The sequence below is a fragment of the Heliconius melpomene genome, chromosome 10 (genome assembly GCF_056956725.1).
Source record: "Heliconius melpomene rosina isolate 202511_hmr_F chromosome 10, ASM5695672v1, whole genome shotgun sequence".
Taxonomy (NCBI): Eukaryota; Metazoa; Arthropoda; class Insecta; order Lepidoptera; family Nymphalidae; genus Heliconius; species Heliconius melpomene.
Genome location: NC_140398.1, coordinates 5,929,292 through 6,217,649, shown reverse-complemented (window position 1 = coordinate 6,217,649; position 288,358 = coordinate 5,929,292). Strand labels below are relative to the sequence as shown.

Below are 288,358 nucleotides of genomic sequence, written 5' to 3'. Positions count from 1 at the left end.
GCCCCTCGCACCGCCCAATTTGAGAGATATTGCATATTGAGTGGCGAAACTCGATGTTATACTTAGCACTTTTTTACTAGAGCGAGGAAAATCAAACTCTGCGATTGGTAATCGAACCCACAACCGTCGAGCTTCCTTGTTGGAAGGCCGTCCGTCCGGCCTTGTTTCCATGTGTTTATAAGCTTCTATTATAAGCTTCTGGTATCTCACTAAACTCGCAATTAAATTCTATTATATTTGTTTTAATTTGACTTCAAATGGATTAAAATAAGTAATATCTATTGGATTGTTAGCTCTGTGAAGTATTAAATAACACGGTACGGGCGTATCCGGCGCAAAGGAACGTTAATTCAGCGTCCAACTTATCAGTATCATTACATAATGCTCTAGGCCGTTTCTATTATAAATGAATACAAATTTAAGGGATGGAGAGTTGGAAAGAGACAGATATAGAGTTTTTTTGACTCCATTAGGAATCAAACTTATAGCCATTGCGTCTACAGTGACGCTGTGCTTAAGTAAAAGCTTATATTAAAAAAAAATTGAGGTAGAGTCAGGCCATAACACTAGTTCTACTATAAGTAATGAGAAATCTGAAGAGGTATATTACCAAGTTTCATTCGTTAAGCCCCCCCACAATGTATCGTATGCTAATGATATTCTTGGCTGAACTCGCTATTTAGTTAAAACGGTGTTTAGCGCAAAATTTTGACTTTAATTACACCGATACAAAATTTAAGGCATAAATTTGGTAATTATAAGTTATAATTGCTTTAACAAGCTATTGCAAGATTCTATGAGTGTAAACACGATGATTGTAGGTTCGTTCTGTGGATCAGGGCAATGATTATGTTAAAATTATTTTCACTTTTCTCTGATAGACAAAGCGTGGCGTTAAGTTCCGCTAATTAACATTTGAAAGCTGAGAACATAGCTTATTAACACAAAGTCTTATTAATATTATAATTGTGCGATTATGTGAGGATGGTTAGATGTTTGTTCCAGTTTTGTGTAAAAACTACGGAACAGATTTAAATAAAACTTTACTGCAGCTATAGCTTATATATCAGAAAAGCACAGGCTAGAATTTGCATAGTTTTTTTTTATTATTTGGCTGTAAGTTTAAGCGAGCGAAGCCACAGGCTGGACGCTAGTTGTATATATTTAGGCAACGGTGTAACAGGAGGTAGACTAATCCTTGTCGCACTTTAATCCTCACCCCGGTATTCCAATGCGGATTTACTGCGGATTTAGCGGGCGAAGGGCTTATTCAATTAGGCTTCATCTCATCATCGGTATATTATACTTTTGTTTAAGTTGTCAGTATTTTTTTTCTTATAGTCATATAAATATTCTAGTATATAAAGGGAAAAAAAATATATAAGAAAATGTTTAATTTTAACTTAAATTTTAACGTGGTGGGACTCGAACTCGCGCGTTTTGGAAATCGTCCGTGTGTTCTCACTAAGTCCTACGTTGTTATCAAGTTGCGTCGAAATCCTTAATTACGCTTGTTTTTTACAAATTTTTCAAACGGTATCAAACAGTTGTGAGTTCGATTCTCACTCAGGAGAATGAAAACTAGATAGGAGAGAAATATGTAAATATGAAGACGAGACTTTTTGCCTAAATTATGCGTATTTGTGAGAATCGAACACACGACCGTTCCGTTTACAGCCGCATGCTTGGGCCCCTGTGCCAGGACATTTAATTATATTATAGAAAATTATTATTCGTACAGAATTGAATATATGACCACTTAATTATACATAAGATCGTTTGACTTAATTTGCAATATTTTCTAACATAATTTTCCAAATAAATTGCTTTATAAATCCAAACGCCCCGTCGTGATATTGGTTTCAAACACCGTTATAGGTTATAACAGCTTTATATTGGTTGATAATATTAGAAAATTTTTTGGATGGTTATTATTAAATAATGTTGGAAAAAGAAGAGACTAAACGTGTTGGTAGTGAATTCGAGTCCCAATTAAGGTACGAGTAAAAACACTTGATATACTTAATAACTTTACTATACATTGCCCTAGCTTCAAATAGTGGTTTCAAATAAATGTAAATACTTTTCCAAATTTAGAAGTGACTTTTTATTGTAACAATATTAAATTAAAAATAGCAATAAGACTTGTGTCGCATTGGGTGACATCGTCTTACTGTAAACGTGACGGTTGAGGGCGGTGTTGAGCTCCGTCATTTAACACGCTATCTCGAGAATTAGTCGGCAACTTTTCTTTACCGTCTTAGCAGAGTAGCAGAGTAAGTATAGCAGAGTGGATTTTCTGCTATGAGGGATACACGACGAAGCAAAAAAAAATACTTTTTAAGGACATTGTAGGCAGAGGGAACCTAGTGTTAAAACACCCTGTTTCTGCGACTGGCCTCTTGTAATAATGTAGAAACAATTTTATTTCTAAGAATATACTTATATCTATATTTCTAACACTAACAACTTTATTTCTAAGAATATACTTATATCTATAATATAATTTCAAACGAATTGGAAGATATTGTCTGTGACAGAGAACCAGACGAACAAATAATATTATCCATTCAATTACGGTTTCTTGGTATCGAATTGAATTAACTAGAAATAATTATATTGATACCATCGTGGCGTAGCGTCACAGAGTCGCACTAGTAAGGCTAGGGTTTTAGGTTTGATTCCCACTCAGAGAAATGGATTTTCCCGTTCAGGTGAGTCGTTCTCCGCGGCGTTGAGTTCCGTCACTCAATACGCAATGGCTCGAAAAATTGGTGGAAAGTGGAGAACGTAGTGTCTTACAACAAAGTTCCCTCTGCCTACTTTGCTATCCTGCGATATAATGTGAAAAAAATAATAATAGTACTCAAAGCTCAAAAACTACACTTATTTCTGAAAAAACCCATTGAATGTGAAGACATTATGGGATTCCCGAAAAATCGATGAACCGTTGAAAAGTGATGAAGTAATTTATGAATTTACTCCATCCCCCGGTTGCCATGGCAACGACCCGGCACTGATTCAGCAAAATACTGAACAAAATATGTGGATGATACGGATATGGTATAAATTGTAGTTATATAATCGGACTAGCTTTTCCCAGCTGCTTTGTCTACGTGGTTAAATTGAAATAACTGGGAGTTGTGTATGGCTTATTATATATTCTAGGAATTTAAAGTAACCCTCTGACCGCCGCTACAATGAGTTACATAGGAACTTATAGTTCGTGAGATTAACGGATTCAAGCAAACACTCTTCAGCTTTATCATAATAGTACAGATTGGCTCCATTGTGGAATAGCGGGACAGGGTGTGTTGGGTTGTAAGTTCGTTTCCCACTGGTACGAATGATTTTATATATTGTAATTGAATTTAATTTCTTCTTTTCTTTAAATGGGTGGGACGTGGAGAATATATTGTCTTAACACGATCAGTATCTTTGTGTATCCTGCTACATGCATACGTACATTAAACTAGATAAATTTCTTCTTCATATTCCCTCGAGTGGGAATCGACCCCACAACCATCGAATTTACAGTGAGAAGCTGGCCCAATACCTAACGACGGCATAATAAAACAAAACATAACATATTAAAATATTAATACAAAGTTTTAAAATTTAAGTAAATACCCGGTTTAATTGCTAAACGAATCTAAGCTTGAACTAATAAAATAAACTTTCCTCTCAAAGAGATTGATGTTTTCGAGGGTTATGAATATTTGATTAGCTTTCTGGTAATATAAAATAAATATGATTAAAAGTTTAAAAAATTGTTGTGTAAATATAAAAGTTTGATTCAACGCAATAGTTGCATCTAATGCGTTGAATTAGACAAATTTATTAGGATTCTAATACAGGGATTGTTTTAGTTTCACGCTTTATCCCCACTTTCCATTTGATTTCTTGCGTGTTGAGTGGCGAAACTCAGCTTCGCGCTCTGTCTTGTTACCTAAGCGAGGAAATAAAAATAATTCATCCCCATGAATGGGGAATGGGGAACCCCCAATCGTCAAGTTCCCATAAAGGGTTATTTATGTTTATGAATACAGCATCCACCAATAGTGGTCAGCGTCTGGACGACACAACGGTAGTGGGTTCGATAACCACTCGGAGCAATCAATTTTAAATATATATTTTTCATTTTCCCGCCCTATTACCTATTACACAGCACGGTGTTAAGTTCCGCCATTGAATTTGCAATTTCATCAAAGGAAAATAGTAAACGTAGTAGTTTTATGTTAATAACATAAATTTCCCTCTGGTTTCCTTGCTGTGATAAAACGTAAAATTAAAAAATACAAATACAAAAGATTGTTCATATATTTTTCTTCATAGGATCAAACCAACAAGCAACATACGAATATAGAAAGTCCTACAAAAGTGATTAAAACTTTCAACACACAATCTCTTCGGAACGTCCAAAGTTTTGGCAAATTGCTGGCTTTGTGAGCTTTTTACAAGTTTTCAATACGTATTTATTTCTATTGAAGTTTAATATCATAACTGGTTGAAGTTGAAGTTAGGACTTAGGACTTGTCGGCTAAAATATTTTAAATTACTAATGGCATAATTTTGTCCATGTTTATCTCAAGACCAACAAACAAATGATTCCACATGGTTTCCAGAAGCTTTAAAATATTTTTAAGCACCTCATTGATCTGTTTCGCTGAAATAACTTCTCCCTATCTTACACCTCGTTGCAGTGTCTTAATGGGAACGGAGTTTTCATACTACCGAACTGAACACTATGTTCCCAGGTTCCCTCTGCTCACCCTGCTATGTGCAGTAAACAAAGTAGAAATATAAAAAAAAAGAAAAATCTAATGTATAAATATACATATTATGTAATGAGAAATATTATGTAATGAGAAATGTAACAATGTATAAATATACATATTATGTATATTTATACATTGTTACATTTCTCCCATCCAATAGTACCGCGGTTCGAATACTGTAAAGGATTCGGGTGTTCGTTATTCAGGCGGGCGGCAGTCACCTGATTATTCGCTTCGTTGATTTTTAGTGAAGTGCTTCTCTTATATATCGATATTGTATTTTCGTAATTTAGCATGTAGAGAAGTCTTTTTAATATTATTCTTGATATTTTATTACATGGAGAAAATTCGAAATCCGGTATTTTTAGTTAAATATATGAATTATTTGTGTTCGATAAATATAGTAGCCGGTTAAGTTAAAGGGTAGTTGGTTGAATATAGAGATAAGTAAATAAAATCCAATTGTATACATAGCTTTTCGATGCACAAAAAATTGGGAACATAAATTCAAATTCAAAAATTCAAAATATTCTTTATTTAAATAGGCAATTATTATAAGCACTTTTGAATCGTCGAATGAACATATGAACAAAAAACTACCACCGGTTCGGAAGGCAGTTCTGCTGAGAAGAGCCGGCAAGAAACTTAGAAAGTATACGAGTATCGGTGAAAGAAAGAAGAGTAAAAATAATAATATCTACATAGCAGTGTAAAGGCACCTTCAATCATTTACCTATCAAAATTTACTATACGATAGATAGTGATGATGATTGTTAATAGTGACTGCAAAAAATATAAAAGAATATAGTGCTCGGGCATTCCGTCTTTTACCGACTATTAATTTGAGTGATATTTAGTGCTGGGCAGCAAACCTTTAGGAACTCGTTTTCTGAACTATCTTTGGTTTCATCAAAGCTATTTTTATACAAATATTCTTTTGAGTGCAAAACGAGTTATTTTTAATTTAAAATTTATAAACAGCTCACATTATTAATAGTCGGTAATCATCACATCACTATATAAATTTAGTTCTAAGGTCCCTGGTCAGGCGTCTACACATTTTATTCATGTCTTCAATAAGTGTACTAAAAGCCTCTTTAAAAGGGTAAATGCTTTTAAAGGACTTTTTTTACATAAATATTTATCAATCTGCACTCGCTACTTCAAGAAAGTGATATTTGGTTGAATGAACACATATGTGCAAGAGAGTGCAAGAGAAAATAGAAATATTATTAATATTTATCAAAAGAAATATTATGAAGCGAAAAACCCACGCGCTGCCCAATTTTCGAGACATTGCGTAATAAGTAGCGATAACGCCGCGCGTTGTCTATCAGAACAGGCATATAAAAATAATTTAAATATAATCATTTCCCCGAGTAAAGATCGAACCCACAATCGTTGCGTTTACAGTAACTACTGTACTGTGACAGCCTCGATAACCAAAAAAAAAATTTTATTCTTCTCTTTCCCCTAGAGAGATGTTCGAGATATATTGCATGTTGAGTGATGGAAGTCAGGTCTTTGCTTTTTCTTAATAGAGCAGAGAGATATATTAATTATATTTTGGAACCCTGGAACCTACAATCATCGTGTTTACAGTCAAACGTTGTCCCATTGAGCCATTATGGCCTATAGGTATATTGGCCATATAGGATATGGCTGGCTATATAATATTTCTATTTCCGCCGTCTCTTATATCCGTTTCCGTAAGAAACATCGTTGCTTCTACGAAATAATGTTTCATGTATTCCATTTAAAATACCTACTACAGTATTTTTTATTTAACTATATTAAATTACATGCCTAGTCGCGCGTAGGCAGAGAACCTGGTTTTCAGGTACTCCGTCCCCCACTTTCCACTCAATTTGGGAAAATGAAAACAAATTGGACATAAACATCTCACAGAATGAGAATCGAACCTATCACCGTCTCATTTCCAGTATAACACAATGCTACTGCGCTATGACGTTATCATATGAAAAAAAAAATCTATGTAAAAATCAGTTCCACGCCTCATCCCACGGTGCAGAGATACCTAATGTATGAACAGTTAACTGGCATTTTACACTCCAAATTCGAGATGACATTCAAGAATGCCAGAGTGGGAAACTAAAAAAAATATTCCTCCAAATAATAATCGAATCTAAAACTTATAGTCAGGCACTCTACCACTGAACCACAATATACATAAAAATATGCCATAGTATAATTATGAAGTGTGGTCCCCTATAAACAGAGGCATATTTTATAAATAAGGTTTTAATTGCATTTGCCTACAAACAGCCCTTAAAGCTAGCACTCAAAATTAAATAAAATATTTCATAAAACTCTGATTATTGTACAAATTGGCATTTTTTTTTCACCGCATTATAAGTACCCTTCAAATGTAAATTGCTACGAATGTTGATTTAAATTGGTAATTATGTTTTTTGTATGAAAATAGACATTTTTAACTCTAAACTAAAATAACATCTTGTTTATACCAGAGAAGTGACGAAAGAATGGTAAAAAAAAAATGAAGCAATAGTAAGTGGTAAGAGAGGCAGAGGGAGAGTCTCTCCTCTGTAGAACTTCAAGCACACAGTATCGATGATACTGGACGAAGGTTACGTAAAAATCACGAGGACTCCCGCGAGGTATGTAGAGGTATGAAGAGGCTGGTGACTTCTTTGGCTACTCTAATAGGGATCTCGTAACAAAAAGAACCAATAAACTCGATCGGCGTTGAAGTCCGTCACTCAACACGCAATGCCTGAAGAATTCGACGAAAAGTGGGAATTAGTTAATAGACAATGGAGGTTTCCAAGTTCTCTCTATCTACCTTACTACGTGCAGTATACAGTGTTAAGCTAAAAAACTCGATGGTAAACATAAAGACATTTATGTGACATCACATACGCTTTGCCAAAGACAATCTCCATTTTTACCGCAAACGACAAAACAAAAGACAATTCATTTTTTTTTATTTTTCCGCCATTTCAAATGCAGCGGAAAAAGGTTTTAAATCACGCGGCGGAAACGGAAGTGGCTAATAAATATCGTACTAGCTATAGTCCACTTTATACACGTAGTGTGGTACGTAATCGTTATTTACTGAGAAACAACTTCCGGTATGATGGCAGGGTATGTTCATTTGAGAGTTTGTGTTCAAATCTAAGCGCGGTGTTAAGTTTCGCCATATAACATTCAATATTCTGATTTCGAAAGCAAAGCGGACTATCTTAAAGTAGATTTTTTTTCAGTTAAAGCTTTTACAATGAGTTTTATTCAGCTATCATGCAACGGAGCTATTTTTTACGGAAAAAATTAGGTTATACAAGAGGTAATAATTAATAATATTCATCATTTTATTTAATTATTTAATTTGTTTAGATATAATACATATGGATAGGAGGCAAAGAGCGGCGTTGAGTTCCACAACTCAACACGTAATGCTTAGAGAAAATAGGAGAACGGAGTGTCTTAAAACTGGGTCCCCTCTGCCTACTCTGCTGTGTGCGTGTAAAGCGTGAAGCTGATAAAAAACAAAAATTATATGTTTCATTACCCGAAATCACACGAACAAATCAACAACATTACACATGAAGTTGTATCCGAACTTTCACTCTGAGCAACTTGTTATCATAATTAACTTCCTAATGTTAAGAGCTTTGCTAACTTACTGAAATTATTATTATTTATTTATTCGCAAATCTTGTAAGTATCTTTGTGGTAAAATGGAATAATAACAATGATTCTTAAACGTTGTGGCTTCAAATCCTGTCTGAAAAAATCTATATTTTTTACTAATGATATAAGATTAAACGCGCAAACCTTAGAAAGTACTGGTTCGAAGAATACTTATAATTTGGTTTAGTCCCTTTTTATGGTAGGCTATATAATATATGACGTCACGTTATATACGAGTATATAGGAGGGCATGCATGAAGAGGTTGATGATAGCGGACGAGGCTAAAGAGGTATGTAGTGACCGTAGCGTTCGGGGCTCCCTTCTCTCTAACTACCCAGCTATTTTTGAGTCCATGAGTGCCTCAAAAATACATATGTATATACGAACAATATATAAAAGCTGCATTTGAAAATGTACAAACAGAACATTTCTAGTTCTCAGTTGATTTATAAAAGCTATTCGTACACGTTTGTTGTGAAACGTTCCTATCCTCTACTCGTGCCTTTGAAATTTTATTACGGTATTCTATTTATGTGACAGGTTTAAGGATTTTATTTTATAATAACAAGAAACAGTTTTAACTGAGGCCAGTCTAACAGGAACGAGTCTTCCAGAACGCGACAGGTTGTGGGGTCGTTTCCCAATGGAGGAAATAAAATATTTAATATTTTCATTTTCTCACTCTGGCAACGAAACAAAGCACAGCGTTAAGCTCCAACATTCGGCGGAAAGTGGAAAACGGAAATCTTAATCAGAACGGAGTGTTTTAACACGTACCCTGTGTGCGGGACACAGCGTGAAGCTGTTTTGATTTTTTTAAAATAATTTGACTCTCTCTCTTCTCTTCTTTTCTCTCGAAATAGGTTTATACCTACAGTATACATTATATTTTTCAATAGATATAGTTAATTTATTTTAACTTGTACCATGTAGAGCAGAGTGGCGCAGTGGAAGCGTGCTGGGCCCATAACCCAGAGGTTCGTGGATCGAAACCACGCTCTGCTATCGGTAAACTATGACTTCTGCCAATTTAATTTTATTTTTATACATAGTAAGATAAAACTGGCTGAGAATCTTTGTATTATTTAAGTTTTGTTAGGTAATTTTTATATAAAAAATCTAATTTTGAATATAGAAAGAATAGTTTACTAGGGTATAAGAAATAAAAAATATGCAATTAGTAACTCTCATTTATATTATATTTATTTATTTTTATGACAAAGCATTCGCCCTGCAGTCTTAGATTAACCCTACAAGGCCCTTATTGCCACATGTGAAGCAATCAATTGCATCCCTCCTATGGCTTTTGCAATATTAGCTACGAAACCTCTAGACATCTCGACAGAAGGGTGGGATAATTAGCAACTGTATAGAACAAAGCATTGCGTATACAAGCCGTTGCTATTTTTTTATCTTAGGACTAGCGGACGCGCGCTGCTTCGCTTGCTTATTTAGGGATGAATTCTAGAAAACCATGAAACACATTTTCAATTAAATATTTTTAAGAGTCTAAATTTCAATTTTTATAAAAATTGGTGGCGATTTAAAGATTTTTCTTACAAACTTTCAACCTTAGGGGGTAAGTTCTTAATAACCCTGAAACACGTGTTCAATTAAATATTTTTAAGAGTCTGAATTTTATAAAAATCGGTACAGATTTAAATTTTTTTCCATACAAACTTTCAACCCTTATTTCACCCCTTTAGGGTTAAATTTTTTCAAAATCCCTTAGTGGATGCCCAGATTACGAAAGTAAACATTTAACCCAATTTTACGTTTCTACGCACAGCGGTTACGGCTGTGCCTACGTCTTACCTCAGTCAGTGAGGACAAGTCCTTTTATATATATAGATAAGCGTAAAATTAGAAAGAACATGTAAGTTTTCATTTGTGTGTTACTTCAAAAATCTAAAAAAAAACATAATTGTATAGTGATATAATCGTGAATAAGTTTTTTTTAAGTAAGTATGTTTAATCTTCTTTGAATATTCCTTTTGCTAGAGAAGATGCAAACGTTTTCTCTGATGCTGACAGTAATGAAGATATAGAAAGAAAAACCAGTCATTTAGCAATATGGAAACTACAGTGTTGCTACAAAAACATCAATATTTGTCTCCCGTTAACGAGAATGTACAAGTTATATATATACCGAAAATTTCAGACGAAACTCATTTAAACTCAGCCTAGTACCAGCAGGTGTTTTGAACAAACTTCAGGCATCAATAGACACCCACATGTACCTAGCTGATTGTCAAAACCTTCACTAAAGAAATTTTACAATGTTTGACTCCAAGTCAAAAAACAGTAAGAATAAAATATATATTTTTATGATTTTCTTTATGTTACTTTTGTCAATAGCTAGTTACTGTACAAAAGAGTTGAGAAACAGAAGCAAACCCATTAAAAATTAAAGATTTTAAATTTGAAGTAAGGAAAAGTTTTGGGCCTTCCATCTACGAGTAGAGAGATATAGATTACCAAATTTTTCTGATGAAATTAAATTAAAATTTATTATTAAAATTAAGTCTAATACCGCAATATTACATCCTCGTGATGTTAGACGAGATTTAAATCCACTTTTTCCCTTCTAAAGTGAATAAAGGCAGAAAAGTAAATATCCTGTAGGTATACAAAGGATATGAAAGATCGAAAGTAATCTGATATTCATATAGATTTTAAAATTTTGTTATAACAGTATTTTTTTTAGCTTGTATATATTCCGCATATAGCACTGTATGCAGTAAGTCCTAGTATTTTTTTTTCATTATTATTAGTTTTCTACCACTACATACCCTACTGGGTATTTATCCCCTTTATTTTATCTTATTATTATTATATTTAATTTCCTTATTAGTCCAGAGGTTTAGAGGGCAGTTGTAGCGCAGGCGCACAAAGTGGGTCTGTAAACGTGACAGTTGCGGGTTCGATTCACACTCGGGGAATGAAATATTAAATATTTTTTTACGTAGCTTTCGTAATAAGACATTGCGGCTTTGAGTTGTGCCACTCGTCAACACGCCTGGAGAAAATTACCAGTAAATGGTGTATTAACGCTAGGTTCCCTACCCTGCTATATATGGCATACAGCATGAAGTTAAAAAAATATTACTTACGTTCATAGCAGAATACATATAAATAAGGTGGAATTTTTATTAATATTTTATTTTTTTCTAACAATTTAAAAAATGTATTTCCGCTAAAACAACATAAAGGTTGATGTAACAGCATTTTGATAATTTTCTTTGTGACACATTTGATAAAGGCAATGATCGATGATGGTTGTCGTTTGTTCCCTTTTAACTTATACGAGTATAAGTAGTTATATGTAGCCAGGTTTTTATTAATACGTATTAAATGCATTTATATTTTATTATACTAGTGCCCCCGCGCGAGTTCGCCTATTTGAACAATGCGAATATTTATTTAATATTATTTTAGTGTATTTAGAGAAAATTCGTTCATTATTTTAGTATGGTTATCGACTTAACAGAAGTGTAAGTCGGACTCACTCACCTAGGATTCAATTTTATAATTGCTAGTGTTAAGACACTCTGTTGCCATTAAGATGTCCTCAGTGTCCGTCGAAATCTAGCGAAACTTTTCATACAATATGCAACAAAATCGATATAAGATGCATATTTTGATTGCGTTGACTCAGAAGCATAATTTTTTCAGTGCTTAAAAGGAATTATAGACCTGGATATTTTTATTGATGAAATTCTACGAAATCTTAAGAAAAATCGTCTTCACAAAGGAATTGATACGGATAACAAAGTGATCCATTTACCAATTCTTCCTTTCCTTTTCCTTCCTGGGGTTCCTTTTTTTCTATTTTCTTTTTTTTTCTGTTGCAGTACGGAGCCCTAAAAAGATAGAAAACTTATGTCAACCAAAATATTGTATACCATGAAACTAAATCGAGCCACCACGTATTGGCAGCAGACATATCAACCAGTATCATAATAAATTTATCAATGGCTAAACATATTTAAAGATACAATATCATCGACCCGCTCATCTGGTCTGGACTTCCTGAATAATTCATTTGCATTTGGCTGAAATTCTGAACTTCATTCACTCTCCAATTATAAATATACACAGACTGAGAGAAAAGTTTTCGGTTCGTCTATTTACATTTCAATTAATTATAAAGTAAAATAACCTAACTCCGTCTGTTTTACACGTGCTGTTCACGGTGCCTACAGGATTAACCTGTGTGTTTCATGTACTATTTATCTTTATCTTTTTCTCGTATAAGAGGGTAGATAGAAGGGAATCTAGTGTTAGAACACGCATCCCCCATTTTCCACACAATTTTCGAGATATTGCGTGTTAAGTGACGTGAAGTTTTATCTAGAAGTGTAGGAATAATTAAATATAAACATTTCTTCGAGTGAGAAGCGCATCCACAACATTCGTATTTACAATAAAAAGCAATCTTGAAGCTTTTATTTTTAGTTTACAGTGAATTTACAACCCAAATGTTTAGCCCATTAAGACACTTCCGTTTACCTAGTTTCCGCCGAATTCTAAAGACATTGTGTAAGTGAGTGAGTGACGTAACTCAACACCGCGCATTGCCTCGTTACTAGAAAATATTCTTTTCCGCGAGTGTGAATACAACCCACACCTCTCCCACTTACAGTCGCCAGCTTGTGCTCCTGCACCATGACTAGAAAATCGCTCTCAACGAAATAAATTCATTAGCTAGGTATATAATTTTAGTATAAATTTAAAATGTAAACCTTTTTCATGTAACTCAAATAAAATACACTTTTAGTTTATTTTAAATGTAAAACAAAAAATTGAAACGTGTTCAAAAGTTTGCGTTGAAATTAGTAAAAATTTTAAATTACACATAAGTTAGTTGAGAGCTTAATTAAGCTTTAAAAGTTAAAAATTTTCCAAATAATTTAATGAACTACTGTAATATTGAAAAGGTCAACGACGATTTCATAAGTAATCATTAAATATTAAAACGAAGTTTCTATATAAAATATTCAACGGATTGGAATTTGAATCTGTTTAAATTTTAAAGTTCAAATCATCTATGGTACTACAATGAAATAGAAAAAAAGTAAATATATTAACAGTTTGTTTATATCCATAGATTGTTTTTATTTTTTTATAACATATCAAAAGACATAAGATTAAATGGTACAAGAATATGCCACGAATAAATATACGATCCCGGTCAAAAAATACAATCGAATAATCCATCCCCTCGAGTAGGCATCGAACCTATTACTAGACCTTATCATAACAACTCTTCCAAAGTTCTTTCACAGATATTGTAATGCCATTTAAATTTATGTATCACAAGTCGAATGTGATATCGAAAGTGGAACGGCATCTTATCTACATGTATGTATGTACGTTTGGCTAACAAATGAGATGTGGATGCTGCGATATTAGTGTTGTAACAGTATGTATCGATGTCTAAAAAGAATAAAGGAAAAAGAATAGTCGTAGTAGTGGGTTCGATCCCCACGTGAGGAAATGAACACATGGCGTTGAATTTCGTCATTCAATAATTAAGTCAAAAGTGGGGCACGTAAGTGTTTTAATGGGGAACCAACTGACTTAACACTAGGTTTCTGTTATGTGTCGACATTAAATAGCAGGGTAGACAGAGGAATCTACAGCTAGAACCTAAAAATAAAAAGAATATATTCATAATAAGCGAAATTATCTTTCCCAATTTTTCAAGAAACTATTACGTGTAAATTAATTCTAATCCTAATCAGTACTTTGATAAATTAATTTTAAATGTAAGTACAAAAAAAAATCAAATTCTGCATAAGTAAATATTCATAAAAAACACATAAAATTAAAGAATAGAAATATTATGTACGTTAAATAGCGCAAAATTGAATATAAGCAGATATGCCTATTGTTGTTCGATCTTGACCTTCTTCTAGGTTCACCAAATTTTCACTCTGGCATAGCTCCAACAAAGTAACAAAGGAAAGAAGTGTAAATCAATGATATATAATACATGTTCCGTATGCTATGATTTGAAATTAAATTACTTTTGTAATTAATGGATGAATAATAATTTTTTAGTAATTTTTTTGTTACAGTTTAAAGTTCAAAAGAAAGCCATGTAGTATACCTCTGCCTATCCTGCTATATGCGGGAAACAGCAGAAAGGTTTTAATGAAAAGGGTTTTATAAAAGTTTATTATATTTCAGCTTCACGCTGTATCCCGCACACAGCAAGGTAGTCAGAGGGAATTATTCTACATTATAGAAGGATCTACATCTGATACAATTCTTCTTCATTTCTTCGCTATGGTGTCGAGGCAAAGCGCGGCGTTGAGTTCTGCCACTCAACCCGCAATGCCTCCAGAATTCGGCAGGAAGTGGGGAACGGGGTGTCCTAATATTAAATGCCCTCTGCCGACCCTCCTATGCAAAGAAAAGCGTGAAGCTGCCTTTTTATTTTACAAAAGAGAATTGCGATAAAGGAACTCCAAAAATGTATAAATTTCCATAAGTAATACTCTTTAGCCTTGAAACTCGCAATCTGCCCGCTTTATTTAGTGTAATTTATTTTTCTACGTTGTCATCAACATTTTTTGCGATCCTTTTATAGTGATTCTTCATTTTATTACAATGGAGTTATTACTTTGCTATAATGTAACTAGTGGTTGTCAGTTCGAATCGCTCAGGTTATTTGCATTTACAATTGCGGGTTAGCCAGTACTAAAACCTATATAATAAGAATTATAATAGCCTTGGATATTCCAATTATAAAAATACTGAACATCAATAAATGGACTATACAATACATTTTATTCAGACTATCCATTTCTTTTTAATTTGTACAAGACATTAGCGTTCCCGAGATTAGAGCATACAACCAAAAAAACTGAGCTTTCTAATAAATGTATGCTATATTACGAAAAATCCATATATATCGACGTAACCACATCACTACAAACTTCTCAAACTCACCTGTCACATATTCCTTCCTCTAACAGCTTCTTTGTTTCACCGCAAAAAGAATTAACGCACTCGTAGTACGCACCGATACCAACCCCCCCACCCCCTCCCTCCCCCTCCTCCGCACGTCACGATTGTGTAAAACAAAAATAAGATGGAACTGTTAGAGTGAGATTTATCTGTTACATTTTCTTTTAGGACTTCTTTTTCAGGGACGGTAAGCTGAATAATGCTGAATATTTTATCTATTTAGGTGGTTATTCGATGTGTGGGCTTCATGTATCTTTTGAGGTTATTTTTAGTTTCGTGTAAGAACTTTAGTGTTCGGACACTAAGTTCTCTACTTTCAGTGCGATTTTAAGACGCTACGTCAAATGATGATTATAATGTTTATTTTTTTTTGTTATTTTGTTCATTTTTATTTGGATTCGTTTTACAAATATTGCTTAAGAAAAAAATATATAAAAAAAAAACAATAAATTATTATTTTTTTATTTAATTTTAATGGAATGTAAATAATGAAACACGCAAGAAATAAAACGTATTTTTTTTATTTCTTTGTTTTTATTTAATAACTACTTTTGAGACCGTTGTGGCGCAGCGCCGCAAATGTGTGACTGTAACGTGACGGTTGTGAGTTTGATTCCCACGCGGGGTAATAAATTATTATTTTTGATATAATGATATTTCGGAAAATAGGAAATGGTATGTCTCAACATTAGTCTTGTGCCCCTTTCATAGGCATCGAACCCACATCCTATTGCATTAATAGTCACAAATTTGTACCACTGTATGACGACTGTCCTCAGTGGAATAACTAATATTGCATATAATTGTATTTGGAATTTGTGAAAACATTAAATACAATACTCGTATAGTATTACGTTCATTTGGTCATTTGGCAAGCGTTGTATAGAAAACTGTATACATAAAGTTAAATAATATTTCATATATAAAATCTCTTGTTATTTGTTTTCATGTTCACAGTTTCCTATTTAATTGTAACTTTGTTTGTGAGGCCGTTATGGCGTAGCGGCACTGCGTCCGACTGTAAACAGAACTGTAGTAGGTTTGTTGACCATTGTCGGGAATGTAATATTTTAATTTCCTTAGCGTGATAATAAGTTGCTTGAATTAAAAAAATATTTCAATGTTAGCGTTTTTATTGTAGGACGAGAGATTGCTCTGACAGAAGATCATCGCTGATAGCAACAGGCACTACAATAATTCCTAAAAATAGAAAGACGGAGACTTATTCCATTTTAAGATTTTATGTTATTAATAGTGAAAAAGAATCCACTACATAAAACTATTGAATGTAAATGAACCCACATCCCTCGCGTTTGTAATCAGGCTTCAATATAAATTAATTAAGATTGAAAACTACAATTAAGATAAATAATTTAATACTGCAGATGATCAATGGATGATTAATTACCAAGCAAATGGTATTATATAGGGCAAGGGGTAGAAAAGAACTCTCGATGAGATGGTTCTTGACGTATATTGTTCTATAACACTTAAAGCATTTTCATACAAATACTGCAGTTGTACGTTTATTTAATACTGGGTTTTGTATGACTCAAGTGGACTTGTTTTTAGTTTAAAATTTCATAATTATTAAATTAGCGGTAGATTATTAAGTGAGACTTATTTTTAGCTATTTAGTTGAAGAGTGAAGAAACCTTTAAAGAGAAACACTGAGTGATTATTGTATTTGTTTTGCTATTAAAAATAAACAAATAAAAGTAACATGAATTATTGTTTAATTAGACACGAGAACAAATACAAATGTAAGAAAAAATATAAGATAAAGCTAAAACAAATCTATCTCGACTCGACAAAATTCGCCATTGTTTACGTGTTGAGTGGTAGAACTCAACGACGCGCTTTGCCTCGACAGAAGAGCAAAGAAAATGAAATATAAACATAAATAAATATTTCACTTCCTCGAGTGGGGATCGAACCCAGAACTGTCGCGATACAGTCACACCCTTGGGCCGCTCCGACACGACTGCCTCAATTTATTTGATAGTATATTAAAATAAATATGTCTAAAACATGTCTGACAATATACACTATTGTTTCAAGTGACGTACACGTTGCCATGGCAATGCGTATTGTACCCTTCTTTTGGCTCTCTACCTTACTCAAATTGAGCAATCACTCTATCAGTTTGACTCTATATTTAAAAAAAACTAAAGAGTCAAAAAGTCGGTGTCATAGTATACCGATAGCAGAGCGTGGTTTCGATCCACGGACCTCTGGGTTATGGGCCCAGCACGCTTCCACTGCGCCACTCTGCTCTATATGTTGGTTCTCTAAATAAAAGATCCTATGATAGTTGTTATAGAGAGATTATTAGACATCCATACAAATAAGAAAGTAATAAGATATACAAGATAGGAACCTAATATAAATACAAGGTTCCCACCTACCTTCCACGCAACAAAAAGCGTGAAGCTGTAATAACTTCAAGGGTAAAATGGACGTCTTGACAATAGCTTGTCTCTGTCTACCCCGCTATGAGGGAAAAAATTTAATAAATTAAAGTACAATGCGATATTCGAGTATATAAATCAGAAACGATGGTTGACAAGAATTCAGCATTTGTGTTTTTCATTCGATAGATTGTGGCGTTTTTATTGAGGAAACCGAAAATTGTGTAACGATACTATAGCAAATGATTGATTTTGACGATCTTCGAAAAGAGTTTTTTGTAAAGAAAAAGGCACATAAGACATAAGATACTCCGTACTCATTAAGACATTACCGATCTACAGTGTCCGCCGAATTCTGGAAGCCTTGTGTGTTAAGTGACGGAGATTAACACTGCGCTTTGGCTAGGCTATGTTACATCACGTTAAAAGTTTCGATGAAACCCACAAGTACCAATCTCTTTCCATATGTCACACAACCACACAGGCGAAGACGTAGGTAAAAGTTAGTTAATTATAAAAGAATTTCCACAAAACGTTTTCATATAATAGAAAGATAATAATCATCGTAATTTAATTTATATATTTGACAATTGAAAGGCTCCTTTTACAGAAATTTTAAGGTCAAACATTTTTATATTGGAAACAACAAAGAAATATTTTTTTTCTATTCACCTTATTGTGTATCGATACTGTTGTAATATTTTTATAAAAGGATCATTATTTTCGTCGTCGCTATTATATTTATATAGATTACTAGTGGACCCGTACGCGGCTACGCCCGCTTGAACTATCCGAATATTTATTAAATATATTTGTGAAATGCGTTAACTGACTTTTGAACTTTTTGTGACGTTTTCTAACAACAAATTTTGCAAATCGTTGCCTAGCAACGACAGTTGTTATTAACATGGCGGAATAAATTGCATCTCAAATTAATAAGTATTTTAATATATTGTTTTATATATCGAAAAAATTACAAATATGAGAAAAAAAAGTATCCTATGTTCATCCCGAGACCCTCAAGTATCTCTATATGAGTATTTTATCACAATTAAATTAGCAGTTTGGCCCTGATTGCGTAAAAGACAGACAGACAGAGTTACTTTCGAATTTATAATATAGGTATGGATTTCGCTGTCGCTATAATTGTAATATTAATTGAAAAATAACAGATTCGATAGAGTAATTGTTTATTCAACTCCTAGTTATAAAGGTAGTTAAGTTTATGAGTGTGATTCGATCTGATGGGGCAAGGCGCGGCGTTGGGTTCCGCCTATTCATAAAATTGATGTACAACGAACTTTTTTTAAGTGCTTTAATTGATAGCTTACATTTAACTTACAAGAGTAGTGCTTATAAGTGTCACTCGATGTGTTAATGTTAATTTAAGACGTAGCGTTAGGATCCGCCAATTCCTAAAATAGACGAAAATTATTTTCTTTGGATGCGTTAATTGTTTGCTCAAATCCTGTTTACAGAAGTGTTTATAAGAGAGAGAGAGAGTGAGAGAGAGTTCTCGATTAGAGACATTTTTAGCATCTACCTCAAGAATGACGGATAAAATATAAGCCATCAGCTCTAATTACTCTTATACAAAGATGTCACCAACCTTATATTTAGTTCACTTTATAAGAACTATTCGCTTGCAAAATACAAACTTTCTTATTGTAAGAGTAAACTTTAGAATATCACACAAAAACGACCTGACGAGGTTTTGTGTAAGTTTTCTTTAACAAACTTTGTACTTATCTTAATGCCGGAATACTTTAAGAGGTGTTTTTATATACCATTTTTATATTATACATGCAGGGGCACCTGCATGGGCAGGGGCCCTGTCGTGCAGGAGCACAAATGTTCGACTTTAAACGTGATGGTTGTCAGTCCGATTCTTTATAGGGGGAGCAAAATTTTTTAATTTTCAAATTTAATTTCCTAGCTCTGGTATTTTGGTTCCTTGGGGCATTGAGTCCCGCCATTCAACACGCAATGAATCAAAAATTTTGTGCAAAGAGGGGATCGGAGTATCATAAAACTAGGTTCCCTCTGCCTATCCTTTTATATGCGGGATATAGCACGAGAATATTAAAAAACATGAGATTTAAGTATAAATATTGGCTAACACCGATTCAATTAAACAAACCATTACAAAATTAAATTACTAATTACAAACCCCAGCTTGGCTAAGAATCTATTTAATTTAATTTCCCTGCAATTACCGCTGCGAAAGCAAAACATATTTTGATATAAATCTTATTGCGGACCGTCAGTTGTTAATCAATGGTGCCCGATGAAATTAATGAGGCACTATTGTCGTTGCATAGATGGGTAAGATAGAAGTGCCAGATATATGGGTGTTTATAAAATTGTATGACGGGCGTTTAAATTCGCCATTTAGTGTAGTGTCTCGAAAATAGGGAGAAAAGTTAGGAATCGAGTGTCTTAACACTAATTTATCTCTGCTTATCTTTATTTGGGAATAAGTGTGGAGGCAAAAGATATCGCTTGTTGAGTGGCGAAATTAAAAATTAGAGCTTTGTCTTGTTACCAGAACGGGAAAATAGAAACACATTTAAATCGAACCCACAAACATCGCCTTTACACGCTGCGACGTCACGACGGCCTCGTGTGCACAAAATAATATTTGCTATAAGTACATTATTTTTAAATTTAAATGTCAATAACGAGTTTATTTGGTTGACCAAACTAACCTTAGGAACTGGCTCGAATTAAGAAATTGTTATTGCGTTGGTTAGATCCTTATGTCCTGGAAGGCTATATTAGGTTAACCAGGTCATCGTTTCGAAGTTTGAAATTTATTATTTTTCCTAAACATGAATGCGAAGGCGCAAGTAAAAGCTAGTCTATATATATAAAAGGACTTGTCCTCACTGACTGAGGTAAGACGCACGCACAGCCGTAACCGCTGTGCGTAGAAACGTGAAATTTGGACAGATCTTTACTTTCGTAATCTGGACATCCACTAAGAAGGGATTTTGAAAATTTTTTACCCTGAAGGGGTGAAATAGGGGTTCAAAGTTTGTATGGAAAAAAAATTAAATCGACACCGATTTTTATAAAATTTGAAATTTAGATTTTTAAAAGTATTTAATTGAACACGTGTTTCATCGTTTTCTAGAATTCTCCCCCTAAGGGTGCAAATAAGGGGTTGAAAGTTTGTGTAGATTTTTTTTTAAATCACCACCGATTTTTATAAAATTTTAAATTTAGACTCTTAAAAATATTTAAGTGAACATGTGTTTCATGGTTTTCCAGAATTCACCCCCTAAGGGTGCAAATAAGGGGTTGAAAGTTTGTATGGAAAAATTCTTAAATCACCACTGATTTTTATATTTTTTTTTATTTAGACTCTTAAAAATATTTAATTGAACATGTGTTTCATGGTTTTCCCAAATTCACCCCCTAAGGGTGCAAATAAGGGATTGAAAGTTTGTATGGAAAAATCTTTAAATCGTCACCGACTCTTTTAGACTCTTAAAAATATTTCGTTGAACACATGTTTCGTGGTTTATTAGAATTCACCCCTAAATAAGTAAGCGAAGCTGCGCGCGTCCGCTAGTTTCAATATATTTTGAAATGAACCTATACAGAGGTGTCCACTAGAAATTGGATTTATTGTACTGCTCGTTTTTGAGAGACTGTGCTAATTTTCTGGATCCAACATTATGATTTTTAAAAAAGTAAAGACATTCTTCTGAGTAGAATTCGAATCCATGCGATTATTTTAGATTTAACAAGAGAATCGTAACCATATTTATTACCATATGTCTCTCAGAGAGCGTACCAGAACACCACATCTGCATCTCAAACTACTCCGTAACCACAACCCCTTGGGACGTACTATGAAATGTTTTGGTGGAAAGTTTGATTCAACTGAGTTAATAAAGCAGAATTCGCCTTCACCGTCTTCGAGCCTATTGTTTGAAGTAAGGAGATAAATTCATATAATTACGACTGGCTTACGTATTACTTTTGGCCATTGATAAATTGAGTTCAATTTGTTTTTGACGTTATTTGAAATGGTTTATTGCGATGTCACTTGATAGTGAAAAGGCAGTTTCCTAATTTTGGTTATATAAAATGTCTAAATGTGAGAAAGTGAAGAATCTCCTAGCTTTATTGAGGATTCGCAGATCACGCGCCACTCTACCACGTGGGCCTCATTCTTCATTTTCATGTATCTATAATTAAATGAACTAACAATATTGATTCTCGAATTTTTCTATAAAATATCATTGTATAGAGACCCAGCTGCGTTGTGTATGCTGATAAACGTGACGATTGTAGGTTCGATTCCCATTCGGGGGTATAAGTTATTTTGATTTTCTCGCTCTGGGAGCGATAATAAATATGTCAAAATAAGGCCGTGGGTGGAGAACATTAAATAAAAATAAAATAAATTAAACATTACAAGTTTATAAAAGAAAACACTATTTTCTCCCTCTTTCTCCATGAAATGTAAAAAAATCATAATATCCATGTAAATAATACCGATTCAGCCACTTCTCATGGCTTAGTGATTGTAATTAAATCCTGAATCCAAAGTTCTAGGTCGCTCCCTTAATACCTAACTTAACAGTTTAATCTTTTGAAATATCTCCATTTTAGGTTAAAATGGTTGCGTTCAACAATTTATTTATATAATTTTTAAAAGTTTGTTAACCATTTTTTACCGTTCAATATTATAAATAATTTTAATTTAACTTAATTTTTTCAATAGATTAGTGTTAGGACACTCCGTTTGTATTAAGACAGTTCGGTTCCATAATTTCCGCGAAATTCTTGAGGAATCGTCGAGTGTCACAATACTAGATTCTGGGTAGACAGAGGGAACCTAGTGTTAAAACACTGCGTTTTCGCGAGTGGCGGGACCCAAGAAATGAAAATATACAATTAAATAAATATTTCACATCCTCGAGTGGGGATCGAATCCATAACACTCACTGCGCCACGAATGACCTTGCACTCCACTAGATCCTGCTATATGCGGGATACAGCGTGGAAATGTTTTAAAATTACTATTCATCACAGAAATCCTATTTTACACCTTTTTATTTAAAAACTTTTTATAAATAGTAAATTTGACTTAATTAAGTGCTCAAAGGAGACGGCAGGATGAATCCTAACAAAGTTATTTAGTTACAAAAACTACAAAGACAAATGCTTCTTAATCTTGCAGTTTAAAGTCGAGCTTTTGTTCGACGTTGTTTAAGAATTCACTTAACTCGAGGTTAACTATATTTTTGTTTTACTTAGAGTTATAAAAAAATTACAGATTTTTTTTAGCTTCAACATACATCCGGTTCGGCAGAAGGAACTTGATGCCAAGACACTCCATTCCCAATTTTCCACCAAATTTTTCGAGACATTGCAGTACATAGAGTAGCGGTAGTCAACGCCGCGCTTTGTCTTGATACCTGAGCGAAAATTGGTTCCCCCAGTGGGAATCGAACTCGCAACCGTTACGTTTACAAGCAGGCGCTGCGCCCTGACGTCCTCTGTAACATTTTTTTAGCATCACGCGGTATTTCACACATGACAGGATGGGTCGAGCGAACGTATCGTTCTTGTTTTCTTCTTCTTTCTTTCTTCTTACTTTATTTCTTGCCAAATATCATAAATGTAGATCCACCTGACCCAGGAGTATGGAGTAAGTATTTTATACCATATACAGTAAAAAAAATATACAATTAAAAAATAATAAAAAATATTTACATCAAGCAATAATCGAATCCCCTAGCTATCCGTATATAAATAATATTTACGAAAATCGCCTTTAATCAAGAAAACAATTATAATCTGACAATTCAATAGAACAAAAAGCCAAGATGTCGTACGCACATGCACAAGATAAATTATACTTAAGTAATAAATTACAACATTCACAGTCGAGTTATGAACTTAAGATCAGATTTATAGATCCTTTTTTAATCCTATCCTGATATTGATAGGTCTTGGAACTTTCTTTATATATTAAACTTGAGATAAAATGGTAAAGGAATGTTTTTTTTCTTTTTTATAAATAAATCAGCTTCACGCTGTATCCCGCACATAGTAGGGCAGGCACAGAGAACCTAATGTTTAGACACTCCGTTCCCCATTTTCCGCCGAATTTTGGAGATTTCGATTTCATTTTCTCGAGCTGAGTGGGGATCAAGCCCACAACCAGTCGCCTTTAGCAAAGACCTATCTTTATTTTATGAGAATCCCGATAATAGCATCGTCATTTCTAATTAAGTTGAATTCCAAAATACGATTAAAGGGCGGTATTTTGGTGTTTCAAATACTTAGGAGACGCTTAAGATGTCAGCGAATAACCTATAATAGCTTAATGGCACGTGTTTGTACGTTAATAGGTTCATTTACCTTAGTATTACTTAATTTATTAGAGGCCAGACTGAGTGACTGTTAACTTTTTATGGAATTCTGGAGGCATTTCAGTTTGAGTGTCTGAACTTAACACCGCGCTCTGCCTCGTCCAGACTTCATGTCCAGAGAGAGATTTCATGTCCTGCAGTGGGAATCGAACTCAAACCTCTCCCGTTTACAGCTATTGCTACTCTTTAGGCTTTACCTATTAATGATATAAGGTAATAACCTTGTTAAATAATTTAAAAAAACCCCTTACATTACACAAAACAAGGCAACATTATTACTAATAAATCCTGAAAACTAAGAGATTTGTCTCCCACTGTTTGTGATGCTGTACCCGTATACCGGCCTAAATGTCTTCAAAGGACATCTACGTACGTGATCGGAATGAACTAACCACCTCACATTTATCGTCGACTATCATTTGACAAGTAAAATTATGGTATACCTACTTACCGTTCATTTAGAATGGCTAGCGGAGCCAAAAACGAGGTCGCAGACGGACAAATTATATTAAATTAGGTATATAATAAATTAGTGGAATTACATTAGTATTAGGTAAGTAAGGAATTTTGTAAATGAAATTACTAAATTAAGAATTTAGTATTTTTTTTCTATTTATCAACATAAATAATTGCAATTATAATAAAAAAAAATAAAAGCTTTCTCAGCCCCAGCATAGCAAGGTAAGCAGTTGGAACTTGGAACTTATTGTCAAGACACTCCGTTCTCCAATTTCCATCATCATCAATTTTCGAGACATTGTGTGTTTAGTAGTGGAATTTAACGTAACGCAACAAGTCAATTCTTGTCATCAGACCAAAGAATTGAAAAAATAAATATTTTTCCGAGGATGAATCGAATCCACAATAACCCTGGACCGCAATGTCTGCCTCAATTTTTTTAGCTTTACGCTGAATTCCGCACAAAGAAGCTTAGGTAGAGGAAACCTGGGAATTTAGTGTGAAGACACTCCATTCTCCATTCAGACAATTCCGTTCCAAAATTTCCGACGAATTTTTGAGTCATTGCATGATGAGTAGCAGAACTCAACACCGCGTTTTGCCTGGTTACCAGAGCGAAGAAATAAAAATATTAAATATTTCATTCCCCCGAGTGGAAATCGAACCCACACTTCGATTTCACAATCAGACACTGTACCACTACAACATGACGGCCTCAAAAATGTTTTTTTTATTATATTTTCATAAGAACCTTTGTTACAATCAAATGATTACAAGCATTTTAATGAACCATCCGCCTATATTTACTCAAATGTATCGGAGTCATCGCTAACAATGCTACTTCTGAAAGAAAGCCTTTATTATTCCGCGCTGACACCTTTTCACAAATTGATTACTTTCTAGCACAATGAAGCGATAGAGTGATTGTTAGAACAGTTTTAAATTATCTAAATATAATTTGAAATCATAAGGTTTGCTGCCTTTTTTATTTAAATTGGGAGTATATAGTCGTACAAAATAAAACCTTTTAAATTAAAAATAAAATATAAAATATGTAGTCGTCAGGAATTTGTGATTATTTATAGGTTTTTTTACTGTTTATTTCTATGGCTGTTTAACTTATTGTTGTAAAAAAATCACAAAAGTGTTTGTATAATACAGCTAGATTTCTGAATTCTTTTTTTTTTGCTCTCCTTCGCATGGTAGCTAGAGAGAACGGAGTGCTAAACACTATGGTCTGTGCCTGGTCCGAGGGATCCTCATGCTTTTTACTTGACAATGCTCTAGTGGGTACAATCGACGAGGTGCTATACGATAAGAAACACATATTCTGGGATGAAATTACATTTTTGATTTTCTTTTTTGTTGACGAATCGAATTCATTCTTTCTCTTAAACCCACCTCTATTTTTAGATAGTGTAGAATAGAGTGTGAAGTTCGAAGTTCTTTCTGCCTATCCTGTTATATCACTTAAATAACTAAAATCTCAATCTCACAGCCGATTTGGTTTTTAATATATAATATGTTCTTTGGAATTCTAATATATATCTTATGAAACAATAAATATTAAGTTATATAACTATCAACATATTATAAACCTAACATTACCAATACAAACTTATCTCATACAAAATCTATACACAAAGTTGTTTATTCAAAGTTAAATGAATCGTTGTGTTTTGTAAGGAAAACTAATTTGGTTTTAAACTACATTATAAACAAACTTATACCCATTTGACTATTTAGTTCATTTAGATCACACGTACCTATGAACGTTATCTATAATGATGTCTGAATTTTGTATTAACTTTGGCATACTGGTTTATTAACTTTGGCATACTGGTTTATGTGTACTATAAGTGAATTATCTATTTTTATTAGCTTTTCGCCGATTTCTGGAGACATTGCGTGTTGAGTGGTGAAACTTAACCCCGCGCTCTATTTTGTTACCACAGAAATAAAATAATGAAATTCAAATTAAAAATTCCTCGAATGAGAATTGGACCCACACACAAAAAAATCTATTAAAACCTATAGGCGAAAATAAAGAAAATATACGTTTTTTCAATAAAAAGACTGTTTAAACCTGTATTTCTATTTGAAACACCTCCAAAAAAATGTAAGAAATTACTCAAAATTCAAATATTTATAAAATGGTATAATCCTAAGAGTGAGTTATGTTTGCAAAACTTTTTAGCTTCCCTATTTATCTCATATAAGTAACCTAGTAAGTAGACAGGGGAAAGCTACACTCCGTTCCCCCTAATTTCCACAACATTCCGTGCCACTTTGTCCAAGAACTTCATAAAAGTTGAAAACCAATCAAATCAACCGTAAAACAAAATATAATCTTGAGCTTTTTCCAAACTTTCCCATTTACATAGCTATCGGTTCTTCCAAAACAATAACCATTGAAGCATGATAATGACATTTAAAATGACTTACCGCGCACCCGGGCCCGGGGTGCAAAAGTTTATTCGAGGATTTTTAATGAAATACTTTAATTATTATTTGCCTCTCAATTTTCAAATAATTTCATACAAATCGGTTTTAGTAAAGTTTTGGGAAGCTTTTAAGGATTTCTTTAATGAAATTTAATATTATAAACTGTATATCAAGTCAGTGAACATTGAAAGCTTATTTAAATAAAGCTTTACTTTGTATTTTGCTGCCTGTTTCTTTTTCTCTTAGCTTTAACTTTACGCTTTATCCTGCATTTAGAAGGGTAAGAGTGAACCTAGTGTCGAGACACTTCGTTCCCCATATACTAACTGCCAATTTTTAGAAACAATGCTATGTTGAGTGCAGGATTCAAATCCACACTTTGTGAAGGAAATGGAAATATTCCATATCCTTAAAACCCACAACCATCAGGTTTGCAGTTAGGTGCTGTGTTGCTGCGCCATCACGGCCTCATATTTCTTCATAAATCACATATAATATGAACAATTGGACATATTTGGTGAAATTCCCTAAAAAAGCTATTTGTAATATAGCATCAAGCGCAATATTTTGGCCAGAAATCTGTGGGTGTAAGAATTTTTATATTATGCCGAGGGCCCATGACTTCTATAAACGAGGATCACAAGCTGAGTTATGAGAGCTTATACGTAACTGTTCAGGTCGAACCGAGCAATTTTGGGGGCGTTTGTGAGTAGGTACACGGGACTGGTTTAGTGAGGCTACAACGTATTTTTGTTAAATCTTTTTTCCTTTTGAGAATTAGGTATTTCCAAATGATTGCCATATTAATTTGTAAATTGGATGAATGCAAATTTGCTGTCCAAAAGTAACTTTAAATTTCACATAATATAAGGGCAGACAAACAGACTATATATTTTTTTTTAGCTTCACACTTCATCCCGAGCGGTATAGCCAGAGAGAAGAAAGCGCCAAATGGTCTCTTTTGCGTCGTCCACTCTCATCAACGTTTTCAAACACGCCCTGGAGGGTGTCCTCATGGTTTTTACGTGGTATTCCTCGAACTATTCCTTTGACTCTCTTACCTAACTATACAAATATTTTATTTTAATAATACCTTCGATAATATTACCAACTTTTATTATAATAACAAAACAAATATCAATTCTATTACAAATATACGAATATATTCTATTTTTCATACTATAATACAAGATTATTGCATACATTACAGTAATAGCCACTCTATAGAGGTCCCGGGGGTGGCGCGTAGTCGTTGTCACTTGAAATAGCGCCCGCGGTCGCTATCAAGCTCACGTTTTATTGGCTTATGTTGCTGTTACCACCGAATGTGTTTAAAGATATTGTGTGGAACTGAGGTGTGTTATTTTTTGATAGTGGGTATATTTTTGATGCTAGTTAACTCTGGACTAGTTGAAAGAGGGTGTTGAAGGGTGAGTCCATCGTGGTGTAGTGTGACGCTATGGTAGATTAAGTACGGCGTTAAGTTCCGCCGCTCGGTACAGAAGATGTCTTAATATTAAGTTTCCTTTGCCTATCCCGTTATAATACAACGTGAAGTTAAATAAATATTTAAAGTCTTGATGACAATATAATTTTTTTTCATATAAATGTTTTGTCTTCTTGTCATTTCGATTTTTAAGAAAGCAACTTTCAATAAACTTGTTATGTACTAGCGGCTCGCTCGTGGCTTCTCACGCTTGAACTACACGATTATTTATTTATTATTAAGTGTATTTGGGAAACACTGTTGTACGCTAAATAAATAGCAATTTGAACCTTTTTTTATTTGTTATTGCCCGTAAAAAGTTTAATTTGATAAAAAAACATGTTTAGCTTTTTCTAATCCATGCTGTGGGCGATAGGTACGAGTAGATAGATACTCGTGTACGGAAAAAGTGATTTTTTCCGCGTAAATCCCGCTCTGCCCAAATTCCGAGACAAAAAGTATAATGAAAGCCTATATATTACTCCACAATCTCTTGTATCTTCCAGACTTGGGACTTGGGACTTACCCATAAAAATTGATTCAGCTATTCCAGATAAACAGAAAACAGACAGACAGACAAAAAATTTAATAATGTTTGTTTTCGTTTTAGTTTCGTGTAATTATATGCACCTTAAAAGAACATTTATTTCAAATCACACATAAACAATTAAATTTAATTTATGTTTTATCATTATCACTTTCTCAGATTTCATTAATTTTAGTTAAATCTTATGTAAAGCAAGGACAACTAAAACGAAGCTAGTCTCATTAATTAGCTTGTTTCACGCTGATCGAGTCATTAGGCAGCCAATGGATCCTGTACCTATACTCCTATACCTATAAGATAGTATGTAAAAGCCTAGCGCTTGCGAATTATTATAGTACCTTCTTAGTAGGGTCGAGATTAATATAGGTTTTCAAAGTTATTTTTAGATATATGTATGTATGATGATAGAGAACATTTTGTAGTGACTCATTTCTTTCTCCACATTATTTTCATTTAGTTATATTGCATATTGAATAAGCTCATAATATTACTAACTTTTCTTTACGATTTAGCACGCCTAGCAAAATAGAAATAAGTAAAAGTAATGTGTCAACATGAAACACGAAGTAAGCATTATAATAAGTGTTAGGATATTCCGTTCCCATTGCGTATAGAGTAATAGAACTCAACGCCGCGCCTAGGCTCCAAAGCAAGAAAATGAAACATAATTACTCCTTTGATTGGAAATCGAACCCACGTCGTGTACGGTCCATATATCTTATTTTATATTATAGCTCAAGCCTAAGAGAGCTTTTGCCTCAAAATACTTACCTATTAAGGTAGTAGATAAATTCTATTAATGTTTTTTGCGCAACATGTACTTAATTACAATTCCGCTGAGTCGAGTTTTATCTAAGAAATATTGTTACAAACGCCAAAGTAAACTTTCTTTTTGGACAGCGTTCATACAATTTTTGTATGAGCAATGTCGGCAGAATTTTTACTAGGATATTTTTTATTGAAATTTGTTGACTATAATAAAATACGGCGATATTGGCAGTTGTGTGTGTTCGTGTTGAGTGGTGGACACGAAAATTCACGAGATCTCGAAACAAATTGGAGAACAAACTGTCATAAAGTCCACTCTGCCTATTCTGCGATGCAGGAAAAAACATGAAGCTGCTTTTTTATACGTTACCCCGAGTGGAAATAAAACACGCAACCATCTTAGGTAGAGGCCAGTTGTGGGGCTGGGCCATAACCGTGCAACTATAAATTCGAAAAATTGAGAGTTCGATTCCCACTTGAAGAAGTTAAAATATAACATTAAGTTCCCGGGATAAAACGTAAAGCTGAGAAAAATCTTATGTAGAGTAAGACATGAACCTTGAATACGCCACAGTTGCGTCAAATATATGAGTTATAAAAGAGCAGCTCTCGCACACATTTAGGTTAAGTAATTGAGATCCGTAGATAAACAGTCTTATATGTACTTTTATTCATATTACGTACGAAAAATATTCTTATCATTTGTATAATGGTAAGTAGTTTTATGATAATTATATAATATGTACATTTATTACGTCCTAGTTTTGATTGACTGATTTAATTAATGCTTAATATATGTATCTATATCTATATTATAAGATTAATCCATTGTAATTAAAAAAAACGCGGCTCATGATTGATGAGTATTTGTCGTTAGCGCCTTGGACATGCATGTACACCTGTACAACTATGGATGATGTCAGGGTCAGGGACCACTCACAGTGTGAATGTGGCCTGGACGACGGTTCCCCTCCTCACCTTTCTTTTCTCCTGTCAATATATGGATATGTGAAAAATCATATACGAAGTCATATAATATGATTTATATTTAATGATATTATATTTTGTAGTGAATAAATTAAAGATATTATGTTTACGTTTGAGATAATAATAATAATAATTTATTTAGTTATAATTACACTTAATGTCCAACGTTATAATAACTAATACACTTTGAATGAAATAACAAAACGCAACTGTCAAATCAAATGTCAAATGTCAAATCGAAAGTGACATTTAACTTAACTGCGGCTTGGAGTTTGTTTTCACTTATTTTTTTTCAAACAAAAATGGATTGTTATGAAGAAATATATAAATCTATTTGCAGAATATGCTTAAAGTATGATAATAACAAAAATATGGTGTCATTAATTGATGAAAATAGTGAAGAGATTGTAAATGAATACGGGAAATCAGTGTTAACTTTTACTAATATAACAATACGAAAACAAGACTATTTACCTTCATTTATGTGTGCTAAGTGCTTATATTTGTTAAAACAAGCGATCTATTTTAAATTATTATGTGAATCCAGTGAAAAACGTCTTAAAAAAATAGCTGAGAGTGTTGAAAAAGAAAAATTGAAGGAACACATAGTGGAATATACAATGTTTAGGTATTACTTTCCTAATGAATGCTTTAAAGAAAATAAGAAAGGAGGATTTAAAAAGAGAAGTCAATCCAAAAAATTGGATATAAATAATAAAAGTGATGAAAATATTGATAATACAAACATAACCAACGAAAAAGATTATCATGAAACTGAATCCCTTAATGATGATTTAACGGAAGATTATAAAATATTAGATAAAATGGAGAGTTTAATCGACACAAGTGCCTATAAATCATTAGAAAGTGAAAATCTTATAAAAGTTAAAATTAAATCAAAACATAAAACTAGAAATCATTTAATAATAAACAACCGATTAGATTTTAAGAAAGAGGTTGAAAACACTTCGTTAGTATGCAATATATGTAAAAAAGTATTGAGAAACCAACTCACATATAAACATCATATGCAAAGGCACAATGGATGCAGGTATTGTATAAATTGTATTTATAAAATTGACAAGATACAGGAGAGTCCTTGGCTGATCTTCAAAAAGTATCAATGATACTCGAGGAATGTTGCATGCAAAGCGTGAGGACCTCTATGAGGACACTATTTTTTTATTTTAAAGGCTGCATTTATAAAACAAAAAAATTGCCTAAGATAACAATTTAAATATAATGTTTTATCAAACTACTGTCTTATATAGTCATTTTCAACAATTATAATATAAATCATATAATTCATAAAGGTTTTCACTTTATTCTTACATATTAGCAGAGTAAGTAGAAATAACTTAATGTCATATCACTCCAATCTCTGCTTCAAACTCAAATTAGATATGTAATTGCTGCAGAACTCAGAAGTGGTGTGAATGGAACCCACAACCAAACCTACATTTACAGTCAGATGCTGTCTTAGCCTTTATACAGTTTTAACTATGTATGTGCAATAAAGAATATGTATCGAACTATTATTTATATTATCTAATCTGATAAGTATCCCTAGCGGGGATGTTCAAAGAACGGAGTGACAAACACTTTTATAATTATAATTTATTTAATATGTGTCATTTATATATTTCAATATTGTAAGTTATTTATTTATCATTTATATACCTACACTTTCACGTATTACTTATAAAATTTTATATTTTATTATAAGTATGCATATTTCAAAAAAATAAATTAAATTAAATCAGCCTCACGCTGTATCCCGCACACAGCAGGGTAGGCAGAGCGGGAACCTGGTGTTAAGACCTTCTTTCCCGCATATAAACTTAACACGCTGTTCCCTGCACAAGTAAAAAAATGAAATGGGACTTATGACTGGATTATATGACTTAAACTGAATAAGGGAATAACTTAAGAATTGTTTTTTTAGCATAGGTACACTGTGAATTATGAAAGTTACGAGAAATACAAATACTATAATAAATGATTATTTCAGGTACATTTGCGAGCATTGCGGCAAAGGGTTTCCAGTTTTCACAGAGCTCCAAATCCACCAAGTGTCCCGACACGGTACGGGACCCTACCTACAATGTTCCACTTGCTCTTTCAAAGCGCCTAGAAAATTCGATCTAATAGAACACGAAAGACTACATTCCGGCGAAAGACCGTACGCTTGCGAAAAATGCGGCCTGACCTTCCGCAGACGAGGAATTTGGAAGAAACACTTAATTTATCATACTGAAAAGAAAATACATTGTCCACAATGTCCCAAAAAGTTTTTCCAAAGAAGTGCTATGTTGGCCCACGCTAATAGTATCCACGATAGGCTATATGTCTATTTGTGTAATAAATGTGGTGCGACATACGCTAAAACGGCAACTGTGAGACGGCATATGACAGAAAGACATGGAATACCAAGGGAGATGCAAGGAAAAATTGTTAGGGTCAATAAAAGTGTTAGTTATCAAGAACAGTGAAGTGTTTTTTCAAATAAAGGGCTATTTTTATGTAATATCTTTTTGTTATAAATTTATTACAAACGTAATGGCTAGAGGTTCGTTTCACACTCAAGGGAATTATTATTTTCATTTTTTCGCCCTTTTTTTAGCGTCACGATGTATCCAGCACACAGCAGATCGAACGAAGCACAACGGACCTAGTGTTAAGACACTCCGTTCCCAATTTTCCGCCAAATTCTGAGTGGCGGAATTCAAACATAAAATGACGCAACAATTATATAGAATAGAATGAACTCACAGTACCGACGAAAACTACCTTCCCAAACGATAATCGTTCGGGAAGGTGGTTGCGGAATGTGCACTTATTTTATATGAGTGGGAATTATAGCGATGGGTACCGCTCGTACATCGAAATATTGCTAACAACATTATGTTTGTGTTGTGTTGTTGTTTGTTCATAATGCTATTTCATTTTTGTGAATTTAAAACTAATAAAGGTTGTCGTGAGAATAACTCCTGTACTCGCCTCGACCAAATTTACAACTTATATTATTATTATTTAAATTTACTTACTATGCCGCGTAGTTCCGGCCGTCCGTTGTCTGTCCTTCAGTAAAGGAAGAACTTTATATAAGTATTTATTTAAATTTAAATTATTACCTATAAATAAACTAAATCAATAATCAATTTAAGCTTTCCAAGAAATATACGTTAGTACTTATGAGTAATAGCCACTTAGGAACTAGCTTCAAACACACGCTGTTACCGCAACTTCGACGATTAAATATTAAAACGTATAAAACTTGATATTTCAATAATAACCCTCTTGTAATAAGAAAGTGCATGATCATGAAACTTGGAACTTATACATATGTAGCTTAGGTGACATTGCAATACTATGGTACCATCAAGCTGATCTGATGATGAAGCTAGTACTTGGTATAGAAAAATGTGTTTTTTAGTCTCGTAAATGAAAAAAAAAAAGATATTTATAGTTCATTTCAGACGTGGTTATGCAGGGCATCCTACATTCCTAGCTCTGTAATGCTAATCACTGCCTTGGTCATTCATGATAGGTCTTGCAAAATTGCTGCCTTCAGCAAGCGTGAGGCATATCAAACCTGGGTCGAGGCACTGGACATTAAGGATCCGAAGGTGGAAGCCTCAAAAAAGAAGTAACGAGCCTCTAGATACTTAAAGTGGCTAGAGCAAGGTCCGGGCATATCGCTAAAATTGTTGAGAAGCTTGAGAGCTACCCACCCGGAACGAACTACCGCGTTCCCTTAGTTGTTATAACAGTCCCATAATATAAGTGTTTATTAAATTATAATAATAACAATATGGATGCTATCTGTAACTTATAATAATTAATATATATAATTGCATTAAAATTATTTAATGGCGACAATTTATGTGACAACTAGTATAGTTAATTATAATAATTAGTTTAATGATGACCTCATTGAGTAAGTACTGTGGTATAATTCCGTTCTATCTGACGAAACACGATAATTGTAGTTAGCTTCACGCCGTATCGCCCAATGTTCGAGACATTGCGTGTCGAGTGGCGGAAGTAAACGCCGCGTTTTGTCTTACACTGCATTGCACTTACCTGCACACAGCAGGGTAGGCAGAACCTAGTGTTAAGACCGTTCCGCACATTTCGTTGAATGTTTCGAGGTATTGCCTGTTGAATCAATAATTCAATTCCTCGAGTGGACCTGACCCCACAACCATCGCGTTGGTCGGTCGGTCACACCCTTGTGCCCTTGCGCCAAGATGGCCTCGTATACGACATAAAATATTGCAACTATATTAACGTTATAATATGTAGGTTAATGCAATTACCTAACCATTTTAAATGTAATTAATAAAGCTGTATATTGCAGCTTATTACCATATGCAAAAATGTTATAATTAACCAAATATTATAAGTGGTTTATTCTTCGCTATTTTAAAATAGAGAGAACGCGGTGGTCAACTCTGCCATCCATACTAGAGACGTGCGTATTCAAAAACGGAATATCTTAGATGTATAAAACTTCAATTGCTGAGAAACTTCACTAAGAAAATCTGTAACTAGATATACATATATAGAACTAAATAAAAATATATAAAACTTGGTAATTTGGCATATATGTACGTAGATAGGTTAGAGAGTGTAAGCAAGCACACAGAGAATTTCCCTAAATTTTTACGGAAAGAATTGCAAGTATTTAAGTCTTGGCCTACAAAATTCTATACAGATTTAAACAGCCTTATTTGGACAGTACCAGGAAATGACAGCCGTACGATCCATTGCTCGTACCTAAATATATTCTCTTTCATTTAAACTTGAATTTCTATTGAATTTGAACCTTGTCCTATTACAATAAGGGCTTCGATTGTAAATTTGAGTTAAACGTAACTGAGAATTGACCATTGCTCTAGTGAATTGTGCTAGTGATTCGGTTTCTCGATTGCGGTGAAGGATTGTATTTTGTTTTGTTTATTTTGATTTAGAATTTATAGTTTATATTTTTAAGGTTCTCCAAATTAATATATATTTACATAGAAGGAACATGGCTTCTCTACGATGTATCTATGCATAGATTTTATAAAATACGCAACGAATTTTATTGCGGTTTTCTCTGATAGATAGAGTTAAGATATTGATTATTTATGGACATACACTTACATACATTATATTAATGTAGCCCATGCTGGCAGAGCCGCGAGCGGAACACTAAAGAAAAAAGCTCACGCTCTTTTCCGTTGGTAGGGTAGGCAGAAGGAATTTACTGTTGAGACTCTTCATTCTCTACTTTTTGCCAAATTTTCGAGACATTGCATATCGCCGGTGAAACATTATAATTTACTGAATGGACAAGGCAGAAAACTATCATTACATAAAGCCCACAACCATCTTGTCTTTAGATAGATGCTGGGACTTCTCCACTTCTCCATGACAGTATCTAATAACGGCCAATAATACAATGTAATTTAATATTACGTTAAAGTAAAGTTTACTCAACCGCAACACTGTCTCTGTAATTATTTGAGCGTTGTAATTTTGTAGCATCCGATGCCTATAATTAAAGTATTGTTTCGGACCAATTGCTCGAGACTATTAATTTAATAATATAATTACTATGAAATAAATATATTTTTATTGAGTTTATCTTTGTAGTCTATCTGATTGTCAATATAACGTGACGGTTGTGGGTTTGATTCCCACTCCAGATAATAAAATATTTTCATTTCATCGATGTTAGTGGAAAGTAGGAAATGGATTGTCTTAACACTATATGCGAGAAGTAAAGAAAGCAAGCAAGAAAATAGTATGTGACCACAGGGTGCAAAGAAGTGCCATGTGTGAATGTGTGTGAATGTGTTTGTAAAAACATGTAAGTAAATTGTAAATGTGTGAATATGTATTTTGTTAAGCGATTAAAAGCTTGAAGCTGTTTATTATCGTAAGTTAATAACATTTTGAAATATAATAAAAACAGCAGAGCTTTTTCAAAGTTTTCATTAATATGATTTATTATATAAGAGGTAATTTCGATCTGTCATTTGAATAGTCCCGCCGGATAAATCCAATTTCAATCATTCAATACCATTAACAAAACCAGGTAAAAGTATTTTCTTATTTTATTACAATTTTTAAGAGAAATATGTTTATATAACATTTACAGGAAATGTGTAAAAAAAGGAAAATTTTCCCGTAGGCAGAGACAAAATATTCAATTTTAGGCAAAAAGTAAGAAACGGAGGGCCTTAACACTATGCTTCCTCTGCCTATTTTACTATTAGGTAAAGAGAGTAAAGCAGTTTTTTTTATTTCTATTACTTGTCAACGTTGGGTACACACCAAAAAATATATTACAGAAAATCTAGACCACATTTTGGAATGTATTTAAAACGTGCCAGAACTGAATCCATTTTCTGGCACCGTCTGAAGTAGGACTATTAACTTGATAAATTCTCCTAAGAATTTTAGATCGTGTGAAAGTTTTTGCAAATGGCAATTTAGCGGAATGGCACTCGTACCTATGAGAAGAAGTAAAATGGCTAGTTCTTTTGAAGGTCCGTTTTGAATACATACTTATAATGATGCTTTTAGTGCGATTTTGCCTTATTACTCACAGCCCTGTGATAATAATTTTGCATATGATATATTGTTTGCTATGAGACCGTAGTGGCACAGGGGCAGCCCCATGTAACTAGAAAGGCGACGGTTGTGAATACGATTCTTGAGGGAAAGAATTATTCAGATTTCCTCTGGTATCAAGACAGCGTGGAATTGAGTCCGCTTGAGAAAAAAGTAAAAATTAAGTGAACCAATTTTTTCTCAAGCGAATTCAACTCCAGGCAGAGGGAACGTAATAGGGACTAAAACACTTCACTTCTCAACTTTCCGGCAATTTTTTCCCATACTTATAAAAAAATATATTTTTTGAATATTCATTGAATATTTATTATTAATTGAATTTTTTGGAATGTTCTGAAACTGTTATGTTGTAGTTCAATTATAAACAATCTCGAATTGAACCCATAACACATGTAGTTTACAGTCAGTCGCTGTTCCATTGCGGTAGGACTATTTATCATAACGTCCCATAAAATTCAATTAAAACGTAATTTAATAAATTCATTTTCATACCTTACAACGGAATCATTAAGTATTCTCCACAATAAGGAAGCCACAACCCTCATAACGCCGCGTCCGCAAACGACCAAATGAAATAATATTTTTAATCGTCATTTTAATAACTTTAATTTTGGTTAAAACTTTGTCATATTTACGAGTTCGCATGAAGCTTTTAAAGCTGTTTTCCATTAGAATTTTAATAATGTTTATTATACTATTTTTTCTTATTGGCTCTATCCTGTATCAGAATAGGAGCCTGAAATGAAGGGTGAGCTTTGACGCGTCATCAGAGCAAGAACATAAAAATATTAATTATTTCATTTCCAATGAGTGGGAACCGAGCCTACACCCGTAGCGCTTACAGTTGTACGTTTGTGCCTCTGCGCCATGACGGGAGGCCTCAATGTATTAAATAAAATATGTATTTTATTTCTGTCACTTATTTAATATGTTAATGTCTGTACACGTTTATAGCAATAATAACGCTACAGTTTCAGTTTACAGTTTTTAGCTTCGGCAGTTATCAACATATTTAATTTAATTTTCAAATTGAGCTGAAAACTTTAAAATTGACCTGAAAACTTTAAAATTATATTAGTAGATAGTAGCAAGAGCAAGACAGAACGACACGTCACTAAGTGTTCAGTTGAAGATTTATTTCAGACACTTTAAAACAATTCTACGACAAACCATATTATTTAAATTTATTTTTGTTGAAATCTGTTACATTTCGCAATGGGATGGGAAAAGAGAGATTATGTTAAAATAAGTTAAATTTTCAAGTGCACCGTAGCGCTGTGTTTGGCTGTAAAAGCGATGGTCGTGGATTCTATACTCACTTGGGAATATAATTATCTTCACTTTCCCTTTCTAGTAAGACGGGAGAGAGGTTCAGTTCTGTTTTTCAATACACAACCTCTTGTTCACGCGTCGTCTCGTCAATTTATACATATGATCGTACTTTTTCAAATGTATAACTTATAACTTGGTATCCACTGGACATTTCACTGGACATTTCACTGATAAGATATGATAAGTAAAACTTTCTACAGATAATCAAAACAAATAAACTTCTCATAAGTTTTTCATCCACAGTCATCATTTATAATAAGGCCCGCGTCAAATAGGTCACGAAGATTAACTTTAACTTGGAGTTGAACATCATATTGGTAGACTTACAGTATTTTTTCTTATTTTCTAGTATAATTCAGATAATAATCATTTACTAGTAAATCATTCAGTTTTCCCTCTCCATTTACTAATATAGGATTTTTAAATAAGTTAATAATAATTTGTACAACAACTAATTAATATTCATACGTTTTTGGTTCTTTTATTGCAAGGGTTGCCTGGAGTGTTAAATATAAAATATTTCATATATTTCATGTTCGAAACTACCAAAATAAAAAATGTCATCGTCATCCAGTGTCATCAAGCACTTTACATATTTACATACAATTAAATTATACAGATCATGGAAAATCTTACTTTGAAGGTGGTAAAACCGTTAGACATTGTAAAGGACACTGTATAATCCTATTTGGCAGCAAACATTACAAGGCGGGTCGAGGGCAGGTAAGCGTGCCTCTTGGGGACGTCATTATCATTCTATCTTTGTAGCGTAAGTCAAAAGAAATTAGCGTGTTTAAAATGTTGGGGCCGTTGGGGCAGAGGCACAAGAGTGTGACTGTAACGCAAGGTTTGTGTGTTCGATCCCCACTCGAGATAATGAATTATTATTTATTGATATATTCATTTCTTCGTTTTCATTTCTTTCATTCTGGCACCAAAGCAAAAATCACGTTGTTGAGTTCCGCTACTCAACACCCAATATGCGGTCATGTGGAAGTAATTAACATGATGTAATACGATCTATCCTTCCTCAATAAATGGACTATCCAACATAAAAAAATCTATTCAAAGCAGTAATTCCTAAGATTAGAGCGTTCCACCAATAAATATCATCAGCTTTCTACCATAAGTATAAAAGTATAGCAGTACAGAAGAGAAGAAGATAATATATATAGGTTATACTTACATGTTAATAAGAAATAATTTTATTACGTGAGGAGACCTCACATCAAATTTGAATTCCCAATACGTGGCACTGTTTGCATTCGTCTAACGCCGAGTAGTTTGCATTGCCGTCGATTCCATATTCACTCGATTAAGATCGTTCAAGGCGGTGAGATGTTGACTCTGAACTATCAATTAATCATTTTCGTAATGGAATTGGAATTTTGTATAGAAAATAAAAAAATGTTAATTTTTATGTGCTGTTTAACACGCAAAATACAGTACAGACAGTAACGGACCGACAGACAAGTATGACAAAATTAAAAGAATTCCGTTTCTTGCCATTTGGCTGTGCCTATACTAACCCTAATAATCGTTATTCTATACAGTAAAATATAGTCCAAGGTAGATCCCCTCATGGTCCAATTTTGTTAATTACAAGCGATGACTATCATATACTCGTACATATTTGACATGTTATCGATTTCGTGAAGGCGCTGCACAAACGAATTATAAACGAATTAGAGTTCAGTCAAACGTTCATTAAAACATTTCATATTTTCTTAATCTCATAAACCTTTCATAGTAAACGCGATGATTTTAAGTTCGATCCCCATTTGTAGGAACGATTTTAGACAACTCGCGGCGTTAAATTCGGCCACTCAACTCGCAATATATCTAAAGTTGACGGAAACTTCCGCGGAAGGAAGTGGAAGGTTCTCTCTGCCTACCCTGCTATCTGAGAGAATGCATGAAGCTGAAAAAGCCTCTACGCAGATTGGGCTAATTTCAAATTCACTGGTAGCATGTATCCCATATAAAACTCAAAACTAGTTACGTTTCCACTGCGCCAAATGTGTAATTGTAACTAGATCCTGTTATTATACGCTAGAAATTGGAAACTTGATCTTATACGAGGAATGACTGTAAATATTTGGTCCAAAAAGCTCAATAAGGTCAATATTTTGGTAATTTAATAACGTTATGGCTAGTAATAAGTTTTGTTCAAGAAGTAAATAAAGTAATATAATTCGCTATAGCAAAAATCGACTAGATTTTATCAAACGAGTACTTGGCATTATTAGATATTTACAAAATTGATTAAATTTGATCAAATGTTTTCAATTTTTTTAGCATATTACAGGGTAAACAGAGGGAACCTTGCGCTAGACACTCCGTTCCCCAAGCACCGCTTAATTTGAGACATTGTGGGTTGAGTGCCGGAACTTATCGGTGCGCTCAACCCGCGTCTTGTTACCAAAGCGAAGAAATTCCCCGAGTGAGAATAGAACTCACAACTGCCCCGTTTATAGTTAGCATGCTCGACTTCTATCTGGAAACATGACGGTTCCTCCACGCAACATATCACTTGAACGGAGAACAATATACCTTCACGCTAGGTGCTCTCTCTCTTCTATGCGAGTCAAAACCTGCTGAAGCTGAAAATATATGGAAATATACGTTCTACGATATATAAATTTATCTACGATATAAAAATCTGGCATTCTACCCGCTCAAGCTTTTGACTTGTACACTTATAAAAAGATTCATTCCGGGGGAAATCATTTAAAGTCCTCAGACATTTTTTCGGCGGCGTTTGTACCTTTTGAGTTTAGGGTTTTGACTATGAAATAAACGTCCGGGCCGAGGGTTAATGATTGTCCTTGTTTAGAATTGAATTCGACTTTTTATTTTACAATTTAATCAACTTTGCATATTTCTTAACACTTTCATTTGAAATTGTATTTAAAAGAAATTCATTACATTCGTGATACAGTAGGTACATTTGAATGTATGTGCGATTGTTTTGGGTTCGATCTATGAGATAAGTTGCTTTGTTCTTACTTTTTCATCTACAAGGAATAGAAATAGCTGTCTGTGTAAATAGATAAAGAAAGCGAACTACTAATATAATTTGTATTACAGCAAGCAATGCCTCAAGGTTTTGTTGGAAAGTGGGGGATGGAAGTTTATTAGTAGTGAATGAAGTGCCACAAGGTTCCTCTGCATCCCCGGATAAAAAATAACATAACCCATTTGGTGAAAAATACAAATAAACCGTATTCTGACGGAGTTGACTGTCGTCTGACTATAAATACGGTTGTAGGTTGTATCTCTGTTTGGGGGAATTAATTATATTAATTTCCATGCTCCAGCAATCCAAAAAACCCAAAAGACGTTGAGTAAATCCCCTTAACAGGTTATGTCTGAAATTTGGGCGGAAACTGGAGAGTCTTGACATTAGATTCTACGTGCCTATCCTGCTATGCGTGAAAAAGCGTGAAACCGTTTTTTTTATCTACAAACAAACACGCATAATATACCATTTCGGCAGCAATAATTCCTCGTTACTCACCATCAATGTCTCTATGGACGTTGATACACTGTTTACGATCGGGATAAGTACACTCATCAGAGCGTATAATGTACGCTATTGTTGGTATCTAACCTATAGTAAGCTGGCTTTTCGTTTTTTAACCAACTTCAAAGATAATTTAAAAAGAGTATTCTATTTGAATTCACAAGTAAAACCAAGTGCTTGGTTAAAAAAAGGTTCCAATGAAGCCTATTTGACTATAATTTATAAAATATTGCTGGAATTGTAATTTAATTGTAAATTCCGTTAAAGTATGTTTGTATGTTTGTCTATGTATTTTATTAGTTTTATTATTTTTTGGAAACTAGAAGTCGTATCGAGATGACCTTTGTTGATTTAAGTGAAATGTATTCCAACTTAAAGAATAGTCTAAGTTTCATCAAAATCGGTTTAGTAGAATTTGCTATATGGGTATTTATGCATTTCTGCAAGTTATATGTTTATTAATAATAGGTTAAACTGAAACAATTTTTTATTAAAATTTTCTTACCTAAAAAAGATTTAAATCTACAGCCATTGAAATCACTTTGATATACTTGCAATGAGCTACACCGGTACTACATAAATATATATAAGCAAAATTACTCACCCACTCTAAACTGGACCAAGTATTTTAATATTATGCCCAACGTTTTAATTTTGCGTTTGTAATTAAAACCTCAACGTCTACATTTTTCGACGTAATATTCGGAGTTTAGACTATATTTTTACGTTCTGATAATTTTACTGGGATACAAAACGAAATGAAAAACAACTTCACGCTTTTTCCGAGAAACGGACAAAGGAAACCTAGTGTAAACCTAAGTTTTCGCCCAATTTTCAAGGTATTCGCCCTATTTATAAGGCATTCCATATTAAGAGGCACAACTCAAACTAGACGGAGAGCGGCGTTGAGTTCCACCACTCAACAAGCAATATCTAGAAACTTGTCGAACAGATATTTTTAAAACTAGGTTCCCATCCCCATGATTCTCTCTGCCTACCCTGCTATGTGCGAGATACAACGTGAAGTTAAAAAAAAGTCTCTCCATAAAATTGTTTGTAGATTTTCAAAGATATTTTTGTATACGCGTTCTTAATGAGACCACATATAAAATATTTCTAGAAATAAAATCTTAATGAATACATATATTCATAATTAGCTTTACTTTCATTAAAAATTAAACTAATAAGCTCGAGTTCTTCACTCTAAGCCCCTATGGAGTATACGTATGTTGGTATTTTTTTGAAATCAACGAAAAATTTTTCGGAAAGTTTTACTGAATTTGATGGTAGCGGATTCAAGTCTCATTTTAGAAACTATTCAATATTTATGTGTTCACCTGGTCAAATATAAGTAACAAAGGCCTCCCACGATAAAAAAAAAACAAAATACACCCATTATTATTATTATTATTATATAAATATATAATTAAAACAAATATATATGACGATATATAGTTAAGCAGCCTTCTCTTTATACCAGTAAATTGGCAGGTAGGTAGGTTACAAATAACGTATAAATTTAACTAGTCTCTAATATTGTTTTCAATTCTGACATGAATGTAAATAGTAACTAATAATTATTGCAATATATTTGAGGCCATCATGCCAAAATGGGATCGACTGTAAGCTCGTTCGCTGTTTCGATTTTCATTCGAGGAAATAATTATATGTATTTGAATTATTTCATTTTGTAGCTGTTCTGAGACAATGCACAGCGAAAGCGTAGAAGAGAGAGTTTTAATCGTCTGTCTACCACTTGCCAAAACCTGTGAAGCTGAAAAAATATATTCCCAATTTCACCGATAGTGTCGATTGTTTTTTATTTTCATTTGAAAATACAGCAAAAATTTACAGAATCTTTATAATTATTTTCTAAATATAAATACTGAGGGAAGTGGAATAAAGCCACCACACACTATTCAAAACGCTTTTTCAGGCTTAGTACGATTGAAACAAAATTTTGTATGCTAAATGTCCGTGCAAAAAATATATATTTTCTATTCTATTCTATGGAATTGTGATATTTCAAATATTAAAAGTTGCAAAAGTAAAATAAAATATAGCTGTTATATGTTTTTAACATTTTTGTGGGTAGACAGTAAAAATGTAAAATTAATACAAAACATTCCGTGTTGAAAAGGAATATGGGAACCTAGTGTTAGGGCAATCCGTTTCCCACTCTCCGCGCAATTCTGGAGGCACTGCGTATTGATTGGCGGAAGTTAACGCCGCGGTTAGTCTTATCACTGCGGGAAAACAAAAAGAAATTAAACACAATGTAGGTAATCATTTTTCTTATAGGAATTAAAGCGATAACATAATGCTTAGAGACAAACGCGGTCGTACGGCGCTCTGATAGCTTTAATAAATATCTACTTGCATAATATGTTCAGTCTATTTATTGAATTTTCCAGGTAAACAGGGTATCTATTTAGACATGTTTTAAGTTTTTTTAGCTTAATTAGCTTATTTTTCCCAATAATAATTCATACTTTTAAATACAACAGCGTGTAAAACAACAAAATTATACAAAATTTCATTTAATTAACTCTCATTTTAGTTATGAGGTCACATTTCCTGTAAATTACAGCAATTTTTCCGGTCAGATATTTTTACGGAATGAGGAAAAGATTCACCGTTGTAATATATTTTTCTTTTCAAAGAGACGTAACTTTTTCCTGAAGGTACTAGAGACCGCTAAAGAAAAGTTTATTAGTTAAGGGATGTTTTATTTAATTTTTAAATGTTTATAAAGAAACTGTATTATATTTTTACTGACATGTTTTAGGGTTCCGTAGCCGAATGGTGAAAAACGGAACACTTATAAATTAGTCATGTCGGTATATCAGTAATACGTCTTAAATATAATTGTAAATATTCATGGGTGAGAACCATTAAGTGTTAAGTGCATATTCAAATATTCCTCTTATGTCATTTTTTTGTCTAAATAACATTATTGTCTAAAAAATGTATTTCTAGATTTTGCTTATCTACCCCACATTCATAGATCTTAAGATTAAATTTAAAAAAAAAGGGTTGATGTGCATATTTTATTCCAAGCAAGCAGATAAGGGTTGAATTACATGACATCGTATTATATTTTCATCTTATTTCGTGTTACCGTACAATCTATCACGCGGACCTGTTGTTTATCATTTTCAGTATATTCTTCTTTTTGTTTGGGCATTCTTTATCATGTAATATTAAATCATGATTATTGCACTAATATTAATGCTATTTTTTTTTGTCAGCTTCACGCTGTATCCCGCACACAGCAGGGTAGGCAGAGGGAACCTAGTGTTTAGACACCCCGTTCCCCACTTTCTGCCGAATTTTGGAGGCATTACGTGTTGAGTGGCAGAACGCCGCGCTTTGCCTTGACATCAGAGTCAGAGAATATTTCACTTCCTCTGGAGTGGGTCTTTAGTCCTTATTTGAAGGTCACCTTGACAACAGTTAGGAGATAATTAAATACCTAGTAAGTATTAATTTAGAAGGTTGATTGCCGTTAGCCAACCAACGGCCTTGGACTTAATAATTATTAGTGAAAGGGACGCTCTAAGGCACATTCTCACTGTAGGATTTCATATATTGCTATTCAGATTTCTTATCCTTACTATAAGAGGGATAGGATTATGAGTGGGAGGTCCCTTGATTTTCAAATGTTTGCCCCTTTGAATATATATATAAGATTAAACTAGTCCAGAGGCCAGTTATGGCGTAGTGGCACAAGCATGCGGTAAACGTGAGAGGTTGTGGATTATATTCACAGTCGAGAATGAAATATTTATTTAAATTTAATTCATATTTCCATTTCGTCGCTCTGATGTCGAGGCAAAGCGCTGTGTGCGTAACACGTAAAGCCTCCAGAATTCGGCGGAACCTGGAAAACGGACTCTCCTACCCTGCTGTGTGCGTGAAGCTGAAATTGGAGCATTAACACATAATAATTCATAGAACATAACAATTCATTCCCTCGAGTAGGGATCGAACCCGCAACCGTCGCGTCACAAACAAACCCCCGTGCACCCCAAAAAACTCATAACCACCCAACATCAAACCAAATCAAATCCAAGCACAAAATACAAAAACAACCATTACCCCCACTAACTTCTCACTTAACTTCTTATTCCTCCACTGCAGTGCGTTAAAATGAATTTTAGTACTATCAGTATAACCATTAAATATAATGTTGTCTAACCCTTGAGCCTTTTCTTGTGAATTCTGAGCTTTGCCCTAACACCCCTAAGGGCATAATATAAGGTACGTTTATTACAGGGTTATATAAAATCGTTAGCAATACGATGAAATTTTCAAAGGAACTTTCTAAGTGGGTTAGAAAAATATTTTTTTATGTAATAAAGACACCGTCGTTTGGTGTAGGTTTGGTGGACTGGTTCGATTTCCATTTGGGGGAATGATATAATAATATTTTTTTATTTTTTCGTTCTTCTAAGGAGATAGAGCACGGCGTTCAGTTCCGCCACTCAACACGCAATGTCTCGAGAATTCAACAGAAAGTGGGGAATGGAAGTGTCTTACAAAGACTTTCCGCAGAATTATAAATACTTATTAGATATATTAAAAATTTATGAGATGAACGAAAATATACTCCTATTGCAATGTCTTAACATTTCTTCATTTCATTCCTACATTCCTTCTACATACCTTCCTATGTGCGGGATACAGAGTGAATGGGATTTTTTATATTAGAAAAGAATTAAGCGATATTCTTAAGGTAACTTAACTTTAATGGTCTCAAATAAAAACCACGCTTAGAAAAGGAAGATCCAATAAAACACCCTTTTTTTAAAATGAACAATAATTTAATATCCTTATATTCTACAATATTTACAGTATATCAACAACTTCATGAGATTTGTATCACAATTAAATATACATTATGTATGTTTATTTACAATGCTTGGTTTTATAGTAGAAAAGTTAAATACACTAAGATTTTTATACTACTAGCGACCCACACGCGGCTTCGCCCGTTTAAACTTATTGTTATATTAGAGCCAAATTATACACAATCTTTATTAAAATTGTAGCCTATGTGTGATTCTGATGTATCAGCTGCCTTCTTGTAAAGTTTCATCTAAAACTGTTCAGTAGTTTTTCCATGAAAGAGATACAAACATCCATATTTATAGACGTTCACATTTATACTACTAGTAGGATCTATTTTAGGCTATATGGCGATTGCTGTGGATTCGTATCCCAATGACAGACATTTTGTCAAATGACACATTTCCGTAATAAAAATTTATTACGGAAATGATAAACTCAAAAGTATGAAACTTGTGAATGGTATTTACTTATGAATACAAATTTTATTTAACTTTTACCTTAAGGTAGCATTAAAAATGTCTTTTATATCGTTAAACAAACGTTTTAATTAAAATATAAATAGTTATAGAGTTCAATTAAATAAACGCGGCCTATAAAATATTATCTAAGTTTAAGGTGCTTACTACTTACTATCTATAGATATTCACATTCAAATACTAAATTATAATTACATTTATAACAGTATATTATTCTGATAGTCGATTAAAAAAAACAATTAGTTACCAATTTTTATTTTAGATATGCGTTTTAAAGCTTAAAGTAGAAATGGAAAAAAATATATAAGTGATCAATCAATTAATAGACGGACTCAGAGTCTTTGATTAACATTTAACTGACATTAATACGATTAAGAGTGTGTGAAAAAATATAAAATGTGTATAATGTATTAGTTACCTTATATACATACCTACTTATGTAAGAAAAACGTTAATAATGACTTGTAAATAAAAATCACTGCTTTTAAAAGTCTTAATGATGATTGATGATGATTTTCATTAAAATTCCGTTACAAACATTATTGATATTCCGTACAAAATTAAACATGGCATAAACGGGACTTTTTTATCAAAACACAACTCAACTGAGCTATTCGTTATAGTGCTTCCAACCAAACAAACCCTTTAGCTTTGTAATATTAAGTTTAGCTTTCTATTTCAATGAAAAATATATTAAATTTACAAAGTAATTTCACAGTAAATCTCAAATTTCCTCACCCTTTAAACCCTCTAGGCATATAGCGTTGAAATGACAAGTCACGTCAGTGACTCAACAGAACGGCTTACCCTTACGTTACGTAGACGTCACTAAGTGAAGTACGTACGTGACTAGCAATTTGTGCTGTGGGAAATCTTCGTAAAACCCCCATTTTGTATGGGAAAGTAATTAGATATTGTCTACCCAATATTTTTATGTATGCAAACGTGATGGTCGTAGGTTCGATTTGTACCTAGGGATATGATTATGTAATATATAATTTCATTTTTCGTCTCTGATAGACAAATTGCGGCTCTCAGTCCCACCACTCCACTCAACTCGCAATGTCTCACAAAATAGGAATCAGGGTGATTAATTTCTCTATGCTTAAGCTGCTATATACGGGAAAAACGTGAATCTGCCTAAGAAAAATTAATGTATGACAATAAAATTACTATACTTTTCAAGTTTTGGTACTTAATTCTTAGGTGTATTTTTTCTCATTTTGCATTAGTAACTAATGTTAAAACAAGAATATTTTCATCTATATATATAAAATCGAAAGGTCACTCACTCATCACGAAATCTCAGAAACTACATGTACTAGGAATCTGAAATTTTGCATAGGAGTTACTTATAGGACGTAGGTGCTCGCTAAGACGGGAATTTGCAATATTCGACTTCTAAGGGGTTGTTTATGGGGTTGAAAGTTTGTATGAAACTTCGTTTCGACGAACGAATGACAAAGACAAATGTCATTAACATTTGTCTTTGTCATTCGTTACTAAATGCTAGGAGTCTCAAATTTTGCACAGACGTCACTAGGACGTAGCCATGGAGACAGAAATTAATAATAACGTAGTTTACGCGGGCGAAGCTGCAGGCGGGCCGCTAGTTATATATATACGTATAGCTTAGTTGACTATAATAATATTCCACATAAAATAAGATTACGGAAGTTCTGTTTAAACATAAATTGAACTTGTTTATTACAACAGATATCTTATTTAAATAATTTTAAGCTTTAACACGCATATCTATTATAATTACATGTAAATTTATCTAATATATATGTCACCGTAATATGTAAAAAGGCAACATGTAGAGACTCAAGTGCAGTTTGTAGGTCGTCGACGAAGATTGCATGGCTGCTGGGTTTTCACCTGGAACAAAATGCTTGAATTAGATTTTTTTTTCAAATTTAAACAGGTCGGTGAACGGTGGTGACTATTAACACGACAGTTGCGGGTTCGGTTCCTGATCAGGGGACTGAATTACTTTAATTTCTTCCTTCTGATAATAAGACGAAAGGCGGTGTTGAATTCGGTCACTCAACACTCAAAGTTTTAAGACTTGTGCGAGGAACGAAGTGTTTTAACACTGATCCAAATCTACCCTTCATTATGCGGATACACACAGGAACTGGAAAATTACGTATAATATATGAATTTATCTAAACACATACAAAGTTCCGTGCTACCATTGTATAATAATAATAATAATTTCTATAAAAAATAATATAAAAAGCACGAACTAAATTACTTAACTAATAAAACTGTAGTGTTTTTAGAAAATTACCATTTACGCTGAGAGCCTGAATGAAACTATGCGTCAGGTAACATGTATGACATTTTATATTTCACATGTGTAATTAAAAATAGAGGTTATTTTAAATTATACACGAGGCCGTCCTATCGCTGCAGCATAAGATCCGACGGTAAACATGATGGTTGTGGTTTCGATTCCCACTCAAAACTGGGGAGATTTCCATTCAGCTCTGTGGACTTCACAAAGTACGGCGTCGAGTTTCGCATCTAAAAAATTAATCGGAAAGTGGGGAACGGAGGTTTACCCTTATCTTTTATTTTAAGGTGCCGCCCAATTATAATGATAAATAATCGTACCTTCTGTACCATATTATAATCCACAGTTACATATTTTTAAGGTTCCTTACATAAAAAGGAAAAAGGGGGACCCTTATAAGTTCGTAGTCCGCCTGTCAAGACCATTTGTCACGAGATTGCATGGAGGTATCGAATGGAAATTAATATCAAATATTCAGGTTTACGGTCAAAGAAAGAATTTATGAATTTATGAATGAAATTCATCGCGTAATCAAAACCTATGGAGTACTTCCCAGGGACCTACAGTTATGAAATATGTGATATACAAACTTATATTTCTAGTTCACTTACATACAAAATACCTGAAAAAATACCGTTTCTCACTTAAGTTTCTCATTTATAAGGCTATTCTCGTTTACCGACAATCCTGAAATTCGTACCTACCCTCGGTGGGCGAGTACGACTGTCGCACTCCCCTATTTTTTTTAGCTTCACACTGTATCTCGCGTATAGCAGGGTAGGTAGAGGGGACCTAGTGCTAACACACTCTGTTCCCCACGCACCGCCCAACTCTAACTAACTCAAGGCCGCACTTTCTCTTGTTACCAGAGTGAGAAAAGTGTCGAAAAGAGTCATTTCTCCAAGCGGAAATCCCCTCTTAGTAAGTGTCTAAGTGGCTTATTATTATATTTTTTACGATCTACTATTCGGGCTTGACCAATTCCTTTATTTGTATGACATGTTATGTCATCGTGTAACATAGTTGTAGCTTATGTTACTAACTAAAATTAATCCATACATATATTGTGATAATCCTGAGCTCTAATAATAGTCGAACGCTACTGTGACGTAATTTGGATATTTGGCTATAATAGGTAATGGTTGTTGTTTTAATTGATAAAATTTACTTTTTTCATGAGTATTTTTTTCGGTTTTAGAATAGAATAAAAAAACTTAAAATATATTGCATACAAAACCAATATAATAAAATGGAGAAAATTATGAACATAAATACAGAGCATGAAAAGGCGGTCTTAAATTATTAAACAAAATACGAAAAACTTAACTTTTAAATCAACACAATCAAAAGGTAGGGTATTATTTAGGCTTCGTTTTAGTCGTATGTTCTATAAAATTTGCCATATAATCAAAACCAGTTATAGGCTATTAAGAAGAACTTGCAGTACAAATATAGAAAAAAAATACAAAAAAAAAAATTATAAGCAGAACCCACAAAAAATATTATTACGAATTTATATTGGTAGTTCATGTAGGCACTTAACTCACGAAATCACCATGAAATTAATACGGGACCCTCAATTACCAATTTTTTTATATTAAAACATAAATATTAATAATTTGTCTATAACTAATTCAAGCGTCTTCTATTACATTATACCGTCTAAACTACACTAACATTTACCGCTGTAACGGCGTGAACCACTCAGGTTTATTAAATTGACTCACGTTGTTTTTTTTTCATACAACTAGTTATTTTACAAGTATTTTATGAATATTATTTTATAGAGGCCAATTGTGGCGTAGGGGCATAAGCCTGTATAATACTATAAACGCCAAAAGTTGTGGATTCGATTCCTACTCGAGGGAACGACATATTTAATATTTTTAATTCATTGCATTGGTAACGAGGCAAAGCGCGGCGTTGAGTTCCTCTACCTAAGACGTAATGCATCTAGAATTTGGCAAAAGAACCGTGTTATCTTGTTACCACAGGGAGGAAAATTAAAATTATACATTCCCCCGAGTGGGAATCAAACTCACAACCGTCGTATTACAGTTACACGATATGTCACTGAGCCGCAACTACTTCTAATAGAAATAACATGTGCGTGACACACACTGAAGCTATTCTTCACTGTGTGTCACGCACATGGCAGGGTAGGCAGAGGGATCCTGGAAATCTAGTATTAAGACACTTCGTTCCCCTCTTCCCACCATATTGCCGAGATACTGCGTGTTGAATTGTGCAACTCAACGCCGCACTTTGCCTCGTTACCAAAGCAAGGGAATTAAAATATTAAATATTTCATTTCCCAAAGTGGGAATCAAATTCACAACCATCGCGTTTACAGTTTGTAGAATTTAAGATTTTAACTGCTTTCTGTGTATTATTTCTGTATCTTATAGAATGAAATGCGAAGCAAAAAAATTGTTAGCTTTTTTCAAATAAAACCCCTTTGGCGACCTTTTGCTGGGTATATAAAATATATGCCAGTCTCAGTATCAATAAAGTCAATAAAACTAATTCTTACTTATATTTGAACATAAGTAGAATATAATCTAAGGATCTCTTAATTAACGTAATTTTGTAATACACGAACGTTTACATTGTGTTCATCTTTTAGACAGTTCTAAATAATGAGAGGATTTTCTCGCAATAATATAATTCATTATTATCTGTTATTGAAGAAGACGAAGAGTGTGAAAGAAATTGTTAATGCCATGATATAAATGATATTGAAGTTGGATAGTTCCTGGTGATGGTCACAACCACCATCGTATTCGTCGGTTCTTTTCTTCTCGGGGAATGAATTATTTTTATTTCTCTCTAAGATACGTCTATATCTTCGAGGTCAATACGGAGATTTGTCGTACGTGAGGATTATTCCTATTAATGCTGAAGTAACCCAATTTCGATCTGGTATGAAAAATAAAAGGTCTTGATCTTACTTAGGTAGTAGATAATTTAGACAATTTAATTAATAGAGTTTTAAGATTCCAATGTATGGTTATTATCTTTAAAATAATAATGTTATTGGAATACGAAAATAATTCAGATTTGAGACTAGTAAATAATATGTAATTTAAGCGGGCAACACAAGTAATCATTTCTGAATGAGGTCCATAAGTCGATATATCTGTAGTGCATTATTTTGTAAAACTTATTTATTCCGTAATGACATATGGAAAGCTATGATTTGATTTAATATATAGCACTGACTTAGTGTATAGTCATTCGAATATCTTGGGTAGACAGAAAACCTAGTGTTAAGAATCTCCGTCCTCGCTCTCTGCCTAAGAGAATCATTGCATGTTATCACAAGGGTAAGTAAGAATAAACGAAAATAATCCATTTCCCTAAGTGAGAGTCGAACCTACAATAGTCGCGTTTATAGTACGACGCTATCACATGACTCCACAATTTATGCAAATTAGAGAAAAAAATTAAATAAAGTCACGCAATTTTCTCCGTTTATTCTGCCAATACTTTTTGCCGAATATTTTTCTCTTTACCATGTAATTTGATTAAAAGGCTGCCCCTACACGTTTCGTTCAATTTAGGTGTACAAGTGTAGGTCTGTAAAAGGGTTTGACCAATACAATTTCCCGCCCTAATACAACCTATTTATAACGACGACTGGGTTTTGGGTAAATAAATTATTTAGTATTATAGATTTTTTTTCTTTTAGCTTCACTCTGTATCTTACATATGGCAGCGTAGACAGAAAGACTACGACGAGCGTAATAAAATAAAATAATAATAATAATAATATATTAAATATATTAAATGCAAAAACATAACTTGATTGTTATGCTTTAACGAATTTAAGATTCATTATTTTCATTCTCGCCGCGCGGGCGAAGCCGTAGGTAAAAAATAGTAACAATGTACAATAATAAAAGAGGAAAATATTGTCCTTTTAATAGAAGATAAAAAAAACCTAGATTTCAAACGACGCAATGCCCCTGTATAATTTAGTACGGATGCATAGTTACGTAGAAGCACGTAACGTTTGTTAGAGTTGGACTCGATCCAGAACATTAGCTTTGGACCCCTATCTTGCTCAATAATTGTGTATGGATCAAATACTGTAGTCATAAATAAATTGGAATATAAGCATTTGAGTACAATATATCTATTGCAGTCGAAGATTTTGGGTTCTAATTCCATGATAATTTCATTTCATTCAGTTCCGAAAATCTCGAAAGTGGGGCCGCCGAGATTTTCGAGATATTGAGAATTAAACCCACAACCCTCATATTTACAGTCAAACAGTCCGCCACCACCGCCTCTAAGTACTTTCTTTGTGGCGTTAAATTTTGAAAAGCATTACGTGTTTTAGCACTAGTTTCTCTTTAATTACCTAACTTGCCCTGATAAATAATGTCTGAAGCTGAGAAAAGAAAACTGCAGTACTCATTTTACTGATAAACGTAAAGTAAGTGACTCAACACTTCACCTTTCAAGATTTATCAGACCATTAAATTCTGAAAATCAAAGTCATATTTCGACTATCCAAACAGAAGACTTCTATATTACTAATATTCCCTCGACTGTTCAATCGGCCATGTCCCAACTGCGCTACAAACCATGCAATGCCTTTAAATAGATCGACGTTGGAAAATGAAGATATATGTATGCCAAAACACTGACACGATTTACCAAAATTGGGAATATATAAAATTAAAAATACATTTCTTGATAATAGATAAAAATAAAGGATAAAGATATTTAGGCATTTAATAAATATGAGGCCCTCGTTGAGTAGCGACACTTACAGACTACAAATCTCAGGTTAATTTAAAACTACTTCATCATCATACAATAGGGTTTTTATAAGGTAAGTTTGACTTATTTTTTTTATGTAATTCGTTGTCCTAAGGGTATAATCATCATTAAAATTTTAAAAAATCTATTTTAGGATTCTGTACCCAAAAAACAAAAACTGAACACTTTGTTGTTCCTCTGTAAAGAGCGTTGTCTCGAGTGGGGGTATCAAGCTGACATAAATATTAAACATTCAGATCAACTTTCTCTATAAAATAATAAAATCTGTAAGTCAACGCAATCAAAACAGACGACCATTTATGGTTTGCTTTTGCTGAATTTTGTATGATATTCACCGCGTAACAGTTATAAAATTTGGCACGAGTGAGAACTTGTTATACTCGTACAAATAAAGGAAAATCCGAAAAGAAAAAAATTACAAGCATTTCGTAGAAACAAACATTGCAAACTTATATTTGTAGTTCATTTCATAATTAGTGCATACGCCCGCAATCTCATGTCTGTACAAAGTAGAAAGTTGTCCATTCCATTGGCCTACAATCTTGGAATTGGTACGGAACCCTCGGTGGCCGTGTCCAACTCGCACTTGACCGATTTTTAAACGGTTTTATTTAGCTCACCCCGTTTGTTTGTTTGGGTCAAATTTAGTAATTGAAATTTAACCCTCTTCTCGTTAACCGATTGATCTGAAATTTGGTATACGCCTTTGATTCTGGTGACAATACAATTATCCATATTCAATATTATTGTGAATCCAAGATGGCCGCCGCTACAAGATGGCGGACAACTTAGTTTTTTTCAATCCCATCAATATGGATATCAAATGAAAGGGCTTGTCAAGTAGAATTCAGTGGACTATACAAAATCAAAATCCAAGATGGCCGCCACTATAAGCTGGCGGACAAGTTAGTTTTTTTAATTCCTATCACTACGGGTATCAAATGAAAGGGCTTGTCAAGCAGAATTCAGTGGACTATACAAAATCAAAATCCAAGATGGCCGCCGCTACAAGATGGCGGACAAGTTAGTTTTTTCGATCCCATCAATATGGGTATCAAATGAAAGGGCTTGTCAAGTAGAATTCAGTGGACTATACAAAATCAAAATCCAAGATGGCCGCCACTATAAGATGGCGGACAAGTTAGTTTTTTTCAATCCTATCAATACGGGTATCAAATGAAAGGGCTTGTCAAGCAGAATTCAGTGGACTATACAAAATCAAAATCCAAGATGGCCGCCGCTACAAGATGGCGGACAAGTTAGTTTTTTCGATCCCATCAATATGGGTATCAAATGAAAGGGCTTGTCAAGTAGAATTCAGTGCACTATACAAAATCAAAATCAAAGATGGCCACTGCTACAAAATGGCGGATAATGTAGTTTTCAATCCCATCAATATGGGTATCAAAATAAAGGGCTTGGTAAGTATAATACAGTATACTATACACAATTACAATATGAATCTCCCACCTAAGTCAAGATCTGGTATCCTGTCGAGGACTGTGTGGCTATAGGGTGGCTAAAAATGAGACGTTGCTAGGGGTACCACCCAAGATAAAAGGTAAAAGCGCGCCGAGAACTGTATGGCACTAGGTGGATAAAAATGATATGTCGTTAGCGTTTTCCCCTCAAGATTCAGGCACATCTTGTTGTACATAGCCTTGTCCCTCTATTGGACCTCTGGGGGGGTCGTTCGTAACATTCTCCATTAACCTTGCAATAATGAGACATCGAGCCTCATTTCAACGAATTGAATAGCATGAGAAATAAAAACTAAAAACTTAAAAATAAAAAAGTATAAAAAAAAATTTAAGTTAAACGGTTTTATATTGCAGATAAATGTACTAAAAGCTAAAAAATAATTTCATAGAAATTATGATTACTAAAATAAAATCGTGGGGACACTTGCTACTTACCACTAGGTGGGTGAAGTCTCACGCTATGTCTTTCAATTGTAGATATTGGACGTGCCCCACGATTTTATTTTAGTAATCATAATTTCTATGAAATTATTTTTTAGCTTTTAGTACATTTATCTGCAATATAAAACCGTTTAACTTAAAATTTTTTTTATACTTTTTTATTATTTTATAAAACCGTGATCACTTTGCATAAATGATATACCAAGGTGTCGTTCTCCAAATTATCGAACGTTGAGCGTTGAACGTTATGGTTGGTGTAAGATGACTGGATCTAGATGTGCCCGGGTGCCTATGGTAATTTCACCATCAATCGACGATATACGTAATATATAATATGTAAATTACGCAAAACAGATTCGATTTAAACTATCTACATCTTCCCATCCTCATTAGACACAGCGCGGCGTTAAGTTCCGGCACGCAACACGCGATATCCCAAAAATTAGGCAGTGCGTGGGAAAAGGAGAGCCTTAACATTAGGTTTACTTTGGCTACCCTGGTCTATGCGGGATATAACGTGCAGCTAAAAAAATAAGAGGAGACAACTATGAATATATTTAAAATAATTACCATCTCTATAATTATCAATCTGCCTAATCTAAATGGGTAAAAAAGAGCAAGAATAAAAAAAAATACTTACCATTAAATATATGAACGAATATACTAGCTGGCACCGCATTGTTAGGTACACAAGTGTAATTCCCCGCGTGAGAAACACTTGCTGCTGGTATCAGGAGATCAGACAGCCTCTGCTCCGGATCCGTTGTCACGTTTATACCCCTTTCCAGGTCGTAGTTTATCATTCTACTGTTGTGGTACCTGGAAAGGAAGATAGAATTAATATTTATTTATATTATTTTCTTTTTTTTAGCTTACATATATGTGTGGGGTAGGCAGAGAATATGGGGGGACTTAGTGTTAAAACACTTTCGTCCCCCACGTGTTGATTGGCGGAACTTAACGCCGCAGTTTGCCTTGTTATTTGAAAATTAAAACATAAAATATTTCATTCTCTTGAATGGGAATCGAATCTACAAGTTGTCGCGTTCACAGTCATATGCTTCTGCCCCTGGACAACGACTAGCCTCAATTTTATTTTCAAAGGAAACAAATACTGAATTAAATTAGCAGGTAATAGAACGTTGAAAACTGATACAAGGTATACAAGTAACTGGTAGTGTTAAATAACATTGACTTACCAATTATTTAGTTTAGTTTAATTTATTTACTTAATTTTTTCCCAGTCAACTAATAATAATAAACAACAGTGCTTACACTTATACCTACTTATTTCAATTTCGTTACCACTTTTTTTACATCATTAAAAAAAAAAAAACAAAAATTACAAACTACACTTTACATCGTCATATTTTTGTTTTACGTTATTAACTCGAAACACTTATGTTTCTCATTAAGCACAAGTGCTTGTAGTTCAGTGGAATGATATCGACCTATCGACCTATCAACTCGGTAACTTCAAAATCTTACCAAAACTGGGTCGTCTCTACATCATCATTATAATTAATAAATATACTTTTTTATAGGTCAAATTTTATAGTAGCACACTTATTATTTTTATTTTATATCATAAGTTATAGTTACCTGAAACATCCAATGATATTTGAGTTAATTTTAGTTAAAATTAAATTAAAATTTTAATTTATCTCATATGCAGAGGGAACCTAGTGTGAAAACACTCCGTTCTCCACTATCCACTTAATTTTCGAGACCGAAAATAATGTGAAGACGATGGAAAACTATAGTGCTCTATTAGGTATACCTGACAATGTATTATGTTCAATTGTTGTTCTATAATTATAATCATTTTAGTATAATCGACAATTATTGCAAGTAATCGTCACGTCCTGGGGAGGATTCCCACTCCAATTGATTCAAGGATGGTGTATGTAAAAGAAATATATTTTTGAACCTAGTCTAAAGTAAAAAGTTTTAGTAAGAAACCAAAGAAACAAAATAATTTTACTTTAAAATTTAAAATTAGGTCTTCACAAGCACTTGATCACTAATTAACATATTAAGGTTAATATGCAACTTAAAAATTCTAGAAGTGAAACCGTAGCTATTACATTTGGTGCGAGTTTAGAAAACGGCTCTACGTTTTTTTTATACACTTATAGAAAGGTAAACAGAACTTAACGCTGCGTTAAGTTCTGCCACACATTACATAATATTTCGAAAATTGGCCAGAAAGAGGGAAACGGGGTGTCTTAACTAGGTTCCCTCTGCCCACCTGCAAAGGTATGTGGTACACAGCGTAAGGCCGAAAATCAAATTAAAAAGATATCTATAAAGAGAAGCTAAACACATTTCTACGAAATTATAACGTCAATACTCACTTTACAGTGAAAAATATAAACGAAAAACTGAAGTGTATTTGAGCACGTAGTTGGAGTGCTATTACGGAATGTCAGTCGATATGTTCTTTTTACAGGTACATTATGTTACAGCTATATTAGAAGCTATCATGGCACGATGAGAACTTTTAACTTTTACCCAATTTATAAAAACGGATGTAAGGCCAGCTTCAGTAACTACAGACCCATATCTGTTCTAAGTGCCCTATCTAAGATCTTGGAAAAGCTTATTAATAATAGACTTGTCTCCTACTTAGGTAGATACAACTTGCTTTCTCCTAACCAATATGGTTTTAGAAGTGGTAGCTCAACCGAGGATGCGCTCTCGAATTTAGTTGATGAGGTTGCCCAAAATATCAATAATAGAAAAAAGACTCTTGCCATATTTCTGGACATTTCTAAGGCCTTTGACACGGTCTCACTACCGATCCTTTACAGCAAATTGGAAAATATTGGTATTAGGGGAATTGTCTTGGATCTCTTTAAAAGTTATTTATCTGACAGAACACAAGCAGTAAACATTAATAATAATATTAGCAATGAAGCAAACGTCTCTTTTGGAGTACCTCAGGGTAGCGTATTGGGACCAACTCTATTTTTAATCTACGCTAATCAACTTTGCAACCTTTCTGTTCCAAATACCAAAATTATTTCTTATGCAGATGATACCGCTTTGCTTGTGTACGGTAACAGTTGGGCCGAGACACGCGAGCATGGTGAGAAAGCTTTAGCCATCGTAATAAGCTGGTTGTCCTGTCACAGGCTAACATTAAATGTGGATAAAACCCAATTTATAACTCTAGGCCCGAAACGCTCGTTGCCACCCATTTCTTTTTCTATAATTGCTCATAAATGCCACCCCGAATTAAGTCCAATTTGCCATTGTAGTAATATTAATAGATCTTCCACTATAAAATACCTTGGTGTTATTATAGATGAGAATCTCACCTGGAGGAATCATATACTAGCTTTAAGTGCCCGTATACGAAAAATAATATACATTTTCAAACAATTAAGATCTGGAGCTAGTATAGAAATTGCTAAGATGGTTTATTTCGCACTTGTCCAATCGATTCTTACTTACTGCATATCGGCATGGGGTGGTGCTCCTAAATCAATCTTACTCCCACTAGAAAAAGCACAGAGATGTATACTTAAGGTTATGACATCTAAACCTACCCGTTTTCCAACTGCCGAACTATATGACATTTGTAAAGTTTTAAGTGTCCGTCAATTATTCGTTCTGCGCTCTATTTTACGGAAGCATAGGCTCACCCCTTTCGAACCGCAGAACAATTGCGGGAAACGAAGAGTTGATAAGGTTTGCTCAATAGAGTCACGACGCACTGTCTCGGCAAATCGCCTATTTTATTACTTAAGCCCCATACTATATAATAAAATAAATAAAGAATTAAAAATATATCCCCTAACGTTGTATCAATGTAAAACTAAATTGACTGACTGGCTATTAAACTTAGATTATGATCAGACAGAGAACCTATTGATCGTATAGCTTGATACCGATGAAGCCATCATACGTACGCACACACACATCCACACACGCACACACGTCCACACACACATACACACATCCACACACGCAAACTCACACACCACATATAAACATCATGCACATGCACTCTAATAATGTTTTGTTTATTGTATACCTTTTTATTTTATTTTTTCTTTTAATTAATTAATTTTTAATACTATTATTGCATGCTTTTTTAATTATTAGTTTTTATCATTTGTTATATTTTAAAGTTTTTTCTTTTTTTTTTTTTTGTAATTGATCATACTAATTTATGAATGGATGCTTGTGAGGCGGGCGTTAATAACTGCCACACAGTTTACAACTAATGCGGTTATTATCGTTATAAATTGTTTTTTTTTGTAATTTTGTTTATGAATAAATTATATATTATATTATAACTGAATTCATGATGGTTGTGGGTTCGAGCATCACTTCATATTCAGTTTCATGCTCTATTAAGATTGAGGTCCTGTGGTGGCAGGGTACAAGCATGCGACTGTAAACCCGACAGGTTATGAGTTCGATTCCAATTCTTGGGAGTAAAGTATTTAATATTTTGAGCAGAGTAGGCAGAGGGAACCTAATGTTAAAACACTTCGTTCCCAAAAAAACCCAAAATAATTATTTTATATATTTTTTTGTCTGTTTAACAGTTTTAATACTTTAGAACACCAAAAGTAATTCAGATTAATAAATAAAGAATTGTATAGTCCAAGCGGGTAAAGCCACGAACGGAACGCTAGTGATATAATAGAAAATGAAAACAAGAATTATTGGTAACAATAGTCGAAGTTGAATAAGCTCCATTCATTTCTTGTTCTTTCCAATATTGAACTCAATAGTTCTTATCGATTAACCATCAGATCTTAAATTGAGATCTACTTTAGATCAGATAAAGTATATAAGTTAATATATCTTTTGTTCTTTCTTTTCATTTCAAGACATTTTATATAACTGGGACTGTTCCCTTCACTACTTCAACAGTGAACGGAACATTTCTTCTGATGAAGAAATGATTCTTATTTATTTAATGTTCCCAAATAATTATCTGTTTATTATATTTTTTTAATAATGTCATTATTTATTTTCATTTTTATTTCCGCCTCTCCACACGCAATGTCTCGAAAATCGGCGAAAAGTAGAGAACGGTGTATCTTAACACTAGGTCCCGTCTGCCTACCCTGCTAGGCGTGCTTATTGTTAAAACCTTATAGATTAAAAAAAACTATAAACGTGTATAAACTTTTAAACAAATTGGTTCGCAGAAAATGAGCTGAAGCTGAATGAAAACGTTGAAGAAAATCGCGGCGTTCAACTCCGCCACTCAACAGTGCAGGATTCGGCGGAAAGTGGAGAAAGGAAGTATTTTATTGGGAATGGCCTTAACATTAGGTTTCCCTCTGGAAGCCTGAAGCTAAACAAAAAGTATCGTTAACATAAGATATATTTAAATAAACAATGAAAAAGTTCTATATCGAAATCACAGACGGTCTTTAATTTTTATTATATGGTCTACGTCTACATTTCGTCTAGTTCATTATAACGGAGTTGGACGTTATACACCAAGCCAGGACTTTGGCACGCGTTAGCGCTGACTTGGCAATATCCCCATGTCGGGATAAATCGGAACTTCTAAGGTTTAAATGAGGCGTAAATTGGTTGGACTTTTGTGAATTTTGCAATAATACTGCTTTTTATGATGCTTAGCTACAAAATAAATATTTTGCTAGAAGGCATTTAGCTTGAAAAATGCAGAAAAATAGATTATAACTTAAAAAACACAATAAAGTAGGAGAAAAAATTATGGCAATTATTTTTTTTTTTTTCAATAACTATTTCTTTTCTCAATTAAATTATATAAATTATAATAAGTTCATAAAATCTGCAACGTTTACACTCGTACGTATGGATTAACCAGAAAATCTACACTCTAGTTGAATTGAGTAAATGAAACGAGTATTTAACATGGCTCCTCTTGATATAAAGTTAGTCTGGACAGATGTAACATTATTAAAATGAAACTTTAAACCAACTTATGTGGAATAAAAGTATAATTTTATTAATGGTAAGATTATTAAATAATTAAATAATAAGAATAAGGACATCGTGCCACAGTGGTACAAGCGTGTGATTAACGACGGCGGTAGGTTCGATTCTCATTAGGGGAACGATTATTCATTACTAAAAGTAACTAAAGCGTTAAGTTCTGCTACTCAATATACAATGTTTCAAAAAATCGGCGGAAAGTGAGGATTGGCGGAAAGGGATTATGTGTATATTAGGTTAAACTAAAGGTTATATGCGGGATACAACGAGAAGTAAAAAAAAGACAATAAGAAGGATAACATCTTCAATTATTCCACGTTTTAATACTATATTTAATTCAGTTAACTAAATAGAGAGGCTTGGATAATCAAACATATCAAAGAGGCGTTAGTGCGAGTTACACTTGTGTCCCAGGCACTGTCTTGAGCTCCTCCTGTATAAAGTATTTTTAAACCAATAGTAATTTAATGTAAATTAATTGTTTAAACAATTTATTTACGCTTTGTTTATTTAACTATCACTCCACCCATGGACCCAAATTCATCTTGTGGGACCGCAACCTTGACCTTGTGGTCAAAATGGTTGTCAGAATTATATAGGCTCCCCATTTAATTATACCAAATGCTAGTAACGGTTGCCGTTGATGTGATATCGACTAAGAGTTAATGCTTACTGTTAACCCAGTTTCTAACTATGGTGAAACTTTATCTAAATTATCTAAAATCGTATTTTCTAGTAAATAATTAGTTTTAAAATGTTTTATGAATAATTCTTTTTCTTCATGAAGCCTTTCCTTAACAATTTTAATTAAAAAAACAAACAAAACACACTTGGTCGTACGCAAACACACATACACAAAAACACAGTGACGATAATTTTGTTCACGCTGTATCCCGCACGTAGCAGGATAGACAGAGGGAACTTGAGAACGTAATTTTAAGACACTCGGTTCCCTATTAAGACACTTCTGTTCCGTCGAATTCTTGAGGCATTACGTGTCGGATGGACAATATTATATATTTCATACCCCAAGTGGGAATTGAACCTAGAATCATCATATTTACAGTTAGACGCAGTGCCGCTGCACCACGATGGCCTATTATTTCGATAACTATTTATTATTACAATTGCAAATTACTAATGTTTTGTATACAAAAGCTACAAATTAACAAGTTGGTCGTGTTGTTTTAGAGTACGATGATAGTTCTATGCTTTGTCCAATAAATTATTTCGAAAAGTTCTTACATATATTACGGCTATTGCAAATATTGATTCCAGGGTTTGGTTTTGTTTGGATATTGTTAGTCGGTGGTGGATAACAAGTCTAAGGAATGAATTATTGATATATATTATTCTCCAGACCAGACTTTATCTGCAGCTTTACCCTCGTAATCAAATGGAATTATTTCAACAATTCTTAGAATTTCCAAATTCAATATCCACTTATCAGAAATTAAAAATAAAATAGAAATTATATTTACTCTAGCTTCTTGCTTTCCACATCTGTCTCGCAATTGTCATTACACTGTGTGTTAAGTGGTGGAACTTAACGCCGCGATTTGTCTTGTTACAACGTAGGAAATGAAAACAAAATTGCTCAGGTGGGAATTGAATCCGCAACCGTCGCGTTCTAGACATTTAAACATCATATCACTGCGCCTCAATTGCTTAATATAATATGAAAACTTACCAAAATACAAAAGCTGGGGCTTCCGTGGTTTGCACTACGGAACACTGTAGGCGGAGGGTCGAGCCTGGTTTCAGATATTTCTCCGTTGGCCCCGATATTTGAGCTCGGGCTTCTGTAACAAGGAAAATTACACTATTAACATCGAAATCTTCATATATAAATAAAAATTTAGTGTCTGTCTGTGATCAGTCAAAATAACCGTATTTTTTCAAGTGCATACTACGTATAGTACATGATACCAAAACACAAATAAACAATTTTAAAATTCTAGTCTGTCTGTCTATTTTTTTGTTTATTCAGACTAATCTCCGAACCAGTTGAACCGCTTTTAACAGGGCTAATATTGTTATATAATTAAAATGTAAAAAAATCCTGAAAGAACGGAACGGCCATTTTACCTTTTAGAAACGCAATGGCTGTCTCTGTGTCGCACAATTAGCATTGAATTGTGCGTGTAACGCACATGCGTTTAAATAGAAAATACTAAGAATTGTGTCTGCCAGCCAAACGCGATGTTTAGAAATAATTACTATAAATATTTCGACGGATGGTTAAGAGAAAAAAAATGCTTTAAATGATAAAGAAATACCGATTATTATTATTATATACAAAAAGAATCTTCACCCTCACACAAGCTTTTGTCTAGAACTGGTGCAAGTTTGTAATCTATCTACATTCTATAGTTTTTCTTTGTTTCAAATAACAATTGAATAAATTTTCACGTAAAAAGGAATGCAAAAATAATAAATTTAAGGTTTCAGGACATAGCTTTTGCTTCGTAAACGTTTTATATGTATTTCAAATGTATTTTTATACGTTTTTTATATACAATATTCTGTTATACGATATTTTATTAGAAAATGTTTTTCTAATAATATGTTGTTTTACAGAATGTAAAGTTGTTATAAATGTATTATTTGAGTTATAGTTTTTATTCATATACACACATAAACTCTTCTGTTATGTAGATTCTGGCAGATAGCGCTAAGTCCAACCTACGCAGCATAGAAGACTAAAATTTGGTAAGCTTATTTATTTAGAGAGGGTAAGGAAGCATGTAAAAGAGGATTCTTGGTCGACGAAGACCACATCTCAAAATTAAAAGGAACAGAAAATACGAGAGAGAAAGGTGCGTTAAGCTATGGGATATAAACTTACAACTTTGTCGCCAATACGTTCCAAGTGTACTGTAACTACTCTTTAAAATTATAATAATATCATATTTATTGCAACAATGTAATATTTTATACTCTCTTCCCATAAATATATCACTGCTTTGGAGCCGATGTTTTGGACACATTTTACTTGTCTGCGGTCACTTTCGTTTATAATTTATAGTTTTATATAGTCTATAATATTTATGAATAGTATGTAGTTTGTATGAGGCCAGTCGTGGTGCGTGCGAATGTAAACGCGACAGGTTTTGGGTTTGATTCCCATTCGAGGAAATTACATACTTATTAATATCTTACTTCTCGCTCTGGTAACAAGCCAAAACGCACTCGACAAGCAATGCTTTCCGAAGGAAAGTGGGTTACGGAAGAATCTTAATGGGAACGGAGTGTTATAACACCAGGTTACCTGCTATATGCGGGACCCAAGGTGAAGCTGAATAAAAAAGAAACTTACCAACAACGTCGAGTCGTAAGAATATGCTCGAGGGTGGATGCGATGACACCTGACATTCGTAAATACCGGCGTCCCGTTTCTGCACAAAACGTACTTTGAGCGTCCAATCCTGGAGGAAAAAGAATAAAAAATTATTTAAAATATTTAATACAAGGCCATCATAGTGCAGCGGCACAGTGTTTGACTGTAAATGCGATGGATGTGGGTTCGATTCCTATTCGGAGCAATTAATTATTTAATATATTAATTTCGTCGCCCGTGTAACAAGAACCCAGCGTTAAGTTTCGCTACTCAACACGCAATGTCGGGGAAATTCAGCAATAAATTCTCTGCCTATCGTGTCATATACTAGTAGGAAAATAGAATAACAAGATATTAGAGCATTGCTAGCTTTGTTCATTCGAGGATCTGAAAGTGCTTGTAAAAGTCTATTTGAATTTGAGAAGAATATTTTGAATTTGACTTTGAGTGGGAATGGTCGCATCTTGAGATACTTTTTAAGGGGCGACTGCTTTGCAAGTCTAATGACAATATGGCACCAAATATGATATGTTTAGCAAGTTTACAACTTTAGAATTCTTAATACCAGCCTCTGCTTAGCTCATCTCATTCTTACACCAAAAGGAAAGAATAGAGTGAACTTCTTATTTCAGGTATTAGTATTATAAATGCGATACGTAAATAAAACATCACTTACTTCTGAATGTTGAAGATGTATAGCCTGAAACCTCTGGTCAGAACTGTACGTGGTCAGTCCAACTGTTAACAGATGATAATCTTTTCTTCTTATCCATGATACCTGGGAATAAAATAATAATTATAAAAAAATATATATTATATTTGTTGGGCAATTGCCATTTATTCAGTATTGGTCGTTGCCCGATTTTTAAGACGTAAAGTCGAAAATCTCATGTTGTCCCGTTCCCTTAGGAATTTCAAGAAATCCTCTTTTACCTACGTAAATGTCAAATGTCAATTGTCTTAGTAAAATAGCTTCGTCTGTGCTTTGGCCTGTCATTTAGCATGTAGGTACACGAAGGGGGGAAGGAAGAACCGGCGGCCTCAATAAAAAAATATATTTGATAATAAACGTTCAACACTGGTATACATTTCAATTATGCCATGAAATTTTAACACGAAACGAACTCTTACTAGAAATAATCATTTCCTGTAATCCATTCAAACCCTTGGTTTCGCATATAAGCGTAATTTAATTTATCATTAATTATAATAATGAGCTGTGATTGCGGAACGTTTAAGCTAAAATGAGGCCCAAAAATAACAGATGCTGATAAAATTTAACATCCCGAATAAGTCTTTTCGGGGCAATTATGTAGAAAATTAGAAACGTAGCGCTTGTACCGCTTAAGGGGCGACCTTTTAAGAATATGAATGTGTTTAGCTTTAAAATTGGATATAATTTTCTTATCTGATCTTGGCATGGCATGTATACGGAGAACGGAGTGTCTTTCCTTAGACTCAATGTCTTATTGCACGCTGCTATTAAAATTAAAACAACGTTTATCATTTAAGTACATTTAATTCCAATAATACACTAATTCCTAAAGGTAACACTATAAAGATAGATTAGTAGGAAAAGCAGTGTTTTAGCACCAGTAAAGTAAAAAAATCGAGGCCATAGTGCCACAGCATCTGATTGTAAACGACTGTTTGGGCGCCACCCCTACTCGAGAGAATGTTTATATTTCATTCGTTAGCAAGTTCCATTTCTCCGCTCTGGTAAGCAAAGCGCGGAGTTAAGTTCCTCCACTCATCAAACAATTTCTTGAAAATTGTGCAGAAATTAAGAAACGGAGTGTCTTAACACAAGTTTTCCTCTGTAAATTTGAGACTATTTATATTACTTTAGTAGCTAAAGTCTTTAATAAAAAGCACGTGGAGATCGAGTATTAATATAAATTTCTTTTATAGTAACGATACAATCAAGCTTTAAAGAAGTAATTTCGTTCCTTTTCCCCCTAGAAGCACCACTATAATAAAAGTCCATATAAAACCGAAGCATCTCACAATTACACGGTAGACGCAGTTACAATCTAATTTCGAGTGCGTACACGTACAAAATTTCCTCTTCATTCCTACCTCGATACAATTTTGGCTACAAAGAAAATTCTCCGAAATACCAAACAGGAAATCCCTTACGTTTTCCATTCGAACTCTGCTTTTATGAGTTTTGCAATATATTTTGACTTTTATAATACAACCTGTATGAGTATATACTTTTCTAAATAAGAAGAAAATATTCCTTATACTATGTGGTCGATCAGAAAGCAGAGAAATGTACTTCCAACAAAATTTTAGACTTACATTAGTTCTTAACAGTAACAAGAGTTGTTACAGTACTACGAACTGCTTAATCTGACCTCAGAAATGTTAAATATACAGATATGCCACAAACTTGTCGTCTCCTGTTCTTATTTAAAATCTAACCATTTCTTATTACAAATACTTAAGTTAGTTTGCGATTTTCTCTTTTAAGCTGTACATTGTAGCCCTCAAGGCAGATGGGTAGAAGGTATGTGGTGTTGAGAAATTCCGATCTCCACTCACCGCCTAAACTTCGAGACATTACATGCTGTGTAGAGGAACTCAATGTCATTGCCCCAAATGGGGAACCGAACCTACAATCGTTTATAGTCAAGGGCTGTGCCGCTGCGCCCCAACGACCTCTTGAGATTTCCGAACATGAAACTAAATATATATATATATATAACAATACAACAGTAAAACAATCATAATAAGCATTTTGCCCATCAAATTAATCTAATCAAACAAAGTTAAGTACTTAACACCTTCCCACTAAACTTACATCACCTTTGTAATGAGTAAAAATATCCCGCATAATATGAGAAAGGGATGGTATCCGCGAGGTGTGAAATGAGAGAATTCATTATCTTTGACATGTTATGTGCAAACGAAATTCATTCTTATTTTTAAAGCACTAAGATTCAAAATGAAAATGGAGTGACGAAGATAATTTGCGGTTTGTTTTTCATAAACATGCCTTTGAAGGAAATGATGAGCCATTTGGAGGGCAAAGGTGATAATTTGTACAATTGAGAATAATTATCATAATAAGCAACTAGCTACAGACAGTCCCAAAGGAAAAAAATGTTTGAATCTATTTGGGTATTTGGAGAGAAAAGGTATAAATATTATCTACTAGTGAACGCGCGCGGCTTCGCCCGCTTGTATAATATTTATTAGGATTAAGAAGAAAATATATGTCTAAATAATCAAAATAAGCCGAAAAAAATAATCAAAATAAGCCGATAAAAAATATCAGCTTTACGTTGTATCCCGCACACAGCAGGGTAGGCAGAGGGACCCTAGTGTTAAGACACTCCGTTCCCCGCATTCTGCCGAATTCTGAGGGCATTGCGTGTTGAGTGGCAGAACACAACGCCGCCCTTTGCCTCGACTCCAGAGCGAAGAAATGGAAATATAAATTTAAATCAATATTTCATCTTCTCGAGTGGGGATCGAACCACAACCAGTCGGTTTTACAGTCACACTTTGTGTGTCTGCGCCACGACTTGCCTCAGAAAAATATCAGAGTAATAAAATGAACAAACAAAATAAGTAAAACTAATTAAAGGAAAAAATAGGAAAAAAAATGAGCTGGATATATCATTTATTGAAGGATGCAATCAGCTATTTTACATCACATTAATAATTTCCATTTAACCTGTACTTGCGGTCAGAGCTTACTCGGGCACTTATAATGTATGTATGTGAGTGTGTGTCATACACGGCTGAAGTCATAATTAAAAACTAGTACTACAAAGAGCTTAACTGAAGGTATCATTTTTTTAGGTTCACGCTATATCCCGCTGTTTCCCTGTTTCCTCTGAATTCTTGAGGGCAAGTGTTCAGTGGCGGAACTTAACGCCGCGCCCCGTCACTAAAGCGAGGAAATGAAAATATTAAATAGTTAATTTATAAATAAAACAATCTGCATAATATTTAAGATCCTGAAATACGATAACGATTATGGAACACAATACACCAAATCCGTTTACCTTTTTATCATATTTTATTTTGTTTGTAAAGTTCAGCAAAAATTGGGGCTTATTTCACAGATTTCAGATATTTAGCCCCAAAAGTTTTTGTTTTTGTTCTACCTAACATTTATATTTTAGTAAATGGGTTTTATAGGATTATCATTATGAGGCACATTCGACCGTGGGATACGATTAAATTCTACAGAACGCTAACGTCCCGGAATAAAAGGGTATATATTTAGAATTTGATCCGACGTTTGTTATGTTATGTTAATATGTTTTGTATATTTGTTTATCATATAAATAAATATGTAAAACTTAATTGAGGCCGGCGTGGCACGTCTGGACAAACCTACGACTGTAAGGGCGTTGGGTTCAGCATCTCAACATGAAATGCCTCTAGAAATCGGAGGAAAGTGGGGAACGAAAGTGCCTTAATGGGAACAGCGTATCATTGACACTATGTTCCCAGGTTCCCGTCGATTAGGGTATTATGTGTATATTATGGGAATAGGTTATTATGTGTATATTATGAGAATAGAGTATTATGTGTACGCCACACATCGTGAAGGAAAAAAAAATGTCAATTTTCTATACATACTGTAATTAAAACCCTTTTGTTACTGTGTGTGGCAGATAGCACACGCAGACGTTACTACTGGATTTAGAAATTTGGCTCAGTGGGCTAAGGAGTGTAGGGAAGCACGAAAAGAAGATCTATTCGAAATTCTATTTGGTTTTTCGTTTTAAGTCTTAAAGTCCACGAAAAAAGTAGACGACTACGGCTAGTTGATATCTTAAATTTATATACATTTTTGGGAAATTTAAAGTTGTTTTTCACCTGAATACGTAAGATCTAGGGAAATGTATTTATTCCAGCGTCATGTTATAACCCGCACACAATGTAGGCCATTCGCCATTTCTACCGGATTCCGGAGGAACTTAACGCCGCGCTTTGTTTGTCTCGATTCCAGAACAAAGAAATGAAAATATTAAATATTTAATTTCCTCGAGTGGGCATCGAACTCACAATCCGTCGCATTTATAGTCAGAATTTTTATATTTTCATATGTAGTTTTGCTATCAATTTTCTCACAAAAAATATTTTTAAACAAACTCTTATATAGAAAGTTTAGCAAAAAGTCTTAGGAGAGCACAGCAGTAACATGAAACGTTATTTTTAACGTAACTTACGATTTATATCAACAAAATTCGCCACAACTCAAATGTTACATATAGCTCAGCAGGAGAGCCCTTGAATGTGCACTTGTGCGTATACTACTTCGTGCAGAACTTTTTGAACGGATTTTAAACGCTTTTTGATTTTTATTAATTTTATTACATTTTTTCTTTTAAAATATTTTTTTTTTCGAAGCCTCGTGGAATAGGGGGATATATTTTGTGTTCCCATTGATAATTGTAGGTTTGATTCCTACTCGAGAAAATTAATTTTCTCGCTCTGATAACAAGCAAAAGTAAATCTCTGCATCCACCCCTCAACAAGTAATGTTTCCAATATTGTTGGAAAAGTGGGGAACGGAGTACCTTCACATTCCCCTCTGAGGATACAGTAAAATCAAAGATATCATCATACAAAAACAAATACAAAACTAAATGACTTACTATCCCATCACCGATATTCCTTATGACACACGGCAGCAAGGCAGTAGATCCTGTTTGTGAAGTAACTAAGGTATTGTTTTCAGTTGCAAACTGCTTCTCTTGTGTACCGTACACGAGGTCGTCCAGAGGCGGGAAGGTGACAGTGAGTTCATTCTCCTCTGGCCGTATAGTTGATGATTGTGATGAGGGTGGCGGAGATGGACCTGAAAAGAAAAGAATTTAGATAAGATGGGGCATATTCTCTAAAACAAAATTGGGGGGGAAGTGGGGTACAGAGTACTTGAGAATAAATGGCGTCGCTTCCTCATCCACTGCACGCGATGCGTCACTGTTCTCGTTTATTATAATTCCTTTAGTGGTTCTTCCTTCCTCTTTTGGATTGTTAAAAGCGTCTAGAAATATCGCTACTTTAATAATATTGTCTAGAAAATTTTAGTGCGCTTTCGATACAGCCCTCTTAAAACGCTAGTAAAGTAAACCACATCAAGTCAACATCGTATCTGATTGAAAGAGAAAAGCTTGCAAATATTTGCGATGCCATTTTTTATGGGCGAAAAAAATAAATAAAAAGGCACCAACAAAAAAGAAAGTGTGTATTGAATAACAATGTAAGGAGTTTAGTCTCTAGACAGTGATATGTTAAATGTGCCTAGTGGCATAGTTAGAAGGGTTATGACAAAAATCAATGGTTATAGATTTAACTATAACCATTAATCTAAAAATAACTTTTTTTGGACTCGTGTGCCACGAGTGCGATAGAGTTTGACTGTAAACGCGAGCATTTTAGGTTCAATTACCATTTTTCTTTTCTCTGCTCTGTTACTTTCTCTGCTCTGTTCTTTCTTCCGACCCTGCTATACATCAGAAGTCTTTAAAATGGGAGAAGACAAAAAAAACAGCGCGAATATATTTCTCCCTACTCGAAGTGTTGCGAAACATGCTATCCATACCTATATTATAAATTCGAAAGTAACTCTGTCTGTCTCTCTGTCTGTCTGTCTGTCTTTTACGCAATCAGGGCCAAACCGCTAATTTAATTGTGATAAAATACTCATATAGAGGATACTTGAGGGTCTCGGGATGAATATAGGATACTTTTTTTCTCATATTTGTAATATTTTCGATTTGTATCAGTATATTAAAATACTTATTAATTTGACATGCAATTTATTCAGCCATGTTTATAACAACCGCCGGTGCTAAGCAACGATTTGCAAAGTTTGTTGTTAGAAAACGTCACCCAAAAAATATAGATTTGTATACATTAACAAAAATTAGATGATTTCTATAATTTGATATTCATTCTTATGAAAATAAATATAAGAGTCACTTTTAGCATTTCATCTAGATGGAAATTATAGTTTACTGTATAACATTGTAATAAATAATTAAGGAGATGTCACTGATTCCAAATGATAGAATGATGATTCCAAGCCTATGAGTGGTATAGTATGACCGACGCGAACGGGCAGATGACTTTGATGATTTTTTTGTGAATTTTTATGTAATTATTTGCTGCTTATAATTAATTTATCTCAGTTCGGTTATCTATACCGATGTTACATACTTAAAATATCGTAATTTTAATCATTTGAGATTTTATTTAATGTTGTCCGCAAAAGTTAATAATTATTTAATATAGAAAAATGTTTAGTACGCGCGCACGGCAAACTTTAGGTACTTTTTCTAATATTAAGAATTTCCTTTAGTTACTTTTACTTCTTTTGTTTGTTGATTTCGGTTACTCAGATATTTTTTCTAATAATAAATCTCCACTTATTATTATTATTTAACTTATTTTAATTATTTAGGCTTATATTTTCGCGGGCGTAGCCGCGTCCGGGCCCACTAGTTAATAATAAAAAAACATTATATAATTTAAATCAGTGTAATAATAAACACATTCAATCAATTATAATAATAATCATAAGTAAATAGTTTCAGTTACAAGCAAAAGTGTTAAAAGAAGAAAATACAAAAAAATAAAAGGTATACTTTCTAAACGACTCAGTTCTTAAACAAATAGAATGGCTCCCTGAGCGTAATATCTTTCAGCACTCAAAAGAAAAAGAAAGTGTTCTAACAATACAATCTTTTACTGTGATCTAAATAGTTCTGCGAGACGTTGTAGGATGCTCTTACTGAGCATTTAGTCTTATGCAAAAAGATACGTTTAAAGTCTATGAAGAAATTTTAATGTTTTTTTTATAATTGATTTCCTATTTAGGAATGAAGAAAAATGTATAAATTACAATAAAATAAGTTCCAACAGTCGACATTGGTGGAAAGCTAAAAAAGTTACAATTCTAGACTAAATAATTCCTCAATATAGAATCGAACCTGCTTACCCCATGTGAACAGTAAAACAAATTCTAGCTATGCTACGGTAAAATTGTAAAGCACTGAACGAACTAATTTATAATTTATATCTTGCCTGAGATAGCTGCAGCTGTTCAGGTGGATATCTCTAGGGTCTTTCTTAGCTCTAAGAGAATAAAATTAGATACTATTTCAGTGCTAGAGTTACATTTTCAATCACTATAATCAGTGAGAAGTTTGTTTATTTCTCTCATTTCTGAATTCTATTTGTAATTTTATTTATATCTCTTTTTAGCTGACAAATTGCTGCGTTGAGTTTCGCCACTTAATACTAAGGTTCTCGTATTTAGGCGGAAAAGGCTGCTTTGCTAATTAAGATACTACTTAATTTTGAAGGATCCTATAATGATCGTAACATTAATTCTAAAGTGAAGAATATTTAGGAAGTGTAAAAGAGCACTAAGAAAACGTTACTCGAAACTTCTATAAAAATAGATAAAACAAAGTTGACGACGACGACTCCTTTTAATTTCAAATAAAAATAAATCCATACAAATCGAACCCAAAACTACCATTCGAAATCAAATACACAACAATCCATACATGACAACTTTATCTTTTATATTCTTTTTCCAACGGTTGTCTTACTTTAAGAGAATTAAGTAAAAATTGCAGCATCTTCACTAATGCTACCTGGCCGGCGTCCAGGAGATAATTTAATGTGAATTAACCTAATAATGCTATCTTGAATTTTTGTTCCACTTTTATGTCCAATAAATTTTATTAATTGTTATCTTATAAAGTAATTGGGTTAGTTTTATTATGACTTATTTAATATCAATGTTTTTAGTTTATCTGTTATAAGAATAATGATATATCGAAATAATTAAAATAAATGGGCTATAGCTATCGTGGCACAGCATCTGTCTGTAAACCGTACCGAACCGACGGTTGTGGATTCGATTCCAGTCAGAGAATGAATGATTTTTATTTTTCAACTCTAGTTACATTTAACGAGGCATGGAGTTTCGCCACTCAACACACAATGCCCCCAGAATTCGACGCAAAGTTGGGAACGGAAAGTGTTTTAATGGGAACGAAGTGCCTTTACACTATGTCTTTACGCTACTTATACAATACTCGCATGTACGTGTATATGATATCACATATATTACATATTTTTTTAGAGAATCGACATAAGCATCAAATAAAAAAAAAATCCATATAAATTCCATTGAAAAATAACATAAAAATGGAAAAAAAAAGCTAATTGTACCCTGCTACAAACAACGCCACTTCCAAAGTATAAATCCGCGATGTTTATTTGCCCGTCGCGTCGCCCGTTCGTTAGCGTTTCGCCCGCGGTGACACAAATACTGTATATTTTCATATTATTCAACCGGCTTCTTGCTTCTGAGGCTTTAATATGACGCTGGAATGACCTCGGCAAGTAGCTATTATGAAAAATATTTAATATAATATTATAAAAGTAATAGATATTTTCTTGTATTTTCATGATTTTTCCTTTAGAATTTAAAATTGTATTATAGAGGTGGAGAGTTTATTGGTTTAATCTCAGAACTACTAATAAAAAAACATTTCTACTCCAAGTGTAAATTTCCCGGGTTTCGTTTCTACATAAGATTTATTTTTTACAAATAATTAAACTCAAGTTTTAGCTTCGGTTCCCACTCGGAGGAATTAATTGTTTAATATTTTCATTTCCTCGCTCTGGTATCGGTAAAGTACGGTGTTGAGTTGCGCCAGTCAACATGCAATGTCTCAAGTATTCGGCAGAACGGAAGCCCTCCGTCAACATAAAATTTAACGTAAGTTATTTATAGCTATTTTGTCTGACTGACTGAACTGACTGAAAATAATATATAAATATATATACAATCACTGCTCTTATAGCAGTGGGAATCAAACAAACGACCATCTCGTTTACAATCAGAGAGTGATCCATTGAACCACGACATTCTAAAAACATAAAATGCATATATTTTAAAATGAAATCAACTTTACGTAAAACAATAAGAAAAATAAGCTTGTAATATAAAATTTCCAGAAACAAATGAAACATTTATGAAGCAAAGTATAAATATATTGTCGTAAAATGTAAAATTTCGTTATTCCCAAGTTAACGCAATAAATGTATTCTTTTCGTGTTCGAGAACAATTTTCGTTTCCTCTTTATGAATTAAATGCTTGGGTTTGTGAGAATTATCTTGAAGAATATCTAGATTTTTGTAGCTCAACGCTCGTTTTAAACGTAGCATAGATGAATAGAGATCTTAGGTTTAAAATTCAAGTAAAGTAAAATTCAAAGAGAAAACAGTGAAGAATTCTATAATTGTATAAATTATAATTTTCGTTATTAAATTAAAAAGATTTATACATCTATATTTATAAAATTTAAAATATTTCAATTACCATCCCATGAAAACGTTGATGAAATTATAAAAATAGTAAAAGACATATTATTACAGCAGTTTTAATTCACGGCAATATGTTAAAACTGTCATTATTTCTAAGAAATAATCAAAGAGAATGTTTCAAGTCGCAAAGCCTATTATTATTTATGTGAAGTTGAAATTGATTCAAAAGACACGGCTTATTATTTTAATGAAGAGCATAGCGTACTAAGCGACTAAATATAATATGTAAGGAAGAGGATAAATGTGTCAACGTAAACGTATAATACTAAAAGTTATGTTTTAAAAATTCATTAAAAAAAAATGAGTATGTTAAAATCGCCTAGATGACTTTTTAATAAAGTATGCTGATTTCTATGTCAGTTGATACAACGGACTTAAAAATGAAGGTAAACGCCAAAAAAGTGCTCAGAAAATTATGAAACCGAGTTCAAAAGACGCAGAAAAAAATTCTGATTAACCAAATATAGTATATATTAGTTAGAAATAATGACCATAGAGGATATATAAAGACGACTCAAATTACTGGCTGGCACTTTTTAAGGCTGTCAACGGCGACCGAAAGAGGAAGATCGCTAACGTCACTCTGCCCGATGAATTCTTTAGAACCGGATATTGTTATTAGACTGCTAGATAATTCCCTTGAGTTGTTTAATAATTATTTGAAGCCTTGTTTAATTCATTACCTTTTCCTCTTTTTTAAATATTTCCAATAGTTTCTTACAGTACATATTTAACTCAATATCGTAAAAAATGGCGATTGAATCAATTATTCTTTCAATTTCAATAAGGTAACTTAGCTGGAAGGTATATAAGAGTATAGTGACTTTATATTTCTCCTTCATTTTCTATTTTCTATTTATTTTATTCACAGAAACCATTTCGTACATTTTTCTTTTCACAAAAAACCGCTCTGTTTGCAAAGTATTCTACTTAAAAAGCTCACTGTAAATTGTTTGAATTAAACAAACGACGCTTATTTAATACAAATGAGTGCTTACGGTTTTGTAGCTTTGCTTTAGTTACGTTTAAGTTCGTGAATTAAAATTTGTTCTACTATGATAGTGTGGAATGTAATGGAGCAGATAGCGGATTCAAAATGGCATTCCGGTAAGGTTTATTTCTTAAATACTAGCGGCCCGCCCGCGGCTTCGCCTGCGTGAACTACGTCATTATTAATTTCTGTCTCCATGGGTACCTACGTCCTATAAGTGAGGTCCATGCAAAATTTGAGACTCCTAGCATTTGTAGTAACGAAGTTTCATACAAACTTTCAACCCCAAAAACAACCCCTTAAAAGTCGAATATTGCAAATTCCCGTCTTAGCGAGCACCTACGTCCTATAAGTAACTCTTATGCAAAATTTGAGATTCCTAGCACTTGTAGTTTCTGAGATTTCGTGATGAGTGAGTAACCTTTCGATTTTATATATATAGATTGAATTTTATTATAATTTTATTATATAGATTGTAGTGGCGCAACAGCAGGTCGCGTGACAGTAAGCGTGACAGTTGTTGATTAGATACTCAAAGGAATGAGATGTTATTATTTCTTCACTCTTGTAAAAAGACAAAGCGCGATGTTGAATCCCACCACTCAACACATAATGTCTCAAAAATGGGCGGAAACGGGAAGCGGGATGTCTTATCACTGGTTTCCCTACCCTCTTATATGCGGGATACAACGAGAAACTAAAATAAAAAAAAACATAATCTAAATGTCCATTCAACCACTGAACCTATACGAGTTAATAATTGTCGTAGCGAAACATTAATCACTCGGCTATCATGACAACGGCTGTCGTGTTGCATGGGAACGTAAGTGGACCGCAAAAATGAAACTACGTGATTTATTAATAATCTTGCCAAGTAAATTGTATTTCTGTGTAGAACTTAGCTGTTTGTATAGCGTAAGGTGGTTTTGGGTTCAATTTTTGTTAAACATTGGTATTGTTAGTTTTTCTATTATTTTTGTGAACTCACACGGTGCTGAGTTCCGCCATTCAACTTTAATATTTTTTTAATTAGTGCAGAAAATGGAGGATCGAGTGTTTTTGCACCGTGTTTTTACCTTTTCCAACACGCTTTTGGAACTATTATATAATTACGAGTATGTAATAAAATCTAAATCTTTGCAGCCAGGATCTGATAAGAACTCTTCAGAGGTTTCACTAGTAAAGTCATCTTTGACTTTATTATCTTGGAAAAGAAATTCTACCATCACATAAAACTGCCGATTCATAAGTTTCATTCTTCAATCTTGTATCAAATCTTCCTTGTGGATGTATCTCAGCAATATCATTCCATATAGACGTTTCCTCTAAGCTATCAGCAACTTAAGGCTGATAATCCAAACTTTTGTGACGAAACTTCCGGTGTACTTCCGTAAACTATCTGGAAAGCTTGATAGGACCAATAGAAGAAAGCTTTATTAGTTACTGGTTTACTTGTTAGAATTATGTTTATATAATTGTTTTATATATTTTAATTTTCTTATAGGTTTCTTTTTGTTAGCCATCGTGACTTACAGCAAACGATATACGGGGTCGTTGAGGTGCAGTGATCCAGCGTCTGTGATTCCCACTCGAGTAAATAAACTATTCATTTTTTTCGCCCTGATTACAAGACAAAGTACGGTGTTGAATTCCGTCATTAACACGCAGACGGAGGACGATGGACGAAAGGCGGAGGGCGGAGGGTGGAGTATGGAGAATGGAGGGCGAATCGAGAAAGGCGATGGGTGAATTGCAAGGGGCGAAGGGTAAAGAACGAAGGACGAAGGTCTAAGGATGCAGTGTGGAACGGAGTGTTTTAGCACTAAGTTTCTTTGCCAGGGTAGGCATTGCAGGAAAAATCGACGAAGCTGTTTGAATGAAACTCGAGGATTCCACAAACCATGTGTATAATCAGACACTTCCAAGCTACTTCAGTTAATTAACAGATAGCGCTAATTTGTATTCACATTGAAGTCAGTATTAACGAGAGTAGGTAATTGGTGTCTACGGTGTTTGATGGGATAATTACAATATCACGTAATACAGTAAAGTTAGTTAATAAGCTGTAATATAAGTGTTTTTTATCAAAAACTATTAAGCTTACGAAAGAAAATCTAGTACATTCCGTTTTCTAGTCTTTATATGAAAAGAAAATGTAAAATTTTGCACCAAATTATACTCATATAATAATAATAATGCTTTTTTTTACGGGTTCACGCTTTTCCTCCTAAAACATGGTAGCTATTGATAGGACATTTCATTCATCATGTGCGTGCGTGTTGAGTGGCGGAATTCAACATAATTTTTAAACACATAGGTAGGTATACTTAAAAATTTATAGTGCAGTTGCAAATATATATCACCGCGTTGCTCTCTTCTTTCTAAACAGAAAAATAAAATAAGCTTATTCTTAGGAGAAATATTGTAATATTTATCTTTACAAACAATAAAAATGATATAATAGTTGGCTTTAAGTAAACTGGATCATATTTTAAAATGTATTTATTAGCAAGATTAAGTTGAAAGAAATTTCAATACTATTATAATATTATTACAAAATATGTATTTCTATAGAAAAATGCTTTATTATTTCAGTCTTTATGTTTCTTTTATACGACCCGACGACGGGCAGGAAAAAATTGTAAATTATTTTAGTAATTAGTTACTTTGATAAATTTTATTGATAACTACTATCCTGTAACTGTTGTGTAAATATATGGGTGATATTGTTTATGCCCAATAATATTATAATGCAATACAAAAATATTTTTTGAATTCGAACCAGTAGTTCTTAAGATAATCGCGATTATAATTTCAACCCTTCATTTTAATTGCTTCACGCTCCAGAAAACCGACAATTCCTCATATATTTTGTCAAATAAAGCTGCATTTTCACAGGTTTTCGTCGACGAGACGGTAGACACTGAAATGGTCTAAAATTAAAACGTTTCTTAACGAGCTGGCATATTGCCTTGAAGGCATCCGGGAATACTTACAATAGAATTGCACGTGCGGTTTTGTAACGAAGAAAAGTACTTTGAATAATAAAGTAGTTAAAAATAATTTGAGATGTGAATTTAATACACACATTACTTGTATCAGGCATACTTTTTCTATTGTGTAATCATAGCAAAGATATATACTTTAATATATATGTATTTTTAATATATTATTATTATATTTTTTTTAACTTTTCCTACCTATAACAAAAAAAAATACCACAAAAAGAGCTTATTTATGGTTTGAGTAAAAAACATGTTAAATTCCATTGTAAGTCAAAAATAACTTCTGCCAAAAAATATAAAACAAGATAAGACGATAAGAAAATTATAACCCCCAAAACACAATTATGTTAGAAAAAACCGGGAAGGCCGAGGGTTTTGCGTTTCCCTAATTCCATTCTTTTTGGTACTCGACAATGAATAACCGCAACAATAACGACCATCAAAATGTAAGTTCACAAAGAGACACGTTGAATTCTTGCAAGGAAAAGAACTTGTACGGTTAAATAAAATACCCGAGGGGTTACAAGCGGTACTTAAATAATTCTACTTGTAACGTCTCCTTTATTAAGAATATAAAACTTTTGTCTGATTTTTTTTATCTCTTTTTATATCCTTAGCCAGGGAATATAGTAATTTCTTTTTTTAGCTTCCCGTAGTATCTCGTAGGTAGGTAGAGGGGAACCTGGGAACCTAGTGCTAAGAGACTGTTCTTATTAATACGCTTTCATTCCCTACTCTCCCTCCATCTCAAATCCAAGAGCCATTGTGTAATGGGCAAAAGTGGGGAACGGAAGTGTCTTAATAGGAACGGATTGTCTTAATATTAGGTTCCTAAATTCCCACTGTTTATCCTGCTAAGTACGAGATAAAAAAACAATTCTTCAATAACTGACTGGCTAACTAGGTGATGTTTATTAGGGTAAAAACGCATTTTTTTTTAATTTGGACAAGCGAAGTTACAGGCTAAAACGAATATTATATATTATTATTATATCAAAACTTCTTCTATGTAACATTTTTGGTTGACCCCCATATTGGTACATCAAAGTGATTGGATTACAAGCATTCTATATAGGCCCTGGCAGGTTGCCTTTGCAAACAAGTTTTATTAATACCACACTTTGTTTTGGCTTGCTTCTCTATATGTTACATGGAATATTGCACTATTTACTATTATTACTTTAGTTTTTAGTATGAAACTTGACCCGCTAACGTAAGAAATGGATAGGTGGGTCATTTTGTGGATTCCGTTTCGGCTTTGCTAAATTACATAGGTGTGGCAGCTTTGGGATCTTGGCCTAAAACATTTGTGATGAAAATAATTCTAAAAAACTAAAATAAATTTCTTATTTATTTTTAAATTAAATACACATTGAATTTAAAGAAGCATAAACTAAAGATACGCCGCACTACAGCATTTAATGCTTGAGATTCACTTGTTAACAACTTCAAGTGCACGGCAATAGGCTTTTTCTTACATAATGTAATTATTATATGATTTATAATTTGTACTGGAAAATACTTTTATTATAAACATATTTAGAGGCCCCTCGTGACCCACGGATACAAGCGTGCGACTGTAAACTCGACAGGTTGTAGGTTCGATTGCCACTCGAGAAAATGAAATAATTCACACTTTTAGGCAGAATTCAGCCGCAAATGGCGAACAGAAGTGATTCAATAGGAACGGAAATTGAAAATATTTTTACCTATCTCTTAAAATAACAAGTAACTTATAAAGGAAAAAATATATTTCAGTCAATTTCCATAAATAATTTATTTCTTTACTTTTCTAATGTATTCTCAATAAAAGTTGAATTAAAATGTATAAATAAGATTTTTATTTGGCGTGAATTCTTTATATATATGTATCTTTATATTGAAATAAAGCGCGTAATAAGATTCCATTCGCCAGAAGCCTTGGCTTGACTCACAGAATGCAATAACTAAACCAATAAATTCGTTCTTAGAGTAACTTCCACAAATATCTGTTCTGTTTTCTTTTTGTCTTTTAAAAATAACGTGTGATACATTTTTATTTTATTCTATTGTATTGTATTGTATTTTATTGTATACAAGTTTGTAGAAACTCTATTCGTTCCACCTCTCAATATACATTGTCCCGAAATTTAGGTAAAGCTAAAAAAAGAAAAAAATATAGAAAACTCTTCGAAACAGAATATTTTCTAAATGCAAACCGTTTGAAGTCATTAAGCCTATTACCGACCGGCTAATGAGAGCATCTAGGGTAGAAACTGTATTTATGCCACGTAACGTTCTCCCCCCACTTCTTTAGAATTTACTAGTTAGTTAGTTAGTTAGTTACGATGCATCTCTTTATGTGGCTTAATTATACTATTTATTAGCTTTTGCTAGAGACGTAAAGGCAAATGGAAGTAATTAAAAGTTGTGTATGCATATGACACATTCTAAGTGCCTGAGGTAAGACCAGACCACCTGCGTGTTAAGTAGCAGAACTCAACACAACGTTTTGCCTCTTGCCTCAGCGTGAAAATGAAATGATAAATGTTTCATTTCTTCGAGTGGAAATCGAACCTACAACCTGTCGCGTTTATAATCGCATGCTTGTACCCTTGCGCCATGACTGGCCTCATATATATCTTCATAATCACCTAAATATTCAATTACTCGCAATTAATTTTGAAAGCAAAAAACTTAAATTAGGCTTCAACCACAGAAACTGACCTACATGTCAGTAGGTCAGGTGAGATGGCCGTTGCTCTCAGATAGGTGTTATGTTATTAGCATTAAAAAAACCAACTGATTTTATCTTTTTACTGATATTTTATTTTTTATTTTACCGTTTACTCGAGGCTTCACCCGCTGTCCCTGAGGTTTACCAGTGGTAAAACGGAAATTACTAAGGATTATGTATGATATATTTACAACGAATGAAACTATTCAGCTTAATAATATTAGTATAGAAGTATAGATGAATAATAGAATGATGGACTCGATTTTAGAAGAGAAATTCGCATCACAATCGGTTTATTCGTTTAGGAGCTAAGATGTTACGGACAAACACATCAAAATTAAAGTTATATAACACTACTCATTTTGCATCGGGGGTTAATAATATTATAGTATTTCTTAATTGTATATAAATAATTTACCAAGTGTACTTGCCAACTATAATTTTACCAACATAATATGCTTATGGAACATGTTTATTTAAATCTGTATTAATTGAAATAGTTCTTATAATAATTTAAATTAGTACGCATTTACCTGTTTAAGCTGTAATCTTTCAAGTATATTTCAGCAGAGGAACTAAACGCCGCGCGATGTCTTATTACTAGAGCAAGGAAATGAAATCAAACCCACAAGTCTCATAAATAAAATTAGAATTTTCTTATGCAATATAAATATAAAATTAATAAAAACACTAAAAGTAAACAAAATCTAAACACTACATACATACCTTCCCCACTTCCAATGACTGTGTGAATAAGGAGCACGACAATACCCAGGCACCTCTGCCCCTCCGACATCGCTGTCCTGGGTTTAGTACCTGAAATAAAAAATTTTGAACTATTATTAAAAAAAAATAATAACAAAAAAAAAATTCAGTATTGTGGGCCAAAGGGAAGCACAATTATAAAAGTTGACAAACTTAAGTTTGCGGCCGTATGCACTCATTTTGTGTGAAATAAACAACAAATATAAGTTTGCAATGGTTTTGTTCTTTGAAATACAAATAAATTATCATTATTCGGATTTTTCCTTTTATTTCTAATGTTAGTTCTCATATCTTGCCAAATTTCATAAATATGAGTTCATGGGCAGTACTCTATAGGCTTTCGTTACACGCTCAAGTCAACGATCTTAACATAATGCACATTATAACATAAATTTTGATATAATGATATTTTGATGTAAAACATAGATATTATCATAATATTTCAAAGATAATATTTATAATAATGGCTTAATTTCGCAGTCTATTACACGTTTAGCTTTAGAACCTGTATTTATATATTTTTATAATAGAATCTCACAATATTTATATAAAAAAATACCATAATCTAATTTATAAAATTAGTAGGGATCTTTATTTTTTTTTAGGCTTTACGCCATATCCCGCATATAGCAGGGTACGCAGAGTGACACCAGTGCTAAGATCCTCCGTTTGCCACGCATTGTCCAATTTTTTTAAACATTGAATGTATATGCCACCATATACACTGGGCTGCTGTGTCACGACGGCCACATTTTAATTTTTTTTGTTAATTATTTTTGTCGAAGTACTCCCCAAATTAAATGATTCAAGTAGAAATAATGCAGTGCGCAGCGTTTAGTTACGTGATCCATTATTGATGTTAGGTCCATTTTAGAAACTTTACGTGCTAAAACCAATGCCGCATTATACAGAAAGTGGAGAAATGTAATCATGCCCCTTAGGAAATATTGAATCTAGCACCATCGCTAACAGGATAATTCTTGCCGACTCCGATACAAAAGCGTCTTTTTTCTACATTATTTCTAGATAATATATTTAAAATAGATTATAAGTTACAAAGTTAAACTTTACAAACAATGATCGAACGATGGTTAAGGAATTTTGCTATGCTAAGTATTCTAACATGCTTGAAAGTTTCTTAGAAAATTGTTGGTACTAAGTTATGTCATAAAAAACATTATTCAATAAACCGCTGAAAACTATTGAAAAGAAGTAGAAAAGAATCACTACTCTTTTCGATATACGTTCATCGAAAGTATGCTTTATAGGAGAATGAGAATAGATGAGTTTCAGCTTTACGCTTTTTCCCGAATTTAGCGGGATAGAGAGAAGAAATGCTTAGACACTCATTTCCCTACTTACAAACGTTACTTATTAATAATGCGGAAGATGACTCTGAGGTAAGTGCAATTCAATAATAAAATCAATTCCTATCAGTAGTTCCTGGGATTAGTGCGTTCAACCAAACCTACTCTTCAGCCTAGTAATATTAGGTAAAGATAAAGACAAGATAAGATGTGAATTCAATATGATTGAAATCAATTACAAGATCTTACAAGGTCGTATAGAACAAATCTATTTATATATAACTAAAGATCTGATCTAATTCGAACCGACGAGCTATTTTCCACCGTTTTTGGAGACGTCGTTATTAAATTTTTCCATTTATAATCTTCAATATGGAATTCTGGAAGATTTCCGTTTTGTAAGATTTATTTTTTATTATACAAAGAACTGTTTATTAAAACATCTTAAATTAAGTGAGAAATTAATAGAAATATAGAGACCATAGTGACGCAGTGCACCCACGTTTGACATATTTTACACTTTCCTCACTTACTTTCAAATTATTTAATCTAAATAAATAAAAATTGTTACTATATAAAAACAAAAATCATATCGAAATTTAACTTAAAATAAATCCATGTATGAAAACTCAGTCATCACATTAAATGGGCTTAAAAGCTTAAAATTAATATGAGTATCCAGAATTAAGGCTAACATAAAATATTACTGCTATAATTTCCTCGTGACGTTTTTAAATATATATTTTATAGTATAGGCACTTATGCTCTGCTTGCGGCTTCGCCCGCTGGGTATATATTAACATAGCACGCATGTATTAGGTACGTTTACCTCACTTTTGAATGTTTGGTTTGTAAGTTTTCATTGTCCGCAATTTTTTCGAAACATCGATATTTGAGTTACGGTACCTGAGTACCGTAACGAAAGTAATATATTTGATATTTTCATTTCCTCGCTCTGGTAATGAACCAAAGCGCGGCGTTGAGCTCCACCCACGGAATGTGAGGAACGGAAGTGTCTTAATGGGAACGGAATCTCTTAACACCAGATTCTTATTTTCCCTATGACTAATCTGATAAGTTTGGTATACAGTTGAAGCTAAAAAGAAATAAAAATAATCATTACACCCCACGGAGATCGAACCCACAATAAAACCAAAGACATTTAAATAAAATCATTCACGATCATAAGATTTACTTTATTACGTATCTACTATATAATAATCGCTAAACCCAAAGTGTTTTAAGCTACTCGTATTTCAAAAACATTTTCACTTTGCAACAGCTGTTGACTATTTCAGTGACTTTTAGTGGGAAAAAACAATATGGTATTTTAACCGACAATTTAAACCGCGAAGTTATTTTTAACAGAAAGTTATTTTTAACTGGTTTTATTTCATGGTCTATGCCACTATTGTTCTAGAGTTTCGCGTTTTAAAACACAAAAGGTTTCAAATCAAAAAATATTCTACGTATTTTACGCTTGGTGTTCCTTTATTTTTTTAATTTTATTCTTTATTGTTTGTAAGTGATATAACACTGTATTATTTCAGTATGTTTTTTACTAGCGACTAGCATTCGCCCTGACTTTGTATGAGTAGCAATATCGTTTTTCTTGCTTTTTTAAATTTCAGTGTGGATTTTTTTAAGCCTAAATATAATAACCTTGTAGAGATGACATGGAATTTCGAATGGAATTTGTAAAAATGTAAAAGAGAATTTTCAATTCCTTTTTTCTTGTTTAATAATAAAAAAGCAATATTCATTCAGTACTATTTGCCTTTACATTTTAAAAGTGGGCGTAGAATTAATTATATTACTGTTTTCCGCTTACGGTAAAATGAGCCGAATTTTTTATTCAACGTTTATAATTAGACAAGAGTAACAAGACAGCGCCTTAGACGTAGCTGTCCCACAGTGACACGCTCCAAAGTATTTTACTAAATAAAATGTATTATTTAAATATTTACTTCGCTGTGAGTGGAGAACGGAGTGTTTTAACACTGTGTTCCCTGAGCCTACCTTGTTTTGCAGGTTACAGCACAACGCTAAAAGAACAGGTCAAATGCGAGTCGGATTCGAGCCTGAACGGATCAGTCCCTATTTAAAAGTTTATTGATTTTAATTTATTATTTACTATTATAGAGAACATATAACTAAATATTATGTGAAAATTTCAAGCATCTACCTGATATCGTTATGAATATCCATCCAGTGAAAACAAGCAAAAATATTACGTTTGCTGTATGAGGACTCTTTAAATATTTATTTTATATTATTTTGTTTTTTAGTATGTGTTGTTATAGCGGCAACAGGAATACATCATTTATGCAAATTTGTACAGTCTAACTGTCACGGTTCCTGAGATATGGACAGACAGATGGACGGACAGTGTAATCTTAGTAGTGGGTTCCATTTTTCTTACGTCATTTTTTTTAGTAATAGCGTACGGAACCCTAAAAAAATATATTCATAAATAGAAAGTTAAGTGTTCTCAATTTCAGCGTATAATCTATAAGCCACTGGTCGCAGTGGGATGACAAAATTTATAGTACGATATGACACGATTCACCCCTAGGGAGGGCTTGCGACTATCTACCACCTATTATCCTGTATTTCAGAATATTTCCCTGTATTTCCTTCGCTTTTTGTTTACATGCAGGTCATTTTAGTTAGTTGAAATTTTGTATTACGATTTATTTTAAACACCTTCATTATGAAAAATATATTAAATTTAATAAATAGCTACCTGAGGTGGCGTTAGTACATACAGTAAATACTAAAAGTCACAGGGTTTAATCTGGATTCTTAATTGTTTATATTTAAATTCTTGAATACCTAAAAAGAATTCTCAATACAACAAACATACTTTATATCACATAATAAATAAAGTTTCATTTTATTGACACCTTTTTATTTTCTTAGCTCTGTGGTCACACCTACAAAGCTTACAATGTTTCGATAGATTACAATATCGCTAAAAAAAATATTTTAACGGTGTTTGACATACTCATATATATGTATAAAAGTTGAAAATAAAAGGAAAAGAAAATTAAATAAATTCTGATTTCTTCACACATGCCCTTCATACGTAACCTTATTATCGCTACTGTGTTCTCGAAGGTCAACCGAGGTCCTCACCCTGCCTCTGTTGCTATTCGTGCTTCACATTTTTTTTATTTCTTCCATCACTTATTCTCTCGACCATCCCAAACCTGTCATCATTACTGAGTAATATTAGCAAGCATATTATAAATTTTCTTTATTTTATATGTAAAATTCCCTAAAAAGTCCAATTCACTTGACAAATTGACAGTTCAATTTAATTTGTTAACTAACTTCTATATATAGAAAGAAAGCAGGAAAACTAGAGTAAATCTGTTCGGTATAAAAAATAAAAACACTAACATATTGGTTTTCATTTGGCTCTAAGCCCAAGTTAGGTCCGCATAGTTATGTACTGCGTAGGTTTAGAATGACGTACTATCTATAAAGCTTAAAAGTTAAAAGTAAAAAAAATATTATTTTATTATTTTATTTGCGGCGTTAACTTCCGCCAGTCAAAATATGTTGTTTTATTCAGTGGGTACGTGGAGTGTCTTCACACTAGATGCTTTGTGCCGGATACTTCGCTGTGTTCGTAATATAGCGTGAAGCTGAAAAAAAAACGTGGTGATCCTTCTCCTCCTATCCTATTCAAGTATGTTTATTGAAATATATAAATTATTATTCAATAACATGCAAATGAGCTAAGCTTGTAGCTTGTATGTAGTTTGTTGTGAAACTTTATATGATTTGAACTTGTTATTCTAAATAAAGTAATATTTTATATTGTATTTATATCAAGAAGGTTGAAGTTGATAGTTATATAAAACATGCTATTTTCATTTATACAGTATATAAATAAAATTGCAAAGTCTGCCTGTAATTTAAAAATAACCTTGTCTTGTGTGCATATATTTATTTACACGATACCAAAACTCAAAAAAAGTATTTTAAAATTTCTGTCTGTCTTTCCGTTAGTCCGAGATGATGTCCAGAACAGCTTAACTGACTTTAATGGGTCTAACAAGCTTATAACTTCTCATCAAGCCACGTCGAAATTCTTATACCTTTGTTACAACTTATTTATATTGTTAACATCTCAGAGAACTTAGTATTTAGACTCTTATAGTCCACTTTTCTTTTGAATTCAAGACAGTATGTGAAGTTAAGGTAAGGTATTATCGGTAATATATCGGATTTGGGATTTGGGATCGGTCCCAACGCCACACGTCCCATTGCACGACAATGGTTTTTTTCATAAAAAACAAGATTAAAAAGAAAACAAATAATAATAATAAAACTTACCTCAAATAAATATGAACCTATAATCATCATATACTATCTAACACACCAACAATTCTACTACCAGTAGTTAAGCAAAATCATCATTATCTTCAAAGCTATCTAAATTGCATACTTAGTGCATATAGAGTATGCAATTAAAAACTAATTTTGGCTAGAACGATATGACGAAATGAACTCTCTTTACCCTCATATGACATAGCGTCTTATGAACCTATTTAGCCTCATATTAAATTCCACAACTTAAGCTCTGTGTCTCGAAGAGTGTCGTAAAGCTTAATTAATGTCATTAAGATTTATTGAGATTTTTTTTTCTTCTTTTTGGGTTTCTAGTTTCATGTTCTATCCCTAATATAGCAGAATAAGCAGAAATAACTTTAAGGGGCTCAGTTCTCCATTTTCCCCTTTTCCCAATTTTCGAGATATTGCGCGTTGAGTGACGCAACTCAACACCGCATTTTATCCATCTGAGCCGAGAGATGAAGATTTAAATAAAATAATCTTACCCAAATAACTGTTACAATTTTCATAAGAATTTTGGCATTTCACATTTCTTACTTAAGCGTATTTCTTTAACCAACATCGAAAAAACGAGGTTATCAGTTTAACTTAGTTTTGTGTGAGTATAATGATCTATTAGGGTTTAAAGAATGTGTGCTAATTTTCGTAAGTGTATGTTTGTCCTGTTATTTTAGTTTTACGCTGTATTCCGCACGTACTGAAGTAAGCATAGTTATAATATACTAGTGGAACCGGACGCGGCTACGCCTGCTTAACACTAGAAGCGCCGCCGTCCCATTTTTGTCCCAAACGCAAGGTTGATTGTTTATAACTTTTTTGTTTGTTAATGTATGTAGATGAAAGTTTTTGACTATTACCAATTTTACACCTTTATTTAATTAAAAATATAAATAATTTTATAGCAGTCATACTTTTTGAAAAAAAATTAGATTTGCCTAGAGCTGCCGCTGGGTCATTTTTGTCCCGCCATTATTATTTTATTATTTGAGGGTATAATTTGACATATTTTCATGCCTCGGGGACGAGGTAGAGGTGAAAGGACGATGCGGGGGCGGAAAAAAAATTGAATAGTAGGTTTAGCAGTCAATACTTAAGTTTTTAAGGTTCTGTAGCTTTTAAGGGAAAAAAAACCCTTATAAGATCATTTTTTGTCCATCCGGCTGTCTTTGCCTTTATCTCAGGAACGCTTAGAGAAATCGAGTTGATATTCATATTAGTATATGAATATCAACTATATGACGATCTACAGTCCCTTGATTTCCTGAAAAAGCACGCTTAAAAAAAGATATGACCATTTATATAGTAAAAAACGTGTATTTCGACACTATAAAGGGAATCAAATTAATAAGGTACTTTCAGTTAACTTAGAATTATGAAATTTGGCAGTTAGCATCTACATGTAGTACCAGTACAGGAAAAAATCTGAAAACTATGCATTTATGCATAATCTTAAAAAATAATAGCCTGAAAAGTGGTGTAAAATTGGTGTCAATACTAAATGTAGCCGCTAGTTCAAGTGAGGTATCAGATGAAAGGATGACTAAGCTAGGCTTGAATTTTAGAAAAACACTCGGTACCAAATGTGGGCAATTGTAGGGTAGGTGGAGGGAACCTGGGAACCTAGTGCTATGCACCCCGCTGGCATTTTCCACCGAATTCTGGAGCCATTACTATGCAATGTTATAAATCATCTGTGATGTATCACTGATGAAGAATATATTAATGCATTACTTGGCCTAATAATAATATTAACTAATTTCAATAACTTATAATTTTGTAAGAGTTATTCAGTTAGTTGTCACGACCTTAGAACGTATTTGAAATATTTGATTATTTCTTTGTGTTTAGTTTTTTGGTACTTTTATGTGTGTTAAAGAACAAAAATTGATCATTAAAGATGATCTACATATTTTTTTTAATTATTTTAATAATATTTTTTTGGATTATACCAACAATCAACATAATAAGTAGAATGGGACAAATTTATCACGACGGCGGTTCAAGGGGGGTCTCAATCTTCGGCACTTCTAGTGTTAAACTATAAGAATATTTATTAAATATATTATTTTCAGTTTTCAATAGCATTAGTAAGAAAATATAAGCTTAATTAATCAAAAATAATAATAAGTAAAGGCATATTATTAGAAAAAAATATTTGAGAAATTGGAATAGACCAACATAAGAAGTAAAAGTAACTAAACGATATTGTTAATATTAGAAAAATTACCTAAAAATCGTACCTAAAAACTACCTAAAAGGATATTTTTTGCCAACAATATGAAATAAAATGAGAAGAGAACCAAAGTGTATTTTAAATTAATTATAAATAGCAAATAAAGTTCGAAAATTTATAAAACCGTCAACGTCATCTGCCCGTTCGCGTCGGTCATACTGTGCCGCCCGTAGGCTAGGTCATTTGGAATCAGTGACATCTCCTTCATTATTTATTAGAATGTTATACAGTAAACTATAATTTCAATCTAGATAAAATGTTAATAGTGACTATTATATTTATTTTCATAAGGATGAATATTACAATGCCGCGGTAACGGTTGCGTAGCGACGCGACGGTTGTTATTAACGTGGCAGATTAAACAGCATGTCAAATTAGAGAGTACTTTAAAATATATTAGTATATATGTGTAATGTAATGTTATATAGCCTATAGCACTTCTGAAGAATGCAGCTCTCATACGAAACAAAAACAATGAAAATCGGACCAGTAGATCCAGAGATCTTAGCGTTCAAACAAACAAACAAACAAACAAACTCTTCCGCTTTATTATATTAGTATAGAGTATAGATAGATGATTTAAAAAAATATTTATATTTTGTTAATCTAGACAAAGAAAGTAAATTAATTAAAAAAAATATTTTCTAATAAAATTGATACTTTTACTAAAAATGGTAAATGATAATTTTTTTTGGTATTTTACTAAAGAAAATTGTATTTTATTAAAAAATCTTACACAAACATAAAGATAAAATACAATTAAGTGCGCTTCATAAATAATAAAAGTTCAAGCATTGTACTTTCTAAGACTTTATTGTTTAATGTACAACCCGCCTTGTTAAGTTTTGCGAAATTAACATTGTTTTCAATTAATTTCTTAATTTTAAATGATATTGATTTAAATTTTAATTTTGAGGTTAATTTTTAAAATAGTTTTACATTTTTCCCGCATCAGCTATATGGAGTTCTGAAACTCTATACTCACTGGTCACGCTATATCTATATCTATACTAATATAATAAAGCGGAAGAGTTTGTTTGTTTGTTTGTTTGAACGCTAAGATCTCTGGATCTACTGGTCCGATTTACTATGTTTTTGTTTTGTATGAAAGCTGCATTCTTCAGAAGTGCTATAGGCTATATAACATTACATTACACATATATACTAATAAATTAAAATACTTTCTAATTTGACATGCAATTTATTCTGCCATGTTAATAACAACCGTCGTCGCTACGCGACCGCGTTCGTTACCGCGTCATTTGATTTGATTTTGATTGATATTCATCCTTATGAAAATAAATATAATAGTCACTTTTAGCATTTCATCTAGATTGAAATTATATTTCTATAGAAATTATATTCTTATATTTCAAGCAGGCGTAGCCGCGTCCGGGTCCGCTAGTTTTATATATAGCAGGGGAGGCAGAGAATAAGTTTATTCGTTTGAAGGACTAATATGTTTAAAGAGCATATTCATCTATTCATTATTAATAACAAATAAGCATTCTTTCGCTCACGCACTGAACAACGAAACCAATTTTTATAGGACTTTCACTAGAAGGATGTAATGGAACAACTTATAGGCTACTTTAAATAATGGAATCAGATCGGGATTAATTCTATGGTTTAAGCGAGTAAAGCCACGTAGTGGCCACTAGTCGTTAACAAACCACGTCCCAGTTGGCCTACAAAAACGTATTTGAATATCTATTCCTTTGATCCCTTTACAATTTTATTAGCAAAGATTTAATTTCGTACATTAATCTAATTTACAGTTGGAATAATACCTTAATTTACTCTGTTTTCGCTTCAGTATTTATTTTTGACTAATTCAATTACGCAGGTTAAACTAATTATTTTTTTCTTAGAATTTTCGCTTAAACTTTATGTATTATGGACATAAGTATGTTGAAAAGCCAGGAGGTGAGTTTTGCCTAAGTGGCAAAACACACAGAACTTAACACAACGAACACAGACTTTTTCGAATTCGAAGAACCATTTCTTCGGAAAATTATCGTTTTTTTTTTAAAAGACGTCTTTCTAGATGAAAATATATATAAAATATGGGAAGAACTATCTAGTTCTTCCCATATTTTATATATATTTAGCGCTATTATGAATCTTCATAATAGTGCTAAATGTACTTATTGATTTTTCAGGTTAAATATAGAAAGCTTTTGCCTAGTAGGCACTACTACAGGATTTTTTAATACAAAGCTTGGCTCTCAATTCCGCTTATTTTAAAGGTAACGTGGAACTAAACGCTGTATTTTGTTTAACTGTATAAAAAATAAATTATGTAACTAAATTTAATGTTTTAACAATTCTGCATTAAAATCTAAAATAATTAAATCATATACAAGTAGACTACTAATTTATAGGTACCAAAAATATTAGATGCTAAAAAAATGTATGAGTAATTTAAAATCTACTTTTCACCTCAATTTTAGACATTGCGCCAAGGGTGGAACTTACCCTCACTCCTTATCTTACAAGATCAAACCATTCTCTAAGTGCGAGAGTAATCGAACCAATTACCATCGCGTTTATAACAAACACAGAGTAAACTCTATAACATAAATCAAAAAGTTAATCGTATGATTTTTAAAACATTTCTTCATAAAATGTCACTGTCCCTATTAAATTGACTTCTGCTAGCGCCCGTCAATATACGAGTACAATTTGCATAATGTCTTCGTCGGTCCTTCGGGAACTGAGACAGAACCTGCTTGGAATAATTTCTATTTCTTTTAACCCTTAAATGTGCCTTTTTAATACAAATTGCTTAATTTTTAGGGTTCAGAATATAAAAGGAAATATGGAACCTTTATAGGATCACTTTGTTGTCCGAAAAAAGGAACCTTTTTAGGATCATATTGTCAAGCTGAAATTAATGTCAAATATTTAAGTTCTATTGTAGACTTGCAGCATAGAAAAAAACATGCACCTATCAAGGCAATCAAAAGATACAAATATTATGCATCTTTCTGCTGCATTTTATATGAAATTCGCGTAATGAAAATTCTTATAGGATTCATTCCGTGCAACTACAGTTACGAAATTTGTCCGAAAAGTAAAAATTTATAGATGTTTCAGAGAAAAAAATATTACGAATTTATATTTGTATTTTATTTCACACAACACGAGTGTTTATATTAACATTTTTAACTATATTTGCCACGTAATCAAAACCTATAGGGTATCTTCCGTAAATCTATATGAAATTCGGCAAAAAGTTAGGAACTTGCAGTACAAATAAAGGAAAAATATGATTTTCTCTAAAACTTTCCTCTACAAGTTTTGAACCAATAACCTTCACAGAGTCAGCTTAGTCATAATTGCGTTACAATGAAATTTATTTTCCAATAAAACCTTAATATATACGCGAAATTAATTTAAAAGGTCATAATAATTTTATTACACCAACCCACTGTACTGAGAGCTCGTGAAAGAGCTGTTAAAATTTTGTAAGCCGTTTTTGTGAATGCATAATATTTTACAACGAAAGAACTCAGTTACAATGTTTACAGCGGTAAGCTTTGCCAAAATATTTTTGTTGTTTCTGACTTTATCTTTGTAAGAATTTATCTCTATTGTAATTTATTTGGGTGCGTTACGTTCTACGTGTGAACTATGTAAGAATGTAGAAAAATTAAAAGTTCTATAGTGGCAGCGTTAAGTTTCGCCACTCAACTCGTGATGTTTCGAAAATTCTGCGGTCCGATGGTATATTACCTAGCAGGGTAAGCAGGGCAACCTAATATTAAATAACTCTGTTCCCTACGGGTCGCTCAATTTCGAGATATTATTACATGGTGAGTGGCGAAACTCAACGCTACAATTCGTTTTGTTACCCGAGCAAGGTAATGTAAATAATTTGATTCCTGAGTGTAAGTCGAATTCATAGCCGTCACGCTCTCAGTAACACGTGGCGACGGCCTCAATGAAAAGTAATTTATATACAAACTAGTGGACCCGAACGCGGCTACGCCCGCAGAAACTATACGATTATTTATTAAATATATTTATGAAATTATTTTCAGTTTTCAATAGAGAGATGCGTTAAGCAAGCTCATTTTGGGTGACGTTTGTAACAAACTTTGCAAATCGTTGCTTAGCAACGCGACGGTTGTTGATAACATGGCGGAATAAATTGCATGTCAAATTAATAAATATTTTAATATATTGGTATATATCGAAAATATTACAAATATGAGCAAAAAAAGTATCCTATGTTCATCCCGAGACGCTCAAGTATCTCTATATGAGTATTTTATCACAATAAAATTAGCGGTTTGGCCCTGATTGCGTAAAAGACAGACAGAGTTACTTTCAAATTTATAATATAGGTATGGAAGGTATTGATAAATGAATGTGAATTTTGAAATAATATGAAAACATTATCTCGTTGTATAAACACAAGGAGCTTTTGAAAGTGTACAGTGAGCTACAGCTTTCTAGTCTTTGTCATATATGAGCTTAACATAATATTATGTTTCAACATTGTTTAAAATTTATAATAGTGATAGTGACATTTTTCATTTTAGATAAGTTTTGAAGATTGTTTTACATTATCTATCTATACTAATATAATAAAGCGGAAGAGTTTGTTTGTTTGTTTGTTTGTTTGTTTGTTTGAACGCTAAGATCTCTGGATCTACTGGTCCGATTTTCATTGTTTTTGTTTTGTATGAAAGCTGCATTCTTCAGAAGTGCTATAGGCTATATAACATTACATTAAACATATGAACTAATAAATTAAAATACTTTCTAATTTGACATGCAATTTATTCTGCCATGTTAATAACAACCGTCGTCGCTACGCGACCGCGTTCGTTACCGCGTCATTCTGATATTCATCCTTATGAAAATAAATATAATAGTCACTTTTAGCATTTCATCTAGATTGAAATTATATTTCTATACAAATTATATTCTTATATTTCAAGCAGGCGTAGCCGCGTCCGGGTCCGCTAGTAGTTTATAAAATGTGTCACTTTTTTTAGAGGTTTATAAAAAAAGTTCTATGTAAGCCACCGTGGCTCAGTGGGATAGAGTCTGTTCGATCCCTACTCGAAGTAATTAAAATATATTTGTTTCTTTGCTCTGGCAATATAAAAACGTACTTAACACACAATGCCCAAAGTTTAGAAGGAAAGTTAATAAGAGTGTCTTAACCTAAAGTTTTCTCTGCCTACTTTGTTTCACACAGGATATAGTGGGAGAATGAAAGAAAAATGGTACGCAGAGAAAACATGGGAACCTAGTGCCTTGTGCTCCTGGGCCTCGACAGCGGCCTCAATTTTGCCTTAAATGAATTACTAAATTGTTTTTGTATCTTTATTTCACCTTGCCTATTGTGAAGAAGGTCGGGGATTCGTTATATGAGTAAGGTTAATGTGAAAGACCTGCCGAGAAACTTTTTATGACAACAAAAATGGAAACTTTTATGAGGAGCTTTAGTACACTGCTATATTTACTTTTCTTTTATTGATAATTTCAAATATATGTTTGGGAGGATAGTGGAGAATGTAGTATTTCGATACCTTTTTCATTCTATTCCACTATGCGTGATAAGGCGTGAAGTTGAACTCAAGCGTGACTCAACACCGCTTTTGCGTCGTTAGTTGAGCGAAGAAATGAAAATATTAGATATTTCATCCCCCCAAATTGGAATCGAACCCACAACCACTTTATAATCGTACGCTTGTGCCCCAGCGCCACGATGGTCTCAATTATATATTTTTATATAATAATTCAGTGCATTGCAAATTGACTATGAAAATTTTAATGTTAGAAATTTGTGAACGCATCAATATTTATGACTGTAAACGTCACGTTATGGCAATTTAGATAAGTGGTTATCTATCGACATTTTGTATCAAAAGCACATATATACATTAGTCTATATTTTTCATGAGATAATAGTTTTAATGTACCACTTTTAATTTATTTAAATACATTTTTCAGGGCATTGCATGTTGAGGGCGAAACTCAAACCCGGCAAAAAGCCTTATTGGTAAAGCAAAGAAATGATAATATTAAGAAATAATAATTCATTCCCTCGAGTGGGGATCGTACCCACAACCGTCAAGTCGGGCAAGGACACAAATGTCTGTAGAGTGTAGTCACACTTTAAAAATATTTAGAGAGTGGTGATTTCCGTAACTCAACTTCGTATTATACATATTTGGTTAGAGCGGCGGACATCTATATTTTGAAATAAAATATTTAAATATATTATAACTTAAGTGGTTAAATTGTACATATATGATGCAAGAGAGAACAGGTAGGAAAGAGAGGAACTTCAAGTTAATATTGAAAATAATGTCCACGATATTGGAAGAAGGTCAACTGAAGAGCTATACTCGTACAAAGAATTTAATTATAGTACAGGAAGCCAAGAGGTATGCCATGATCGTAGACGCTCCATTATAATAATTATGTGTTTACTTTTTTTTTTGTTTTTTTTTATAACTCGCACATAACTGGGTAAGGAAGAGGAACTCTGGGTACCTAGTGTTAAGTCACTCCGTCCCTGCTAACACGCTTCCGTTACCCATTTTTCACCGAATTCTGGAGGCATTGCGTTGAGTAACGGAACTCAACGCCGCACTTTGCCTGATATATTTGCCTGATGATATTCTCATTACCCCGCTTTGGTAACGAGGCAAAGTGCGTTCATTTCCTCGAGAGGGAATTGAACCTACAACCTGTTGTGCTTATAGTCGCACGTTTGTGGCCTCATTATGTTTTGACTGAGGTATATTTTACAAAATATCATTCTACATGGAAAAAAAAACATTATTATTTTCGTATATTTCGTAATAATAATTTTTCTATACATCTTATTTTAAGTTTAATTAAACGATGGGAGTGTTGATCAGCAATGAAAATTAAACACTGAAACTCTTACTTTCTTTAAGAGTACCTAGTTATAGTCTACTCTTAATTCATATTATATAATTTTATAATATTCAAAGTATTTTAAACATTAAATTGCTAAAATTAATTTCAGTACCATATTTGTGACTTAAATATTGTTAAAGAAACCTATTAACGTTAGCCTTATAATTCTTATGGTAGTTTCACATGATGTTGTGTACGACGCACACTCTGACGACAAGGATGACGCATTCTTATTTTTTATTTTAAAAATAAATAAGAGACCTTCTTGGCAAAGCGGCACACCATGATATAAGAATATTTTCTGATCTTCTTACTCTGCACTGGTAACAAGATAATGCGTAGCGTTGAGTTTTGCTGCTACTTCTCGGAAAACGCTAAGGTATTCTGTGAATAATAAGCTAAAATACTATAAACAATAACTATCTTTTTTAGAAAAGTTATTAAAATATTTAAAAAATATATAATAACTATAATTAACTTACTTTCCTGCCTAATCTAAAAAAGTAAAAATAAAAAAAAAAAACGCGTCGACATACATACTGAACTCTAATCCTGTAATTTCACTGTAGAGCTCCACGTCCACACAGTGTTTATATTTTCATTTTTGTTTCTGTCATTATTACGTTTACAAAAGGCGAGGGCGGTCTAAAGGCTCTACAGTTAGCAAGTGCCCACAAACCTTTTATGTTCACCTTTTCACTGAATTGTGAAGAAAAATTCATACATTTCTTACTATTTTTCGTTATTAAGTTTCTTTTTTTTTTGAGAAAACGTCGACATGTGGCTTAGTTACGTTAAAAGAACGCTTTAGATATGTATGTAAGGTTGTATGTACTCAGGAAAATGGTTACGATATGTCATTGAATTATAAAAAAAATATTGAAAAATAGAGTGGGTTGTGGGGCAACATATAGTCTTATTTTTATGCCGGATTCCCCTTGGGATCGAGATCTATGCAGAAAAAACTGCGTTTTTCATACGCTTTCCTACTGCCTAGATAGATATGAAATAAGTAAACATGAAATATTTAATGTTTTAATTTTCTCGTTCCAACATTCTACGTTCCATACCTCAAGAATTCAGCGAACAGTAGAGAAAAGAAATGTCCTTATGGGAATGGAGTGTTTTAACACTACATTTCCAGTTCCTTCTGTCTACCCTCCCTTCCCTCGCGCTCGTTCAGAGCAAATCTCTACCATCTATCTATTAGATAAAGCCATTCCCTGGGAAAAAGAGGTCAAATATCTAGGTGTCACATTAGACTCTAAACTCTCCTTCAAACACGTCACGAAAGCTTGCAACAAAGCTAAATTCATTCTTAATAGATTATACTATCTCATAAACAAGCGTAGTAAAATGTCACTTAGAAATAAGCTGACACTATACAAAACTTGTATAAGACCCGTCCTCTCTTATGCTTGTGTAGCGTTCGCGCACACTAAGCTAGATCCCATGCAAAAGGTACAAAATAAATTCTTACGTATCGCATCAGGTTGTCCCTGGTTCGTGCGTAACGTCGACCTACATAGAGACTTTGAACTGGAATCGATTCACGAGCATTGCAAACGTTTAGCGAAGCGCTACTTTGAGCGCGCAGGCTCGCACGCGAATCCCCGCATCGTTAATGCGTGTGATTACATCCCTAACGCACTCCCTAGACGTAGACGCCCGCGCAGCGTCCTTTTAGACTCCGATGACGCCATTACCATAGCGAATGCCCCGTATGTAGGTAGGAAACAAACTACTCACACACGACACAAACACCGTCGTCGTAGTAGTAGTCTAATTTGTCCCCAGTCGCGACTTCATGTCGCGGCTGGTTTGCTTAGCATAGGTGAAATCCCAGTCCGCTCGACGGCCGCAAGCCGAGGTTCGAGTCCCGCAGGGGGCGCCCTTACAGTCGTCGACTTCCTCACAGGCAGCCACTTAGTGCTTGCATTTCTTCAGGGACAGAGTACCCTCTTCCCTACCCAACCGGTGTCGTTGTAAAAGCCAATAGGGCTAACAGCATTATCCACATGTTCGAAAAAAAAAAAAAAAAAAAATCTGTCTACCCTGCTATGCGCGGTATACAGCATGAAGTGCGATAAGGACGTATGGCTAAGTGGTCGGAGCTCCAGGATGGTTTCCAAGAGACGCAGGCACGAATCCACTTCCATTTCGTTGAAATGTTTTTCTATCTTTAGTATGAGATAGCACATGGAAAATGTTAAAGTTAAAAAAATAATAACACTGAAATAAAATGTTGTACTAAACGTCTATTTAAAATGATTGCTCTGTTAATTAGAGTTTTTGTAAGCTTTAATAAAACTTCTTTAAGATATTAAATAGGCTTTTCCTCAATTAATTATTATTGAGAGTGAATTGTTTTAGCTTTATTAATTAGATGAAGTTTATGATAAATTTATGTTTTATTTTTTTTATTTTGATGATGTTTCTTTTATCTTTTTAGCTTCACGCTGCAGGTACCCCGCACATAGAAGGGTATGCAAAGGGAACCTGGAAACCTAGTGTTAAAATACTCCGTTCCGTTTAAGACACTTCCTTTCTTTATTATTATTGTTGATATTTATATTAGACTAGTTATATCATGCAACTCTGTTTGCGTGTACAAAGCGTAAAACTTGTTAGTGATTTCTCAGTAGAAATTGAAAAATCTCCGCAACTTGTAAAATCTCTTAATACATCCCCCCATACACCCCATGAGACTAACATGCCACATTTCATCGTTCTACGCATCACTCAGTTGTTGAAGAGTTTATATATTTTTAATATTAATTTTCTAAACAGGTGAACTATCGCACGGCTTTCAATACCTACATTAATAAATAATATATTAAGCTGAAAAAAAATCAGGTCACGCAAAGCGTCGCTATGTCTATATGTTCTATTCACAATTTCATTGTTCACTATTTAATTACTATACACTACAGCTGGAGCGAACCAATATATAGTCAATTTGAATTTACAATTTTCTACGTTGGGTGAATTTTTCATTCGGCTTTGACACTTCTAGTGGCGGTTGCTTGTTTTGAAATGTAGGCTATACCATACATTCTATATAAATGGAGAAATATTCATATAAATATTAGATATTTCGTGTTTTACATCAAAATAGTGAGATTATTGCGGCGCAGTAGTTTCGCGTCTGTTTGTAGGTTCAACTTCCTCTCGGGGGTATGAACTATTTTTATTTGGCTAGCTCTTGTAACAAAACAAAGTTAAGTTTAGCCACTCAACACACAATATCCTGAAAATTAGGTGGAAATTGGAGAACAGAGTGTCTTGATTCTTGAGACTTGGCTTCCTTAGCCTTAAAAAAAATAAAATTATATTTACATTTTGCTCAGTTTTCTTAGTGAAAATATATTATTTAAATAAAAGTACTCGTATCTACAAAATATCTATTACATTGTACACATCTACTGATAACAGAAAACATAAACAATTACACCCAAGCATTACTCACCGGCTATTTAGTAGAAGCTATAAATTCCAGTTTGGTTAGTAAAAGGCAGTCTAATAAAGAACGAATCGGGTTTCACCATACATTATTAAGACGTGGACCGCTCGAGATCGTAACGTTAGAAGGGTTTTTGTAAACTATACGGTTTTCGTAAGATTAACGCGGAAAGCTGAAATTTTCGAGAAAAGTAAGATTGATTTATAGTCTTATTATAAAATAATGTTTATACAGTTTTTTTTATAACGTCGTTACTGTAGACGTACGCTAAACTCTTGCAGCAGGATAGGCAGAGGGAATTTAACATTAAGACACCCCGTTTCCCATTTGTTGAGTGGTGGGAATCAACGCCGCCCTTTGCCTCGATACCAGAGCGAAAAAATGAAAATATTAAATATTCAATTTCCTCGAGTGGGAATCGAATCCACAACCTGTCGCGTTTATCGTCACATTTTCTGATCCTGCGCAACGATGGGCCTCGTTACGCTGATACTCATATATAATTTCACATAATATAAATACATATATATTTTCTTCATTTCCACAATAATGAATACACATAAACGAAACTGTAAATATTCAACATATTAATATCAGATTTAAAATATACAGAGTCAATGTTTACTTTATATAAGTCATATAAATGTTCATACAATATTCTGATATTGTATTCATAATTTAGCTTCATCATATTAGTTTGTGTATTGACAGTATTATTTATGCGAAATTATATATTAATGTAATTTAGATTATAATAGAGCACGTAGATAGGCAAAAAAAATACTCTTTTATCGTTTTCTTTTATATAAAATGTGCTCGGAGCTATATCTGAGCCCAAACTCGAGTGCTGTGGTGGTTACCAATAATGTCTGAAGTGTTCCACTTTTAAGGTCCCGGCTTCATCATCAGACTAGATCGATGGTGCCAAATTATTGTATTGACACATAAGCTATGTATAACTGCCAGGTTTCATGATATATTTTCAATTAAAGTCTTTAATCGGATTAATCCCGTATGTTAATTATACATTTTTGTAAACCCAAAGCAGTTTTGGAAACCATTTTTGGAAATCCAAATCAATTTTAAGCACTTTGCAGCAGTTGGTGGTCACGAGTAGACAGTAGACAACAGTCCACCTAAGACCACGGACTACTACCACAGTTACCAAACATATATAATATTTAATCCACACATAATTAGTTCAAAATATTAATATAATTCTCCATCGCATTAAAGCGTATTATAAATAAAGTGACGGTTTATAGTAGGTACTCAATACGGGATGTCTGAAATTTGTCCAAGAAAATTGACAACAAATACGTTAACACTAGGTTCCCTTTGTTTACCTTACAAAAAATTTTACTTTTCGACAAATGCTTCCAATCTATTAATTATTTTTGTAGGATATGAACTGAGTCCGTTGTGGTGCAGCAGTACAGCATCAGACTGTAGACATTACGATTATAAGTTCAATATAAGCCACGGATAATGTGTATTTTCACTTCGCTCGCTTTGCACAAAACACAGCGCGGTGTTGAATTCCTCATTGCATGGAGAAGGGAGTGTCTTGACACTATGTACCCTGTGAGGAACTAAAAACAAAGTTGATCTTATTTTTGTGCATATATATTTTTTTAATTGTGTACAATAAAGAAATAATAAATAAAATGAAATGAAACTAAAGACTTATTAGTTGGACTGTATAAGTAATTAAAGTAAGCAATATAAACATTTGTATAGCCACCCATTAGTTAAGCAAATAGCTAAGTGGTTAACAGATAGAATTCATCTCATTTGTAGTCCCCTAACGTTCAACGTATTTAGCGTGTTCTTCTTAATAGTCTTTTATATATTTTTTCAAGGAAGTTTCTGAGGATTTCATTGTGCAGAACACAAAGGTGTGAAGTAACACGATGGGTGTGAGTTCGATCCCAACTCGAGGGAATGAATTATTATTTATTAATATTTTCATATTTTCACCCTGGAACCAAGGTCAAGGCCACACTTTCCGTCAAATTCTGGAACCGCGCTTTGCCTCGACACCAGAGAGAAGAAATGAAAATATAAATTTAAATAAATATTTCATTTTCTGGAGTGGGGATCGTGCCCATAACCAGTCGCGTTTACAGTACAGTTCAGTTTCACACATTTGTAAAACTGAACTGAACTGTAAACCCCTGCGTCACGACTGACCTCACCGTTCTCGACTTAAATATAACCATTCCCCCGATTGAAAATTGAACCCCTAACCATTACATTTACAATCAAACAGTATCTGCCTATCTCTTATATTATTTAACATGTCATCAAACAACGGTAAATTAAAGCCTAAAATTCACACGGCGAAATATTTTCACCGCATAACATTTAAACGTACATACACACATTCATTCTTCATGAGCCTTTCAAAGGTCCCTTGTAATTAGGAGGTGTAATTTCGGTGTTTTATATTTATTTAACAAAATGGATAAAATTAAATATTTCTTTAGCTTCACTCTTTATCCCGGTTTTATCAAGGTAGGCAGAGGGATATAGTGTTAAGACACTCCTAGAATCGTGGCATGAAATTTCCTATATTTTATGATAAAAAATAAATTCAATATACGAGTGTTTTGCAAAACAGTTTCATCAATATAGACAATATCCATCTGTCAGTATTGTCAGTCCCTAGAGAGGCTTACGGTAATAAAAATTCTACTAAGAAGATAATACTTTTGTTAACCTTTGACTTACTAAGATATTCTATTTATAAAATGATTTGGTGGAAAGAATATCAAACTCAAAAAGGTTTTAGCTGGTGTTTCTTAGAATTTTTATAAAATATCTAGGCTTTATGAAGTAAAAAAAATCGTGAAACATTTAATAATGAGGAGGCATAGCGCTTGACTCGAAAGCTGTGGGTTTGATGCCATCTCGGGGAAATGAATTATTTTTATTTTCTTGTTCTAGAAACAAGATAAAGGACGGCGTTGAGTTCTGCCACTCAAAAAGCAATGTCTCTTGTGTGTGTAATGTTTTAATTAGACTTTTAAAGAGTACTTAAAACTATACTTTCATTTAAAATGGTGAAGATAAAAACACTAAAGATACTCTATTATGATTATTTTTCAATATTTATATAGAACTAGCGGCCCGCCCGCGGCTTCGCCTGCGTGAACTGCGTTTATTAATTTCTGTCTCCATGAGTACCTACGTCCTATAAGTGACGTCCATGCAAAATTTGAGACTCCTAGCATTTGTAGTAACGAAGTTTCATACAAACTTTCAACTCCAAAAACAACCCCCCAGGAGTCGAATGTTACAAATTCCCGTCTTAGCGAGCACCTACGTCCTGTAAGTAACTCCTATGCAACATTTCAGATTCCTAGCACATGTAGTTTCTGCGATTTCGTGATAAGTGAGTGACCTTTCGATTTTATATATATAGATGTAAATTTAACTAATATAACAGCTTATTTAATTTTCAATACATTTAACTTTCACTTACAGAGTAAATGGAAGGTAAAGGTAGCTTAGTAAGTAGTTGTTACCGCAAAACGAAACTATTACAGTTAAGTCATTATTTATTCATTCGTTATAAATGTCACTTGTGTATTTAGCCTTTAATTAGGACTGTTAATGATAGTTAAACATGTATAATGTTAGTATAATATTTAATCGAGAGACCGGTGTAGCACCGTGCACGACAGTTAAGGGTTCGATTCTTTTTCAATATATTTTCATTTTCCCGCTTTGGTTGAAGCGCGGCGTTATGTTCCAACACGCAATACCTCGAAACTTGGGACGAGTGTCTTCAAAATTAAGTCGCGTTGTGCGGGAAAAAGCGTGAAGATTTACATTAAACAAGAAAATAATACAGACCATTTAAAAATTCAATAAAGTGAAAAGAGGTTAGGTCACCATTCAACTGTGCTAGTTTCAGAATTCAGGAATTAATGATCTCTCTCTATTATGAAGGCAACAACCTAGATTCTGTATACCAGAATTATATTAGTGGACTCTCTGTTGTACTCTATTCTTTTTTTTTGTAGCTTCACGCTGTATCCCGCATAAGGCAGGATTAACAGGTAAAACTTAGTCTTATTCTTTCTTATGAAACTAGGACCTTAAAAGAAACTCACTGACTGAAAATGTCTAATGGGATGTTTTAACACTAGGTTCCCAGGTTCCTTCTACATACCCTATTATGTGCGGGTGTATCCCCCGTTATGCTATACAAAAAGTATTAACCATATTAAGTTTTAAAAGATTACGTGTGTTGTTTTCGCATCATTGTTTTTGAGGTCGTCGTAGCGCAGCGGCACAGCTTCTAGCTGTTTGGGATCGATTGCCAGTCGGGGAACTAAATTAGTTTTACTTCCTGTTCCTCGTGATTGTGGCAAGATATAGCGCAGCGTTGAGTTCCGCCAATATATGTACAATCTTGAATTTTTGGACGGTGCATGGAAAACGACGTCCCACATATAATAGAGTCTATCTAGTTACCAGTGTGAGAAAATGAGAACATTTCATTCCCCTGAATAGGAATTGAATCCACTTCGGTGCATTTACTGTCGAATTCTTTTCTATTGTACCACTACGTCCTCACACACACATATTTGTCACTTGTAAAACTTTATAACCGTAGGCCATAACCAATTTGCTCGTCTCACGCCTTTTGTTACCGAAAAGTTAGATGGTGTTTTGCCAAGATTTATTCTCTTTACAGCTTTGATTAAAATACGGCTTTCTAGTATTGTACTCCAGGGAGGAATAGTACAATTAATTTTGTACTTACATTGTATATCTATGATAAAATATTTTTTTCATATGTGTGAAGTCAGTTTAACTGGAATAGAAAAAAAGATTTAATGAGAGATGCACGGTACCTAGTGGAGAAGATAAAGATAAAGGTAAAGAAAGATAAAGATCGTGCAAAGTGGAGTAGGTTGAGTAGGAAGGCAGACCCTGGCAATAGCCGGGATTAATGCCAGGAGGAAGAAGAAGAAGAAGGCAGGTAGTTGCACCTAGAAGGCACCTAGTTTGACCTTTGAAAGCACGCACAAGTGTGAGAAGTGTCGATGATAGATAGCATGAGGAGGAGAGCATGTATGAAAAGGTTGATGGTAGTGGACGATATGAAAGAGATATGCAGAGCGTTTGGCGTACCATTACATTACACTACAAGCATTGTAAATGAATGACTCATGAATATATTATGATATCCGAGTGATTTATTATGGCAGAAAAAAAACAATGAATGTTAATGAAGACTTTGATTGTCCCCATTTACCGTTAATCACTAGTAACGAATGTCGGATGACTTGCCATAGTAAGAGCGGAAACGACAATGCTGTTTTAAATGACTTAATTCTGTAGTAAAATAGATTTCTACTGTATAAATAAAAATAACCATTTTTAGAGTTCCGTATTCCGTAGATACGGAACTCTTATAGGATCATTTTATTATTAAAATAATTGAACTTACGCACAGCTGATAATTGACAAGAACACAAAGTGTAACAGAACAAAAACCTATGAATTGGAAGGAACACATTACTCATATATAAAACATTTAAAATCAATTCTTTTTAAGGGAAGGTATGGAGGGTGTGTAATGGACTAGAAAATGACGCATAACTTTAATACTTTGACTTCTTTATTTTCTTTCACTGTATAGCAAGGGTAGGTAGACAGAAGAGGCTTCATTTTTTTTAAAAACATTGTATGTTGAGTGGCAGAGCTTAACGCCGCTTTTTATCTTGCAAGGCAAGTACATCAATATAATTCATTCCTCATAAGATCCCACCAATTACCTTTGTAATTTCAATCAGATGCTTTTACAAAACCAAGCCAATTTAGATGTTCACAATGACCGACTTCTGTAAGAAAAGGAGGTTATCAATTTGACTGTATTTTTTTTTTATTTTTAAAAAAGTATTATAATTATATAGCATTTTTCTCATTATAAAAATGATATCTCTTGCTATTAACAGATTTTAAAGTATAAGTCTGTAAATCTTTCTGTCTTTCTGTCTATCTTTGTATATTTAGCAAAATATATTCTAACTATATATACACATATATAGGGAACTTCATATAATGCTCTTACGTATTATCGCAGCGTTTCAACAGAAAATGGGTCACAATTTGCTCGAAAAGCACATTTTTATAGAAAAGTTAAACCCATAGACATAGTTTTTCTACGCGAATATGAAAACCGGAAGCCTGGGTGTTTTAAAAACGAAAAAAGCTTGAATGTTTTTTTTTTTACGATTTTTAAATGTTAACGTATTTTTAAATAAGTGAAAGTTTTTCATAGAAAGTGAAGATTGTTGATGCGAAATATTTGAAAAATATGATATTTATATCTATAAAAAGTCTAAATATATTTTTTTATTTTTTTTGGTAGTGCAGAAATCGATTTCTACGACACATTCGGAAAGAGTGGAGAATGGTTTTTTTATCATATTTTTTTTTAATTTGACTATATGTTTTTTGTATGTATATTTACTGCTTTCTCAGCCAATTGTTCTGAAAAAAAATCGACACACCGAAATTATCTATAAAAAAAATCTTTCCGCTTTCTCCTTATTATTTCGAAATTATTTATTTAAACTTTAATATAAGCTTTAATAACCCTCTCAACATAGCAGGCATCTCGTTATAATGCGTCATAAAATTTATAGGCGAAATTCGCAATAAAACCCATATATTCTGAATAATTTATATAATTTAATGCGAGTTCGTGAGAAAATTCTCATATACTGAAACTCATGGCGTATATAAATTCATTATGTTAAAGTCAACCAATATAAGGATAGCGACGGCGACGGTGTCATGAAATGTTATTGACGTAATAATAGGTTAGCTAACGCTATCAGCGTAGAACAATGTCTGATTGTATAATGTACACGGTTGTATCCAGGACATAGCATAATGAACAGAGGGAACCTAGGAACCTGGTGTTAAGATACTCCGTTCCCATTAAGAAACTTCCGTCCCTTAATAGAGGACAATCGTAACGCAGGGGCACAAACGTGACAGGTTGTGGTTTCGATTTTTACTCGAGGAAAATTAAATATTTTCAATTTCTCCCTCTGGTGAGATTCATATCTAGGTGGTTGATAATATTTTATTTTTCTCCTGCTCTATTTAGAAAATATGTAGCGTTGAATTCCGCCATACAATCTTTTTAATCAGTGGAACGATATATGGAACGATACCTTCGTACCGTATGTTTTAAACTAAAACAACTCTTATAGCACGAATTCTAACTCAAATAGCTAAGGGTTGTGTGTGACCTGGGATATAAGCTGCTTGCTGGAGACAACTCTGCCCCCAGGCCACTGTATGCCTTATACAATTATGGACTATTCAAAACTTTTTTTTTTTTCAATTTAAATTTAAATTTAGTTTCTGAGATTAATGCATTCAACCTAACAAATTCTTCAGCTTTATAATATTAGTCTAGATATTATCTAACATGTCGACGTTAAACGTTTAATGTCTCGTATAAATCTATTTCAGCGTGGAGTTATAACATCGAACGAATCCGCTTTGCATAAACATGTTACCTAAACGCAAGTTTTCATACAGAATTTTGAAATTTAAATAGATTTAGAATTTTGATGTTAAAATAGACTTATATCTAAATACGTATATTTATATAGGCCAGTTGTAGCGTCCCTCTGCCTACTATGATGTGTGCGGGATACATCGTGGAACTGTATATTTAAATAGTATTAGAATTTTATTCTTTCTGCCTGCATCAAGACTGCTTGTTGAGTAAAACTTAACACCACGCCTTGTTAAGACAAGTGGCAGAGTAGGCAGAGGGAACCTGGGCACCTATTCTTAATACATTCCATTCTCATTAAGACACTTTCGTTCCCCACTTCTCACCGAATTCTCTCTCTAATCTCTTACAATTTAATCACATTAGAGTCAAGACAGAGAAAAGACAAGAAATAACAAAAAAGACATACGTTTCACAGATAACTTGAATTACCCAATCTATTACTTTAAAACTGTGGCAATTTAGAGCAAACTTAAACTTAGCACCTGTTACGTACCCGTAATGTCTAACTTGAGACGCGGAGAGTAATGATATAAGAAATTCTTAGAGACGTCGATAGTTAAAAGTTTTTGTGTTATTTCTTTAAAGTTACTATTGTAGTATTCTTCAGCTCTATGAAAGTTTCGAAAGTATGCTTATTTTTAATTTATTTCAATAACCTATATATTTATAGATACTTGGTTCATAATTTTTGATTTTTTAATAATAATATAGCTTTTATCTATCAGAATTATTTATTTTTATTTACCAGAGCGGTAAACGAAAACAATTTAAATAGAATCAATTACCTCAAGTGGGAATTGAACCGACAACCATCACGTTTATAGTTAAATGCTGTCCCAATTCGCCACGATGAGCTCTAAAATCCATTTTCTTTCTAAAAACAGAAGTAACTCACTCTATATCTAAACTAATTTCGTATTCCGTACGACTTTATATATTTAAGATGGCCAAATATTCAGTCATTTATCAAGTGTTAAACTGCAAAGAAAAATATCTTGAGGAAAATAAATGTTTTAGCCGAGCTCCTTTTCAACAAAGTGGGACTTATAGGATTTAATATAAGGTGAACATTATATAATATATATTTTTATTACGAAAATAGAACTAAAATTCTTGTTTTGAAGAATTGGCTTCATAATTGCACTTTTAGGACTGTAAGCTTAACGATTGTAGGTTCGATTCCCAGTCGGGGATTAATTATTTTCATTTCGTCAATTTAGTAACAAGAAAGGAGCAGTATTGAATCCCTTCATTCAACTCTCAGTGTTTCGAAAGGCGAATGTTTTAACACTCGGTTTCCTCTGCGAAGTCTGCGGGAAACAGCTTCCGCCTAAATAAAACCACTTTCATATTAAAGAAAATTTAGTGATATCCTTTTTTTTTTCATTACGTCAATTTATTTTTTCCGTCATAGATGAGGCAAAGCCGAAAGAACCGTATGCATAGATTTATTGACGAGTCGAGAGTAGCGCCAAAAGTGATATTCCAAAATTCCTAATGGAAACAGAAAGTTACCGGATTTTATGGAGACATAATATTTTTTGTTGTTGTTGTTTAAATCGAGAGAAAGTGAGGAACGGAGTGTCTCAACACTAAGTTCCATCTGCCTACCCTGCTCTGTCTGTACAGCGTGAAGCTGTTTATCTTAAAAAAAAAATATCTAAAAATATATTTCTGAAAAAACAAAAACAAAAAAATTCTATCACACCAAGTTATTTTAGACATATTCATCTAAATAGGTATACTATTATCATTTTTCAAGTAAGACCCCGAAAAGGTTTCGTCCGAGCGTCGCGTGATGTTTCATTTTTCAACTGGATCCATTAGAGCTGGACAAGATGAAGTATTCAACTATCATATAGAGATATTGGATATAACATAATATTAGTGTATTGATTGTGGCTGTGTAGAAATGTCTACTTGAAGGGCGGGCAATGGGTGTGGATTTGACTTTTACTCAGAAAAAACTTAAATTGATATATTTATGAAAATTACATAATTTCTATGTAAATTGGCTATGTAAGTTACTGATGAAAAAGTGGAAAACGGAATAAACTAACACTAGCTTCTCTCTATCTACCCTGCTATATGAAGGAAACAGCGTCAAGCTAAGAATATGTATATATCTTAATAGAATTGGTTCATCAAATAAAAGCTTATAAAAACATCTCATTCCCCAGTTATACATTTATTTCTTCATTCTAATAGTATTTTCTTTGCTTTGTACGTAGCCATTGTCCGCAATAAAAACCCATTAACTTACTCTCTGCTTATTTACTACGGTTGTAAATAAAACAAACTGTCCCCTACAATTGTGTCTGTAAAAAATGTGTTATTGCAAGACTTGCTACTTTCACCCTTTCATAGAGTGACTAATTATTCTGTTTTTTAGATTCTGTTTTCTCTTTTAATTCACTTTAATAAACTAGTCTAAGGTAATTTATTTTATTGTATTTTATTGGAGCCTTCACTTTTATTGTCGAATGTAAATAACTAAGAGTATGTATAATACATGACACATTCTAAGTGTCCGAGGTATCGAAACAATTAACGCGATATAATATAGCCTTCCTTGATAAAGGTCTTGATAAACCTAGTGTCAAAACACTCCGTTCCTCACGCACAGTCAAATTTTCGATAAATTGCGTGTAAAGTGGTGGAATTCAATACGCTTTGTCTTGTTACGGGAGCAGGGAAATAAAAAAAAAATATTCCTCCGAGTGGGAATCGAACCCAAAACAGTCACGTTTGTAAGACTCTGGCCTCTGTAACTAACAGTCATTCCAAGTTTTATACAGTAACCTTATAACGACAAGCCTTTGTACATCCAAGCTATTTGATGGGCGTCCTGTCCACCGGCCGTTACTGTTGATCAAAGGGAATACACTAACTTGTATTGTCAAGGGACTAGACTGCGTTACATGGAAATGGTTTAAATCTTACGAAACGAACTATGAGGAGGTATAAATATATTTGTATTATAGTCCATGAATTTCTCAAAAACTTAAGAGCATTTCGAGACGATCCATTTTAATTTAAGTGGCTTACATATTATTAAGGATTTATTAAGGAATAACCCTTTTTTTCTCCACAATTTAAAAAATATATTACTCGTATATTTTTTTTTATCACTTTTATTTGTCTAATTTTATGGAAATGACCATAAGTTATGTAAAGGCTAATATAAGAGCAGGGTAGGAAAGAGTTAGTTTTTCAGCGTTTGGTATAAATCCGATGGTTGGGGGTTTAAACCCCATCTGGGGAAATCATTATGTACAAATTCTATTTTACTACTCTGGTAGACGATGCACGACGAGTTCCGCTACTCTACAAACAATTTTTCGAATTCAGGCTGATTCTTAAAACCTATATATGTTTTAACACCATTTTCTTTCTCTGTACGCTGGTAAACAAGATAAAGAATATGAGTTTTTTTAATAAATCAGGAAGATACGACTTTTTTTTATCAAAAACGTATATTTATAGTGCGGCATGGAGTTTTACCATTTGAAAAAAAAAAACGAAAGGTAAACAGTATTTTTTATTTTCTGTATGACTTATTAATAATATTTATTTATTTCTGGATATTTCTATAACCAAATTTATTTTTATGCTCAATAGACCGTGTTTTATCTGATACAAAGTCTATTGAAGCTCAAATAGTTATAAAACGAGTATATCATAGAATAACGTACTCTGATGAGGCCAGTCGTGGCGAGAAAATAAAATATTTATTTCAGTTTATATTTACATTTCTTCGCTCTGGAATTAAGGCAAAAAGCGGCGGTGAGTTCCGTCACTCAACACTCAATGCCTCCAAAATTCGGTGAAAAATGGGGAACGGAGTGCCTTAACACAGGAGAACCTAGGTTCTCTCTGCCTACCCAGCTGTGTGCAGGATATTCATAATATGTATATAAGGTAGACAACCCTTATATTGAAACCGATGAAAGCCAACTCGTAAATTGTTCTATAATATAATAGTAAGCTGAAGACGACAGAGATTAATATATCCAAGTCACCTTCTTTATAACGACGCTGACGAAGCACTCCCACAAAAGTTTATGATAGCAAAGGAATTCCAGTTCGTAGCCTGGTTCAAAAGGGTTTCTTGCTTATTTCGTATTTTGTGAAAGGTTCCAGGTTCAAAGTTTATTTTCAAAGTATAGTCATTTAATTAAAGGTCGGGATGGTTTCACGCTTTGTCCTGCATTTTAAGGCAGACAGAGAGAACATAGTGTCAAAACACTCCATTCCCTTCCACGCTTAATTGTTTACGTGTTGATTGATCTATCGTAAAATAAAGAAAAACTTATTGTTATTTAAATTATATAAATATTTCCGTATCCGTACAGTGTATTTCCATATAATAATCGTGTATTATATATGTACATATATATGCAATAAAGACTTAGAAGCTTTAGAAATACAGATCGTATGTTAATAGGTTATTTATTATAATGTGTGACTCTTAAGTATGTAGGTCAGTGCGTGTTAATAATACGCTTAGAAGTTAGAATTAATTATGTGGGGCTTATTTTTAAAACCTATTTAGCTAACGTAGAATAGTGGGATGAATACTGGCTGTATATGCAATAAAGGGCTTCGATGTCCAATTGGGGCAATAAATTGTTTTTATTTCTCCGCTTTAAAACTAAACGCGGCGTTAAGTTCCGCCACTCAAAACAACTCATAAAAAGAGGGTCTGGGTACCGAAAGTTCTGTCTACTGAGCAAGCATGCAAATACATTGCAAGAAATCACATACAATATTCAAAACTTAAACGTTTTTTCCCAATCTTGTGGGAATTTTAAGAAATACTCCACTCGTACCTGACAGTCATGGGTCTTCCACATTCCTCTGAGGAGAATGAATTATTTAATATCTCCAGAGTATGGGAGTATCTTAAAATTGACTCATCTTTATCTATGCTGCTATAATATGCGGAATAACAACAGCGTAAAGCTAAAAAAAATATCTAAAGAAAAATAATAATATCATAAAATCTATTCAAAACCCGTCCATCAACCTAGTTTCAACCTCATTTCTTCCCATTGTTTACGAATTATCACTCAAATGCATGTATGTATGTATGAAATGAAGTTAGAAGCATTACGCTTGGGCTGGAACAGATAAACATGTAAATGCGCTATTAAATTCTATACAGCTGTAATAAACTTTGCTTTTATGTACAATAATCTTTACATAGCCTTTATCTCAAGGCAATAGGTTCGATTTTCTTGGACTGTTACTTTAGTTTATAATATTTAATTCTCAGAGAGGTTTTTATTTTTGATAAATTCTCTACAGTACATAGGCCCATCTCCAGGTCAAATCAAAATATTTTTTTCTACTAAATTACAATTCATAATACACGCATTAAAAACAAAAAAAAATTACCTTCTCCAGACATCCATTACAGAGTTTGGCAGACGAACATATTCTTTAGAATCCATCAAAGAATAATTTAAAATGCATCACCGTTTCGTTTCTGCGTACAATGCTCTGGTACGAGATTCCTAGAACCTTTTACGTCTAATATGAAATGTAAGAGCAGAGGATACTTTTATTATATTTATATTTATTTCATTTTGAAAATAAAATTTTTTTTTGTCACTTTTATTGATATTTATATTTGTTATTTTAAAATGAATTTTCTTTTTCGTTCTCATCGTCAAATGGAATTAGATTTGGATTGATTTGATACCCAAGTTTCTTGTAAATCTTCCCAGTAGGTACATATTTTTGTTAGGAAAAAATAACGGAAGTGTCTTACTGGGAACAGGGTGTTGTAACACGAGATTCTCAGGTTCAAAAGTACTGAAAGAATTGCCATAAAATTTAAATTTTATGGCAATTTGAATTTGAATTGCCATAATTTCACCTCTTAGCTCTGGGCTCTCTTTATGCAATGAAAAAAGAATAATTCAAATCGATTTAGATACATGTCTACGCGACGCAAAGATCGAGTGGATACATAAAATAAAGAGAGAAAAAAGAATCCATAATCATTCTTACATAATATATGTAAGAATAATTATTTTTTCTCGTTTAATAATGACGATTTAAGAAACATTGTAAATGACATGAATACTTAAATAATACTTTAGATTCAAAACCTATCTCGAGAGTGGTCTATCAGAAAACACTTTGGAACACATTACGCGTCTTTTATTCAATCTTTAAAATAAAATATCGATATCATTTGTAGTTTACACGTAGAGTGCTGTAGTAAAAAAATGGACGACGTAGTAGAGTGGATATTTTACATGAAGTTAGTACGATCGATTCTTATTTAGATAAATAATTGATTTAAAATAGGCTAAAATTAGAATATCATTCTGAGATTACCTTAAGCAAATCTTTTGTCTGCCTTAGACAAAAAACTTATTTTATTCTATAATAATCCACCCGAGTGGGCACTGAATCCACAACTATCGACCAATCAAACTTCCCTATACAAGACATTAATCTATCGATTTTAAATATCCTTCGTACCGTCTAGACATAGGCAATAGGCATGGTGTTCAATACTTTTTCCAATTTTGCTAATAAACGGATGGCATCGAGTATTTCTTGTTCCGTTTCACCTCGAAGTCGTTTAAAAAGAATTTAATTATAGCTGTATTTCGTCTCATAATGACAAGAAACCCATCGGGGGATTCAATTCCTACTCGGGGAATTAAAAGTTGGAGTGGAAAGTGGGGAACCAAAGGGTCCATACACTCCATACCCATCAGGTATGGAGTGTCTTCACATTAGGTTCCCAGATTCCCTCTGCCTTCGCTGATATGCATGGGATATAGCAAGAAGCTTTAAAAAAATATGCTGTCCCACTGCACCACAGCGTGTTTAATTTTAATATTTTAAAATTTAAAACAAAAAGATATTTACAAAATTCGATATATTTACGGTGGATACTGGGCATCGTAAATGAGCTGAAAAAGCGTTAATAACGAAGTGCTTTTATATTTTAATCCGCATACAACTTTCATAATATAATAATATTTTTATTATATTCAAAATTACGTTTTTTAGCTTCACGCTGTATCCCGCATAATCGGATAGGAAACGGAAATTTACTAAAAACTGTAAACACTTCATCCTCCATGCTTCGCCCACTTTTCAAGACATTACGTGTTGAGTGGCGGAATTTTTTTATGGAAAAAGGACAAGGCAAAAAAGCGAACAATTTTTTTTATATTACCACGTATATTTGCTGTATTGTACGATGCTGATATTATAAAATTATAATAATAGTGATGTAAAATATATGGTTGGTTACATTAACTTTAATTATGTGATCTTGCTAGTATTGTCAGCTATTTGTTTCAAACTTTTAAAATGCCTTATTTAATTACATAAAAATAATAAACATAAATAACATGTCATTTGTCTATATTTAAAAAAAAATAATTATCCGAATTTAATAAAACTTAGACAGTTTCTTAACCCAATCTAAATCAAAAAGAATAACTTCAATACAACTTTTAGTTTCTCTCAAATTTGAGGACAAGCATACAAACATTCATGAAACTACGCATACAAAATCGAAAAAAAAAACTCGAAATGTTTCATAGTTCACTTCTCCGTTGTAAAAGATAAAATCCGGCGTTTAATTCCGTAACTCAATACGCAATATTTCAAACATAGAGACCAATGTAAACTTTTAACTATAATACATCTTAATTTATTTTACCCCAACTGTGCTACAATAGTGTCAGAGCTATAGACGTTATTGAAAATCCCTTGAGACAATTTTGATCAATGCCAGCCTCGTTAAGACTGGCCGATTCAGAACAAAATATGCCTTTGTCTGCAAAAACTAATATGAACTTTATAAATATAACCACTTACTTAGCTGTAGTGTTAAATTTCAGTATATTTTTATTATATTTTACCTATTAAGGCATGTCGTGGTGCAGGTGGACTGGTTGTGAGTTCGATCCCAGCTCGAGGAAACGAAATATTTATATAAATTTACATTTTCATTTCTTCGCTCTGGTATTAAGGCGAAGCGCGGCGTTGAGTCCCGCTACTCAACCTCCCCGCTGTGTGCAGGATACAGCGTGAATTTGATTTATTTAGCTTTTATCTAAGGCTTTGTTTTCATGATTAAATGGAATATGTCATATATAATACCTAAGACGTATATGACACATGACACATTCGAAGTGCCCGCGGAAGCTCTGACCAGATAATGAACCTGTACGGATATAAGAAAGAAAATAATCACCACAAAACAACTGCTTCCAATAACCTGCCTATAAAAGTAAAATAAAAATTCAAATCTTAGAAAGTCGACGGACGAGGTATTATTATAGAAAATGCCTTTTATTGTTCCTTTGATCTCAGTATTACGCCGAGACGACGAATGCTTATTTAAAATTTAATAACAGAAAATACTGCTTTTTGATTGATTCCTGATGTTTCATTACTTATTGATTGTGGGGATTTAGATATCTTTTATGGTTTGATGTTTTTGTTTATCTTTTCCACTTTACACGCTGATAGGCAGAGGGAACCTAATTTAAGTCACTCGGTATTTATATAACTTACAAGGCATTTCCTGTTGGGTGGTGGAATGCAGTGCTTTATCTTCTTACCAGAGCGAGAATATGAAATTAATTCATTTCCTCGAGTGGGAATCGAACTTGCTACGTGCTACATCCATGTAAATTTATGATTTAGTTTCATTTAGGTTGTCTATCACTGTTAATAATGGTTGTGGAAATGTACATTGCAAGATTTGTTTAATTTGTTAGATATTCTCATTTTCCGCCAATTGCAGTAAATGCGGCGAAAAATCGAAAGAAAAATTAGTTACATCCCACTTTATTAATTATTAACACATTATTAATTGCTCCACGATATGTCGCGAATTAACTCGATTAATTAAACATAATAATCCGCGTCAAGTGAATTATAACGGATTATATATTGTGTCGTGTTAACTTGATATTGGGATTTTAGGGTTCCGTACCCCAAAAGGGGGAAAATGGAACCTTTATAGGATCACTTTGTTGTCCGTCTGCACATCTATAAAGACCATTTATCTCAAGATCCCGTAAAGGTGTCAAGCAGTAAATAATATCTTATATTCAGGTCTACTCAGGCACAGGAAAAACCAAAACCCCTAAATAAACTCAATCAAATTTAAGCATCGTTTTTGATATATTTTTTTATGTAAATTGCCTTATAATTAAAACCTATAGGGTACTTCCCGTGGACCGTATGAAATGTAGCACAAAGTAGGAACTTACAAAACAAATAGTGGAAAATATTCAAAAAGTGAAAGTAAATGAGTGCATACACCTGAAAACTTATATTTGTTACCCCGTCCCAGTTGGTACGGAACCTTAGGCGGGTGAGTCCGACTCGCGCTGATTTGTTTTATTATGAAAATGAAGATATTTTTGTACATTTCGATTTATTTTACACAAACCGCCGCGTTGAGTTCCGCCATTCAACTGCAATGAATCGGAAACGGAGTGTCTTAACACTAGCTTCCCTCTCTCTACCTTATCATATGCGGAATACAGCGTGAAAAAAAGAAAAAAACAAAATTAACATATCAAATAAACTTTTATCGATTCTAAAATAAACATTAATAATTCATTGTACATTTCAGAAGCAATTAGCAAATCACTTGAAGAAGGAAGTGAGAAAGAAAAAAAAATTAAGTGAGCGTCGTTAAAGCGTAATAAAACACTTTCTATTAATTGAACTAAGATACTGTGAATTGAATATTAAGATAATTGGTATATTATTTTTGTATACACGAAAATTAAGAATTTCCTTTAACAAAAATAAAAACTTTTAAGAAGTAACCTTTTTTCCAGTGAAATTATTTTTTGCGTAGGTTTAAAACGTTTGATGTTAAATTTTTTATTTGATTGGTTATAAAAATAAACGATTAAAATTCTCTTTTAAATTTAACTCAGCGTAAATTATAAAAACTGTTTATATAAATATTATTACTAGCCGTTGTTAATTTTGTTTTTTTTTTTGTTTCACGCTGTATCCCGCACATATCAGGGTAAGTAGAGGGAACATAGAAACTTATATGTATGTAAAATACTCCGTTCGATGGCTTCGATTGATTCTCGATCGTTATGTTTAATCAGGTTGAGGCCAGTCGTGGCGCAGGGGCACAGGATTGCGTCACAACACGCAATGCCTCGGAAAGTGGGGAACAGAAGTGTCCTAATGGGAACAAAGTGTCTTAGCACTAGGTTCCCATGTTTCCCGCCTACCCCGCTATGTGCAGGATACAGTGTAAAACTAAAAATATATTTCCTTACTTCATTGATAATTCTGTTCAGTTATAACAACTTACATTATACCTGTATATTACATATGTATATTGTGCATATATGTTTATGTAAATATTTAATTATTTCTATGTCAATCAAGAACATATGAAGATTGTTTACAATATTAACTATGGTTATTCAAATAATGGAACACGTGTTGAGTAGTTTACTTGATTATCCTTTAATTGATAGTGATAGATATGTTTCGAATAATCTACTTTGTTTATTTACTATGTCTGTTAACTTAAGTGTGTTATAGATGTGTACGTTGGTATAGTGGTAGCTGGTTCAAATTTATTGAGGGGATGTTTAAACTACACATACATAAATGTAGATCATTAGTGTAAATACTAAGTAACATTAGTAAATAAATAAAAAATAGCTTTGCCAAAGGCAGATAGATAGAGTCAGGCAGACGGAACATGAGTATAGCTTTATGCTCTATCCCGCATGTAGTAGGGTAGACAGAGAGAGCCTAGTGTTTAATCTCTGCGTTTCTAACGTTCTCCGAGTAAGAATTGAACCTACAACGGTCATGTTCACAGTTACTTGCTCTGCCACTGCCACGACGCCAACACCTTAATTTTTTTAGCCAGCTAAAACGGAGCACTAAACTTTGAATCTCTTTTGCCTCGTTCATTGTTGACGTCCTTCTCATACATCCTCTTGGAGATCCTCATGCTTTTTACGTGGTCTTCTTCCAGTATCGATGATACATCGATACTGTGCTATCGGAGGTCAACCGAGGTCTTCTCTTCTATTAATTTTAAGGGATAGAAAATATTTCATTGAGATGAATATTTGAGTGTATACTTTATAATTACCTCCATATTTTTATATTTAAAAAATGTTTTAAATATATTATTATTAATTTTAGCAATTTATTCTGTTCCAGGTAAAATGTAGTAGTAGTAGTAGCGAAAGCTGTAGATTTTACCTGGAATAGAATAATAGTGAAAATTCTTCGTATAATATATTAACAATAAAGAATGTTCAGTAAAGGAATGCTTTCGGAAGCTACAATTTACGTACTAAAGAGATTAATTATTGATAAACACGATCCAAAACTACAATAAACCTTAAAGTATGTTGCCCTCGTGGCCCAGCGGCGCAGCTGCTAACTGCAAATGCGAAAGTTGGGTTCAGTTCCCACTTGGGGGAAATAATTAAAGCGCTAAATAAAAAGGATATGAAAAATAATTACTCTTTTCGACGTGTTTTTTTTATCACATCGAATACACATAACAATAATCAATAATTTTGATAAAACTTGGATTAAAAAAAAAAAAGTTTTGATTCCGATTTGAAGAAATGAAATATATATTTTTTTAACTTCTCTGGTGTTGAGGTAAAAAGTGCTGCGTTAAGTTCCGCCACTCAACACACAATGCATCCAGAATTCCGTTAAAAGTTGGGAACGAAGTTTTTTCATACCAGTCCTTCTCTACCTACTCTGCTCTGCTGCATGTGGGATACAGCGTGAAGCTGAAATTAAAAAAATCTTAATTCATTGCTTCGAGTGGAAATCGAACTCACAACTGTTACGTTTACAGTCGAACGCTTGTGCCATTGCGCCACGGCGCGGCGGCGTCAATAACTTAATAGAGAATATTACGTAAAAGCTTACACAATTCATTCCACATTCCCTCTTCCACAAATTCAGCAAATCCCTTCTAGTTTGACATTTATAAAGGGAGATGCCTTCGCTGGAGACATGTTGATACATTCTTCTTACCCATATCAAATAAGGAAAGAATTTAGAACAGTTTACTTATAAAGTATACTATTTACTATGATATGTTGGCTGGACTTATAAATAACTAGCATTTACCTGCGGGTTTGCCTTTATGGTCAAATGAAAATAAATAAGTTGAGTCGAAATTGGCAATGTGATGCCATAATATGTCTTATAGCCTATATCGATAAATTCGAGATTAGCGCTTTCAATCAAATTCATATTTCAATCATATTCATACTAGAATTCATCCCTTAGGGATGAATTCTAGTAAACCATGAAATATGTATTCAATTAAATACTTTTAAGAGTGTAAGTTTCAAATTTTATAAAATTCGGTGGCCATTTAAAGATTTTTCCATACAAACTTTCAACACCTTATTTGCACCCTTAGGAGGAGAATTCTAGAAAACGATGAAACACGTATTCAATTAAATACTATTAAAAATCTAAATTTCAAATTTTATAAGAATCGGTGCCGATTTAAATTTATTTCCATACAAACTTTCAACCCCTATTTCGCCCCTTTAGGGTTGAAATTTTTCAAAATCCCTTCTTAGTGGATGTCCAGATTACAAAAGTAAACATCTGTTCAAATTTCAAGTTACTACCATCAGCGGTTACGGCTGTGCGTGCGTCTTACCTCAGTCAGTGAGGACAAGTCAAGAGATATATATATATAGATATAGATATAGATTATAAATATAGATAGGTGTAGGTTTATGAGAAAAAAATATTTGTACTTTTTAAAATTTTGCTTTCCAGGTTTTCAACGATGGTTATACCTAAATGGAGGGTTGTAAGTTTTATTTTCTCTCGGGGTAATGAATTTTTTTTTTTGTCCATTTCGGGTAACGCGCACGGTAGACTGGCAGACCAAGGATTCTGTCAGTTGACGTGACGCGCTCGTGTTCAAAGACAAACATCCAACTGAAATACATTTTAAGTACACAAACGAAACGTTAAACGAAGTAACTTTTTGCTAGCTATTTTTTAGCTTTTTAAAACTATGGAGCATGTTTTTGCTAACAGTTCTTTAATAATATATCATACGTCGTTACGAAAAAGTCACTATTTGAAATCCCATACAGTAGTAAACGTGTTGTTTGTTCCACCTTTACGATCAACTATTTATTTTATCCCCGCGCTCTTTCATTGTTTATCGTAAAAACATTTACAAAGCTCCAACTTAATTGAATAGAAAATTCTATACTAGAAAATACTCGGAAATTTAGTTGTTTTCATTTTTAAAATTCCAGAAATACCTTTTTGTTTTACCATTACTTGTATAAATTGTTTTATAAAGTAAAGAGCTTAACGCAATTGAACCAACTCTCTATAGCTTAGTAATAAGTTTTTTGTTTAGCGGATCCAAGGAATCTATATATTAATAAATGAAGCAAAAAATTTTACAATTTTTTAGAAAAATAATACGGACGGAGTGTAAAATGCGGAGAAATTCAACACACAATGTCTCTTAATAGGAGAGATTGCAGTGTCTAGACAAAAGGTTATCTCTGTTTACTCTGATATATGCAGTTGACGCTGAAAAGAACAGATTATGATTGGGAACCTGGGAACCTGGTGGATTTAATCATCTTTTAATTCATCCATAATATAAAGTATAGATCATTCTAGAGTTACAGTATTAGTTGAAACTCTGTAACCATTCACAATAAACGTGGAATCACTAAATTGCACTACAATTGTTAAAAGCGTGAATCGATGCGGTTAGACGAGTTCAATCCGTTGGTAATTTAATAGTGCTGGTAATGAATTCATTTTGATTGTAGCGGTCATTATTATTTGTAAATATTATTATTATCATCAGATTACTAAATAAATTTTCATTTTTTAACCAAAGCCACTTAAATACTAAGAGAGAGCAGAGAGTTTTACCACTAGTTTCTACATTTTTACATACGGAAGACGCGCAAACCGCATTGGAAAAAAACTTATAAAGAACAAAACTAATAACATTTTCAATACATATAAAAAACTCAAAACAAAAACATTACAGCACGCCCAGTTTCAATACAAATATTAATATTTCATACGAGAATCAGAATAAATTAAAGCGTAAAACACCTCTTTATTCGCAGTCACGTAATCGTAAAAAGCGGTGCGACACATTAAACGTTGAAATGGGGACAAAAAAATATATTAAAGCGCGTATACTGCATTTAGTTGCATTTGAGTCGTTATTTTATACCTTCACGTTTTATCTCGCATGGTAGAGTAGGTAGAGGGAGATGTTCTCTGCTTTGGTGAAGCCTAACATCGATTTTTTCCGCTAGATAAAGCAGGAAAAATATTTTTTTAACCTCCCGCTGTATTCCGCACATAGCATGATAGGCGGAGGGAACCTGGAAACCTATTTTGAGATAGTCCGTTCCTATTCAGACACTTCCGTTCTCCACTTTCCGTTGAATACCTCCAGTATTGCGTGAATTCAACACGCGCTTTTCTTCGTCACCAGAGCGAGGAAATGAACATGTTAAATATTAAGGGAAATTAAATGATAATGGAGGTATTTCAGGGAAACGAAATTGTTTAAATTTATACATTTCTCTGAGCGGGCATCGACTCCACAACTCTTTAGTTTATACTAACCAGCTACATAACTGTAAAGTTTTATCCAAATCCGTTCAGTAGTTTTTATATGAAAGTGGAACAAATATCCTTCCTCACAAATCTTCAAATTTATAATATTAGTAGGATATATTTATAATTCTTACGTACTCGTAGATGTTCAAGTTTAAGGCCACAAGGCCTACTAATTACTAGTATAGTATATATTTTTATTTATTTTAAAATCTACACTTATTTACAAGTGATTGATCCACAAGTGTAATATCTCACAGAAACTTTTATATGTAAAGTCCTCACTCAGACAATGTCTTCACGTTGAGAGAGTGAATAACAAAATTTATTCTTCCATCGCTCGAATGATTTAAGTGCCGTTTTCAACAGTTTATTCGCTTTAAAACTAAGTAAATATTCCATTTTTTTCCCTTGAAAATTCTGAGATCAAATACCTTCATGGTGCCCTTGTAAAATTTCTGCTTCTAAATATAAAATAAAGAAAGATAGAAAATATATTAAAAGTTGTAGGTTTATTCATGAAATTGTAAAATTTAATACTCTTAACAACTTAAAACATTAACTCGATTAATGTGTGAAAATAGCAAGAAATACCAATTAAATCAGGCACAGTATCTGACAGCCAACGTAGCAGTTATAGGCTAAATTCCCCCTTGACGCTATTAATCGTTTTCGTTTTCTCTACCACCCAAAACGTGATATCCCAAAAATGTATAATTCATTCCCCAAAGTGAGAATCGAACTCACAAACGTCCAGTGCACAGTCCTACGGCCTTGTACCTCTATATAGAACTACAAAATCAATAACACAGAACAGATCCTCTGCATCTGTCTCTTGAGGAAATAATGTAATAAATTACATCACGTTATGTTAAACTCAATCTCTCCTTATTTATATCTTATATACAGAAGTAGGTAATGACCAAACATTTTATTATCCTTTTTCCTTTTATATTTTTACAGAGTCACGTATGGGAGTCAGGGAGGTCGTTTACCATAATAATTTTTACTATCCCGTGACAGCTGTTGTTTGTTGTTATTTTTCTGGTTTTTGAATTAAATTCTCATTTGAACCAATTTGAAATTGTTGAATCAATTTAATCAATCGCTCGAATAAGACAAAAAATGGCGTCAAGTTCCGCCAATCAACACGCATTGTCTTGAATTCAGGCGGAAATATTCAGTTTTCTTTAAAAAATATTTATTGAAATTTATATTTTAATTTCTTCTTCACTCAACATGCAATGCCTCTGGAATTCGATGGAAAGTGGGGAACGTAGTGTCCTAACACTATGCTCCCTCTGCCTACCTTGATGTGTGCGGGATACAGCGTTAAGCTGATTAGATTTTTTTATTATATTATAATTATGCACAAATATTTGTACATACATGTTCTAACGTTAATTACTATTATCGGATTATGTTTTAGTTATCTATACATTTTGTTTGTTAATTACAGGCAGTATTAACTAATTTTAAGGATCGATTGAATAATGAATCGTTATTGAATTCATTGTAACAACAATTATTACAATTAGACATTACATTGCAGTCATACAAAACAGTATAAAGTATAAAAAAAAATATTTACTTGTATAGATTATTGATTTTATGTAAAGAAGCTGTATAATGAAAGTATGTTAAAGATTTTTATTTATATTGTAAATGATTTTTTTTATTTGTTTTATATTAATTTTTAATTTATTTATATTAATTCCAGTTGTAGAGAGTGGGACTAATCAAGTTTTTCTATGTATAGGTTCTTTAATTTTTTTCAGCTTCACGCTTTAAGACATCTATCAGGATATGCAAAGGAAACCTAGTGCTTAGGAGTGCCGTTACCCTGGTTTGCGTGCTGAATGGCTGAAATCAACGCCAAAAAAATGTAAATATTTAATTAACCGATTGAAAATCGAACCCACAAACGTCCCACTTACAGTTACAGGTCTGCGCTGCTATGCCACTACAGCATAACTTTATTCTTCAAATGGGATCAAACCTAAAACAATCAGGTTCAACTTGAATATTTCCTATTCTGCCACTATGTAGAGAAGCACATGAACCGTACAATTTTCACCGTGCCTTCTCCTATTTATGTGACAATGGTCTAGTTAAGTCTGCTCGGTTGGCACGCTTAGATGTAATAAACTATAAAGTTATTTGAACTGAATGTGAAACAATGTGCCTGGCTTTATACGGTGGTTATGAATTCAAATTATAATTGCCCCCCACATATAGGAGGGTTGATAAGGAGAATGATGCCTCTAGAATTCGGCGGAAAGTGGAGAACGGAGTGTCTTAACGCTAGGTTCGCTCTATCTACCCTGCTGTGTGCGGGATACAGCGTAAAGCTAATTCATTTTCATTTTTCATAGGTTCCCTACCTAGTATTTTTTATTTAATTACGAAATATTTATACTTACAAGTATATAATTATTTTTTTTGAGCTTTACTAACCAGAATACCGTTCTCAGGTATAAATTATTAGGTAAATACAAATTAAATCCTCACAAAACAAAGGAACCTCAAGAGCTCCTGGAAAAATCATGAGCTTGCTATAAATAGAACGAAAAAATAAAATAAAAAAATCCATTAGAGGCACACACGGAAAGTTCCTGAAAAGTTTCTCTTTGCCAATGAATATATGAACATGTATGGTATAACATATTTTATATGGGAGGTAATAATCTGAGACCATTGTGGCGCAGTGGGTCTGTTAACGCGATGGTTATGAATACGAGCCCCATTAAGAACAATTATTATATTTAAAGTAGTTTAAATAGAGTATATGTAATTTTCTCACTAGGGTAGACAAATCGTGGCATTGTGTTAAAATTGGGGGGATTGATTGATTGGGGGAGGTTACAGAGTGTTAAGAGTAGATTCAATCTGAATAAATTGCCACGGGAAAGAACGTGAAGTGTTTTTTTTCTTGCAGTTATTTTCCGAAGTTGAAAGTTAAATAAATATACATTTATATACAATATATATTTAATTGAACACATTAAAAAAAGGGATATAAAAGGAACTTTTCAACGTATTAAATAAAATGTTTAAATTTAGTGTCATATAATTAATGATTACTTATACATCGTTCATGTGGCCAAAAGGAAATAACTAAGTTGTGATGACACATGACACATTCAAAGTCCCCGAGGTAACTTCAACCGCAGGACGGTCGGTCAATGTATGAAACAATTAACAGCTTCCCCGGTGAATGGACTATCCCAAACAAAACGAATCAAGCAGTATAAAATTTATAAAAAATAAATTGTAATAAAATATTTTTATGTTATAGTTGTATATGTAAAAGATATCTATAATATTTTAAGTTTATCAAAAAGAACATAACGTTTTATGTACTTGATTAAAACGTCAAATTATGTAGGAATTTACCAAAAAAAGAAAGAAACATTCCCCGAAGCGGTTTTTACGTATTTTTTATAAGATAATAAAGTAGAAATAGGCTTAAAGAAATTGTTGGGAAATTTTCACGTTGATCTTACTTGGATTTAGAAAAAATCTGAAAGATTTAGGTGCAGACGATGTATTTTAACTAAAAAAATATTGATACTAGTCGTCCGTTGTCGAAATTTTGTTTGCGTGGGCTTTAAAATATTAAGACTACTTTCGTTGCCTACTTTTTACCGAATTTTGGAGGCAATCCGTGTTTATTGACGGAACTCAACGCCGCACTTTACTTGGTAAGCAAGGGTGCACGATAGGAGCCTCCACGTGGCGCACCCTGGAAGCAGCTAGGTCCGGTAACGCAGGGCCTAGGCTGACTGATCCTGTCCCCACAATGAATTGGAATGTTCCAAAAGCCAGTAACTGCCCTTCTCAGGGCCAAACAAGTGACCACGCCGATTGTGACGAATCTAACCTTAACCCTTACCGAGCAGCTCTCACGGTAATATCTATTAACATCGAAGGTTTTTCTTCCCTAAAATCCGAATTACTCGCGAATCTCTGTAAAAATACCGCTTGCGACATTTTGTGCGTCCAGGAGACACATAGAGATGCAAACCAATCAAGACCCTATATCTCAGGCATGACACTTATAGCCGAGATCCCACATGAAAAATATGGAAGCGCAATGTTTGCTAACCCAGCTGCGATTGTCGATGCTATATCCGTAGCCACCCAAAATGATATAGAAATTATCACCGCTGATTTCCGAAACTGTAGTGTCACATCAATCTATAAACCCCCAAACATTCCCTTTGGCCCAATCGACATAAAAATTACTGATCACCCAGCTCACATTATTATTGGAGATTTTAATAGCCATAGCTCGTCCTGGGGCTATTCCTCTACTAACAAAGATGGTGAGGCGGTTGAGGCCTGGGCTGAAGCTAAAAACTTCACCCTACTACATGACTCTAAACTTCCAGCATCATTTAATAGTCGAATTTGGCATCGGGGATATAATCCAGATCTTATATTTACAAGTCAAAACATCAGTTCCTTATGTAAAAAGAGAGTTCATGAGCCCATCCCACACACGCAACACAGACCTATTTCCTGCCAAATTCAAGCAGCGATAACTCCTGTTGTGGTTCCCTTTAGAAGACGGTTTAATTTCAGGAAAGCCAAGTGGCGGGCCTTTTCTGAGTACGTGGAGTCTAAGCTGATAGATGTAGAACCAACCCCGCAGAACTACGATTTATTTGTGGATATCATCTGGGAATCAGCTCGTAAGCACATACCCCGCGGCTGTCGGTGCTTGTACATCCCAGGCCTTGAGGATCAGTCTGCTAAGCTGCTTTCTACCTATGAATCGCTCTACTCCAAAGACCCTTTTTCTGAGGACACCATTCTGGCTGGAGAGGAACTTATGCGGACACTTGTTGAAAGCCGAAAAAACAGCTGGATTCAGCTTATATCTTCCGTTGACATGACCCATAACAGCAAGAAGGCATGGAACACCATTAAAAAGCTAACTGGCGACCCCCCAAATGCTACAAACTCTGGTCAAGTAACTGCCAATCAAGTTGCCCATCAGCTTCTTTTAAATGGAAAGCCACCCCACCGCCTGCCCAGGGAACTAAAGCCACTTATCTCACCGACTGACAATACCGATGCCATCAGCAAACCCTTTGTACTAGCCGAAATAGTAGCAAGCATTAAATCTTTAAAAAATGGAAAAGCGGCTGGCTTGGACGACCTTACTACGGAACAAATTAAACACTTGGGTCCCGTAGCTATCTCATGGCTATTAGCAATGTTTAACTCATGCCTGAATCTCTGCACAATCCCAAAGGTCTGGAGGCGGGCCAAAATCATAGCTCTGTTAAAACCAGGTAAAAGCCCAGATGATCCGAAAAGTTTCCGCCCCATATCGCTATTAAGCCATACATTCAAACTTTTTGAGAGGATGCTTTTAAACCGCCTGACGCCTTTACTTGAGGAACACCTAATCCCAGAGCAAGCTGGTTTTCGTCCTGGCAAGTCCTGCACTAGGCAAACTTTGAATCTTGTACAGGCTATTGAGGACGGATTTGAAAACAGGAGAATAACTGGCGTTGTCTTTGTTGATTTAACAGCTGCATACGATACCGTCAACATTCGCAGACTCCTAGTTAAAGTTCACAACATAACTAACGATCAAGGCTTCGTCCGCATACTAAGAGATATCTTAAACAACAGAAGATTTCAGGTTCACCTTAATCGTAACAAAAGTAGGTGGCGCAGTCAGAAAAACGGCCTCCCACAGGGGAGTGTCTTAGCCCCGGCCTTATTTTCCATTTATACCAACGATCAACCAAAAACTCCAAACACCCATCAATTCCTCTATGCCGATGACCTTGCTTTGGCTGCTCAGGCGCCATGTTTTGAGGAGGTGGAAAGTTTGCTGAAGACAGCCCTAAGCGCACTCGACTCTTACTATGACGATAACGCCCTTAAACCCAACCCGTCTAAAACTCAGTCGTGTGCGTTCCACCTGAGGAATCGTGAAGCAAACAGGCCTCTTCAAATATCTTGGCGAGGTGCTCAAATTCAACACTGTCCACAACCACGATACCTGGGAGTTATACTGGACAGGTCTTTAACATTTAAAGCTCACTGCCTGTATACCAAACAAAAAGTATGTGCAAGAAATAATCTGCTCCGTCGGCTAACGAGAACACATTGGGGGGCATCTCCGCACGTACTTCGTACAACAGGCCTCGCTCTATCTTTCTCTGCGGGTGAATATGCGTGTCCAGTTTGGCACCGTTCCGCTCATGCAAAGGAGGTGGACATAGCATTAAATGAGACTTGTCGAATAATTACTGGTTGCCTTAAGCCCACACCATTAAACAAGGTCTACCCTCTGGCCGGAATAGCGCCTCCTAAGGTTCGACGTGAGGTGGCATGTTCTGTCGAAAAAATGCGTCAGGAAAAAGACCCTCGGCACCCACTCTTTGGCTACACCGCACCTCGTGCCCGCTTGAAAAGTCGCCACAGTTTTATTCAAGCTACCAAAGCTCTAGATTGCATTCCGAGTCGCGCTAGGATACGGTTATGGCAGACAATCTACTCGCCACCTTCAGGCTTTGTTCCCCCTAAAGAGTGCCTACCCGCAGGTTACAACTTGCAGTGGCCAACATGGAAGTCACTTAATCGTTTACGGAGCCAGGTTGGCCGATGCAAAGAGCTTCTCGTGAGATGGGGGTACGAACTGAGGGATGGGTCACCCTGTGACTGTGGCGCCGATCCACAAACGATGGCACACTTACTCTCCTGCCCGAAATGTCCATTCACCTGCTCACATGACGATCTGATGGAAGCAACAGATGCCGCAGTCGACGTGGCTAAATACTGGCAAAATGTGATATGAATTCTCCATTCATTGACACGAAGAAGAAGAAGACTTGGTAAGCAGAGCAAAGAAATAAAAATATTAAATATTTCTTTACCTCGAGTGGGAATCGAACTCAAAACCGTTTGCGTTTAGAGCACGCTTGTGCCTGTTGTATTTCTTGATATTTCATACAATTATTTTTATTTTGCTTCACACTTTTATCTCATATATATCAGAGGGAATATAGTCTTAAGATACGTCGTTCCTCACACACCGCCCAATTTTCGAGATATTGCATTTTAAGTGGCCCAATACAATACCGCGCTTTGTCTTTTTTTACTAGAGCGAGGAATGAAAATAATTAATTTCCCCGCCTGGGAATTGAACTGAAAAACAAAGAATAAAAAGATATTTTGATGAATATCTACATTCCCATATGCGGAGGTTTCTATTAAAATCGTCCCAAAAAATGTCTATATATTGTACATATATGTATATAAAAATACAATATCACAAATACCAAAGCTATAAATCATGGCAATTGTTACCGAGCGCCACTTGATTGATGATTTTCTACAACCTTGATTTTGAACGAATATTCGTTTTTAGCTTGAAAAAGACTATTAATTTCACACACACTGTACTTAAGCCAACATTGAATTGTGGAATATTTATTTATTTTTTATAATTTTTTCATTTTATTTTTGTTTTGGAATAATCTAGTTTGCGTTACACTAAGCTTTTTTTTGTGTTGACGAGTATAATTTTTAGATTTTGTTTCAATATATCTCTACATTTCACTATGTCACTGTTGGCGAAGGTTTCCTCTAACATTTTCCATTTTGCGGAAAGCGTTTTCCATTCTGCGTAAAGAATTCTGCGAAAAGTGGGGAGCAGAGTGTCTCAACACTAACAGTCTACCCTGCTATGTGCGTGATACAGCGTGAAGCTAGAAAAAAAGCAACGACCAAATCCACAATCATCATTTACAGTCAGGCACTGTTATTTGCACCATTTGTTATTTATGTAAAGTAAATTCATCTACTAATTAACCGAACTTTATATTGAAGTAATTTATAATTTATCAAAGGACTTTATTAGTTCTGTTTTGTTATATATTTATATTTAAACTATATTTCGCTATAATTTTCAAAATATACATCATCGTTTACATTTCCACCTCCAGTTTTTTAGCTTGACGCTGTGTCCTTGCACTAGCAGGATAAGCAGACAGGTCTGGGAACCTATTGTAAAGACACTACGATCTTATTGAAACCCTGTCGTTTTCCATTTTCCATGGAATTCTCGAGGCATTGTATGTTGTGTGGCGAAACTCAATGCCGCTCTTTACCGCGTTACCAGATCGAGGAAATTATCATATTAAATATTTCATTCCCTCAGGTACCGATTAGATACCGATTAGGTAGGTACCGATTAGAATAGATACCCGTTGTGGATTTGGGCTTTTTACTTTATATGTTTAGTGGGGACTAAGTAAGTTAGTGACAAAACATTCCATTCTCCACTTTCTCCTAGTTCTTTACACATTTTTTATATTATAATTTATTACTACGCGCGGCATTAAGTTACGATACTCAACACACAATGTCTCGAAAATTGGACGATACATAAGGAACAGAGTGTCTTCACACCAGGTTCTCTCTGCCTACCCTGCTATATGCAGGATACAGCGTAAAGCAATAACAATGTAATACTATCATCAAGCCTTAATTCGTCTGACCGCAATGCTTCACGTTTCACAATTATCGCGTATTTAATACGTTCACGTTTTCGATGAAACGTAAATTCTAAATTGTAACTATATGTATAATTTACTTTTTTGTAGCAAAAATTGTAAGTTTAAGTAAAATAATAAATAGTTTAAAAAAAACTAAACCGCGGTTTTGGGTTCCCCCACCCAACACCAATATTTCAAATAATGGAGTATTTTAGCACAAGTTTTCTTTTGTCTGCTCTCCTATATAAAAACGTTGAATTGTAACATAACGATTGGTAACTGCAGAATGGAGTTAGATTTAGAATTGCAGAATGGAGCTACCTGCCACCTAAAACGCGGAAGATGTGTAAAGATAAATAATATATCTTTTTTTAAAAAGAAAAAGCTAATATAGAATAAGATAATATATCTTTTTTAAAAAAGAAAAAGCTTTTCGTACGTTTCCCTTTGAACCTTGATATACATATAACTTGCCTTTTATTTTAACTATATGCGGTCGTATTATATAAAACAAAGTCATATCCCAGCGAAGTCATATTGAATCTTTTAAACAACGCAACGAATTTTAACTCGGATTTTACTAATAGACAGAGTGATTTATTTATTCATTTATTTAGCTTCACGCCTTATCCCGCATATTTAGCAGGTTAATTGGAGATATAGTGTTGAAACTGTCTGATCTCCACTTACTATGATCACCATCGAGCTTACAGTCACATGCTTGTGTTACTGCGCTAGGATGATCTCGAAATTGTTATTCAAAATCTGAACTCACTTTTAACCAACTTTAAGTCTCTTTTATGCCATAACCCAAGAGTCGCAAGCCATATATGTAATATGGCAGATGAAAAGAAATGTGAAGCTATTATCTAAATTCACTATTATTACAAAATTTTCTTTTCCTCTTCCCTATAATATTTTCTTTTTAGGGCGTTTTAGGGTATCGATATTTATAAGATATTTAGTTTAGTTTTTTTTAAGGAGAATGGCAAGGCAAACGAGCGTACGGGTCACCTGATGGTAAGTGATCACCACCGCCCACGACCCCATATTATTCCTTACTCACATATTTCAGGGCAGCCGCAGGGATTCTAGTATGTATATTCCGTTACCCGTGTTTAGTGGCGAGAAGCAACACCGCGCATTGTCTTGTTACCGGAGAGAAAAGAATGAAATAATTCATTCCCCCAAGTAAGAATTGAACCCACAACCGCCGTAGAGAGTCAAATGCTGTACCACTGCGGAACATCAGCGACAATATTAAGGATAATAAAAAAAATATTGTTTTTTCTATATTTTATGCTGCTATAGAAATAATAAAATAATTTAAAATTAAAAGTAACTCTATAGTATAGCAGTTGTGCGAATAAAGTGAGGGAAACTACCTTCACGATATTGCTTATATAACATTTACCCGTGTAAAAGTTTTTAACTGAAATTTTGAATTTTATCGAACTTTCAACTTTCGAACTGTAAGATGTCGGTAACAATTCTGCATTGCGCGTACAAAATATTTGTTATTCTTGTAACTAATGTTAGTTATAGTTTTGTATTGTGTTCAATATATTTTATTTTAATTTAAATATATAAATATTTTAATTTCTTAGGGTTCAGTAATACAAAAGGAAAAACTTGAGCCCTTAGAGGATCACTTATGGTCCGTCAGTCAAAAGAGTTTATCTCAAGATCACGTGGATTACTTACTTCATCACCAAGCTTCTTTCATATATTTCTCGTTGACCTACAATCCTGATATTGGTACGGAACTCTCGGCTTGTCCGACTCGCTCTTGACCGTCTTTTTTATCGTTGCGCAGCGACGCAGCGTCAGACTGTAAGCGTGGCGGTGTTGGATTCTAATCTCATGCCTATCCTGCTATATACGAGATACAAAATCCACTTTTTTATCTAAATACAAATATTTAATTATTAAACTCTTCTGTACTACTGAGTGGTTAACAGAAAAAGAGTAGCCGAACCTTCACAGAGGCTATCCCAGTACGAGAGGTTATCCTAAAATTCCTACTGGAAAAAAAAATTGCAAATGTATTTTACTTCATATAGTCGACACAAAGGAAGTTGCTAGCTACAATCAATAAATTCTATAAAGAATATAAGTTATAAGAAAATTTTCTACAATATTTTACTTTCATTTCTTTATAGCGCATTAACAAAACGTTAAAGAACTTGACCTCGACCGTCCATTATTAAGATTAACCTTACAAAATTTTGCTATCTTTATGAAAAATCAATTTCTGTTATAACTTGCTTTTAGTATCTGATAGAAAGAAATATATAATATTATCTAAATGTATATTAAAACATTAAATATTTATTGTTTTAATATACTAAAGGAGTGAATTAAAGTGATATAAGAGCGATAGTAGGTTACTTGAAGGTGAATTGACTTTTGTACACAGACCATGTAATCATTATATCATCAGAACACTCGCTGTGGGCATTGGTCATACTTTTGAAAGAAGGGTATTTTGCTTTTCCGGAATGGATATTAGAAAAAATATCAGCAAAGACGAAATGCAAGACATGGTAAAACAAATGATTGAATTGGTATATTTGGGAAGTATGTTTAGTAAAGACGGAAAACACGAACTGGATGTGGAAAGAAGTATTGCAGCCAGTAAGGGAGTTAACGGTTCATAGTTTGGAGTTCAGTTATTATTTGGACAGTTGACTCTTAAATATTACACGGGAACTTGAAATGTTTTTGTCATAGATCAATGTTTTTTTTTTTGTTTCCATAATACTTTATTTTAGCTTCACGCTATATCCCGCATATAGCAGGATAGTCAGAAAAATCGGTCATCGTTCTATATTACTAAACCGAGGAAATAAAATAATATATTATCCTTAGTGGGGATCAAACCAACAACCATAGTGCTTACAGCCGTTAACTACACCACGATGGTTTCAATAAATTAACGCTAGTTTCGCTCTTTCTTTATGTAACCTTATATCTTAAGCTAGCGACCTAGTCTAAAAACATTCTCATCCAGAAAACTAAAAGAAAAAGAACTCTCAAAGTATTTTTTAAAACCAACTCCAGTAATTAAGAAGTCTATAATAAAAGTCTAAGTTTTCGTTTTAAACGTGCTCCTTGTTCAGTGTTCATAGTTTGAAATAAAGGGGTATTAGCATAATTATTTTACAGGTAAGAAAGTTTCCGTCTGTTCCGCAAAGACGTTAGGTTAGCCCGAGTGCCCAACGGCTTGCTGAACTAATATTTTCACTCAATTATAACAAAACTACCCTCTTTGTTAGTTATTTTGTAATGAAATTGTGTTTCAGTCGACTTTTTTGTTTAATTAATTTGATTTCGTATTGATAAAATGTTATTATAATTGTTTTTAAATTGTATTTATATTTTGGAATTTTACAAGTTATTGGTGATTTTATTCGCCTTTACATATTATATACAAAAATACAAAGTAGTGTCTCAAAATTATTATTTCTGTTCCCCATTTTCCGCCTAATTCTAGAGGCATAGCGTAGTGAGTGGCGGAACTCAACGCCTCGCTTAGTCTCGTGCAGGATAAGGAATCAATCCTCACAATCATCTTCCGTTTGTACCCGTTTGTCAAGACAGCCCTTACTTGTGAGACTTAATCAAACTAACATTATTACTTTAGTAATAAACGTCTCTTTTCACGTAAAATCTTGGCTCCATAGTGAATAGTCTAAGTAGTTTTGGGTTTACGCTTTACTGGAAATTCCTTAACTATTCCACTTAACCCTTTACATAGTTTCTGTATATATCTGTATTATGGTGGCACGGTTTGTATATGTTGGAGTAAACAAAATTTTCTTTGCCTCGTGTCAATGATTGATGTTTAGATTGAATTTTGCCAGTATTTCCATCCATCCATCAGCCTTTTAAAGTCCACTGGACAATGCTCGCCACTCCGTCCGGTCCTGCGCCCTTTGAATCCAGCGGGTTCCCGCTGTCTTCTTGAGTTCGTCTCAACCAGGTAGGTACTCATTTTTGCCGAGACGTGGTCACCATTCGAGGACCTTTCCAATGCCAGTATTTAGCCATGCATTATTAGGCGCCTTAGACAAATCATTATATGAGCAGGTAAATGGATATTTACTTGGCAGAGGCAGGTGACCAATGTGCAAGGGTCTGTGTGATGGCGCCACAGTCACAGATTGTTTAAACCTTCCGAGTATATCCCCATTTTACAAAGTGTCCCCTCGAATAGTTGTTAGTTTAAATTTACAAAATAAAATAATAATTATCTTTGTTGCATAGTATAAAAAGTTGTAATTTTAATGTATAATTTAATATGTCAAAGTACGCAAGGGGTTTTAATGCAATTTTCACTAATAGACATAATATAAGTAACTATTTTTCCTAACCTACTATATGTCAGAAGAATTTATATTTATTGGCGCCGTCGTATCAAAGTTGGGAAGCGTCCAACTTGCATTTATAAAATCATGAGTGGGTTCAAATCTCAAACAAAGAAAACATATTCAATTATGTACATGTTTCTTTTTATCTGATTAGGCAAATGAGTTTTGTGGGTTGTCTCCCGTTGTAATATATTTATTTGAGAAAAGTGGAGAATATTTTTGATATTCTCTGCTTATGTACTGTATTATGTCATCTTCACCAACTTTCCGCCGAAATCCCGAGGCATTGCGTGTTGTGTGGCGAATCTCAACGTCGCGCTTTTTTGTTTTGTTACTGGAGCGATGATGAAATAACAAATGTCAAATACACTTTCCCGGGTGGGAATTGAACCTACAACCTTCGTGTTTACAGTCGCTTGTGCCCATGCTCCATGACGACCTCACTATATTATTATGTAAGTTATTTATTTAAAAAGAACACTACGTTCTTTAAACCATTTATCATTCAGTCCAAACTTACTTAAGTTTCTTCAAAACAGAATGCTTACTTGAAATATTGTTGTGAATACTAAAACTATTTCAAATGTGAAAAACTTCTAGAAAAACACCATAAATACCATGGTAGCTTATGTGTGACTATACGCAATAATAGGTAATAATAGATTCAAAGTTTATTCATGGGAATTTTGATAAATTCCCATGTCATCTAGCGGCTTCGCCCGCTTGAACTATATGAATTTTATTTATATGAAAGTGAATTTACGGAAAAACATTAGATAATTATTTTAGTATAGTTATCTATACTGTTATGCACTTAAGAAATTAAATTGTAGTTTAATTCTTTTGGGAAATAATCTGATTTTATTCTCAAAAATTATCGTTTTCATGGATAAATGCTTAGTTACTTCACATTAATCGAGGCAGGCGGTGGCACACTTCAAAGGTTTTTTCTGCGTAAACTCCATCCTGCGAGAATTTTGTCATAAAAAAATATGTTGCTCCAGAACAGAGGGGGTTCCTTTCAGTGTTAGTTCAATAAAAGCGGTTCAGCTGTTTCGACAATTGGCCCGGGCAAATAGAAAGATAAACACTTAAAAAATATATTTGTCTTTGGTATCGTGTAAATAACTATGTGCACCTGAAAAAACAAAGTGTTTTTGAAAAATCACCTGGAATGAAACATTAAAAGAATGGAACCTTAAGAGAGAATTCCATTCCATTTTACATCTTTAACTATTACTTTTACTTTTTTAGTTATCATCCATGTCTAGTTAAACACGGTAAATCCTTAGTTTCGAAATTCAATAACATTTCCAGTTTACAAATTGCAAAACAGACAAAAATATAAATAGGAATATACCTACTACGTACTTATTATAAATACATTTATTAGACAAAATTGTATTTTAATTAAGACAATGAGATTTTGTTATTTAAATAAGGCAATCAAGTGGCTTACCCAAAACGTGTGGTTTCCTTATCCTTATTTATTATTGTGTTATAGACAGAGTGAATGTAATTATAAAATGCATTTTCAGGCTTTTTCCCCCATAGCGGGGTAGGCAGAGGGAACCTAGTGTTAAGACACTCCGCTCCCCAATTTTCGAGACAATGCTTGTTGAGTTGAGGGGGGTTCGCCCGACTGGGAAACGAACCCACAACCGTCACGTTCATTGTCAGACGCGCGCCATGCCACTTTCAATTTTACATTTTCAATGAGAATTTTAACAGACAAATATACCATATTTTTCCATTGAAATGACAATCAAAAACTACTTGTACAAGTTTCTTTTTGAAATAACATAGTATGAAAAAGCCTCTCGACATTTTGATACTATACTTGAGGTTTGTTGTTTTAATTAATACAATATTTTATAATTAGAAAATAATATTAATTATAATAAAGTGTAGACTACCAGGTTAGTGTCTGTTGGTATAATTTTGGTTATGGATTCGATGCCCGGTAACAAAACAAAGTATACCCTTTTTATTTCGGTGCTCAACACATAATGTGTAATAATAAACCCCTAAAAGAGTAAAAGTTCCTCTCACTTATCCCCCTAATTTAAGGGGATACTTAAAGAAAACTATACTCCTTGAACATGCAATGTCTTGAAAATTGGACAAAAATAAGGAGCACAGTGTTTTGACACCAGGTTTCCTCTGTTTAACATGTTAAGTCAAGCTTGAAAAAATGTATAATTAAGATATTTCATTCTTCATTTTCCGTGCATTATAAAACTTGTATATCGATTTGCGAAACAAAATGAAAGTAATCGATAATTTTGCGGTATCAAAAGTCAAGTTTTCGAGCATATCTCCTACCAATAACGGAACGCCAAATTTCATTCCTATAATAAAAATTCACCCCCAAGCTCTACTCGCTAACGAAATTATTTTAGGGTGAGTGTACGTAATACGTATACCCATACTTTATCATATCTGAATATTTTATCGAGAACTGACAACGTGACAGGTTTCGGTGTTATAACATTTTTGTCATTTTCCAAACGATTTCACGTTAAATTTGTTATATTTTGATACTACAGTGTTAAATATATTTATTTTCATATACTCTAAAGCTAAAAAGTTTATTTGGTTGGGGGCACTAATCTCAGGAACTTCTAGTTCTAATTGAAAAAATCTCTTTGAGAAGGATATTCCATTTTTATATAACCCATTCTATCAGCGGTCAGAAGGCCTCGCGTTCTAAAAAAGTGTCGTACGCTATTATTCGCTGTATTCCGCACACATCAAGGTACGCAGAAGGAACCTAGGAACCATATAGCGTAAAACTAAAAATAAATAAACAAATATCATCTTCGTTTACACCACATAGCGTAGATAAAAGGTAAAAGGTAAATACAATAATTAAAAAAAAATAAAAAAAAAGCCCGCATTTTTTAAATGAAATAATTGAAGTAGCCATTCAACATTTTGAAGTTTGAAATACACCGTGAGAATTTTACGCTAAAAGTGTTATTAAGCTTCATAGAAAGTTTTAAACGAATATTTTTTTTAATTTAAAATTTCATACGTATAACGTATTTTTATACGTATATTTATAACCACTCCTTTCTTTGTTTTTGTTAATATAGTTGGACCTAATAGTTGGACTACGAGTTTTATTGATATAAATTTCATTTAACATTAGTTTTGGGGTCGTCGTGGCCCAGTGACACAGGGGTGTGACTGTAGGCGCGACAATTGTGGGTTCGTTTCCCACTCGGAAAAATGAAATATTTATTGTGTAATTTCTCCGGGCTATTACCTCGCTTGGTCACGAGGCAAAGCGCGGCGTTGAGTTCTGCCGCTCCAGAATCCAGAATTCGGCGGAAAGTGGGGAACAAAGTATCTTAACGCTAGATTCCCATGTTACCTCTGCCTTCTTACACTTAGGTAAAAATAGATATTCACGATACTGTTTCTGTTACTCAGGCCCATATTTATAAGCCTCTGATTTGTTTGTCAGTCATTCAGTAACGTAAGATTTTTATATATTAAATATGTAAAGGTAATTCGTACATTTTCATAATTCTATTTATTATACTAAAATTATGAATAATTCTTACTAAACAAAAATGTAAATATTACAAACATTTTAAACAAAAAAATAAAAGTAATTGTTACTTTCACAAAGTGAATTATAATTGTTGATAAATTCGTGACAGAAATAATGCTCGGACAGCGGCGCGACGGTGATCCCGCGGGAGTAGGGTTGCCAATTTATAAACTCTAAACACAGCTTTTGAGCTTTTCTAAAATTTGGAAAAATATATTTTGCACAGCCCTTGGGAACGTAAAGTTGTATAATTAATTGTAATAATTATGGGTTCAAATTTTACTTGGAGATATTATTATTTAATTGTGCAATAATATGAAAATAACGTAACGAATTGTGTAACGGATATTTAATATTTTAAATTCCTCGCTGGTAATGACCAAACGCGCAGCGTTGGGTTCCGCTACTCAATGCATAATGCTTTCGGAGTTCAGCGGAAGTTGCGAATAGGACTGTCTTATGACTAGGTTCCATCTGTCAGGTGCAGGATACAGCGTGAAATTAAAATTAAACTGAACCTGTATCTATACAGTCGATTACTTACTGTGGCACGAGCACCTCAAAAAAAACATTTAACGTTAAAAATTTAAATATATAAGTGTCATGAAAAAGGTAAATTACTATTTTAGAGATAAACGCGTGACAGTTTTACAAATGAAGGACAGCAGTATTCCCGAGCGGAGTGAGATTGTCAAATTATTGTAATCGCTGTACGTGATGTTGAAACTTTGAATTATTTTATACAAAGTTGATTTTGGAAAATGATATATTATATACTTTAAACAATATTCATTGGTTTAAATAATTAGATAAGAATTTATTTATTGGATAAGGGATATATACGACGGCATAATGGGAATTGATAAATGTTTGAACTATATAGTGGGTCCAATTTTTATTTACAATTATATTTTTATTTGCGTTTAATAACGTGGTTAAATAAAAGTAATTGATAGTTGTGGTGATTGTAATTGTGGACCATAAAACACAATGATTGTTTCAATTGGTATCAATAATATCAGAAATTAACGCGTTCTACCAAATACATTATTTGACTCTATTATCAGTTTGATTCCATTACGAGAAGTGTTGGTAATATCTAAAATGTTTTCAACTTGGCAAGACAAATAGCTGCGCCACCATATATTTATTACTATAAAATTAGTGACAGTGATACATTACATATATGGTCTCCATTAATATGTGGATCTTCATATCTCAAAAACTACTAAATTAATTTTGATGAAATTTAGACTGTTCTCTAAGCCGAAATACATCTTATTTAAATCAAAATGGGTGACTTCAATATGAATTTTATTTTCCGAGAAATCTGTGGACAACATACCAACATACATACACTTGCGCAATTTAACACACCTGTGTGAGATGCCTCAAATATATCATCATACTCAAATATTATTCAATTCCAACAACATCACATAATCACAGACAAAATCATAAACAAAAAATAAACAATTATATTATTCTAAAGAGCATATGTCAACCCTATCATATCTGTTTGCTTTGTCAACTCCGGTACACTCGTCAACAATATAATAAGTCCGTTTTGTATGGAGACAGTAAATTAAAAGCTGACCTCCCCTTTTGATCTAAGTACGTCCTAATTATGATTTATTTTCAGTGTTTTAATGAAAAAAGAGTTTTGTATACAACGTGAGATGTACAAAATATGATTCTAATGAAAGGAAAGTCGCCTAATTAAGTATATTGTGAAGAAGAGGTTTTCATTGCTAATATTTTTTAGCTATACTAAGTATTCGTATACAGCAGAGTAAGCGGAAAGAACCTAGTGTTAAGACACTCCGTTCCTCTTTTTGCTTAATTTTGGAGACAAGGCGTGTTTAGTGGGGGAATTGAATTCATTCGTTCCCCAAGTGAGAACCGAACTCATAGTTGTCACGTTTACAGTCAGGCACTGGGCTGCTGTACCACGACAGATTAGTTTTATTTACATTATTAAAAATATATATGTGACTATTAGTAGCTTCTTTATTAAAATACTTAATATAATATATGTTTTTATAGTGATGTTTATTATTTTTCAACAAGAGATACAATACAATGTGGGGGTCATCAAAGATAGAGTGAATAGGTATCTTCTATGCAAGCGTGCACCACCGTAGATCGCATCAACACTCGCCAGACTTGATGCGGTTGACCGCATTGCATTTGAATGCAAGCCTTATAAAAAAAAACTTTTAATTTGAGGCTATAGTGGCGCAGTGGGCCAGAGTTTAACTGCAATCGGTGGCTCTCATAGACAAGGTCTGGCGTTGAGTTCCACCACTCAACAAGTAATGAATCTCAAAAATTCAGCGGAAAGTTCCAAACTTTAGGTTCCCTCTGCCTACTACTACTTAATATATAAACTAAAGTAAACGACAAATGTGATTCGTTCAGTAATAAAATATATCATTTGGATAAATACATAATTTAGCAAATTTCACCTTATTACAAAGAATAAGTTACAATCCACAACTAACGGCCATAAAAATGTGAAACGAAATCGCTTCTGTGAAAAAAGTCCAAAGGTTCCCTTAGGCATTGAAAATTTTCTATAGTCGAGGTAGCCTTCTGGCGAGTGATAGCCTTTTCACAAACATACGAGTATAATAGACTATTAAATATAACGTTTTTAGGTACCGCCTCAGGTTTTATATTCTAATTTTCGTTAGAAAATAAGTTGTAGATGATTCCGTGAATAAATAACGAGTGGGTAGTTGATAAAAGTATCCTGTATCAAAAACGTTTGGTAAATATTTTGTTTAAATAACAGCTATTTAGATAAATTATACGAGCGAATGAAAATAACGGAGAAAAAAAAATTGTGTTAGAGTAAGCAACTTGCTAACTTTAGTAATAAAATTTTTTCGTTGTCGTTGTCGTCGTCGTCGATATATCCTGCCTATAGAAGGTAGGCATAGGGAACCTAATTTTAAGACACTCCGTTTTTCAGGGATCGTCCAATTTTTAGAGCTCAACGCCTTGTTTTGTAGTGTTACTAGAACGAAGAAATAAAACTAAAATTCATTCCACCTACTGGAAAACGAACTCACAACCGTCACGTTTACTGCCAAGACCGTTACCGTTACCGTTGCGCCACAAAGACCTCCAAGATTCGATTAAATATATTTTTTAAGTACTACAAATCTTTACAATACACAAGACTAATACCTACATAAGTATCATAAAGTCGTTCCTTCCATTTAATTTACCGTGAAACCGCTTCAACCATGATTTCGAACTTGATATTTCAATAGAATGCGAGTTGCATTCATCCTCTGAATCGCAACGTCGATTCTTTCTGCGAGCCCTTTTGTGACCAAAGAGCATTAAACGTTGTAAGTCGAAGAAATTTCTGGTATAAATTTTATTCTGTGAATAAGTATTAATATTTTTAGGTGATTTTGAGCCCAGTCGTGGTGGAGGAGCACAGAGTGTGATTGTCAACTCGACAGGTTATGGGTTCGATTCTCACTCGTGGAAATGAAACGTTTAATATTGTCTACTTCGCTATGGTGTTGAAGCAAAGCACGGCGTTGGGTTCCGCCAATCAACACCCAATGGCAGAATTAGGCGGAAAATGGGTAACGGAGTATCTTGACACTAAGTTCTGGAATCTGATAAAAACAACAATAATATTTTTATAATAGAAAAAATATTGGATGCTCACATGACATTTAAAGTTTATTTATTGGATTAAATTCTATATTTACTCGTAATATCATAAAGCTGAGGAGTTTGTTTCTTTGATAGCGCTAATCTCATGAACTATTGGTTCGAATCGAATATATGAATGTGTCTCGTACAGTCAATTTATCTATGAAAGCTATATCAAAGTTATAGCTAATAATAAGGTATTTAAGTTATCTTCAAATACCTATAACATAAAAGTGAAAAACGTCAAACAAAATTTATCATTTGACTGTTTTACTAATTCTATTTTACACAGCTCTGCCCTAAAAATAAAATAGAAATGTTGTAAAATTCCAAATGTTCATACATGTATTCAACTTTACTAATTACTAGTAACACGCTCACGTTTGCGTTAGCGCTGTGGAAAAGGAAATCATTTTTAAAATTTAGGAACTTTTCAATTCACTCAACAAAAAAGTCTCTCAATGCTTCGCCTATGCCGACTAATTAAGCAAGTTTTAAAAAGTTTATGAATAGTACCTATGATTTTTTTAAATTTCTAGTATTAAAGTTTGGTACAAAAAAGATGATTTGAATTGTGACTTACATAAAGGTCGCAGGTTCGAAACTATATATACAAGAAACAAATAATATAAAAAATCATATATTTATAAAATCAAATTAATTTCTAAGATGACAATATGACGTATGTACGAGTATAAGTCCTATATGAAAAAACTGGTATTGCACACCAATATATGAAATATCTAAAAGAGAACAAGTGCAGAACTGAGTGACTAATCTCTACGTGTGTGCTGATCTATTCCCTCATATGCAAGTTTCGACATTTATTGGAACGAAGTTTTGGAACGAAGTTCCTTACGGCAGGCTTGGAAGGGATAGGGATTTCGCTGCGTGACCGAACTGAAAAAAATGTGATAGTAAAACCGTAAGAAAAATGCGTGGAATAAAACCGTTAAATGAGACGTGCGCAGGCGCGACAGTCGCATACACAGACGAGTAGTGTATAATACCTTTCTCTTTCTCCCTCTTTCTTTTTTTAGTTGATAATTTGAATTATGATGTTTTTTTATTTTAATTAATTTATTATTTCCTAAAATACTGAATTTCCTAAATACTTTCTTGTACTTAAATAAAAACTAATCAGCAAAATTTAAGAGAAAAATCAAGAAAACCTACATAAAATTGAGCACGACTTTTTTTGCAATTTGTGTCGATTCTACATTAGCCGAAAGAACTTCGTTCCTACCTGGTGTCCCACGACACCACATTATATATTACGATAGTTATTACGATAGTTATTAACAGAATCTCTTTGCATTAGGTTCCATTTGCCTTCTGTGGAGCTAATAACATATATATGACATAAAAATAAAAATCCAATTATTGAAGCAATATTTCGAACACCGGAAATCAAACAGTTCCATGAAATAAAAAGGATGAAAGCCAGATTAAAATTTCCTAATAAATAAAAGAAAATCTTAATAAAAAAATGGATATACATATTTGATGTGACATGGTTAAAGCTAAAATATTTTTTTTACTTTGAAGAGAGTTAGTGATAAGTTATGTTTACTCTCCGCGCAACTTTCTAGATACTGTGTGACGAGTGTCTGAATTTAATGGCTTAAGAATATTTTTTCTTGTAAGTAGAGCCAAAATATTCATTACTTCAAATGGGAATCGATCCCACAACATACCACAAACGTTTATACGTTTTCTAAAATATTATTTTGCTAGGTTTTTCTGAACTAAAGAAGAAAATAATATTATATAAACAATGCGAAAAACGGAACAAGCTCACCTAATAGCAAGTGTCACGTCGATAACAAATTGAATGCCATTCACAGTTTTGCATAGCTTCATCATTTATAACGCAACACTAATTAAATTGTATTTGAAACGGAATCGTAAGTAAAAATGTCATAGTTACAGGTTCAAATCTGGCAGGATATTTTTTTATTTGATCACACAAGAGTACGTACATAGTACATCATGACCATATTCTTGATTTCACACTGCTATAATAAAGTACATTTTTGCAGGTTCCTTTTAGAGTGTAAAGGAACCTTTGTGGTTTCGGCTACGCTGACTCACACACAGTGGTTTGAGCACATTGAGAATGGTGAAAGAATAACAAAAAGAAAGAGTGATTGGTAAGAGATTCAAGGGGAGTTCTCGGTTTACCTTCGAAATCACAGTATCGATGATGCTTAAGAAAAGTCAATCTTTTGACGAAGACTCCATGGAGGGCATATATGAAGAGTGACAGTGGACGAGGTGAAAGGAATGCAGTGATCGTTCGTCGTTGGGCGCTCCATTCTCTCTGGCTACCCAGTAAGGGATAAAGCGTGAAACTACAACAAAGTAATTCAACTCAATAGCTATCTTAAAGCTTCTCTCTATTGAAAACTGAAAATAATTTCATAAATATATTTAATAAATATTCGTATAGTTCAAGCGGGCGTAGCCGCGTTCGGGTCCACTAGTATAATATAAATTGAATTCTATATAGTCATAGATCTATGAATCAAATATTATAGAAACAATAGCAATGTGCTTTAATTGAATCATCGTACATGTGGTTTATATATCTATTTACGTATTGTATATGAGATTACGTTACTATTATGTTGATAACTCATGTATATTGCCAATTATTTTGTTAATCTTATTGTTCTATAGTTCATACAGTTATTAGCATTTAATAGATATTGATTTAATAGTCTTAATAGTAGGATAGTCAGTGGGAACTTAACAGCGGAGCTTGACACCGCGCTTTGTCTTGCAAAAGAAGACAAATGAAAATTTTTTATTCTCTCGAGTGGAGTTAGAGTTGTTCATTTTGGCGTTAAAACTTGTTATGTATGTTACTTGGAGAGTGTAAAAGAGATCATTTGTCGAAATTTCTTACGAAAATGAATAAAAAACACTGAATTATTTTTGTTTTGTAGTGAGATATACATAGTGGGGAACGAAGTGTCCTAACACTAACTTCTTTTTACCCAATCTACTATATGAGGTATACAAAGTGCAGCTACAAAAATTATCAAGCTAAAGGAGCCTTTGTAGACATAGTTCTAATAGTTCTTACTGTTTGTATATAATAGAACAATTCTGTGGTTAAACGGCTAATGCCACGAGAGCTTCGATAAATGGAAAGCTGCTAAATGTTACATCCTAGCTTTACTGCATTAAAAGATTTGAGAAAATAGGATTTTTTATTAAACTTATAGATTTTTTTAATTTAATCGTCTTAACGCAATGCCTACAGAATTCGGCGGAAAATGGGGGACGGTAGTGTCTTAATGGGAACGGAATATCTTATCATTAGGTTGCCACTTTCCCTCTGCCTACGATGCTTTAACATAAAGATATTGTCTTTCTAATGTTATTAGAATACAAAAATAAATAAAATAATAAATAAATAAATTCGTATTTGAAGCGGGCGAAGCCACAAACGGTTCGCTACTATATTATAAAAATAAACATACGTTTATTTAACTATAACCAGCATTTAGTCTTTAATATTCTATTCCACTTGTTAGAGAGTATACCATTAATGTTCTTTTAAGTTTCCATCGAATAATAAATAAGGTACTGTGGCAGGTTGACAAAGGGCTGATTAAGGTTTAGAGACATTAAATTGTAGAGAACCAGTAGGGTATGTATGTAATTGACGTATTTATTAAGTCCAGAGATCATTGGTTCAAATTCAGTAAATAAAATGAAATCTATACATATAATAAAAAAGTAAAAATGGCGCGTCTGTGCATTGAATATATTTACAAAATAATAATTGAGGGGGATTTAGGAACAGTAATAGAGCCCAAATCCACAAAAAAAATTGTCTGTCTGTCTGTTTATTTGTCTGTTTGTACACGCTAATCTCCGGAACTACTGGACCGATTTGATTGAAACTTTTTTATTGTATAGCTATTAAGTCGAGGCAACATCTAGGCTATAGTTTATTTTGTATATACAATCAGACATTGTTATTCAACAGTTTCAATTGATATCTCCTAATCTTTATGCTAAGCTTCAAATGGTGAATGAATGAAATGAAAAAATAAAGTACGTACTGTGGACCGTAGTGGGACTCCAACCCGCGCCTCTTGGAATCCTTCCAAGTCCAACCCTGGATGGTTTCAAGAGGCACGGATTCCAGTCAAACTAAATTAACATTTCCATATATTTTTTAATCTAAATATACTTAAAATAACCCTTGATAAATAATTTTAAACAGGAGACTATGATAATTATTTACTAAATTACCTTTACGCGTGCGATACACGTTGTCAGCGTAAATTACATTTCGTTAAGTGTAGTTAAAATTATACGTCCAATTTACGAAAACCAGTTTGTGTTAATGAAGCTTTAATATAGAAAGCCTTTTTAATATATTATCCTCATAATGTTTAGAAGTTATATAATTCTTCTCTTTACATTAAGATTGTTTATCGAAAATATTGCTTTTATTAAGGCAAATACGCTTATGGTGCTTAAAAATTATAATAAAAATTAACTTAACCTCAATAAAAATGAAGATGCCTACATTTTTTTATATACAGATTGTACGATAGTTAAATTAAAATAATATGGAAGATTAATTATTCATTATTAAGATAATGTATATTAAATATATTTAAATTCTAAACACAACAATAAAACATTTAAAATTTAAAAAACATAATTTTGATTAGTTATTATAGTATTAGTGAGAACTAATGTTTTCCACATTTATTATGCTTTCCAAATTTGTACTCCTACAGATTTTGCAAATATTATTTAAAGCTCCTTGAAAGAAAGAATTTAAATTATTAACAATTCCTAATTAATTATTCATATAAACATTGATATTTCAAAACTTTTACAAAACTTTGGTACAACCTAACCAAACACCACTACAAAATTGATAGAAAAAATTAAATTATATAGGATGGACTCATAACAAAGGCACTTACCCCGTATTAATTCCGAAACACGCACATTACACTTTAAACACTTCACTTAAACACGTCATATCACACTTGTACGAGTATACGTCCAACGACATCCACCATCTATACAGTTCTAACCCCTCCAAGCGACCGCACGCATGCGTGATACCGTGAATATAAATCTGGAGTTAGTAGGACACGGTTTTATGTCAGTGTGTCTTCTTAGATTTCTTCTTCTAAACTGTTTTAAAAAAAAACAAAAATCTAAATCAGCTTCAAGCTTTATCCCGCACACAGCGGGGAAGGCAGAGGGAATTTCGTGTTGAGACATTCCGTTCCCCACTTTCTACCAAATTAAGGAAGTTTTCCGTGTTGAGTGGCGGAACTCAACGCCGTGCTTTGCCTTTTTGATCAGAGCGAGGAAATAAAAATACTAAATATTTCATTTCCTCGAGTGGGAATCGAATCCACAACCTGTCGCGTTGACGGCTGTATACTTGTGCCCCTGTACCACGACTGGCCTCTATATGCGGAAAAACGGGTGTAACTACTCTTTTTATGTAATAGTGTATGTATTTTATCAGATTCATGTAATTTCTTTTTGTTTAACCATTCTTCCTTGTTAGAACACTGATTAATTCTACTGGAGTGTTGACTTGCCAAACGTAATAGAATATTCAAGAAGAATATTTCGATCCTAATACACTCAATAAATCAAATTTTATTACCGAAACCTTTGTGGATAAGCCAAGACTTTGTGAAGGGATTGTAATTCTCCATGACAATTAATAATAACTTATTCTGTGTGACGTGACGTTTCAACGTGACGACGGTGGTGGGTTCAATTATAACTTGGGATAATTAATTATTTTCATTTTCTCTCTCTATTAACAAGATAAAGCGCTTGTCTCAAGAATCGGTCGGAAAACCAAGGGAGTGTTTTAACACTTACTTGGTTGGCTTACTGTTTAAACTGGCTGGCTGGCTTTTTATGTCCAATTATTTAAAAATACTTACAAAAATCTATTTAAATAAATTATAATTTGAAATTTCTTGTAAATAATAATTGTAAATGTTTACATCATCATTATACAATATAAAATATTGTATTGTGTGATAATAAAATCAATCACGTATATAAATAAGACCACTTGAGGTGTGGATACGGGAACAGATAGCAAATAAAATTTCGTCATGTTTTTTATTCGATTTACCTTAACGATGTCAAAATCATTCAGCTTCACGCTGTATTCCATACACGGAGAGAGAGAGAGAGATGACGGAGAGAACGGAGTGTCTTAATATTTAATTTTTTCTGCTTTCCTAGCTTTGAATCTTATCCTGTATATATTATATTAAAAATATTATATAACTCAAATACTACTACAAACATATACTAGGTAAATACACATACGGGTACATACAAACATATTATTAAAATGGATATTTTTACCATTATTTTCGTTATAAAATATATAAAAAATCTAATAAAAAAACTCCCATTTGGGATAAGAGCCGTAGAAATTACGACTTTGTTTTGTATCTGTGGTCCCTCCCTTGTAAAGGTTCCCGCCGTTATTCGTATGTAAATTAGGAGTTTCACTTAATACAGCACTTTTATGTAGCGGTCTTAGAGATAATTAAAACAGTACACTTTGGACGCCATTATGGCTTTATTGAGAAATATTTGGCAACGCGGAATGGTTGCAGGTTCAATTCCTTTGAAGAATCGCTTGTATGTCATGAATCAAATTATATCCGCTTCACGCTTTCACGCATTCCCACATGGAAGTTTAGGCAGAAGTTATGTAGTGTTAAATCACTATATACTCCACGTTCTATCCCATTTTTATCTCTATTTTTTTAGCATGAACGAAGAGTTTGTTTGGTTGAACAAAATCTCAGGAACTACTGGTTCAAATTAAAAAAAAATAAAAGTTTCCATTTACAGGCTAAAGTCTATGATGTATAGCCTATGCCTGTAATTCCTGAGATTTAATATATATCTGCATTTGCACTTGGAATATACGTTTCAAGTGCCATAAACAACTCTTCAATTTTCCACGCGGGTGAAGTCGCAGTCAACTTTAGTAGAGCGTAAATATATACATACGAGTATATACTCGTATATACTATGTAGCTTCGTAGCGATGTATCAAATAAAGAATATACGAAGGCAGAATGTTCAAAGACAACAATAATCAACGTGGAGACCCTCGGCTTATTTAATTACAGAAATTCTATTTGTTTCAAACAGAATTGATTATAATTGTATCAAAAAAAAAGAATTTTCATGAGACATTCTTCTTCAGATCATTTATAGCATGATATTTAAATATTTTGATGTTTTGGATGTATCACGACTGTTCTAAAGTAAGTGTAGTTTTTGGCAATTGAATAGATAGAAAGTGTAAAGGAACCTTAAGAGGTAGACAGAGGATTTCTCAAAAATTCAAATTTCTACGGCAACGGTAAAAACGAGATTTTCATTTGTACGTCTTAAAGTCCACGCAAAACAAAGTTGTTGACGTCTACTACTTTTATATAAAGTGTACCGGACGGGCGGAACTCAAGTGAATGAGCCGCTGACGCCCTGCACACTATAGGTTCCAGATCATGGGAACACGGAGTATGCTGAGACCCCAAGACGTTCTTGTGAGTCGTTCTTGTGAGACGTTCTTGTGAGTCGTTCTTGTGAGACGTTCTTGTGAGACGTTCTTGTGAGACGTTCTTGGGAGTCCTTCTTGTGAGACGTTCTTGTGAGTCGTTCTTGTGAGACGTTCTTGTGAGTCCTTCTTGTGAGACGTTCTTGTGAGACGTTCTTGTGAGACGTTCTTGTGAGACGTTCTTGTGAGTCCTTCTTGTGAGACGTTCTTGTGAGTCCTTCTTGTGAGACGTTCTTGCGAGACGTTCTTGCTATACATTGAAACAAGATACTGAAACAGGATGTTGAAACAGGATATTGAAACAAGATGTTGATCACTGTATAACGGTCGGTGACTGTCGGCTCTATTCGTGTCTTGTTCCGATTCTATCTTCTTCCTGTTGTGCTCACCGTTGATTGCCGACTGTCTCTGTCTCGCCCGACGCGCACCTCCGTTGCGCGGAGCTAAACGGTAACGAGAGCCGCGAGCCACCGAGCCGTTTTATCTTTATTTACAACAATATTTTTACTATGATTATCACACATTTACATTTATATTTTAATAACTAAAAATCGGATGTTTTTACAATTTATACATATTAAAAGAACATAAAAATATCTATCTATCTATGTATAAAACATTATACTATTTAAGTATTATCTATTATTAAATTACGAAAAATGCTGTTACGATGACGAATTTTACATGAGTTTTTACAATGAAAATTCTCTCTAAAATTAATTACACACATTAGGAATATACCAATCTGTTATTTTGTTACAGAAAACTATGACAAACAATAATTAATAATAAAATTTACTATACGGAAGTTACTATTATATAAAAAGCGATTAATGCGGTAAATCATAGTACAACTATACAAATAAGATATAAAGTCGAAAATTATTATCTAAAACGGAACCCAAATCTATTTATATTTATTATTTAATGTAATTACTTATTTACAAAGGAAAAAACACTATTAATTTAGAAAAGACACTAATAATAACATTCAAAATTACGAGAGTGGTATGACGTCACTTTTTGCCAAACTAAACAGTCTCTAACATGTTGTGACGAGTTCACAGCCGATGATGCGCGTCGGTTGTCGCGAACATTTCTCCCGCCGTGCAGAATCAGGTCTCGATGTGATGCTGCATCTTTCCCGCGGTGAGCGACGACGTCTTCTTACTTTGGAAGCGGAACGAGTTTTTTGGTTGGCCTTTTCAGAAGACCACCCTTAGTGCGTACTTCAACTATTCGCACTTGTCCATCTGCACCTGGATATACTTTTTCTATGCGTCCTCTTGGCCACGTATTTCTTGGAAGTTGTGAGTCGGCTATAAGTACCGGGTCACCTATTTCATAAGTAGGGCCTCGACCATGAGGCTCCCGCCGGTGTTGAAGTTCAGGGAGATATTCGCGAACCCAGCGTCTCCAAAACATGTCTGCTAATATCTGTGAGCGTCTCCACTGCTTTTTGCTATCGATGTCGTCCTCACTAAATGTGCCAGGTACAGGTAGACGAGCTGAACCCCCAAGTAAAAAGTGATTGGGTGTTATAGATTCTTCGTCGTCATTGTTTACAGAAACATGTGTGAGGGGACGACTATTCACAGTATATTCTACTTCGCAGAGTAATGTAGCCAAAATTTCTTCTCGGGGGTATCTCTCACGAAGAATAGTGTATAGAGCTGTTTTCACGCAGCGAACAAGACGTTCCCATGCGCCTCCCATGAATGGTGCAGATGGTGTTATGAAACGCCATGCGATGCCTCGACGACTGGCTTCTTCTTTGAATGCTTCTCGAAGTTCTTTGTCTGCTCCATGCATGTTTGTACCATTATCTGAGTAAATTTCGGAAGGACATCCTCGACGTGCAGCGAATCTTCGCAATGCAAGTATGGCAGAGTCTGCGCTTAGGCTGGCGGCGATTTCCAGGTGAACTGCTCTAGTGGTAAGACACGTGAAGAGTGCGACGTAACGTTTCACGTGTTGTCTGCCGACGACTACTGTGAGAGGGCCAAAATAATCTAAGCCGGTGTATGTAAATGGTCTTCGATGATGAGCGAGACGGGATTTAGGATGATCACCCGTAGAAGGCTGTGGGGGTTGTGCCTTGCGAATACGACACTTGAGGCACTGATGAACTATCCTTTTCACGGTGGGACGAAGACGAATTACCCAAAAATGTTGACGTACTTCATTTACTATTATTTCGGTGCTGCTGTGGTGAAGACAACGGTGGGTCCAATCAATATATAACTGTGTGATGTAGTTATCTCCATCTAAGACTTGTGGTTTCTTTGTTTCGTCTTTTATTCCCTCGGCGGCGGCTATACGGCTGCGAAGAACGACAATGTCATCTCGGAGTTCTACGGGTAATGAATGAAGGCGACTTTGTTTGGCAATAGTCCTGTTGTATCTTAAGTCTGTGATATCTTCATTGAAAGATTCTTCTTGAGATGTTCGGATGAGAAGATTTTCTGCTTTTGTAATGTACTTCGAATCCAATATCAGAAAATTGTTGGAATCCATAGATTTCTTGCTATGTAGAGTAGTAGATTTCTTTTGCAATGTTTCTCTTCGTTTGTTCCACGTAGGATCTGATTCCATATTTCTACGTGTTCGCTTATAAAAGATCTTCTCTTTTTTATTTCTGCAAATATCTAAAAATTGCAAGACTCTAGCTGTGGCACGAAGTAGTCGCTCCCATTTTGAGAAGCGTTGTGGATCAGGAATTGCTTCACGTAATTTTGTCTTCAGCTGGAGTTCTTTAACGGTAAAAGTATGTTCTTCACCAGTATTATTTGACACGACCGGTTTTTCGATAGGCCAGGTACTCGGATTTTCTTTCAAGAAGGCAGGCCCGTGATACCATTCATGATCAGCTCCAAAATCAGATGGTACTTCTCTGGTGGCTATATCGGCGACATTGAGCTTAGAAGGTACCCAACGCCATTCTTCAACTTTGGTATATTCTTCAATGGCTGCTAGTCTATGTGCGACAAATGGCTTATAAGACCTGGCTCCATTTCTTATCCACGTCAGAACTGTCTTACTGTCTGTCCAAAAGATTTTGCATTCCGGCGCAATACGATGTTCTTTTATGACAGCTTCTGCTATGCGAACTCCCATGACGGCTGCTTGTAGTTCTAAACGAGGAATTGACATAACCTTGAGCGGGGCTACTTTCGCTTTAGCCATGATCATGTTGACTTGGACTTTTCCATCCGGAGCAACCACCCTCCAGTAGGCAGCTGCTGCGTAGGCTGTTTCACTGGCGTCGCTGAATATATGTAGTTGTACAGATGTGGCATCACTATAACCAGAGTAGCATCGAGGTAAGCTCACATTTTTCAATTTCTGAAGGTGTAGCATCCATTCTGCCCACTGCTTGGAAAGATCTTCATCCAGATGTTGATCCCAATCTATAATTCTTCGCCAAGATTCTTGAAGAATTTGTTTAGCACGAATAGTAACGGGTGAAGCGAAACCAAGTGGGTCATAGAGTGACATAACTATCTTCAGAGCTTCTCTCTTCGTAGGAGCTGTTTTCTTTAATAAACTGGGCGGTAATCTTGCTAGTTTTAAATTGAATCGTAATTCATCGGTTGACGGTCTCCACATTAAACCCAAAATCTTTTCTTCTTTGGTACCCAGGTTAATAGTTTCTGTCATAGTTGATTGTTTTTCAAGTTCATTTATTATTTTCGGGATATTTGAAACCCACTTGCAGAGTTTGAAACAAGCTTCTCCGTGGATATGTTGGACCTTTTTGGAAGTTTCTATAGCTTCTTCTATACTTCGGAAACTGTCTAGGTAGTCATCCATATAGTGGTTGTGGATGATAGCTTCCACTGCTTCTGGATGCGTGTCGATGTACCTTTTTGCGTTCCAATCTTTAGCGAATATCGCGGTGCATGGTGAACTCGCAGCTCCAAATATAAGCGACGTCATGCGATATTCTTCAGGAGTTCCCTCCCGCCGGTGTCCTCTCCACAGGTAGCGAAGGGCATCCCTATCTTGAGGTCTTACTTTGACTTGCATAAACATTTCGGCTATGTCGGCTGATACAGCGAAAGCATGACGGCGAAATCTCATCATGACTCCAGGAAGCGATTGAAGAAGGTCTGGTCCAGTCAAGAGGAAATCGTTTAGTGACATACCTTTGGTTTTAGCAGCGGCGTCGTGAACAATGCGAAGCTTCTCTGGTTTAGCCGGGTTTTGCACGTCGAAGTGTGGCAGGTACCATGTTCTGCCTGGAGAGATACTTTTAGGTGCCACCTCAGCGTAGCCCTTCTGGACGAGTGATTCCATTTGTTCGGTGTATCTCCTTTTCAGTTCAGGATCACGATCAATTTTTCTCTCTATTGATATGAGCCTCTTCAGCGCCGACTCATAATTATTAACCATGATGCTGTTCTCTGATTTCCATAAAAGTGTGGTTTCAACATGCCCATCTTGTAAACGGTGTGTGTGTTTCTTCAAAATGTTTTCAGCCTTTATTTCTGGATCAGAGTCTGGCCGACGCGGATTAATGATAAGAGATTCCAAGGCAAAGTAATCTCTCAGTTGTTCATCCATTCTATCTTCAATAGCAGTAACTTGATTGACGAAATGGATTTTCTGACCCAATGTCCTATTGTGCGCACCATGTAGCACCCACCCGAGCGACGTGAGTGAAGCGATTGGTTGGTTCTTCGGTCCTATACGGACATCTTCGGCGAGTAGTAAATTCCAATTGTCTTGACCAATTAGAATTTTAGGCGTGGCTGAGTCGTAGGTGAGCTGGTTCTTCAAATCTATTAGATGATCGCAGGCAGCTAAGTCTTCTTCACGAATTGTTTGCGGGGAAAGATTAAGATGCGGAACGGTACGAGCTGTAAAGCTAATCTTCTTTTTCTGTGAATTAGCAAGTGTCACGGTAACACGCCTTGATCCCGGCGTTTCAATAACTATATCCCCGATTGCTTCCATCTTTAAAGGATCCAGCCGTCCCTCAGCACCGACTTCCTTTGCCAAAGCTTCATCTATGAGAGATACAGTTGATCCGTCGTCTAATAGAGCGTATGCGGAGGTTTCTCCCGCCGGTCCATGAACTCTGACTGGTATGATTTTAAGATAAGCATGCGCCTTTGACGGTACCCATGCGTTGGCCACGGTTTCCTTTTCTTCTTGTTGATTTCGAATTTCTGATTTCTCCTTTTTATCATAGTGTAGTAATCGATGATGAGTACCGATGCATCCCTTAATATTGCACTTCTGTGGTTTACAGGAATGTCCTGATTGTCGGAACCGCAGGCATCTGAAGCACAGTCGGTGTTCTTTGGCGAGTTCCCATCTTTTATCTGAGTTGGCATCTTGAAATTTCTTGCAGCTAATACTGTGATGACCTTCTTTGTTACAAATTTTGCACGTACTTTTCACCATTCCATGAAATCTATTAGTTTTCCTTTCTTCGGTAGTATTGTGCGTTCTATGTATCACACGACGAGTAGGCTCTGAGTGCGGGATCTCTGTTGAATAAGGTGTGCGACATGCTGCTTGTTTGGTGAGAAACTCGCTGAAGTGCGTCAGGTCTGGTTTGAATATAGATGCTTGTTCCTCGTACCACCTGGTACATAACGACGATGGTAGCTTTTCACGAAGGGCCCTCGTTATATCTGGCGCAGTGATAAAGTTGTGTAAATCGAGGGCGCGAAACAGATTGACACTGCTTCTTACCTTACTGGCGAATGCATGTATCTCCTTTGGATTGTCAGCACAACGAGGTAGAGATCGAAGCTTGTCATATTCACTATATGCGATTGCATCTGGACGACCGAAATTCATTTCAAGCTCTTCTATGATGGCATCCGGTTTTGAATGAGCTATGAGTTGTGTGTCGACGACTTCCAATGCTTTTCCAGTTAGGCTTCTTCGAATTCTGGCTGTATTTTCAACTTCATTGAAGTATCCCTTAGTGTTTTCATATATGGCCCTGTATGATAGCCATTCATTTAACACTCCACTATATGTAGGAAGATCCATGATGACTTTGGACGCGACGGGAAAATTGTATGACGATGATGGAGGTAACATTGTAGGTTTAGGTACCTCTGTTTTCATACACAACGATGTAGGAGCGGTTTCGGCTTTTTCGCATCTTTTCTTCAAATTTTCTATTTCCTTTTTTAGCTCCTCTATTTCCTTTGTTGAATCTCTCTGTATTGCTTGTTGATTTTCGGAATTGTTGCCGATATTCGGATGTTGAGGCATTCTATAGCATGACGGCACTGGATGTGGTTGCCTCGGAACATCTGCACATGGTGTAAGTGATTTTTGTACGATTTGTGCATTATCTTCAATCCAGGAGCTAACGTAGTCGGTTTTCGATATATTATCTTCCTGGGATTCTGAACTATCTGATTCAGCATCTTCCAGAGCTATTTGCGCGAGTTCAAGCTTGATGCGAAGTATTTCTTCACGAGCATTTCTTGCTCTACGTCTGGATTTCGTAGACTTCTTCGAGTTTGCACGTTTCGAAGTTGTCGACTTTATTTGTGTGCCTTCAAATTGTTCCTCCTTGTTAATTGAAATAATTCTTGAGTCTTCCTTTTCGTCACTTGGTACTATTAAGTTCTTTTCTATTTCGGAATCCTCTTGTGTATTCGTAGGCGGGTGTGTCACCTCTGTGTGACTAGATGAAGGGTCGGCTTCATATCTCAATCCCTCGGATCGACCTCTTGATCTTGTGATAGGCATCTTAGTAAAAACCTACGATAATTGGTAAAACTCACCAAGACGAAACGATAATACTCGAAGGCGGATGCACGAAGATTCTCGGAGACGAACGACGACACTCGAAGGCGGAAGCACGAAGATTCTCGGAGACGAACGACGACACACGAAGGCGGATGTCGGAGGATGATGCACGAACACTCACGAAGACTTACGATAATACTCGAAGGCGGATGCACGAACACTCACGACGTGACTTACGGCGCGATAGATGTCAGCGCAGTAGCGAGCACGACAGTCAATGCGGACGCCAACGGAGGCGGCGGAGAGCGCAGCGGAGAGCGCTATGTGACGGAGAACACTGCGCGACGGAGAGCACTGCGCGATGTAGTACGATAATACTCGAAGGCGGATGCACGAAGGTTCTCGAACACTCACGATAACACTCGAAGGCGGATGTCAGAGGCTGATGCACGAACACTCACGAAGACTCACGATAACACTCGAAGGCGGATGTCAGAGGCTGATGCACGAACACTCACGAAGACTACAGGCGAGTAAGGCGACTTCAGCACAGTTGCGAGCGCGACAGTCAATACGGAATATACTGCGCGATGGAGCACGGCGCGACGGAGAGCACTACGCGATGGAGCACTTACGAAGACTCACGAAGGCGGATGCACAAAACACTCACGACGTGACGGGATATGTGACGTCAGCGCAGTTGCGAGCGCGACAGTCGATACGGATGCGAAACGCGACGGCGAATGCGTTTGCGAGCGCGACGGAAAACACTGCGCGATAGAGTACTGCGCGACGGAGCACTTGCGCGACGGAGCACTGCGATAACTTGCACGATGACGGATGATGCTTCAGTTTCGGTGAGGAGTCCCCAGATCCGGCTCGAAGGACCAGCACGTTGTACCGGACGGGCGGAACTCAAGTGAATGAGCCGCTGACGCCCTGCACACTATAGGTTCCAGATCATGGGAACACGGAGTATGCTGAGACCCCAAGACGTTCTTGTGAGTCGTTCTTGTGAGACGTTCTTGTGAGTCGTTCTTGTGAGACGTTCTTGTGAGACGTTCTTGTGAGACGTTCTTGGGAGTCCTTCTTGTGAGACGTTCTTGTGAGTCGTTCTTGTGAGACGTTCTTGTGAGTCCTTCTTGTGAGACGTTCTTGTGAGACGTTCTTGTGAGACGTTCTTGTGAGACGTTCTTGTGAGTCCTTCTTGTGAGACGTTCTTGTGAGTCCTTCTTGTGAGACGTTCTTGCGAGACGTTCTTGCTATACATTGAAACAAGATACTGAAACAGGATGTTGAAACAGGATATTGAAACAAGATGTTGATCACTGTATAACGGTCGGTGACTGTCGGCTCTATTCGTGTCTTGTTCCGATTCTATCTTCTTCCTGTTGTGCTCACCGTTGATTGCCGACTGTCTCTGTCTCGCCCGACGCGCACCTCCGTTGCGCGGAGCTAAACGGTAACGAGAGCCGCGAGCCACCGAGCCGTTTTATCTTTATTTACAACAATATTTTTACTATGATTATCACACATTTACATTTATATTTTAATAACTAAAAATCGGATGTTTTTACAATTTATACATATTAAAAGAACATAAAAATATCTATCTATCTATGTATAAAACATTATACTATTTAAGTATTATCTATTATTAAATTACGAAAAATGCTGTTACGATGACGAATTTTACATGAGTTTTTACAATGAAAATTCTCTCTAAAATTAATTACACACATTAGGAATATACCAATCTGTTATTTTGTTACAGAAAACTATGACAAACAATAATTAATAATAAAATTTACTATACGGAAGTTACTATTATATAAAAAGCGATTAATGCGGTAAATCATAGTACAACTATACAAATAAGATATAAAGTCGAAAATTATTATCTAAAACGGAACCCAAATCTATTTATATTTATTATTTAATGTAATTACTTATTTACAAAGGAAAAAACACTATTAATTTAGAAAAGACACTAATAATAACATTCAAAATTACGAGAGTGGTATGACGTCACTTTTTGCCAAACTAAACAGTCTCTAACATGTTGTGACGAGTTCACAGCCGATGATGCGCGTCGGTTGTCGCGAACATAAAGATTTAGAAGAATAGAACAGAAACAAAAAAAACCTTTTAAAACGAAAAAGATCCTTTCTAATGGATGCCTTTGTTAATACTCGTACTAGTGACTGCAGGTCGCTTAATAAATTAGCAGTTCTATATGAAAAGGCATTAGCTATACCTAATATGGTTGTGGATTCGAACTAATGGAAAAATAATTTATGGTTTTTTTTTATTATTAGAGCAGGCAGAGGACGTAGTGTTAAGATACTCCATTCGACACTTTCCGTCTAATTTTCTAGACATAGCGTAATAAGTGGCGAAGTTCAACGCCGCGCTTTGTACTGTCACTGGATTTATTCTCCTGATTGGGAATTACCATCGAGTTCTACGACCATCGAGTATCGCTTCATACAGTATCCCACACATAGCAGAGTAAGCAGAGGGATCCTAACTTACCCAGACCTAACCAGAGCGAGAAAATGAAAATATTAAAATTTAGCTCCCCCGAATGGGAATCGAAACCACAACCGTCGTATTTACAGTCAACCGACAACCATCGGCTTCACATCCTGATATCACTGAACCACTAAGTCTTTATTTTAATAAAACGAAAATAATAATTTAACTTGGAAATCTAACATAATGTATTTTTAATATTTGTACAGAAGATTTTGCCTTCAGCATTCGTTCAGAGACGACAAATAATATGAGAGAAGCAAATAACAAGTCTTTGTACGTATTTTATATACTTATTATTAACTCGGGCTGTTCTTTATGAAAATATTGGTATTAATGTCACTTGTTTACTAGAAAATGGAGGTATATCTACATTCAACTCTTCAGTAAGGTTGAAATCAATAACTTAGTTGTTATTGGATTTTCTTTGATTTATATTAGATTAAAGTTTTGTTTAACAAGCGACTCTCGACTTAAATTTATTGTTATATTATAGCTAGTTATAAAAAATCATTACATAATTGTTCTCTATGTGTCATTATGATGAAAAAAAAGCAATATAACTGTAAAATTACATCTAAATCTGTTCAGTATTTTTTCGAAAGAGTGAAAATAGAACAAGCACTCATATTCACCAACTTATATATTTTATTTCAGCTTAACGCTGTATCACGTATATAGCAAGATCGGCAGAGGGAGCCTGGAGACGTAGTGTTAAAACTCTTCGTTCTCATCAAGACACTTTCGTTCTCTACTACCCAATGAATTTTCGAGGCATTGCGTGATGCAATGAGTGGCGGGACTCGATATAAGATAAAGCACTGCGTTTAATTCCGCATAATGTTTCAAAAGTAAAGTGGAAAGTGGAGAAGGCGGTCTTAAACAATTAAAACTAAAAAATGCATAGAACGCAAAAAAGTTTTTTTTTTCTATTATTACAATATAAAAATTACTATACAAAGATAAGTTCGTTAAAAATTACAATTTTAAGGTCCCAAACTTCTTTATTGTCAAAGTAACGCTTACTGAAGGGGACTGGGCAAATTAATTTTGTTACGAACTTCCTTCGAATACGGTTCATTAGAAGAGCAAGCGGCCCGATATAAATATAGAGAATGAATGGTGAAATAATTGTAGCGTAATTTGGAACTATTTACAGTGATAGTCGATTCGATTTTAGATTCATACAATTCTAGAAAAAAATCTTTTTTTTTCTCTAATAGTTAAGCGTATAAGACCTATTAAAGATATCGCGTCTATTTATTTAAATCTGGAAACCTGATCTATTTATTTATTTATTTATTCGGTTTACTCACTTTATTTATACAATAAAGTGAAAATATAAATAAATAACAAACAAAGTAAATACTGTATATAATGAAATTAATACAAAAATGAAATGAAAAACAATTACATATCGGAAGAACTCTTTTAAAAACAATTTCATTTATATCTACGAGAAAGAATAAATTATAAGAAAACACGTTGAATGTAAAAAAAATATACATCATTTTTCACATATTTGTAAATATATAATATTCAGTTTAAAGTTTCGTAGATACAATATACCCTGTATTTATTGGAGTACATAATGTTAAGCTAATTTAATTTTTTAAAATATAGTATTTGTTTTCACAAATTAAACTGATTAATTCCCCCGAATATGAATCGAATCAACGACCACCATTTTACAATCAGACATTGTCTTACTCCGTCACGATTGCCTCAGTTTTAATATTCATTCACTTATTTCAAGCTCGTAGGAAACATTATGTTAAAACACTCCGATATTATTTTTCATCCAAGTTTCAAGACTTTTTGAGTGGTAGAACTCAATGGCAGAGAGCTAATAATAAATATAGGACCTTATACCTCATAGATCTTTAAAAATCTAAATCCACAATTTAGACGAGATTAGAGAAATAAAAATATTTTTAAAATGAATATTCAATTCCCTTTAAATATCAGCCTAAAAGCTTACCCTTAAAGTGAAAAAAATATGCTAATCTATATATTATCAAAGATAAAATTAATTTCATAAAATCGTGCATATCTAGCTGAATCATCTCAGCCAATTATAATGAACAAGTTAATTAAGCCTAGATTTCAGACTTTTATGGGACCGAGTACCTAATTAATATGTTAGTACTTTTTTTACTTAAAAAAAATCCGTACTGCCGTAGCGGCACAGTATTTGACTGTAAACAAATCGGTTATGGGTACGATTCCCACTCGGGGGAATGGATTATTTTCGTTTACTCACTCTAGTAACAAGACAAAGAGCTCTTAGGTTCCGCTACTTAACACGAATGTTTCGAAAATCGAGCATAACGTGGAGAACAGAGTGTTTTAACACTAGGTTTTCTTTGCCTACCCTGCTATACCTACCTACCTACGAGATACTTCGTGATATATCTGGACATATTTGAAAGTAGGGCTTTTCTGCTTGTTTTTAATTTCGTGAGGTTTATAATAGTTTATAACGTCCGAGCTTTACAAAATAATTCCCTAATAATTAATTTCTTTGACCATAACATATACAGGATGGGAGCGATTGCGCTCCTTTTACGGGAGCAGCATATACGATAAAATTTTTCAAGCCTATGGGCTTAGGCCTAAAAAAATAATTAAAATTCATCTACTGTTTAGACGTAGGATTATTATTTTCATTTCATTTTTTTCATACAACTGTATAACGTGTGACGCTGTTACGAATACATTTTATATTCTCAAAAAACAATTCTACGAATTATCTATTTTCTACGAATTATCTATTTTCTATAATAAACATAAACAACGCTTCAACCTCCGCCAATATCTACGACTCGATTTCGTGAATGAGTCGTATGCGGTGCGATGTTGTCGCTCTGTTATTCTTAACAAATGGTGTTTTATTTTACAACGATTATTTTATTTTATTATATTTGGCAAATTCTCTTTAGTCTTGATTATATTAGGATTTTATAAAATAATTAAAACTGTGCTTTCATTTAAAGTGGTGAAGATAAAAATATTCTGTATATAAATTTGAACTCACGAACATTTACATACATAAATTCAACACAAATGACATTTGAAACTAAAATAACATCTAGTTGTAAATCGTAAATCTTCCCCAATAACTTTAATAAATGACAAATTTAATTATTTATAGAAACAAAACTCTGGAGTACGCTTTTGTCGTCAACAAGTACCCGCAATAGAGTCTAAACTTGAAACTTCATACTTTTCGAGAGAATATTCTGATTAGTTGAATTAAAATTCTCAAATATTTTTCAGTTATATAGCATATAGAAGACTAGGCAGAGATCCTAGTGTTTAGTCACTCTATCCTTTTGCGACGCCCTCGTAGGTGTTGGGTTCCATTACTTAACACACAATGATTCGAAAATTGGGTGGAAAAAGTGGAACGGAGTGTTTCTTTTTTTCGTTTCTTAACACTAGGTTCCCTCTGCTTACCCTGTCTCAAATATTATCATCCCATATCAAAACATTGCAGGAACGATAACATATTAAAATCACACGATATATTGGTAAAATACAAATCGAATACTTTTAAATTTCACATTTTATCTTTATTGTCTCTCGAATTGCTTTATACAAGCATTATTTGTTTGGTTTTTGTGTTGGTGTCAAACACAACAGAACAGAGCTGCCTCGTGCCTCGGTTTTGTCAAAGTGTATGACAGTTTAATATTAATTTTATCGTTAATTGCAAATGTATGTTTATTATTTTTATATATTTATTTTTTGTCAATTTTTTTCTTTAAGTCCATTTAAAAAAATATTTCATTTTCTCGAGTGGGGATTGATCCCACGACCAGTCGCATCTAAAGTCACACTTTGCACCGCTGCGCCACGATAGGCCTTATTTATTTAAAATAAATCAATTGCCTTAAATAAATACAAATAAATCATTATTAATAATATGCCTTCACAATTCCACCTTGGGTTTTGAAAGCTAAATCGTAAAACAAAAAGCTGTAAAAGCACTAACCAAAAACAGTTATTACTAACAAAAGCTCAAACTGCAAAGAGCTTCTCTTAATATTTAAGCTCGTGATTAATATAACGTTTCCATGTACTGCGGTCGTATAGTACGTATGTATTTGTCCACTCATTTGTGTTTATTGTACTATTAATTAAAATTCTGGAAGGCATCCAATATATACAATTGTAAGAGTGTAAAGATTTTAAATCCTTTAGATCTTTTGGTTGGAATTATGTATATTTTCAAAGGTGTGACTAACGCAACGTTTGTGGGTTCTATCCCCACTCGAGGGAATTAATTATTTTTTATTAACATTTTCATTTCTTCGCTCTGGCAACATTTCAAAAGCTCGGTGTTGAGTTCTGTCGCTTAATACGTAACGCCTCAAAAAATTCGGCGGTAACTGGAGAACGTATCTTAACACTAGGTTCTTTCTGTGTGGCATAGCGTGAAGTTGGTTTAATTTTTTATATAATAGTATAGTATTATTATGTATATACTTTTGTTTCTTGTATTCAATGTGATTTTAGCATTCATTGAGAATTTCAACTTGATGTCTACGTCGCACAGTATAACATCATTTGACTTTGATGTGAGTTCGAAATCCACTCAAAGTAATAAATTATTTATATTCTCTACTACAATCTACTACAACTATACTACAAATAGTGGATACAAATACACAGCTTTGCCGTAAACAGCATACGCTGTATACCGCTATACAGCTGAAAAAATAACTTTTTTGAAAATTTTAATTAGCTTGATTTTGTAATACTTAATAATATAATAAAAAGTATTAAGGTATAATATTTATGTTTACACTACTCACAAGTCAAAACAGATATCAAAATATTTACATCATAGCTAAAACTAGCAACAGCTAAGCGTAAAAAAAATACTACTTCCGGTGCAATCGATTTTACTTAGTCAAGTGCATAATAGTTAAGTAAGGAACGAAGTGTATTATCACTAGGTTCCTTCTAGTCTCTCTGCTATAGAGAAAAAGCATAATGTATAAGCAATAAGCTGTCTTTTTATACCTACTCAAAATTAGCAAACAAGTTCGAACCGTTCTCTACTTAATAAAAAAACGATCACGAAAACAATTGAATAATATCCGTGGAAAAAGTTTTGTTTTTCATTCGGAAATACTTTGAGGGTTTTATTTTCAATTTAACTTGTGAATGATTGATGAGAACAAAATTGGGAAATAACTGACATACACACGCGGTGGTTAGGGATTCTATTTCTTTACAAATTTTATAATAATAAAATGGGGTCGTTGCAGCGCAGTTACTGACTCTATTAACACGACGGCTATAAATTTGATTCTCACTTGTAAAACTGAATTAATTCATTTTCCTGGTACGGCACTGGTAACAAGACAAAACGCGGCGTTGAGTTCACCTTTCAACACATGATATCTCGAAATCATATTCATATAATCCATGTTCCGTAATGGCCTTTGATTATTGACTTCGTAACGACCTATGGAAGGATCTTACAAAACTAATTCTCCCTTCGTATATCCCCGATACTAATTGAAGGTAATATGAAGGTAAAGGGGCAATACGGACGGCCTCACATACTAATATAACCATTTAAATAAAAATATATATTTTTTAATACAAGGCTTATAAATATATTTATCGTTAAACTTGATAGTATGATGATTGGCGATGATCTTGATTTCAAAATTAAATTAAACGATATATTTTGTTTATAATATAAATTCACGCTTTATGCCGCATATAGAAAGGTAGCCGGAGCGTTGGCCACGTTACGCGCCGGCCTAAGAACTATGTCGGATGCAAGTGCCTTGCTATATCAGTTCCTGGAGTGAGACCTCCTGGACGCCCAAGGAAGCGCTGGCTGGATGTCGTGATGCAGGACATGAGAGACAATGGTCTAACCACCGACGACGCAAAAGACCGTGCAAAGTGGAGTAGGTTGAGTAGGAGGGCAGACCCTGGCAATAGCCGGGATTAATGCCAGGAGGAAGGATAGAAAGGTAGCCAGAAGGAACCTGGTGTCAAGACACTTTGTAAGCCACGCATCGCACAATTATCGAGACACTATTATAATAGTAGTAATGCGTAGAGAGTAGTAGTGGCGAGTAGTGGAACCCAATGCCACTTTATCTTGTTACCCTCATGGGAATCGAACACACAACCACCGCCACTGTGCCACTACACCACGATGTTCTCAATCAATTTGAGTTAATAATATTTATATAAGAAATAGAGAGCCGAGTAATATCGCGCGAATGTCTTTTGATTTACAAAATAAATACTAACTAAGCTTAGTTTGCTCGGGAATAATTAAATATTCATTAAAATACGAAGGTATATATAGTGCATACAAAAATTATGAATATATATAAGTTCGTTATATATAACGTGATTGATTGATTGATTGTAGTGGAATCGATTCCCACTTCGGAGAAGAAATGATTTTGTTTTCGGAGAGGAGCTCAATTCAATACGCAATGTCTCGAAAAATAGGTGAAAAGTGAAGAATGAAATGTTGTAACACTATATTTCACCATATTTTTACCTTCTATTATTTAAAATTTCAACGTGTATGCTGCAAAAAATATTAAAGCGTCTATATATCAAACAAGTCACATATTAATATTCAACGGCAGATTTAGCTTAATTTGAATTTTATTACATATGAAAATATTTAATATGTAAATGTGAGGCCGTCCTGGCGCAGTGGGATAGAGTTTAACTGTAAATACGATGGTTGTGTTTAAGATCTCAACTTGGGGGGATGATTTGGCTTGAAATTAATTTAATTTCTCCGCTATAGTAAAGAGAGCACCATGTAGACCTCCATCGAAAGTGGAGCGTCCTGTTGTTTACCCTATTACGCAGGAAAAAGCGTGAAACTGCTTTGATTAATTATTTCATATATTTTAACACAATACCTCTATGTGAAAATTAATTAAAATCTCAATTGAAAAAATATGAAAATTCTTGGATCCCACGTTGGGCGCCACAATAAATTTTACAAAGAATACGTAATAAAATTTAAATTGAAATTTTATTAACCTTGTGAAATAATATTTAACAACATTCATTTTTATTACAAGACCTACTTTATAATAAAGTTTTCTATTATAAATATATATTATATATTTTGTAATTAATTAACTTTGAAAACATAATTGTTCTACAGAATTTCAAGAGCCACTCATTTTACATAAAGGCTTATTACTCTTTTAGTTGAAAACTGAGGTTTTTGCCAAGCAACGTAAATAAACATTTGCCGACCAACATTTAAATTTTAATTAATATTTTGTAATGCGATATTAATAGTCGGTCATACTCGTATGAGTAATCTTTGATTCTGCATGTAGCAAAGCTTTTAATATAATTTGTTTTTTTAGTTTCAGATTGTATTAATCATCTGGCAGAGTAAGCAAAGTAAGTCCTAAGACATATAGTTATCAATTTTTCTCTCGAGCTTCTCTATACTACGCTTTGTTTAGTTACCAGAGGAAATAAATTAATTAATTTCTCCAAGTGGGCTTCGAATCCCCAACCACCACATGTGTGGCCTCGAGAGCCGCCAATCAACACACAATGCTTAAAAAATTTGGGGAACGGCTATTTGCGTGAAGCTGGAAAAAATGAATATTAACCGTTGACATACGTGTGCCTGTGATTATGACGGATTCAAATCCAGCTCAATTTTGCGCTGGGTATCTAATATATAATATATCTACATGAACAGAAATTAAAATATATCGCCCCCCTTTTTAAATATTTTTGGTTCTGTTTCGCATAAAACCGTTTTATTGAACAACTTTTGGTACACTTAATAAGATCTGGAGGGGTCACGCGTAGACGAGGGCGAAGCGAGCAACGGTATTGACATATAGTTAGTTCCCTAATCTCTACAATAGCAATTATTCACTTAGAAACTTCTGGAATTGGATTTAAATTGAATATTATAAGATAATTGCGCTTAAATTGTAAACACATTGGTAGTGGCATCGATTCGTGCTCGGAATTGGTTTTAATTAAATTATTTTATTTGCCTAAGGAACGGTGGTGAGTTTACCGGATCTGCTCTCCTCTATCATTGTATAAATTCTAAGAACGGAAAATACTAGTATCTTTCTTTTATCACTTCATCATCATTTGTTATTTAAATATTACCTTAAGTATTTATTAGTGAGACACATTTTAGCTTTCAAACTGTATGTGAAATAAGTAAAATAGTACAAATTATTGCTTTTTGGCTTCTTGCGTTCCGAGCCGGTGGTAGATTTAGGTTCATTCAAAAGTGCTTGCAAAAGTCTAATTGAATACAGAATGTTTGAATTTTGTATCTTTATATTTTGAATCTAGCTTTTAATTGCACCTTCGACCCTTGGCCCAATGGGAATTATTAATAGTTTAGACCGCAGCTCCAGTGCGTTATATCAAAAGGATTATTAAAATATTATTAGTTTATTAATAGGTGTATCTCTATAACCAACATCGATAATAGTCAATGCAACACACAAAAAAAATCAAATTCAATTTAAACCAGTGATTGCTGAGATTAACGCGTTCCAACATACAAACCCTTCAGCTTTATTATATAAAAATATTTTACTATAATTATTGATGAAATTACTTTTAAATAGTAATAAAGCCGCCTTGACACTGGTCTATTAAGTTAGGTGATTTTTTTTATATTAGTTTTTTTTTAATTTAGCTTGATTTGAACCCCTACTTATAGTTATTCAATAACCTGTCTACTGTGCCTGTTTGTAGAACTTTAAAAGTAAGTACCTATATATAGGTGCTTGTAAGTTGAGCATGTAAGCGATCTAACTAAACATGTGAGGCAAACTCAAAGTTTCAGCTTTAATCGACGTTGTACGGTATCCCTACATAAAGCTATCCAGTGAAATCGGAGTCATGACATGCCACTTTTGTGTTGGTTAATCGATGTATGGAGGTTTGCTAGAAAATATCTATTTTGGTAATTGTCAATTCGAATCCTGGGAGTAGCAATTTTTAATATATACTTAACTATAACTACTTAGCCATAGCATACCGATAAGCTACTAGTGACGTGAGTTCTTTTTTTTGCAGCTTTACGCTTTTTCCTGAATAACGGGGTAAAGAGAGGACTAACCTAAAACTAACTAAAAAACCTATTGTTAATGTTAATGTTAATGTTAATGTTCCCCTCGTAATGCATAATTCATAAGACATCGCGTGTCAACTTGCCGAACTTAACGCCGTGATTTTTAATAGAGGAGAAAATAATTTAAATTTGCCTAACACGCTGTCCCGATATGATGACTTCATTAAAAAGTAAATTACTATTAGATTTGAACCTCTAATTTCCATCCTCGGGATTGAATTTAAATGTTTAATTATCAGTACAACTGATGTTCCCTTATTCAATATTTGGTTTGTAAGGCTAGTTAGCTGAAATTAATTCGATAACAACGCTGACTAGCCGCTATGTTAGTTGTGTAAATTTTGTTATGAAAGCTTTAAATTTTATTATAAAAGGATAGATTAGGTATATTTTTTTGTCAGCCATGATCTCCTTTTGCAAACTGTCATTGCACCGAAGGATGCTCGGGTCAGATGTGAATAGAAGCCCGCGTTGACCCTGGAGGCTAGGGGGTAGACGTTAAAGGAGTTACTGCTGCAGGGTCTTGGATTTTTTCCCACAAGTTATTAGGAGTGCGGGTGAGAGAGAAGGGGCCAGCCTGCCGCTGTGTGTGTGCCGTGAGAGAAAGAGAAGCCAGACAGACTAGTTACGCGTTACGTAACGAAATGGTTTGTACACCGAGAAGGTATCACTTAAAAAATAATTCATGCTTTGATTCCACAACCATCACGTTACATACAGCACAGTAGTCAGAAAGGAACTTAGTGTTAAAACACTCTATTTTCCAATTTCAGTCTAATCTCGAGTGGTAAAAATAGATGTTAATAATAACGATACTGATTTAATCTCATAATTTTCTTACATTAACAACAAATAATTTTCTCAAGACAAATAATTCTATTTAATATTTTCTTTGAAGAATTGCTAAATCAGTATTCAGGGCGGTTGGGCACCATCGTTTCAGCTTCAACGATATCTTTGGGAAAGCGATCATAAAGTCCCAACAAGATATCATTTTGGGTGGTAGATCTAACAAACTACATTTACTTTTTACCCTTAAAGCTTTGAAGGAAAAATAACTTTATTCTTATAGATCAAAGAACGAAATTAGAATAATTGGAAATTTCGTCGAAAATCAAGTATTGTGCCATATGTAGGTGTATAGGTATAAAGTCTAATGCTCTTATTACCTATGTAACATATCGGTAGTTAAGGAGAATGGTTATTAAGCTTGGGGTTATTGGTTCAGTTCTCGATTGAAGCATTTATTTTATCTGATAAATATCTCTTATGCGTATTAACTTGTCTGTTATATCAAGTAATAGACAAGTTAATACACAAGTTACAAAGTAACAAAGAAAAGTAAGATTTCAAAGAAATTAGGTGCTATAAGAGTAAGTGATTAAATTTCTTATCATTCAATTATTATAACTTCTGTATTTTTACAAACATTAATTTTTAACAAAAACAAAAACCGACTTCTAACAACGAACTAAAAAGTGAAAAATAATTTTACAAAGATTTTATAATTTTGAAGTCGGTGTCAAGCTAATGCTACAACACCTTTACTACAATATCTAATTACTAAGCCTGTTTGTTCTACTGAGCACCGACTTCAAAATTATAAAATCTTTGTAAAATTATTTTTCACTTTTTAGTTCGTTGTTAGAAGTCGGTTTTTGTTTTTGTTAAAAATTAATTTATTTTACGATTTTAAGTGATGGGTAGATCTTAAAATGATGCTTCTTGAACGAGTGGTGATGGTGGTGGTAGTGGTTGTCAACGAGTGGTTGTGGTTGTCCCATGTAAAACTTCATTTAATTAGGTATTATTTTTGCGCAAAGTAACATTTTGGTATATTGACAAGAACATACATAAAAAGTATTCGGGCGAATTGGGAATCTCCCTTTTTTGAAGTTGGTTGAAAAGAAATGTAACGATCAGGAATCTGACTTCTGACATCGAGTTAGAAAGTTTTTGCTTGTAACTATTACAGTATAATCAATTTTTTACCAAAAAAAACAAACTTTCTCAAATTTCACCGGATTCCATAATCGGAACCTAGCCAAACTTTCACCAAATTATCCTTGAAGTGTATCCTTTCAAATAAAAAAAGAATCATCAAAATCAGTTTGCGCGACATTAAGTTATTCGTCTATTTGTCGCGCACATACCTAATGCAAACCATTCGGGAAGCTTCACCTTTCAAATAAAAAAAAATTATCAAAATCGGTTCACCCAGTCAAAAGTTATGAGGTAACAAACATAACAAAAAAAAAAATACAGTCGAATTGATAACCTCCTTTTCTTACAGAAGTCGGTTAAAAAACAATAATCATTTCTCTACAGCTACGCTTCACTTCAGTGTCAAGACTCTCTGTTTTTTCTTTTCCACCAGAACTCCAAACATTACGTATGGAGTGGTGAAAATCAACGCCATGCTTCGATAAAAAAAATATATAAAATAGAAAAAACGACACTCTCCGATCAAAAGTAAATAATTCAATTCAATCGTTATAAACAATAGAATTTGTAGATATTCTTAAATAGGTGTTAAAGTATGAATTCCTCAGATAAATTGCAATCACGTTATGTTGCTTATCCTTGCTTGCTTGCCTTTCATTTCCTATGGTAGTAGGAGCGAAGCGTTCTTAATATTAGGTTCTCTCTGCCTTCTCTGCCTGTTAATGATGGTGGTCATATTTTTACTTTGTTTCTATATTTAGCAAGGTGGGGGAAAGAAATATGATATTTACGAAAGCAGATTTTAACTCAATGTCTCAAAAAATTTACGATACGTGGTAGTGTCTTAACACTATTTTTTCATTGTCTAACCTGCTAATTGCGGGATACAGCGTGAAGCTAAAAAATATATTCGCATATATTACTTTCAGGTAAATACGGAGTATGTAACATGTTAAACAAAATATAGGACGACATTAATGATTAATGTCGATGTAAATTAATCGAGCACCGAAAGATTTACCAATTGATGGATGACTGTGAACTTAAATAATTTAGCTGACACCATTTCAAATTAGTTTGCTTAGAATTATTTGAAACTAGCGGCCCGCTCGCAGCTTCACTCGCGTGAACTATGTTATTATTAATTTCTGTCTCCATGACTACGTCCTAGTGACGTCTATGCAAAATTTGAGACTCCTAGCATTTGTAGTAACGAAGTTTCATACAAACTTTCGACCCCAAAAACAACCCCTTAGAAGTCGAATATTACAAATTCTCGTCTTAGCGAGCACCTACGTCCTATAAGTAACTCCTATGCAAAATTTGAGATTCCTAGCACATGTAGTTTCTGAGATTTCGTGATGAGTGAGTGACCTTTCGATTTTATATATATAGATAAGGAAGGTTTTATAATTTTCCCACGTAGCATGGTAGGCAAATTATTAAATTATTATAAACAATTATTTATAATTTTCACTACTGTATTTTGGTAAACTTTTACTAATATTTAGTGTTTTTTTACTTCAGTGGGTACACCGATTTAGTGTTTTGATTTTATTTAAACCGAGCGGAAATCGAACCCACAATAATCAGTTTTACAAACAGTCAAATATAATAGTCAAATATAATAGTATAATAGTCAAATATTTTCTTTAATTTATTTTATAAGTACAAACAGACCCGCTTACACTAACACCACACCTACAATATGCAAATGTCCACAGTTCCAAACTCAGTGTTATCTTTCTGTTTCGTAAAGAGATTTACGTGTTTAGTTCAGCTTTTAGTTTGCTTATTGTAATATTTTGTATCTGTTCAAATCCTTTTGCGTCTGATCTGATATGTTTATAACGATACCGCAGTGTTTCCTTTATATTTAGTATATTTGTTTTTACAAATATTAATATATTTTAGTCTTAGGCTGGATCCTGTACATAGCAGGGTGGCAGAGGATACCTGGGAACCTAATCCATTCCCCACTTTCTTTCTTTTTCGTATCTTTGGGGCATTGTCGTCTCGTTAGCAGAGCAACGAAATAAAAATATTAATGGGAATGAAATGTTCATTCCCCCCAGTGGGACTCGAATTCCAATACGCCACCTCTCATTGTGTTGAAATTATGTTTGAAAAAATGGTTTCATCAAAAATCCTTTTTTTTATTAAAACCAATAATTTCACAATGTCTCATAATTTAATCAGATCAAAATTAAATATTCACGACCCATTCTTTGTGGAATTCAAACGCCATTTCTTTGGTTCGACGTTTTGGGTAATTTTTCTCTCATAAAGTTGGCCAAAACTTTTTTCAATTCGAACTTTTAATGTGACAGCCCCGTATTTGCTATCTGTTATAAGTTCTTGCCATACAGTCTGAACTTTTTAAAATTATACAGTAAAATGCTTTGCCTTCAAAGAAAGTCAAAATTACTTTGACTTAATGAATTTAGATACTAGCAATATAAATATGTTGAACCTATAGGGTAACGTGGACCTAAGATCTTCAAAATATAGCACGAAGTGAAATTTCGCATGTAAGTAGGTTAGAGAATGTAAGTTGTAGTTACTAAGAGGGGAATTCTCGAAATTCCTATGGGAACGTCACTTTTCGTCCCCATAAGAATTTCTGTTTTCAAGTCTTAAGAATTTTCAATTTACTAGTAATGAATATTAAGCAATAATGATAAAAACGATATTATAATAAAATGGTTGTGGTTTAAAAATATTATACAAAATGTTATCATATAATTGAAAATTAAAAGTTAATATATTTTTAATATGAAATTGCTGGGTATTGAGTGTGGTTGACGTATGTAGATCGATCAAATCTCTGATATTTAATTTAGAGTTTTTTTAGTAGCGTCATATTATATCCCACATTACTTTTATTTATTTATATTTTATTTATATTTATTTGATTACCCTTTATTTTCATTTTACCTTATGCGGGATAAAACGTGAATTATATTTACATTTCGTATTTATAACATTCTACCAAATCTGGAATTCAAATTCACAATCTTAAATACAAATATTTTAAGTCTTTTGTACGAAACTATTAAATCCAAGAGGCCATTACCCCAAATGAGTACAAGTTAAATTTTTATTCAGTACTCTGTAGTATACAGAGACCCATCTGACTTCTTATCACGTACTCGTGGTCCGTTGGAAGCCCGGATTTAAGTCTGGTAACGTTGCATATTTGCTAGTTTCAGTGCATGCTGCCTGCATTTTGAGTGTTGATTCCAAATTCCCTTGGTTTGGCTAAAAATTGAAGATATAAGATATTTTTCTGTTTAATTATTTGTGGTATATTTTTTATTTATTTATTTATTTTATTTATTTACACTTTATTGTGCACAATTACACATTAAGAAGAAAAAGAAGAATATAATAACGAAAAAAATATAACAATTGACACACAAAAGGCGGCCTTATGGCTAATCAGCGATTTTTAGTAGTGTATATTTTTTATTTTAATAAATAACATTATTAATTGGTTTTGGATATTTTTATAGAATCTAATAAAAAAAGAAATATAATTTGAGAGGAAAGAGAAGATTATGAGATGACATCAAAGGGACAAACACGTCATACTAAGCGGACATCATACAAAACATTTAGCAGAAAATAAACACTCGGGAACTATTGGTTCGAATTGAAAAAACATTTTTGTATTAGATTGCCCTTTTATCGAGGAAGCTTATAGGCTATATTACATGAGGTTAATCGTTCCATTGTAACTAAATCAATGATGACTAATAAATATGGTTAAATATTTATTTAACCACTCTGGCCAAGCAGCAGTTAGAGGGAAAAGGCTAAAGCGTTACATAAATTCGTATATATGTATTAAAATTATTAACATACATAAATTAGAATTAGGCTACTATAATTAAAAATGGTATGAGACACGCAAATGGGGAAAGGGTGCGTCAAATATGCAACATTGTGGCTATTACTGGATTATAGTCGCGTGATTGTCATATATGGTCAGAAATAAACTTATCTACGATACCGTTGTTGTCGTGGTCGACTGTACGCGCGACGGTAGTGGGTTCAATTCTCACTCAGGGACGACTTTTTTATTTCCTCGCGCTGTTAACACTAACTTATCAGGTTCTCTCTGCCTACCCTGCTTGCCTTCTGCCTACGTGCAGGATACAGCGTGAACTAAAAAAAAGTTACTTCACCCTTAATCTCCGTATAGCAGGGGAAGCTGACAAAGGCTAGTCTACACTCCGTTCTCTATTTTTCACTTTTTTTTAAATATTGCACGTAGTGCTGCGTCACATAACGCTGCCCTCAATCTTTCATAACACAAACGTCTTTCAGGACTTCTCTATAGATCATACTTATTACATCACCAAAAGTTAAAATACATTAGATACAAACAAATTTCAGTGTGTTTATATTTATTATATGTTCACGCTGTATAAAGCAGGTTAGGTAAAGGGAACCTAAGGTAAGAATTTTTAAGACACTGCTCCCAATGAGGTATTGAAAATAATTGATTTCCTGACTGAGAATCGAACACACAACCGTCGCGTTTACATTGCCACTGCGCTACGACGCCTTCATTTTTGCTTTAAGATACTTCAAAAGATATTAGACATAATTTATTTCTACTAATTTATCTTTCGTAGTCTAAGAAAATATGATTTTGAAAAGCGACTGTAGTTTTTATTTTAATTATTAATGTACCTAATTAGAGTATTCAAAGTCTTACAAGAAATATTGATTAAAGATTTAGAATAGCTGTCTTTTAGTAACAATTTTAAGTATTTTCTTTAGGAGTTCGACGAAACAAATTCTTCAATTCAGAAGAAAAGAAGAAGAATTTGTTTCTTTATAATATTAATATTGATTTAGGAGGTATTTAATGGAGGGGGATGTTTGACTATGAGGGCTCAGAGTACCATTTCAATTAGCGGGAATAAATTATTTTCATATTCTCATTTCTCCGCTCTGGTAACAAAGCAAAGCGTAGCGTTGACTTCTCACATTCAAGATGCTGCAATGTCTCAAAAAGTTTGTGAAAAGTGAGAAACGGAATACTTTAATACTAGATTCTCTGCTTACTCTATCATAATTATACATATAGGGTTTACACATTAAAAATCTGTAAAATAACTTCCAAAATCAAAATGAATATGGCTATATTTATAAATATCTAACAACTTCCTATACATTATCCTAAATATGATATTGTAACAAGAGTAGAATTTTCGATCAACATACAAAATGCAAAACATGCATCCCTGCCAAATGCGTCTCCCGGATTTATGCTCAGCTCTCTTCTGTACAAGAGCATTACGTGACCTGGATGTCAACTGGTCCTGGTCCTTATATAAACGATACATGTATAGAGAGGAGAACTTAGAGTTAGAATGCCCATTTTTTTTTTTTACACTCCTCTTGTCCACAAAAGCGGAAAAAATATTTTAGATGTGTCCAAAAATAACAAGGAGAAAGATCACTGATCACCCATTTTTTCTCGGGTGAAGTCGTAGGTTAAGTTAGATTAAGTTAGGCTTAGAAATATTTTTTTCTAATATCGAACAAAAACAATTGTCTATTATTAGACATCAGAAGTGTTTATTTTTTTAAAAAACAAGATAAAAACATATATTGTCTATATGTTTCTAAATTATTCAGAAAGAGATTCTACGTAATTGCAATAAGTGATATGTAACAATAATTCACACGACTTTCCTTCCATAGCCTGGAAGTAACTGCCTCGATTGACTTTTCTTTTTTTTTCGAATTGGCTTTATTGCTGTTGACCTGGACTGGTCTTGACAGCGTCACTGGCCGGGGAGGGGCGAGAGTACCTGGCCCCTATAGTTCCCCAACTAAAAATCAAATTAACGCATACGACGAGACTTTCTATCTGCGCCACTATGCATTACTACATAATAATTAATTTAATTCATTTCTCATAAATATATATATTTGTAGAGATATCTTAGCTTTTTGCTGATGCTGTAGAGCTTTGACCCAAATACTGTACAACAAACAGTCATTTATAAGCTCCTAAGTTGAAGGTTATAAGGATCTTGTCACATATATTTAGAGTGACCGAAAAATATATAAATTTTAGTTTTATTATTTGGTTTATTTTCACAAGATGTTTAAATTCTCTCATACAATATCATAGAGACCATCGTGACGCGTAAACGTAAGGCTTGCATTGGACCCGAGTGGGTGGGTAACAATGTCTCAAATTCAGGAAGAGAGTGGGGAATAGAATGTCTAGACGCCAGATTGTCTTTGCCTACCTTGCTAGGCTAGGGAAAGCATGAAGTTGCTTTGTTAATCCTTCCGCCCATAGCATGGTAAGCAGAGGGAACGTAGTGTTAAGACCATCATTCCCCTTTTCCCGCCGAACTCTAGAAGCATTGCGTGTTGAGTGGCGGAACTCAACACCGCTCTTAACCTCGACACCAGAGCGATGAAATAGAAATATAAATTTAAATTAATATTACGCGTACTAATATTATGAGTACTACTATGATCAATATTGCTCACTCAGTATTAAGTTATTTCTTTACTTGGATTAGACTATTATTTTTTAAGTTTACACCAAGTGTGTTTATAGCCTAAACCACAGCTGAATATGTATTACGTATCATAAAGTGAGATGTATAAGAAATAGGAAGGGTGCCATAATAAACTTGCTATATCAACTTTGACTTACAAACACATACGTACCTACTATATATTATAATAATACTAATCCTTAATACTTATTCGTATATATTTCTTGTTTTTTTTTAAATAGCCTCCCAACTTTTTCCGCTTAGTAGATTAGATAATAAGGATTGGTTACTTTCGAGTCATTCAGTTTTCAGTGTCGTGTTTGTATACCAGAACCGGAAATAAAAAAATAAGACTTCACGCTGTTTCCCGCATATATCAGTGTAGGCAGAGTGAGTGGCGGAATTCAACTCTGCACTGCCTCGTAACCAAAGAAATTGAAAATATTAGTTTAAATATCTCATTACCTCGAGTGAAAATTGAACCCACAATCTGTCTCGTTTACAATATAATAGAAACAGCTAGTGTCGCACAATTTTACCTATGCGCCAAGACTTAACAAATAAATAAAAATACATAAAAAAATATTATAATTTCTCCGAGTAAGTATTGTATTCACAACAGTCGCCTTAACAGTGAGCCGCTCTCCCACTGTGCCATAACGGTCTAAAATTATATAGAAAGAACCTTAACGTCTTCTTGTAACTTTCCGCATCTCTAACATGTAGTAGAATTGATTCATAATGTAGTGTTAAAACACTACATTCCTCCAAAAGTTGACTTTTGGAAATTGCGTGAAATGTTAGAACTTTTTATTTTCACAAGTAGGAATTGCTATATGTGAGATACAGAGAAGCTACTAATTTAGTAATTGACTCTACAGCTATTACTTACGAGTATAGTATAGTATACTACAGTCCTTGTAGTTAAATTGCCATATGATTGCTCCATATTGAATTGGAATCGCCGTAATGGATTTAGGTTCGATGACTATTATAAAAACTTTCAATTAAAAAAGTATTTTACATTTCAAAAGTTTATTTTAGTTCAGTTCAGTTTCAGTTTATTAAAAAAGCGGTGAAAATATTTTATGAAATATTACATGCGTACATCGAAATGATATTTTTTTTGTTGAAAACATTAATTTCGAGAATTGGTCTTAATATTTCTTATATTATTTTATACATGTATGTAAACACATATTTTAATAATAACGAAAAATATTTTATATGAATAACGGGTCCCATGCTAACACTTATGTACGAGTAAAATTGAAATAAAAGTAATTTTACTGATATATAGTCTGGTAGATGCTTTTGTGATAATTGACGAGCGTTGTTGTTTTTTCTTTCTTCACTCTTTTTCACGCATAGAAGATTATAGATTACATTACATCACAATTAGCGTGATAGCGATAACCAATTCCACGATAAATAAACTATCTAACATTTTTAACTTCACGCTGTATCCTGCACGTAGCAGGATAGGCAGAGGCAACCTGGGAACCCAGTGTTAAGTACTCCTTTCCCATTAAAACACTTCCGTTCCCACTTTCCACCGAATTCTGGATTACATTGCGTGTTGTGTGGGGAAACTCTACGCCATGCTTTACCTAGTTACTAGAGGGAGGAATCGAACCCATAACCTACCACGTTTACAGTCGCACGCTTGTGAACTGGCCACACGTAAATACTCGTATCTAACTAGCTGTACCAAAAAGACGTTAATTATTATCATCTATTCAGTTCACACATACAAAACGTATGAGCAAAAGCGGTTAAATTACATTGCGGTTCCGCACAACCAGTTAAAACTTGCGAATTACTGTTTGCGGTCGCGGATCTACGAGTGTGTAGCATTTAACCTTAACTAGTTCAGTTAAAATTTAACTAATTCGTTATTTTACACTCTATTTGGTGTAGTTTTCTATATATTTAGTTTAGTTAAGTTATTTACCTTTTGTAGTGCCTTCACATCCGGTTCCGTTTACCTAGAGTCGTTTTCAAACATTATTAGTACACAGTTATACGAGTGTCAGAATATGCATTAATAAATAAAAAAAAGAAATTCTTTTGATGTATCATAAAAACATTTCTGTACTATAACACTTTTCATATAAAAGTCGTTTAAAAAACGGCAACATTGCTATGTAAATATGAACGTAACAAATTAAAAACTCTGCACATTTTTTTTTTAAATGTAAAGTTATACTTGAAAATGAACTAAAATCGTGAATACAGTCAAAGGACAAAGTTTCTACTATAGATTTTTTTCATTTGTAATTTTATATTTGAATTTGTATCTACGTTTTGTTTTTTTTTCTTTTCATAACACTAACGAGCTAACTAGTCTTAGTTCAATTTATTCTGTTATATACATACATATTATTAAAATCGATGTGGTGTACCGGCACAACGATTGTACGACGCTTGTGGGTTCGATTTCGTTCCAAAAGGATGTTTTATTTTCTGGTAATAAAACAAAACGCGGCGTTGAGTTCCGTCATTCATTCGCGTTGGGAATTGATCACGGTCTTAACACTAGATTCTCTCTGCTTACATCATCATGTGATATTTTTTTATATTTATTAACCTTTCACTAAGCTAATAAATATAAAAAATAAACTGTTTACCAAAACATGGCAAAACGACTGAAATGATGAAGACGCACAACTGCCTCATCTAATATTATTCCTTTATTAAGAGAACTCCACGAAATTAGGTAAAAGGAAAATGCTTACAAACAAGAATAAAAAGAAAATATTTACATTCACTTATTGTTGTGTACTCGAGTCACATATATACATATTACATGTTGGGGTTAATAATAAAAGGAATACCTATAATTTATGCTCTGCAAAGCTTCACGCTGTATCTCACATATAGCAGAGTAGACGGAGAGAATATAGTGTTAAGACACTGCTTTCTCTAATTTCCGTTAGATTCGAAGATATTGTGTACTAAATGGCGAAATTCAACGCCACATTTTTGCCAGAACGGGAAAATGAAAATAATGGATTCCCCGGAGTGGGGAAACTCCATCATCAGTTTATAGTCCGTCATTATTGCACTCAGGTTCATGATGATGACCTCAACATTTGTAAAGACTTTCTAATAAAACTGTTTTAAATAAAATTTTTATTAACTTTTTTAATAGCTATTAACTATTAAATTTTAGTATTTGAGATACATTTAAGAACATATATTTTTCTATTAATTTACTATGTACTAAATTAATTTACATACAAATTCAATCCTGCAAGCGTCCATTTGTACATGCAATTTATCGCTTACTTAGATATATGTACACTCATGCACTAAATTTGAAGTAATTAAATTCAAAGTTAATAATTTTATTGAAAATAAGAAAATATACATCGGTTCAGTAGTTAATGCCTCAGAAAAACCAGCGGGTTTTTTTTTGAAGTGGAATTAAATCCCACTATAAATTCCAATAAAGTTCTGAGAACAAAGTGATCTATCACTACGTTTTCTATATCCAAATATCAATTATGACAACACATTTACCTTGTAAGTTAACTTCTAGAGTTGTAAAGTAATTTTTATAGTATAACAGATAAGGCCTATTTCATGAGCCATCCAATATTATTTTATGAACATTTGGTTTTATCGTCATTGCAAAATTGCCTCTAACGTCCGGTATATTGAATTTAACGAGAGTTTAATATTATTTTTTCATTGTGTTTTTATGTATGGATTCATTTCTCCTCAGTCTGTAATTCTTTGAAAATTAATTTATTCTGAATAAAAAAGTGGTGAAAAGGCGGAATTATTAGATGTCTGCTTGTATATGCGATTACTATAGGCTTACTTTTAGTTTAGGAGAATGTTTTCTATAATTTTAATTTTTCATATTTTTACCTTTATTTGTACTGCAAATTCTTAATTTGTGTCAAATGTGGGGCTGGAAACGTAAAGATTTTGGGTTCGATTCCCACTCGGAGGAATTATATCTATATATATAAAATCGAAAGGTCACTCACTCATCACGAAATCTTAGAAACTACAAGTGCTAGGAATCTCAAATTTTGCATAGGAGTTAGTTATAGGACGTAGGTGCTCGCTAAGACGGGAATTTGCAATATTCGACTTCCAAGGGGTTGTTTTTGGGGTCGAAAGTTTGTATGAAACTTCGTTACTACAAATGCTAGGCGTCTCAAATTTTGCATAACGTCACTAGGACGTAGTCATGGAGACAGAAATTAATAATAACATAGTTCACGCGGGTGAAACCGCGAGCGGGTCGCTAGTATTTAATATATTCAATTCTTCGCTCTGGTGACAAGGCAAAGTGCGGCTTTGAGTTCCGCCACTTAACAAGAATTTAAAGAAATATTTGATATTTTGAGTGAGAATCGAACTGACAACCAGTTTACCGCCACACACTTATGCCATTACGCCACGAGTGGCCTCGAATTAGAAATGATTAACGTAAGTCATCCTTTTGTTCCAAATTAGCGTCCGGCTGAAGTAATTTAGACGCTTAGCGCTAAGTTTTCGAAGCGACAGGATGTGTAATACCATCAACTTCATTTAAATTTAGTAAAATTATTTTGATAATTTACATAATTTCAAGTAAATATATTATGTTTTTTTATTTACTTTATTAAAGAAAATCTTTTTTTGGGACTATTGTAATTAAGACGTTACAGCTATATAAGAATTTTGACATAGCTTGATAAGAGCGTATTGCTTAGAAGCCAGAGCCCTTGGACGGCTTATGAGAGGCACGGGTTAAAAATCGTTAAAATTTTATTATTTTTCATACATAACACATAAGCAATGTTGAATTTATATTTTTTTTTGTTGGGTGAAAGGATTAAAGGATTCTTACTGGTCTTTTAATATACATATATATGCAAAATGTGTATATACACATCTACTATTAATAAACTTTATCTTTCATTTTTCATGGACACCACGTAGTAGACGTATTTACATATAAACCGCTCTCAACTCTGAGATCCATCTTGAGATGACGTTTTCATTAATTAATTATAATCTATGCAATGTTGACTGTGATTTTTAATTAAACATTTATCTTACAAATCTGCTTTCAAAACTGTAATTTTATTAGAAACTTCAAATTGGTTTTACTTGAATTTTCAAGCCCTAATTAGCAAGTACTTTATAAATTGAGATATACAATTAGTTTATTATTTGAAAATAATAAATTTGCTTATTTTAATTTGAATAAAGATAGATATCTTATTAAGTATTATAATCAAAGTAAATTATTTTGATTGCTCCGCTCTAATACATAAAGCGCGGTGTTGAGTTACAGTAATAAAGACGCAATGTCTTGAAAACTTGAGTGAACTTGATATTTAACAACAGAATGTCTTAACAGTGGTTTCTATTCCAGTCGGCAGCTACTTCGTTACGCAGGAAAATGAGAAAAGCTATTTTTTACATAAAGTTATATCGAGCTGCACCACGGAGTTATAAATGTCTTTAAAATGTTACAAAAATCTATAAGTACGGAATTTTCCCGAATGGAAATCAAACCCACAACCACCGCATTAACAGTTACATACTGTTTTGCTTCTCTACTATGGCATTATTAATAAAATGTATATGTATATAGAATATAAAATCTATAAAATGATGATCACCCAGAACCTTCTAGACGTTATATAACAAAAGACACAAATTACAATCAAGCGATACTTTATTCTCCATCAAGAATATATCAAAGAAATTACCAGTTCCAAGAATGGTAGAATTCTCGACAAAAGGTTTTCATAATACCTTCAATTACGATTAAAATCTGTTTTATTTCCAATCACCGGAAAAAGGTCGGACAGAAAGATTGTACAAAAATTAAGGGGCAAACGTAAAGTTTTGAATTTATTGGCACATTTCCTTGCGAAGTTTTCTGATATCTGATTGACCTTAACAGCTTGGAGCGAAACGGGAATTTCTGTTGCGTGGAAAAAATTAACCGATTTCGTTATATAGGGTTTTATACTTATATATCCTTTTTTTTAAGCTCTACGCTGTATTTTGCATAGAGAATGGTAGGATGGAACGTAGTGTAAGAACACTCAGTTTCCCATGCACCACCCAATTTTTAAGACATTATATATTAAGTTGCGTCACCTAAAGTCGAGCTGTCTTGTTACCAGGGTGACCATTTCATTCGATTTAATTAACATTTAAAGGAAATTCATTATATTTCCTCAGTTTTAGGTCAAAAGTAAAATCGACTGATTATCCTATCGTGTTCCAGTTCAAGTGTCATATATCATACTGCCGATACTAAACTGAAGATCGTACATTCGGAATCGGGACACGTTCGATATTTTGCAGTTTAAGCCAAGTTCATGATGAATGTCTCTCGGGGTTTATCGGCTAAACGGTAAAAATGTTGAGTTGTTTAGTCTTTAAAAGAAAAAAAACCTGCTTCTCTCTACACTTTTTATCCAATTTTCGAGAAGTTGCATAATAAGGGGAGGAACTCAACGTCGCGCTTTATCTACCAGATTAGGTATATAGACAGTTTTGCAACCTTAAAGTAAAATATGAAAGCCAAGACGCAATATTTTGAATTGAGAGTGGACGGAGTGTCTTGACACTAAGTATACCCAGCCTTCTATGTACGACTAGGCGTTAAGATGAAAAAAAAAATAGTTTTGCATATTTACAATCTCCGGTCATCGTATTTTTATTATTCCTTATACGGCCTGGTAAGGTTATTAAAGGAATTTTAACTAAGCATCGCAGTCCACTACCAAAGATAGTTTAGTTCCAGAGATTTTAGCGTTCAAACAAACAAACTCTTAAATATTAACATATTAATATAGATATACATATAAATAAAAGCTTTTAAAATTAATCATGCCTGAAACAAGACAGTCTTGTTCCAAGCTCCGTTTATTAGTCCTTATTAATTATTCTCGGCTTATATATAAGATACCGGGAAGACTGCAGACAATACAATACAATAATACAACAGAGTACAACTATTACTACTACTTTCCGTCTACAATGACTATATAAGCCGTTAAGTATAGTAGTAATATTACATTTTATTACTAAAAGCATCTAGAAATTAATCTATTATTTAAAATATTAACCTCAACCGTAATAAATCTAAATGTCTCAAATAAACAAAGATGTTTTTTCATCTTAACATAGAATAAAACACATTTCGGCCAATTTGCGCATAAATCGTTAAAACTATGTAATAGATATTTCTGATATTTTTAAAGTGTTATTCAATACCTAGAAACAGGCTCTAAGAGAGGGCGGTATTCGCTTACTTTTTATATGTTTTCTAAAAAAATACGAAATAGATTTTAATAAGATTTTGAATAAAACTATACAAGATATATATAAGACTAGTGGCCCCGACGCGGCTACGCCTGCTTCAACTGTAAGAATATTTATTAATATTCATGAAATTATTTTCAATTTTCAATAGAATTCGTAAGAAAATATAAGCTTAAATAATCAAAAAGAATAATAAGTAGAGACATATTATTAGAAAAAAATATCTGAGTTATTGAAATGAACCAAAAAAAGGATTAAAAGTAACTAAAGGATAGGTATTCTTAATATTAGAAAAAGTATCTAAAGTTTTCCGTGCGTGCGTACATAGATATCGACTCTACGAAATAACTAAACATTTCTCTCTATTCAGTAGGATAATTTTAACGGGCAATATCAAATAAAATAAGAAGAGAACCAAAGTGTGGCTTAAATTAATTATAAACAGCAATTAATTACATAAACATTTACAATAGTTCGAAAATGTATGAAAATTTATAAAACCGTCAACGTCATCTGCTTGTTCGCGTCGCTCACACTATGCCGCCCGAAGGCTAGGTCATTTGGAATCAGTGACATCTCCTTAATTATTTATTAGAATGCTATACAGTAAACTATAATTTCATTCTAGATAAAATGTTAAGAGTGACTATTCATAAGGATGAATATCAAAATGTCGCGGTAACGGTTGCGTAGCGACGCGACGGTTGTTATTAACATGGCAGAATAAATTGCATGTCAAATTAGAATGTACTTTAAAATATATTAGTTTATATGTGTAATGTAATGTTATATAGCCTATAGCACTTCTGAAGAATGCAGCTTTCATACAAAACAAAAACAATGAAAATCGGACCAGTAGATTCAGAGATCTTAGCGTTCAAACAAACAAACAAACAAACAAACAAACTCTTCCGCTTTATTATATTAGTATAGATTGAAGAAAACTATACAAGACTGAAGTTTACCATATATGTATGTACCTACATGGTAAACTTCACTTCTTAGGGGTTAGGAAAACATTTACGGTCACGTAATAATGTATGTTTTTTCAAGATTATATTTGCGTGATATAAAATATAAAAAGATTGTATTAATTTGGTGTATTATATAATACATATATTAATATATTTTATAGTGTAATACATGTATCTATCGTTTACTATGCAGTTAAAGGGTTAGTATACGTTTATACAAATACATCTATTTGATTATTTTAAACACGTGTTGTATCCCAAAAATAGCTGGGTAGGGAACCTAATACTAAAATACTCTGGCTCCGGCACACCGCCCACGGACCTCCTAGTTCCTATTCAAGACATTGTGTGTTGTTGTGGCGGAAATCAAGTCTCCGCTTTGTCTTTTCACCAGAGCGAGGAAATGAAAATAATTCACTCCACCGTGTGGGAATCTAATTCAAAACATTCATGTTTACAATCAGTTATTATTTAATATTAAATTTTTTCTGCCAACCCTACATGCTGACGGGAAAAATGTATTAAAAAGATAAAAAGGAACTCTCAATATCTAAAAAAAATATTAACTCCCAACAACTTCAGTAGAAGCATGTAAAGTAAAACTTGGAGAGATGGATCTTAAGTTCGTGGAGGTAAACTTCACCGTAGAGAGCGCCTTAAACGATCGAGAGTAAAGTATGGTTAGAAAGTTGGTATGATACGAAAAAAGATTTTTGTAATTATATAGCGCTGAAAATGTTAAATAAATATAGTTATATATATATAGACATACATAATTCAAATTAAAAATATTCATGATTCAAATAGACTATTATAAGCACTTTTGATAAAAAAAAACATAAGCAAGCTACAATAAGTATAAGGGTACCATATAAAACAATTCAAACAATGCTCCTAAGGTATAACCTAAAGTTAGGCCTAAGCCTGGCTAATGCCATCCTATTACAATAACAAAGTAAGGACCTTGACCGCAATCGTGCTTAATTGTACGAGACAGAAGGATTTCATTTGCCTTTCAAGCCTCGCCCTCGGCTAAGATATTTAGCTAAATTATATTGAATTTATGTACAGTACATGAATATAGATTACTTTTAAATATTTTAAAGAATATAATTATAAGTAATCTATATAAATATTGTAAATACTAAATATAGATTATATAGACGCTGTATCTTGCGTGTAGCAGGGTAGCCAGTGGGAGCCTAGTGTTAAGATAATCCATTCCCCACTTTCCGCAGATTTTTGGAGGGATTGCGTGTTTAGTGGCGGAACTTAACGCCGCGCTCTTCTCTCGACACCACAGCGAAGTAATGAAGATGTTAAATATTTTATTTTCTCTAGTGGGTTTCGATTTCCTATCGGGCCATGGGATGAAATATTTAATATTTTAATTTCTGTCTCTTTTAAGTTTTGAAGCTTTGAGTTCGGAGCTTGAGCTTTGAAGTTCCATCCAACACGTAATATCTTCGGAAAATGGGTAACGGATTGTCTTGACACTAGCTTCCCAGATTCCTTCTGCCTACTCTGCTATGCTCGGAAGACAAAAGAAGCTAAAAGAGAGAGAGAGAAAAATATAAGAAAAAAAATAACTGTAATTATAGAGGCACAAATACATATGTTGCTATACTAAAAGAGATAACATCCAGCTATTCTCATTACGTCCATTATCACCTTATACGACAACTAATAGAACTTGAAGTCGCCATAAGTTTTGATACTCCTGAGACCTCTCATTGCGGAATATAACGATTTTGCACGTGACCGTACTATTGAGTTCCATGTGGGAAATACGTTTCTTATAATATATTGTAGTTTATATAATACGTAGAGGCCGATTTTAAACGCAAGTGCCATGGGTTCGATTCGAATGTAATATTTTATATTTTCATTTCCTCGCTCTGGTAAGGAGTAGAGCACGTTAGAGCGTAACTCTGGTAATCAACACGCAAAGCCTCGAGAATTCGACGGAAATTAGAGAACGGAAGTTCCTTAATTGGAACGGAGTGACTAGGTTCCCAGGCTCCCAATGCCTACCCTGCTATGTGCCATGCAGCCTGAATCTAAAAAAAGCTTATTCGTAGTTCACTTCATAAAAAAATTTGCAAACTTAAGTTAGTCAATTTTTATAACTTATTTGATCTCCAATCCTGAACTGAACCCTTGGCGGGCGAGTCCAACTTACACTCGACCACTTGACCAGTTTTTTTTAAAGTACATTATTATAAGAAACCATGGCTAAACTACAGTAAAATCTCATTAACCACAAAACGCCTTGGTATATAGCGTTACATGTACTCCAGTTGGACAGTGCATCATTAGGCCGACATTAGGGACGAATATCGTTATGCTATAGTGGGAATCTTGTTTTATCTAAAACTAGCGACCCAAACTTTGCTTTACCCGCTTAAACTTATTGTTATAATATCGCTAAATTATACAAATACGGTAGGCATATGGAAATAAGTAAGAGCTGTATGACACCATGACACATTCTCAAATTCCCGAAGTAATTCTAACTGCAGGTGCAGTGTCACATCGAAACTATTAACGTGATTTTATATAGCCTTTAGGCTTCCTCGATAAATGAACTATTCACTACAAACATAATTTTTAAATTTGAACCAGTTTTTCGCGTAAAAATTAACAAACTATTCTGCTTTAGAATATAAGTAAACATATTAGTTACAAGAATTTTGACGTAGCTCGATAAAAATGTATGACGTAATTACCACAACGCGAAAAAAGATAAAAAGAACTTTTTCATAATGGCCACCATAAATAACGAAAAAACGAGCTAATTTCATTTTAACAATCAGCAAATTACAGTGAAAGAAAACGACTCAATCAAAAGAAGTAACAAAACATTTCTTTAGGATTCAACTTCATTATGGGGTTGAGTACTTTTCAGGAATATTAATTATATGAAGATTGTTACGGTAAGAAGTTATTTTTAGGGTTGCCGTGTTGAGTTACGTATCTTATGTTCCCTCTACCTATCCTGCTATATGCGTGATACAACGTGAAGCAACAAAATAATACAAAACAGTGAGTAAAACAGAAATAGAAAAGAAAAGTCACTATTCTATTTCCAAATCATAACTGAGTGTTCTGTTTTAGCAAATACGTCAACTTAGCTTGATAATGTATTAAAAGGGGAAAATGTTTGTTCATTTACCCAATTTCCGGTGGAAATTTTGTTTGTCCGCATTTTCAGTTGAAACTGTAGAACGGAAATGTATTTTCAAGAGCCTTTTAGGTCCGTAAGGACTTCAATCAAAGAAGAGGTCTCCAAATGGCCACTTCATTCTACGAATGGCGAATATTTGGTTGTGAAGTTGAAGTTTCTTGAGTTGAAGTAGATAATAAGTGTTTTAATTTAGTAAAGATATAAGAGCTTTATCTTTTTTCGCTCAGTAGGGTAATCAGGATTAATAAGATACTCCATTCTCCGTTTTCCAACAGGATTGAAGTCATTTAGAGGAAACGCTGCGCTCGTTAGAGCGGAGAAATGTGGGGGGGAAATGAAAAGTGGGGGTTGACCTCACAATAGACACTAAAAAACACAACTTGACGCATTTTCCCACTCAACACGTTAGGAAGAGGGAACCTATTATTAACAATCTCTCTCTGTTTCCGTCTGTGTTTTCCGCCTGGATTCGAGTTATTGTGTGTTGAGAGTCTGAACTCAACACGGCGGTTTTACTGATCAAAGCAAAGAAATGAAAATGTAATTAATTCCCCGAAGTGGGAATTGAACCGACAACCATCATGTGTCCAAGATGCTGTCAACATACAAAGTAATATAATATTAAACGTTCATTTAAACTGTAACTAGTGTGAAATGTAAGGGAGATCTAGTGCATGCATTTAAGTTTGCAAAGTCCGACTTAGTTGCGTTTTAGTTTCCAACTTGAAAGTGTGAATTGTGGTGAATTAGTGAAAATTGCTTGTTAATAGGCCGTTGTTACTTAGTTCTACTAGTTGAAATAATATTTAATTTTATATTAGATCATTGTTTTAAAAAATATGTTGTTATAACCAGTTCAACGTCAATATTTCGTCAGTAACGTCAGAGTTCGTTTGCCATTTGGAGAATATTTCTTTTTGTTTCCTCGCTCGAGTTCCACGACTTAACACGCAATGCCTCAAGAATTCGGCGAAGTCTTAATGGAAACCCCTGTTTCACCCCTTTAGGATTAAAATTTTTCAAAATCCCTTCTTAGTGGATGTCCAGATTACGAAAGTAAACTTTTGTCCAAATTTAACGTTTCTACGCACAGCGGTTACGGCTGTGCGTGCGTCTTACCTCAGTCAGTGAGGACAAGTCCTTTTATATATATAGATTACAACAAAAAAGAATGGAGTAAAAAAAGCGGAAAGAATGGATAACTGTGTACTCTTAGTAATTTCCATCTTTGACTATGCGAAGTCATAATTATGTTGAAATCAATCCTAGTTATATAATATTACTAGTGGGCCCGGACGCGGCTACGCCCGCGAAAATATAAGCCTAAATAATTAAAATAAGTTAAAAAATAATAAGTGGAGATTTATTATTAGAAAAAATACTGAACAACAACAATAATGAACAAACAAAAGAAGTAAAAGTAACTAAAAGAAATTCTTAATAATAGAAAAAGTACCTAAAGTTTGCCGTGCGCGCGTACTAAACATTTTTCTATATTAAATAATTATTAATTTTTGCGAACAATATTAAATAAAATCCCGAATGATTAAAATTACTATTTATTTTAAGTGTATAACATCGGTATAGATAACTGAACTGAGATAAATTAATTATAAGCAGCAAATAATTACTAAAAAAATAATAGTAAATTCGAAAATATATAAAAATTTACAAAATCATCAAAGTCATCTGCCCGTTCGCGTAGGTCATACTATACCACTCATAGTCTAGGTCATTCCGAATCAGTGACATCTTATTTATTAGAATATTATACAGTAAACTATAATTTCAATCTAGATAAAATGCTAAAAGTGACTATTATATTTATTTTCATAAGGATGAATATCAAATTATAGAAATCATCTAATTTTTGTTAATATATACAAATCTATATCGGCGCGCGCCATGTATGCATTAAGCAAATTCACTTTGGGTGACTTTTTCTTAAAACAACAAACTTTGCAAGCCGTTGCTTAGCAACGAGTAGCGACGATTGTTATTAACATGGCGGAATAAATTGCTTGTCAAATTAATTATTTTTATATATTGGTATATATCGAAAATATTACAAATATGAGAAAAAAAAAGTATCCTATGTTCATCCCGGGACCCTCAAGTATCTCTATATGAGTATTTTATCACAATTAAATCAGCGGTTTGGCCCTGATTGCGTAAAAGACAGACAGACAGACAGAGTTACTTTCGAATTTATAATATAGGTATGGATACATAGGAAAGTTTGTCAAGAGAGGACTTTTAATATAACTCATACACCAGAATAACTATAAATTTATGAAAAATCTTTCAAAGCCGCGTGTTGGTCTAGTCTCGTTTAATATTATAGTACAAATTAATGCTGAAAATACAAATACGTACTATAAAACAATGTTTATTTTACATGGTTTTGTTTAAACATGAATACACTAGTCTATAATGAATGTGGTATACAATTTACACTGTTTTGATTAATATCAAATCTCATAAATATTCACTGTGGCTTTGTTTTAGCACTATAACAATTGAAATGCTAATAATGCAATTTGCTATTAAAATATTTTATATATCTAATGTTTATTATTTTTGATAGCATTTCATATATATTTTGCAAAGAATTTTCGCAATTTAGAGACTGTTTTAGCATAGTGGGTGTCTGTCTTTTGCTATGACTTTGGGTTTGATCCCAAGTCGTTTTCGTTTTTCGTTTTTCGACAGAGCAGTATTGGCCATATGGGCCTCTACAACGTCGCCGGGCTTGGGGAGGCCGAGCTAGAAGAGCTCTGACCTTAACTTGGTTACCGTGGAGATCCCAATTCGATATATTATGTTTAAATTATTTTCATTTCCCCCCCTGCAGTAAGCAAAAACTCGAACAATGGTGAACGAATAGCTTAACATGTTTTCTTTAACATTCGCTCATAGTAACGCCAAAGAACTCGGTATATACAATTAAAATATGCCCTATATTAAAATCTCTTAACGAAAAAAAAAGATTTGTTAAATTTAATTCATTTTTGAAATAATAACACCAGCAATAATTTATTAATTATATTCAAATTTAGATCCCGCATCGCCAATTACTCCTCTCGTAAGACTTCTCCGAAGAACAGCTTTAGGAACTTAGTTACCGATTTCATCACTATCTGAAATATTAGGGAAATAAAGTTTTATAATATAAAATTGCTGTATATTTTTTATATTTTCAAGTAGACTGTTAGAATTGAACAATTAAAATAGTAAATGTATTCATACGATTTGTAACAATTTTCAAATTTAAACATGTTTGTAAAAAACCAAACGCTTGTGCCAATTACTTTGCGAAATGTTTCGGGTTTATTTTAATTCTAATGTTTTGTGTTAAACATTACGCAGTTTTTTTACACTAAAAGTTAGCAAAAAAAATTGTTATTTCAGAATCAGCAAAGGGTATCTTGGAACCTAGTGTGAAGAGACTGCGTTCCTATAAATACACTTCCGTTCCCCACTTTCAGGTAAATTCTGGAGAAACGCTTTTCACCGTTATCAGAGCAAGGAAATGAAAATATAAAATTTTTCGTTTATTCGAGTGGGACTCGAGCCCACAACCTACCGCATACAGTCGCACGCTCGTACCCCTGCGCTACGACCGGCCTCATATACTAAAAACATAATATTAAAAAATTCCATCCACTTTTACTGGGTTATATAACGTTTATATTATTTTAATCTTAAACTGCACATGCGAGAGAATCTTTAAATACATTAATTCAAGTGGCATCACACATACCAACTTACGATATGAATTTTTATGATACGCGATTACGTGCCGGTATTTTTTATCAACTCCCAGAGGCCGCATTTAGATTATGAGTAGGTTGTAATTTATGCTTGGCTTTTTTTAGGGGTTCGTACCTTAACGGTAAAACGGAACCCTATTATTCATCCATCCATCAGCCCTTTAGAGTCCACTGCTGGACATAAGCCTCCTCCAATGCTCGCCACTCCGTCCAGTCCTGCGCCCTTTGAATCCAGCGGGTTCCCACTGTCTTCTTGAGGTTAACGGTCCATCTGGTTGGAGGGCGGCCTGTATCCTATTATTAAGATTCCAATATCTGTCCGTCTGTCTGTTCGTCTGTCAACAGAATGTCTCTCAGGAGAGACTACTACGTTGTAAGAAAAAAATCTAAATATTTAAATACCATATCCACTATTTCATACTTCACAGCCCTCTGATTATTTAATTAATTCAGCATATAATTTACGAAGTTTTTAAAGGCTTTTTTGAATTTCAGCATGGGTTAGTGCGAGGGGATGAATAATTCAACACTGTACCAAAGGGATCTAGAATCTAGATCTCTTTTGAAAGCCTTAGTAAAAATATATTATAAAAGAGTTTTCCTAGGTTTTTCTTAGGTCTGTGACCTTTGGTGATATTGAAAATCTCTTTTTTTTCTTTTTAAGGACATAATCATTATACACAGAGAAATAATCATTATATGTAAATTTGTTTGGTTGAAAACACTTATCTCAGAAACTATTAGTTAAAATTGAAAAAATGTTTTTATGTTGGATAGTCCATTTATCGAGGAAGTCTATATTCATTAGGTTAATCGTCTCACTGTAACTTACTTCGAATGATTCATGTGTCATACAACTCAACTTCAATTGATTTTTTCTCAATTAAATTATTTAAATAAAATAAATCAGATCAGCTTCACACTGTATCCCGGGCACATCAGGGAAGGCAGAGGGAACCTGCTGTCAATACACTCCGTTTTCCACTTTCCGCCGAATTCTGGGGACATTGCGTGTTTAGTGGTAGCACTCAACGCCACGCTTTGCCTCGACCCCAGAGCGAGACAATGAATATATTAAATATATAATTTCCTCAAGTGGGAATCGAATCCAGAACCTGTCACGCTCACAGCCACACGCTTGTGCCCCTACGTCACTACTGGCCTCAAGATGAAACAAGAGAATTTCTTAAAATTATATTTGTACATAACATACATATAACATGTAGATTAAGCTACTTCTACAAGCTTCTTATTTAAACATTAATCTTGATGCCAAGGACTTTATGTCGCCTTTTGAGTACAATGACGTAATTAACGTTCACTTAAGTAGTACTACACTTAATTATATAGAATGGATATGTGACGCGTCTTTAAATGACATAAAACTAACAGCATCAACTTCTCCCGCAACTTCGCTTCTGCGGACTTTAAGATGTAAAATGAAATATCCAGTTTTTTCTGTTTTTTAAATGGAGTAAACAATGCAAACGATCGTACGAGTCATCTAATGGTGAGTGATCACCACCACCCACGACCCTGTAGGACATCAGTGGAGCTACAGATGCCGGCCTATATAGTGGAGATAGAAGCACTTTTTGAAGGGACCCATGTGATATCGACCTGGAAAAGCAGCCGCAAGTAGGCCATCCCACAGTTGCGTAATGCGTGAAAGGAAGTTGCAGGTTGCTACGAAACCGAAAGTACTGTGCGATTAGAAAATTCAGCGGCAGGTACCAGAACAGTTCCTCAGAATACAAGGATCGAACCAGTTTATAGCCACTTAGTGCCCCAGCCCCAGCCCCGCCACGACTGGCCTAAATAATTTTAAAATTCCTTTTTTTACTGAGTAACGGACAGATAACGTACACCCGAATGTGCGAAACGTAAAAGGTTAAAATTTGGCATTTAGATCTCTTTTGGAATGTAAGTAAGGATTGACAAAAGATTTTCTCTTTTCTATTGGAATTCAAAACATGGCATGTTGAGTGACAGAAACTAATTTGAATGTAGCGGGATTTGAACCCGCGCTCTTCGCATTCACAAGACGTGAATTCAAATATTATACTACTTTAAATATATAATACTTAAAAAAAAATTACTAAATAGCATTACCTCTTGCCAAATTATAATCCTAAGCCATTATCCTTTGGCAGCAGACATTTGTAAAATTCTTCCTAATTAACAATATAAATAAATTGTAACAACCATATTAGAATTTTAATATTGATAATGAGAACGGTTTCCATATAAAAAGTATTCCTTTTAATATTTCAACAAAGAAATCCAAATCATAGAAAGTTTCCTCACGATTCTCTTTGATGGATGTCAGTAAAATGACGTCCAACTTCTGATTGTAACCCTTAAGTTTTGATATTATACTGAGAACAAATCTCAATCTAAGCGCACAAAACAAAAAGAATGATCAACTTTTGAATATATTTATAAGGGCCGTAGTAGCGCAGTGGAATATCGACTGACTAAAAATATCGAAGGATGTGGGTTCGATTCTCATTTTAGGAGAATGATATATTTTAATTTCTTTGTTCTGGCAACAAAACAGAAGCGCGGCGTTATAAACGGAGAACAGACTGTCCTAACACTTTGTTGACAGCGTCTCATTGTAAACTTGATGGTTGTGAGTTCAATCCCCAATCCTGAAAATGATAATTTAAAGCAGTCATGTCGCAGCAACACAACGCATGATTATAAGACAACGATGGTGTGTTCGATTCCCACTCGTAGGAATAAATTATTTTCATTTCCCTGATTGAAATCCGCCACTCAACAATCATTGTCTCAAAAATGGAAAGAAAGTGGGGAAAGTAGTGTTCTTACACTAGGTGCCATCTACCTTGCATAAAAAAATGTTTAACGCAAGGATTATTAATCGTAACTTTTACTTAAACTACGAAAGGTCAAATCTGACCGGAACCGAGGAAAAGGGCACAAAAATACACAAAATCGGTATAAAGTAACCGTCAAAGGATATTGAGAGGTGCAATTAACCCCGTCTCATTGGATAGTCGCCGATGGGGCAGAAAACACCAACCCTTGTTAACGTCAGCCCTTAAATTCGGGTTATCTATGTATTGGGAAGAACCAAGGTGGTTTTTACTAGAATAAATAAAAGATAAATTATTTTTAATATTGTTTATAAGGATGAGACTATTTTTTTCATAGACCTACTAAAGAAGAATTGGCGAAACCTGGTTTTAACAACACGCTTTTATTAGGTCGAACTGTAACAAACTATGTAATGAAATGTAAGGATCTGAATCTTGACCACCTGTAATAATTATATCCTCGTGATACTTGGTAGTTATATGTAGCTTATGTGACTGTGAATACAGTATTACGGTATCAACGAATTAGTGTGATGATGGAGCCAGGACCTGAATCTAGGAACTATTCAGAGGTTTCTAGTAAACCATTCGACTTTTGGCCCAATGATTTATAGCTCCACGCACATTCTATAGTACTCACTTGATGTTGAAAAGCGTATTTTTAGTTTTTTTAAACTATATTTTATATTTATTTTACAATAATAATTTCGTCAAACCCAAAATTAACCCGTTTACATTACAGACATAATCAATTTATATTTACAAGTTGCAATGGGTTTCTAAATAGAAATTATTTTTATTAAATTTTGTAGAAGCATCTACATTTATGTTGACATGTTAACGTCAATTCCGTTTCATAGAAAATTGTATTTGATCATAAAGAAGTAATATGCCCATTTACTATTCGTGTACATGACGTTGACAGGCCAATTTAGACGTCAAATTTTATTTGTTCATATATTTTTAAATTTAAATATGTTTTAGTATTTTAAATTTGCAACTTTTAATTACTATTTTATCATGACTAGCTTTTACATGCAGCTTCGCCCACGTGATCAAATGGAATTACTAAGATGACATGACACTTGACACGTTGCAGGAGGTCGTGACATTGGCGAAGTGATGTGTGCTCAATTGGCACGCTCGGAACACCATAAATAAAGAACCATACCATACCATCTCTGAACACAATGCTATCTACACAAAATCTATTAAAGTGATATAACAGAGAATCTCATCTGAATATCTTGTGAATAGACTATTAAACATGAACTGGTTTTTTGCTTTCGAATCAATAGTTCCTTAGGTTAGCGTGTTTAATCGTAATTTTTTTTTAGGTTCGTGGAATAATCGTAGTGTATATTACTTTCTATGATAGCAGATAGTTTAAATCTATTTTGTGGTATTTTATCTAAGTAGTAGATTTTTTCTTACATAAAGTGGGTTATAAGCAGAAATACAGAATGATGGCTTTCATTGGCAAAAGCTTTCGGTGTTTAAAATATGGAGAATCACTTCGCCTGTCACGTTGTATGGAGACAGGCAGTGCTCAACTGGCACGCTCAAAGCGCCATAAATAAAGAACTGAACTGAATATGGAGAATGCGAAAATGCATCACAATCATTAATAACTATTCAAGATATTTATATAAGCTTTAATTAAAATAAATTACAGGTGTACTTACACTCGAAATACAAATGAAACAAATTAACTTAAGAAAAATATAAAAGGAAACAATTTAAACAAAATTCAACTCTAAAATTGAATTATATAGAGTTTAATATTATTCAACAACATATTTGGTCGCAAACTTCCGTTGGAGTATAGCCAAGTACCGAAGTCAAGAACTTGGACTACTGTAATCTGAATTATCTATCTAGAATTATGTCATTCATAAACTCCCTTTTAATTGTTTTTGTTTAATGTTTCTTATTTTTTTAACTGAAGAATTACAAATATTATGTTAAAAGATTTCATATTATTCTTTTTTAGGAATTCGTACTTCAAACTCGAACTCGACTTCGTACTTCAAAAGGTTACAATGGAACTTTTTATTAACTGTCTGTCCGTTTGTCAAGACCATTTATCTCGAGATCACATGGAATTACGCTGAAATTAATATTAAATAATCTACAATGATAGAAAAATTAAAGTTATAAGTAAATACAATCAAAAGATATGAGCAATTACTCATCGTTTTGCTGCATTTTGTATGAAATTCACTGGGTAATCAAAGCCTGTATGGATCCCGTGGACCTGCAACTATGAACATGAATAATTATTACAGGTGGTTAAAATTTGGCACGAAATGAGAATTTACTATACAAAATATTTATAGTTGTAAGCTTGTATATGTAGTAAACTTATATTTGTTTTGTAAGCTGTAGTTCCCGTTAACCTATAATCCTGAAATTAGTAGGGGAGCCTCTATGGGCGAGTCTTTTAGCTTTACGCTATATCACGCATAGACAGGGAGAACTTAGTGTTTAGACACTTCATTCCCTATTTTTTAACTTACTTATTACCACAGCAAAGAAATGAAAGTAATATCCAAATAGGAATCCAACCCACTATTGATGATTCAGAAGCAGTGTACGGGCACAGCTTCCTTTATTCGTATGTTAATGGACAAATTGAAATGGCTTCGTAGTTCCGATTAATCCACTACGGTTAACGTCTGTTTCGACTTATTTACATGTCAGGCACGAGTTCTATAAAACTAAATTGCATAGAATTCATGGAATATAACGTTCATCACGTAACATTAATAAACTATATAATTCTTCTTCTCTAGTGAGGCAGTGGTGGCGTAGTGGCCTCTGACTGTAACTTTGCGCAATGACTTAGGTTGTAATCGCGAGAGTTTAAGGTTCAATTCTTACTCGGAGAGTAAAATAATACCATTTCTTATATCCATTTCTTCGCTCTGGTTACGAGGTAGAGCACGAGGTTCGCTTCCACTCAACACGTATTGCCTCCATACAGAAAAGAAAGACAGCATGCGCGTGTTCTGTGTTCCCAATCTTTATAAAATATTAATTAATAAAGGAGTTATTAGTTTTTTTTTTGCTTTTTGCTATACCCTGACACATTGTATGTGGTCAACGTAACTCCTCCGACTGATATAGTGGGTGAAAGCTTAATGACAAAAGTGAAGTATTATGGCCTAAAGCCTTCCTCAATAAATTGAACTATGACATAAAATTTTTCAATTTGAACAAATATTTCCTAAGAAAAGCACGTTTAAAACAGTCCACAGAAAACGGTACTTGGGGTAAAATGTCACTATTTCCCTCTCTCCTTTCCTTCCCTCTCTGTTTATAGACATTACGTGTCAAACACACGTTATACACAACAATATAAGCCGCAATATTAAAAATGAAACATATAATTATCACGCATATTTTAATTACACGCTTCAATATTATAATAAGAGGAATGTTTTAAAAATTTAAACCTGAAAATTACTGTGAAGGGAGGTGAGTTTTCAATATCGATAGATATTTTCATATATATAATTTTTATTTTTAGATCGCCATAGAAGTATTAAATTATTTTCACTTCCTCGCTCTGGTTAGATAAAGCACAGCGTTAAGAAAGAAAAGAGAAAAGAGTAAAAAAATTTGAATATTTTTGCATAATTTAAATAATTCATGTGATGAGCAGATAAAAATAAAGAACCCTATCCAGAGATTTTTTCTAAACCATAGTGAGTTAAAAAATATAATAATATAAGTAAATATATAACAAATCAAATAAATCAGCTTCACTCTGTATTCCGCACACAGCAAGGTAAGCAGAGGGAATCTAGTGTTAAGACACTTCGTTCTCCACTTTTCGCCGAATTCAGGAGGCACTGCGTGATGAGGGGCGGAATATATAATAAATTGAAAAATTTTATGCGCTAAAGGTATCTATTACAATTTCAAGTCAAATTGAGCAATCACGAAATTTTGCTTCCGCAAAAAGCCATTTGCATCTCATTAAAAATATAACCATGTTGCCTACATTATTATTTAACCTCATACAGAGGGTATAGTTTCCATTAAAATTTATATTTTTATTACTCTCTTTTAAGCAAAATGGCTTTTTTAATTTTGACATTTAATATTAATTTCAGCTTAATACCTCCTCCACTCAAGATAAATAGTTACGACTATACTATCTTTTCCCAGTTTTACCCGCTTACCCATTTACTATATAGAGTGATTAGTATTGGAAAAAACCTGGTTTTTTCCAATATATTTTTAAGTAAACGCTTAAAATGAGTTTGAATAAAAAAAATATTTTTGTACTCGACGCAAAGTATCAAAGTTTGCTCGAAAGTGCAGTGGTTTTAGCTATCTACCCTGTTACTCTTAATAAAGTATGAAGATGGAAAAAATACTGTCTACACTATGTCGATTACAAATGCACAACACTATAATTAACGAGGTAATTATTGCGGAATATAAAACCACAATACGCCTATTTAATTACTTAATTCCTATCACTAGCGGAAAGCAACAACATGTTATCATATATTTCTAGCAAACTTGAAAATCCTGACTTCCCTCTTTTAGGACCTAATTTGAAAGCCCTAAAGTTTTGGGGATTATTGCTACCAGAAAACTATGTTAAGAGATTTCTTTATATATTTTTACATATAACAGTAATTATTTTTACAGCAACCGAATATACTGAAATTTGGTTTGTCAAATATGACATGAATTTAACATTGACTAATTTAAAAATAACTATTTTGGCGACAGTTAGTGTGAGCAAGGTGACAAGTTTTATGGTTCGGCAGAAACATTGGAAAGATATAATCGATTATGTCAACAAAGCTGACAAGGTTCAGAGAGGAGATTCAGAAGTTAAGGACACAATTATCAACAAATATACAAGCTACAGTAGAAAAATTACATATTTTTACTGGATTCTTATGTATACAACGGTAATAATAGTCATGAGTCAACCAATTTTCAAGTATGTTCTGTCTGAAAATTATAGAAATAACATAAAAAATGGTACAGAAGATTATGCCCAAGTTGTCAGTTCTTGGGTGCCATTTGATAAAAATACTCCAATTGGACATATTTTTGCTTGCATGTATCAAAGCTACGCTGCCATTTATGGAGGTGGTTGGATCACCTCTTTCGATACGAATGCCATAGCAATTATGGTTTTTTTCAAAGGTGAATTGGAAATGTTGAAAATTGATAGCAGTAATATCTGCGGATCAGAAAATTTGTTTGAAGACCGAAAGAGATTTTATGAAAAATTTAAAAATTGCCACAACAGACATGTAAAATTGTTGAAGTAAGTATTTTTGACTATTGTTTTATACTGATTTATTGTTTATACGCTCTCAAATAAATTAAGCTAACTTGCTTATAAGCTATTTCAAATAGTATAAATGTCAGCTTATTAGCTAAGCGAGTGAAACTTATACAAACATGTTTAAAATTCCCAGAAGATACTAAATTGTAGATCTTATATAAATAGATGTCAAAAGTCTCATATTTACAGACGTAAACTTAGTCAAAGTAGACTAATTCAGTTAAATATATACTTAAGCACAGATATTTTAATTAAAATGGCTTAATGTTACTTAATTTTATAAGTGAATACGAATTTTAACGAAGTTGTGATGCAGCTACGAATATTATAGTTGTAACTTTAATATGGTAGCTTTAGTCAAAAAGAAATTGAAAACTGTTTAATATGTTTTTAAAATTAATATCTTGAAATTGGCCTAAAAAAATATTCCGCTACTTTGCCCACCTCGTCTTCTGCGAATGCAGAAATAAGAACTTTTGATTGGGTGAACGTCATACATTTTTGGCCCACATACTTAATGCAAATTGATACTAACTAAATGAAATTGATACTACTTTCCTAATTACGGATATATGAAGTGCGGGATACAGTGTGAAGCTAAAAAACTAAATTAATATTGTCTTACTGCAAGACACCTAATGTACGCTCCGTACCCACTTTCCGTTGAATTTTCTAGGCATCACATGTAGGGTGGCGAAACCCATACCCCTTTACGTATACATTTATGTGACTCTTGTTAAAAATATTTATAAATTTGCACGTGCTAAGCCAAGTATTTTACTTAAGTACTCTATTAACAGCTAACATAATAGAATAATTTGTATATACTTATAAAACAAACAAGTTATAATTTGAATAACAAGTTCTATTGAAATTTCACACCCGACTGTAATTATTTGGATAATTATAAAATAAATTGAATTGAATAATAAATTTAATAATATTATGTTTCAGAAAAGATCAATTTTGTTAGGTGATGGGAAAAGGTTTTAAATTGGATATATTTTAAATATACTCGTATTTAAAAGGTTTCTTTTATTTTAAGTGTTTTGGTATTCACATTACTCTTTTTTTTTCAACTTCACGCTATATCCCGATTATGTAGTAGGCAGAGAAAACCTAGTGTTAATACACTCCGTTCCTCACTTTCCGCTGAACCGAATTTTCGAGGCATGTTACTTAATAAATAATTTATAGATATTACAGATTAAAAAAACAGTAATATCTGTACATAGTATAAAAAATACCTAAGACCACAATGATCATTACATCCAGTATGATGTAGTGGCCTTGTGTAGTGAAAATAATTTAAAAAATATGATGTAAAAATATTATTTTCACATCACTGTTCGCAAATAACGCATATATATACAAGTATGTTGAAGTCAACACAACACCTGTTAACGATTTCCCAACATTATAGCATAATGATATCAGATATAAATAAAAATAACACATTAGAAAAACCAAAACATCTACTAGGTCTAAATGTGACTTTACTGAAGATGTCAGGCTTATTGCCGACAAACGGTAAAATTCATATAAAACATACAATATTCCTTTACTTGACAGCGTTTTTTGTAATCACTCAGTACATAGAAATATATATAACTAGAACTGATGTCCTCAAATTGTTACGAAATATAAAATACTCAATGCTCAGTTCGGTGATAGTGGTGAAGGCAACGTCATTTTTGTTTTGGCAAAAAAAATGGATAAGCATAATAGATTTTGTGAATGAAGTTAATTTGGAGAGATATAAATCAGAAGATTTAATATCAATCAAAATCAATGAGAACTTAGTTAGACATTGCAAATTTATAACTAAATTTTACTGTTATCTAACAGTTTGTACAGTTATTATGGTTATAATACATCCGGCTGCCGAATATTATTTAACTTATGCCAAAGAAGAATCAGTATATCGAGAAGATTTAATTGATGATACAGAGAAGTATATACTGATTGCCCCATCTTGGGTGCCGTTTGATAGAAACAACCTGATAGTATATCTGGGACAATTCTCTTATCAAGCTTATTCAACTATACATACAGGAATAATTATGGCCACTTTTGATACCTGTGCTGTTTGTATAATGGTGTTTTTTCGTGGAGAATTTGAGTTACTCAGGATAGATTGCCAAAATTTATTTGGTACTGTTGATGCTCGTGCCACAGAGGAGAATGCTAGATTTCAAATGATTAAATGTCATAAACGATGTAATGATTTGATGAAGTAAGTAGAAAATTTAATGATTCACCACGTACGTAGTAGTTCAAAGACAAGTCGCAGCGTAAATTTCTGCCACTCAATACGCCATGTCTCGAAAACTGTGTGATGATAATTGAGTGGGGAATAGAGTGTTTTAACTAGGTTCTCCTTGCCAATCCTGCTCAAAAGCTTAAATAAAAAAATCTTAGTTTCTTTTTTTTTCTTGAGAATAGTCGCGGCGCACAAAGTGTGACTGTAAAATCGACTGGTTGTGGGTCAACACGCAGTGCCTCCAGACTTCGGCGGAAAGTGGGGAACGGAGTGTCTTAACACAAGGTTCCCTCTGCCTACCCTGCTGTGTGCGGGATACAGCGTGAAGGCGATTTTTTTTTTTCATATTATATAATATTACCTACATACAATTTAGAAGTAAGCGCAATAGTTGTACTTTGAGCGGAAAGTGCAAAATAGATATGTAGAACGGAATAAATAAAGAGTTAAACTAAAAAAAAAAATACATTCATAACATTAATTATATAAATTTCAACATATTATAATTGAAGTATTATAATGAATATGAAATTCATTCGAAATTTCACATTGCGCTACTGTAATTATATAAGTAATTATAAATTGGCATCACATTAAATATATATTAATTAATATGTCTTACAAAAGGTAAAAGGTATTTGGTGATGGGAAATGAAATGCATTTTCATTCGATTTCTATATTTATTTATTTTTAAGTAAATTTGTAACATTAGAAAGATTTATACTCAACCTAAAAATACCAAAAAAATATAAAGAGACTGGTTAAGTGCGAGTCGGATTAGATCACCGAGGTTTCCTTACTAATTTGAGTAGGTCAACAGGAAGTACAATTTATAAAAATTGATAAATCTAAATTTGTAAGAACATATACTTATTTTGTTCGAAATCTAGTATAATCTTATGAAATACCTATAAATTTTCACGTATCAGATTGTTTCCTTTATTTGTATTGTAAGTTCTTATATCGTGTATCTATGTACCCTATAGGTTTTAATCACGCGGCGAATTTCTTATAAAATGCACCAAAATCGGGGCATAAATGCTCGTATCTTTTGATTGCGTTGACGTAGAAGCTTTTGCTTGTGCTTTTTGTGCTTCAAGGCACTTGAATATTTAATATTAAATTCAGCTTGATGTCTTCACGCGATGTCTACGCGATGAACTATTTTGGCAGTCGGGCAAGTCACAACACTATAATCCATATAAATTATAAGTATATAATTATGATAGACTGTATAAAAGTCAAGTAGGTGCCTTATAAGTTACCATAATTAATATTCCTTCACATTAAAATGACTTCACTTTTAACAAAATTTCACTTCGCTTTGGAAGATTCCAACTATCCACTAATTGGGCGTAATGTTAAATTACTAAAAATGTCGTATCTATTATCAGAACGGCCTGGATATAGAGCCGCTGTAAGAGTGAAGGCGGGAATATTATTATCTTTAATGATATTCTTTGCATTAACACAAGCAACCGACACGTTTATAAACATATCAAATATAGTAAAATTTTTAAGAAATTTGAAGTATGTCTTGATGAGCACAATGATTATAGCGAAAGTGTCTTCTTATATGCTATGGCAAAAAAGATGGGAAACAATTATTCAATATGTCAATAAAGTAAATGTGGATAGATTAAAAACTGATGATCCCATATCAATTAAAATTTACAAGAAATTGGTAAAATATTGTAAAATTGTAACTTATATTTACATATACTTGACATCAGCTACTGTATTTTTGGTCTTGATTCAGCCAATATTAATATACTGTTTACGAATGTATTCTTCACTGGAGGATGATTTAGATAAATATATACCAATTACTAATACTTGGGTGCCATTCGACAAAGATAATCTGACAGTGTACTTACTAAGCTTGCTGCTTCAAATATATGCAACAATTTACTCGTTGATATACATAGTTGCATTTGACGCGAATGCTGTATCCACGATGGTTTTCTTTCGTGGTGAAGTAGAATTATTAAGAAGAGATTCTCAGATTTTATTCGGGACAAATAGTCCTGTGAATGAAGAAACGGCTAGAGTAAATTTAAGTAAATGCCAAAAACGGCACAAGGACTTGGTAAAGTAAGAATTCAATTTTTTTGATAGAAAAAAAAAGCTCAAAGATATAAATAAATATATGGTCTATATATATATATCTAAATTAGGCGGGAAAAGTGAAAACAGATGTATCTTAATAGGAACGAAAAGTCTCAACAGTTAAAAACGTATAAATACAATAATTCCTTTATCATTCTGTTCCAGATACGTCAAGTTATTCGATTCTTGTCTTTCACCAATTATGTTGCTTTACGTCATCGTGTGCTCCGTTATGCTGTGTGCAACTGCTTATCAATTGACGGTATAATCTGAAATTTTGCTCATCTTCCTCGTATCATATTATGATAAGTTCCATTACTAGTGGTACCAGGTACCCTAGTGCTAAGGCACTTCGTTCCCCACTTTTTCGCCTAATCTTTGAGACATTGAGTAATAAGCGGCACTTATCTCCACGCTCTGTCTTCTTCAGCGGAAGAATAAAAAAGGAATAGATTAAATATAATCATATCTTCGAGTGGGGGTTAAACCCATGTTCTTAAAACTAAGTTCCCTGGTTACTTAAGCAAAGAGCGTGAAGCCGTTATTTCTTATATTTATTAATTTTTAGGTAGAAACGAACGCAATGCAAAAGTTTATAACCGCTGAATATCTTATATTTGGAGTGTCCCAACTGTTCATGTTTTGTTGGCATAGTAATGAAGTGCTTTACGTCGTAAGTACTTTTTTTTAATACTTGTTGAAAATTAATTATAAAATGAAATTAATTGATTTAGATGTACTACTTATATTATTTATGAATATTTATAAAAGTTTAAAATTGAAAATCCTCATGTAGTTAGTGTAGAAGTAAATGTAGAGGTAACAACGAGTTTTTTTATTTTATATCTTAAATCTCATGTAAACAAAAATAACCTTCTTTTTTCGCAGAGTAAAGATTTAACTCTAGGCCCATATGAAAGCATGTGGTGGACACGTAGCGTCTCCGAGCAGAAGGATATAAGTATTCTTACAGACCAATTCAATAAGGAAATAGTGTTTAGCGCCGGCCCTTTCACTAGTATTACTGTTGCTACTTTTATTAGCGTAAGTTAACGCTGTATCCCTCATACGAATATAGTATGGCAAGAGAGTAACAATAGGCTAACATTCTGTTCCCAATTTTCGAGCCATTGTGAGTTATTAAAAGTTTTAAGATACAAATAAGCGTAATAGATCATCACAGCGTACTTATGATTCTAATGCGAAGAAATTAATTATTTATATTACCTCGCTCTGGTAAGAAGATAAAACGCGGCGTTGAGTTCCACAACCTAACACATAATGCCTCAAATTGAGCGGAATGTGGGAGGTCTTAACATGAGGTTCCCTCTGCCTACTCTGCCTATATGAAGATTGAGATTGGATGATATCGTACGGACGTAATTGATCAAAAGAACAAATACAATTTATTTAATTTAATTATTTTATAACATAATTTTGCTTTCGACAAAATACTTATATAAATAATAATAATTTAAATTTATTTCAGATTTTGAAAGGAGCGTACAGTTACTATACACTGTTGAGTCAGTCTGAGGAAGATTAATTTAAAGTGTAAACAGAGCAACAGTATATTGCTTTTAGTGTAATTCAAGTGCAAGCTTTATAGTGCATATCTAGAATATATTAAATGTTCATTTTACTTATTTTGGTAAACTTCGTCGTCGTCGTTAAGGTTTCAATTCCACTTGGAGGAATGAAGAAGGCAAAACCAGGCGATGAGTTCACATCACTTAACACGCACAGTGTCTGCCTACCCTGCATTAATCAAAATTATAGATAGCTTATGTTAGATAAAATATAATAAAAACTGTACTATGTTTTTTTTAAATCTACCCTTAACTCTTACATTAATATTGAGTTTATGTGTTTATGTTTTTTTTGGCAATGTCGACTTAATCTAAAAAAAATATAAGCAGAGAGAACCCAGTATTCATTGTCTTCCAGTCTAGTGTTAATATAAGTTAGAACTTTGTTACAGTTATAAGTAACTAGTTGTAGCCCCCAACCATGTTTGCGTGAAGTAGGTACAAAACACACAACCTAATTTTTTCCATTCCAGTAAAAAATTTGGGAAATCCTGAGTACTTACGCAGGAGGACTCCCCCTATACTCCCCAATAACCCTTTATGCCAAATTACAACGTTCTATGTCACGCATTTATGGCTGTGCATTGTCTTTCAGTCACTTAGTATCGGAAGAGCTTTATGAAAGTATATTTTTTACAAAAATAATACAGATTAGAGATCTACTACTATAATTTATTTCTAAAAAACTATTCATTTTACAAGGAACATCTACACAAAATACTATAATAGTGCATAAAAAGTGTACTTTATATTTAATATTTAATATAGAAATATTGAAATAGATAGAGGCTTTTGTAAGAATTGAAAAGAACTTCCTCTTCGTACTAATTTTCTTGGGATTGACTCAAGAGAGTGTAATAACTGTAAGCTCCTTTCAAGATCTGGAAAATTATACACAATTATAAATTAGGTAATTTTAAATATTTGGTTTAATTATTAAGGCCAATTTAGTTTCATTCGGAAGGGAAATTAATATAATGAAATACATATTTAATATTTTCATTTTCCTGTTATGATATAAATTGCAGCTATGAATTCGGAAAGTGTTGACATTAAGCTGACACTCCGTTCCCCAGGTCCTTGTATCAGAGCGAGGAAATTAAAAATATTTATTCCCCCGAGTGGGGATTGATTCCACAACCATCGTGTTTACAGTCAGGCGTTGTCACCGCCACGACAACTTCATATCTATTTACCTACTATTTACGAGTAAAGCTGTTACTTGCAGCGTAGAGTTCCGCAACTCAACATGCAATGCCTTCAGAATTCGGCGGAGAGTAGGCAATGGAAGTCTTTATGGGAACGGAGTATCTTAAAAACTTAAGTACAAATATTTAAGTGCAAGTTTATTTAAACTCACGTTAATAAAAGTTGTAACAGTAATACTGCTGAACGGGCCAGCACTGAATACTATTATTTTATCCAGTTGATTTGTTAAAATATGGATATTCTTCTGTTCGGACAACCTACGCATCCACCATATGCTTTCATAAGGACCTAACATGAGATCTTTACTCTGAAATATATAAAAATTCTTTGATTATATATCTTATATAAGTCAAATGAGGCTATACATGTGGCGGAATTTAACGTCTCATTTTTTCTATATATATAAAGCAGTGAAATACCTGATTTAAATATAATAATACACCCAAGTTTGTGTGCTTTCAACTGTAAAGTGTAAATAACGCTATGGTTCTAGATTTACAAGTAATTAAGCCAATGTTTATATTTTTCATAACAACACAACATCGATGATACTGAATAAAGAAGGGGTCACGCAAAAAGTATGGGGACCCTGGAGAACATGTGTGGATTGATGACTCTGCTGTCCACTTTCCGCCTAATTCTGAAATCGACCCTACAACCTGTCACCCGCTTTTGCCCTGCACCACGAAAGGCCTCTAAAAATACTTACAATGTAATATGCTTCATTACTGTGCCAGCAATATAAAAACAGTTGGGATACAGCGAAAATTAAGTATACAGCTGTTATTATCTTTTGCAATGGTTCGTTTTCAATCTGTAACGTATTATAATATTAGTATGTTGCGCTTCTAGATATATCCCGCACATAGCAGAGTAGGCAGAGGGAACCTGGGAACCTAATGTTAAATCACTTCGAATTCTGTAGGGATTGCATGTTGAGTGGCAGAATTTAACACCACGCTTTGCCTCGTTACCATAGCGAGGAAATCACAATATTAAATGTTTCATTTCCTCAAGTAGAAATCGAATCCACAAACGGTCGCATTTATAGTGGCACGCTTACCTACTATGACTCACGTACCTAGAACGCATAGACAAGAGATTCGGTTCAAAACTGCCATGTTGAAATATATGAGCTTAAATGTATTTAAAATATTTACCATAAACTGATAAGCAGTCGCGCATAACATACATGAGCAAATAACAACGTATACTAACATAACTGATGAAAGGCACGAATCAAATAGTTGACTGCATCTGGAAAAATATAGCGAAAGATAGCGAATCTGGTAACAAAAATATGAAAAAAAATTGCAATTATATTTTTTTATAGACAGAGAAAAAGATGAGAAACGGTATTAAAATCAGGAATTTTATCTAGAATAGTGCTTAAAAAAAGCGTTATATAAAATACTGCCTGAAATTCGTTCTTTTTTTTCGGATCAATGATGGCTTTAGTTGGTACGCTATAATAGAATAGGATGCAATGGATACTTTGTACTTTGTAGAAAGGCAATTTCGGTTTTAGATTTTCAATTAAATTTAAGTGTATAATCTGCAAAAAGCTTTTTTTTTGTACAAATATGAACAATTCATATAAATTAATGATAAATATTTAAATTACTACTGTCCTAATATTGGAGTATTTCAAGGTTAAGTTTTGCTTATGACCTGAGAATTTATACTTCTTAAGATTATAGATTAGAAGCTCTATAAATTTTGCAGAAAGACCCACTGGTCTTAGCTAAATATTCTTAATATGTGGAAAAACAAATCACGTGGCCTGTAAATAAATCATAGTATTTACTACTGGTAAAACGTTAGTAACTTAAACTTAAAATCATGGCCTAGGAATAGTATAATTGTATAATTACATAACCAAATCATTATGTCGCTTATGGCATTTGGCTAATTTAGCTTTAGCCTCTTCATTTGACGCAGGCTCTTTGATAGTTCCAAATAAAATCTGACAGTCCCTTCGAAGCAATTCTAGTTCACAACAAACAAAAGTCATAACGGCGATTGCGTTAGTATCGTAGGACGTTATCCAACCACCAGAATAAATAAGTGGTAACATTTGACAAATAATCATAATAATATATCCTGAAGACGTCCTTTTGTCTACCGGTAGCCAGGAATTCACTACTTCCAAAGGTTTTTCTTTACCACTCTTCAATTTTTCTCTGTACGACGATGACAGAGAGAATTGAACCGTCGGCTGTATAATCATCATGGCTATAGTACAATAAGTTAAATAAAAATATAAATACGTTACAATTTTGCTTTGAAAAGTATATTTTTGAAGAATATCTTTAGATACTTTGTCCTTTGTTGTCCTTCTCTCCTCATCAACTTTAGTTATGAAATCGAGGATAAACTTCCAATCTTTCTGCCATAAAATACACGTACTCACTTTCGTGACGTTCACAGAAGCGAATATAGCATATTTAACATTACGCAAAATCATTATTATTTCTGACCGACTTGTGAAAAGTTCCATCCATTGAGTTACTATGAACATTAGTACATATGCATGAAAAATGAAATATATTAATTTCAGCTTTTTGTTATTCTCCGGTAATAATAACCCAAAAATTTTCAACAATTTAATATTTCGCCCTACAAATGGTTGATTTGGATCTTCTAGAACATTGAAAAGTTTTTGTATGAACAATTTCATGTTTTTCTCTGTAGTTCTGTCGGTACGAAATGAGGACGAATATAGTAGCATGGACAGCATTTATACAGCTTTTATAATAGTGTGAACAAATTAAACATTCATGTTCAATAAGCATTTAATCGCTTAATAATTACCGTTTAAAAAATTAAATGTAATAAAGATATTTAAAAGTTTATATATTTTTTTAGGCTTTAAATCCTTAATCTAAATATTTCATTTACAGCAATCCCTAGCAATAATATTCAATTAATATCAGTCTGTTTATCAGCTACCATATACCAAGCAGTTCTGGATAAGTAGATATTTTTTTTTCAAAAGTAAATCTTAAGGTGACGGTGGGTCACAAGGGTGCGACTGTAAACGCAACGGTTGTGTCTTCGTTTCCTACTAGGAAAAATGAGATAAAAGCATTCATTACGCTCTGGTAACAAAGCAAAGAGCGGTGTTGCGTTTCCCGGCGTTGCTTCACGCTGTATCCCGAATATAGCAGGGTAAGCAAATTTCCATTTGCTCTTCCCCCTAATGATAAGACACTTCACAGTTCGTACCCGATCTTCCAACAATTGAGACATTATGTATCCACAGAACTAAACGCCAAGCTTTGTGAGCACGTGAGTGAGAAATGGAAAATAATTCAGTTACCCGACTGGGAATCGAACCGTATAACCGTTCAGACGCTGTGTCACTACGCCCGATCGCCTTTATTATAATTTTCTATAGTAATGTAATTGTTAGTCAATGTTCAAAGGGATACAATTTGAGCCAAAACAAATGACAGTAACTTAATTTATAATAACTTTGAAACATTTTCATAATGCTATATGTACGTGAGAATCATCTTGTGTGGTATTAAGTTTAATTAAATTATTAAATAGTTTTGTAGAAATGGTTTTTGACGTCATTTTCACAGTAAAACTATAAAGGTATTAGCGATGCGTGCAATTGTAAATGTAAAGGTGGCGGTGGTTTGATTCCCACTCGGTGGAATGAAATATTTAATATTTTCATTTCCACGTCCTGGCAACGAGGCAAGCCGCAGCGCTGGTTGTCGGTGAGGAATGGAAGGGCTTAATTCAGCAGGATACAGCGGAAAACTAAAAAAAACACTATTCTTCAAAAATACTATCAAAATTGAGCAAACAATGAAAAAAATAATAATTTAAATTGACTTTTACAATTCAGTTCTATCACGTATAATTTCGTACGAAACACCTATAATTTAAATGAAATAATTTCATACAAATTTATGCAATTTTCGAACTAAATAGATATTAATTACTTAATGGTGCATTTGAAATTATACACGTTTACGAGTTACAGCCCGCAACTTCATTTGCGTGGACTATAACATATGACAATAATTCAGAATATTTGTAAGTTTTACTTACGTGCTTCTCTTATCATAAGTTTATTTTTTAATTAGCAAACTCAAATCCAACGGCTGTCGTGAGTTCGAGTCCCACTCTGATAACAAGACAAAACGCGGCTTTGAGTTTTAAAACTCAACCTGCAATATCCCAAAAATTCCGGATAAAGCGGTAAGCTACAAAAGTAAATATTTCATTCAAATGAATCTGACCATAGTCCTGGCACAAATGGATCACATTAAATTAAGTAAATAAGACAAGCTAAGTTTATATTTCTTTATCAAAGTAGTTCATGATTCATGAAATCCTCCTTATTACACTCTTGAACCCGAAAAATACAAAACATCTTGGGAAGGCCCATTTTTACGGCATCTTTTTATATATTGTAATATAAAAGTCTCGTATCGAGTTATGCCTTTGTTTATATACGTCCTTGGACTTTTTATTTATAAAAAAAAATAGAAGAGTTACAGTGATTCAGCCACTGGAAGCTGTTAGAGATGGAAGGTTTCTTTCTTGCTAGGTGGATGGCGTAATGCCGATTTGGCACAAAAAATAAATATGATTGAAAATATTATTTACCTATATATTTTTATGTTGTAATTGAAAATAAGAAAATACTATTTAATAAAAAATACTAAACTTTTTTATATAAATTCTATATAATACTAGCGGCCCGCTCGCGGTTTCATCCGCGTGAACTATGTTATTATTAATTTCTGTCTCCATGACTACGTCCTAGTGACGTCTATGCAAAATTTGAGACTCCTAGCATTTGTAGTAACGAAGTTTCATACAAACTTTCAACCCCAAAAACAACCCCTTAGAAATCGAATATTGCAAATTCCCATCTTAGCGAGCACGTCCTATAAGTAACTCCTATGCAAAATTTCAGATTCCTAGCACTTGTAGTTACTGAGATTTCGTGATGAGTGAGTGACCTTTCGATTTTATATATATAGATAAACTAGTATAAACAGACAAACAAATTTTTTCGCACTACATCAATATCTCAATGTCTGGAAAGTCAGGCAGAAAGATGTAAACGGAGTGTCTTAACACTAGGTTGTTCCTATATGCGGAAAAAGCTTGAAAAAAAAATTGCATCTTATTGAATTATAAATACAATATTCCACAATATCGTGTTCTCTCTTCGTGCAACATAATATAATACACACTGCATATAGATATATATATATGTGAAACTTTACAAACGTGCAGTTTACTACGAAATTAATATTTAGTTAACATGCAGCTCAACACTTTAGCTTCCCCCTATTAACCATAGGTGTATGCAGTTGGGTATAACAGTTGCCTGCAACATTGTCTTGACAACTATCTCCCACAGACTCTACTATGGGAATTAGTGATGGTAGTTTTCTATCGATGGTATAGTAAGAATATTTTGCAATAATTGTTAGTTCAGACTTTGTGACTTGAAGTAATAAATTATTTTCATTTCCTTGCTTTGGTAAGAAAAGTGTGGTGTTGACTTCCGCCATTTAACACATAAGAGATAATTTGAAATTCCAAGAGTAGTTTTAAAGTTTTGTCTATATAAACTAATTCTACTAAATATCATTGGTGTATTAGAAACATGCACGAAAATAGCGCCATATGCCAAATGCACATATTATAGAGGCTTATATCAAATAGTGAATGACATTTATTAATTGACATTTATGAATTGCTTATTTATTTCTAGAAAAAATAAATAAGCAATTCATAAATGTCAATTAACGTTTAATTTTAACGTGCATTCTCCTATTGCGTTATATTATATGTTTTACCGTACATTCTCCTTTGTGTGTTTTCCATTCAACGTGACACTGGCGAAGTGATTAGTACTGAATTGGCACGCTCGGAACGCCATAAATAAAGAACAACAACAACAAATAAATTAAAAATATATAGAAAGCCAATAAATAAATATTTTTAGATAAGCAAAGCAGCAATATTTAGTAGTTCATAATCGTTTTTATTGATGAAATACCAACAACTCCTTGGTTTTTTGTTTCAGTAAATTGATCTTGAAATTATTTGATGATATTTGAGATTTCTGTCGTTGTGGTATTTGCAGCTTTTGTGGTTTTTCGTTTTACCAGGCGTACATATCTAGCTAGAAGATGTGACTCACGAATTTTCTGCTTTCGTTATATTTTAGGGAATATCGTTCGTACCTATGAAATTTTCACTGTAAATTTTGTCGTCAGGTTTTAAATAACATGACGGTAAAATAAAAAAAAATCTTTCAATTATTAAATTCCTATTTCATTGTATTGCAAAACTCCCTTACACGTTCTCTAGTCAGTTGCAATGCTTGGTAGGGGTATCGATAGTTCTAATTAAAAGTTTGCAAATTTTACGCTTGTTTCTAAAACTTTGCTGCAGACACTGTTTGTTGGGCTTTATGCAATGTATTCGTATTGTAAGTCTATATTGTGTAATAGTAGGAAATTATTATTAGTTTATATGAAATGGTTTGAATATATCTGATAGAAATATATTTAAAAAATATGTAGAAAAATCGATCATACAAAACGTTAATATACATACTAATATAAAATATTTATTTTTTATGTTATACTTATGCTTCCTTTGCTTAGGAAGCCTTCAAAATTATACAATATTTACAATTATATCGGTTAAGCTGGCAGGAAAACATTGTTTTATGCAAATCAACTAAAAGTTTAAAATTTCCCTCAACTTTGTTACTGTGGGGATGTTTATGTTTTCTCATATGCAGAATTATAACAGATGGCTCCTTTTATTTATATGGTTTACTGGTTGAAGCTTAAAATTGATATTGAAAATTGAATTCACTCGTGGGAAAAATAAGTTTTTATTTCCCAGCTTTACCAAGGCAAAACGCGACGTAGAGTTCAGACACTCAACACACAGTCTTGAAGACACAGCCCCTAAGTGGGAATCGAGCCCACAACCATTGCGTTTACAATCAAACATTACGCTGCTGCACCATGGCGGTCTCTACTTTTTTTTAAAACAATCAGAATTTTAAGTTAATATTTATATAACGTTTACTCAGTTTTAGATGCAAACCGTAATAATCAACATCAACAAGTAACTCAATTATTGAATTGCGATCAGATTCGACGCGCTCCCTAATGCGATTACGAACATTTTCACACTACGACGGATTACATATATCTAGTTATAGATAGCGCTAAATATCGTTTACTGGGCAAATAATGTCATCATAGAAAAGTTATCTTCGACCTGATATTATAGGAGACTTTTCCATATTCGTTCGTCAATCCCTAAATGTGATTCGAACCCGCAACGGCGTTTACAGTCATTCACTATACCGCGTTACCACGAGCACGACATCCTTACAGAAAAATTAAAAATAGATTTACCAATTAATTATTATAATTGTAAAGCTGGTTATGAGTGTTCATTATAAATGAAATATAATATGTAAAGTAATATCTATATTAAAATAAATTTCATATAATTAAATTAATATAAATACATTGACCATTTTATAGGTTACATATAATTAAAATTGAAGAATCTGAATTCAAAATATTCGTGTTTTTCCAAGTTTATTATATAGTTATTTATACGACACCAAAACAAAAATCTATATAAAAAAATTTCTCAGACTGTTTGACTAACTAAACTCTGGAAGACCTGGGACTAACAGTGAAGGACAAAAGGTTGTGGAGGTGGTGAAGGAGAAGTATGCAGGTAAAACCACGTTTGTCTTGCGCGAATATCTACCACCTTCATAAATATATGTGAAATAACTAAACATTTTTCCATTACATACGCCAATTTTTGTAGAAGATCAAAGAATGCATCCATTTGTGTATATAACAACATATATAACATGTTTTTCCTAAATACAAAGATAAAAGATATATTTAAATTAAATTTTATATTAGCTGCAACAACAAAAAACACCACAATCTGTACTAAATAGCCAAAATCTAGTAGAAGTACAATATACTAGGAAATCCAAATACAATAATATTTTTGTCGTGGAACGTTTTCGTTTGACTTCGGTACAGACAGTGGAAATTTTTTTCGTCATATTTTCTTCTCTAACATTCATTTCAAAGGGTTTCGTTATTTTTTAACGTGGAAATTGAAACATCTGTTCGTTTTCATTGTCTTTGACACGACATTTTAGGTTGCTATATAAGAGAAATCTACATATATACGTACCTACCCACTACGGCACAGTAGTGCAAAGTCTGTCTATAGACGCGACTGTTGCTGGTTTTATTCCCATTTCCAGAACAAATTATTTTCCGTGCCGTTATATTAAGACAGAGAACGATCAGTTTTTCAGCAAGAAAGACCTATCAGATTTTTTGCTTCATTCTGCATCCCACATATAGCAGGGTCGGCGAAGAGAACCTGTAAATCTACTGTGAAGATACTCTGTTCCCCACTTTCCACTGAATTCTCGAGGTATTGCGTTTTAAGAAAAAATATTTAAAATAAAAAAAATACTATAATAGAAAAAAATCTGATAAAAATATATATACTTTTTTTATTTTCAAAATAATAAATGACCGGTATAAAAATCGTTTTATTTCTAAGAGAACTTATGAATTATTGTTTGTATTTACAATCACTCAAGAATATTTTACGAACGCAAATAATAAACATGAGATCGTTTTTAAATTTTCCCAATGCTTTCTATTAATATTAGCAATTCAACTTTTTTCCGATTTCAGAGGCAAAGGATAGTAGACTAATGTATAATTATTTATTTAGAGATATATTCCCCACACTGTTTAAGCAAAGAATTTAATTGGACACTATAGACTTCTACCTCCAAATATCTCGTACTGGTAACAAAAGAACATGCAATGTCTTGTATTTTAGTCTTTTAGAAAAATTACAAATACAAAAACACGTAACCGACTTTGAACTTACAAAAGAACTTTATTCTTAGCACAGATTCTTTACCCAAATTCAATTCTATAATTCATTCAGCTAAAACATCCTGAAAAATCCTACCGCTCCAGTTGTCAATACATAGATTACCCGAATTTAAGGGCTGACGTTAACAAGGGTTGGTGTTTTCTGCCCCATCGGCGACTATCCAATGAGACGGGGTTAATTGCACCTCTCAATATCCTTTGACGGTTACTTTATGCTGTTTTGTGTATTTTTGTGACCTTTCCTCGATTCCGGTCAGAGTCTGACCTTCCGTACCTGACCTTAGCGTCTGTTTACTATGTAATCGCTAGTAATAATTTTTAGAGTTCCGTAGGTACTTTAGAAATAAAAAACCGAACTGTCAAGACCATTTATCTTAAGACAGTTCCTTGGAGCACAAATGAATTCACTCTTCTTCTTCAGAATCTATTAAACTACTACAAACTTATTACTAATCATAGTTCACTTCATGCAAAATATGTAAGTACATACGCCCTTAAATTTAAGCTCGTCAAATTCTCATCGCTCATATAGCAAGGTAGGCAGAGGGAATCTGGCAACCTAGTGTTAAGATACTCAGCTCCTATAAAGGCACTTTCGTTCACTTTCTGCCGAGTTCTGGAAGTATTTAATATTGATTGTTGGAACTCGACGGCGCGCTTTGCGTCTGTACCAGAGCGAGGAAATTAAAATATTTAATAGTTGATTTTCCTTGTGAGAATCGAACCCACAACCAACCACGACTGGCCTCTGAATTGGTTGAAACTATAATTTTCAATGTATAGATATTGTTTTTGAAATGATAATGGTATTAGAACAGTAAAGTAATTTAGTGAACATTTATATAATTATGTAGTTTAAGCAGGCAAAACCGCGAGCAGGTAGATAGTTCTATTCAAAAGGCAATTCAATAAAAAAACAAAGCATTTTCACAGTTTTATCCTAAAATAAATAATAAGAAAAAATAATGACTGCTAGAACGTGACAGTCTCAACGAAACGAGTATAAGCTTGAGATTAATTTTACGGAGGCCCAATAAACGAAAGTATAAAAGATTAGTCCAATATCCGGTGACAATAATGAATTGCTGAAAATCAGTTCCTTTTTATATTTTCAAATATATTTTTTCCTGCATCACGCTGTACCCCGCATATAGCAGGGTAGGAAGAGGGATAGTGTTAAAACATTCCGTCATCAATTTTCTGCCAAATTTTCAAGACCGTGTCGTATCTAAACGCCGCATTGTGTCTCTCTTACCACAGCGTGGAAATAAAAATAATTCAATTCTCCGAATGGAAATCGAAAACTGTCGTGTTAACATGTGTTGGTAACAATCAGTGCCGTGCCTCTTAAAAAGATTTGAATTTACAAAATTTCGAAAATCTTTTTAAGAATTTTAAATAACACTGACTAAATTAGCGTTTTTTATTTAAACCTAAGAAGGTTTTTGCAGGAAAAGGTATGTATCTGCAAAAAATTGTAGTTACCCGCTTTTTCCTGCTCTGCATGTCGGAGTTAGTAGAGGGAACCAACTGTTAAGATACACCTTTAGAGTGTTGAGCACTTCGTGGTCGAGAGCGGAAAAATTAAAATAAATTAAAAATATCCCGGAGAGTTAGGTCTGATCCATAACATTCGCGTTCACTAAAACTCCGTCCCACTGCGGCACGATGGCCTCAATTTTTATCCTTTCTAACTATTTCTATTCCAAAGAACACAGGTTCGAATACAGAAAATTTAATAGCAAGTAAAAGTTAATTCTCCTTCAATACTGTAAGCGAGGAAATTACAAAGCACGTAGTAGTAAGTTACTTTGAAAGTTTAACGCCGTTTTAACTCGGAAATAAAAGATACTGCGTTTTATTTAATTTTCTTTAGTTAAAGGTTTAAGTTAAAATATCTAGGAGACTTTGATCATGCTTGTTTCTTTCTTGAATCTCCACTTCCTTTCACTCAGTTTAATAAAATAAACATAATATTTAATATTAGTTTCAGCATGATGAAAACTGAACGTGGGGGTTCATAAGAAAATATCACTTAGATATTTTTTTCTATAAAAATATTGTCTATTTATGAACCTGTTTCCACCGCTTTCGTAAGCAAATCCTAATAACGTATATCCAAACCACGCTATGGAAACCTCGTTAATTACAGCCATCGGCATTCGTATAATGATGACAAATGTAATATTAATTTGTCCTTACAAATATATGAGCTTATACTGTGTACTACGCTTTGTAGTGTTTCTTTGCACACCATGGTTGTGAGTTCGATTTTTGTTCGGGCAAATGTTTATATTTCAAATATTAATCTTTAAATAATAGATATTCCGCCACGACTGGCTTCTTTTATTAAATAATAGAGGCCAGGCGCAGTGGCCTGAAGAAGTGTATTACTGTAAACGCAATAAGTTGTGAGTTCGATTCCAATCGAAGAAAAAAAAATTTAATACTGTCGAGACAAAGTACGGTGTTGAATTTCACCACTCAACACGCAATGCCTCCAGAATTCAACGGAAAATGGGTACCAGAGAGTATTGACACTGGGTTTCCTCTGTCTACACTGCTGTGTGAGGAAAACTGCGTGACGCTAAAAAAAAGTTAGACAAACTTTTACGTAAAAATAAAATAAAGTATTTTTAATAAAGCTGTTCTGTGATAAAATAAAATAAAAAAAGCACCCTCACGCTGTATCCCATACACAGCAGTATAGAGCGAATCTAGTGTTTATACACTCCGTTTTCCACAATCTGCCCAATTTTCAAGACATCGCGTGTCTTATGGCAGTACTCTACATCGCGCTTTGTCTTGTTACAAGAATCGGGAATTGAAAATTATTAATTCCCCCGATTGGTATTCAAACCTACAATAGTTCTGTTTGCAGTCATACGGCGTGCGTCTGCGCCATGAGGGCAAGTAAAATACTTGTCAAATTTAATCTATCCGTATGTCACGACAAAAATGCTCGCATCTCCAAAAATTCCCTTATCACATCCTCCAATATACGTTTTTCGTAGCTATTTCTGTCACTTCGCGCCAATCACTTACCCTTTGTATTGCTATTATACTTTAAACGAATTGTTACTAGAAATCATTCAAAAAATTCTGATCAATTTCCGATATATCTTTATTTGTTTCTTAAGTTGTCACTTCATGCTAAATTTCATAACTGTAGGTCCACGGGAAGTACCCTAAAGGACTACGTGGCGAATTCCATACAAAATGCAATAAAAAATATGCATAAATGCTCGTATCTTTGAATAGCATTGATTTAGATGCCTCATTTTCTAAGCTCCAAGGGGTCACCGATTTGAATATTTCATATTAGGTACTTATTTCAGATTGATATCTCCAAGCAATCTCGAGATAAATTATCTTGACAGACGGACAGACGAATAACAGTGATAATATAACACTGCCGCTTTTTTCCTTTTTTCCTACGGAACTTTTCTGTAGATGTTTCTACTTGTAATCTTTCTATGGATGTTTAATAAATACTTTTGGAATGAGCAATCGATACGCCAATACATAAAGAATGGTGTATATAAGACGACAATTTTTTGGGTTGAAATACTCTTTAATTTCTGCCCAACTTATGACACATGTGTTAAGTGGCGGAACTCAACGTCGTGTTGTACCTATCTGTTAGGTCAGTGAAATGAAAATAATTTAAATATAATAATTTCCCCGGGTTGGAATCAAACTCACAACAATCGCTGTGCGGGATGACGGCTACGCCTATATACAAATATCAAGCGTAAAAAACAAAAGCTGACAGTATAAAAAATGTTTAACCATATTTAAGGTTTTACAACGCGGTGTTTGGAGCGAGGCCAAGCTATGGAAGATTTATGTGCACTCGTTATTCACCGCAACTTTGTCTAGTATTTTTTTCGTTTCAAAGTGTATTTTTGGGTAATTAAACCTTTTCGTGTTAAGTGTTATTTAATTTGTGTAAAAAGTGTTAAGTGCTTTGGAAAGGTGTTTAAATTATTTTTAAAGTTAATAATTTTTTTATTTGCCATCGAGTTCTGGAGACATTGTGTGTAGAATAAACAAATTTTATATACTTTTTTTAGGCTTTCATGCTGTATTCTGCACATAACAGGGTAAGCAGAGGGAACCTAACATTAAGACCCCCCGTTCTCCAACTTCCGTTGAATTCGGAAGACATTGCGTGTTCAGAGAGAGAACTCAACGCCAGAGCAAAGAAATGAAAATATAAATTTAATTAAATAATTCATTTCCTCAAGTGGGAATCGAACCCACAACCATTTGTGTTTACTGGCCTCAAATAAGATACGATTATAATATATCTTCATAGACTATAATATTATGTCTAATCGCGACTATTATGCTTGATTACATTGATTTGATTGATTAAATTAGTTACTTCCGGGTCAATTGTAATGTAGCCTAAATATGTATCCTATAATATACTTAATATGTAGATATATATAAGAAACTTGAGATAATCAGCATTGTTCTGTAAATATTAAATTATTTCATAAAGGTGAGGCTATCGTCGTGAGGTATATGTAGCACGACGAGCAATTATTGTGGGATCGATCCCCGTTCGGGGGAATGAATAATCAAAATTTTCTTCGGTCTAGTAGATACAAAAGCGCGGCGTTGAATTCTGCCACTATCACTGGCACTGTCTCGATAATTTAGCGGATGTGGGAGCGAAATGTGGAACTAAATGTGTTTTTCTCTTAACACTTTCATATACGACACTTTCATCCTTTCGCTCCATCTAACGTTAATTAAGTTAGCTTTACTCTATATTCCTCATAGACCAGGGTAGAGTTAGAGAACCCAATATTAAGACGCTCCTCTCCTCAATTTCCGTCCAATTTTCCTATAGATTGCGTGATGAAGGGGGGAGCTAAACGTGGCGTTTTGTCTTAATAATCATGCCCCCGAGTACAGTGAGAGTCGATACAAGCAACTGTTGCGCTAGCAACCGAATGCTTCGCCTCACTAAAAATTACAAAAAAAAATTACTTACTTATTTGAACCAAGCCAAGAATTTCTCACTCCATTATGTTGAAAAATCACTTAATAAACAGTGGCTTCCTCAAACAAAACAATAGGAAAACGAGCTTTATCATTGTTAGCAGTTCGTGTAATACTTGTACTTCTAACAAATCGATACAATGGAAAGTGAAATTTCCCCTCAAAATACTCATTACGGTGTTGGCGTCACTCAACGTTGAAAGTTTTGAACACTCTAAAAGATCTCGTCAGATTTGGTATGCTTTAAATACGCTATTTAATATGGAAGTAGGTACCTAAGCTTCTTAATTGAAAAGTTTTGTTGTTTTACAAAACTTTTCGTTGAAAGATTTGTTTTTTTTTTAGAATATTTTGTTGTTTTTTTTTGCGATTGTTGGTGTGAAATAAATTGGTGTAACAGAAGTAGAGGAAACCTAGTGTAGAGACACTCCATTCCCTACGCAAAGCCCAGTTTTCGAGACATCGCATATTGAATAGCAGAACTCGAAGCCAAAAATTAAAATAGTAATTGGGGAATGCCCCAGAGTGGAAATTGAACCCACACCGTACAGTCAGACGTAGTGCCATTGCAGTAGCAGGGTTTGCACCCGAGCCTCTAGGCAGCCTTTTGAATCTGTTTAAGTTTAAATCTTTCCACGTTTTCTAACGGGGCGGTTCGAATCCCGCTACGTTCCAATTTTCATACGTATTCTAAAATATTTTTATATAAACAAATATTAATCACAATAGAAATCGAACCCACTATAATCGTCCCGTGATTTAAGTACTTATAAGCTTTCCAATTCAATGAAGTAATTATATTTATAATTATATGAATATATACCATAGATAGCATTATATAACCTTCTTACGTTATCTGTTCTACACTCTCGGGCGTAATGAGAAAACTTTGTAAGCTCCTTTTTTGGAGTAATCACAATATCTCTAGAAATTTGTGAATCCCGTCTTATTTTCTGGTTAATCTTTCTCATATTATATATGAAATATACATATAATAATTATATATTTTATTTTGTTATTTAACTTAACACTGTATCCCAAATATAGTAGGGTAGGCAGAGGGAACATGGGAACCCAGTGCTAAGACATTCCGTACCCCATTAAGACATTATATTCCCCACTTTCCGCTGAATTTTGAAGACATTGCGTATTGAGTGGTGGAACTCACCGCCGCACTTTACCACGTTACCACAGCGAGTAAACAATACATATTTAGTTTCCTCTAGTGGGAATTGAACCTATAACCTGTTGCGTTTATAGTTGCAATTAAATTGCAAACATTCATCGCCGTAGCTTAGTAACAGAGCACCTAACTGACCGCGTAAATACGAAGATCGTGGATTCAATTTCCACTAGGTCGAATGAATTATTTTAATTTTCCTTGCACAGACCAAGCAGCCACTTAAATATTTGTAAGATGATATGAAACACGTGTATTTATTCTAATACTTTATCTTTTATTTCGTAGAAATTTATTGAAAAGGAGCAAATATTTTGCTAAGTTAATTAATACAATGAAATTAATATCTGCTACGATTATAAGAAATTAATATAAGATATAATATGTTTTTGGCTATATCACGTGTTGGAAATATTAGAATCATTTTTATGTTTATTTAGCTTCACGTTTTATCCCGCGTGGCAGAGCAGGCAAGAGAGAGAGAGAATAAGTCTCCCGTGTGAAAATCGTAGCCACGACCTTCAGCCTTTCAAAAATGAGGAGAGTAGAGTGTTTTATTACAAGGTCGCCTAAGTTAAGGCAATGAAACCAATCTTTTCAAATTACTAATTAATATCAGGTACACGCAAAGACCTAACGACGCTCGTTACCGTAGTCCGTGACAGACAAACTAAGCATTTCAACAGAAAATAAATTAAGATATTTAATTTTTCACTCGATCCCTTGTAATGAGTTGGACTTGGTAAAATCTTTATCTCCTAATATCAAAAACATTTCTTTTATCCTCAATTCTCATAATAAGTAGAAGAAGAAAGAAGGAGAGCTTAGTGACAAAACACTTATTTTCTCAAAGGCAAAGCACGGCGCTGAGTTCCGCCACTCAACACGCAATGCCTTAAGGACTCGGTGGAAAGTGGGGAATTGACGTGCCTTAATAAAGAACGGACTGTCTTAATATTAGGTTCTTAGGTTCCCTCTGCCTCCCTGGCGATGAGAGGAATATAGTGTAAATTTAAAAAAATACATAGTAAAATTGTAACCTTTATATCAAACATTTAAGTCGATAATGCTCCATGACACGACAACGCAAAGTTAATTAAAATGGAAAATCTAAACGTTTTAATTTATAGCAACAATGAATGTCCTCACAAACGATTAATTACAAAGAAACCATGTTAATGCAGTATTATTATTTGTGAAAGTTGTTTGATTTTCTTAGAAATTGTGGAGCATTTCTAAAAAGATTGGAAAAGTCTTTTCAAACAATATGTGGTGTGGCGTAGTGACACATTATCTAGCTGTAAAAGCGACGGTTGTGGATTCTATACCCAATTTCGAAAGGAATATCTCCAAGAATACTGCATATTATATAGCGGAACCTAACGCCGCGCTGCATCTATCCCATAAATGGATATCAATCAAATCGACCATCACTGTTGGTTCAGTCAGGCACTTTTAATTCACGCTTTCTTAATTATAATTAGTGCCGTCGTTGCGCCGTGGGTCTCTTTTCATTTTCCCCAGACAAGGTGCGGTGTTAAGTTCCGCTATTTAATGAGCAATATCTGGAAAATCAGGCGATGCCTGGAAAATAGAGTGTCTTAACACTAGAATCCTTAAGCTTATTCCATATCCATTTTCTTCTTTAATCTTAATAGCACAAACACAATTTACAGTCTAAAAATAAAAATGTAGAAGGAAGGAACGGTTTGTAAGTAATAAAAAATATTATTATTAATTCTGAACTGATTTACATAAAGTTTGATTACACCAAGTTGGTATGCCCGAAGCGTTTTTAAACTTTACTACGAAACCTTTCAATTCAATTACAAAATGGTAGGTATTTTATTTACCTGACTCATTTTAGTTATAGAAAACGCTATTTTTATCTTATAAGATGAGTATAGACGCGATGGTTGTGGGATAAATCGCGGCGTTGAGTCCCGCCCTCCAACACACAATTGTCTAGAAATACCTAAATTGTTTTCATTTCCCTTCTCTGGTAAAATAAAACACGTCGTTAAACCCGCCATCTAACACAGGGCTTCTATAATTATTTAAAATGGAGAATGGAGACTTTGACACTAGATTCCCCTATTCTGTTTAATTGGATAGCCGTCTAATGGGACAATTCGTTTATAGTATCCTATAGATAGATAGATATATCTTGAATAATATTTGTCTTCAAATAAAGCACTTCTAATCTAAGGTAATATTATACGACGAAACCTCATTTACAGTTAAATCAAGAAACTGGAAATCTACACTGAAAAAATTGTATAAGATCGTGATTGTATAATATTTATATTGTTGAAAGAGATGTTTTTATACAGGTCTAAAAGCTAAAAATATAGAAAATTTCACTTATGATTATGAAAGAAGCTTGGTTTGAAAAAAACCTTGAAAACCTTGAAACTTTTTATAAATGTTCTATAAAATAATTGTACATGCTAAATAAAAACAAAAATAGACCGTCTAATCTATACTAATATAATAAAGCGGAAGAGTTTGTTTGTTTGTTTGTTTGAACGCTAAGATCTCTGGATCTACTGGATCGATTTACTTTGTTTTTGTTTTGTATGAAAGCTGCATTCTTGTGTGTTGCTATTAAATAGTAAAAGTATTGAAGTGCTATAGGCTATATAACATTACTTTACACATATATACTAATAAATTAAAATACTTTCTAATTTGACATGCAATTTATTCTGCCATGTTAATAACAACCGTCGTCGCTACGCGACCGCGTTCGTTACCGCGTCATTTTGATATTCATCCTTATGAAAATAAATATAATAGTCACTTTTAGCATTTCATCTAGATTGAAATTATATTTCTATTGAAATTATATTCTTATATTTCAAGCAGGCGTAGCCGCGTCCGGGTCCGCTAGTGTATATAATAAAAATATTTTTTCGATTCGAGTAAGCAGTTCCTGAGATATGTGCGTTCAACCCAACCAAGTGTTTAGGACTCGACCAACTATTCATATTGGATATTTGATTGAACTGTTCAGCTTTGTAGTATTATATTAGTACGTAATACGTATATCAATTAATCCTCGTCATTACTATTTTGAATGGCTTAAAGTCATAAATGATCCAACCCATATTGTATTGTCTCTATTATATTATATTGACTGAGCGTATAATTGGTATCTCTATTAACCATCTATAGCTATTTTATACTAAACTAGTGGACCCGAACGCGGCTACGCCCGCTTGAACTATACGAATATTTATTAAATATATTTATGACATTATTTTCAGTTTTCAATAGAGAGATGCCTTAAGCTTTTGGGTGACGTTTTCTAACAACAAACTTTGCAAATCGTTGCTTAGCAACGCTCGCATAGCGACGGTTGTTATTAACATGGAGGAATAAATTGCATGTCAAATTAATAAGTATTTTAATATATTGGTATATATCTAAAATATTACAAATATGAGAAAAAAAAGTATCCTATGTTCATCCCGAGACCCTCAAGTATCTCTATATGAGTATTTTATCACAATTGAATTAGCGGTTTGGCCCTGATTGCGTAAAAGACAGACAGACAGACAGACAGACAGACAGACAAACAGACAGACAGACAGACAGACAGACAGAGTTACTTTCGAATGTATAATATAGGTATGGATAGTAAGGTTACGTTATATTAAATAGTAAGGTTTCATATAATTGATATTTGTTTTTTTAGCGTTATGGTCTTTCCCGTATATAACAGGATAGGCAGAGGGTATCTAATAAATTAAAACAACGGAATTTTTCGAGAAAGGGTCGTCACTTAGCTCGTTTTGGCGACTTTAAATTAATATTAACTTAACTTAACTTTTTTTAAATATTTTTTACGATTTTTTAACAAAAATGCTACCAACATACATTATCTTTAGGAAATACCCTTAAATTGTACTACAGTCCCAGTTTTTCGACTTATGGAACATATTTTTCTGATATCACAAAATATGTATGATATATGCAGAACATGTGCGCATAATCCTATCACGGGTGTTATTTTGCTTACGAAATATATGATTGACGATTGTTCCTTTCGCAACCCTTCTGCAGAACAAATATTTATGTATCGATGCTTTTATACGATACGACTAGTTGCGTTTTATTTTTATTTTTTTAATAATATCTTTATCTATATCTATTTATACATATTAATAAAATTGATGTGACTGTCCGTGATGTCAAATTAACAATCTTTTAAGTCCATATAGTTATTTTTATACGATACTAAAACTCAAACCCAACAATTTTAATATTTTTGTCTGTCTGTCTCTTTGTTTGTCTTGGTTAATCTCCGGGACAGTTGCATCGATTCTTTTGGGAATTTCAATGAAAGATAGAGGGTTGTTATGGAGTAACATAAAGGTTACTTTTTATTCAGGAATTAAAAAGATCAAAAGGATCTAAATTTGCGCGGCAAAGACCATGTACGTATGCGTATTTATTGTCTACCTGGATGGATATGAAATAACTAAACATTTCTAAAACAAGTAAACTTAAATAAAATCCCAAAAAAATTAAGTGTTCCTACAATAATATACAAAACCAATAAAATGGCCAACCAGTTTTTTTACATTACATGAAGTGCTATAACATAAGAAAAAAAAATTACGTTATTCTTCTTCAAAGAGTTTTTTTTACCACTGCAGATAGCGAATCGAACTGAACGAACCAAACGAATAGGAGGAAGACGTCTTGTTTACATGCTATTACACTCCGTTCCCCACGCAGCACGCACAATACATACTCCTCCTAGTGTTAAGACATTCAGTTCTCCACTTTCTGCCTAATTCTGGAGGCATTGCGTGTTGAGTGGCAGAACTCAACGCCGCGTTTATATGTACCGTCGCCGCCACATTAGTTAAAAACAAAAATAGTTAATTTAATAGCCTTAGTTACTCAGCTACTTTAGTTAGGTAGACAAATAATATTTAAAAAAAACAATAACTTGTAATAATATCAATAATTGTTATATACAGTTTCTATTAAGTCAATCATCCTTTGGCTTTGAGACGTCAAAAGTCAACATATTAAAACCACTTGACCCAGCCTGTACAAATATACTATGGTTAAGCTAAATACATATTTGAGGAGACCGTGGGGCAAATGGAAAATATCTATATAAACGATAGGTATCTGGTATAAGTTTGATTTGAGGAAAATGTTTATCTTGAAATTAGGTTTATGTCCAGTCAGAATAAATGTAGCGTTGAATTTCGCCATCAAAAAAAAACGTCTAAATCTAAAAAAAAAATAAAAATCACGCTGAGCCAGGATGGCTTAATTGTTTAAATAAAAAAAAACATATTTTATTTTATAATAATTTTATAATAAATCGTATCGTAACCACTAAAAGTTCTTAAATAACATCGCTTCTGTGACTATCCTGAGTTTTGTTTTATTCCCAACTATTGAGGGGTAATATTTTTGCAGTTGTTCTTTGTTTTTCTACATTTAAAATTTTCATGTAGTATTCATTTAATATTACTAATATAATCTTATTTGTAATGTAAAGTATCGAAAGCGAAAAATTATTAATGTTTTTATTGCTCTTTTGAACTACCGAGAAGAGTAGTTTAAATGAGATTCTTTCAAGATAAAAAATAATCGTAGGTTTTTTTAAACGTATTTTTTTAAATTGAAAACGTGTTTTTTTTAATTGAAAACTATCCTTGTTAGTAATTCAAAACGACCACGACCATCGCTCCGCGACGGCCTTAACAACTAAATGACAATTTCCATACATTTATTTACATACATTTGTATTAATAATAAATAATTATTTACATATATATGTAATAAATATGTATGTAGGTATGTACGTTTGTCAATCACCGAAGTACTTTAATCTCGCGTAACGATTCAACTTTACCCATTAAACCGAATAGGATTTGGTACGCGGTTTCATTTGGTTACGAGTTTCAGAACGTAATATATGTATTTGAGGTCTCATGTGAGGAGAAAAAAATATTTAGGATTGTAATATGATTTACATACAATTCAAGAAGCCGACGTGGTCTGACTGTAAAAACAACGGTTGTGGGTTTGATTCCTTTGTCTTAAATCAACGTTGCATCTGCCGATCCTGCTATATGTGGAATACATCGTTAAGGTTTTTTTTTTATGGAAAAAGATAAGGCGAAGGTGCGGGTCATGGGACCCCGTGTAACACCAGAGGAGGTACAGGTTCGTTGCCGACCAAAAACGCTATTTTTTTTCAATACATTATAGATATATATGTATCAAATACTTATGGCTATTATGGTATAGTAGCATAGCATAGTGGCATAACGAGATGATTGTGGGATCGTTCTCAAAATAAGGGTATAATTGAAATAAAATAATTTTCATCAACATCAGCTTCACGCTGTATCCCGCATACAGCAGGGTATGTAGAGGGAACCTAGTGTTAAGACAGTCCCTTCCCAACTTTCCAGCGGAGGTTTGGAAACATTGCATGTTGAGTGGCGGAACTCAACGCTGCTCTTTGCCAGAGCGAGGATATGAAAATATTAAACATTTCATTTCTTCAAGTAGAAATCGAACCCACAACCTTTCGCGTTTACTGTCACACGCTTGTGCCCCTGTGCGACAACTCTAGTTGAATATTAAATACAAAGTTATAATAGAAAATGTAATGAAAACAAATCTCAGCCAGATCGGAATGTAGAGAACTACTCTCTTTTACGACTTAACTTGTGCCATTACACGAAATTACATTATTCTACAAGTGATGAACAAACATAAGTAATTCAATCTAAAGTGTGAGGTTAATGCAAGAGGCACTACTGCGACAATACTAAACATCAAGCCATGAAGTATCTGAAATTTAAAAACCCCGTTGACGAAAATTACGCAGGAGTGTGAAATTTGGAACAGTTATCTATAGTAGTACACGCGAATCAGAAAACTCAAAAACTGCTGGTTCGATTCAAAAATATTTATGACTCTGTCGAATAGTCTCTCCGTCCGCTGTAATCCACCACACAAAGGTTAAAAGCGTCTTTTTATACTAAATAAACAAAGAGAATCAAAACTAAAAAAAAAATGTTTATAGCGAAAATGTGAAAAATATCTTTTAAATCTAACAAATAAGTTTTAATAGAAACATCTGAAGTGAATTTCTACGCGTTATATTAAATGCGATTTGCATAAACATAACTTTCGCGAATGTGGGTCTTAAAGAGATTTGTAGGAATATCAAGAAAACGACATTTTCAAATAATCTCTAAAATGTAAATATATTTGTATAAGAGTCTACCCGGCAACTTCGTTTGCGTTTGCACTTGTTGCCATTAGCGTGGGTACTTCGGGAAATCCTCTTGTATTGCCTATCCTAGTATATGAGGGAGATTTCTCTACACATTTATTATTCCTTAAACATAAACATTTATTAATATTCCATATAGTCAAAACTATGTGACGTCACACTAGAAAAAGAAGGGGGTAAAAGTACCCACCAGTGAAATGAAACCTACCTACTCGGGTTCGTACCTAAGGGGAGGAACCGCGTAATATTCACAATAAAGCACTTACGGAACCCTTCTACTATTTACGACCACTCTTAACGATTTTCCATTAAATAGTAAACAAGTATAAACGTTTTTAATTGGTCACAAACAACGTTAAATGAAAGCATTATAATTTTCTTTTAGGACCCCGTAATTAATTTTTGACGCTATTGTCTTTAGGTGGGTTGTCCATTGAAATTAGAATAAATGTTTGTTAAAATTCTTTAATGTTTTATTTCTGTTACATTTATACTATAGCATGTTAATTATATATTTCCTATATTTGTATATATGTATTTTTTTTTCTTCTTCACGCTGTATTCGGCACATAGCAAGGTAGGCAGAAAGGACTTTGTAACCTAATGACGAATTATGAATTTTCCAAGTGGCAGTAGTATATCAAAATGGTTATAATTAAGATTACATCTTTATATATTTCTAAGCCTTCATATTTTTTTCCCGTATATAGCAGGGTAGGCCAAGAGAATTTAGTGTCAAGACACTACGAAGCCGGATTTATAATTCATAGTCATATATGTTGTTCTACTGCACCATTACGCACCTGCACATGTATCTCTATTTATTTTACTTTTCTTCTTATAAGTAATTTCTTGTAACATTTATATAAAAACAACATTACTAAAAGCAATACATCGCGCTATACTTCCAGTGGTTAGATATTTGAAATGCTTAATGGGGTGCAAAATAGTCGTTTTGTAGAATATTTGCGTTTCCCTGTCTAAGTTGCTTTAGAGCTAACCTATTAACTGTTTGAATAAACAATGTTCCTTGACCTATATAATGATAAATAATTAATTTATTATTATTTTTGTTAAAGCGCGGTGTTGAGTTCCGCCACTCAACACGCAATGCCTTCAGAATTAAGCGGAAACTGTGAGTGTCTTAACACTACGTTCCCTCTGCCTACTCCGCTGTGTGCGGCATGGAACTAATTTAAATCTTATTTATTTTTTCTTTTTTTTTTCTTCGAATTGAAAATATCTTTTTATCTTGGATAGTCAATTTAATGAAATAAGTCTAAGTATTTATCAGCACGTGGATCATTTCAATGTAACCCACTGTACCTACAGTTAGAGCTGCTTCGGGTCCTCAGAATACGTCTTACACAACTCTTAGTTATTTATATCTGACCTCGTAGGTAAAAAGTTTATAATATAGAAGAAAATGAAATAATATTTATTTTTACCATTTTTAAAGTTATATTCCACACTTAGGAAACAAAAACACATTTTTAGAAAACATATAACAATATCCAGGCCAGAGATCAGTCGGTGGCCTAAAGGCACAAGCGTTGCAACTGTACACGCGACATGGCTCTAGGTTTGATTTCCACTTGAGGAAATGAAATATTTAATATTAAGACACTCCGTTCCTATAAAGACACTTCTATTTCCTAGTTTCTGCTCAATTTTAGAGACATATTGAGTGGAGACGTATTGAGTGGAGAAACTCGACTCTACTACAACTTCTTACAAGTGCGAGGAACTTAAGAATCATTCCCCCAAGTGAGTGAGAATCGAACTCGCTCTAACGGCCCTTATAATATTTTTTTATATACAAAAAAGGGCAAAAACATAACACTTAACATAAATCCGCGTGACAAGTTTTAATTTCGTCACGCCCACATCATTACTCACATTGAAGGGCGCGCCTCTAACAACTCTTAACGACCTACTGTTTTGTAACGTTAATCCAGATTTAATGCTAAGGCTTACTTATTTTAATACAAGTTGAAAATTTTAATAGAAAATCTTAAATAAATATTTTTATAATTATGATATAATATTTTTTTAAAAGTGTACATAGGTCGATAAGGTCGTTTCGCAGCATCAGCGTCAGATTGTAAACGAGGTTGGGGGTTCAATTTCCACCTTGGGAATATTTTCATACCATCGCTATGCTAACGAGGCAAAGCGCGGCGTTGAGTTACGTGCAGGATACAGCGTGAAGCTTAATAAAATTGAAGTTAGATCCTATTCTATCCATTCATAATCCTGTCACACACTGTTATTTATCTAATTATAAAATTAATTAAGATAGCAAATATCTTTTGGCACACACAGAGGATACTGTAATAAAGTCATCTAACCTAAACAAACAATGTATTAGTGGGATGCTAAGTCCTGTTGATTCAGGACAAAAATCTCCGTCAACAATTTGAAACATAATTTTTAATTATTCTTACACACTGAAGACGATTTAGTCTGGTTTTTTTTATTTTGTTAGGAAGGTAGAAAGGCAAAAGGGATAGGAAGTGTTTCATCACTCTATTTACAAATTTCAGCTTATTAGAGACACCTTGTACTAAGTTACCCCTAATTAGACTTTGTCAAACCATATAGGACAAATCTCAAGGTCAACGTGAAAGTTGTGAGTCTGTTCCCGAGTTCATCGTTTCCGAGTTCTGATACTCAACAGGCAATACCTCAAAAATTCTGAGGAAAGTGGTGAACGAAAGTGTTAATAGGGAACGGAGTGTTAAAACAGTAGATTTCCTATTTCCCTCTACCCTGTTATATGCGGGATACAGCGTAAAGCAAACAAATCTTCACGCAGCATCCCACATTGTATAAAGACAAAGTTCCGTCCATTCACTCCCTCGAGAAGGAATCGAATCCACGACGTCAGCTTTCAACAATCAGACGCTGTGCTACTACGCCACGATATTATTGTCAAAAAACTGTCCAATCGTGTGTAAAATCTCTAAAACAGGTATTATCCTAATGCTATATTGCTGAGAAGGCTTTTCGATTTCCATACCTTGCATAGCAAATATTATGATGACGTAGATTCATTATAAAGGAATTTTCAAGTAAAGATTAATCTATTTATATCCTTCATATGCTATACTACCATATTTTTCTGTCATTACTTGTTTTTTTGACAATTTTATGTGTAACTTATGTAAATAGAACTTAGTGCCCTACCTTGATATTTGTAGATACTTTATTTGTTGGCTTGTTGCAATGATTAAAAAAATTGTACGGGAAGTAGGAAGTGGAGTGACAGATGGACGGATGGACTGCAGGTCTTACTAAGCTTAGATCCTGTTTTACCCTTTGGGTACGGAATCCTAAAAACAAAGTCGCTTCAACTTTGCAACTAATGCAGTTTTCACTAATAGATAGAGTGCTTCGAGAGGAAGGTTTATAGGTTGTCACGACAGCGCATCACTTAAGATTGGCATACATTTAGTCACTAGTAAGGCCAGTCAGCCAGCAATAGTTTTCTCGATAAAATATCAAATATTTACAGACGAATTCTCCACAATGCTCATATATAATGTCCATATCAATTCATTAGAAAATATTCAATATCTTGAAGGAAAAATGATTGGAAAGTTAGATATTGAAGAAAATTGAAGAGAAATTCTAGATATCGCTTGGAACAATTTCGTAAAAGATATCATAAAACAATGTCATTGATAGAAAATAGTTAATTTGCTTTTTCCCAGTATGGAGAACGTAGTGCTAAGACACTCACTTACTCTCATCTCCCAATTTTGAGACGTTGCGTGATCAGTGGAGGAATTTAACACCCTCATGCCATTTATTTTGACATGGGAAATAAAAATAAATCATTCCCGCTAGTGGGAACCCACAATTGTCGCGTTGTCGTGAAAAATGATTTTTTTAAAAATCTTTCTTTAGTATCGAATAACACTTTAAAACATATTACTACGATTAAAACCTGTTATCGATTGGAATTTAAATTCAGCTTAAACAAGTCGTTAACACGACACACGTTATGTATTTACATTAAACGAAAATAGAATTTTAAAATGCTTTAATTAAAATTGCCGAAGCTTTGATATCCATTGAAATTACATGAAAGTGAAAATTTATGTCGCCTTTTGTGTCTCGTAATGACGTTTCGAGCTGAAGTTCTAGACACATATAACATACGAGTGTTCAAATGACTGGTACAAGATATAAGATCTAATCTCTATCATTTAATATGTATATTATTATATACATATTAAATTATTATTATTATTATTTTAAATGTATGTTCTTTCAATATAATTATAGTATTTACTATACTACTCGGGGAAATAAAATATTTAATATTTTCATATCCTCTCTCTGGTAACGAAGCAAAGCGCGGCGTTAAGTTCTGCCAATCAACATGCAATGCCTCCAGAATTCGGCTGAAGGTGGGGAACGTAAGTGTTTTAATAGGAATGGATTGTCTTAATACTAGGTTCCCTCTGCTAACCCTGCTGAGGGGTAAGCAGCGTGAAGCAATATAAAAGAAAAAGAAAATCATCAGCATTGTTTCTTATCTAATCAAAAATACACTTATCGAAAATCTTTCAACTTGCACCATCACAAACTGTGGGTAGAATTGAGAGGCAGATAAGCTCACTTCCTGCAACTCGGCTTCCGGTGGAGCTGCGAGTACGAGTACGAGTTGAAACGTTACGCTTAAATATCATGTTATCGTATATTTTATTTTTTACTTTACTAACTATTATTATTAGACTTTTTTATATTTTACATATTTAAGAAATATGTTTTAATACTTTTGGTTGTGAATGTTATTTTAACACAAGTGGCACAAGTGTGTGACTTTAAACGCGACTGATTGTGGGTTCGATACCCACTCGAGGAAATTTTTATCTTAATTTATTTTGTCATTTTTTCCCTCTGGTGTTGAGACAAAACGCGACGTTGTATTCCGCCACTCAACTCAATTCAGCGGAAAATTATGGAAGTTGCGGTGTTTGGGGTAGCACGTGAAGCTGATTTATTTTTGTTTTTGCTTTAAACATTAAGCAGAGTAGACAGAGGGAACCTAGTATTAAACTCTCCGTTCTGCGTGCACTTCCCATTTTTTTTGTGGCGAAACACAACGCTGCACTTATCATTTATTTATAATTTCTCTGAGGGAGAATCGAAGCCCCAATACTTTTATAGATAGAATAAATAGACAGTTTGAACTCATCGCTCTATACCAATTAAATTCTAAACTAAAATAGCTTTATAATAATTCCTTTCAACTGATAGATCGAATCTATGATAACGAACGATTGTGGTTAACTTAACGTTGAAGTTCAATAGATTTTAAACTCCAAGTTAGTTTGTGTGCGGTTAGTTCTATGCTGGCTCTAGTCATCAAAATATACGGTTGAAAATGGTTTTATTTTTTTAAAAAACCTAGGAACCTAGTTTTCAAAACACCCTTTTAACATAATACACTTCCATTCTTCACTTTTGCAGACAATAATATATTTATGTTTTAAAGAGAATCACTCTATTATTCACGTCGTGTTTACGGGACATAATGTTAGAGCAAGTTAAATGAACGAAAATGTGTTCAAATCCAAACGAGCGGGAAAACAAAAACTCAAAGAAACAAAGGCTTAAAAAAACTCACTTCGATGATGAAAATGTATACAAAGATACAATATGTATTAAATTATATATTGGATACTTGAGGCCAGTCGTGGCGCAGGCACAAAGTGTGACTGTAAACGAGATAGGTTGTGGGTTCTATTCTCACTCGAGGAATTGAAATATTTAATATTTTTATTTCTTCGTTCTGGTGTCGAGGCAAATAGTTGAGTTCCGCTACTTAACACGCAATGCCGCCAGATGATTCCTGGTGGAAAATGGGGAATAGAATGTCTTAATATTAGGTTCCCTGTGGGATACAGGATGGAATTTATGTCTTTATTTATATTGGATATTTACTTTAAGTTTGAGAGCACTACTAGGTGATTTATCAACTATGTGAATATGACACGTTTGGCAAACACAGCATGTACAGCTTGTTGGTAATGAAAATTTAAACGAAATCCCCCAGACTTGGGGACCCTATAATGCATCTACTCTGGGGCACGATAGATATTTCATAGAAATTTGGTAATATTAACATTTAAATTATTTATGTTATATTAGTTTTTTGTTGTAGAATCCGAGCAAGACGATTATATGGTACATAAGGAATACGATGTTTTTTTTTACAATGATTGTTGCAATAATTGAGTGACAGCATCAAAATTTGTTTCAAAATGTTGCTTAAATGGTTTGTTACTGGTGCACCCACCCTATATTTCTCCTGTCCGTTATGCCTCTCCTTCCCTACTTACAATATAATTTATCCATGGAATGAATACATGGAATGCCAAGTATTTTCGCCTTTTCTGTTTAATATACCGTTTTTATTACGTGAGGACAGTAGCAGTGATAGCTGGTGATATGACTGTGGACTGTTTGAGCAGCGGTCCAGTTTAAATCCGAATTCAAGTGGACATCGAAGAACAGAGAGTTCTTAGTAGGTTTTCTCCACTTACTCTGCAATGCTAAAGCATAAAGCAAAAATATACCTATATAAAATCAGTTTCCATTATAATTATATTATTATCTGGTTCGTTTGGCATAAGTCCGAATGAATACTGAGACAGCGCTATCGCGCTATGACTCCGCCAATGCAAATAATGGGTTCATTCCATCCAAGACACAACCCTTCTAAGGAAAAGAACTTAACTTACAATCCTTCTCAACACATTTCTTAGGCTAAGCTAGAATGTTCTAGTGAGAAAGTTTAGAACAACTTGTTACTCTGGGGAACGTCGCCAACTATTCACTGAGAGTGGACATAGGATTTTGTTGGTCATTATACCTCTATATATATATATATATATATATATATAGCCACAATGAACTATATATATATATATATATATATATATATATATAGTTCATTGTGGCGTAGATAGATGGAATGTCTATGATGATTGGGGGTTGGAACTCGGCTTGGGGGTATTTTTATATCATTTTAGTTCACGGGCCGCCCATATTTTAGTGACATTGTGTGTTGATTGGCGGAGCTCACTTAATCCTAAATAGTAAGTATCTAAATGACATTTAAAAATATACTAAATTATAGCATAAAATGATATTATGGAATTTTCTTAAAAATCAGTTGCAAAGGTCCTACGTAATGGTAGAGCAGCACTGCATATTAACACGACGGTTGTGAGTTCAATTTTCACGGAAATTAATTATTTTTATTTTCACGCTCTTGTAATAAAACAACACACGACGTTGCGCCACTCAACACGCAGTCTCGAAAATTGATTGGTAAAAACACTTTTTACACTAGGTTCCATACCTAGCATACCTGGTTAATACGGGAAAAGAAATTAAAAAATACATATGCGCTTACACCATTACCCATTTCGTTTTTATATTCGAACCCACGCCCACGATTCAACCCTACTTCACACTCCACCTTACTTTTTCCATCTAGGATTGCATAATTTAATAATGTATCAAGGATTTATAGCGCAACCCTTACATTGAGCCCTCGCGGGGTTATTTGTAAATACAAACGAATAAGCAGACGCTTTATTTCCCCAAAGATTTCTACCTACTACCTGTAATGTTTAAATTTTTCTAAAATATACATCTAATATGTAAACATATGATTTTCGTGAATAAACATAGGTTTATGTATATAAACTGTGTTTATATTTGTTCTTGGATGAATATTGTTTGTGTCAAAAGATGAACAAAAATATTTATTGAAGAGCAAATGTAATAAAGATATTGTAGTATATGGGTGCTATAAAATCTAAATATTGTATTACTGAAGACTGAAAGACAACGGACAGGTGAAACTACTGTAGGTACTTAGAAAAATAAAATTCCCTAGTGTTAAGAAACTCCGTTCCTCACTTTCCGCCAAATTTTTCGAGGCATTGCGTGTTGAGTGGCGGACCTGAACGCCGGGCTTTTTTTGTCTTGGCGAAGAAATTAAAATATTAGTCAATTACAATCGCTTTATAGCCATGCTAGCGGCCCGCCCGCGGCTTCGCATGCGTGAACTATGTTATTATTAATTTCTGTCTCCATGAGTGATGTGATGTCCATGCAAAATTTGAGACTCCTAGCATTTGTAGTAACGAAGTTTCATACAAACTTTCAATCCCAAAAACAACCCCTTAGAAGTCGAATATTGCAAATTCCCGTCTTAGCGAGCACCTACGTCCTATAAATAACTCCTATGCAAAATTTGAGATTCCTAGCACATGTAGTTTCTGAGATTTCGTGATGAGTGAGTGACCTTTCGATTTTATATAGGTAAAATAAATATTTGTATAGTTCAAGTGGACGAACTTAGTAGTTCCCCACACATCCCTCAATTTTCCATACGAACACAAGCAGGGCGAGGAAATGAAAATAATTTATAGTCAGACGCTGCGTACCACTGCGCTACAATGCGATGGCCTCAATAAATAAAAATATTTTAAATAAGTTTACATTTTGCCTCTGTGTCATTTGAACTCACAGCTATCGCGGCCAGTCAGAAACGACAGATTTTTTAGACACTGTAGGTAATTTACATCTAGATTACGATGCAAAAGATATTTTAAATATAAATTAGACAAAAAATGCTGAAATTCCATGAATTTTTCCTCCACAAGAAAGTGGAAAACAAAAGATAATTAACATGTAAATTTTGTGGTCGTCTGAAGCTGGAACCGAAGGAAGGTTAAAAATAGTTTAACACTTCATAAACGTTACGCCTTGGTACTTCAGTAGAAGAGTACTTTTGAATAATGCATAAAATTACATATGTAGTAACTTGCCTTTGAAAGAATTTTGTGACCTATTATAACATACTACGTCTTGAGGCCACTTGTGGCGCAGGGCCACAAGTGTGGGAATGTAAACTCGACAGGTTGTGGATTTGATTCCAACTCTTTCGAGTTTAATTTAAATATTTAATTTCATTTCCTCGCTCTAATAACGAGGCGATGCGCGGCGTTGAGTTTCGCCACTCAGCATGCAATGCCTCCAGAATTCGGTTGAAGTTAGAGAACGGAAGTGTTTTAATGGGAACGTAGTACCTTCGGAGTCTTATAACACTGAGTTACCAGGTTCAGGCACCATTCAAATATTATAAGTTAATTATCACTTATCTCAAAATTTCGCCAAAATCCATATAAACGACAACTTAAAGCGAATTTATAAGTTTGGAAATGCTTACTCACTCGACGGTCACCCATCAAAGTGTCGGTCGTAAAAGATCACACCTTTACTTTGATGATCAAGTAAAATATTCCAGTCTTTTATACATACTCATATCGCTTAGTTTTATTATATTAAAATTATCATCTTTGTGGATATGAGCTGTGAGGAGTTAGTTCTTTTTATTTTAGCTTCACGCTGCATCCCGTATATAGCAAGGTGGGCAGAAGGAACCTAGGAACTAAGTTTTAAGATACTCCGTTCCCGTTAAAACACTTCCGTTCCCCACTTTTCTCCGAAGTCTTTGTTGACATTGCGTGTTGAGTGACGGAACTTAATGCCACGCTTTGAATTCTCACCAGAGCGAGAAAATTAATTTTTTTAATATTTTATATCCCCGACTGGGAATCGCCACGCCTGGCCTTAATACTCCGGAACAGCTAAGTTAGTTCACCTTGAACAATATTTATTAAAAAAATGGTAGAGGGAACCTAGTGGCAATACACTGCTCTCTATTTCCGCCTGTATTTGAAATATTGTACATTGAGAGGCAGTATTGACCACCGTTCTTCATCTACCATAACGAAGAAATGAACCTAATTAATTTCCGCAACTAGGAGTTGAACTCCAAACTATTTTGTTGACAATCAGAAAATGTCCTGCACCACTATGGCGTCCCTCTTCTAACAAACAAAACAAATATAAATATATGGGAAATAAACCCACCATCATCACGTGTACTGCTTTTATATGGGTAGAATATAAAATAATCGAACTTGTAATATCCATAACTGATTGCTAACACTAACATTTGATGTCCAAACGTACAAAACATCGATTATCGTTAACCCAATAGTTTCAATGTCCTTCCTAAGGACGGGACAAAAAACGGATTTAAAGTAGTAATAAAACATAGATTTCCCAGGAGCCAAATTAAAGTAAACTGTACTTTGGGGTTTTCTTCTGTGGCATACATTTTATTAGAATCGATTGAGCTTAAATAATTTATGTTGATGATTTTCTTTTAAGAAATTCAGGAGTAAGAAATATTGTGATATATCACTACGCTGTCCACTCTCTTTTTATAGAGCATTGTAAGTTGGAGTGGTCAATGGTGTTAAAAAAATAAATTTTCAATTTCCTTCTATTTTAAGGACTTAAATATAAATTTTATATACTTAAGTAATATAGATGATTCGGCGGCGATTTCGGAAGTGGGTAACAGAGTGTATTAATGGGGAACGGAGGTCTTAACACTAGGTTTCCCAAGTTAGCAAAAAAAATATTCCTCCAGGAAGGGATCAAATTCCATCATGTGTTATCATGAGGTAATGTTTTTGAGCGTATGTAGGTATAATATTTGTTGGCACCCCTTGCAGCTCAAACGACTGGACGGTATTTGACATACGAAGTTCAGTTCAGTTCAGTTCTTAGTTTATGAACATATGAAATTTCATAATAATGATTTATCAGAATTTTGGTAATGATAAAGTAGTTGTAGCTTTTTTTTATGTAATATGAAAGTGAACATTGAAAGCTAGTGAAATATTATTTCAAAAATAAATCTAAAGCTTTTGATTTAAAATTTATATTATTTCAAGAAAAAACCTCGATTACTTAAAACTAATAAATTGGAAAAAACAAACTAAGCATATTGTTATCTGCTGCCACAGAAAATTCTGAATTACTAATTAATAACTAACTTATTTTCTTATTTTTAAAGGAGCTAAATATAGGAGCTAAAGATATTAAATTAATTATTTTTAAAGGAGCCAGATTTTCATTTATAAATTAAGAATTTAATAAACTTCGCAATAATACAATGGTATCACGACTCTATTTTGTCTCTTCATATTAATGGCCGTATATAGTACCAGAGCCGTAGCTTGTAGTCAGTAATATTTATTAATTAATTAAGTTACTTTATATTCTTTATTATTACTCAGTGGATATGAAAGGAATAAAAAGAAATTAAAACCAGGAAGGTGTATCGCCATACAATTTTTAAAAAGTGAGTAGGAAATGCAGAATTTTGCATAGCCCACGAGTAAAGCTGCTAAATGTCAATAAATGTCGATTGAAGGATGTTGAAGCTGAAACACTTCTGTGTCAACTACAAAAAAGTGGCATGTACTTGTTTGCCAATATTTCAAAATTGGAAGTGCTTTATATGAAACTTCCGGCCCACGCGCGGCTTCAACATACTCTTACATAAATCTTTACATAATCATTACTGTAAAGTTTTATTTAAATCTGTTCAGTAGTTTTTGCGTGAAAGTTTTTCATCTTCACAAACTTGCACATTTATAATGTCAGTAGGAACCCAACTTGGGTTGTTGCAATGGATTTACCAATAGCCTCATTATAGACAGATTTTAATAGGAGGTTTTTCCTATCTCAAAGGATTGAAGTTATTCCGGTATATTGGTTTTCAATACGGTGTTAAAAACAGTTGGTGTTAAAATTCATATAATGGAAATATGAAAAAATAAACACTACATCTGGACTGTTACGAGTATTACCAAAAACATAAATATATATATTTATATATATGTATATAATATTTTCTCATAATCATATCTAACAGAAGTAAATTCGCAGCTATAATCTAGCATTTCATATGAAGGACAAATCGGATCCCATAATTGGTTTTCTTTAGTCGCAAGAGGTCACGTACGAAATTACTTGCCTCATATTAACCGTGCTCTTTCAAACCTAGATATTAACACATGAAAAGATTTATAAAGGTTTCCTTGTGAATCTACCATTACATTGGGAGAGAGAGATTTTCTCTATTTATTTCATTATTGATTTAAGATTTTAGCTTTCTCTTCTTTCTTTTGGATGAAAGATGCTACCGGTTAATTGATAAAATTTTATAAGCTCCACTTTTTTATAGCTTCACGCTGTAGCCCGCAAATAGCACCATAGGCAGGGGGAACTCAGTGTTAAGACACTCTGAGATATTACGTCGACGAAAAAAGACAACGGAGAGAATAGATTTTTTCTGTTCCATAAATCAGCACAATTTTAATTAAAAATATTAAATATTATAGTTAATAAAATTGGCTTAGTTAACTTTATAAACGTCATTTTCTTGCATTTTCTAAGCAAATCTATCGGATTTATTTGCATTTCATCATATTGTAGCGCTATCGCGTTCTCCGCTTCTCAAATCTTAAGCTAGTCTTTTTCGATGTGAATTAAAATGAAAAGAGAAATGTAAAGGTTTAATTTAGAGGCTACTCTCAGCACTCGGGAGCTAAATTTGATAAATCTAGGTTCCCTCAGCTTACCCCGCTGTATGCGGGATACAGCGTGAAGCTAGAATAATAATTATGATATTTTCCTAGTCAAAGTTAAGAGAAACTTACTTATCCTAACCATATTACAGTCTTACATGCATAAGTAGGTTAATAATACAATAATGTCTTTAGAACTTCTACTCTGTTCATTTACATGAAACTTTTAATACAGCTCGGCTCTCGACCCAACTCGGTGGAATTTCCTCTACGCCTTTCACAGTTTTCAAGTTCTAGTTAAAACAGCTATAGCAAAAATGGCGAATTGCTCTTAGAAAGAGTTTCTAAGGAGATATTATTATAAAAGTTTAGAAGTCGTAATTTTTTAAATATTAAGTAAGTAATATTACGTAGATAGTAGACATTGAGGCCAGTCGTGGCGAAGGGGCACAAAGTGTGTCTGTAAACATGACGATTTTGGGTTCGATTCCCACTTGGGGGAATGAATTATTATTGATTAATATTTTAATTTCTTCGCTCTGGTACCAAGGCGTTGAATTCTGCCACTCAACAGGCCTCAAAAGGAATTTTGGCAGAAAATGGAGAACGGAGTGTCTTAACACTAGGTTTCCTCTGCCTACTCCGCTGTGTGCGGGATATAAAGTTTTTTTTTTAGGTATGGAACCCTGAAAAACAGATTTAGATAAGACAAAAGTGTTTATGTAGGTAAGCACCATCTAGATTGTGTTTTTATTTCATAAAACAACTAACATTGTACTAGCGACCTTGACGACGAGGCGATGCGATGTTGAAAGTAATCTTACTTTTACTTAAAATCGTCACTTGTCAAGCTGTTTTGTTGTTTTATTATTTGTTTTATTCTAAAATTTAGTTTTTAGGGTTTCGTACGTCAAAACAAAAAAAATAAAAAAAAATAAAAATCCCTTGGTTCATTTCCCACTTCATCATCACTCTTCGTTTCTCTGTCCGTCTGTCAAGGCCATTTATCTCAATACTATAGAAAAGTATCAAGCTGAAATTAATAAAAAATATATAAGGTTCCTTATAGCACAAAAAAAAACTTCTACGTCAAAAGAATCAATACATCGTTTTTGCGTGTCCTGGGCCTATAAATATGAAATTTGACAAAAAGCAAAAACTTACAATACAAACAAAGGAAAAAATTAGAAAGAAATTCGATATAGCAAGGTAACCAGTTGCGTGTTAATTGGGGGATCTCAACGCCGTGGTTCATCTACTAAATAGATAACATTCTGATATATTAATTCAGTCCTTAACCTTAAACAATCAATTCAAGGTAATTAAATATTTAATATTTTCATATCCTCACTCTGGTAACGATGCAAAGCGTGGCGTTGAGTTCCACCACTCACCACGCAATGCCTCCAGAATTCGGAGGAACATTGGGAACGGAAGTGTCTTAATGAAAACGAAGTCTCTTAACACTCAATTCTCAGGTTCCCTCTGCCTACCCTGCTATATGCGGGATACAGCGTGAAACTAAAATTAAATATAAATTTACAACTATTATATAAGGAACTCTAAAACTAGTACTTAAATAGTAGTTTCTAGAAATCTAGCTTCAAAGGCAAACATAATATTTAGGTTACGCAAATTGATTATGTCGAAATGAAAGGACAATGACACTTCATTATACAGAACCTTGAGTCGATGCGTTTAAGTAAATCATACAAATTTATCAAAGGTTTCATGTTAGTGTAACTTGTAGCTTCACGCACTTAGCAGGATAGGCAGGGGGAACCTGGGAACCCAGTATTAAGACATTTCGATTCTCTACTTTCCGCCGAATTCTGGAAGCATTGCGTGTTGAGTGGCGAAACTCAACCCCGCTCTTTACCCTGTTATCAGAACGAGGAAATGAAAATATTAAATATTCAATTTCCTTGAGTGAGAATTGAACCTACAACCTGACGCGTTTACAGTCGCACTCGTGTGTCCCTTCTCCACGACTGGCCTCATCAAACTTCACTCTTGCGAAAAATGAAATATATTTGATTTTCCCAATAAGTTGTTTTTATATTTAATTTTTATTTTTTTTTTACTTTTCGATCTACTTAATTATCTACACAAAGTGCAAACCTACCCAACTAAATATCTCTCGTAACCCAAAAAATGGAGAATGACTTGGTATATAACTTCTACTACTTATTTTTTATATTGTTTTTAACACGCTTCTATTAGGTGGACTAGTTAACTATGTAATAAAATCTGAGCAACTGAATTTGACCCACATATAAAAATGTCGTCATCATAAAACTTGGCAGTTACAGCTAATCTCATGATGGAGTCAGGATAATAGTTATTAGTAAACTACTCAAAAAGTCAATTAAAAATGAAAATCTAGATTTAGATCTATACTAGAAGTTTGAAGGTTCCTTCAACATGAAGTAGCCTTGTTATAAGTCAATAATGTGTGAAATTTAGTTTAAACATTACGAAAATATAGTATTTGCTAGTAAGTAAATATTGCTATACTTTCACAATGAAGACCTTAAATATAAACCGGTTTCGAGTGCTATATGCACGATTCGTTAATACTAATAGAACACACAGAATTTACTCGTATAATGGAAATGGTATTAAGTATTTTATTTTAAATAGAACCGATTTTATAATTATATTTATATGCTTACAAACTTAAACATAAACAAAATTGTAGAAAATTATATTTCAATTAGGTACGTCGAAGTTAAGAATATTGAATAGTTTATTACTTTTTCTGAAATTATAGTTAACGATTAAAGATATTTAGTTAGTTAAAAATAGTATTATGTATACTTTTTTATAATTAATTTCTCCTATTGGAAATCGAACCCTTCACCATTGCATTTAATCAGATCTGTGCCACTGCGCCCCAACATCCACACAAAACCTCCATATCCACAATCAGTTATATGAAACTAAAGAAATTTCTCCATTCCATTCATTAAACCAATTATTTTAAGAAAAAAATATGCCTTTAATCTCTACCACTTCTATTTTTATTTGTAAAACGTGAAGCAACGGACATTGTAACGCTACGCGTCACTGAATTTGTTGATTTTTTTCCCACTATTGCAAATTTTTCGCAAATGTTTAGATACTGATGGATAAATCATTAATGAATGCGTAATACAAAGTAGAATTTGGCGGAAAGTGAGGTGCGGAGTGTCTTAACACTAGGAGTGGCTTCCTCTGCCTTCGTTGCTATCCAGATACATCATGAAGCTGAAAAAAAAATACACAATAGAGGTCGTCGTGACGCAGCGAATATCGTCAAACTGTAAACACAATGATTGTGGGTTCGATTCCGCCATACAACACCCAATATCTAGAAAATTAGGCGAAAAGTAGAGATCAGGGTGTCTTATTCCTCCTGCCTAACCTGCTTTGTGCGGGATAGAGCGTGAAGTTAATACAAAATTTGTATAATGTAATATATGTTGTTGTTTTTACTAAGTATATAAATAGAACATAGAATCATAGGACACTATGTTCTCTAGAAGTCTATCGATTTATTGCAAGTTATTCTTCTGGAACTATCTTATAATATAGTATTACAGATTTCATAAATGTATTAGAAAGTATTGAGACCTAAGCATAAGAATAGTACGTCCAGTACTTAAGAAACATCGTATAGACGTAATGTAGGTACCTATTTAGACTTGTGTAATATATTTAATTAAAAGCCGTCATGACGCAGGGGCAGAAGCGTGCGACTGTTGTAAGTTCGATTCCCACTCGGAGGAATGAAATATTTGAGTTTCGCTACGTTTGGATAATTGTGCAGAACGTTAAGAACGGAATGCATCAACACTAGGTTCCCTCTGCCTTCTATATCCGTTATAACGTAACGTAAAGCGAAAAAGACATATTTTTATCATATTTTCCTTATTACTAGAGAGAGAAAATGGAAATAAGTTATTCCAAGTGGAAAATCGAATCCACAATCTATCGCTTTTACAGTCCCCAAATCAACCACAATGCTATCAGGGCTAGAAACACCCCACTAACACCACTTGAATTGCATCAAACCAACCAACGGTATCTCACAGTCGTTATTACACTCGAAATGTGGTGGCTTGTGTTTTTCTGTGCAACTAGTGTTTTTGGAGACAATAATGGGACGAGAGAAGGTAATATATATTTTTTTATTATATATTATTATTTAAATATTTATGTTTTAGTTATGTATAATAAATAATTCATTTGGTGATATCGTTTTACAAATTTGAATTTTAATTATAATTAAAATTATTATTCTTAAATTTAAACTAACCTAATAAGATTATTTTTAATTTAAAATTGTTATAAATTATTTTCAATGATTGAAAGAAAGATACAATTTGTTTATTTATCTTATATCTACAAATAATATACTAAAATACATAAAACTAATTACAAAATAGAAGAAGGAATTCTCATACACAGCGTGAAGCTAAAAAAAAGAATAAAATATATCTATATCTATACTATATACTATTGTATTAGATATTCAATTTTTGCAATCAGCCTAGGCTATGACTTAAATACATAGCAACTTGTTCCTTCAATGAGACTTACCCTTACCTAGAGCACTTAGAATGTATTATACATGACATACATGACATGCATGTATAACAAAAACAACCCTTAGTTATTTTATTTATTACTATCTAAAAAAATGTATAAATACGAAGACAGTATCAGCCTAACATTAAAGAAAAGCCATAAAAGCTTAGAATGGCTCTATACCCCAGTTTTGAGTAAATTCAATAAATTTTATTAAAATCAGAAGTTATATACTTCATTTCTTGAACGTCAAATAGCTTACTACTAATTCGCTAAAGTTAATAACTGCAGAAGAATCAACACAAGAAACTCGGCGGGGCTATTTTTTTTTTTCTTAAAGAAATCAGAAGTTCCAGAAATTTTAATTAAGGTTTTTCATTAATTAAAGTATTTATGGAAAAAAATATAATTATTTGGAATTGGAAATATACATATATGTAGATAGTATATAAAGTGTTAGGTTTCAATATTTAGCTTAAGCTATTAAGTAAGTCGATATACATAAATTAATAACCATTCAATCCATTACGTTCTCGCCTTTTTTCTATTATATTTTTTTACATACTACACATATTATATACATCATATCGTAGTAATGAAAGGTAATTAAAAATTATACTTATAAGAAAATAGATTCAATGAGAATGAGAAAAAAACAAAATTTAATAAGAAATGATAATAATTCATTCCTTCGAATGGGAACCGAACTCACAACCTTCATGCTTACAGTCAAAGTCTATGCCGCTACGCCACGGGAGCCTCTGTGTTTAAATATATAAAAAACGGAGCACAAAGTGTGTTATCACTATCATATTTTTTTTCTCTATCACTCCCATCTCTACAGAAGATGCCTAAAGATGTAAAATATACTCTGATTACATACTAACTATATCATAAAGATCAATGATGTGGTAAGTGGCAATATCAATATTTAATTTAACACTTCATTATAAAGGCAGTGGAAATAATTGCATCCTATTCGCACCAGTGTAATGTTTGAGTGTAATTGAGGTCGATGATTATTGTTTGCTTTTTTTTACTTTACTTCTATAGCAGGGTTGGTAGAGAAAATTTACTGTTCAGACACACTGTTCTCCACTTAGTGCCCTATTAAGAGACATAAGACAGTTAGAGACTTCATCTGATCAAACAAATGAGAAGAAAATATAATTATCTAGTTATTTATTTTAAATATATTGCATAGCTAACTTATGTTTTTAGTTTATTCATAAATATAGCAAGCAGGATAGGCAGAGAACAGTCTGCGTAACCTAATTTGTATGTTGGGCGGCGGAACCTAACGCTGCGCCTTGTCTTATCTGACAGAAAAAGAATATACCTATATATTTTAAAATTAATTTATACTAAAACTTATGATTATCAAATACCTACAGGTAAACATTCACTGCGACATGTCGGTGCTACTTAATGTTCCAATCATATAAGGCATATTGAGTAAACAAAAATAGATCATTAAAGTAAAAGTATTTTCCGGGTTCCTATCAATTTCGAAACTGAAATGCAAGTCTAGAATGTCACTAAGTAACAGTGACGCAAGTAACTTGTTCAAATGGCTGGTGGAAAAGTGGTCTAACTTGTGTAATGACTTTTTAAATAATAAAGATGTATTAAAATTGGAGTTATATCTAACTAGTACAGAAAAATAGAATCGTTTAATACTATTTCCTAGCTCTGGTAACAAGGCTATACGCAGCGATGAGTCTCGTAATACGCAATGTCTCAAAATTTTAACGCAAATAGACAACGAAATATTATAGCACTAGGTTCCATCTGCTAAACAAGAACCTTAAAAAAATTATTGAAAAAAGGGAATTAATTTTAATCAAAGGGAATTAAAAAAAGTTTGAGGCATTTAAATAAAATAATTCATTTTCAAGAATGAAACGCGCCGCAAACGCTCACAGTTAGATGCGTGTGTATTTAAGAAGTCCAATTAATTGACTGAAGAGTTTTCATACGGCTAGATTCCATGTTTATTTAAATAAAAAACGTAATATTTAAAATAAATAATTTTTAAAAATAAATAATTAGTCTTAGACCACTTTTACTTACAAATAATTAGATTTATAAAGTAAATGGACATGTCCATCCATGCATGATATTTTGTAAACTGTAGTTGGTTACGTATCGTCTGATTTAGGCAGAAAATAAATAAAGGACTTTTATTGGAGTTAGAGCCCAGACACTACGTTCTCTGCTTTCCTCCCGTAAAGGTAGTGGAACGGGGAACCGAAGGCCACGCAAACTTGTCAGACAAATGTAAACTGCTTGGATTTGAATAAAATTTTGTATTCAATTAAAATCCAGAAATTGTATTTCAAGCTTCTTGACTCTCTTTTAATTGCAATACATTTGTCACTGCTACATTGAGATATAAGATGAATTTTTATTAACGTTTTTTTAGTCGTTTAGCTAAGGATGTACCGTCGTCGTAAAGCAGCATAGCGACTGACTGTAATCGCGACGGTTGTTGGTACAACACTCAGGGGAATTAATAATTTTCATTTCCTCGCTCTAACAAAAATACAAAACGCGGCGTTAAGCTCCGCCATTCAACTCTTAATGTCTTAAAAATTGGGCCGAAATTAGGAAACGGAAAGTTTTACCAGTACGCTAAAAAGACTTTGATTCAACGGATTCTGGAAAAAAATGTATGTATGTATTTACCCGTTTTCAAATAACAAACATATACTAACTGCACTTATATTTAGCAGATTAAAATCTTTAGAACGATTTTCTAGACCTAATAAATTATGCTGTTGCACTATCTAGGCCTTAAAAGCGTGTTTTATTCAATTTTTGTATCTATTACAGTGAATGTAGAGCTTAAAATAAAATATGTCGAATGAATATGTTTCGAAAGTATACATACAAGGTATATATTTATATTTATGTAATTATTGCATTAGAAGGTAGTTTAAGTTTAATAACTTAAACTTCAAATTAAATAGAAAACTGAGAAAGCAGACTACAGAAAGGCACACCGTGACGACTGGGTGTTCGGTTCTCACTCAGAAGTATTATATATATTTTTTTCACTTCCTCGCTCTATTAGACGTACTGTGCCGTTGATGAAAAACGATATATTTTAAATATATTAAATAAGTTACCGCGAATTTTCATTTAACAAAATTGTTATTTATTCCTAGCTTTTATCTTAATTTTTTAGGTCAATACGTGTTGTGTTGTGCCTTACATATGACCAAAACGAGGAAATGAAATTAACTCTTTGACCCAAATGCTAGTCGAACCCATCACCGCCGCGCCTACAGTCAGATGCTATGCCACGATGACCTCCTAACAGTAAAGAATTTGAAATACCACCGTTCCTCGAATGGAAATCAAACCCACAACCATCACGTGAACAATTAGACACTTTCATAATTATTGTCTAATAATATTATTAAATAGACATAAAGTAGTAATTTCAAAGGAAATGTTAGTATGCAATATCTAACGGACGTCGTTAGGAAATATACTCGTATACTGGAATTTCCAATAACATTTAAGTGCCATAATTTTAAGGCCTAATAAATAGATTTAAATAGCTTCACGCTATATTCCGCACATAGAAGCCTAGGCCGACGGAACCTAGTAATGTATCGAGAGACAGTTCTGCACCTCAAAATTTTACAATTTTATTTTCTTTTTCATAGTATTCTACTCAATTTTTTTATTAATTGGAAAATTTTTAGAGTTCCGTACCCAAAGCGTAAAACGGGACCAGCTTTATCTGAAGAACCATAATAGTTAGACAATTGAAATTTTCACAAATGATATATTTCTGTTGCAGCTAAAACAACAAATACATATTTAGGAGTCTCATACAATAAGCATGATTTTTTTTTGCCTTTTTTATAGATAATGGTACGGAACTCAACGTGTCAACTGTAAGTGGACAAGTTGTGGGTTTGATTCCCAATCGAGGAAATTAAATATTTAATATTTTCATTTTCTCGTTCTGGTAACGAGATAAAGCGCGGTGTTGAATGCCTCCAGAAAAGAAGTGGCTTTTCTACTATATGCAGGAGAAAAAACACTTTACTTTCAATACAAAAAGATAGGAGTCAGCTTCAATAACGTCCTTACACCTAACAATATTTACTTTTGTTACAGATGTACTATCACACACATTTGACTATCATTCAATGCCGGTGCTATCAGAACTCGATGACTTCGACCGCTGCTTGAAGAAACCAGACGCTGTCTACTGCATAGTAGACTTTGAGCTGTTAGAAGACGATTCCCCACTGTATCAGTATATTAAAGTAAGTAGAAACACTATTGAGAATTGACACGAAATGGTTGTACGGAATGTATATATTTAGAAATATTTTTGGTTGACACGAACGTTTTTTGTTTTCAGCATATCTAAAAAATAGGTAACTCGAGAAAAAAGTCTCTGTTTTTATTTTTTTTCCTATTTGCATTTCCTATTGCATACTTCGGCTCGTGCTCTCGCGGTTTCGTTATTATTCCACTACTGCGTGACTTACAGGTCGCGTCTCCACGGAATGCAAATTTTAAAAAGCGATGAAACTTTGCAAATCCTGGTCCGATTTTGATGAAACAAGAAAACGAAAACATGCATGATGGTTCTATATAACGATGACATAAGAGCGACGCGGTTTTAAAAAAATTAAAATTGTTTAAAGCCGGAAAATGGAAATACTTTTAAATAAAAATGAAATATGAATTAATTTTCTATTTATCTATTTTATTTATATTATTTAATATAATAGCTCCACAACCGTCGGATCCCATCAGTTAAACGCTGCCTCATCGCGAAAGGATGAGGAGAGTAATTATAAGTTTATTACCTTACCTATAATATACCTATCACCCTTTTAAATTTTTTTGTTAATTCAATATATATTAAAAATGAAATTTCAACAGCAGGATTTCACCCTAATATTATGTTTAAGTAATTTAAAAACATACATGTAAATTCAATAACAAACAAACATACAAACAAACAGTCGGATCACTTTGTGGACCATCGCGTGCGAAATTACTAGAATGTGTACACAAAAAGCAAAAGAAATAGGAAAAGAGCGTTCTTCAGCGTATCCTAAGTAGTAATTAATTACTGTAATCTATCATCATTACGTATTAAGACTGACTTTTGTTTGGTAATTATATCGAAAATTAGACGAAAAAGTTTCTAATTATTTAAGGAATCTCAAAATTAAGTAGTATTCTTAATGGCATTGGCTTATTTCAATGAGTAAGTCAATCAAAAACCTAAAAGTCGTAGTTACACCTACAATACTTCAATTTTCTTCTATAATGTATGCTTAGGAAAGTAGGACATGTTTTTGCTTCTCGCTGTACCTATCCCACATAGCAGGGAACTAAGGTTCCTCCTGCTTATCCTACTAGCTTCAATTTTGGTTGTTTTACAAAGTTAGCTATTAAGTTTGTCCACTCAACACATGATGTCTCGAAAAGAGTCAACAAAGAGAACAGAGTGTCTCAACTTTATAAATTTTCAACACTTATAAAAAAAAAAATATTTTTTTTACAGAATTTTTCATCACTATCCTATAGAAATTACAAACACACAAAGTTACATAGAGGTGTTTGTGGATCCCAGCATTGCGGTTTGAATCTGACTCATGCCAATGCAAGTCATATCACCGCTGATGCTTTAAAGAAATGCTTCAATGCCACCATACATGAAGGTTATGGGTTACAAGTAAGTTCTACATATATAGTACTAACCACAACATCACGTTTTTTTCCCATTCCCGACGACTCAGTAACGAAAGATGTTTTTTAATGTGTGAATTGTAGTGTAAATAGAGAATAGAAAATATCTTTTTATTACTATACAAAAATTTAATGGAAAATGGGAAACAGAGTGTTTGCACGCTACACTACGTTCCCCATACCGATTGCTCTGCGAGAAAAAGTGTAAGGCTGCTACATAAATATATCTTCATAGATTTTTTCTTTACCAGGTGGACTCGCTATCAGTAAGATATTGCAAGACACAGCATGACTATATCCCACCTGATGGTCTGGACTATGTTATAGGAGCACTCCTACTTATTCTTCTATTTGTCAATCTTGGTTGTTCTGCTTTCTACTTCTTTTGGCCACCGGAGGATGGAGAAGGTATTTTTTATTTTTTTAATATTTTCAAAGAAGACTCATATAGCTAAGCGTCTAATTGAAAATACGACTGTTATGGATTCAATTCCCCATCCGGAGAATGAATTATTTTCATTTTCTAAATAATTCTTAATTTTATTTTCTACGACTTTTACGACTTTTTTGGTAAGTGCGCATTTAGCAATATCAAAATATTTAAATGAAAATACAATTTTGAGAATTTGCTATTCCATTCCGAAATATTTTAGATATTCATAAAATGTAGCCTTTGTAATTACTTATACAAATTTGCTATTTGAAAAGATGTAATGGATTAGAACTTGCGCCTAGTATCCAAATTAAAATATTTTATCAATATAGATAAACATATATTTTGTTTTGTTCAGGTAATAGATATATGTTGGCGTTTTGCGTGCAAAAGAACTGGAAAGCTTTAAAATACGGTGGCAGCGCTGAAGGAGGAATTTTTAAATGTTTTCAAGCGATGAGGTTAGTATGAATGAATTCTAAAATTATATAAAATAGAAATGAGGCAGTCGTGGCGAAGTGGCCACAGTGTATAAAGGTAAACACGACAGTTGTCGATTCGATTCTACTTCGGGAAAATTAATAATTGAAGCGAAATATTGTGTTTTGAAAATCGAAAAAAAAATTCTGCCTAGCCCGCTATCTGTGAGATACAGCGTGAAGCCAGAAAAAATGTATTAAAAACAAAACTAATGTAAGATAAGAGAAAATATAAAAAAGATGTCACAATGAAAATGCCACATTAAAATTACACATAATTTTAATTTAGGGCCAGAGCTAATTTGCAACTTGGTTTATTAATTAATATAAACAGGATATGTACGAGTATAGTCCAACTACACAAAAATGACCCAGTTTCAAAATAATATTTATATGAAAATTCATTTCATGCAACGGCAAATATACAGAAATAGAATAAAAACATGACATGTAATGTTATCTTTTGTTATAACTTTTGAATGGAGATAATATTGTTAGAATAATATTGTGCACATTTTCATTTTTCATAGGCTTTTTTGCAAGCTGGTTTGTTTTTTTTTTTAAATTTAGTGTTGAGATATACTATCCCTCACTTTTAAACCAATTTTCGAGACATTAAGTTGAGTTACGGAATTAATCGTCGCGTTTTGTCTACCAGAGCGAAAAATTATAAATAATTTAACTAAACTAATTCCCCTCGTGTGAGATCGAACCTACAACCATCTGTTTACGGTCTATATCTTTAAATCTACAATTCAAAGACTTTTAATTAAATTTCAAGGAAGTCGATTTGAAGAAGCGAAATACTAAAGTGGGATCAAATATGAATCTTTGTATTATATTAATGCTCTTCTTGGGGCCTGTGCTCGCTTGAACTACAGTATTAGGGCTATTTCATTTCTTCCATTATTGAGTGATTGACAACTCACAGACGGACAGCAGTCTTGCAATAGTGAAATTTGACATATAAATTGGTTGAGGAGGAGAGGATCACTCTTAGTGATCTCCTACACGGGTCAAGGATTTCTCGAAATACCTATGGGAACGGGAAAAGAGGGCCCACAGAAAAGAAAGTCCACGCAAACATAGTTGCTTTAAAAGAGTTTCATATTTTAAATTAATTATAATTTAAAATATGGAACTTTTTTAAACAAAATCACGTAGTTATTATAATAAAATAAAAAAATATGTATAATTAATTTTACATTGTTATAATCGCTGACACGAATGAATCTGACGTTTAGTTTAATGGAACAGCGGTTCGAAAACTTATTTAGAATCTAATTTATAATATTAAAAATAGAAAGCTTAAACTAAAACAGAGGCCCTCGTGACACAGGGGCACAAACTTGACTCTGCTATTTGCGGGATAATGCGTGGAAAAACCCAATGACCGAAGTGTTTGATGAAATTGTAAGATAATATGTTTCTGAAATAATAGACAGAATCCAAAGTAACAAAATATATATTATACTAGCGGCCCCCTCGCGGTTTCACCCGCGTCAACTATGTTATTATTAATTTCTGTCTCCATGACTACGTCCTAGTGACGTCTATGCAAAATTTGAGACTCCTAGCATTTGTAGTAACGAAGTTTCATACAAACTTTCGACCCCAAAAACAACCTCTTAGAAGTCGAATACTGCAAATTCCCGTCTTAGCGAGCACCTACATCCTATAAGTAACTCCTTTGCAAAATTTGAGATTCCTAGCACATGTAGTTTCTAAGATTTCGTGATGAGTGAGTGACCTTTCGATTTTATATATATAGATAAATTATGACATGAAATTGTAAAATATGTTTTTATTCGGTTTCACGCTGTATTCTACACATTGTAGGATAGACAGAGGAAACCTGGAAACCTAGTGCTAAAACACTCCATTTCCATTAAAACACTTACGTTTCCTAGTGTCCACCGAATTTTTGAGGCAGCCGTGTTCAGTGCCGTAACTAAACGCTTTCCTTAACAATATTATTATTTTCTTTTTGCAGGTTTTATACTATGGTGATGATACTTGGGCTGCATTCGATGATTTTCATTGGATACGGTTACACGGAGAACCCGGATTTTATAGAAAACGTAAGTTATTTATATATACTTGTAATTTTTATAATATTCTTTATTGCATTTAAATTAAAATAGCCTCGGTTGACTTATCTCTAAAATATATTTAAGTTAATTCTTGCTATTAATCTCTTCTTCTCTTCTCTCTCTTGCTATATAGAACATAGTGCCAAGACATCTGTTTTGCACTTTCCGCCTGGTTTCTAGACATTTCGTTTCTAGATATTACAAAATTCAACTCCGGGCTCTGTCTTGCCAGTGCAGAGAAATAAAAATATATAATTTCTTCGAGGGAGGATCGATCCTGCAATTATCGAAAAATACTTAATAGAAAATGTATAAAAACTTGAACGTAGCGGGATTTGAACCCGCGCCTCTTGGAATCTTGTCCAAGAAACGCCTGCTTTCTTTTTGGAAAGCAGGCTTACTTTTTTAAGTATTTCTTTCCTACAGGATGTACATTTTAAAATTTAATAAAAAATAAATCATTATCGGACACTGTTACGGTGCTCTTAGTGAGGGACAGACAGACATACAGACGGACAACAAAACGATCTTATAACGATTCCGTTTTTTCTTTTGAGAAACAGAACCCTAAAAATGTAAAAAAAACAAACGGCTAGACTATGAAAGTAAATGATACAAAGTCAATATTAGTATTGGATATAGATATAATAATAAATTATAAATATTATTAAGCTATCAAATTTGCCATTTTAGGCACTCGCTCGGATTAAATGGCGCGTAATATTTTATTAGGTACACTAAATATTTGATTTATATGATTCATAAATTAAACGTTTCCGAAATGCGAGTTAGTGTTGAAGCCTTTTGATTTTATATTTGTTAGAAATGGCATCGAATTGAGAAAGTTATTTTATATTACTATCTTTTACTTACGGCTTCGCTTGCATTGGCAAATGGAAATAAGTTAGACCTGTATCTTTATAAACTCTGAGATCAATCTTGAGAGCGTTCTTGATATGCCGTTTTCGTTCTTAAACTAAGATCTATGAATGAAAATGGTATCTTAAGAACGCTTGCAAAATTGATCACAGAGTTGAAAGCGGTTTTTTATATACTGGTCTAAGAATTATATATGACGCATATTATATTCTTAGTTAGGTAACTTTGGTCATTAAAATTGGCGTCTCAAGATCGCTCTTAGAGTTAAGATCGTTTTTAAATACGGACCTAAGAATTGTGTATTACATTTGATATATTGTAAGTTAGGTAATTCTGAGTACAAGTACTATAGATTACATCGAAACGGTTAACGCAATATACACGAAGAACTTTCGGGTAAATAATTATTTTAAAAATAATTACGTTGATCACTTCTTATATATATACCTGTTTGTATATACCTGGTTAGTAGGTTTTTTTTTTTATTATAGTTGTTGTTTTTTTTTGTTAATTTAGATATGAGCAACAACTTTACTATACATGCAAAGGTAGCCTATAATTGAGACATACTTTGTATCAATATATTTAAAAATGTTTGTAACCATTATAGTCTTAGTACGTAACGTGGGCTTCCTGATAAATAAATAAAAATAAATAAATATTAGCTGAAATTAATAAACAAAGTGAATAATAAAAAATCTACTCACGATTAACACTGAGTATATCCAATACCAACACCACTTTAAAGCACAGTACCACAGTATGAACACACATAGTTTATACAAAAGTCAACCACAAACATGTGTATATATAAAAGAGAACACGATAATTACAATAATATTAACAAATAACTGAGAAAACAACGGAACGTATTTAAGCCCATCGAGTGGCAAGCATCAACTGTTAGAACTATTATATGCCGTCGACAAGAGGGTAGATGTGAAAACGACAACTCCTTAGCGGTTCGGTCGACGGCATTGAGCGCTTTCATATAAATATACTAAATACGACTAATTACTATAACATATATATAAATTCTATTAAATGTATATATGATTTTATGAATGTATATAAATGATAAATAAATTACAATATTCAAATATATAAATTCCACATATAAAATAAACTGACTTTATATTCTACCTCCGAAATAAAATTTTAAATAATCCATACATCTATACTCTATACTAAATAAATAAATGAAAGTGTTTTTCAAGTGCATACAGTGATTTACACAAAGACCTTCTGTATGTCTGGACTAATCTCCGGAACAGCTATTGGTCGTGAATCTGACCGACCGACTGACTTCGGACCGTGACAAAAACCCCAGGGTTGGGGTTCACGTAAGAAAAAGTCACGTGTTCCGCATGCGAGTACTTTTTGCGAGCTACAAGTAATAAAACTCCCAAAAATATATAGATAAAGATTAAATTAACATTTTAGGCCAGTCATGGCGCAGGGCACAAAGTGTGCTGCAAAATCGACTGGTTGTGAGTTCGATCCTCACTCGACGAGATGAAGAAATATTTATTTAAATTTATATTTCCATTTCTTCGTCTGGTGTCGAGGCAATAGCGCGGCGCTAAGTTCTGTCACTCAACACGCAATGCCTCCAGAATTCAGCAGAAAGTGGGGAACGGAGTGTCTTAACCGTAGGTTCCCTCTGCCTACCCTGCCCTGCTGCTGAGCGGAATACAGCGTGAAGCTGATTTTTTAAATATAAGAAAAAGAAAACATATTCGGTGGCACTTCTATATAAAAATATTCTGTGTGTGATGCGTAATTAATTTGATGAACTGGCCTGAGTGGTCTCGATGCTCCGATAATATCCTTGTTTCCATTATTGTGCCTTCAGCGCCGATTTTGCAAATTTTGACCAAAATTTTAGTCTAATATCTTTGACCTAATACGAGAATTGAATAAAATAAAAGAGGAGTGCTCGAGGAGTGAAAGTGAGGAGGAGTGATTTTAATAAAATATCATATAATGGGAAAAAAAATCTAGTATTTATAATCTAATAACCATTTAGCTTATAATTATAGTGATATTTTTTTTGCTTCACTATTTAATGTGGGAACCAATTATTAAGACAGTCTGTTCCCGTTCCCCAATTTCTGCTGAATTCTAGAGGCATTGCGAAACTCATCGCTAGGCTTATCAACTAAAGCGAGAAATGCAAATATTAAATCAGATGGAATCGAACCCTCAACTGGCACGTTTACAGTCGCACGCATGTGCACCTGCGCCAGGACAGCCTTTAAAGTTAAAATTAATCTCTCTCTCTCTCTTTAAACTAATCTCTAAAACTAAAATTAAACTTAAAATCTTTTTATTTTTAAAAATATATTTAAAAATGTCTCGTTTCTCCTTTTTCATAATAAATATAATGATTTATTTATTTATTTATTAGAGTTTTCTCTATAAAGTAATTGCCTCCAGGTGCAACAACTATTTCTACATTTTAAATTGGGCCAAACGGATAGTGTTGTAAACGCAGTATTGCGTGTAGATGTTTCCACTAAATAGTTTCATATAATTCTATATCTTTATATAAAGAAAAGTATCTAGCTCAGGTTTTATAACACTATTTATGCCTTGCGTTATTGTACTAACTAAAGGATACCATTTTCTAGATTTTATTTTATCTACGTATATTATATATAAACTTTCCAATTTCCATTTAACCAGTAAGACGAGGCGCGGCGTTGAGTTACGCCACTCAACATACAAAATCACGAAAATAGGGGGGAAAATTAAGAACGAAACGAGACGTTGTAAAAAATCTTTATATCTATAAAAGTAAATAACGCAATAGTTGTACTACAGCTAGCTAGTTGTATTACCATACAACTAACCGCTAGCCTAAGTACAGAAATTCTAAACTAAGACAAATAGCTGTAGTATACCAATACCCACCCATATTTGAGTTTAATACAAACATTATACTATTAATTGATATCTCCTAATATGTATATACATATAATGTTTGAACGGAAGCTGTACGCATGAGAAAACAAGACTTACCGTCACGTTCCGCATGATACGAGCGTGCAAGCGAGAACGCGAAACAAACGATAGAGAGACACGATCGGCCTAAACGTTCAGCTTGTATGCATACTTGTATTTAATTTGTAAAGTAAGTTAAATATTATAATATTGGAACTAACGAGTACAAATAAATATGTAATAAAAAAAGTACTTGACTTTAAAAAATTACAACATTTCAGCATCTAAAAATATTCTATACAAATTCAATAACACACAGTACGATCGACAAGTCTTGGCCACCCTGAAGTTAAAGCGCAGACTTGATTTTAGGATTTTTCTTATTTTTGATATAAATGTGCAGAAAACCTAACTTCGCGGCCACAACACGTCAACCGTACTGTATATTGCGATCAAATGATGGTGGTTCCATTAATCCTACCGAGTGCTGAAGTCGACCTGTCGATTATAATAGATAACGTTGCCTTTTGTTTTCAATACCTTTGAAGTTTCATACTTAAATGGAAGACCTTTCAATGAAAACCTATATGTCATTGTATCGGTCGTAGATGGTACGATAATGTGAATTCATATACGGGAAATGTATGACCTCTTTTTTTGTTAAAATGGTTTCGCGATGAAAATGATTTTGATTGTTTTCGCCAATCAGATCTGTTAATATTTTTAAACTGTAAATCTTTTTAGCTTCACCCTATATTTGACACATAGGAGAGTATGCAGGTGGAACCTGGGAACCTAGTGTTAAGGCACTCCATTTCCCATTATCCGCCCAATTTTCTTTCTTACACCTGAGATATGATTACTTTTTCCTATACTTATATTAAGATTTAAAAAAAGTATTTTATACGTTTTTATTGTTTCAGTCATACGACGACTTCTTCAAGTCACTTCTATTCAACGCCCGCATTATAGTGCAGATATTCTTTGTGATGGGTGGGTTCCTCATGGCGTATAAGATGCTGGTGTACGCTGAAACACATCAGTTCACATTGAAAACTGTTCCCATGGCTATAGTTAATAGATGGTTCAGGTAAAAATGTAATATAAGTTAAAATATTTATTGTACTATTATTGTTTTTGCTTCACGCTAGATCTCGCACATGGCAATGTAGGTGGAGGGAACCTGGGAACCTGGTACTAATACACTCCGTTACCATTAAGACACTTCCGTTCCCCACTTTGTAGAGGCATTGCGTGTTGAGTGGCGGTTAATTTTTTATATGAAATATACTGAAGTCAGAAGAAGGTCAGTAACATACAAACGGTGCCAACATGAGCCAACAAAAAATCCCCTTGTATCATAAAAAGGATGGATAGAATATAAATTAATGATCAAATTATAATCTTAGTTTCAAGGAACTAAGAACTTTTCTGGCAAACTTCTTGCAGTATAACTGTAAATTCAAATATTTAATGTTTCACTCTAAAACAAATATTTCGTTTCCAAGACATAATGATTCAAAGCAAGAAGTTAAATAAATAAATTGCTATTAAAATATCTTAGGTCCTCTCTTTTATACCTACATAATATAATAATGAAAACGATAAATGCGACAGGTTGTGGGTTCGATTCCCACTCGAGGAAATAAAATATTTAATATTTTCGTTTCCCCGCTATGCTAACGAAACAAAGCGCGGTTTTGAGTTCCTCCACCCATCACTCAAGGCCTCCAGAATTCGGCGGGAATATGGGAATTGAGTAAAGAGTAGTCTTAAGTCTAGTTTCTTCTGTCTATTCTGCTATGTGAGGGATACAGTGTGAAGCTAAAAAAACATATAAAATGTATAAAAAACACGAAAGACAAAAATCTCATTAGGTACGGATATGGATGTCATTACGGATATTTCATTTTATTTTTCATATTTTATTTATTTTTATACATATTGAACCGGGGATCCTAACTTAAATATTTCATTCTCCCAACTGGGAATCGAACCCAATCATCAGGTATACAATAACAAATTGTGCCCCTACGCCACGACTTGCGTTTTAACTCTAAACGTGTATTACAGTAAGCGTGTATTTTATTTTTATGCATTTATTGAAAACCTGACTTTATAAACCAGTTTGAGTTTCCTTAAAAAAATAATGATGCTATGATGCAGTGGCACAAGCATGTAACTACATATACGCGATGGAAAGCGTAAAACGGAGTGTTCCCAATAGGTTCCCTCTGCCTACCCGGCTGTATGCTAGATACAGGATGAAGCTGAAAAAAAACAAAATTAAACAGTATTCATAATTTTCCAGGTTAATGCCAGCAGTGTTAGTGGTAATGGGTCTAGCAATGACATGGGTCCCTCACCTGGGGTCTGGACCCATGTGGGATGCTGTAGTGAGACGTGAGAGGGACATGTGCAGATCTAATTGGTGGCAGTTAGTCATATTGATGCCTAATCTCTTCCCATTCGAACATTTGTGTCTACCTCAGGCTTGGTAAGTAGTTTATTCGAGGAAGTTATTTGTTCAAAGAATTATCTAACCATTAGAAGAGGCGGTAAGCTCTCTTCTTACAATACCTACTAAATATTTTATTAACAATTCATTCCCCAGTTGGAATCGAATCAACAACCATCACGTTTACCTTCAAATGCTGTGCCTCAACACTGTTTTTGGCAGCAAATATTAAATGGGTAAAACAAAAACAGTCAATTTAGAAGGAGGGGCGGTCAAAAAAAATAAAATTAATTATGCTTCATTAGTACTAAGCACTAATGAGTACAATGTGTACCTTTTTAAGTCTGGGAGTTTCAAAATTGAATTTAAGAGCTGGTATTAATTGAAACTTCACGACATTCCATTGTCAACCGTATTTCTTGGATTTTAAAGTTATTTTTCTTTTAATTTATAAGATAATAGCGGTAACGATCCAATAAATTGCAATAGTGTTGGTCCGTGACTTCGCTCGTAATGAAGTAAACTTTTTTAATAACGTTTTATTTTCAAGTTTACAGTGTAAGTCGCTGGTCATTTATTAAATACTAACGTTTACTTACGGCTTCGTCTGTGTGGTCAGCTAGAAATAGATGAAAGTTGTATATGACACATGTGACATGACACGTTCTAAGTGTCATGAAGAAATGATTAATATAACGTAATAGTTTAACCGAAATAGTCCTCCTCGATAAATGGACTATCCAAAATTGCAATAACTTTCGATTCAAAAAACAATTTACTTTATACTATAATAATTTTTTCTCACCTTTTACACTTCAGGCAAAGAAATAAGTGATGCATCACTTAATTTTTAACTTCTTACACAATTTTAAGATATTTCGTGCTAAGAAAACGATTCTGGAATATTTTTTTTGTTTAGAAAAAATCTGGAACTCATTTTTTTTAAATCATGAGCTTCTTGTCCTTGTCATAAATTTCCCTCGAGTGCTAAGACACTCCGTTCCTATTAGGATACTTCCGTTTTCCACTTTACCTCTTTACCAGAGCCAGCAAATGGAAATATGAATTTAGAAATAAGCAGACCAACTAATACATCACTTTTGATTTATATATTATAGGTTCATCTTGAATTTTGTCTTTTATTACTGAGATTTCTAGTTCAAGGTCTTTTTAATGACACATACGTCAGCTATGAATTGTGAAATAAACTCATATATTTTTTTTATTTATATTGTCATACATTTCGTATATGTATGTTGAAAAATTACGTGTGTACTCGATTTCATAACAGTACGCTATTTAAACAACTAAGCAACTAAGCAACTTTGTTTAAATTGCCAAATAAATATTATAGGTATATCTTTAGAGCATTCACTAGATTATATAAAGAATAGATAGAATGGGTTTTATTATAATACTACTATACTTTTTTTTGTTTCAATGCCGTATATAGCAGAGTAGACAGTTGGGGGAACCTGGGAACCTCGTGTTAAGACACAAATATAAAAATAACATTAAATAAGATTACAAAGAAATTATATATTTTTAGGTACCTAGGAACAGACACCCAATTGTTCTTCATGACGTTAATAGTCCTACTCGTCATATGGAAGTGGCCAAGAATGGGTGCCCCTATATTATCTGGAGTGATGATCATCAGCCTCCTTATACCGTTCTTGCAGAGTTACTTCATGAATCTACTACCGATACGAGTCAGCATATTCCCTGAGTGAGTTTTTGTATAGTTTTAATTTTTTTTTGGATATCAAAATTCTAAGTTTTAGTTGATTATTACCATTTTAGTGGTTTATCATGAATGCCAATTTCATATGTAAGGACCTAATAATATAAAATTTAACTTGCCCTTATTTGATTTGAATTTACAACCAGCAAATTCAAAGTATTATTAGTTACATACTCACCAACTAAACCACCAATATACACGTTACGGAAATAGTAATTTAGAACCCACTATAGCAAATTTTACCTTATTCCTAGATCGATAAGGGATATATTCGGTTACAACGATACGTTCTACCATGCGTACGTGTCGGCGCAGGGCAACTGGGCGGGCTATCATTTGGGTGTGCTAACAGCTTGGTTCTATCACAAGGCGCAAGCTGCTAAATGGAATTTAGGAGAGTCTTGGGTGAGAATATGTATTTGCAATGTATTATATATGTTTTTTTAGCTTCACGCTATATCCCACATATAGCAGGATAGATAAAGGAAAACTAGTGTTTAAACACCCTGTTTCTCACGCACAGTATTTTTTTAAACATTGTGTGTAGAGTGGTAAAACTCTAACCAGCTTTGTCTTGTTACTATAGCAAAAAATATATTTCCTCGAGCAGGAATCGATCCTCCAATCTGTCGCGTTAGTAAAATTATGTAAAATAAAAATAATAATTTTTAATAATTATTATTTAGTCAAAGAATAATAAAATTGACTTACTGCAATTACCTCATAACGTGCAAAATTTTTTCATACTAAAAATTTTTTGATAACTTATTTTCGTTATGTTTCAGCTAATGAAATTCCTATTCCTCATATCGATACCAATCGCCATGGGGACAGTACTAATGGGATGGGATCTACATCACCGTGAAGCATCTGCATTTGAATCCGCTATCTTCAATAGTTTGAACCAGAATTTCTTCGCTCTTGCTATATGCGTGTTCGTTATTGGCTACTTCTATAGATGTAACAGTAAGTTTTGTTATATTTAGATATATCGTATAAATGAGGACTTCATGCCGCAGGGGCATAAACGTGCGACTAAACGCCACGTTTGTGGGTTCGATGGCCACTCGAAGAAATGAAATATTTAATATTTTGATTCCCTCGTTCTGGAACAAAAGTGTCTTAACGAGAATGGAGTGCCTTCACACTAGGTTCCCAGGATCCTTCTACCTACTCTGCTGTTCTGCCCAGCCTGTTTTCATGGCGTAGCGTAATAACATCGTAAGGTTAATTGGCAACCGGGGAATTAATTATTTTAAAAGCAAAGAAGACAGAGCGCGGCGTTCAGTTCCGCCGTTATATGCAACGTCTCAAAAATTTGGTGAAAGTTGGGAACTCTGTCTACCCTTCCGAGACAAAATCGAACTCAATACCAACCTCCTACTCAACTGCAATATAATAGTTTCCAAATCGACTCCGAAATATCTCGTATACGTTAAATTGAAAAATCCAAAGCAACTTCCAAAAAGGAATCGATTCAAAAGAAAAGTGGACATTCAAAGAGTTTTCCTAAACCTTTTGTATTTATTCGTGCATTAAAATTGGTTTTTCTCGATCACATTCTGTCCCACCTATACCTACATACATATATATATGTTACCTAACGTAAGACTTACTTGGAACGTCTTCAAGTTTAAGCGCAAATGTCTGATTCGCTTGCAAAAGATAAAAGGGATTATTAGGAATTCTGGTGTAAAAATAAAAATCGGTGGAGATTTTCATATCGGATAGGATCAGGGTAGTAATAAAATGTTCTATGCTATTAAATGTTAATATAAAATTCCTCGCAAAATGGGGTCGGTTTGTAGATTTACTATTTTTAATATAGTTTGGATCGCTGATAATAAGTTTGATAAGCATAAGTTGATTTTCAAATGGATAATTACATTTTACCAATTTTACTCTGAGGTCAATTGTGACGCAAGGGCACAATCGTGCTAGTGAAAACTCCACAGGTTATGGGTTTGATTACAATTCGAGTAAAATATTTAATATTTTAATTTCTTTTTTTCTAGTGATTTTTGTCACTCCGTTCCCATTATGACATTTCCGTACTCCTTTTTCCACCGAATTCTCGAGGCATTTCGTGTTGACGTGGCGGAATCTAACGCCGCCTACTTTTTATGTATATAAAAAATAAAAAAAATATTAAAATCTAAATTAAATTCGTAATTTAATTATTAAAATTCATCCGTATAAAAAACTATATTTTAATTAATCTCGTCAATAACACCTAAAGTTAAGGAATTTACGAAATACTCGTCAAGCTTTCAGCTATTTGACACCGAATATAACAATATGGCATAGAAATGTGGGGAACGTGAGAGGCATGCCGGATTCTAACGGCGCGGTGTGGTATTTCGATATTATTAGATTAAGGCTTAAGCTCTGAGACTAATTCACATCGATTTATAAAAGAGACTGTTGCTGCGAAAATAGTTAGGAAATGAGTAAATGGTTTTCATAGATTGGGAACCTAATGTTAAGAGAGTCCGTTCCCATTAAGACACTTCCGTTCTCCAACTAATGCAAGGCGAGGAAATATTTGATTTCCTCTACTGGAAATAGAACCAACCTGCCCTCAATTACTAGTAAAAAGTTTCACTTACTTCAAACATATTATTTATATTTTTTTCATTAACAGGAATATACGTGGGTGCAGTAGAGTGGGGTCCCCTACAGCCACTCGGCAGGATGTCATACTGCGCTATGTTGCTGCACGCGACCGTGCTCAGGACTTACGGAGGACAGATGAGGAGATCGTTCTACGCTACCGATTATACTGCTGTAAGTGTTTTTTTTATTTTCATGCTCTACTAAAACAAAGCGCTGCGTTTAGTTCCGCCACTCGATACGCAATTCCTTGAATTTATTGTATTCATGTTGTCTAATAATATCCTTTGACTTTGAGAATAGAATTCTAAAATTTCCTTTCACAAAATTGTTTTTAATTCAATCCATTCCTCTCGGGATTAAACCTTCATTTGAATAGATCCACAATCAGATCGAAATCAGGCATTCGGAATGCATTTTCAGCGAAAAGTATCAAATCTCATATTGCTTTTGAGAGTTGCAAGAGTGAGGGAGAAACAGAATTTAATTTTTATAAAAGTTTCTTGACACAATGTAGTATGCATTTCAGCTGTATGCTGTATTCGCATATGACATTCCGATAGTAGCTTTTCTCCCAATTTCCGAGACATGTTGAGTAGCGGAACCCAACGCCGCCCTTTGTGTTTCGCACGTGTTCCCTCTGCCTTTCCTGGTACATGCGGGATACAACATCAAGCCACTTTCATAAAAACAAAACTTTAAGAAAATCATATTTTTAACAAAAAATAATAATTTCAGATAATGCTATTCGCCGGTATAGTATGCACAACGTACCTCTGGTCGCTACCCCTCCATCTGTTCGTAGAAGCACCAGCGTGCCAGCTACAGAAGATTTTCTTCGGTCCAAAGAAACAAAGGAAGGAGCTTGAAGCTAACAAACCAAGTATCAAACCTGGTTTATCAAACATTTCAGTGTCGACTGTATCGACTCACATATAAGACTTATTATTTTTATATTTTGTAAATTTTTTTTTATAATAAAATTTGATGTACCTGAATTGTTTTTTTTAATGGTGTAGTCTTAAGTAAAAGCTAATAAGGGTGAGAAGCTTGTTCTCTTTATTGTACACTTGATTACCAATTAGAACCAAGATGATTACCAATTAAACTGTAATAAATCGTTAAAAAATATATATTATCTGTTATTGTTTCAACCACCCAATCATCAGTAAAATATGTATTTAGGAAAAAACTACACAGATAATGAAATACTGACGCTGATAATGTCAACGTATGTGAAAATAGATCTTATTACATGAGAATTAAAGACGAAAATTGAAGGTAATAATATATTTTCCTTGTATATTTGAATCAAAACATGTAATTCTTGTTTATGTTGCAGTTATAATGAAATAAAAATAATGTTATTAATTTTTTTTTGTTAATATAATTATGGAATTATGTCAGAAAAAAAATATTTTTTTGTTTATTTTTTACTTTTTTTATGACTAAGGAAGACTTGAGTTGCCCTACTCAGTTCACAATTTTCCATTTTCCCTTTTTCTTTCATCTCTATTGTAAATATTTATGAGATATGAGTATCAAATATCAATATTGAAAATATCTTTAGTATATTGGTATACCGGATGCAGATGTCGTAGGTAATTAATTAGCATAAACGTATATATGTAGGTTTGGTTACGTTAGTAAATGTTATATGTATAGTATTAAGTGGATATTACACACAAATGTTAGTGGAATACATATTGTATAATTATTGATAAATACAGAATCTTAGAATACTGAGATTATGATAATAATGAAATCTTACTATCTTAGACAAGCTCCGGCGTTAATGTTCGCCTAATGACTGAAGGGCATATAGAACAAAGTTGACAATTATTGTATTAAATTCATTTACAAAGTCGATCTCAAGAAAAATGGTAGATCTATAGCAATTATTTCATTTAATATGCAAATTAAATTACTAAATTAAATTAGTATAACACTATAAAGGTACAATATACAAGAATAATATATAAAAAGAAGATTTTTTTATAAAAAACCTGTTTTCTCACACTTTGCAGCAACAGGTATGTTGATGGTACAAAACAGTTCCAAGCGCGTCGTCATCTCGCGAACTCAATAACTTATTATAACCTAAAAATACCATTAAATGTACTGAAAGAAAAGTTAAAACATATAATAGTGTATACAAATGACAGTTACGTAGTGATTTCACACCTTTTTCTCCACTCACTGCCTAAAAGTAATGAAAGTGATTAAAGTGATAGTGATTTTACTAATAACATGTGAAGTTAATCCTATAAAATTCTTTAAAAGTGTTCGTCCGTTGAAATTATACGAGGCATATCCGTGTACCATTGATGATATAGTGTCCAAATTTTTTAGTGGCTTAGAAAATGGTTACAATGTAACAATAAAAAGATCTTTAGACGTCGCCACGGATGTAAGACTGGTTTTCGACTCAGAAGCTGCTGTTTTTTTGGTACTATGCTATTATATTCTACTTGTATTATAAAAATATATAGCGATTATTTAATAATAATGTTAGACTTCTCCAATTTCTACTCATTTAGCAGAACTCAAGTTCTTTATTCATTTAGATCCGGGAAAATCCAATAGGTAAACAATATTTAATAAGACACATAAAAAATTATGCGTCTATACTACGTTCTTTTGTATAATATAAAAAGAAAATGTTTGTTATACAAGTGGGTTATTTGTTATGTAATTGGGTTTTCTTCAACAATTTTATTTAAAGTGTAGTGTATACCGTTATCAATGTATAGTGAGTCAGGTTAAGCAACTTTAACCCCGGTCTAGAATGAGATGGGTAGGTATTTAAAGCGGAGTGATAGCGCTCTGTGATCGTAAATTAATTGATTATTACAAAAAAAATACATATTCCCTTAGATAAATCTTAAATTATTTTTTTTTTTTACGAAAGACAATCTTCTTTAAATTTAGGTTAAAATATTTAAGTATCTCCTTTTTCGGTAAAATAGCAATCAATTAATATATTAGGAAATAACTAATTTAAATTACGATAGCATGTAAAAAATAAGCATTAAATATTTCTATATAAATATTAATGTTTTTTTTTTTTTTCAGGATAAAGATGCCAAGTTTTCAAGTGTCCAAGACAGTGTGTTTAACATATTTAATATAATCTTGTTGCGTAGCAGTGACAATTTCACATTCACTGTTCGTGGTCAGCCGGCTCCGTACTCTCCGCCTTACTTGACCAGCTTGAAGATAAACGGAGATGAATACTGTAAAAATTATAATTCGGTAAGTATGACTAGTAAGAGAAGAATCCATAATATTGGAGATAGGTCATGTAAAAGTGTGACGACATAATATAATATAGAGGTTGAAGAGGAGAAAGAGATACCCTGCTAGTGATAAAGCGTGAAGCTAAAAAAATATTATTTGTTCAAGTAATTTTTTGCAAGCACTTCTATACCTTCCGCAAAGGTTGACGGTACATTATATGTACACCTATTTGTTGTCATGTCCACGAAGTGCAGTGAAATCCAAAACCAACCAAAAATTACCAAAACTAACCATAAACTCCCGTGAAGTGATCCCGCAAAGGACGCCCTTACCGCCGCCGGCATCCTCACAAGCAGCCATATGTGGCTGCAAGCACTATGGTGCTTGAAATTTTTTAGGAACAGAGTATCCATTCGGTGTTGCTTTAAAAGCCAGTAGGGCTAACAGCATTAACCTCAAATTCGAAAAAAATATATAGAAGCGACCAAAATCAAATGTGAATAAAGACAAAATAAGGAAATTCTATTTCTAATTAAAATTTCCAGACATATTTCGAAGAGTATGACGTGGGAGTGCAAAAACGGCCGCAAGTACCTGATAGATATTGTGGTAGACGTAAAATATGGCACACAGAGTTAATAGTTAACGGACAAGTTACGAAACCGGGAAACTGGCCGTGGCATACCGCTCTCTATAGATACGAGAAGGCGGGGTTAAGATACGTATGCGGTGGCACGTTGATTAACAAATATTTTGTGCTGACTGGTAAGTGTCAAATCTAATCTTGTCTCCAGGAAATACTTGGCAGAGTAGGACTTTGCATTGAATGGCGGAACTCAACAGACAAAAAGTGATTGACAGACTCCTCGAGTGGGGATCGAACCCACAACCAGTTGGTTTTACAGTCACACTTTATGACCATGCGCCACGACTGGCCTCTAAGGAATTTTGAATATAATAATTAACCATTTCACGAGTAAAACCGAATCCACACTCGTCGTGTTTCTCTCAGTCACTATTCTACTATGAATAAAGTGACTCTCTTATTGTAAGTTGAGTCTGTTTTCTTCGAAATGTGCGAAATAAGATTTATTTGTGGAAAACGCATACATACCTTACACGCGTTTTCCACAAATAAATCCTTCCTGAAAAAATTGGACACCAAAAACTCTAGCAATATTACAAATTCAATTCAGTGTGCCACATGGTCCCTACATTTTGCGAGTTTCAGTTCCAAAGTTAGAATTTCTGTACAGTGTTTTATTTTTAAAATTTAAAATATTTACATTTGGTACAGTCGAAAAATATTTGACTGTAAAACGCGATAGTTGTGAGTTCAATCGCAGTTCTAGGAATTACACTAAAAAAATCTTAATTTGCTTTACTGCATACATATATACTTAAATATATCTATTGTGTTCTTATTATCCTGGTCGTTCTGGTGAGGACATTCGTTTTATATTTTGAAAATAACGTATTGATCTGGACACTTTTACAAATTTCCAAGTAAATAGAACAAGAATTAGATAGGTAGATAGATAGAAGTTTGATACATAAATAAAGTAAAATTTTAAACTAATAAAAGCATGTTAAGAATTTGTTATTGTATGTTTTTTTCTTCCTCCAGCTGCCCATTGCACGACAACTAACGGAATACCAGTACATCCAGAAGTTTTGGGAGTCGTTTTAGGAAAATACAATTTATATGGCAGTGACATATCTTTACAAGAAAGATAGGTAATATCAAACCACCGCCGTGTTTACAAGTAGACACTGTACCACGAAACGAAGCTATAAATTATTATTTTGTCTACTATTTCTTACACAATCACAATTTTGAAGTTTATCAGGTCTTATGCTTTCTTTTATTTTAAGGTATTGGAAGTAATAGTTCACGATGAATTTACAACGAAGAAGCTCCAGAATGACATATCGTTGCTGAAATTAAGAACAGAAGTCACATTTAATAATTATGTGCAACCGGCTTGCTTATGGTACGACGAGGTTTACTTTAGGTTACCGCAACCTGAAATTTTTGGAACGGTATGTTAAATCTATTTATATATAAAAATTTTCGGTTACTGAATGAGTGACAAATAACGCACAGGTGAAAATAAAGCTTATTAGGCTGAGATCCCATGGCCCCCAGACAGAGATAATATGATAACATAATAATGTTTTAAAATATATTGTCATTTATCTGATGACCCCTGAAAGCAATGATAGGTTCCACCATTTAACATAAAATATCTCGAAATTAAGCAGAAAGTGAACAATGGAGTGTCGACACTAGTTTCTTTCTGATGTCCTGTGATACTCTTTTAAAATTATATTTTTCTTTCTTTTTCCAGGTAGTTGGTTGGGGATATGACAGCTCAGATTCACTATCGTCAACGCTCCATGAAGCTTCAATGCCTCAAATAGATGATTTGCAATGTGTATACACCAATCCACTTTTCTACGGGAATTTCATTCGGGATGGCAAGAAGTTCTGTGCTGGATATCTGAATAGTGAGAAACTTTTCATAGAATTTCAAATAAATTAAAAGGCAGCATAATACGTGAGGCCAAAGGTCGTGGCACATGAGCACAAATATACGACTGTAACCGTGATAGATTGTGGATTTCATTCCTACTCGAGGAAATGGTACATTTAATATTTTAATTTTCTCTCTCTGGTAAGGAGGCAAAGCGCGGTGTTGAGATCCGCTACTCAGAGTTTGGGGAACCTAGTAATCTGAGTGCGATTCCTACACTGCTATGTGCGGTATACAGCATGAAGTTAAAAAAAAAACTTCACAGGTTTTCCCGTATATGGCAGAGAAGCCAAAGGCAACCTATGACATTGCGCTACCCACCCAGCGTTTGATTTTCATGATATTGCCGGCGAAGTAGCGGAACTCAACGCCGTGCTTTAACCAGATTTAACGTATTTAATACTTATTATGTTCTGATTTTAATTCCTTAAATTTAGAAATAAATCAAAAAACAAAGTTTCTTGTCCATGAGTTCCATATAACCCGCTCGAGTTTCCACTCGGACTACGTATCCGTAAAAAAACTTTTATCAGGATAAAATAGGTTCCCTCTGTCTGCTTTTCGCGGGATACAACGTCAAGCTGAAAAAAAAATCACTTAATTATATTTTCTATTTCCAGAAACATCTGCCTGTAACGGTGACAGTGGAGGTGGTTTCATGGTGTTCGTACCAGATCTGATTAATCCAAATTCAACCCGTTCAATAGGAGCTTGGTACGTCAAAGGCATAGTGTCTGTGAGTTTGTCGAGAACCGACGTGGCTATATGCGACCCGAATTCCTACGCCGTATTCACAGATGTATCGAAATATTTAAAATGGATCAAAGATTATATTACTTAAGGCCGTTTATTAAAAAAATGGAATATTTATTTGTTTTACTTCAAACGGGATCAAACTTGCGATCTTTATTTTAAAAGTCTGATTATAATGGATTAAACTTTCAGATCTCTCTGTTGAGGATCTGCCATAGATAATAAAGTGTCATAAATAAAATAAAACCTTAGACGAATTTTATAAACATAAATAAAAGCTTAGTTTTTTTATTTTGTTTTTTATTAATTTATTTTAATGTAATAATGACACATAAGGCTATATGGAACTACATGTGGCAATGGGACTTTCCATTTTCTCGCTCCGGTATCGAAGCAAAGCTCAGCCTTGAGTTTCATCACTTACCACGCAATACCTCGAAAATTGGGCGGGGAGTTGTGAAAGCAGTGTCTTAACACTAGATTCTCTCTGCCTATCCATACTAATATAATAAAGCGGAAGAGTTTGTTTGTTTGTTTGTTTGAACGCTAAGATCTTTGGATCTACTGGTCCGATTTACTATGTTTTTGTTTTGTATGAAAGCTGCATTCTCCAGAAGTGATATAGGCTATATAACATTACATTACACATATATACATTTTAAAATACTTTCTAATTTGACATACAATTTATTCTGCCATGTTAATAAGAACCGTCGCGTCGCTAGGCGACCATTATCGCGACATTTTGATATTCATCCTTATGAAAATAAATATAATAGTCACTTTTAGCATTTTATCTAGATTGAAATTATAGTTTACTGTATAACATACTAATAAATAATTAAGGAGATGTCACCGATTCGAAATGACCTAGCTTTCGGGCGGCATAGTATGAGTATGACCGACGCGAAAATATTCTTATACTTCAAGCAGGCGTAGCCGCGTCCGGGTCCACTAGTCCTATTATATAGGGAATAATGCTAGTAAAAAAACCAAAAATACATACATATATATAATATAATACTTATATATATATACGTAACTCCCATACCGCGACCTAAACTAGTGATAAAGCGTGGGACATAAAACTCCCGTAAAATGACTGCTCTGTCAGTACCAAGCTCGCAATTTATCCTGACCAAGGATATTTTAAAAGTAATATGAGTCTATTTTATTTGTGTAGTCGGCTTTACTCGCACTTTACTTGTGTAGGTATTATAGGTTTTTTTTAATGTTTATGTTGACGCGTATGACTTTGTCTATGTAAGATTTTTTTATGTTTACTCTGTGTCCCGCACATAGCAGGGTACGCAGAGGGAACCTGGGACCCTAGTGTTAAGAAAGTGTAAAAACAATTCCGTTGCCCATTTTCCGCCGAATTTTGGAGGCAGTTTCAGTAGTTGATTATATTTAAATTTAATTTCCCTACTATGGCAAACAAAGCGCGGCGTTGAATTTCGCTACTCAATATGCCATATTGTGATAATTAACACCAGGTTTCCTCTGCCAACCCTTCTATACGGTATACAGCGTGAGCTAAAAAGTACACTAAATAATAAATAATTGATTGATAAATACTAGAAAATATACAATCCATTTCGTCAACCCAGACAAAACAACCATTTCGATAACCAAACATAACCTACATTCATTCTTACATACAAAGTAAGAAAATTTCAGAAACGAAGACAAGAAAATCGTACGGAAACCATTATTTATCGAATCAAGCTACCTGTACCTTTTGATCGTGAGATAATCTAGTTCGTTTACAAATATACTGATTTGGGAAAGAGACCGGATTTAAAATATACGAGTATATCTTATCTGAAAATTGATCGGGGCCAATGCGAGCGAGTGCTTGAGTATTTGGACTCAAGTCCAGTAATCATAGAAAAATAGTAGTAGAATAATATTGTTGTAAGATTTCTGCTTTAGAATTTCATATAGCAACTAAGTATTGTGTGCTGAATTACGTTTCTACTAACTTTTACATGCGGATTTACACGAGTTGTAAAATTAAATAGATAATCATTTAAAAATTAATTAACAGAAAAAAACTGATACGGACTTGGAAGTACCCGATATTTCTAGTGATGAGCCTACCAGATACCTAAGAGGATAGGTTTTACGTACTAATGGCTCTCATGCTATAAATTATTGTAAATTTTTGCCGCATAAAATAAAAAAATAAACTTTATACCTTTTATTAATACCGTAGGTGCAGCTTTGATAAATAAATACTTTCAGTCGGCTCATATTGGTTTCAAAGTGAATCGAGTGAACTTTTTTGGAACATGTTTGTTTAACATTTTTCCATGTTTTTATTTTAGAAATTCACAATAATATTTCTTTCGAGTCGGAGTATTACTTACAATTTCTTTCTATTAAATATTAACTTGCCAAGATTACTGGAATTTATTTTTAATTTGACAGCATCGTAGAACAAGAGCCCAAAGAAAGAAATTTTACTTACGAATCGCACACCGAATACCAGCACGTTGTTATAGCTAGTTTGTTCTCTCGTTAACTCTCGTTCTCTCCTATACATCTCAAAAGCCTTACAAAACCTTTACTTAGAAGAGACAAACCTAGTGTAAAATAAATACTTCCGGGTCAATGAACTGAAAAAATACTTTATCTTCAAGTACGAAAGCAGTTTGCTCACTGGCTTCCATTAACCACTGGATGTCGTATTGAAGTCTGTCGTCAACTAAACTACCAACATTTATAAGGATTTTTTTCATTTATTTTTGGAAAGAAATCGAAATTAAGAGAAGAACAATGAGTGACACGTCACAAGACATTGTACGTGAAGTTATGGAGCTTAACACTGTATACTTGTCTTACTTCATAAATAAATGGCGGTGTTTAGTTGCAGCAAACAACACAAACAAAAAATTAGAAGTTTTGTAATGACTTGTCGCTCGTCTTATACTATTTAGAAACGGAATATTTAAAATTGTATTACTCAAAAAATTACTTTACCGACGCTACAAGACTCTATTACAACTTTTTTGCAGCTTAACGTAGATGGTAGATACCAAAGATACCAAAATATTATTTAATACATGAGATCCTCGTCATATATGAGCTTCTAATTATAAACGGTTGTAGATTCGATATCCAGAATTAATTATTTTTTTTTCCCCACCTCGATAATGAGACAAAGCCCGGTGTTGAGCCAGCCAACACACGGTGTCTCGAAAATTGGATTGAAAAAGGAAAACGGAGTGCCTTAACTCTTGGTTCAACCAGCCTACCCAGCTACATCTCATCAAATCTACCATTTCCATAAAACATATTATAATGAGAAAAGTTACAATCTAGTCCTGAACTCCGTCTACACGTTCGAAATGACGTCACGTAGGACATAAGGCCTAAACTTAAGGCCAATAATCCTCTATTTTGACCCTACAGAATTTAAGAGTCCAAGAAATTCCCTTCATATGAACGTGCCGAGAATCCGTTCGGGTAATGTGGTTGGTTATATTAAATACCTTCGTTTTTCTATACTCGCCTTAATAAATTATCGTATAGGTTGAAAAAGTTTTGAAAGACATTTAGTGATTTTTTTTTTTCTTAAGTCAAACATTACTGAATCTTTGATATTCTTAAAGCATTATTCCACACTTAAGAAGAAAAAATGCTTCTTTGGAAAACGTATAACAATTTGAACGTAGTGGAGTCTGAACTCATGCCTCTCACTTTGAATTTTTTATACATTACTAGCGACCCCCTTGCGGCTTCGCCCGCTTTTACTACTGGATTATTCATATAATGTATGTTTGCAAATCACTTAAGATAATGTGAAAATTAATTAAACCCTAATGCAACCCGCATTTTCGTAATTTCAATAAGGATTTTCCAATTGTTTTACACAGCAAGGATTTTTTAGTAGGTACCGTAATTTTAAATCTGTGCTACTAATCTTTTCAAGTACTTATTAAAATAAATTTAAATGATTATTACGGCTAAACGGAAGAAATTATAAACAAAAACCTATCTAATAATAACTACTACAAAAAATATGAAACCAAATATATCGCGCTGAAATAATACATTCAACTCCAATTATCCAATACGTGCAAACGCATCTAAATCTTCGTTGCTATAGAGGCAGGCGGGTTTTTTTTTTTCGAGCTTGTGGTCAATGCTGAAGAGGGTATTCTGTCCCTGATGAAAAGCAAGCACTACGTGGCTGCCATTGAGGAAAATTAAATAGAATTCATCGGCCGGGAATCGAACCCGGGCCGCCCGCGTTGCAGGCGAGCATTCTACCACTGAACCACCGATGCGTGTAAGGCAGGCGGGTGCGGCGGACGCATGGCGAGTGGCGAGCCGTTTCGCAGCAAGGATTTTTTGATATTGTAACAACTTCTAAAGTACTTATTAAAATGAAAAACAGAAAAGACAGTTTTGATCTACATTAAATGACCAACGTAACTAATATACTTATTTATATGCTGAGACTAAGGAATAAGTGAAACATAACTCGATACAGTTGATGTGTAAACGGCGGGATGTGTCAACAATTAAATGCGTTTTTCTGTAAAACTATTCGCAATTTCGAAATAGTGTAAAAAGCAAATTTTATCTTCGCTTAACGTAGAAAATTAATAAAGTATTTTAAAGGATAAGGATTAATACCATTATGGAAAAATATCCCTCACAATAAAAAATATATTGAAATTATTATTTTTAGACAGAAAAATGATCACTACACGTTATCCTTAAAAGATATGAATATGCTATCGCGGACTTTTTTGTAGATCTTATTAAGAGGAACAATACTCCAGTACATTTTTTTCATGTAATACTTACCATTAAAGCAGCGCATGCGCGAAAGTGTCTCAACGGGTAGGACTTTATACATATTTATCGTATTTATGTTAATTTACATAAGAATGTACAAATAATAAACTATATATAAACCTTCTACGAAAAACACTCGACTTAATGGTGAAGACCGCATCAAAATCCGTTGGGTGGTTTAGAAGAAGAAGAGTTAGAAACAACAGACAGACACGAAAAGCGACTTTGTTTTATAAGATATAGGATTTCAAAAAAAAAGTATTCTCAGTCCATTATCTATATATTTTGTTTTTAGCATAGCATCATCATCTGGTCATCCATTCTTGGATAAACTACAGCCCAAGTCGCTTAACTTCATTCAGAACTCAGGTAAGATGAAAATCAATGGTTAAAGTTACATTCAAATCCCTGAACTCTCCAGTGTCAAATATAGTAATCAATATAGAATAATATTTGCATTGCAAATGATAGATGCGAATACATATATGTATGTATGTATGTATAATTCCTGTATTCAAAGGTCAGTGTACTACGTACATGGTGTTCAAAAATAGTATTGTAATATAATTTTTGTTTTTATTTTGTCTTTTAGCTATAAGGTCTGATTCTGGATTCTTTTTTTATTTTTTATATGCTTGTCTGACAAGACATATTTTTTTGTCATTTTTGTTTTATTATTATAATTATATTTAATGTTATTAAAACTAAACAATGTTATTAGGATTATAAAATAACACTTTTATAAAAGCTTATCTTTTTTAACTAGATTTTATTGTTCAAAATTCACAGTATTGGTAGTTTTTTACTACCCAGTGTCTATAATTAAAAAAAACATGGAGAATGGAGAATTTGAGGCCGTCGTGACATAGGGGCATAAGCGTGTCACTATAAACGTGACGTTTATGGGTTCACTTGTCACTCGCGGGAATAATTATTAAATATTTTCATTTCCTCGTTCTCATAACAATGCAGAATTTGGCGGAAAGTGGGGAATGGAAATGACTTTATAAGAACGGAGGGTCTTAACACTAAATTCCCTATGCCTAGCGGGAGCTAGGCGGGACGCTGACGCTATGCTTTCTGCTACGAGTAATACATTATATTCGTAACAATAAAAAAACACGCTATATATACATGAAAATGAACGTCAATCCACCAGAGTTCTATAACATAATCGGATTTAACAACCGTGTACGCCCGCTAAGCTTCCAACTAATGCCTCACATCCGGAATAATATTCCATATATGGGAAAAATTCCGTTTGTATGGTCATCCGCCAATACCTTTAAAATGTTTTGAAAGCCAAATATTGATTAATTAACTATGAATTAATTTTAATTATAGTGAGTTAGCAGAACGGGAAAATTAAAATTATTCATTCCCCTAAAACGAGATCAAACCCACAACCTTCAAACCTACAGTCAAAAGCTGATTCATTGTGTCGTGATGTCTCTTCAGAAATTCTACTGGAATACCTTGCATTTCCAATACCTACCTAGCTAAATAGATAGATTTTGCTACAATTTATCATTAACTTATTGTGTCATCATTAATTGTTTGATTCCATTAAAGGCAGTGCGTGCAAAACAGAGTGTCTTAACACTAGATTCCCTCCGCTTACACTACCCTAATAAATAACAAAAATATGGAAAAAAATCAAGTAAACTTTTAACTTTTATAACAAATTATAATTTTGTCATCACATTTCCATTAAAGAAAAATATATTTTATAACGATCCTATAAAATTTTAACACGATTTGGCTCTTTAAGTTGAAAGAAATTTGCCAGTTCATTAAGCTAAACAGCGAAGTATTGTACACGATTCCTTCAAGTGCCTTTAGAAAAATTTATACTAATACTATATCTAAAGCTAAAGAAGTGAAATATTTATTTATATTTATATTTCCACTTCTTCGCTCTGATGTCGAGGCAAAACGCAGCGTTGAGTTCTGTCACTCAATACTCCTCCAGAATTCAGCAGAAAGTGGTGAATGGTATATCTTCTCCGTTCCCCACTTTTTGCCGAAGTTTTCGAGGTATTGTGTGTTGAGTCGGAATTGAATGCCGAGCTTTGCCGAAAAATTTCTTCGCCAAATCGAGGAAATGAAAATATTAAATATTTCACATATAAATATACATACAAATATTTCAATCTCCCTAGTGGGCATAGAACACGCTTGTTCCCGCGCCACGACGGCCTATATTTAGTCATGAGAATCAATTACAAGTATAGGCAGTCGTCTATTCTTAGATCAATTTATACCATGTTATTGAAATAGTTCGATTTCAAAGGAACTTTAATATTTGTTTAGGTCTAATACATATTTATAAATTCCATTTCCAATGACGGCACTTTTTGTTGGTCTGAACTTCAAAAGTATTTAAGGATTCGACAGCTGAATATTTTTTATTTATTTATAATAAAGATTAGAATTGAACGTATGTTCCTATATGTATTTTTTTCATTCTGTGCTGTAGCTCTCAGAGAATTCAGCGTTAACGGAATTATCTTAATGGGAACGGAGTATCTTAACCCTAGGTTTCAAAGTTAAGTCTGCCTATCTTACTAAAAACGGTATACATCGTCAAGCTAAAAAAAATAATATTGGTCATTGAGAAGGAACAGCGTGTGCCTATGCAATGATCGTGAGTTCGATCTTTGTTCAGAAGAATGATTTATTTTTATTGCCCTGCTCTGGCAAGACTAAATACGTTGATTTTCACCACTTAGCTCTTAGTGCCTTGAATTCAGGTAAAAATAGGAGAGTTGAGTGTCTTGACATTAGATTTTTATCTGTATCCCGATATAAAGTTGAAAAAGTTGAAAAAAAAGAAGAAAAAGCAAGCTGAAGCTTATCAGAACAGGTTATAGGTCACATTAATTAATTAATATTATCATTCCTATGAACGGTAATTGAAACCACAACCATAACAATCAAAGAAAATTCCACTACAATATAGGATGAAAAAGAACTTAGAATCTAATGCAATTAACTACAACTAAGAAACTTGTGTCTGTGTGTGGTTTGCTGAGTGATGGAGTGTGTTTAATTAAATATAGTTAGTTGGTCGACTCAAGTTTGCCCCAGTACACTTGGAGACATAAATGTCTGATGCAATTTTGTAGCAACTTTCCAATGTACTCTGTGAGACTATTAACGCGACGGTTTTGAATCCGATTCCTATGGGGAATTGGGGAATGGGGGAATGGTATATTTATATTTTCATTTCTTCGCTCTGGTGATGGTGACGCGGCGTTTAGTTCCGCCATTCTACACGCAAAACCTCCTAAATTAGCTAATGAGAACGTCTTAATGGGAACGGAATGTCTTAATGGGAACGAAGTGTTTTAACACTAGGTTCCCAGGTTCCTTTTGGCATTTTCGAACAAAAATATTCTAACTGTAATAATTCTATCGTTGAAAGAAAAACATATGTCTGTATTAGAGGGAACAAACGAAGGAGTCGTGCTCTTGGGATTACGAAATCAGAAACGGATGCTACATTATGCATGTAGATGTTTGAAATGCTCCTTTCAGACTTACTTATTCTGAATATTTTACATTTTTACACTTATATATTTTAATTTTTATTTATTTTCAATATAGATTTTAAGGAATTTTATGTTTTGTGGTGGAACTCTAGAGCTAGGTAGACTAGTACCTAGGTCGCAATTTTTTTAAACTGCATACTGTATCTCATATATGGTAGAGTAAGCACAGGAAGTGTAAACATCACGTGCTAAATAGCGAATCTCATCACCGCGCCTTGTCTTGTAATCATTTTTTATTTGTATAAGTGTAATAAAAGTGAATAAATCAAAATAATTCTTTCTTCGAATAGGAAATGAACTTAAAAACTATGTTTACACTCTGACACTGTGCTGCTGTGCTGAGGAATAGGAATTTGCTCCCCTGATTAGGTTGCAAAAAATGCGACATTGAATTACACCTTAAATAAATTTCACTTTGCCACTATAAATAGTTGGTAAGAAAAGATTATATTCCTATAAAACAAAAACTCACATCTATCTGCAAAAGATATTTTCTAAATATTCTAACCCACCAGAATAAGGATCGAGCGGTTTCATCACAAGTGGAGTTTTAATATTTAACATGTAAGCACAGTTTAAACATATGTTATTTGTATTGAACAATGCTGTTTATTTGTTGCTTAAATTGGTTAATGAAGTCGAATGAAGTCAATTTTTATATTTATGAGGTTTAGATCTATTTTGGATTCCTACTCTAGAAATTGAACTATTAAATATTTTCATTTCCTCCAGAATTCAGTGGTAAGTATTTTAATGGAAACGGATTATTTTAAAACTAAGTTCCCAGGTTTCTTCTGCCTACGCTGCTGTGTGTGGGATACAGATGAATTTAAACAAAAATATTGAAATATTCGAAAGATATTTCTATCGTCAACCAATATCTTGGCTGAATTGATCTCGTATATATCTTTATTCGAGGGTAACAAGACAGAAAGTTAAAATTTGTCATTTAGGTAGATTAGGGAGTGTAGTGGAGCACTAAAAGGATATATCTACGATTTTTCGAAATCCGTATGGAAACGGAAAATGATGGGAATTCCACGCAAACAAAGTTAGGAGCGACGACTAGTTTTTATATATAACCTGAAATTTTCTTGAAATTTTGAGCCATCTTATTACAGAATATCGCATACGTCGTCATCGGACATCGAGTTCCTTCCTACAATGCAATGTAAGTAGCACTTTGTCAGCCTTATTGAATAGATCTTAGGGTTGGATAGAAAACAAAGATATAGAAATCTGGATTTAACAATCGTTATAGTATGTGTAGAATGGGATATTAATATATGGTAATATGAGCCTGAGATGATTTATTCTCTGCAACATCTTGGAAAAATAGTTTCATACTTTATCCTGCACACAAGAGGGAAGAGTGAGGAAATCTGGGTACCTAGTGTTAAGATATTCCGTTCCCATTACCAATCTTCGATTCCCCACTTTCCGCCGAGTGAGAATCGAACTCACAACCAGAAGTGCTTACAATCGCACGTGTTCGCCTTCGCCACGATTTTCCATACTAAATTTTAAGTTAATGTCAAATAACCTTATGTCAATATAAAAAAATATATCCAGTTTTCACATCTTGGTCGAGGTCCCTAACGGCACACAATGAACCGGCTCGGAGAGAAGTAAACTTTTCAATACAATCAATCTACAATAGGAACTTTATAATATCACTATTTTAAAAGACTTTACGTAGACTAACGTTCTATAGATTTGCCGTACAGTTTTTTAAAAGTGAAAGTGAAAAGATTATAATTATTTTCTTATTTGAATTTTACTCTTTTCCTACATCGGAGGCAGTGAGCAGAGGGAACCTATTGTTAAGACGCTTTGGTGCGGCCAAACGCGGCGTTAATCTCCGCTACTTAACTCGGAATGCTGCTGCTAAAGCTGAAAAAAAAAAATATTAATTCCAAACATTTTTATGATTTAATTAATCTTGGTTGAGGCACAAGCTTTACTAATTAACATTGTTTTAACAGTAACACAAAACTTCTGTAGGCGCTAATTAAAATTATATTTTTGAATAGTAACTAAATATATATATAGGCTTATAAAATTTTTAAAAGTGTCGTATTTTCTGCTAGATTTACTAAAATAGGCCACTCGTCTATATATCGAGACAGCCTTTGACCAAACTGATCTAAATATCTTCTAGTCAAAGCTTTCCACTCTCAAGCCTATATCAATCAGGCACATATCACATCCCAGGGTACGGGACTCAATCAAGTTAATTACTAGAATAGAATAGTAGTAAATATTCCCTATATTTAGTATTTAAAAAATTCTAGAAGCCGTCTTGACGCAGCGGCACAAGGGTGTGACTGTAACGCGACGGTTATGGGTTTGTCTCGTCTATACACATTTCTGAGGACCAAATAACCTAGAAAAAATTAAATAACTAAACCTAGAAAAAATTAAAAAACTAAAAAAAGGTAATTAATTCATATTTTTTTCTATTCACTTCACGCTTATTCCCACATATTGCAGGCTAGGCATAGCGAACCTAGAGTTAAAACACCCAGTTTTCAAGACCTTCAGTTGGGGGATCTTGTAGTTTATTCACCCTAGTGGAAATCGAACACACAACCTTCGCGGTTACGGCCAGAAGCTGAGCCATTGAACCATGATGGAAAGCATTATTCTTTTCCCTTATTAGACCACATTAAGGAACACCACAATAAGATTAATAAGAGTCTCATCAGTGCGCCATTCTGACACAAGCCAGACTTTTTGGCGGAAACCGATAAGGAAGTAGGAATTCTTGTTTTGGACAAGACGTCATAATCATTATATGGATATTCTATTTTGCGTATGTATTTCATTTTGAAGATAGATTGGATCTATTCTTAAGAACTGGATACATCAGTTGTGGGATGTTGATATTTCACACGTCCTTTCATTATATTCATACTATTAAAAAAATACAGATATGGCGCGGCGTTGTGTTTCTTAATATTTCCCCACTCTGTAATTCCCCCTTAAGAATCGAACCTACAACCGTCACCTTGACAGTCAAGCCTCTAAAAACTACCTCATCCAAAAAAGCATGACATTCATAGATCTATTATGAAATACGTCTACGCTATCTCCGCAGCCAGTGCTATTATACCATTGTTATTTTGTACGACAATTCCTCCACCAGTCTTCCGTCTGTCAGATATAGCAGACTTGGCTATTTTTAGTTTAATAAAGTATTAATTTAGGTGAATTCTTAAGATGTTCTCGGACGGATTCCGAAGTTTGGATAGATTAATGAATTTGAAATTCTTTTATATAATTTTGAAATGTGTATTTCAGCTTATTTTATTTTATAGTCCTAGTATTTTCATATATTAAACGGTTTTATTTAGCTCACCCCGTTTGTTTGTTTGTTTGGGTCAAATTTAGTAATTGAAATTTAACCCTCTTCCCGTTAACCGATTGATCTGAAATTTGGTATACGCCTTTGATTCTGGTGACAATACAATTATCCATATTCAATATTATTGTGAATCCAAGATGGCCGCCGCTACAAGATGGCGGACAACTTAGTTTTTTTCAATCCCATCAATATGGATATCAAATGAAAGGGCTTGTCAAGTAGAATTCAGTGGACTATACAAAATCAAAATCCAAGATGGCCGCCACTATAAGATGGCGGACAAGTTAGTTTTTTTCAATCCTATCAATACGGGTATCAAATGAAAGGGCTTGTCAAGCAGAATTCAGTGGACTATACAAAATCAAAATCCAAGATGGCCGCCGCTACAAGATGGCGGACAAGTTAGTTTTTTCGATCCCATCAATATGGGTATCAAATGAAAGGGCTTGTCAAGTAGAATTCAGTGCACTATACAAAATCAAAATCAAAGATGGCCACTGCTACAAAATGGCGGATAATGTAGTTTTCAATCCCATCAATATGGGTATCAAAATAAAGGGCTTGGTAAGTATAATACAGTATACTATACACAATTACAATATGAATCTCCCACCTAAGTCAAGATCTGGTATCCTGTCGAGGACTGTGTGGCTATAGGGTGCCTAAAAATGATACGTCGCTAGGGGTACCACCCAAGGTAAAAGGTAAAAGCGCGCCGAGAACTGTATGGCACTAGGTGGATAAAAATGAAATGTCGTTAGCGTTTTCCCCTCAAGATTCGGGCACATCTTGTTGTACATAGCCTTGTCCCTCTATTGGACCTCTGGGGGGGTCGTTCGTAACATTCTCCATTAACCTTGCAATAATTAGACATCGAGCCTCATTTCAACGAATTGAATAGCATGAGAAATAAAAACTAAAAACTTAAAAATAAAAAAGTATAAAAAAAAATTTAAGTTAAACGGTTTTATATTGCAGATAAATGTACTAAAAGCTAAAAAATAATTTCATAGAAATTATGATTACTAAAATAAAATCGTGGGGACACTTGCTACTTACCACTAGGCGGGTGAAGTCTCACGCTATGTCTTTCAATTGTAGATATTGGACGTGCCCCACGATTAAATTTTAGTAATCATAATTTCTATGAAATTATTTTTTAGCTTTTAGTACATTTATCTGCAATATAAAACCGTTTAACTTAAAATTTTTTTTATACTTTTTTATTTTCACTTAAATTTGGGGCAGTCGTGGTTCTATACCCACTTGGGGTAATGAACTATTTTTAGTTGCTTGCTTTGCTATGAAGACAAACCGCGGTATTAGAATTAACTAAAATACACAGGTTCTACACGAGTAAATATTTATTATGAGAAACTTCAATAAAAAGGGATAAAAAGAGGAAAAAAAAACTTCTCTTTATTTCTGAAAACTTTATACAAAGTTACGGCAAGTTAGATTAGTATGGGTTGTCTTTGCTACTTCTTTTATCTGGTATACGTGTATGTATTTTTTATAGGGGAACCCTTTAAACGAATAAGGATGTCGAACTTATTTTTTTTATTGGTAACGAATTAGGGATGCCGTGGAAAAACGTAATGGTTGTTGATTCG

The 288,358-nt window shown here is 33.5% G+C and overlaps 7 protein-coding genes and 3 non-coding genes across 12 annotated transcripts; 6 read left to right on the top strand and 4 right to left on the bottom strand.

The window, feature by feature from the left end:
• The first annotated feature begins 9,384 nt into the window (after positions 1–9,384).
• On the top strand, positions 9,385–9,456 carry TRNAM-CAU (transfer RNA methionine (anticodon CAU)). The gene has a single exon. It is a non-coding gene; the product is annotated as a tRNA-Met (tRNA).
• Positions 9,457–17,633: 8,177 nt separating this feature from the next.
• TRNAM-CAU (transfer RNA methionine (anticodon CAU)) lies at positions 17,634–17,705 on the bottom strand. Its single transcript has one exon. It is a non-coding gene; the product is annotated as a tRNA-Met (tRNA).
• A 13,452-nt stretch (positions 17,706–31,157) lies between these two features.
• On the top strand, positions 31,158–33,454 carry LOC146535317 (uncharacterized). The gene is made up of 2 exons (XM_085191860.1): positions 31,158–31,978; positions 32,939–33,454. Exons 1-2 carry the CDS (start codon positions 31,230–31,232, stop codon positions 33,417–33,419), a joined length of 1,230 nt encoding a protein of 409 aa, XP_085047986.1. The 5' UTR covers positions 31,158–31,229; the 3' UTR covers positions 33,420–33,454.
• A 13,768-nt stretch (positions 33,455–47,222) lies between these two features.
• On the bottom strand, positions 47,223–259,609 carry LOC146535313 (uncharacterized). Of its 2 annotated transcripts, none has more exons than XM_085191359.1 (8): positions 259,429–259,609; positions 83,872–83,961; positions 71,677–71,879; positions 66,729–66,830; positions 66,032–66,140; positions 64,403–64,514; positions 57,398–57,576; positions 47,223–49,623 (listed from the first exon to the last, which is right to left on the bottom strand). In XM_085191359.1, the coding sequence occupies exons 1-8, from the start codon at positions 259,493–259,495 to the stop codon at positions 49,535–49,537; spliced, it is 951 nt and encodes a 316-aa protein (XP_085047485.1). In that variant the 5' UTR covers positions 259,496–259,609; the 3' UTR covers positions 47,223–49,534. The 2 variants fall into 2 exon arrangements, with proteins under 2 accessions (XP_085047485.1, XP_085047486.1); XM_085191360.1 differs by lacking the exon at positions 259,429–259,609 and adding an exon at positions 149,509–149,623.
• On the top strand, positions 201,616–202,412 carry LOC146535316 (uncharacterized). Its single transcript, XM_085191374.1, has one exon. The coding sequence runs from the start codon at positions 201,618–201,620 to the stop codon at positions 202,410–202,412; it is 795 nt and encodes a 264-aa protein (XP_085047500.1). The 5' UTR covers positions 201,616–201,617.
• On the top strand, positions 203,857–208,633 carry LOC146535315 (odorant receptor 4-like). Of its 2 annotated transcripts, none has more exons than XM_085191372.1 (5): positions 203,857–204,665; positions 206,968–207,064; positions 207,371–207,475; positions 207,691–207,846; positions 208,292–208,633. In XM_085191372.1, the coding sequence occupies exons 1-5, from the start codon at positions 203,857–203,859 to the stop codon at positions 208,346–208,348; spliced, it is 1,224 nt and encodes a 407-aa protein (XP_085047498.1). In that variant the 3' UTR covers positions 208,349–208,633. The 2 variants fall into 2 exon arrangements, with proteins under 2 accessions (XP_085047498.1, XP_085047499.1); XM_085191373.1 differs by lacking the exon at positions 203,857–204,665 and adding an exon at positions 205,848–206,787.
• LOC146535314 (odorant receptor 30a-like) lies at positions 208,808–212,284 on the bottom strand. The gene is made up of 5 exons (XM_085191376.1): positions 211,475–212,284; positions 210,761–210,857; positions 210,310–210,414; positions 209,752–209,907; positions 208,808–209,272 (listed from the first exon to the last, which is right to left on the bottom strand). The coding sequence occupies exons 1-5, from the start codon at positions 212,278–212,280 to the stop codon at positions 209,216–209,218; spliced, it is 1,221 nt and encodes a 406-aa protein (XP_085047502.1). The 5' UTR covers positions 212,281–212,284; the 3' UTR covers positions 208,808–209,215.
• On the top strand, positions 248,564–269,480 carry LOC146535312 (nose resistant to fluoxetine protein 6-like). The gene is made up of 13 exons (XM_085191358.1): positions 248,564–248,689; positions 253,242–253,393; positions 254,653–254,823; positions 255,089–255,245; positions 255,629–255,731; positions 257,743–257,830; positions 262,591–262,757; positions 263,979–264,164; positions 265,675–265,854; positions 266,124–266,274; positions 266,655–266,835; positions 268,514–268,656; positions 269,221–269,480. The coding sequence occupies exons 1-13, from the start codon at positions 248,626–248,628 to the stop codon at positions 269,419–269,421; spliced, it is 1,944 nt and encodes a 647-aa protein (XP_085047484.1). The 5' UTR covers positions 248,564–248,625; the 3' UTR covers positions 269,422–269,480.
• Positions 269,481–270,520: 1,040 nt separating this feature from the next.
• Positions 270,521–275,125, top strand: LOC146535311 (uncharacterized). The gene is made up of 7 exons (XM_085190824.1): positions 270,521–270,931; positions 271,558–271,737; positions 272,268–272,487; positions 273,350–273,459; positions 273,598–273,765; positions 274,074–274,233; positions 274,880–275,125. Exons 1-4 carry the CDS (start codon positions 270,695–270,697, stop codon positions 273,457–273,459), a joined length of 747 nt encoding a protein of 248 aa, XP_085046950.1. The 5' UTR covers positions 270,521–270,694; the 3' UTR covers positions 273,598–273,765; positions 274,074–274,233; positions 274,880–275,125.
• Positions 275,126–279,236: 4,111 nt separating this feature from the next.
• TRNAC-GCA (transfer RNA cysteine (anticodon GCA)) lies at positions 279,237–279,307 on the bottom strand. The gene has a single exon. It is a non-coding gene; the product is annotated as a tRNA-Cys (tRNA).
• Between the last annotated feature and the right edge of the window lie 9,051 nt (positions 279,308–288,358).

What these genes read in the sequence shown, in the direction of transcription:
- LOC146535317 (XM_085191860.1), top strand. Translation starts at nt 31,230, where the DNA reads ATGGATTGTTATGAAGAAATATATAAATCTATTTGCAGAATATGCTTA. An exon ending in CAAAGGCACAATGGATGCAG is followed by an intron (nt 31,979 to 32,938) that starts GTATTGTATAAA and finishes TGATTATTTCAG; the next exon opens with GTACATTTGCGAGCATTGCG.
- LOC146535315 (XM_085191372.1), top strand. Translation starts at nt 203,857, where the DNA reads ATGATATCAGATATAAATAAAAATAACACATTAGAAAAACCAAAACAT. An exon ending in CAACTGCTTATCAATTGACG is followed by an intron (nt 207,065 to 207,370) that starts GTATAATCTGAA and finishes ATTAATTTTTAG; the next exon opens with GTAGAAACGAACGCAATGCA. An exon ending in GTAATGAAGTGCTTTACGTC is followed by an intron (nt 207,476 to 207,690) that starts GTAAGTACTTTT and finishes CTTTTTTCGCAG; the next exon opens with AGTAAAGATTTAACTCTAGG.
- LOC146535312 (XM_085191358.1), top strand. Translation starts at nt 248,626, where the DNA reads ATGTGGTGGCTTGTGTTTTTCTGTGCAACTAGTGTTTTTGGAGACAAT. An exon ending in CAATAATGGGACGAGAGAAG is followed by an intron (nt 248,690 to 253,241) that starts GTAATATATATT and finishes CTTTTGTTACAG; the next exon opens with ATGTACTATCACACACATTT. An exon ending in GCCACCGGAGGATGGAGAAG is followed by an intron (nt 255,246 to 255,628) that starts GTATTTTTTATT and finishes TGTTTTGTTCAG; the next exon opens with GTAATAGATATATGTTGGCG.
- LOC146535314 (XM_085191376.1), bottom strand. Translation starts at nt 212,280, where the DNA reads ATGAAATTGTTCATACAAAAACTTTTCAATGTTCTAGAAGATCCAAAT. An exon ending in CGACATAATGATTTGGTTAT is followed by an intron (nt 210,858 to 211,474) that starts GTAATTATACAA and finishes ATATTTTTCCAG; the next exon opens with ATGCAGTCAACTATTTGATT. An exon ending in GTAATGAAGCATATTACATT is followed by an intron (nt 209,908 to 210,309) that starts GTAAGTATTTTT and finishes TATATATTTCAG; the next exon opens with AGTAAAGATCTCATGTTAGG.
- LOC146535311 (XM_085190824.1), top strand. Translation starts at nt 270,695, where the DNA reads ATGAAAGTGATTAAAGTGATAGTGATTTTACTAATAACATGTGAAGTT. An exon ending in ACTGTAAAAATTATAATTCG is followed by an intron (nt 271,738 to 272,267) that starts GTAAGTATGACT and finishes TAAAATTTCCAG; the next exon opens with ACATATTTCGAAGAGTATGA. An exon ending in CAAATATTTTGTGCTGACTG is followed by an intron (nt 272,488 to 273,349) that starts GTAAGTGTCAAA and finishes TTCTTCCTCCAG; the next exon opens with CTGCCCATTGCACGACAACT.
- LOC146535313 (XM_085191359.1), bottom strand. Translation starts at nt 259,495, where the DNA reads ATGTGTGTTCATACTGTGGTACTGTGCTTTAAAGTGGTGTTGGTATTG. An exon ending in CTTACGACTCGACGTTGTTG is followed by an intron (nt 64,515 to 66,031) that starts GTAAGTTTCTTT and finishes TCCTTGTTACAG; the next exon opens with AAGCCCGAGCTCAAATATCG. An exon ending in ATTCGTTCATATATTTAATG is followed by an intron (nt 49,624 to 57,397) that starts GTAAGTATTTTT and finishes ATTTTGTTCCAG; the next exon opens with GTGAAAACCCAGCAGCCATG.
- LOC146535316 (XM_085191374.1), top strand. Translation starts at nt 201,618, where the DNA reads ATGTTATCATATATTTCTAGCAAACTTGAAAATCCTGACTTCCCTCTT.